General features: G+C 43.7%; 3 protein-coding genes and 2 long non-coding RNA genes across 8 annotated transcripts; 4 read left to right on the plus strand and 1 right to left on the minus strand.

Moving 5' to 3' along the window:
* Positions 1–52,491: 52,491 nt before the first annotated feature.
* alas1 (aminolevulinate, delta-, synthase 1) lies at positions 52,492–66,531 on the minus strand. Of its 3 annotated transcripts, XM_069939880.1 has the most exons (12): positions 66,340–66,531; positions 63,032–63,147; positions 60,991–61,211; positions 60,079–60,279; positions 58,968–59,114; positions 58,638–58,860; positions 57,698–57,882; positions 56,861–57,040; positions 56,219–56,383; positions 54,705–54,973; positions 53,403–53,565; positions 52,492–52,795 (listed from the first exon to the last, which is right to left on the minus strand). In XM_069939880.1, exons 3-12 carry the CDS (start codon positions 61,193–61,195, stop codon positions 52,635–52,637), a joined length of 1,899 nt encoding a protein of 632 aa, XP_069795981.1. In that variant the 5' UTR covers positions 61,196–61,211; positions 63,032–63,147; positions 66,340–66,531; the 3' UTR covers positions 52,492–52,634. The 3 variants fall into 3 exon arrangements, with proteins under 3 accessions (XP_069795981.1, XP_069795980.1, XP_069795978.1); XM_069939879.1 differs by lacking the exon at positions 63,032–63,147; XM_069939877.1 differs by lacking the exons at positions 63,032–63,147; positions 66,340–66,531 and having other exon boundaries at positions 58,638–58,857.
* A 104-nt stretch (positions 66,532–66,635) lies between these two features.
* Positions 66,636–107,816, plus strand: LOC138764237 (uncharacterized). The gene is made up of 3 exons (XR_011358083.1): positions 66,636–66,760; positions 68,539–68,732; positions 107,710–107,816. It is a non-coding gene; the product is annotated as an uncharacterized lncRNA (long non-coding RNA).
* A 2,032-nt stretch (positions 107,817–109,848) lies between these two features.
* On the plus strand, positions 109,849–208,281 carry LOC138764236 (protein shisa-5-like). Its single transcript, XM_069939881.1, has 5 exons — positions 109,849–110,115; positions 122,554–122,614; positions 189,604–189,722; positions 202,473–202,691; positions 206,824–208,281. Exons 1-5 carry the CDS (start codon positions 110,052–110,054, stop codon positions 207,018–207,020), a joined length of 660 nt encoding a protein of 219 aa, XP_069795982.1. The 5' UTR covers positions 109,849–110,051; the 3' UTR covers positions 207,021–208,281.
* On the plus strand, positions 128,708–138,255 carry LOC138764238 (uncharacterized). The gene is made up of 2 exons (XR_011358084.1): positions 128,708–128,782; positions 130,647–138,255. It is a non-coding gene; the product is annotated as an uncharacterized lncRNA (long non-coding RNA).
* Positions 208,282–246,173: 37,892 nt separating the features above from the next.
* On the plus strand, positions 246,174–265,028 carry LOC138764239 (protein shisa-5-like). Of its 2 annotated transcripts, none has more exons than XM_069939883.1 (5): positions 246,174–246,322; positions 255,027–255,093; positions 255,768–255,883; positions 262,013–262,210; positions 262,992–265,028. In XM_069939883.1, exons 1-5 carry the CDS (start codon positions 246,280–246,282, stop codon positions 263,066–263,068), a joined length of 501 nt encoding a protein of 166 aa, XP_069795984.1. In that variant the 5' UTR covers positions 246,174–246,279; the 3' UTR covers positions 263,069–265,028. The 2 variants fall into 2 exon arrangements, with proteins under 2 accessions (XP_069795984.1, XP_069795983.1); XM_069939882.1 differs by having other exon boundaries at positions 246,175–246,322; positions 262,010–262,210.
* Positions 265,029–288,358: the final 23,330 nt, after the last annotated feature.

Consider the following 288,358-nt stretch of genomic DNA (forward strand, 5'->3'; position numbering starts at 1 on the left):
CATGCAGATGACAGTAAATACAGAACTTGCCGAGAAGTATTTAGTTCTTAAAAGCAGCCACTTTTATGTTCAAGAAACCACAGGGAAACACTTCTTGTGAAACCCAACATGGGCATTCTGAGAGGTTTTTATTTACTTTGATAAAGGATTAGAGCATAATCTTTATTTTTTGGTGGAAGCAACTGCTGGTTGAAGGAAATGTGACTCCTTCAAAATTGGGATTGAAATACTATCTGTCACATGCTAAACAGAGTAGGAATAGCAGAATAGTCTAGGTAGAAATGTGCCTTAAGCGGTGGAGCAGCAGTGGGGAGGTATCGGAACCGGTTCTGTGGCAGGTGTGACCACTGTAAACCTGGGCAGCACCAGGTCAATGCCTGAAGGGAATTATTTACTAGTGCTGTTGGAGAGGGTTTAGACTAATATAGCAGGGGGAGGTAACACACAGGATCGTGTAGACACTCTGGTAAGTGAAAAAACAAACAAATGCTGGAGAAACTCAATAGGTCAAACAGTGCCTTTATACAGCAAAGGTGAAGATACATCACCAATGTTTCAGGCTTGAGCCCTTCGTCAAGATGTCCGAACAAAAGGGGGAAGGCGGAGGGGGTTGGTGAGGGTGGGAGATGATAGGTGGGGAGGGGAAGCACTGCAGGGGAGGGGGGAGGGTAGGCTAGATGGAGAGAGAAAGGAAGAAGGAACTGGAATAACTAGTTAAATGTGGGGAGGGGGGGGGGGGGAGGCAAGCTGATTAGTGGAATGCAGTGAACTCAGTGTTCACGCCTTGGGGTTGGAAGGTGCCCAGATGAAAAATTAGCTGTTGTTCCACCAGTCTGCGGGTGGTCAGGGTAGGGTAGTGTGAAAGGCCATGGACAGACATGTGAGCTTTAAAGTGGGACTCAGAATTGAAATGGTTGACTACGGGGAGGTCGTTTTTGTTGTGGACGGAGAGGAGGTGCTGGCCGAAGCGATCTCTTAATTTCTGACCAGTCTCTCCAAGGCCACAGAGGATGCAGTAAACGAGTTCTTTGGAGGTACAGGTGAAGTGTTGCTTCACCTAAAAGGTCTGTTTGGGACCTCAGTCCGTGGTGAGGGTGGAGGTATGGGTGCAGGTATTACACCTCCTACGACCACAGTGGATAGGGCCGTTGGGGGGGGAGTGATGGGTGGGGAGGGAAGAGTGCACAAGGGAGAGCAGCCTTGGCTACCCACGTAAGTCCCAGCTATACCTGCCTGTTTGTGGGTTTTATGGAGCAAAACATGCTCCAAGCCTACACAAGCAAGACCCCTCCCCCCCAACTCTTCCTCCAGCACATCGACGACTACATCAAGGCGGCCTCATGAACCCGTGATGAGCTCATCAATTTCATCAATTTAGCAGCCAATTTTCACCTGGACCTCAAACTCACCTGGTCCATCTCCAATGACCCTCTCCTTTTTCTGGATCTTTCTGTCTCCTTCTCAGGAGACAGACTCTCCACTGACATCTATTACAAACCCTCCAACTCCCATAACTACCTGGACTACTCGTCCTCACACCCTGTCCCCTGCAAGGACTCCATCCCCTTCTCTCAATTTCTCTGTCAACTGCCGCATCTGCTCCCAAGATGAGATCTTCCAGTCCAGTGCCTCTAAAATGTCTGCCTTCCACAACGTGGCTTCCCCTCCACCACTATTGACTCGGCCCTCACCCGCATCTCCTCCATTCCCCACTTATCTGCCCTGCCCCAGAAACAATAAACGCAGAATCCCACTCATCCTCTCCTACCACCCCACCAGCCTCCGCATCCAACACGTTATCCACCAAAATTTCTGGCTCTTACTGCAGGACCCCACCACCAGACACATTTTTCCTTCTCCTCCCCTCTCAGTCTTCCGTAGGGACCGCTCCCTCTGTAACTCCCTTGTGCACTCTTCCCTCTCCACCCATCGCCCCTACCCCCCAGCACCTTCCACTATGGTCGTAGGAGGTGTAATACTTGCACCCATATCTCCTACCTCACCATGGTCTGAAGACCCAAACAGACCTTTCAGTTGAAGCATCACTTCACCTGTACCTCCAAATAACTCATTTACTGCATCCAGTGCACCCTCTGTGGCCTTGACCACATCGGAGAGACCAGTCGCAGATTAAGAGATTGCTTCATCCAGCATGCCCTCCCATAGCAAACCATTTCAATTCTGAGTCAAACTCTCAAGCTCCCATGTCTGTCCATGGTCTTTCACACTACCCCACCCTTACCACCCGCAGATTGGAGGAACACCACCTCATTTTTTGTCTGGACACCCTCCAACTCCAGGGCATGAACATTGAGGGCACTGAATTCCATTAATCAGCTTGCCTTTCCCTCCCCCCAACTCACCCCCCCACCCCCACCTTTAACTAGTTATTCCAGTTCCTACTTCTTTTCTCTCTCCATTTAACCTAGACTCCTCTCTTCCATCTCCCCCCCGCCGTCCCCTGCCCCCCCTCTCCACCTATCATCTCCACCCTCACCAATCCCCCCCATTCCCCCTTTTGTTTGGATATCTCTCATGTTCCCCCACACCTTGATGAAGGCCTCAAGCCCGAAACATTGGTGATGTATCTTCACCTTTGCTACATAAAGACACTCTTTGACCTGATGAGATTCTCCAGCAATTGTGTGTGTTGTCAATATAGCAAGAGGATACAATCCAGGCAGGCAGAATGATGAAGCAATCCAGAATCCAAAGCAAAAGTTAAAAAAGAGTAAAGTAACGTGGTGTACAGAAAAGCCAAGTACAAAAGGCTCAAAGATTACTTTCTGAAAGATAAAATTGTGTGTGGGCACTTTATCTGAATGCCTATAGTACTTGAAACAAGGTCAGGCCCCCAAGTCAGTACAAAGTGGTATGATTAGTGGCTATCTCAGAAATGTGGTTGCTGGATGGGTGATGATTGGGAATTAAATATCCAAACAAATAAAGACATGTAAGCAAACCGTGCAATGTAGAGAGGACAAAAAAAAATCAATAAAGTGCAAAAGTAAGAGCCCTTAAATGAGTCTCTGATTAAGTTTGTTGTTGATCATGAGATTAATGTCTCATGAGATAAGCTAATGAGTTGGAAGAGGAGACTGAATTTAGTGTATCTAAGTTTTCTGATGACACTAAATTGAGTGGAGAAACAAATTGTGCAGAGGATGCGGAGAGTCTGCAGAGGTTAAGTGAGTAGCAGACGGAGTACAATGCTGATAAATCAAGTCGTCAATTCAAGTTTATTGTCGTCTGATTGTACCCGACAAAGCAACATTCTCCGATCCTCAGTGTAAAACATGCAGACACACAACCAGACATAACACACATACAGACAAATAATACATATGCAGGACATGTATTTTAGCTATTAAATAAATAAATACATTTTGTTTTATGCATATGAGAGTCTTTGACAGTTATTGTGAGCAGTTCCTTTGGTTGTTCGACATTCTCACTGCCTGTGGGAAGAAGCTGTTTCTTCAGCCTGGTGGTGCTGGCTCTGATTCTCCTGTATCCTGAGATGTTGAGTGTCCACGATCCCACAATAGGTCACTAGTTAAATGTGATATGATACATTTTATTGTCATTATGCTGGACGACCAGCCAATAAAACACGATTAGCATCGACCGGAATATAAAATAGAAAACAATACAATAAACACATACAATAAAACCGCAATATTCTAAAATAAATTGTTTTTAAAAATTTACTGATTCTAAAATATAAGTGCAGCACCCTGCTCAACGATGTGAATTGATATTTGACATTATCACGGCTTCAAGATGAAAGCACTTTTTAAGTCTGGTAGTTCTCAAGCGAAATCTCCTATAGTCTCTGCCCAAGGGTCGGATAGTAAATAGATCATGGATTGGAGCGTGTTGTATCTTTAATGATATTTCTCAGCCTGTCCAATCATTGTCCCCTATAGATAGATTCGATGGGCGGTTTTCACTCCCCGCTGGAATGAATGCAAGGTCATCCACTTTGGAAGAAAATAAGAGGTCAGATTATTATTTAAATGGTGAGAGATTGCAGCTTGTGGTGGTGCAAAGGAATTTAGGACTGTGTGTGCACGAATCAGGAAAGCTCAATTCTCTGGTGCAACAGGAAGGCAAATGGAATGTTGGCCTTCATTGCTGGAGGGACTGAACTTAAGAGCAGAGGGGTTTTACTGCAACTGTGTGCATTTCTCTGGCCTCCTTGTTGAAGAAAAGGCAAACGGGTGCAGAGGAGTTTCACCAGGTTGATTCCAGAGATGAGGGGTTTAGCCTGTGAGAAGAAACTTGGTTGTTTGGGACTGTACTCACTGGAATTCAGAAGAATGAGGAGGAATCTCGTATATAAAAGTATGGAGGGTTAGAAAGTGCGCTTCGGAGGTGCCTCCTGCTCTTGCAGGTGGCTTTCAGGTGGCCTCCCGATGGCCGCATAGACAGAAAACTTGTTTCCACAGGTAGGTGAGGCTAAAACTCGGAGAGACAAAGCCCTCAAGATTTAGGAGAGTAAAACTGAGAGAGATTGAGGAGGAACTGCTTTTCCCAGAGAGTGATTAACCTATGGAATTCTCTGCCCAGGGAACATGTAGCGGCTACCTCATTAAACATAGTTAAGACATCGTTAGATTGATTTTTGCATAATCAGAGAATTGAGGGTGTGGGGGAAAAAGGCAGGTAGGTGAAGTTGAGTCCCCAGCCAGGATAGACTCCTGCTGATGTTCTTCTGTAAATAAGACTGAACATAGAGAAGATATAAGAAGTGGGGAGAGGTGAGGGGAGTACTTAATTCTGGCTTCACAATGGGGTCACATCAGTAACATCTGAATTCAAAACATGCACATCGCACTAGCCATTTTCAGGTGCATTCTCTGTCAAGAATGCGCCTACAGAAGCGGATGCAGACCTTTGGAATGGTCGTTCTGGTGGCAGCCCTGAAAGCAATGCGCTGTCCACCTGAAAAGGACAGCTCCAGGAGAGGCACCTCGGAGCACACTCCGGCTCCTGTCCCTTCGGGACTTCGGGGCAGGGGTGGCTGGCGCGGGACTACAGGGCAGGGCTGCCGGTGCGGGACGTCAACATCCCACACCGGCCACCCCTGCTCTGATGTCCCGCGCCTGCTACCCCTGCCCCGAAGTCCTGCACCTGCCGCCCCTGCCCCGACGTACCGCGCCAGAGGGCAGGAGCAGCGGGGAGTGGGGCTGTCAGGCGCAGGGAGTTGGGTTGCCGGCTGACAGTCCGCCCCTTAGCAGCCGCTTTCAGACGGCTGCATTCAGGTGCCTAGGGGACTTTAGTGCTCCGCCGATTATCCCTCCCGGAGGAGGGTTAGAAAGTGCGCTTCGGAGGTGCTGCAGGTGGCTTTCAGGTGGCCTCCCGATGGCCGCATAGGGGTAGAATATGCATCTTTACTTTGGGATATTCTGGCCATCTGAAAGAACCTACAGATGGAGTGAGAGAAGAAGTGATGGTGGATGTGAAGAATATGGTTCTTCTTGTGGCAGAGTCCAGACAAAGAATCAGGGTTTAAATTTAAGACAAAGGGAAAGCCATTCATCCATTTATATATTTATTTATTTATCTGTCTGTCTGTCTGTCTGTCTGTCTGTCTGTCTGTCTGTCTGTCTGTCTGTCTGTCTGTCTGTCTATTTAGACAGTACAGTAACAGGTCATTTCGGCCCATGACTCCATGCTGCCCAATTTACGCCCAATTAACCTATACCGCCAGTACGTTTTGAATAGTGGGAGGAAACCAGAGCTCCCAGGGAAAATGTAGACAGCACGGGATTTGAACCCAGGTCCCGATCGCTGTCGCTGTAAAGGCGTTGCACTAACTGCTACGTCAACCATACCGCCATAAAAGATGCTTTTTTACTCACGGGTTATAAGCATCTGGAACTCTTGTGCTGAAAGAAAGGATGGTGGAAGCAGAACTTGTGACGTTTTTAAGCAAAGCTAGGGAAATTCTTGCTGAGCACTGGATGGGAGCTTACATTCAGTGCATACATTTGAATGCAAAGTTAAGGTTACAGTCAAATCTACAGAGATTTTATTAAATGGCTGAGCAGATTCAAAGGTTTGAGTTGCCTTTCCTTGCTCCATATTCATTTGTTTGTACTTTGAATAGGGGTGACATGCTCAACAGCTGTAGTTTACTTCATCAATGCCTTCAGGAATCTGCTGATAGGGGCTGCATTGAAATGAAGGGGAGATCCTTTATGTTAGTGACACACAGGACACACAGCTCTTCAGCGCTTGACGTCCTGCTTTGCGGAAACTGCCAAAATGTTTGGCCTGGAAGTCAGCCTGAAGAAAACTGAGGTCCTCCATCAGCCAGCTCCCCACCATGACTACCAGCCCCCCCACATCTCCATCGGGCACACAAAACTCAAAACGGTCAACCAGTTTACCTATCTCGGCTGCACCATTTCATCAGATGCAAGGATCGACAATGAGATAGACAACAGACTCGCCAAGGCAAATAGCGCCTTTGGAAGACTACACAAAAGAGTCTGGAAAAACAACCAACTGAAAAACCTCACAAAGATAAGCGTATACAGAGCCGTTGTCATACCCACACTCCTGTTCGGCTCCGAATCATGGGTCCTCTACCGGCATCACCTACAGCTCCTAGAACGCTTCCACCAGCGTTGTCTCCGCTCCATCCTCAACATCCATTGGAGCGCTTTCATCCCTAACGTCGAAGTACTCGAGATGGCAGAGGTCGACAGCATCGAGTCCACGCTGCTGAAGATCCAGCTGCGCTGGATGGGTCACGTCTCCAGAATGGAGGACCATCGCCTTCCCAAGATCGTGTTATATGGCGAGCTCTCCACTGGCCACCGTGACAGAGGTGCACCAAAGAAAAGGTACAAGGACTGCCTAAAGAAATCTCTTGGTGCCTGCCACATTGACCACCGCCAGTGGGCTGATAACGCCTCAAACCGTGCATCTTGGCGCCTCACAGTTTGGCGGGCAGCAACCTCCTTTGAAGAAGACCGCAGAGCCCACCTCACTGACAAAAGGCAAAGGAGGAAAAACCCAACACCCAACCCCAACCAACCAATTTTCCCCTGCAGCCGCTGCAACCGTGTCTGCCTGTCCCGCATCGGACTTGTCAGCCACAAACGAGCCTGCAGCTGACGTGGACTTTTACCCCCTCCATAAATCTTTGTCCGCGAAGCCAAGCCAAAGAAGAACACAGGAGATTACTGAAAGTTCCACCATGTATTTACCACGTATACCCCCTTTTCGCAGGGTGGCCGAACGGTAATCACGTTGATGGACCTGGAGTCACATACAAGCCCAATGAATAATCAAGGCTATTTTATGAAAATTATCTGCTGGTTTCTTGTTCACCATTGTTCAAGTTAATTTTATACTTTATTAGATGAATTCAACTTCCTCAGTTGCCATGGCAAGTCTCCGGACCAACAGACTTGCCATGGCTTCCACTTAACTTAATCACATTTCCAGTCCTGATCACAGGCAATTCCAATTCCAGAGTGGAAGTCCTGATCTGAATAGCTGCCACTTCAGGATTCTAAGTTCAAATTTATTGTCAAAGGATGTACGTGACATCACATGGAACCCTACGGTTCTTTTTCCAGGCAGAATTTCTACTTTTCAGTAACTGTAAACAGTACTCAGAGAGAAATGTGAACAAAAGAGAGAAACGCCAGCAAACTGACTGCAAATATGGAAAAAGAAATATTCAGTAATAAATAAATGAGCAAAGTAAGAGCCATAAATGAACCTCTGATTGAGTCTGTTGATTTGGAGTCAGATGCTGGAGGAGGAACAGCCGGTCCTGAACCTGGTGGTATGATCCTTGTGGCACCTCTACCTTTTTCCTGATGGCAGAAGCAAGATCAGAGCGTGTCCTTGGTGGAGTGGATCCCTGATGATTGCTGCTGCCCTCCCACGGCAGCGTTCCATGTAGATATTCTTGAGTAAAACATGAAAATCTACAGGCATCGTGGTTGAAGTAAAAACATAATGCTGGAGGAACTCAGCAGGTCAAACAGTATATAGCAAAGGTGAAGATACATCACCAACATTTCAGGCTTGAGCCCTTCATCAAGGTATGTTCTTGAGGGTGGGAAGGGTTTTTCCTGTGATATACTGAGCTGGGTCCACTGCCTTTTACAAAGCTTTCCAATCAGAGGTGTTGGTGCCCTTCTACCAAGCCATGACGTAGCTGGTCAGCACAGTTTCTATCTGCAGAAGTTTCCCAAGGTTTCTGATGACATTCCGAAACTTTGCAAACTCCTGAGGAAGTAGAGAATTGATAGAGTCTTCACTGAATGTGCAAATTCATTTTGTGATAAAGCTGATAATCAATAAAAACATTTGCCACAAATTTGGGTATTAAGATTCCCACACTATCTGTCAATCAGGGCACCTGGTTACTCAAGCATCACTTTACTCTAAATATTAAAACTTCACACATCCATTGTACTCTTATAGTCTTTCATCAAAGTTGAAAATTTTGTGAATATTCCGAAATACAAAGGAAAACTCATCAATCTGATTCTCAGCAATAACCCTCACGCTTGTGGAAATCAAGAGCGGGTTGGCTTGGAGTTGATTGCGCTCTTACCCCACTGCCCCACTACCAATTCTTCAACTTCCCAGCATCATGTCTCCAGCCACACAACCACAAGCCAACTCACAGCTGGAGCCACTCATTACCTATGTAGAAGAGCAGAAGACTGACTCCTGACAATGTTGAAGCTATGAGAGCCAGCCAAGCACTTCAGGCAAAGGGGAGGGATGCCTCAGAGAACCACAGGAATGGAGACAATTACTGAAATAGGGAGAGGCAAGGAATGAAGGAATTTAATAACAAGGACAGGATATTTTTTCAAATTGGAGCTTTGCTGCTCTACTTCAACACATTGGCCTGTGAGTGAGATCTGCTGACTCATTTCCTGCATTTCCAGTTCTCTCTGTTTAAAAGCCATATTTATCAAAGGGTACCTTTCTCCTGAATAAAGGAAGCAACACCATTAATGAAGCCATCCTACACTGTTTAAAGCGTCATCTTTGAAGGGATGTGGTGGCGTTTTGTTTGAATCCTTTGAACTTTGTCTTAGTACAGAGTCCCATTCAAGTTATCGTCCTCTTTGGTCTCTATCCATTGTACCCACCATGCTTTGTTACCATCTCACAACACCTTATCACAAGCCCTCATTGAATTCCTGATTGTGGCTTTGAGTGTTTGGTCTGTGCTATGGTAGCAGGTGCAGCCACTAAAGAACACAAAGAGCCCATTAACAAGGATGAAGGAGGCCCAGAATGTTCACATGAGAGTAGCACGCAGTCAGATCAATGTCACAGAACCAGGAGAGGAGTCACATGATGGAGTAGTGGCTGTTCGGGAAAACCAGCCCTCTCCAGGAAAATAGGAAAAAAGTTAGGAAAGTTAGAGACACAGACACAAAGAAGAGAAGAAGACCAAGATCTTCACACAGAAATAGAAGGTAAAACTGATGGACAAAGAGAAATAGAAGGTAAAACTGATGAACATAATGTAGATAAAGCCTTTTTTGAAGAACAAATGAGATCACTAAATGAATGGTTATCATTAGAGCTTAATGCAATTAAAAGGAAAATGAAAAAAACAGAAAATGCAAAGGTTACAAATTACGTATAATCCAACAGAGATTAATGAAAATTTTAAGGAATTTTATGAACAATTGTATCAAACTGAGAACGAGGGGAATGATGATAAAATAGAGGAATTTTTAGCTAAAATTGAACTGCAAGAAGAGGAACAAAACAAAACAAGCTAATAAAACCATTTGGAATAGAGGAAGTACAGGATATATTAAAAAAAAACTACCAAACAATAAAACACCAGGAGAGGATGGATTTCCAATAGAATTTTATAAAACATTTAAAGAGTTATTAATTTCTCCTCTCCTGGAAGTAATGAACCAGATAGAAGAAACACAAAACTTGCCTGATTCATGTAAGGCAGCAATAATTACAGTAATACCAAAGACGGGGAAGGATCCATTAACACCAGCATCATATAGACCAATATCTCTACTTAACTCAGACTATAAGATAATAGTGAAATTATTAGCAAACAGATTGGCCGATTGTGAACCTAAAATAGTAAAACAAGACCAACTGGATTTATTAAGGAAAGACGAACAGCGGATAATGACTGCAAACTTATTAATCTAATCCACGGAGTTCAAGGAATTAAGAAACCAACAGTGGCTGTTGCTCTAGATGCAGAAAAAGCCTTTGACAGAGTAGAGTGGAATTACTTATTTAAAGTATTACAGAAGTTCAATCAACCAGAAAAATAAATAAATTGGATTAAAGTATTGTATAATGGACCATTGGAGAAAGTAACAGTAAATGGATATGTATCGAGTCACTTTAAATTAAGTAGGTCAACTAGACAGGGATGTCCACTATCCCCCTCATTGTTCGCCTTAGCAATAGAACCTTTGGTAGAACTGATAAGAATAGAAAATAAAATAAAAGGGATAAAAATAAAGGAGAAGGAGTATAAAATCAGCTTATTTGCAGATGACATCATAGTATACCTAACAGAACCAGAGGTATCAGTAAAAGAATTCCATAAGAAATTGAAGGAATATGGAGAAATATCGGGGTACAAGATCAACGCAAATAAAAGTGAAGTGATGCCAATGAGTAACACAGACTATACAGAATTTTAAAAAGAATCACCATTTAAATGGCAAGCACAAGCGATCCGATACCTAGGGATCAGGTTGGATAATAACTTAAGCCACTTGTACAAACTAAATTATCAGCCTCTAATAAAGAAATTGCAGGAAGACTTAGAACATTGGAAATAATTTCCGCTAATGTTGATAGGGAGGGTAAACTGTATTAAAATGAACGTGTTCCCAAGGATACAATACTTATTTCAAACATTATCAATTCCTTTAACAGAAAAATTCTTTAAGGAACTAAAGAGAATAATAAGGAAAATCTTGTGGAAAGTGAGGAATCCAAGGGTAGCGTTAGATAAATTAGCAGAGAGGTATAATTAAGGTGGTTTGCAGTTACCAAATTTTAGAAATTATAATAGAGCTGCACAATTAAGGTATTTTATCAGATTTTTACCAGACTGATCTAAGATAGAACTAGATAAAATAGGGGAAAAGGTACCGGAACATATACTTTATAAGTGGGATGAAAAGCTGGTGCAATATAAAAATTCACCAGTACTGCATCATTTACTTAATACATGGAAGAAGATCCACTTAGAAAGGAAAAAAAGAATTATCAAATACCAAAATTATGATTGACGCAAAATCCGCTAATCCCTTTTTCAATAGACAACCTTTCCTTTAGAGAATGGGAGAGAAAAGGAATCAAAAGAATAGAAAATTGTTTTTTGGGAAATAATTTATTAACATTTGAACAGTTGAAGTACAAATATGGAATAACTCATGGTACAATGTTTGCATATCATCAATTGAAAGCTAATTTAAAGGATAAATTGGGAAACAGACTGAGATTACCAGAAGGAAGCAGCTTTGACTATGTGATTACAGACACAATGATAATTAAAAGATTTATAACTAACATGTACATTAAGCTGCAAGAGAAGGAAAATGAAATAAACTATAAACCTAAGCAGAAGTGGGAAAAGGATCTAAACTCAAAGATAAAAAATGAAGTATGGGAAAAGTTATGTTCTGGAACTATGAAGAATACAATAAACACAAGGTTACGCATGATACAATATAATTGGTTACACAGGGTATATATTACTCCTTAAAAATTAAAAAAATGGGATTCAACATTATCAGATAGATGTTTTTGCTGTAAGAAGGAAATGGGGGGATTCCATCCATACCTGCTGCTTTGCCACTTTTCAGTTGTTCGATTGCCTTATATGTCTCATCCAGGGTGGGAACCTCATCCAGCTCTAGCCTTAGGGGCTGTTGAGGGAGCTGGAGCAGGGCGGAATCTTGGACTGAGCGGTTGGTACTGAAAAGAGATTGGAAGTGTTCTGACCATCGGTTGAGGATGGAGATCTTGTCGCTGAGGAGGACTTTGCCGTCTGAGCTGCGCAGCGGGCTTTGGACTTGGGGTGAGGGGCCGTACACAGCCTTTAGAGCCTCGTAGAAACCCCTGAAGTCGCCAATGTCCGCGCTGAGCTGTGTTCGTTTGGCGAGGCTAGTCCACCACTCATTTTGGATCTCCCGGAGTTTGCGCTGAAGATGGCTGCATGCGCGACGGAAGGCTTGTTTCTTCTCTGGACAGGACGGCTTTGTAAGGTGAGCCTGGTGGGCAGCTCGCTTCTTTGCCAGCAGCTCCTGGATTTCCTGGCTGTTTTCGTCAAACCAGTCCTTGTTTTTCCTGGAGGAGAAGCCCAGTACCTCTTCAGTGGATTGCAGTATGGTAGCCTTCAACTGATCCCAGAGGGTTTCAGGGGACGGGTCCGTGAGGCGGGTTGCAACGTCGAGCTTTGCTTTGAGGTTTGCCTGGAAGTTTTCTCTCGCTTCGTCTGACTGCAGTTTTCCAACATTGAACCTCTTTCTGGGGGCTTTATTGTTCCTGGGCTTTGGCTTGAAGTGAAGGTTGAGCTTGCAGCGAACCAGCCGGTGGTCAGTGTGGCATTCCGCGCTAGGCATGACCCTGGTGTGGAGCACATCTTGTTTGTCACTTTCTCGCACCAGGATGTAGTCCAGGAGGTGCCAGTGTTTGGATCGGGGATGCATCCAGGTGGTCTTAAGGCTGTCCCTCTGCTGAAAAAGGGTGTTTGTAATGACAAGCCGCTGTTCTGCGCAGAGCTCCAACAGGAGGCGCCCATTGTCGTTGCACTTGCCGACGCCATGCTTGCCCAGGATTCCTGGCCAGGTTTCTGAGTCTTTGCCGACACGAGCGTTGAAGTCCTGGAGCGTTGGCCTGGAAGTCAGCCTGAAGAAAACTGAGGTCCTCCATCAGCCAGCTCCCCACCATGACTACCAGCCCCCCCACATCTCCATCGGGCACACAAAACTCAAAACGGTCAACCAGTTTACCTATCTCGGCTGCACCATTTCATCAGATGCAAGGATCGACAATGAGATAGACAACAGACTCGCCAAGGCAAATAGCGCCTTTGGAAGACTACACAAAAGAGTCTGGAAAAACAACCAACTGAAAAACCTCACAAAGATAAGCGTATACAGAGCCGTTGTCATACCCACACTCCTGTTCGACTCCGAATCATGGGTCCTCTACCGGCACCACCTACGGCTCCTAGAACGCTTCCACCAGCGTTGTCTCCGCTCCATCCTCAACATCCATTGGAGCGCTCACACCACTAACGTCGAGGTACTCGAGATGGCAGAGGTCGACAGCATCGAGTCCACGCTGCTGAAGATCCAGCTGCGCTGGATGGGTCACGTCTCCAGAATGGAGGACCATCGCCTTCCCAAGATCGTATTATATGGCGAGCTCTCCACTGGCCACCGTGACAGAGGTGCACCAAAGAAAAGGTACAAGGACTGCCTAAAGAAATCTCTTGGTGCCTGCCACATTGACCACCGCCAGTGGGCTGATAACGCCTCAAACCGTGCATCTTGGCGCCTCACAGTTTGGCAGAAGTCTGGAAGGCTGGCGGCAAAACTCTGCATGCCAAACTGCATGAGTTTTTCAAGCTTTGTTGGGACCAAGGTAAACTGCCTCAGGATCTTCGTGATGCCACCATCATCACCCTGTACAAAAACAAAGGCGAGAAATCAGACTGCTCAAACTACAGGGGAACCACGTTGCTCTCCATTGCAGGCAAAATCTTCGCTAGGATTCTACTAAATAGAATAATACCTAGTGTCGCTGAGAATATTCTCCCAGAATCACAGTGCGGCTTTCGCGCAAACAGAGGAACCACTGACATGGTCTTTGCCCTCAGACAGCTCCAAGAAAAGTGCAGAGAACAAAACAAAGGACTCTACATCACCTTTGTTGACCTCACCAAAGCCTTCGACACCGTGAGCAGGAAAGGGCTTTGGCAAATACTAGAGCGCATCGGATGTCCCCCAAAGTTCCTCAACATGATTATCCAACTGCACGAAAACCAACAAGGTCGGGTCAGATACAGCAATGAGCTCTCTGAACCCTTCTCCATTAACAATGGCGTGAAGCAAGGCTGTGTTCTCGCACCAACCCTCTTTTCAATCTTCTTCAGCATGATGCTGAACCAAGCCATGAAAGACCCCAACAATGAAGACGCTGTTTACATCCGGTAACGCACGGATGGCAGTCTCTTCAATCTGAGGCGCCTGCAAGCTCACACCAAGACACAAGAGAAACTTGTCCGTGAACTACTCTTTGCAGATGATGCCGCTTTAGTTGCCCATTCAGAGCCAGCTCTTCAGCGCTTGACGTCCTGCTTTGCGGAAACTGCCAAAATGTTTGGCCTGGAAGTCAGCCTGAAGAAAACTGAGGTCCTCCATCAGCCAGCTCCCCACCATGACTACCAGCCCCCCCACATCTCCATCGGGCACACAAAACTCAAAACGGTCAACCAGTTTACCTATCTCGGCTGCACCATTTCATCAGATGCAAGGATCGACAATGAGATAGACAACAGACTCGCCAAGGCAAATAGCGCCTTTGGAAGACTACACAAAAGAGTCTGGAAAAACAACCAACTGAAAAACCTCACAAAGATAAGCGTATACAGAGCCGTTGTCATACCCACACTCCTGTTCGGCTCCGAATCATGGGTCCTCTACCGGCACCACCTACGGCTCCTAGAACGCTTCCACCAGCGTTGTCTCCGCTCCATCCTCAACATCCATTGGAGCGCTCACACCCCTAACGTCGAGGTACTCGAGATGGCAGAGGTCGACAGCATCGAGTCCACGCTGCTGAAGATCCAGCTGCGCTGGATGGGTCACGTCTCCAGAATGGAGGACCATCGCCTTCCCAAGATCGTATTATATGGCGAGCTCTCCACTGGCCACCGTGACAGAGGTGCACCAAAGAAAAGGTACAAGGACTGCCTAAAGAAATCTCTTGGTGCCTGCCACATTGACCACCGCCAGTGGGCTGATAACGCCTCAAACCGTGCATCTTGGCGCCTCACAGTTTGGCGGGCAGCAGCCTCCTTTGAAGAAGACCGCAGAGCCCACCTCACTGACAAAAGGCAAAGGAGGAAAAACCCAACACCCAACCCCAACCAACCAATTTTCCCTTGCAACCGCTGCAATCGTATCTGCCTGTCCCGCATCGGACTGGTCAGCCACAAACGAGCCTGCAGCTGACGTGGACTTTTTACCCCCTCCATAAATCTTCGTCCGCGAAGCCAAGCCAAAGAAGAAGAAGGAAATGGGAACAACATTACATGCAACTTGGGCATGTACGAAAGTAAATACGTTTTGGGAAGAATTAAATCGGATACTAAATAAAATTATAAAAAATAACATACGAAAAAAAAAAACAGAGATATTTCTTTTAAGTTACATAAGAAGTAGAGAATTAGGCCTCAAATTGGATAAAGCGTAAAAAAAAATTCATTATGATAGCCTTAGCAATAGCAAAAAAATGTATAATGTCAACTTGGAAAATGGAAGAGAGCCTGAGTATACAGCAATGGTACATGGAAATTAATAAATGTATTCCACTGGAAAAAATAACATATAATTTTAAAAAAAAAATGTTTGAACAAATTTGAGAACCATACATGGAACATATCAGAGAGAGCTTGCCTACGACCTCCATCCCCTAAAATGAAAATGAAAAGAAGACAAAACGACTAGATTCAGTGTGTAATAAATAGATGACGCATTTTTCTTGCTTATTTTCCTTTGTGTGAAGATACTGTTTTATGGTTTTATTGTATTGTATATGTTGAATACCAATAGGTTTTGGGGAGGGTGGGTAGAGGGGAGGGAGGGAAAGGGGAAAAAAGGGAGAAAAGGTCACTGTGTAAATTTAATGAGAAACGTTTGTACATATTTTGGTTGACATGATTGACAGTGTGAATTTTTTTTTAATTTGATAAATGTCACAGGTCCAACAACCCAGTGTGAACCTTGAATTCCCAATTCATGTTTGGAGATTCGCCCCTTGCTGATCCTGCCTCCTCACACATCCCGAGGGCAGGCTGGCCGAATGATTGAAAAATCATAAAGTTAAGTGGATGCAGGAAATCTGAAACCAGCCGGGTTCTGGAAGGGTTTCCAGATCTATGATTCATTGTAAGTTGCCCCTCGTCCAAGTGGTTGAATCTGGGAAGAATTGATGAGAATGTGGAGAGAATGACAATGTAGGATAAGCATTTGGTGATAAGCCAGGACTTGATGGGTCGAAGAGCCTTTTTCCATTCTATCTGATTCTAAGCATCCACCCAGAAAGCAAACACAAACTTAGGACTCTCTGTTTCCTCCTATGTTAACTAGAGGCAGAGGGAAGTTTAGAAGTCAGCCATCTTTATCCCCTGTACATTTGAAACTGAGAGAAGATGCAGTGGAAAGTCATTGGAACCACAGAATGGCAACGTTCCTACAGGATTTTCCTACAAGTTCAGGGAGAGGTTACTTGGCAGCCAAAGGCACATCAGTGGCGATGACTGAGACGAGACTACAAAATGGACAGGAGAGTCCCCATCACCATCCACCCACCCCCCCCAATCACTCGCCTCTTTCTTGCTGCTTCTCATTGTTCCCACTGTGATTTTAAAGAAAAACACCTCCAATCATTGATGTAGATTATTACTCTGGGGTGGAGGGAGGTGTAACAAGGGTGGGAGGTGGGGCACAACAACATACAATGTTCACAGCTTCCAATTGTGCAGCATGTGTACCAGCAGCCTGATTGCCCTGCCCCCTCACTGAGGCTCTATCAAGCGGCATTTGATCCAGCGCACCATGCAAGGAGATGACAGGGTAATCGGGCAAAATGCACAATTTAAGAGATTCTTAAAAGCAGGAAACTTGGTCGAAAAGCCAAGTGGTTGAGGGAGGGTATTCTGGATCTGGCAACTCCTGCCACATTTGCCCTTGATTGAAGGATTCAATTCAATACTAACGGAGCATCCAGTGTCAGAACATTTGGATGCTCTCAGCGGTCCTCAACCTTTTTTTTGCCCGACTTACGTGCCACATTAAGTAATCCTTTACTAACTACTGAGTTGAGAATCACTGCCCTAGTCTCTCACCTCAGGCCCCACCGCCCACCCATTGGCTCTCCCAGCATTTCAAATGTAGGCTCGGCTCCAGCCCATCAGAGTACCCGACACCTCCAACGACGTAGATATTTACCACGACCCCGACCTCCCCCATGACGTCTGCTTCGATGTGCAGACGCGGCATCATTACTTTAATTCTTTGTGTTTTTGCTTGTTATTTTTAGATGAGAGATCATATCGACTTCTGTTATTGATATGGTGTTTCGGATTCTAGTGTGAATTTCAGCCCTTTGAATGTAATAGTCGGCCCCATAAATTTAACATTAAAATCAGTCTAATAAATTCAACTTTTACATGAGTACAAATGGTCATTATATCTGATTCAAACCACCACCTCTAGCAGATATCAACCACAATGGGTTAAGCAAAACCTTCCCCTGGAATCCCCTTTAAAACTCCTTCCTCTTACCTCTAACCTATTAATTGGGATACTCCCACAATTTTTGATTATCTGTTTTGGAGATGCCTCCTATAATCTTAAGTACTCTGCCAGGTCACCTTTCAGCCTCCTTGCTCCAGGGAAAATTAGGCCATCTAAAATTCTCAGTTCCAGGTAACATCCCCTGCAGTCAGTCCAGACCGTGGAGTTGAAAACGAGGGGATCAACATTAAATGTAAGTCCCTGCCTCATTCATACTCCAAGACATAGTGGTCAGCAAATGATTCCAGTCAGAACAGAGGATCCCTCTGCCTCCAGGTTACATTGAGTTTAATTCAGCCTATGGCTTAGAAACAAACTATTCTCTGATAAGCCAACCACTCCCTGCTAGTGATTATGTTCCATTGACATTGTTCATTATGTTCAGTCACTCCATCACAGTACTCCTTCCTCATAGACAACAATTATTAAATACTTATGAAAATAGAAAACCCCAGAGATGCAGAAAACCTGAAACAAAAATAGAAACTACTGGAAACTCTTGGCAGGTCAGGCAGCATCTGTGGAGAGAGAAACAGTTCACGGAGAAGGATATAATGAAGTGTCAGAGGTTCGGGTCTGGAGCTCGGGCTGCTGATGCCTTGGACTGGACTCTGGCGTGATTGCAGGGCTGAGGCAACACTGGAGGTGAATCCACGGACACTCGGTAACTCTGAGAGACTCTCTTTTACTTCTACGTCTCTGACTATAAGATTCACTTCAGACAACTTCTGCTGATGGTGAATCTGTCTGCCGTACAGCAGACTAAAGCAAATTTCGAGTTCTATTATACGATAAAGGAATCACGAAACGTGAAAGGGCCTTCAACCTGAAAAATCAAGTCTGACCTGCAGAGAATTTCCAGCATTTCCTGTTGTTCTTTTTCTTGCTTTTCCTTTTATCTACGCAAGCCACTTATTTTAGTTGGTTGCCTGTGGGGTTCATTTTGTAATCTTGCCCTTGAGGAAAGGCCCAACCTTTCAATCAAGAAGGATTCCATTCTGCAAACCCAAATTCCAAGTGTAGACAGCCACTACCATCAGCTGCTCTGCAATCTACCACCTCCCGCTGCAATCACATTGCAGCCACCGCACTGCGCACGTGTGAGCAATCAAATGAGCTGACAGAAAGAGCAGTGAGAAGTGCTAAGCGACTAATGGAGAGGACCCACAGAGAGAGAACTGACATCTTCCTCAGCCTACTCAACTTAAGAAACGTCCCTCACAACACCACCCTGGGCTCAACAGCACAACAGTTAATGTCGAGGCAGACCAGGACCATCCTACCAGTGCAAGGAGACTTCTGGAGCCCCAACCAAAGGGCTTGCAAAATGGGCAGGCCCAGATGCTAAAACAGAAGGCTGACACAAAAGAAGTGTTCTGATAAAAACCAGCCTGCCGTGCGTGTCGTTAACTAAAGGGCAAGTCGTAAGGATGCAGACTCCACAAGGTTATGACCGCCCGGGCATAGTGGAAATGAGCTGCCAGGAACCCAGGTCGAACCTGGTTCGTTCAAGGGGGGAAATATACAGGAGGAACAAACAGCATATCCGCCCAGTAAGAGGGCCACCCCCATCTCAAACTAACCCAGACAAATCGGCATTTTTGGATTTGGTACGTGAGGCCAGGATCGATGTGAGCCTTCCTAGTAACCACAGGAGAGGCAATGGACAATGCCCCTGAGTCTGTGGACAGTAGAGCCAATCAGGAGCCTCCACATCAGCAGAGGGCTATTACAAAATGCGCATTGGGCGCGTCTGTAGGCCGAACCCAAAATACCAGGACTGAAGTGGGTTGAATGTATATATTTTTGCACTAGTGAAAGTTATATATATTCACAGTATCATGTGGGGGGGGGGGGTGTTGGAATCTAGAGGTTAAAACATTATGAAAGAAATGATTAATTAATAATTTTATATTTACTGCATGGTTCAGGGAAAAAGAGGAATGTGATTAAGTGGCAATCACAGAATGGAGCAAAGTTGGCTGAGCAAAATTGTCTGCTCCCAAATACAGGGAGAGGAAATGCATAAAACAATGTAGGAGGAATGCTCCAACTGAAGGAGGTGGTGAGTAGCACAGTAGACACAGGCCAGATCAGAACAAAGAATGGCCTGCAAGAAACAAAGGGAATGGAAAACCAGTCTAGGAGGAAGATTAAGGCACGAGGAGGTGTTAAAGAGAACAGCAGAAATTGGCCAGACAAGAACAGAATGGTGATTAGAAATATCTGGGGATGAATTAATTTCTGATCAACACAACAGGATAGTCTGGCCTGGAGGATTAAGATGGGAGTGCTACACCCCAGATATCTGCAAAACAGGAGTTGACTTGTGATAACCCTTATGCAAAAAGATCTAGCAAAGGAAGACAACTTTTGTTCTGTATGATAATGAAATCTAGCAAAGGAAGCCAACTTTTGTTCTGTATGATAAGGTTGATCTATATAAACTGAGCCAACTGGATAATAGGGGTCAGTCTTGGGGAATAGCTCACTGTGCAGGTGACCTATGAACTAACGACTGACCCAGAGCTCTGTTAAGTTTTATTCTTGTGCTGTGTAATAAATTGACTGTTGAACCGAATACCTTCTCCTATCACTTCATTTAACGAACACGCTGGACTCAGATGACACATAGACTAAATTAAGAGTAAGGTAAAGCCAGAGTCCGACAGGGGGGGCGGTAGCTCAAGAATGGGGATGTAGACAGCCTCTGCCATCTGCTGCTCTGCACCCGCTGCAATCACATTGCAGCCACGCTACTCGCAACAGCGCACTGCGTATGCACGAGCACTGTGAGGGCACGTTAGTTGAATCGAGAATCAGTAGGGAGCAGACGCCACGCTGTGGGGTCTCTCTCTCTCTCTACCCTGTTTATCATGTTCAGTTGTGTTCAGTTTTATTTGGCTTACCTCGCCCGCTGGCTTGGCTCATTTTTGAGCCCACAATAACGAGCACAGAGTGTCTCCCTGTTGGAGGAATGCACTGAGGTTGCAGGAGTGTTGTTATTGTTATCTCCAGCCCTTGCAAACAGACACTCCAACTTAGTTGCTGAAGTAAAACACAAGAACCATGACTGAAATAAAAACACGGCGCTGGAGGAACTCAGCTGGTCAGACAGTGTCCTTTACATAACAAACATAAAGATACATAACCGACATTTCAAGCCAAAAATGTCCGTTATGTATTTTTATGTCTCTTACTGGAGTTTACATCCCTCCTGATGCCAATTGCAAGCAGGCACTCATTGAGCTGCCTGATGTGGTCATTTACAGGAGTCGCCCCAACCCAATGCACTACAAATCTTAGACGGCGACTTTGTGGAGGACCACGGTCCGGGCATGTCCTCACTGGGCTGGACAGGCTGGCCCATCTTCTTTACCTGTAACCCTTCCCCATAAAATCCCCTAATAAAGGCCGAGAGCCCAAATATCTGCCTTGGCTGTGAGCCAGCAGCATGTAGAGGCATGTCCGGGTCTTCTGATCAGTGAAGCCTCTGACTCTTGCTTCGTGTCTGCTAGTGGTCACTGATCTCTCCACAGTTTATTGATCAGATTTTAAAGTGCCATGGACAAGGCGATCTGACTGGAGAAGCTGGAGATCGATCCAAAGGATTCAGAGGCCTCCGTAAAGTTTGATATGTGGCTACACTGATTGAAGGCCTACCTGAGGTGCCACGAAGTCACAACCGATGATGATCGGTATGACCTGCTCTTCACAGTGGTGGGCCACCAGCGTACAAATTAATTCACGACTGCACTGGATACGAGGAAGTAATGGCCCGACTCCAGTAGCAGTATAGAGCCCCGAGAAACACGATGTAATCGCGCTTCAGGCTTGGCTCCCAACGCCAGGGTCTGGGTGAGATGGTCGACGATTTAGTGAGGGCCATGCAGGAGCTGGGACGAGACTGCAGTGACCTACCAGGAGGAGCTCATCTGCGATGGACTAGTCACTGGTTTCCTCTCCCATCACATAAGGGAATGACTCCTGGAGAAAAGCAATCGGTCCCTACAGGAAGTGGTGCAGATGACCCGAGCCTCTGCTCAAAAGAGGCCTACTGAGCAGGCCATGGGGGGAAGAACAGGCAGCGCCATCTTGGGACTTGGGGCCCCTGACGGCTGCTGCCACTGGCGAGCACATGAGTTTCAACTACTGGGGCCAAAGCAAACACCCGCAAAAGTACTGCCTGGCCCGTAGCCTGACCTGCTCGAACTGCCAGAGGAATGGACACTATATCGTTCTAAGCCCTGCTCTAAGCCTTCTTGGGCCAAACCACTTCTGCCGTCATTTCTGGTTGCTGAGAACCATATCTCCGGGCCAAGGGCATGAGGACACAGAGAGACATCACATCCAGCTTCACTTCCGGACTCCACCTCGTGCAATCCAGGGGGTCAGCCATCTTGCGGCCAGCCAATCCACCGACATAGCAGCAGCGATTCATAGAGCAAATTTAAATTCTTCAGTCACTATCTCGGAGGATTTTTCCTGGACTCAACACACTTATGGCATTGTGAAGAAAACATGTCAGCATCTCAACTTCCTCAGGAGTTTGTGAAGGTTTGGTATGACACCAGAAACCCTGGCAGATTTCTCCAGAGGTATGGTGGAAAGTGTCCTGACCAGCTGCATCATGGTCTGGTGTGGGGACACCAATACCTTGAGCTTAAAGCCCACTAAAGATAGTGGACACAGCCCAGGACATCACATGCAAAACTCTCCCCACTATTGAGTACATCTACAGGGAAGGCTGCCGTCGGAGGGCAGCAGCGATCATCAAAGACCCTCACCACCGATCACATGCTCTGTTCTTCCTGCTGCCACCAGGGAAGAGGTACCGGTGCCACAAGACTCGCACGATTAGGTCCAGGAACAACTGCTACCCTCCGCCATCAGAATCCTCAATGACAAAGTCAATCAATGACTCATTTGAGGGCTTTATTGATTTTCTTTTGTTCTGAAACATTTATATCATGGGAAACTAGGACCACAGGCCACAAGCATAACAGCAAGCTCAGTGAGAAGCAGCAGACCCATTCAAAAAGCAACTGAACAAATCAGTTTGGAGTGAAGGTAATGAATCATCTTTTTTTTCATGGCTCCTTCCTATTGAACAGAAAGTCTTCAGGTGTGGTTTGTGATCAGACTGGTTTGTTCAGTTGTTCAGAGCAGAGACATGTCAGAGAGCAGGGAATGGAATGCGAACAAAGGGTTGCAGCTGGGTGTGAAGGTGTGAACTGTTCTGAAATCCTTCCATGCCATTGTTTTAAATGAGTATTTGTTTAATAGTGAGAAAATCTTTTCTTTTTCAATCTTTATATTGGTTTTTGAAAAAGAAAATATCAAGTTGCATAGATACACATGAAATTGTTCTGGTAAAGATAAAATAGAATCACAGATGATAAGCAACAGTATACATGATACGTATGATCCTTATTACCGATGGGGGTGGGGGGGGAAATGCACCTATTGCTGATCTAATTTCTAACCCCAACCTGAGCAATTGCCGGCAAAGTCAGGCATCAACTTCTATACAACAAGTTCCAAAGAAAGGGAAAGAAAAAAAAAGTAATAAAGACCAAAAAATAATTGATCTATAAATGTTGAAAATAGTTGAATGGCAAAGAGAAGAAAATTTAATACTCGTTGTGGTTGTTGAGCATCGAGAGAGGGAGGACATCAAATCCGATAACCACGTGTGGGAGGGACGACATCTTTCCACCGCAGTAAAATGAGCCTCTAACAATCAGGGAAGCAAAAGCAACGACATGGGATTGAGATGGAGTCAAAATCAAGTCCGTTGGCCCTCGGAGTCAGATTGATATCAAGAATTAAAGATAATGTAGTAAATGCCTCTTTCCAGTAGATACAAGAGGGATGTAACCAAATCATACGACATGAAGTACCTTCCTGAGTTGTACATTTATCACCATTTAGAGAATATATTGAGATAAAATTTAACTAATTGAACTTTGGAGAAGAGGGCCCTGTGGACCTCTTTAAATTGTAATAAGGAATGTCTAGCACAGAGAGAGAGGATGTTTCAAATTAAAGCCTCATGAATCTTTAACAAACAGCAGCTGAAAGTCATGTTCCCAAACTTAAAGTTGGATAAAGAACTATCGCTCAATCTTAAAAGTAGTTCATAAAGGGCTGAAACAGTCCTTTCTGATTCGGTCTAAAATTATATACTTCCCAGATAAAATTATATTCTAAATCTTGGGGAAGCCTTAACATTAATGAATTTAAGGAGCTCCTAATCTGTAAATAGTGAAAAAAAATGATTTGTTAATTTAAATTTGGCAGGTAATTGCTCAGAAGAGGCAAAGTTTTGGTCTATACAGAAGATTGAATACCCAACATGGACCATTAGACCTGAGGTGAGAATATCTAAACCTCACATTGCTGCCTTTAATGTAAACTATGAATGAATTTCTATTTTGTTCTGTGACATGGCTCTTTTTACACTAAAGACCCGCATTATTTCCATATACACCACCCATCTCTGGAAGAACAAAAGTGCTGGGTCAGTGACTCCTATTACACAGCAAGCAAGCTTCCCAAAGCAAAAGAGGCAGGGCATCACATTTCCTTTCCCGTTTGGATCCAGCAATACGACTCAAACTTTTACCATTCCCCCGCTTTGCCTCATACTATCTCACAGCAAATATAAGATGGGTCTAAAATAACCCCCCCCAAATCTGCCTTCGTCGCGATTGTAGAGGTAGGTGAGGCGTATTAAAGTCGGATTATACATGGCTTGAAATATCAGTGTAAAAAGGGTGATTAAACTAATAGATAGTGCACTAATCCCCAAAGAGGAGGAGATGTGGATGCTGTATACTCATCAGGGACATTTTACTGTACCCCACCCACCCCCACCCCCAAATGCAGAAGAGATGGGGTCTGATTTTGTCTTGGCATTGATCAAGCGTGTGGGGGAGATCAAGTAGATCGGATGTTCTAATGAGGGATGGTGACCCAGACAGCTACCCCCTCTGCATGGGGGAAAAGGCAGGAGAAGGTGGGCTTCCTTGGTCTGTGCCATAGATATGGAGGGTCATGAACAAGCTCCCAGTGAAAGCTGGCATCTGGTAGCCTGACCCCTTTGTTGCAGGAATGAGTGGAACATTCAGCCCTACGGTGATTATAACCACAGGCCTGCTAACCCTTGGGTTACTTTAACATTATAGCATTGGTTTCATTCTTTTGAAAATATGACCATTATATTGAAAAGCAAACCACTGCTGGACATTCAAAATAAACACAGGATACATGTGGGTACTTAGTCAGATAGGATCCGTAAAAGAGAAACAGCTCAGGTTGCAGGTCAATGCCCTTCATCTCATGACTGATCATTGTCCTCATGTGGAACATGAGCTCGACTTCTCTCTACACAGTTGCTTCTGACTCGCCCATCAATGTCCCCACCTTTTTGATGGTATTCTCAATTTTCTTCTCAGAACATGTACTTTTACAGACATGTTTCCCCTTGCCTCTAATTGGTCCACGCTTTTCGAGTATTCATTTAATTCTGTAACAATCTTTGAGAAGATGTTCATAGCTTGCTTTAGAAGAACGTTCATAATTACCTGCCCTCAGCCTTCCTCCCCGTTGAATATCATTTGATTTTCAGGTGCCAAACCCTGGCAGAAAGCACACAGCAAGGGACATTGCAGAAATGTCTCTCTGCTACCTCTCAAAATCACCCTCACCCTCAATGAGATAAGGCCTCATTGGCTGGAATCTATGATACCTGCTGATTAAGTAGAATTATCTGTTTTTCTTTCTGCCTTGAAACTATTTTTATACATGGACGTCATTAATTATAAAGTCGTTTCATCGAAGCAGGCATCTGTTGTGTCAGAATTGGGTTTATTGTCACGAACATGTGTCATGAAATTGGCAGTACTGTGCATAACAGGTGCAAAGATACTATAAATTACAATTCCATAAATACAAGATTAAAAATTAGTGCAAAAAAATAGAAAAAGTGAGATAAACTTCAATTACATGATTTTTGGTCTGTGTCTTAATCCAAATAGTTGACTTTCATGTTTATTTTTAGTGACATACAATTTATTGATTTTTAAAAATTATTTGACCTATATTTTTAAATGTGAAATTCAGGTTCAGGAGAAGAGGATTGGAATATATTTGTGTGTGGGGTGTTAGGTTTGGAAGATTGAAAACTGGACAGAACCAATGGAAAACTGTAAAACCCATGGTGCTATATTCTTGAACCTCTGTGGTGTGCTGCAATATGCAGATAATGTTGGCGTTTGACCATGGTCAGAGGGGAAAAAAAGCAAGACATCATCGACTCCTTCACCAAAGCAGCTGAGAGGAAGAGCCTTGCGCTCAACATCCTACAAGACCGAGGTTCTCCATCACAGCTCTGCACTCTGGCTGATTAATGACCAGACCCTAGAAAATGTGGACTAATTCCCATATCCCGGGAGTCCATTTTTACTGAAGGTAGATATCAGTGATCAAACTTCAATGCACCAGCTTATCGTTTTTTTTTTGTCAATCGAGGAAAAGAGATAGGAGCAGAAATAGGCTATTCAGCCCATTGAGTCTGCCCTACCATTTAATCATGAGCTGATCCATTTTCCCACTCAGTCCCACTGCCTGGCCTTCTCCCCATAACCTTCGATGCCCTGGCTATCAATCTCTGCCTTAAATACATCCGGCCTCTACAACTGAATGTGGCAACAAATTCCACAGATTTGCCACCATCTGGCTGAAGCAATTCCTATGCATCTCTGTTCTAAGTGGACGCCCTTCAATCCTGAAGTTGTGCCCTCTTGTCCTAGACTCTCCCACCATGGGAAACAACCTTTCTTCATCTATTCTGTTCATGCCTTTCAACTTTCAAAATATTTCAATGAGATCTCTCCTCATTCTCCAAAATTCCAATGAATACAGGCCAAGAGCTGTCATATGCTCCTCATATGATAACCCTTTTATTCCTGAAATCAACCCAGGGAACATCCTTTGAACCCTCTCCAACATCAGAGCCATTTCTTAAAAGAAGAGCACAAAACTGCTCAATACTCCTGGTGAGGTCTCCCCATTGCCTTATGAAGCCTCAACATCACATTGCTGCTATTCTATTCTATTCATCTTGAAATGAATGCCACCATTGCATTTGCCTTCTTCACCACCGTTTCAACATGCAAGTTTGCCTTCAGTGTATCCTGCATGAGGACTCCCAGGTCCGTTGGTATCTGGGTATTTTCAATTTTCTCCCCATTTAAAAAATTGTCTGTCCATTTATTTTTTTTAATCAAAATGCTTCACTGTACACGTTCAACATTATATTCCATTTTCCTCTTCTCTGCCTTAATCTGTCTCACTCCTTCTGCAGCCTATGTGCTGCCTCTACACTACCTGCTCCTCCACCTACCTTCATATCATCCGCAAACTTGCCCACTCAGCCATTCATTCCATAATCTAAATCATTAATACAAAACGTAAAAAGAAGCACCCCAACACTGACCCCTGTGGAAGACCACTAGCCACTGGCAGCCACTCAGAATATGACCCTTGTATTCCACCTCTTCGCTTCCTGCCAATAAGCCAATGCTTTACCCACACTACTATGCTAATGTGACCTCATCCTTCACAATTGACTCCAACATTTTCCCAACCACTGATGTCAGGCTAACTGGCCTATAATTTCCTTTCTGCTCCCTCACTCCCGTTTAGAAGAGTGGGATGTCATTTTGTGATTTTCCAGTTCTCCAAGACCATCCCAAAATCTATTGATTCCTGAAATATCATGCCTCCACAATCTCTACCATCATCTCTTTCAGGACCCGAGAGTGCACTCTATCTGGTCTGGGACACCATGCAGCTTCCTGAGCAACTTCTCTCTTGAAAGAGTAACTGCCCTCACTTCCCTTCCCTGATACCCTTCGACATCTGGTTCACTGCTAGTGTCTTCCATAATGAAGATGGATGCAACATATTCATTTAGTTCCTCTGTCATCGCCTTGTCTCTCATTATTTATACTGCACCATTTTCGTGAAGTCCTACATCTGCTTTCACCTATATATACGTAAGGAAGCTTTTTGTATCCTCTCTGATATAATTTGCCAGCCTACTTTCGTGCTTCATCTTTTCCCTCCTTATGAGTTTTAGTTACCTTCTGTCATTTTTAAACAACTTTCCAATCGTCTATCTTCCCACTATTTTTTGGCCCTCTCTTTGGCTTTCACGTTGGCTTTGACTTCCCTTGATGGCTGAAGTTGGGACATTTTTCCATACAAATATTTCCTCTTTTTTTGGTCTCCACCGTCCTCATCTCTTGCTGAAACTCCATTCATTGCTGCTCTGCAGTCTTCCCTACTCGTGCCCCCTTCCAATCGACTTTGGCCAGTTCCTCTCTCATGCCACTGTAATTCCCTTTACTCCTCCTTGTTAAATTCAAACTGAACTCAAATATATTGCGATCACTGCTCCTTAATGGTTCCTTTATCCACCCTATCTAATCGCCTCAGATTCATTACACAACACCCAAACCAGTTCTGTACAGCCGATCCCCTCATGGGTTCATCAACAGGTTTAAAAACCCACCTCATAGGCTTTCTACAAAATCTCTCTCTTCTTCCTGGTTTTCCAAATCTGCTTGCATGTTAAAATACCTCATGACGACCATCAACCTGCCACAAATCTAGTTGTGATGTCTCTATTGTGGAATAGTCCGTCTGGGACCAAAACTCACTCAGATAGAGAAGCAAATACAACCAACACCTAGGAACTGTGGATTTCAAGCCCATACCTAATGGTAAAGTGTTTAAAGGCAAAGACAGAATCTTGCACTTTACTCTCTGTGATGTATTTGTTCTTTTTATTTCCTGTTGGTTTCTCTTTTTCATCAGTGCCAACCTACATATTACGTGACCATCAATCTGGGACATGACATTAAATTTTACGCTTAAGCAATCAGCAGTTTATCCTCCTTGCGTCATTCAATACTTCAGCTGATACAATTGTCACGTGTCCTTTTATGTCAGTAATTCAAGCCTGCATCAACCACTCAAAACTTGCATTGTAGTGGCATGGAGTAACATTTTCTGAAGCAAGATTTCCTTCAGTAATACTTCCTGATGGGAAGATGTTCATCTGAAGCACTGCCTGTTGTACGGAACTGGATCTCATGTTATATTAGCCAGTGGTCAGAGCAACAATCTTCTCTCACCAGTGTCAGTGAAAATGCCATCCACCTCAACTTGATGCCCACAAATTGACAAATTGCACTCAATTCATCTAAATAACACCAGTTACCTTTCAAATGTAGTTCATTGGCCCTTGAGCCTCTGAAGGGGTCTGAACATTATGTGATTGGTTGGTTCCAGCAAGCTCCCTTGATGGAATCCATTTAGCTATATGTTTTAGACAGGCCACATGGGGCAAGAAAAATAGAGGGCTATGGGTGTGAGGTTTAGGGTTCCTATAGTGTGGTGATATGTAATTACACCACTAGATCACCAGGGGTCATCCCGGAGATACAGTCTAGTCTTCCAGGTTTGTCTTGCAGAGAGACAAGACCTCTTAGTGTACATATTAGTTTATTAAATTGTACTGACAATAACCACAACAGCAGTGCGAGTATAAGACAGCTTTAATAAACTAATAAGTACACTAAGAGGTCTTGTCTCTCTGCAAGACAAACCTGGAAGGCTAGACTGTAGCTCTGGACTGCTTTATATACAAGGTCACTGGGATGACCCCTGGTAACCTAGTGGTGTAATTATATATCACCACATATAGGTGTATGGTGCGATAATGTTCTTTGTTTTATGTTCATTGCTGTGAAACATGAAAGTTTGCAGACACTATGATTGTAGTAAAAACACAGAAATGCATGAGGAACTCAGCTGGTCTTGCAGTGACATTTCGGGCCTGAGCCCTTCTTTTTATTTATGGTTTTACAGACTTGTATTAGCCAGGCATTGTAAGGGAACAATCCTCCCCTTTTGCAGGTCACTGTTTGCCAAGAGTCCTCTCTTTATCCTTTCTCCATTCCCTCCTTCTCCTCCCTCCCCATCATCTTTCACCCTCCCTCCCACTTCAACCTCAGTAAAGGCATAAAAATCAGTGACTAAGAATAGCAATGGAAAGGAAAAGAAAGGGGAGCTGAAGGGACGTCCGAATTGTCTCCTCATTCTCAATATTTCAAGGCTTGTGTGATCCTGTTATTCACTCTATTCCTATTGAAAACGGCCTTGGGAAGGTTAATTACACCTGTGTTTCGACATGTCGCAAGTATGGCTGCCACACCTCAATGAATGTGTCGTATCTCCCTCTTAAATTATAAGTAATTTTCTCCAGGGCAACAAAGCTCTATGTCTCCATTTTCCATCTTGCTGTGCTTAGCTGAAAGTCAGATTTCCAGGTCAACACCAAGGCAACTTTCACAAATTGAATTTGGTGTTTGGACAATCTCAGACTCACGCCCATAATATCCCCCCAGCAGGAATAACACCCCTGTAATTTTTTTCAAAATGTCCCCTAATTCTATTCAGAAATGGCTCACCTTGGTGAGCATAGCCACGTTGAATCCACAAAATTTCTTGTCACTACACCACATCTAAAACACAATTCAGGGATTTCAGGTTTAACCTTATACAATTTTTGCAGTGTAAGGTATAACTGGTGCAAGAAATTGTATTGACCAGCCTGTGTCTGGCCTTCGTGATGTCCTGACAGAAGTCGGACCAGCATCGCTCAGGAATTGCTGTCCCTAGATCTGACTCCTATCTTTGCCTCGCTTTATGGAGACTGGTTTTGGGCTCTCGCTTTGGAACAGGAGATATGTAGTGAGATTAATTTACCTGTGATCCCCCTCGATGTCACTACACAATGGCAGGGCCATAGACTGACCTAATTTGTCCCTCAAAAAGGATCTTAATTGAAGGTGGGAGAATCAAATTTGTTTTTTAATTGCTCGAACGACACAAGCTGCCCCTTCTCATGACTGTCCTCGATACACCTGATCCCTTTCTGGAACCAGGTGTCCAGAATCTTGTAACCCATAGTCATAGGGATTAATTTGTTCTGGGTTAGGAGACAACCCTACTTTTAACCTATAATCTGCTTTATTTTTTTGCCATGTTTGGATTATATGCTTTAGTATCAGGTTGTCTGTTTTTTTTGCATTATTAATTTAGTATCCCATTTGTAAATACTTTCTCCTGCTATTTCCTGCCCTCCATCCTGTGTGTAGATCAATTTGTGCCCAGGGCCTGAGCCCTTTTTAAGGTATAAACAAAAAACAGGAAAGTATCTGAAGAATAGCAGGGAGATGATAAGAGGAAAGGTGAGAATTGATTTTGGATCTGTGAAAGGAGACAATGAAAAAGAATAAGAGAGAGAGAGGGAGACTGAGCTGGGGGAAAGGTGACAGGGGGAAGAAGATGGCTGAGGGTGGGGATGGGGGTGGGTGGTTTCTAACAGAAATCAGAGGTCACTGTTAATGCCATGCAGTTGGAGGATGCCCAGACGAAAGATGAGCAGTTGTTCCTCCAATTTCCAGATGGTCTCAATGCTAGATTGAGACCAACCGCAAAATGGAAGAGCATTCCTCATCTTCCGTCTGTGTGTGGTGATACACCATTGGCACTGTGTATATGTATGGCTGGCCCACCTTCACTCAGTGACTCCACCCCCCTGGAATCCCCTAATAAAGCCAGTTAAGCCGAGTCCCTCTCTCTCAGTACAAGTCGAGATCGGGACAGAACAGGAGCATAGTCCAGGTCTTATTGTATTAAACTCCAGTTTTCTGGTATTATCGATAGTGTATCACTGGGAATCCTCCAACTGGATGGTTAACATCAACTTCTCCAGTTTCTATTTCCCCCCTCCCCCCTCTTCTTCCCTCATCACCTTTCCCCTTTCTGTCTATCAGACAGAGCCAAAATCAATTCTCACCTTTCCTCTTATCATGTCCAATTAACACATTTTGTTGGTCTGACTCCTCCCCCTACCACTGTTTAGTCTTTATTCAGATGCCTTCCTGTTTTCTGATCATGCCTTGAAAAAGAACTGTCTTGAAACATTGGAAATATATCTTTATCCGGCGTGGATGCTACGAAACCGGCTAAGTTCCTCAGCGTTCCTGTGGGTTTTTATTCTGTTCTGTTGTTTTGTTAGGTCAGAACATCTGACCTGCTAGCTGCTGACTACCTGGGTATAACCTTCTCAGACTTTGTCTCCCTCTCTCTCTCCAGAAAATCCTGCTCTGGTTGGTGGCCAGGAACAGGAGATGACAGGTGGCCCTCAGATTCTCTGTCTATCTGTCAGTCTCTCTCTCTCTCTCTCTCCCTCCTCCACATCCCCCACCACCCACCACATCTCTCACTCTCTACACACACACACACACACACACACACACACACACACACACACACACACACACACACACACACACACACACACACAATTTGACACTTTAAAAATGCAGATAATGCTTGCTGTATTTTATTGATTGGAACATGACTTGCTAGTATTTTGACTTGACAACTACCAGTCAGAATTGATTTCCTCAGGAACGGGAAATTTATCTCAGCTGAATGCAAGAGAAGGGAAATTTTACCATGTAATTTATTAGCCATAGAGCCACGAATCTACAAGGACATTTCAGCGAGCAAAATACAGCCAATGTACAAGTTTGTATCTGCTTCCAGTATTGCCTTGAGGACATTCAATAGTTTTTGTTGATACTGAGCACGAGTCTTTGCTGCCAACACCAAGAAAACCTGAAGCATGCCCTTTTGATTTTTGAGTATTTTAAGTACAGGTATTTCCTTTTTGAGCTGGGATTTTCTACTTCAATCCTCATTCAACAGCCACGAGAAAAATACTTTCTTCTCATTTTCCAGAGATCCTCTGTTGTCATAAAACCGAGATGAAAGCATTTAATTTCATGCAGGAGAGCAACTTATTTGGGAAATACACATTCTCATCCCTACAGCAACTCTCAGGAATGTCGCACTGTAATGCACACATCAAGAATTTCACCACTCAGAGCAATTGTTAGATGCTAGCCATAAAATTCCCATACTCTACTAATAAGTGTACAGTACAGGTCGAGTACCCCTTATCTGAAGTTCCAAAAACCAAAAAGATCCAAAACCAAACTTACTTTTAGTGCTGACAGGTGGAAAATATTCAACCCCTGACTTGCCCACATGGGGCTCTGTTGGCGAGAGAAAAAAAAATGAAACCTTTGTTTCTGTGGGGAAGGTGCCAGATGAAGCTGGGTCCAAGTCTTCCACATCGACTCCAGCCAGAGTTGGTGACAGCGACTCCGTTCTCAACATCGGGTGCAGTGCCGTCCATGTCGAAGAAATCGCCTCAGGCTCCTGGCCATGAGGAGGGACTCAGGCTCCCAGACAGGAGTGGGGGACGTCAGGCAGGAGTGAAGGCGGTAGTCGGGGACCGACAGCAGTGATGGGGAGGTGTCGGGGACTGGCAGCGGCAGCGGTGTGGAGGTGGTCAGGGACTGGCAGTGGAGAGGTGTCGGGACCACCGGTCTCAGAGGGGAGGTGTCAGTGACCAACGGCATCGGAGGTTGGGAGGCGGTCTTTGTAAAGTGTTTTTGGTTAGTGCTGAACATGGAGTCCCCCACACAGCTGGAACTGTTCTGGGAACCACTGAGCGGTTTCAGCTGCGTGAGGGATTATGGTTAGGGAAGACGACATTGCTCTGCTGTATATTGATAACGGGTGGCACTACAGCGCCAGTCGCCCAACCTCCACGGGGTTGCGGGGGCCGCTATGAGGCGTCTCTCCTTTGAAAGGTGTGAGAAGCAGAGGTGCCTTCACAGATTTCACTCGAGACAAAAATTGAGAACAAAGAACATTTATTTTACAACAGTGCAAAGTTGGGTGCTTCCCCTTACCCTGGGAATACACACACATACTGGGGCTCACCCAACTTTTTATACATTCTATTTCAGTACAGAGGTACCTCCCCCCCTTAACATTCTTCTGTCTCCTGGATTGGTTTAGCATTAGGTAATTCTGCCTACGTGCAGTTTATGTGCCTTTCTGTAACTTATTTACCAGGAAGTGTCATGTCTTTGTTCTTATTCATAAATCTCAACCCCCAGGACTTGCTAAATCTATCTACTTGCTATAAGACCCTTATTCTATTATACTTGCTTAACCCTTCCTCACATTCCATTCTTACTCCACCCTTATTCAACCCATCATATTTAACACTTGCTTGACTTCCCATATTCCATTATCCCTCAAAAGAGGGACGCTGGAGCAGCCTTTTTGGCTGCAATGGTAAATTCCAGATTTCGGATCCACCCCTTAGCCAGTCTCCAGGTGGAGGCCTGATCTGAAATGGCCTAGTCTCATGCAGCTTTTCTGTCCTCTTCCCAGTTAATGATCTCGTTCCTAACTGCATAGAATTCTTTAAGCACAGTCTCATCAACGTCGTGTACAATTGCATCATGGCCTCCCTGCTTCTGTACTCAATTCCCTGACCGATGATGGCAAATGTACCTTCTTCACCACCCCAATGCACTGCTTTCACATGTTGCATTGAAGCTTATGGGCATGCACAGTTACAATGAATAGTATTCAATCACCATTTTAGCCTCACTGGTGCCAAATTCATTTTTGTGTGATTACCTTCAATGCAACTTAGAAGAAACCAGTCAGACCAATTTTCCCCACAAGCCATGTCCTTTCAAGTTTTCAGCTACCCTCTTTCTTCCACTAATACCCTTCCCCTACTGCAGGGACCCCAATATGATCATAAAGTACAATTACAGTATCTGCAGATTTTCTTGCTTAATCCCAGAATGATCCTTCTCCTCACTCACCCTGTCCATCTCCCTAGAGCAGTGGTTCTCAACCTTTGCTTCCCACTCGCATACCACCGCAAGTAATCCCTTACGAACCACAGGGTACCTTTGGCATTATCTGTGGTTCGTAAGGGATTATTTAAATTGTACGTGAGTAGAAAAAAAAAGGTTGAGAACCACTGTCCTAGATGATCCTGACCCTCCCCACCCCACTACCTCTTCAGAAGGCTCTGATCCCAATCATTGATGCCCTAATCACTCCTGGATTAAGCTTCCACCTCATCTCTACAAACTCCCCTCTATTCTTCTAGCTCCAATCAATCCTCCTGTGACCAATGACCCAGAACCTATCATTCTGACTCTGCAATGCTAGATCATGCTAATGGAGGAAAGGTCTTCTTGTACCGCAGGAGTAATGCATTGCTTCTATTACACAAGACTCGAGACCTAGAGCACAATAGGAGATTGGACAGCATCCCACATACTGAATACACATTGATGTACTGCAGGTCACCCTGTCAGCTTGACATTTGAGGCACTGACTTGGTTTTCAGGCAAAAAAATCCAAATTAAGTGCACAATATAAAATCAACTAAAAATTTCTTTGAATAAATAATAGCCAGAATTTCACAAGGTGGCATCCTTTCTAGTGTCAGAGGTTTGTGGCTTCAAGCCTCACTTGGAAATAAGATCTAAGATGACTCTTCAGATCAGCTGTCCAACAGAATCTTGATCCATTCATTATCACATTGCTCTTTCTTACCAGATGTCTAACCTTGATTTCAATGCAGGCACTATGGAGATGAAACCAGGTGGTATCTTTCAGCTGGCCCTAGAGATTCAAGCCCACCTTGAGTCCAAGTAGCTGAAGAACCAGGGCAGTGTGGAGCCCAAACATGTATATGCAATGAAGAGTTTTAACTTGAAATTCGTTGCCTGCAAGAATGTGGGAACCAGACTGGTCAGGGAAAATACTTGCAAGTGAACAGTGACAAAGTTTTAGATGAGGAGAGGGATTGAGATAATTAGTTGATGAATCTTAATAAGATGAAGAGCTTATGTGTTAATGCTTTAGTCTTAAGATTCAAATCCTTTAATAGGCTTGTAAGCCCAAAAATGCATGTATTTTATTGGGTGTAGGTTGAACATTCAAAAATAAGTTGAAATTCACCTATTGTAGCAACAGGTCTATGGCAGATACCATCTCACTGGCTCGACACAAAGCTCTGGAACTCCTGGACAGCCAAGATGCATACATCAGGATGTCTTTTTTCGACTACAGTTTGGCACTTAACACCATCATCCCCTCAAAACTGATCAGCATACTCCAAGACCTGGGACTCACTGTGTAATTGCATCCAGGATTTCCTCACCTGAGCCCTTCCCGGAAATGTCAGTGATATATCTTTACCTCCTGTGGACGCTGCAAGATCTCCTGAGTTCCTCTAGCATTTCTGTGTTTTTTGCCACCATCACAGCATCTGCAGACTTCTATTTTTTTTACCCCAACCAACAAAGGCGAGTGTGCTATATGCCTTCTTTACTACCCCATCTCACCTTGTGTTAATATTTTCAGGGAGAAATGGCCTTGAACTCTGTGCCTCCCAGACGTCCCACTGAACTTCCATCTGCCACTTCCCTCCCCATATCTCCAACTGAATTATATCCTGCTCTATCCTCTCACAGCCTTGTTCGCTATCCACAATTTGTGTCATCTGCAACTTACTATAATTTGTATCCAAATTATTTACACATATTCCAAACAACAGAAGCCTTAGCTTTGAAACTTGTGGAAGACCTCTGGCCACAGACCTCCAACCAGAGAAATACCACTCCACCACTACCCTCTGTCTTCTATCGCCAAGCTGTGTTGAATCCAATCTGATAAGTCATTGTGGATCCCATTTCTTTTAATCTTCTGGATCAGTCTGACATGAGGGACCCTGTCAAATACCTTACTAAAGTCCACATAGACAACATTGATTCCTTTGCCTCATCTTTGTCACCTCTTCAATAAGCAAACAAGTCATGTTTTCCAAAATGCTAAATATATTGGAATTTGCATTTCCCCATTTTAGCATTCCTCCCATAACCCACCACCCACTCCCCACCCCCCAAGCCCAAGGTCCAGACTTATCATAACCTCAAGTGTCAAATCGTGCAAGTAGTGGGCTGAGCCTCAGCTGGACTGTACACTATTCTGAGCACAACACATTCGGATAAATATTTAGGTCTTTTCATGGGCCCAGCGGAAGAAAAACCATGTGTTGTGCTCAGCCATTACGTGGCATGATTGAGAAAGCTGGAATTGTTCTCAAAAATTCTGAGGGGTTGAGAATAAAATTCTGAGGGGTTTACTGCAACTGGTTATGGCATGGAAACAATGACAAAAGATTTAAGAATGAAACAATTCTTTTTAAGAGAGTAATATTATATGCCATATATAGAATAGAAAATAATCATCAACTTTAATGTCTTAAAATACAGAATATGAATAATAAGATAATTAATATTATTAATAATAAGAAAGAAAAACTAATTAGAGGAGCTTCTGTTCATATTCTATTATTAGAATATGATTCTGAAGACATCTTATATAAAACAATCTCTTCTATGTATGAAGCAAAAAGAATGAGAAAAATGAAAGAAAAAAGGAAAAAGAACCCCTCCGCACTAATCCTACCCCTCCCACTATTACAAAAAGGAAAAACAAGCCAGGGATCCAGATTTGGCCTCTGTACATTGAGCGAATAGCACCCAGAGCACGCAAACCTATGTAATCAAATTGTGATAGTCATCCATGAATGGGCCCCATAATTTGTCGAATATAATCATAGTTTCTTTAATAGTGCCATATATCCAAACTCAAATAAGACATGATATCTTGTATCCAACGCATGTGTGCCGGTGGTAGACTATCTTTCCATTTAATCAAAATCGCTTGTCTGGCTATCAACAAAGTTAAAGCTACAACTCTTCTTTGAGTTAGGTTCAAGGAAATATTTTGAATGATAACAATTCTACCTCGCTCTATCGGAGACCACACAAGCAATTTAACACAAATCACTGGGGGAGGGGAAGAACAAAGTTGAAAAAAACCAGATTGGCTCAAGGGTATGTTATCTGTTTACTCCATGATCTGACTGCTGTCAGGTTGTCCTTAGAAAAATAACGGCTTCTCCAGCTGCTGATAAGCTCAGAGCTTCTACTCATCATAACTTTTCAAAGTTGATAACACAGGAGTAATTAGGTTAAGGTGCATGATGCAATAAAGAATAAACTGGGATGTAGAAGCGACAAACACCAAGGAGGGGTTTGTATCAATTAATTGCTACGCACACAATTCTTTTGTATTTGAAGGTGTATTTGGGCCACCTGCAAGGAAATAATGGATAGGTCAGATCAAATTTTGTTGATAGCATAACAACTCTATTTGCATCCAGAGATGGGAGTTGTATCTAATTACTTGGAGTCAAAGGTACAATTTGACCAAAGTTGTGCAGTCTTTAGAAAAACAGAGCCATTTTCGTTCAAGGTACCTTGTTATAGTTTGTAGCATTTTCCCATAGAGTCTCTTGCACGATACTATATTTTTATTAATTTTATTAATAACTTTCTATTATTATTATATTATTTTAGTATTAGCATTATATTGTTGAATAAACTTAAATGAGTTCTTCTCTACGTGACTTGGCTGACTTTACTTCACGGGTAGTTTAAGATTGGTCACACAGAACAGGTATCAGGAAGGACAGATAGAGCTCTCATTAATCATAATTTTTTTGGGGGAATATCACATTTTTACATACATTGAAGGGTCAAATTTATAATTGGACCTCTTCATAATCCAAGTACGGTTGTCATATCTTAATGAATGTGTCATATTTATTTTTTAAATTATAAGCCATTTTCTTCATGGGTACACAACTACGTTTCTCCACGGCCTATCGAGCAATAAGTAGGGGAGGGTCAGATTTCCAGGTCATTGCTATACACTTCTTGGCCACAGCCAGGGCTACTTTCACAAAGCAAGTTTTAAATTTAGACTGTTTGTAGGTCACGTCCATAAGGTTTCCCAGAAGGTACAGTTCTGTGAAAATTTTGTCCTATTACTCTTGTTAGTGTTTTAGCGATATCATGTCAAAATGGTCTTACCTTTACACATGACCAGTAGAATGCAAAAAGATTCCAATTTCAACGCCATACCTGAAACACATTTCAGATATTGTTTTGTGTAGTTTTTGCGGTGTGAGATATAATTGACGTAAAAAATTGTATTGAACAAATCCATATCTCGCATTGATTGTTGATATCATACTATCCAAACTCCAAACAGCCCTCTGGTAATACAACACCCAGCCCCAACTCCCACTTCTCTCTCGACCTTTGCAGGCCCAGCTTAGCACTTACGCTTTGGAGGACAAAATGCATCCTGGTTATAAATTTGGGAGTATTTCCCAGCTGAAGAATCCCATCCACTTCATTATTTGAGGGCAGGGCCCCATTTCAGGACTCCATCTTTCCCTCAAGAAGGAGCTTAATTGAAGAAACCAGTGGAAGGTTCCATTCGACAAATCATACCTGTTTTAATTGCTTAAAGGATTTAAGTAGTCCTTCCTCATAGCAATCTTCAATATGCCTAATTCCTTTCTCATAACAAATTTTTACCCAAACTCATGGGCAATAATTCATTCTGGCACAGTGGTGTTTTTGGATGGAGATACTAGGCACTTCATTATTCCAAAGAAATAGTCTTATATGACCACTGAGTAGCTTTAAAAAATTCTGAGGCAAAAGAATAGGGCAACGACTGAAAGAGGTATGGCAGTCTCGGCATCACTTTCATTTTCACACAGTTAACCCTACCGACTAAAGTAAAAGGCAGATTCTTCCATCTTTGTACACCATCTTCTATCTTTCGAAGCATAAGGAGATAATTAAGTCTGTACAAATTTTGTAAGTTATTATCTTTTTTTCTTTGGCTTGGCTTCGCAGACAAAGATTTATGGGGGGGTATGTCCACATCTGCTGCAGGCTCGTTGGTGGCTGACAAGTCCGAGGCGGGACAGGCAGACATGGTTGCAGGGGAAAATTGGTTGGGGTTGGGTTTTTCCTCCTTTGTCTGTTGTCAGTGAGGTGGGCTCCGCGGTCTTCTTCAAAGGAGGTTGCTACCCGCCGAACGGTGGGGCGCCAAGATGCACGGTTTGAGGCGAGATCAGCCCACTGGCGGTGGTCAATGGGGCAGACACCAAGAGATTTCTTTAGGCAGTCCTTGTACCTCTTCTTTGGTGCATGCCATATGGTTATTATCTACCATTATTCCTAAATATTTAATTCCTTTCGATTTCTATTTAAAGTGACTTGACTCCTCTAGTTATTTAACAATATTTATTTGTATGTACTGTATTTGATCATTTGTTTGTATGTGTGTTATGTCTGTACTTATGTTTGCTTGTTTTTTACACTTAGGATGGGGGAAACGCTGTTTCATTGGGTTGCCTTGTGCAATCAGATGGTAATAAACCAACTTAATTATAGGGAATAAGCAACAAAGGTCAATTTTGTGTAACATTACACCTGTTTTATTACATGACAATAAAGGAAGGTACAATTTGAAAGGGAAGAATTTACAATCTATTACAGCTGTAATTATTTCCATTATAAAATGGTGAATTTGGGACAGATTAGGACATGAACTATAGAACATTACAGCACAGGAACAGACCTTTCTAGTCTCTGCCAACCATTACTCTGCCTAATCCAATGGTACTCAACCTTTTTTCCTTCCACTCACATACCACTTTAAGTAATCCCTATGCCATCAGTGCTCTGTGATTAGTAAGGGGTTGCTTGTGGTAGGTGAGTGGGAAGGGAAGGTTGAGACCACTGAAATATTTTGCTTGAGAAAAATTGTCATTGACCCATTTCCTTTGGAGTTATGTAACAGTGCACATAACGAGTCAATGAGGTACGATTGAAACAGTGGTTTTCAAACTTTCCTTCCAACCACATACCACCTTAAGCAAATCCCTAATCACAGAGCACCGATGGCATAGGGAATACTTAAAGTGGGATGTGAGTGGGAAAAAAAAAAGGTTGAGAACCACTGGCCTAGTTCTACTAAGCTGCACCCAGTCCATAGCCCTCCATACCTCTCCCAATCATGTGCCTGTCCAAATTCTTAAATGTTGAGCCCACATTCACCATCTCAGCTGGCAGCTCATTCAACACTCCCACCACGCTATGCGAAGAAGTTCCCCATAATGTTCCCCTTTAACTTCTCCCCTTTCACCCCTAACCCATGTCCTCTGGTTGGTATCTCACCTAACTGCAATGAAAAAACAACTATTTACTCTGTCTATAACCCTCAATTTTTTAATACATCTTCCCTCATTCTTCTACACTCCAGGGAATAAAAGTTGGAACCTGATTAACCTTTCTCTGTCTTTTCCCAAGTCCTGGCAACATCCCATTAAATCTTTGCACTCTTTCAATCTTATTCAAATCTTTCCTATATTTAGGTGACCAAAACTCCACACAATACTCCAAATCTGGCCTCACCAATGTCTAATATAACTTTACCTTAACATCGCAACTCCTGTACTCGATACTTTGATTTATGAAGGTCAATATGCTAAAAGATCTTTGCAACCTTATGTACCTGTGATGCCACTTTCAAGAAATTATGCATCTGTGTTCTCATATTCCCCTGTTCTACTTCTCAGTTCCCTGCCATTTACCATGCATGTCTTATCTTGGCTTGTCCTTCCAAAAGGCAATGCCTCACACTTGTCTGCATTAATTTCCATCTAGTTTTTGTTCCAGCCTTTTTTCCAGCTGGTCCAGATCCCTCTGCAAGCTTTGAAAACTTTCCTCGCTGTCCACTGCACCTCCAATCTTAGTGTCATCTGTAAATTTGTGGGTCTAATTTACCACATCATCCAGATTATTGATATAAATGACATTGTTTGCAAAATAACCAGTTAGGTCAAATAATCTGTAAAAGGCCAGCACTGGGATGCGTTGTGTCCAGAATCAGAAATAGAACTAATCACACACAAGATTAATTTAATGAAAACATTTTTAAAATCTCACAGATGCTGAAAATCTGAAATAAACCCAGAAAATGGAAATGTTCAGCAGCTAAGACAAACCCCATGCAAAATTCAAGTTAATGTTTCATATCAAGAATATTGCAACAGATCTGAATATGTGAAGACACAGGATAATTTCAGTTCCAGAGGGAATGGGGAGGAATGGATCCATCTCTGATAATCAATGATTACTAAGGTTGCTATGATATATAGTTTCTAAAACTGTCCATATCAGTCATTCTCAACCTTTTATTGGCTATGGCCCCCCTTTAAAACTCAAAGTTTATGGGACCCTTCCCTGTGAAGCAAACAAGTTTAGTTGGTTTCTTCAATACTTCTCTCCAACTGTGTAGAGTTTGATGTTCTCCCTCCTCTTCTTCTGAGTCCACTCTAGGATCTGTGTCCTTTACCTCTGTCTCTTCTGGTTTTCTTGTTGGGTTGTTCATTTTATTTTGTTGGGTATTTTTGGTCTTCTTATTTTTATTAAAAGTGTCTTGCTGTTGGTCTTCTTCCTCTGGGTTGGTCATCTGTTGTGTTTTTGATTTCCTATTTTTATTCTCTTCCTTCTTGTTCTCGTTATTTTCTATGTTTTCCTGTTGGGAGTCTTGCTGTCGTGTTATTCTTGTCTGTTTCAGCTGTGGAGATTTACTCCTCAGCTGGTCCCCACTCCTGTCGGTGTTGTTTTTGTCTTGTGCATCGCGCATGCGCGGTTGCGCACTTTGTTTGGCTCCGTGAGCCATTTTTGTAGTCCTGCATTCGGGGTTTCCACTGACCTCAGGGAGCGGGCTTCTCTCTCCACGGCGGGCTTCCTCGTACAGATAAGGCCCTCACCTTTCTCTTCTAACGTCCTTCCTTCTTCTTTTCTTCCCGTTGTTTTTGGTTTTTCTTTCTTTGCTGCCATTTTCTCCACACTTTTATTTTTAATTTGTTATGGTTTCTGTGTTTGTGGCTTTACTTTTTCTTTACTTTTTTAAAAACTTTTCTGGAGAGAAAAGATGAAGGGAAGGGACAGTACATGAATAAAAAAATTTTTAAAGAATATATGGAAACATTAAAAGAATGGCTGACACAAGAATTCAGTGAAATAAAAAGAATAAAAGGCACAGAAGAAAAAGTGAATAAATTAGAGATGATCATGACAGAAATAGGAAAAAGAGTAGACAAGGTGGAAGAATGAGAAACAGCCATAGAAATGGAGGTAGATGACTTAAAAAAGAAATTAGAAGAATCTGATAAAAAAAGTTAAAGAAACACAGGAGCTGTTAGCTCAGAAGATAGATATAATGGAAAACTATAATAGGAGAAACAATATAAAGATAGTGGGCCTTAAGGAAGATGAAGAAGGCAAAAATATGAAAGAATTTATAAAAGAATGGATCCCCAGGGTCCTAGGAAGACCAGAATTACAGGAAGAAATGGAAATAGAAAGGGCACACAGAACATTAGCCCATAAACCACAACCACAACAAAAACCAAGATCCATTCTAGTAAAATTCCTAAGATATACGACAAGAAAAAATATATTGGAGAAAGCAATGAGGAAAATAAGAGAAGACAAAAAACCACTGGAATACAAGGGTCAAAAAATTTTTTTCTACCCAGACATAAGTTTTGAACTCATGAAAAAGAGGAAGGAGTTTAACGCAGCAAAATCGACCCTATGGAAAAAAGGTTATAAATTTATGTTAAAATATCCAGCGGTGCTTAAAATACTTATCCCGGGGCAGCAAAGCAAACTGTTTTCGGATCCGGAAAAAGCACAAAAATTTGCAGAACAACTACAAAACAGACAGAGAGATGAAGAGATGTAACAAGAACAAAAATGACTATATACAAAGAACAAGAATAAAGTATAAGTAAGAACTAAGAAAGGAAAGAAAGGGAAGAAAGGAAGTAAGGAGGGAATTAAGAGGGTGAGCCTTGTTATATGTGAAGATTAAAATCTTTTCTGGGGGGGCTGGGTGGGGAAGAATAACAGTCACTGCGAAATCAGTTGACGCTTGCGAGCGGGTTCGCAATCCAAATGGAGAGGGGAGATGTGGTTGCCCGACAAGGGACAAAGGGCAACTCAGAGAGGGGAGGGACTATTGGGGTCAAAGGAATTTTAAATATGGGAATAGTGGAAATATTTTATGTTTTAGAAATGTTGTCTTATAATGTGTTCAAAAAAAACAGAAATGGATAAGATGGGAAGGTGGTGATGAGGAAACGGAAAGGAAAGATAAACAAAGTATGAAATGGCTATGTTGAACTATATGACCTTAAATATTAACAGAATACATAATCAAATCAAAAGGAAGAAGCTGTTAAATTTACTGAAGAAAGAAAAAATTGATATCGCATTTGTGCAAGAAACACATCTAACTGAAGTGGAACACAAGAAATTAAAGAGAGATTGGATAGGACATGTAACAGCAGCATCATATAATTCAAAATCCAAAGGAGTAGCTATATTAAGCAATAAAAATGTACTAATCAAAATAGAAGAGGAAATAATAGATCCAGCAGGGAGGTATGTAATGATAAAATGTCAGATATATTCAGAATTTTGGAATTTACTCAATGTATACTCACCTAATGAATAAGATCAAAAATTTATGCAAGATATCTTTCTGAAGATCGCAGATACGCAAGGGAATATACTAATAGGAGGGGATTTTAACCTTAATTTGGACTCAAACATGGATAAAACTGGAAAAAAGACTAACAGAAAGAACAAAGTAACTAAATTTATAATTAAATCGATGCAGGAAATGCAACTTTTGGATATATGGAGGAAACAACACCCAAAGGAAAAGGAATATTCATATTATTCGGGTAGACATAAAACATACTCAAGGATAGACCTATTCCTGTTATCAGCCCACATTCAAGGAAGAATTAAGAAAACGGAATATAAAGCTAGATTGTTATCGGATCACTCACCCCCTGTTATTGGCAATAGAGCTAGAGGACATCCCACCAAGAATGTATAGATGGATATTAAACTCCATGCTACTTAAAAGACAGAATTAATTGAGCGACAAATTAAAATGTACTTTGAAATAAATACGGACTCAGTGAAAAATAAATTTATGCTATGGGACGCAATGAAAGCATTCATCAGGGGACAGATAATAAGTTATGTAACTAAGATGAAGAAGGACTACAATCGAGAAATAGAACAGTTGGAAAGGGAAATAACAAATACAGAAAAAGAATTAGCAATAAAGGAAGATACAACTAAAAGAAGAGAATTGACAGACAAGAAAATAAAATATGGAACACTACAAACATATAAGGTGGAGAAGAACATAATGAAGACAAAACAGAAGTATTATGAGCTAGGAGAAAAAACGCACAAAATACTAGCGTGGCAGCTTAAGACAGAACAAACTAAAAGAACAGCATTGGCATCAAGGAAAAAGGACAAACAAATTAAATATAATCCAACAGAGATCAACGAAAACCAGGGAATTCTACGAACAACTATATCAAACTGAAAACGAAGGGAAAGAAGACAAAATAGATGATTTTCTAACTAAAATTGAACTACCGTAATTCTAAACAGAGGAGCAAAATAAATTAATAAAACCATTTGAAATCGAAGAAATACAGGAGATATTAAAAAAATTACCGAACAATAAAACACCAGGAGAGGATGGACTCCCAATAGAATTCTATAAAACATTTAAAGACTTATTAATTCCTCCTCTCCTGGAAGTAATGAGCCAGATTGAAAAAACACAAAACATACCAGATTCATGCAAAACAGTAATAATTACAGTAATACCAAAGACAGGGAAAGATCCACTAACACCAGCATCGCATAGACCAATATCTCTACTTAACACAGATTATAAGATAATAGGTAAACTATTAGCAAACAATTTGGATGGCCGACTGTGTACCAAAAATAGTAAAACTAGATCAAACTGGATTAATTAAAAAAAGACGAACAACGGACAATATCTGTAAATTCATTAACTTAATCCATGCAGTACAAGGAAACAAAACTCCAACAGTGGCGGTTGCTTTAGATGCAGAGAAACCCTTTGACAGAGTAGAATGGAATTATTTATTCAAAGTACTACAAAAATTCAACCTACCAGAGAAATATATTAATTGGATTAAAGCATTATATAAGGGACCATTAGCGAAAGTGACAGTAAATGGATATATAATCAAACCAATTTAAATTAAGCAGATCAACAAGGCAGGGATGTCCACTATCTCCTTCACTGTTCACGTTAGCTATAAAACAACTGGCAGAACTGATAAGAACAGAAAATAAAATAAGAAGGATAAAAATAAAAGAGAAGGAATATAAAATCACTTTATTTGTAGATGACCTTATAATATACTTAACAGAACCAGAAATATCAATTACAGAATTACATAAGAAATTGAAGGAATATGGAGAAGTATCGGGGTACAAGATCAAAGCAAATAAAAGTGAAGCAATGCCAATGAATAATGCGGATTTCACAAAGTTTAAGAAAGAATCACCATTTAGATGGCAAACACAAGCAATTCGATACCTAGGTATACAACTAAATAATAATCTCGGCCATCTATATAAACTAAATTATCAGCCATTAATGAAAAAATTACAAGACGACTTAGAGCACTGAAAAGACTTACCATTAACACTGTTAGGAAGGATAAACTGTATTGAAATGAACATCTTCCCAAGGATACAATCCCTATTTCAATCATTACCAATTCACCTCACAGAGAAATTCTTCAAGGAGCTAAAGAAAATAATAAGCAAATTCTTATGGAAAGGGGGGAAACCGAGGATAGCACTAGATAAATTAACAGAATGGTACAAACAAGGAGGCTTACAACTACCAAACTTTAAGAATGATTATAGAGCTGCACAATTAAGATACCTATCAGATTTTTATCAAACAAGGGAAAAACCAGATTGGACCAGATTAGAACTAGATAAAATAGGGGAGAAGATACCTGAACATATATAAGAGGGATGAAAAATTGGTGCAACATAGGAATTCACCGGTATTGCACCATCTGCTCAACATTTGGAAGAAAATTCACGTAGAAAGGAATAAAATAAATGATCAACTACCAAAATTAATATTGACACAAAATCAACTAATCCCTTTCACAATAGATAACCTTTCCTTCAGAGAATGGGAGAGAAAAGGGATCAAAAGAATAGAAAATTGTTTTTCGGGAAATAAATTATCTTTTGAACAAATGAAGGACAAACATAATATAACTCACGATACAATGTTTGCATACCACCAACTGAAATTTGTCCTACTTGAAGGACAAATTGGGAAACAGTCTGAGGTTACCAGAAGGAAGCAATTTTGAATATGTGATTACAGACACAATGATAATTTAAAAATTTATAGCAAACATGTACATCAAACTGCAAGAGAAAGAGTACAAGGAAACAAACTGTAAACCTAAACAAAAATGGGAACAAGATCTAAACATAAAGATAAAGAATGAAACATGGGAAAAGCTATGCTCCGGAACTATGAGAAATACAATAAACACGAGGTTACGCATGACACAATATAATTGGTTACACAGGCTATACATCACACCCCAAAAGTTAAATAAATGGGACCCAACGGTATCAGACAAATGTTTTCACTGTAAGGAGGAAACGGGAACAACAGTACATGCAATTTGGGCATGTGAGAAAGTGAAAAGATTTTGGGAAGATCTAAACCAGATATTAAATAAAATCACAAAAAGCATTATACCAAAACACCCAGAGATCTTCCTCCTAAGTAATATAAGAAATAAAGAATTTGGACTCAATTTGGATGGAGCACAAAAAAAATTTGTTATGATAGCCCTAGCTGTAGCAAAAAAAGTATTATGTCAACCTGAAAATTAGAAGACAACTTGAGAATACAACAATGGTACATAGAAATAAATAAATGTATTCCATTAGAAAAAATAACATATAATTTAAGAAATAACATCACAATATTTGAAAAAAAATGTGGAACCATACATGAAACACAATAGAGAAATCCTACTGTGGACTTCCACCACCTAAAATGACAGAAGGAGAAGACAACGAAAAGAACTGACTCAGTAAAATTTCTTGTTTATTTTTATTAAGTGACAACATTATTTAATGGGTTTAATGTATCATCATCATCCTGTACAAAAACAAAGGCGAGAAATCAGACTGCTCAAACTACAGGGGAATCACGCTGCTCTCCATTGCAGGCAAAATCTTCGCTAGGATTCTCCTAAATAGAATAATACCTAGCGTCGCCGAAAATGTCCTCCCAGAATCACAGTGTGGCTTTCGCGCAAACAGAGGAACTACTGACATGGTCTTTGCCCTCAGACAGCTCCAAGAAAAGTGCAGAGAACAAAACAAAGGACTCTACATCACTTTTGTTGACCTCACCAAAGCGTTCGACACCGTGAGCAGGAAAGGGCTTTGGCAAATACTAGAGCGCCTTGGATGCCCCCCAAAGTTCCTCACAAGGTCGGGTCAGATACAGCAATGAGCTCTCTGAACCCTTCTCCATTAACAATGGCGTGAAGCAAGGCTGCGTTCTCGCACCAACCCTCTTTTCAATCTTCTTCAGCATGATGCTGAAACAAGCCATGAAAGACCACAACAATGAAGACGCTGTTTACATCCGGTATCGCACGGATGGCAGTCTCTTCAATCTGAGGCGCCTGCAAGCTCACACTAAGACACAAGAGCAACTTGTCCGTGAACTACTCTTTGCAGACGATGCCACTTTAGTTTCCCATTCAGAGACAGCTCTTCAGCGCTTGATGTCCTATTTTGCGGAAACTGCCAAAAGTCAGCCTGAAGAAAACTGAGGTCCTCCAACAGCCAGCTCCCCACCACGACTACCAGCCCCCCCACATTTCCATCGGGCACACAAAACTCAAAACGGACAACTAGTTTACCTATCTCGGCTGCACCATTTCATCGGATGCAAGGATCGACAACGAGATAGACAACAGACTCGTCAAGGCAAATAGTGCCTTTGGAAGACTACACAAAAGAGTCTGGAAAAACAACCAACTGAAAAACCTCACAAAGATTAGCGTATACAGAGCCGTTGTCATACCCACACTCCTGTTCAACTCCGAATCATGGGTCCTCTACCGGCATCACCTATGGCTCCTAGAACGCTTCCACCAGCGTTGTCTACGCTCCATCCTCAACATTCATTGGAGTGACTTCATCTCCAACATCGAAGTACTCGAGATGGCAGAGGCCGACAGCATCGAATCCACGCTGCTGAAGATCCAACTGCGCTGGGTAGGTCACGTCTCCAGAATGGAGGACCTTTGCCTTCCCAAGATCGTGTTATATGGCGAGCTCTCCACTGGCCACCGTGACAGAGGTGCACCAAAGAAGAGGTACAAGGACTGCCTAAAGAAATCTCTTGGTGCCTGCCACATTGACCACCGTCAGTGGGCTGATATCGCCTCAAACCGTGCATCTTGGCGCCTCACAGTTCGGCAGGCAGCAACCTCCTTTGAAGAAGACCTCACTGACAAAAGACAAAGGAGGAAAAACCCAACACCCAACCCACCAATTTTCCCCTGCAGCCGCTGCAACCGTGTCTACCTGTCCCGCATCGGACTTGTCAGCCACAAACGAGCCTGCAGCTGACGTGGACATTTACTCCTCCATAAATCTTCATCCGCGAAGCCAAGCCAAAGAAAAGAAAAAGAGATTGAACTTTGAATAAATGGGAAGTGGGGACAGGGAGAGAAGGGAGGGGATAAAATGACAGTGTATATATTCAAGAGAAAAATGTCTGTATGTACTTTGGTCAATGTGGTTCATAGTGTGAAAAGTAAAAATTAAAAAATACTTCTCTCCAACTGACAAAATTTAAAAAAAAAATTTCAGTCTGTGCCCCCAGGGGAGCCATTTGGCTGGATAGTATTAATGAGATAGAAATATGAAGAGATGGAGTTGCAGTTAATGAAGAGTTAAAAACAGTACAAGGTTGTTAGAGAACAAATATTGCAGCAGTGCCTGGAATTTTATTAGGGCTTGCCCAACATTTATCATACTAACTTTATCATTTTTGAGTTTGTAATATTTATTATTATAATGTAAATACAAAATGATCAACAGCAGTTTTCCTATTTTTCATAAAGATTTAGAGGTACAGGTTCTGTTACTCTCAGAGTCTTAGCCAATTCTACTTTAGTCGAACACAGAATACGGGCATCTTGTGTCACAAGCCTGCTAGAAATTTGAGCTTTTTATGATGAAAACACTAGGCTATTTGGAACTCTGGTGAGCAATGGGTCAAAAGGTATTTCTTATTTTCACCATCCTCACCAGGCTGATTCCAAAGATGAGGGGGTTAACCAGAGGAAAGTCTGGGGCCATACTCATTTGAATTTAGAAGAGAGGCTATCTTAGAGAAATGTATAAAATTATGAGAAAATTATTAGTGAGGCAAGCTCTCCCATTGGGTAGTAGATTCAGGACCGATGAGGAGATACTGCTTTTCCCAGAGGGTGATCAATCTGTGGAATTAACTGCCCATGGAAGCAGTGGAGGCAACCTCAGTAAATATATTTAAGACCAGGTTGGATAGATTTTTTTCTCTACACACATTAGGGGAAAGGGATAAGAGGGGAAACGGCAGGTGGGTGGAGATAGGCCTATCATCACAACCACAATCTCATTGAATGGCTGAACAGGTTCATCGGGCCTAATGGCCGACTCAGATTTCTCACATTCTTATATACCAGATATCGAATCAACTGCTGAAATTTAGTTTGGGAGTGGATTTCACAAACAATTATTATTTTGCATTGAGCTCGAGTTATGTAAATAAATTTTAATGCTGTGGATAAGGAAAAAATTATTAGATCAGGCAGTCAGGAATGATTTATCAACCTTCTAAAATCAGTAGCCGGCAGTAATACCAGCAATTCAAAGAGCCAGCTCATCACCTCCTCCTCAGGAGCACAAATTAGGGCAAAAATGACTTGCTTTCCTGGAATGCCCATTCGGAAAATGATTATAGTGGCTCAGTTAAGATAGAATTGCAATCGTGGAAGCTCTCTCATGGATCAGTTCCAGTCCTTGGCTGATTATATTTTCTTGTCGGGACAGAGGACATCTTTACTTTTTGGAGATGCACAGAAACAAGATGGCTTCCCCCCCGACCCCCAAGACTTGTAGCATGGGTACAGCAAAGATTCTCCTGCTCACAAGTACTGACAATGAGCTTTCTCACTGCTAATAGATTTTTGATCTTGAGACAGTATAAAATGATCCTCACGTGGGGAGGGGGGGGATCAATGGTCAAAAAGGGACTGAAGAATAAATCTATAAAGTTGACATTTAAAAACACACACACAGGTCCTTTATTCATTTAATATTGTGTGAAAATATTTTTTCTTTCAAGTCCCTAGCTCAATCAAGAAATGTTAACACAAACCATCTCATTTTGGGAATGGATTCAGAATACTTGAAACAAAAGCATTTCCTGAAATGCCTCTTGTTAAAGCAATTCATGCTTGGTTAAGTAAACAAATTTGGAAGAGGTCAAAAAACACTCTCTCCTCCTTGTGTGGTTATACTTTGGGGTGGAGAAGAGCAACCTCAATTTCAGTTCCATTTGTTCTGGGAGGTCTTCTTGAGGCAATGTGGGACCTGCAGGTTCCCTTAGGTGCACTGGTTTCCTCCAACACCCCAAACACTAGGTGCATTTTACCAAGAGGTTGTTGTAAATTGTCCCACGTGCAGGTCAATGGTAGAATTAGGGTGGGGGGGGGAAAAGAAGTTGATTGGTATTTGAAGGACACAGCAAGCTGCAGAGATAACATCTGCCAAGAGCTGATGTGGACTCCTTTGGTCATGTGGATTCCATGTTGTAGATATGAGACATGATACAGATGAATGAAATAAAAAGTGGGAAATCTATTTGAAAAGATTCATCATGCACACACATGAACAATAATGTTGAGATTGAAGATTCAAAGATGAGACTTTTCACAAAAGTGAAGGGCCTATGTGGCAACATCACAAGGAGGAAGCAAGGTAGATAAGAAAATTGCAGAGGATGTTGGATGCATGAGTTGGTGTCTGGGAGGCAAAAGGGGAATCCTGTTCTTGCTGCATACAAGCTAAAAGCAGACACCTAACAAACACACTAATTCCATTACCACGACTGCACATCTTCACACAGTTCACTACAAAGATTCTATAACCTTGCACTCTACTCCTCCATCTCACTAGCATCTGCTGCCAGGATGAGGTCTTCCATTCCAGATCATTCTAAAAAAAAAAATGGCTTCCTCTCTACCACGATCAACTCAGCCCTTACCTGCATTTTCTCATTCCCCAAACATTTTGCCTTGGCCCTTTTGCACCTTCATTCCATGTGCTCCCCAATGGCCAAACATTTCTATTCCACATCCCACTACCATGATGACATGTCTATCCATGGAATCATGCCCTTCCACACCAAGACCATATTCTGTCTGGGCACTCAAACTCTGCTTCTGTTAGGGCCCTCCTTCAGCTCCCTCTAAATCTTTTTTCTCCAGTTCCCCAACCCCTCACCTGTCATTTCTCAGCTTTGTATCTTCCCCCCCCCATGGTCTCTTGCCTGTGCTCCTTCCCTTGCATCCACCATTTTATACAGGTATCTACTTGCTTTTTGCTCATACCTTGATAAAAACCCACAGTTATGTATCATTGCCTGTGATGGTGCATGATAGGAGTTTCACCAGCACTTTTGTAATCACCATAATTATTCCGAGTTAGCAAATTCAACATTCTAATGAATCTTTGAGGACCGATTTCTTGGGCTAATACAAGTAATTGATGAAAAATTCCTCCTTAACTAATGACCCAACATTTTGGACCATCCAGAATTCCCTATCTTGACTCATTGCAGTCCACTTTAAGGATCTCCATCAGAGTACTTTTTTTCCATCTTTATTTTCAGGACACTAAATTAGTGTCTAGAAATAAAACCAAAAGACACTAAAGTATTGGTGTTATTGCATTTATTTAGAATTTTGTGTACTACAGAAATAATCTTATTAAATAGGTCATTAGCTTCTATTAAAACAAATATAGGGTTCGACTTTAAATTCTAATACACAGACAGTCCAAAGTGAGACAGATCCAGATATTAAGCATTCACAGATATCAGGCTACTCATTCCATTGAAGTAGGATCTTTCTCTCTCACTCATTATCTCAAAATGTAGAGGTCTTCTGCAGAAGTTGCATTCAGCTGAGGAATGGGACTTTAACTCCAATCCAATATCCTTCCAGGTAATCAACAGTTTTTCTGTTTTAAAAAAAGAACATTCAGAAAGTTGTAATTTGCCACAACTACTTTGAAAAATGACACTTGGCTAATGGGGTTGTATTCAGATTCTAAAGTGACACCCTTCAACTAATTTAAGCAATCTAATAAAAATCCACCTTGAAGTATCCAAAACATCAATGTTTAACTACAAATATCACAGAGCAGCAAAGCAAATCCAGATTTTATATTCAGTTTGTGTTAAAGCTAAGAGAATACAGAGTTCACGGAGAATGAGAATGGAGAGGGTCTAGACAAGGCAAAAGACAGGGAGCTTAACCAATGAAAGCAATAAAGATAAATACCAATTCCAGTAAACCTTACTCTTTTGGCTAAATTATTCCACAGCACCTCCATAACAGTGCAAAATTTCTGTTCCAAATTTTGCTATTCAATGTTTATATTGAACTTTTTAAAGATTTATTTGACATCAAAATAGTAGTGTTCAGGAACTGGCAAAAATATCTAACACTTTAGATGCTTTAAAAAAAAACTAAAGATGTTATTTGCTTTTGACTTTAATTGAACTAGACACCCCATTTTGAAAGAGCGTTCAAAACTGACTAGTACTGAAGCAAAGACAACTTACCCACAAAATAATTCATCATCTGAGGGGTGTGATGAGGGGTTGGGGCAATACGCAAGAGCTCCTCACCACGAGCAACAGTGGGGTAGTTGATAGCTTGGACGTAAATGTTATATTTACTTAACAATTCATCACAGATCTGAGTGTTTTTAGCTGCATCTGCAACCTAAAGGTGAAACACAAAATAATGAGACCTTCAAATCTTCAAGCAAAGACGCAGTAAAAATGTTCAATTCATTCATTGGTTGACAGATGGCTCTCATCTATGCACCTTTAATCTTTCACCAACTCGACTAGCAACTTTTCCCTCAAATAATCTGGACTATATCAAAGCACCTTTAACCTACCCAAGGCAATTTTCATGGGGATGGGGGGGGAGGGGGGGAATAGAATTCCCATATATGGTATTTACACTGCAATGTTGGGAAAATTAACATAATTACTATCCGTGTGGTCATCCACACTGAGCACCTTTTTAGACTGCAAGAACCTGAGTACAACAGTCCCAGTGGTTGGACCTGCAGAAGAGTGGATGACCATCAAGCTTTTCAGAATGATTTACAACTGCAGGCTTCCTCCAAAAGGTTGTAGGGGTCCTGCAGGATAAATCATGGGGCAGGAATGGAAAATTCCTTGATTGGTCAGTTACATGCTTGCAGTCTAAAAACCATAATTGGTATCACAGATCTAATGAACAAAAAAAATTACACAATATCAAATAGAAAGCAATTCAGTAAAATGTAGAAATTTTACATTATTTACTTGAAGAATTGGGGCAAATTCTGGAGGATGTTTTCAACTCACACATTGGTTACTAAAGAATCACACAACTGAATGTGCAGGTCATCCACGACTTGTGACCATAATTGGGACTGAAGGATTGGTTGCAACTTGGGTTGGTCACAAGTCAGGGAACAGGGACTTAAAAAAATTAGGTCATGTGTGGGTGGACACAACTCGTGTAGGTCAGAAGGATTACCTGTACTGCTCTTGGCCCATACATAATGCAACATGATCTTGCCCCATCACTCTTTTGAAGTACATCACTACCCGCTACATGCAAAGTTTCTTCCCAACTCTTCTCCAGAGCTCATGGGATTGCATAATTTAAAATATAATTCTTCATAAATGTAACCCAAGAAAGGTTTATGACCATTCTGGCATGGATGAAGGAGATAACAAGGGAAGGCAGATGTCAGAATTGGAGGAAGTAGTGAAATGAATCAGGGGAATGCAGATACTGGGATCTGATGTGAAACTTCCCATAAATGATCATCAGGTACACAGACATTAATTAATACCTACTCTGATTGGGATGATATGACTGGGACAATGAACCACAGGTAAACCAGCATCCATAAGTAACTGGCGCATGTGCTTTACATTGCGTTGATGCCTGCGACGCAGTGCTCTTCCTTCCTCGCTTTTCAAGATTTGGACAGATTGCAGTGCACCAGAGAGCAGCATCGGTGGAAGTGAGGTAGTGAAAATGAAGCCAGCAGCATATGACCGGACGGTATCTACAAGTGAGGCAGTGCTGGCAATGTAGCCACCAACGCAACCAAATGCTTTTCCTGCAAAAAATATCATTTAGATAATAATGCACTTTGGTACCTGGATAGAGAATGAATCAATCAAAACAGAAGTAATTAGGGTTGGCGCTACTGATCAACTTCTCACCATTCACTTGGACACCCCAAGGGAATGTTACTAAAATCAAGATGGTGCTACCCAATTTCACAAAACTGCACAATTTCCCCAGTTTCAAAATATGTACGGAACATCTCCCCTGCCCCACTAAAAGATTTTCTAACATGCTGCATTTCAAATTTATACTACTTGCTTAATAAAATTGCTCACATTCCATATTTTGATGAAATCGTTAATTTACATGTTCTACCCTGTTGGTTCTATGTCAGTTAAGGTTTTAATGAATGATGCCACAGCTAGATATTGTTAAGTCTCAAGCAAACTTGGCATCAAGGGCTTTGATCAGACTTCTATTTTGAGGTAAATGTATCTGGGTCATTGCCACATTTTATGCAAGTTAACCAGGATAACAGGAGTGGACTTCACGGGCAACCCAGAGTTATTTTTATTAGGAAATTTCACGGAAATAAGCAACGAATTGACCAAATATCAAATCTCATTTAGAACAATGTATAGCAATCACTTGGAAGTCCAACTCCCCTCTACTTCTAGCACAACGGACTGCAGAAACTAATAGCTGCAAGCTCAAGGGGGGAAAATCCACACAACTTAATGAATAAATATGACACTTTTATAAAGGTTTGACAGCCACCCTGGACACACAGGGGCCAAGATACAGTAAAAAGGAACAAAAAGTTTTGTTTTTGTTTGTTGTGTTTGAGAAAGTTTTATTGTGCATTTAAAATGTTACTATGTATAATTTTGGGAAAAAACAAAAACTTTAAATACTGTTCCTTCATGGTCCTCTTATACATTTGCACTAAATTCATTTAAATCTCCATTTATTTTCTTGTATATATTTCTTTAAAACTTAAAATGCTTGGTTTGACTTTTTTCCCCCTTCATTTCATTTATTTAACAAAGTCAACTCCACACAGGTAATCCTTCTGCAACTAAAGGATTTCAAAATTAGTGCCTAATTATGCTTGCAATAAAGAAAAGGAGTAATTAAGATACCAAAGAACTCGGAGTGTGATTATAATTGTCATTCATAGTTTTAATTAATGCACAAATTGCAACTTCCAAATCAGATATTCATTACAGATGGTTAACATGCTCTTACTTGTCTAAAGAACATGCACTAAAATTCCTGCTTGTGGCCAACTTACCCAATGTTCCAGATATTATATCTATTTTATGCATTATTCCATCCCTATCTCCTATTCCTCCACCACAAGAACCATACAGGCCAACAGCATGGACTTCATCAACAAACGTTATTGCACCATATTCATGTGCCATGTCACACATCTCCTCCAAAGGACAGACTGCACCTACAAAAAGAATTTCAACAGTTGAAAAGTTTTACTATTATATATTTTAAATTATGCAATCCCATGAGCTTGTACAAGAAAAATGTAGTATAAAGCTGACAATTTATTAACTGAATTTGGGAATATAAGCAGGAAAACAGGATGCACAAGCTTGATAAATACTGTAGCTAAAAGTAACCTTTAAACTTAAAATATACTTGAATATACATTTTTTGTTTAAAAATTTACAACTTCTGAGTGCCCTTCATGAAAGTAGGCCTCTCTTGGGTACACCAGTTCCCTCGTATCTCACCAAGGCAGGGACAAAGTGCGCGAGACAGGAAAAAAAAAATTGGTGACAGGGAAATCAGCAAAAAAATAGCAGAAAACTGCCCTGGACAGCCAGAATGATCTGCTTGGGTCTCAAAAAGAGTGTGAATAAAAATAATTCCTCATTCTATACAATTACTTTATCTTCAAATTTGAATGCATACATACCATCCATTGAATGGACTGTTTCAAAAGCTACAATCTTTGGAGTGGCTGGGTTTGACTTCTTCAACAGTTCCCGCAAATGGTTCGTGTCATTGTGACGGAATATAAACTTGGAAGCTCTACTGTTCCGAATACCTTGAATCATTGAGGCATGGTTTCCAGCATCGGAGTAGATCTCACATCCTAACCATATTTAAAAGAAAAAGTCCAGAACTGAATTTTAATAGGAAATTAACAATTACTTTGAGATCATTCCTACAATGTGTACCTTGCAAAAGTTGACATATCATTTTTACCAATGGAAATGAAGACTCCTACAAAGCCTTGAAACGCGACATCACTTTCATTCTTTCTTCCCACTGTACAGGAGAATTCTGCTTCTCTGAATAATATGGAATCCTCTTTCATTACTTTCAGAAAGAGACTAGCTCCAACGTAAGTGTATAGACAGCAATCAGGCATGAATAAAAAAGGTATCAAAACAGAAGTGGCCTGCATTCACCACCACGAACACATGCACTCAATTATACTGGATAGCAGATATTTTAGCCTATTATGTCATATCAAACAGAAGCCCAATTGTTGTTGACAATGACTGGTCAAATATCACAGGGATGCGTACAAGATTGGGAGAATGGGAACATATTCATAGCTTTGGGAAGAGCACAGTTCGGGATGAATTAATAGGGGGGCAGGGCATGGAGGGTTCTGGTCTAGGTGCCAGCCATTGGGACTAAGAAGGGTCCGCTTCTGTGCAGTAGTGTTCTATGGAAATTTGACTAAAAATATTGTAGATTGGATAATCTTAGTAACAAATGCCATGATCAAGTCAATTCATACCTGGGAGCATTTTGGCCAATGTAAACAAGGTAGAATCATTTGCTACAAAGCACGATGAAAACAGCAGCGCTGCATCTTTGCCATGGAGATCAGCCAATTCACTTTCCAAATCAACATGATACTTGCTCGTTCCAGAAATGTTTCTGGTTCCACCAGCCCCAGCACCATGGCACCGAAGGGTATCCCTTATGATGAAAATGAGATGGCGAAGGAGAAAGTTTATAAACCAGGAAGAAAAACAATCTTGCACGTCACTGGAACCTCCGATGACTATTTTGAGCATTGACGTCCAACTTTTCTTATTCATTTGCACATTTGAAAATTTACAGACAGCATGGCAAGGATCCATCAGCCATCAAACATTTACCTCCTTCAGATTTACATGTCAGTGCAGATTTAAATTGAAAATCACTGAACTTGTGCTAAATTCCTAATTCTTTAACATTGTAAAATGGGTCATGCAGCAGGCATGAAGTTTTAAAATGAAATTAAGCCAAAAGTGAAAATACACAAAATCTACAAAGACAAAAAGATGCACGTTTCTTCTAATTTTTTTTTTTTTTAATTTAAATTTTTAATTTATATATACACCACAGTAACAGGCTATTTCAGCCCATGCCACCCAACTTACACCCATTAGTCTACACTCCTGGTACGTTTCTAACCATGTGAAGAAACCTGAGCCCCCAGGGAAAACCAGACACATGGAGAAAGTGCAAACTCCTTACAGACAGCACAGGTCCTGATCACTGGCGTTGTAAAGCTGTCATGCTAACCATAAGATCTACTGGGACCAATGCCTGAAGAGGGCGCACAAAATAAGTGAACCGGCACGGACTCGAAAGACCAACATGGCCTGTTTCTGCTCCGTAAATGGTTATATGGCTACGCCAACCAGGCCACCTGAAGTGAAGCGAATATGCAAAGTTTGGAAACTTACATTATAGACCCAACAACTCGTGGATGGCGGCTCATTCCAAGATAGTCGTTGCTGCACCAAACAAAAACCTCTTTCTTGATACTGACAGAATCAGAGTAGTTATCAGCCATGGGAAATACATCAGCACGACGATTCACAGTTTTAAAAACGCGGTAAGTGTGATCAGTTTTCTTTTCTTCAATCTTTCTTTCAAAAAATCCATCATATTTGAAAGCTGAGCCTGCTGCAGAAAAAGAGTTTGTAGAAGTTAGATACAAATCCAACTATGCTTTTTTTAAAAAAAAAGCTGGTGCTCCCCAGAGCCCGTTTCCATCCTGTATTTGCACTCACATTTTGGCATATTGTCCTGAATGAGATGAGAAACTACAGGCTTTGGCTTCACCATTCCAGGTACATTTTTCAACAGGCCATCTTTTTCATGTCCATCTGGCTTTTTCATATTGTCAGCAGTAAGATTAACGGATGTCCCAGATAATTCTGCAGAACAAGGGGCCTCAGTAAAGACATGCTAAATAAAGTGTACAACCAGAAATCAATGGCCAATACCATCACATCAACAAGGAGTGTATATATTCCTGTAAAACAGTCGCATTGTGATTTTCTTTAAAGCAACCCCCCCCTTTTTTTTTCATTGAATTGCACAGTATGAATGGAGATACTGTTTGCTCATATCTTGATGAGAGGCTTAAGCCCAAAATATTGGTGATACAGGTACACAATCACTTATCCAGAACCCTTGGGGGACAGTGTTCCGAATTTCAGAATTTTCCAGATTTCCGAACAGCTGCCCCAGATTTAAGCCCACCAGAATTGTGCTGCCATATCCACCCCACCCCCTTCCAGTCATACTGTGCCCCCCCTCGCCCACCCGAGTTGTGCTGTCGTCTCTCCACCCCCCACCTCGCCCGCCTGAGTCGCGCTTCCTAGAGATGTTACATGACTTGCTGAGTTTCCCTAGCACAAAGTCTACAGACTTCACTGTTTAACTATGTGCATTCCTATGGAATGTTTTTCCACACATTAAGCCATTATATTAGCAATGACAAAGCGACTTACTGCTATTATATAACAGCTAATGCCAAAATTCAGGGCATGGACAAGGCCCACATGAAAGATACAAGGTCAACTTTTATCAGAATTTTATCCATAACGTGAACAGCTGCAAAACTAATTCTGGGAGGATTGAAGGTTGTCTGCAATCATCCTTAGAAGTTACGACAGCAAGCAATTATGCAAGTTAACTTTTGAAGGCTCATTACTACTGATCAAGTAATGAGATGTCGCTCTGCATAAATTGGCTGCCAAATCTAGATTACATTATCCCTTCATTTCTTTCAAGTGCTCATGAAGAACTTTAGAGATTCTTTTAAAGTAGATAGCACCACACTGCTGGCCATTGCAAGCCCTAATGAAAACAGAAAAAGCCCCCAGATTCTTTTACCTTTTCTCATTGTGTGAATCTGCTGCACATCCTCTGAAAGCTCCACGCTGGCTTTGCGAACAACAGAGCTCTTACCATGGCTCATCTCAGCAGCAAGAAATGGACATTTAGAAGCAGCAGCCTGTCCAGCACTGGGGACTGGGTGCCCTGGAGGAAACTGGGATCCTGGGACACTTGGAGCTTGATTCATACCAATGGGTTCTGTAATATTACATTTTGAAATGGAGGTTCAGAATAATCAAAATGTGTTAAACATTTAAAAACTTTGCTTGAAGGCCCAAGAACCTCAATAGTGTTTCTAGCCAAATACTTTATCAAGGTTAAAATATTCCTTCGACATCAATGTCTTAAGTAATTAAGCAAACCAAATAACCCACTTTAAGGATCTGTGCCAAATATAGAATACCAAACGAAACCTCCAAAAACTGCATCATATTGATATTTTTCACGTTTGATGCCCAGAAATATTAATGAGCTGTCTATCAAATCCAAAATTTACACAATTCAAAGATGTATGAAAGGAGATGAATGCAATTATAGGTACAGCTCACAGGAACAATAATTCTGCATAATGGTAATCTGACAATGGAGGGAAGCCCAAGAATGTTATGTTCTAGAATTTGAACTGCAGACAGAGTTTAATGTCAAAAGACTCTACATTGTTTGATTGAAGGGACAAAGCCTTAAAATTTTAATAGAATAATCACTACTCAACAAGTCAGTTTAGCCCATTTTATTCTACTTTGTCCCCACAATTGTCAACTCCCAACAACAAAAAAAATCACTTAAATTTGACATCTTTGGGAGCAATTTGTTCTCTTTTGAAGAAATTCTGCTCTCTTATTAATTTCCCAACTTTCTGTAGTCAGATTATTAAAACTAAGGAACTCCTCCTAAAAGTTATTTACTTACTCTCATTCGCAGGTGTGGTTTCTTTGGTCTGTTGATGGCTGGCCGCAGAGGTTGCTAATGCACGGATGCAGGCAGGCTTGGCACCTGCCCTCCTCATCATAACGGGGCAATGTTGTGCGTAGTCGATCAGTGACTTGCCAGCCTTTTGAAGAAAAGTCTGGGATACGCGCGAAAGGAATGGACAACGACGAACAACAGCCTCCATGGTGGCGATCCGTAACCTATTGGGGAGGAGAACATTTCTTCGACTGAACTCTTACTTTCAAATGGCAATCGACTCGTCATGTGGAGAGGACAACATTTGCCCACACCTTCAGTGACTTGCGTCACAAAACATTTTAAAGTCTAAACATTTTAGATCTGTTTAACACCGTTACATTCACTTTTCTAGCATGTTGCGACCAAATGCAAACCTAGAACTCACAAATCAACTCTAGAAGAGAGAAGCACAATGTTTTATACACAGGCCAAGAAAACAAAAGCACAAAAGATGGTGCTTTTTACACAAATGATAAGAAGGCAGACATTGAACTACAGCAATGGCATCTTTGATGGAACAAAATGCCTTGGAGTTCGATTCAAATCTCTGAAAAGCCAACATGAACAAGGACATCAGTGTGGGTCTAAACATCAGCCTTCATTAAAAAGGTAGTTAAGTGAAATATGCAACAGCTTAAATGCAATTTCAACTACAAGAGAATAAACCAATCTACAAACATTTGAACGACAAATCAGAGATGAACTTCAGCATCCTCAATTAGGTAGAAATTCAGTTTTGCAATATCCTTACTGTTTAAAGAAACCAGAGGCCATTTTGCTCCAACAAATTAGTTCATGCTTCCAGCAAATTACAATGCAAAAAAAAACCCGTAAAATTGAACGACAAAGAGACTCCATACTACTTCATATTTAATCACATGAATTTTTATCCATTAACAATAAACCAGTCCTGCAATATTCTACATTGAAAAATTGCTTTTTATTAAAAATATAGTTTTGAAAGATACTCAATTTTCATTCTCCCCCCCCCCCCATAAAACCAATCTTCTGTACAAAAAGTCACTTCACATGTAGGTGTTATTAGTTTTTAAAAAGTCCCATTGAGATAATGCTTTGCTATCAAAGATTTCTACAGGTTCCCCAAATCATCCATTTAATACACAAGTTTTGAATCAAGCTACAGGCAAATTAAGAATTTTTTTTCTTTTAGCATTTAACAATGCACTTTTCTGCTTTCATCTCCAAGCAGGAAAAATACTCCTGGGAATGTGTTCACAGGAACAAAGATAGCAGAAAATTTGATCTTCAAGCAAAGCAGATTCAATATGTAACAAAATTAGATTATATTACCTAGGTGCTTTACAATATACATGTCTAAACTTACACACAACTCCATAACACTGACAGTTTTGAAAAGCAAACTCACTTGAACAAAGTGCTCCACTGAAATTTCAGATACTGAATAGCAAACCCAGATTTGAAAAAGCTCATGTTTAATTTACTTTAGATGGCCTCACAAAAACAAAACAAAAGCTTAAAGCTCGGGTAAACTTGCATCTGAAATGGCTACAGTCCAGTTTCCAAACAAGGATCTGGAATTAGACAGCTGCCTATGTCACCTCTGTATGAAATGAAGCAATGGTGCACGTAGGTTCGGCCAAGGCTTGTGCAACACAAAGAAAATCTGACTGCCTTAAAAAAAAATGCTTTCTCCATGAACTTGTGGGATAACAAACTAATTTCACAAACTGATTAAAAAAATTATCATTTTGTCCATGTGTTACAGTTAATTTACAACAGGATTTTCTCAGTTTTGTTGCTACAAGAGACAAAACCAAAAAGGGAAACCAATCTCAAGCTCCTTTTGTACCTCTGTCAAGATTCTGTTTTTAACTAGTTGACATGTTCATCAGATAATCCTCTTGCTACATGGCAAAAAGAAAATGTACATTTGGTATAAATGGGAAAGACTATCTCAGAGAAGTTGCTTTACAAAACAAACTATATAACATTACATTTATAAATTCAAAAATGTGAATGCCTTGTCTGTTGTTGTAGGCTCAGTTGCTGAAGTAGTTACCAAAACCTGTTCTACAGCAGCTTTGCCGCTAATCAAATTGCACATCCAAGTGCTGGGAAGAGGGAGTTTTGACAGTGCTATGAGGTCAACAGGAAATAATGAGAATGAGAGCGTTAATAATTGCATTAACCTAACAAAATTATGAATTTAAAAACAATTATAGACGTATAGCAAACAGGTAGCAAGAGGTGGAACTTTAGAACCAGTTAAGATGCACAAGGGTTTGAACACAACACATACTGTTATCAATCTTTACAAAAATAAAGAAAATGCTAGCAAAATGGGAAAGTAGTAAAGATAATAGGAGAGATGGAAAGTGATCAAGAGCTATAACAACAGCTGATAAGTTCAGCTGATCATGATGAGATGCATCCAAAGTTCAAACAGAATTTGAACTGGATATTGGAAATTCCAGAACATCTTGCCATATTCATCTAATCTTGCTTGGAAGCAGAAGATGTACCAGGTACAGTAATACAACCTTTGTTTTATAAAGGATATCCCTATCAATCTTGGTGGTGGAGAAGCTGGTTCACAAAGTTTTGGGCACAAATTGATTCACTACAGGCTGGTCTATTTTAACCTCGGGGGGTGGGGGGGTTTGCTTTTAAAATCAAGGACTCTTGGTCAATTGGGTGGCATGGGCAAAATTTAAACTTAAACTCACCAGGTCAATGAATGACCCGAGGGAACATAAAGACTGGGCTGTGAAATACATGGATCTTGGAATTCACAAATTGAAGCAGAGGACAGCCATCAAGAAGGGAAATGATTTCTAAAACAATCTAGTACCGAATCTAATTCAATTCACCATACTCTGGAAAGGATGTGAAAGTCCTACTTTGTGTAAAAAAAAATTGTAAATGGGTTGAAAGGACAGGGGGGCCTCAATTGCAAGGTAATTAATAAAATATCTGCCAAGGAAGGCACCCCTCGAGAAATGTTCCCAAGAAAAAAGGACACCGATTTAATGTGATGAGCAAAAATACCAGAGACAGGAAGGAGATACAATGGGCAAAAGAATATGCAAGGATATTTAAAATATTTTAATGAAAAGATGCAGAATCAATGTTGAAGAAAATAAATACATCAAGTCCAAAATAAAATTGAGAGATTGAAATAAAAAAGGAAAGCAAATATTCAGCAGAAATAGAATAAAGGGGCTGGGAAAAAAATTACAAGAAATCCCCAATCATTGCTTTATGAACTTTGCATCTACAAGAGTGAGATGTTACTTTGTTCCCTTAGTCTCAGGTGGACTGAAATGTAGAAATCAAATTTAGTTATTAATAGGGGCCTTGCAATTTAAAAGGAACTTTGCGTCTGTAAAAGTTATAACATTTCATGCATCTGAAAACTATCAAAAAGATGTACATGAGGCTTTATACAGGAGCACAATTTTTTTTCAAAACAGTGAGATAAAATGCTTAACAGAAGTTTTATTTTAATTTTCCCACAACTAGTATGTACACAAAACAATATTTCTTGGATTGCCCACGAGTTTATAGCCAAATGAGTTGAATGAGGTAAACAAGATATAGCACACTGATGGGTACCTGAAGGGACTTAAACATGTAGATTGAAACCGGAATGGAACTTTAATAATAAAAACCTAATTATATCAATGTTAGTTTAACCAATACCAGCAAAGGGTATGTTACAATTAAGCATATCACTTCCTACTTAAAATGTAAATTACATAGATCCTATTATAAAATTAGACAATTTCAGCTCCACTGATATATGCAACTTCTAAACTTCAAAAATGTAACAACTTCATCCTCCAGACCAATATCCAAGGTGCACGAGGAGTTTATAAAAAAAAACAAAGCAGTGTTCATCAAAATAGTAAAGCCAACCATTGAAAGGACAATACGATAAGATGCAAGGAGCAGTTTTGTGATGCTTGAACTAAAGGTCCCATTAAAATGGAGAGATTTTTTTGTTGAAAACAACAAATAAGAAAACATACTGTGGATAAATTCACCCACCACTACTAGAGGAAAAGGAATTGTATTCCCCCCCCCCCCCCACACCCAACAGAAAGAAGTTGAAAACTTCTGGTGCAGGTGTTGGCTCACTCTCTGAAGTTTTCCCAGTGTTGCCCAACCCAAATCTTGATTCATCTCAAAGAGAACTTGTGAATGTGGCAACATGCTAAATGCTTGATTCAAATAGCTGTTGGCAAAAAGTCACTCATGAACCCCCCCCTCTCCTCCCCCCCTCCCCTCCCCTCTCCCCCTCCCCTCTCCTCCCCCCCTCCCCTCTCCTCCCCCCCTCCCCTCTCCTCCCCCCCTCCCCTCTCCTCCCCCCCTCCCCTCTCCTCCCCCCCTCCCCTCTCCTCCCCCCCTCCCCTCTCCTCCCCCCCTCCCCTCTCCTCCCCCCCTCCCCTCTCCTCCCCCCCTCCCCTCTCCTCCCCCCCTCCCCTCTCCTCCCCCCCTCCCCTCTCCTCCCCCCCTCCCCTCTCCTCCCCCCCTCCCCTCTCCTCCCCCCCTCCCCTCTCCTCCCCCCCTCCCCTCTCCTCCCCCCCTCCCCTCTCCTCCCCCCCTCCCCCCTCCTCCCCCCCTCCCCCTCCCCTCTCCTCCCCCCCTCCTCCCCCCCTCTCCTCCCCCCCTCCTCCCCCCCTCCCCCCCTCCCCTCTCCTCCCCCCCTCCCCCCCTCCCCTCTCCTCCCCCCCTCCCCTCTCCTCCCCCCCTCCCCTCTCCTCCCCCCCTCCCCTCTCCTCCCCCCCTCCCCTCTCCTCCCCCCCTCCCCTCTCCTCCCCCCCTCCCCTCTCCTCCCCCCTCCCCTCTCCTCCCCCCCTCCCCTCTCCTCCCCCCCTCCCCTCTCCTCCCCCCCTCCCCTCTCCTCCCCCCCTCCCCTCTCCTCCCCCCCTCCCCTCTCCTCCCCCCCCTCCCCTCTCCTCCCCCCCCTCCCCTCTCCTCCCCCCCTCCCCTCTCCTCCCCCCCTCCCCCTCACTCTCCCCTTCCCCCCCCTCCCTTCTCCATCGATAAACTTCTTCAACAAACTGTCACTGCTTTATTTATTGTGGCCAAAAGTAACTTGGTCCCGATAAAGACGTGTCACGTGATCGGACCCCATCCCCCCCAAAAAAACTTCGGAGGGAGGGACAGGAACGACCAGCCAAGCCCTGGCTTAGCCCAGACCGCTCCATCAACCCGAGCCCTCCCGCCTCGGAGCGAGGAGCCCGAGGCCGCTGCGAGGGCGACGGCCCCAGCTCGGATTTAGAATGCCGGCCGCGCCCGCTGCCGGGGGGGGGGGGGTCTTACCCGGTATTACTGCTGGCGGCGGGTGAGCAGGTCACAGGACGCTCTCTCCTCGGCTGTGGAGAAGGTGCGATGGTGAGGTTGTGCTGAAGGCCGCGGACCACAACACACCACCGTTGTCCTGCACTGAGGACGAACAGGTACAGCGGCGGCCCGCCGCGACGGCGCTTATCACCGTACGCCAGCCGCCAATCATCGCGAGGCTGCCAACCGGGTCCCGCCGCCGCTGACGCAAGTCCCGCCCCCTTCCTCGCTTTCGCAACCTTCCCACCCACGGTTGACGTCACGAGGCTCCCGCGTCCGATTGGTGGCGCAGGGTGACCGCTCACCCGCCCTCTATCGAAGGCAATGGGGTCACTGCAGCCACTGGTTGAGCAGAAATTGAGGTTCAAGAATTTAATGTCAAGATGGTCATGGGCACAAGGTGGGCTTTCTTTTGTTCGACCTGCAAGGACACACCAAGAGGAGCCTCCAGTCCAACACCCCATCAAAACAAGAAGGAGAAGCCCAAAGGACTCCCTTCAGAGACATGGAGTGACCGCAGATCCTGCCACCTTCTCCAATGCTGCCACCTCCAGGGATGATGATCACCCAGGTCAATTTCTTTGGCCTCTCTGTCATCAGCACCCTCAGAAATCCCAGTCCCGATGCCAAGTTCCAACAAGACACAGCCTGCTGTGAGACCTTCAGGCAAAGGACCTGCTGTCATGGTCCCTTCGCCTGGAGGATCCTCTCCCAGGTTTCTCCTTCTTCTCCCCTGAGCCAGTTCCCTGCTTCCCTGGAGCCTACAACCTTCAACTTAAGATACAAGATTCAATTTATTGCCCTGTAGTAATAAAGAGTGCAGTATTACATGAAATTTGTTTTCATCTGCCGTGAGGCAGACAGTTTCGCCATCGGCGGAAATTGCGTGAGGCGCCTCTTACAGTCAGACAAAAAGCAGAAGGGAGTCCCCGCAAAGTCATTGTGTGCCCATGGATTCGCCTCCAGCGCTCCCGTCACTCCTGCAGCCACACACCATCGGCAGCCCGAGCTCCAAATCCAAACCTTTGACGCTATCAGGAACCCTTCAGCCGAAATGCTCTCGCATCTGACACCCGGTACCCCTTTGGCCACTCCTGATCCAGCGCCCAGCAATCCACAGCCTGGCGTGAATCCCTCATCTGCGGTCGCCAGCAGCCCACAGCCTGCATGGGTTCCTCACCTCGAGTCACCAACAGCCTCTGAGCCCCTCACTGGTCCGCTGATATGGTCACCATCACATGGCTTGTCTACTCTGCTTCTCCTTCTCAAATGGGGGTTGGTCTCCTCATCCTCTGGTGCCCTGCAGTAGTCCTCTGCTTCCCCAGGGTCTGCAACCCCTCATGGCTGCTGCCGATCATAGCGGCGATACTCTACGCACAGACCACTTGGTTATGTTCTTTTTAAATAAAACTACCGTTGGCTCCATTTACAGATCATTTAAAGCCTGTACAGATTTGATGGCAGTCAGACTGAGCAGCAAAGCTGATGCAACTGGCCACAGGGTTATCAGGCAGGACAATAAGCAGTAGGATCCCATGAAGCAGTACTGAAAGACCCACATCTCTGCTCCCCCCCCAGATTCATGGCAGCGCTGTCATCCAAGTGTCAGCAACAAAATTAGGGATACCACCATTTATTTGAAAGAAAAAGGTGGGTTACACTGCTGCCAAATTGCACTGTCCACTTAAAAGTGACCTGATTGCCCAAGTTGCACATGTGCAGGCTTACAGTGACAGATGTCAGTGTTTGCTACTTGCTGGTCTGACACTGTCGCCACTTCAGAAGACTTGATTGTCCAATCCCAAGCAAGAATGCAGAGGAGCTACTACTCCCTCCCTCACACAATGATAAGGATGGAATTCTAGAAAGATGTTCATGAAATTATCTATCCCTTCCTCAAACTATTTCGACATCTGATTCCAGGAATGATTCATAAGGATATGGGTGTTTTCAACTTTCCAATTCTGTGACTCAATATAGAATTTTATGTCTTTATTTATAATTTTTTTTGGAGGGGTCCTGTGCTATTACAAGAAAGGCCAGCATGAGTCAGTCTTCTGATGAAGAATCTTTGACCTGAAATGTTAAGCTTTCCACAAAATGCTGCCTGGCCTACCAGGAATTTCAGATTTACAGCATCAGTAATTTTTCTGATTTCCCTTTTTTAATCTCCTCTAGGTCATGGTGGTGATCTACCTTGAACTTCAGCAATCCTTCAGATGAAGATACTCCAATAATGGTCCAGGGGAAGTAGTCCAAGAATTTTGACCTACCAGTTTCAGGATACTGGTCAACTTGGAAGGGAACCTGCAAGTGGTGTCTTCAATTTGCCTCAACACTTTGCCTTCCTGCTACTTGAGATAATAGCAGAGGTAAGCAGCCACTTTACATTTTATAGATGGTATACGCTGAAGCAACTGTGGCTTTCATGGAAGGAATTGGTGGATAGGACAAAACTAAGCAGCAGCTTCATCCTGGATCACACTACTTTTCTTTATGTTCTTACTAATCCTCACAGGGTTTCAGGTATCAACAGCAAAAGTAGTTAAGTGACTGATCTAATTAAGTTTCTGGTCAAGATTTCAGGTTTTTTGTCAGAGTACATTCATGACATCACATGCAACCCTGAGATTCCTTTTACTGCAGGCGAGGCAGAATTACCACTTATTGGTAGTGCAAAAAACCGTACACATGGAAGCAAATAAATGTAAACAGACTGAAATACAAAGGAAAAAACAAATCAATAAGTGCAAAAAATAAGTTCTTAAATGAGTCCCTGATTGAGTTTGTTGTTGAGGAGTCTGATGGTGGAGGGGTAGCAGCTGTTCCTGAACATGACCTCTTTCCTAATGGCAGCAGTGAGAACAGAGCGTGTGCTGGGTGGTGTGGATCCTTGATGATTGTTGTTGCTTTCTGACAGCAATGTTCCGTGTAAGCATACTCGATGGCGGTGAGTGCTTTGCCTATGATGTCCTGGGCTGTGTCCACTCCCTTTTGGAGGGCTTTACACTCAGGGATATTGGTGTCCCCATACCAGACCATGATGTAGCCAGTCAGCACACTTTCCACCATAAATCAGTAGAAATTCACCAATGTTTCCAATGTCATACCAAACCTCCGCAAACTCCCGAAGAAGTAAAGACACTGACGTGCTTTCTTCACAATGCCATTAATGTGTTGGGTACAGGCAAGATCCCCTGAGATAGTGACTTCCAAGAACTTAGGTTTGCTCACCCTCTCCACCTCTGATCCCCCAAAAAAACCTCTGGTTTTCCCTTCCTGACATTGGTGATGCACCATTCAGCCAGGTTTTCAATCTCCCTCCTGTATGCTGGCTCATCGCTTTTTTAAAATACAAAACACTATTGTTGCATCATCGGCCAATTTGTAGATGGTGTTATTGTTGTACCGAGCCACACAGTTGTAGTGAGTAGTGCAGGAGGTTAAGAATATGGCCCTGTGATGCTTCGGTACTGATGGAGATTGTGGAGAAGAAAATATTACCAATCTTCACTGATTGTGGCCTGGAGGTGAGGAAATCGATGTTGAGTCCCAGGTCTTGGAGTCTGCTGATCAGTTTTAAGGGGATGATGGTGTTAAATGCCGAACTGTAGTCAATAAAGAGCATCCTGATGAATGCATCATTGCTGTCCAGGATGTTGACGATAGGAATTTGGCAATTTGACCAAGAATACATGGTTAAACTTCCTCTTTTTGGAGATTCCCCAGCATACCTGAGGCACAAATGTTACTAATTTCATCATGCCTGAATGTTGTCTGGGTCAAACCACTTGCAGATGCAGAGGCCCTTCAGCCCACACATCTGCATTGAATAGGATGCCCAAATTACACCAAAAGACTGCTGCTTGAACATAATCCGTATCCCTTCATTTCCTGCATACTCATATCTCCATCAAAACACCTCCTAATGCTACTATTGTATCTGCTTCCACCACTACTCCCACCATCCTGTAAGTAACTTGCCCCATACATTTCCAATTAACTCCCCCTCCACCCCACTCATCTGAAACACACATCTTCTAGCATGTAACAATCCATCCTATCAATGCCTACCATAATTTTATTAATTTCTATTAGGCCTCCAATGCCCCAGATAAATCATTTCAAGTATGTTCAATCTCTCTCATGAGCTCATTCCTTCTAACAGGCAGCATCCTGGAAAGTTTCTTCTGTGCCCTTTCCAAAGCCTTCACATGCATCCTGCAATAGATGACCAGAATGCACAGAGTGCTTCAAGGGCAGTCTAACCAAAGTTTTAACGGGAGCAACATAGAACATTACAGGACAGAAATCAGGTGCTTCGAGTCTGTAGCGAACTATTATTCTGCCTCGTCCCACTGACCTGCACCCAGTCGATAGTCCTCCTTACCCCTCCCATCCATGTACCTGTCCAAAATTTTCTTCAATGTGAACATTGAACCCGCATTCGTTCCACACTCCCACTACTCTAATGCTCCCCCCTAAACGTTCCCTCTTTCACCCTTAACCCATGTCCTCTGGTTTGTATCTCGGTTATTTGATCAAAACTCATAATTTTGTATGCCTCTATTAAATCTACCCTTCTTCTTCTACACTCCAGGGAAAATAGTCTTAATCCGTTTAACCTTTCCCTGTAACTCAGTTCCTGAAGTCCCAGCAACATCCTAGTAAATCTTCACTGCACTCTTTCAATCTTATTGATATCTTTCCTGTAACTCAGTGGCCAAACCTGCACACAATAATCCAAATTTGGCCTCACCAATGTCTTATACAACTTTACCATAACATCCCAACTCCTATACTCTGATTTATGAAGGCCAATTTTCCAAGAGCGCTCTTTACCACCCTATCTTCCTTTGATGCCACTTTCAGGAAATTATGTGTCTGTACTCCCAGATCCCTCTGTTCTACTGCACTCCTCAGTGCCCTACCATTTACCATATATGTCCTTTCTTGGTTTGTCCTTCCAAAATGCGTCACCTCACACTTGTCTGCATTAAATTCCATTAGCCATTTTTCAGTCCTTTCTTCCAACTGGTCCAGATCCATCTTCAAGCTTTGAAAGCCTTCCTCACTGGCCACAAAGACTGCAATCTTTGTGTTATCTGCAAACCTGCTGATCCAATTGACCACATTGTCATCCAGATCATAGATATTGATGAACAGCAACAATGGTCCCAGCACTGATCCCTGAGGCTCACCACTAGTCACAGGGCTCCAAGTCAGAGAAGAAATCATCTACTACCACTCTCTGGCTTCTCCCGTTTAGCCAATGTCGAATCCAGTTTACTACCTCACCATGAATACTGCATGTCTGAGCTTTCCTGACCAACCTTGTCGAAGTCCTTGCTAAAGTCCATGTAGATTGGAATGATAGTGATCATGTTTGAATGTCCACTAGGAAGGACTTGATTATAGTTACTGTTTGATTAGACTGGGGGCTGACAGAAAGCTGGAGACACATTATGCAACTTTAAAGTAAAGAACCTTTTCCGTCATCCATGTGTTGTCTAAGAACTCACACATACAAAATACAAGATGAAACATGGTGTCAGAAGTGAAATGAAAGAAATTAGAAGGAAATACTTTAAAAGGTAAAATCTAAGGTCAGTAACGGATCAGTGAAGAGAAGCTAACTCAGTGAAAAATGGAAGGATTACATCCACCAGCAAAACTTCAGCTGACAGGAAATGTGGCTGAAAATTGGAACTGATTTAAACAGCATTCTGGATTGCATTTAGTGGCAGTTAGAGCTGAATAGAAAAGTGATAAAGTGAAAGCGTCACTTTTCTTACATGTCATGGGTGATGAAGCCCTGGATGTGTATAATAACTTCACATTTGCTGCTGAAGAAGACAAAATAAAACAGGAAAAAAAATAATGGAAGAGTTTGAGGCACACTGCATACCTAAATGTAATGTGACATTTGAGAGGCACAGATTTTTCATATGTATACAGAAAATAGAAGTATTGATCAGTATGTGACTGAATTGAGAAACAGAAGTAAAACATGTGAATTTGCTGGATTGACCGACTCGCTGTGTGTGGTATTCCAGAGAATAGTCTTAGGGAAAGACTGCTAAGATAGCAAAATATAGACCTGGAAAAAGCCATAGCACTCTGTAGGGCTACAGAAACTGTAAAAACACAGGCAAAAGAGCTGTTCAATGAATATAGCTGCAACGTGGATGCAATGAGCAAGAACGGATGTAAACCGTTTAACAAAAAGTACACTAAAGTAGAAAGAGAGACGTGGCCAGTGAACAAAAATGAAAGGGACAATAAAAAGCGGTACACACCACCTACCAAAAAAGTGTCCAGCATATGGTAAAACATGCAATATGTGTAACAAAAGCAACCATTATGCCCATTGCTGTAGGAACCAAGTACAACAAAGCATGGTTCATGCAATAGATGAGAGAGATATAGAGAAATTCTATGTAGTGTTGTTACTGAAAACAAGAAAGAAAACAGAGATTGGATGTTGAGGTTAAAAGTGAATGACATATACATTTCAGTTAAATGGGATACTGGAGCACAAATTAATGTAACATCAGAGACTGATTTTAAGAAGATTAGACCGAGACGAAAGATGTATGGAACAAAAGTGAAGGTGACAGGATATTCAGCTACTGATATACCAGTGCAAGGAGAATGCATTCATCATGGTACCAAAGGATGTACAGGCCATACTACTTTTGACAGCCTGTGAGAAACTGAACCTGGTAAAAAGAATCCTCATTGTGGAAAGTGAAGGAGAGACAGTCAGTAATGAACTTGTGAAAGAGTACAATGGCCTATTTCAGGGTCTAGGTTGCCTTCCAGGAGAACACACGATCAGATTGGATAAACATGTGCCACCGATAATACATCCATGCAGAAAAGTTCCATTCATGCTTCAAAAGCAACTAAAAGCAGAGTTGGACAGGATGGAAAGCCTGAATGTGATTCAGAAGATAGATGAGCCAAAGGCGTGGGTGAGTTCACTTGGCATTGTGGACAAAAAGAATGGAATGGAAAGCTTAGAATTTGCTTGGATCCAAGAGCTCTCAACAGAGCAATAGAGAGAGAACACTTTAAGCTTCCGACATGTGAAGAAATCATGTCACAGTTTACAAATGCAAAGTTTTTCAGCAGGTTCGATGCATTATCAGCATTTTGGCAGTTAAAATTGGATGAAGCAGGTTCAAGACTATGCACATTCAATAGTCCAATTGGCAGATACAGATTCCTAAGGTTACCATTCAGAATTGCCTCAGCTTCTGAAGTGTATCACAAAACTATCCATATGGTCCATGAGCACCTGGATGGAGTTCATACCTCAATGGATAACATCATAGTCTGGGGAACCATGAGAATGGAACATGATGAGAGACTAAGGAAAGTGCTGGAAGCAACAAGGAAACCAAACCTGAAGCTGAATAGAGAGAAATGCCAGCTCGGGGTGACAGAACTAATATTTGTAGGAGATATTATTGGCAGTGAGAGCATCAGACCAGATCCCAGCAAGGTGTCCGCCATTGGGAACACACCAAGGCCACAATGCAAAAAGGACATACAGAGGCTTAATGGAATGGTCAACTATATGGATAAATTCATATCCAGCCTCTCAAAAAAGATGGCTCCATTGAGAAGACGAACAGAAAAGAACATTGAATGGGAGTGGAAACATGAGCATGAAATGTCATGGAGCGAAGTAAAGAAACTGCTCACAGAGGAACCAGTTCTGAGGTTTTATGACCCAGCGAGACCCATCAAGATATCATCAGATGCATCACATAGTGGGCTCGGTACAGTTCTTCTGCAAAAATATGATGACTGGCAACCCATTGCGTATGCATCACGCTCAATGACAGACATGGAGATGCAATATGCTCAAATTGAAATTGAGCTGCTCAGTATCACATGCGCCTGTGAAAGGTTTTGTCAGTTTGTTTCAGGACAAGCAATCAGTGTAGAGTCTGACCATAAGCCCTTGATTGCATTGTTCCAAAAGCCATGAAATGAATGTCCACTGAGAATACAAAGAATGATGATTAGGCTGCAACGCTATACACTGAATGTGGCATACACTCCGGGTAAGCTAACGTACACAGCAGACATGTTGATTAGAGCTGTTGACATGAAAAAGCCTGCAAACACCAAATTGGATGAAGATGTGAATCCCTTCGTGGACATGATGACAAGTGCACTGCCCATATCGGATGCAAAAATTAGCTCATAAAGTCAGAGACAAACAAAGATGAAACACTGAGTCAACTGAGAAAAAACCATCTTGGATGGATGGCCCGACATGAAGCAGGACTGCTCACCTGACATTACAGAGTAGTGGAACTGCAGGGTGGAACTATCAATGGTTGAAGACATCATCTACAAAGGAAATAAAATCCTTATCCCAAAGAGTCTGAGAAAAGAGATGCTAAAGAGGATCCATGGAGGATATCTCGGAATTGAAAAGTGTAAGAAAAGAGCACGAGAGGTGATGTACTGGCCAAGAATCAACAATGATATAACAAGTGAAGTGCCAAACTGTACAATATGCCAGAAATATTATGCAAGCAATTCTGCAGAACCACGAAAGCCACACCCAGCACCACACAGACCTTACCAGAAGGCAGGCACTGACCTATTCAAATGTCAAGGGAAGGACTATCTTGTAGTCACATACTATTACTTCCTGTATCCAGAGGTGTGTAACTGGACACCACCACTGCAGATGCTGTAATAACAGGTATGAAAGCCATATTCTCCAGACATGGCGTGGCAAGTGAGGTCTTCACAGACAATGGACCCCAGTTTTGCAATTTAAAGTTCTGACCGTTTGCCAAAGAGTGGGACTTTGTACACACCACATCAGTCCTCATTTTCCACAGTCCAATGGTCTATTGGAAAAATCAGTACAGACAGTGAAAAGACTGATCAACAAGGCAAAAGACAGTGGAACCGATTTCTACCAGAGCATGCTAGTATATGCACAACACCACTTGAGTGTGGCATGTCACCAGCACAACTCCTTATGGGACATAGGCTAAGGTCAAACCGACCCATTCAGGAGAACTTCCTAAAAACAAGAGGGGAAGAAAGTGAGGAAGTTCAAAGAACAATAGAAAGAAAAGCAAAAGTATTACTTTGACAGAGGAACAAAAATTCTACCAGAACTCCACGCTGGTGACCAAGTAAGGCTAAAAAACAAAACAAACTTATGGGCTCAGAAGAGAACTGTCCTTAGTGAAGCCCAACCAAGATCATACACCATTCAGACAGATGAAGATACTGTTCTGCAAAGAAATTGTCAAGACCTTCAAATGGGACCAGACACAGTAGATGGAAAGACGGATACTGTTGAACAACCTGAAGGCACATTTGAGAAGACATCGTCTGAGGCAACAACTCAGATTCAAGGACAATCAATTAGGAGATCATCAAGCCACATGAATCCTCCCAAGAGACTCATTGAGCAAATTTAAAGACTCCTGTTCTAGAATGAAGTAGTGCTATCTTATTCACTCTTCAAGTTTTAGTGTCTAAATGTGAACACACAAAACAAGTTTAAAAAATGTTAACAATGTTGATAATAATCAAAATATGTTCCTAATGTTAAAGTTAAAATTGCAGTTATACAAAGGAAGCATGTTAGTTAAAAGTAAGCTACTTTTGTTTGAAGAAAGGGAGATGTAATGATAGTGATCATGTTTGCATGGCCACTAGCAAGGCCTTGATTATAGTTCCTGTTTGTTTAGACTTGGCTGCCAGCATGGGGCTAACATAGACCTGGAGACACAGTATGAAAGATCTGTAATGGAGATTTGTAGCCTCATGGCCTGCCTCATGTGCTGTTTACAACAACTTTAAAGTAAAGAACATTTTCCTTCTTCCATGTGTTGTCCAAGAACTCACACAGACGAATACAAGATGAAACATAAATAACATCCACAATCTTTCCTTCATCAACTTTTCTGGTAACTCCTTGAAAAACTCTATAAGATTGGTTATACACAATTTACCAGTCACAAAGCCATGTTGACTATCCCTAATCAGTTTCTGGCTATCCAAATACTTGTTTATCCGATCTCTTAGGTCACCTGCCAATAATTTACCTACTATTGACATCAGGCTCTCCAGTCTATAATTTCTTGATTTATTTTTGGTGCCTTTTTTTTAAACAATTGAACAACACGAGTTCCCTGTAATCCTCCAGCACCTCATCCATGGCTAAGGACTTCTTAAATATTTCTGGCAGGGCCCCTGTAATTTCTACACAAGCCTCAAGGTCTGAGGGAATATCTTGTCAGACCCTTGGGATTTATCCACCCTTATTTGCTTAAAGGCAGCAAGTACTTCCTCCTCTTTAATCTATATCGGTTCCATTACCTCACTGCTTGTCTTCCTTACTTCCCACGACTCTGTTCCCTTTTCCTGAGTTAATACTGATGTAAAAAAACACATTTAAGACCTCCCATTTCTTCTGGCTCCCTACAAAGCCGACCACTTTGATCTTCAAGGGGACCAATTTTGTCCCTTACTATCCTTTTGCTCTTAATATACCTGTAGAAACCTTTAGGATTTTTCTGCACATTTTCTGCCAAAGCATCCTCATGTCTTCTTTTAGCCTTCCTGATTTGTTTCTTAAGTCTTGCATTTTATATACGCATCTAGTTCCTCATTTGCTCCTTGTTGCCTATACGTGCTATTCACCTTTCTCTTCTTCTTAACTATTTCCCCAATATCCCTTGAAAACCAAGTTTCCCTATGCCTGTTAACTTAGACTTTAATCCTGACAAGAACATATAAACTCTACTCTCAAAATGTCACCTTTGAATGCCTTCCATTTACCGAACACATCCTTGGCGGAAAACAACATCCCTATCCACGCTTCTAGATTCTTTCCCATTTCCTCAAATTTGGCCTTGCAGTTTAGAAGACTGTTTAACCAGAAGACCAGACCTATCTTTATCCACAATTAATTTGAAACTAATGACATTATGATCATTGGACCTAAAATGTCCCCCTACAGATTCTTATGTTATCCATCTTATCTCGTTCCCTGATTGGAGATCCAGTATTGCAGTCTCTCTAGTTGGTACCTCTATATATTGATTTTGAAAACTTTCCTGAACACATTTGACAAACTCCAAGCCACCCAGCCCTTTTATAGTATGGGAGTCCTGGTGAATATACAGAAAGTTAAAATCTCCTTCTATCATAAATTTATGTTTCCTTCAACTGTCTGCTAATACCTCCACAGATTTTCTCCTCCAATTCTCACTGACTATTGAGCTGTCCATAATACAACCCCATGAGTGTGGTCATGCCTTTTCCGTTCCTCAGCTCCACCCATATAGCCCCAGTAGATGAGCCTTCTGGCCTATCCTGCCTGTGCACAGCTGTGATAGTTTCCCTGATGAGTAATACCACTCCTCCCCATCTCATCCCTCCTAGTATATTGCATCAGAAGCAACGGAAGCCCGGAATATTGGCCTGCCAACCCTGCAACCAAGTTTCACTAATGGCCACAATGCATAATTCCACATGCCAAACCATGGTCTAAGCTCGTCTGCCTTTCCTACAGTAAACCTTGCATTGAAATAGATGGATTTGAGAACATTTCCCCCGCATACAACCCTTTGATTTCTGACTTTATATGCAGTCTTCACATCATCTTTTCCCTCCTACACTTCACAAACTGCTCTGGCACTCTGGTTCATGCCACCCTAAAAATCTAGTTTTAACACCTCTGAGCAAAACTACTCAACATTCCTGCAAGGATTTTAGTCCCCCTTCTCGCTTAGATGCAAACCATCCTGTTGGAACAGGTGAGAGCCCAATGATTCAGATAGCTGAAGCCTTCCCTCCTAAACCATCTCTTCAGCCACACGTTAAACTGCATTATCCTCCTATTTCCAACCTCACTAGCACGTGGCATGAGGAGCAGTCCTGAGATCATAACCCTGAAGGTCCTGTCCTTCAACTTAACGCCTAACTACATAAACTTGCTTTTCAGGACCTCATCACCCTCCATACCCACGTCACTGGTCCCTACATAGACCACGATATCCAACTCCAGCTCCTTTTCCCTAACCTGGTTTGTAAGGATGGATTTCTCACACATGAAGTCGTCAGGGATACTGCCTACCCAAATTCTGCAAGAAGAGCATATCCCTGCCTGGCAGCCATTCCCACTATCTATGAAATAGAAAAAAAAGTTAGAAAAACCTGCCCTTACCTTGCCTTAACTCCTGCACTTTCTCCTCAGCCTCTGGTTACTAAAAGTTCAAATATCAAGTTGTACAGGGAGCCATTCCCAGAACTGCCCCTCCGCTCTGTTCCTCCTTCACTTTCATTTGCTCTTGATCAGCTTTCTCTCCCTCTGACTTGATTGGCCCATTACTTTTTTATACACAAAGTTTATTTAACAGTATCCACAAGGGCACAACATGTCTAGTGTAGTAGTTTAGCGCAACACTGATACAGTGTCAGGTTCGAATCCGCAGCCATCTGTAAGGGGTTTGTACATTTTCCTCATGGCTGCACGGGTTTCCTCTGGTTGCTCTGGTTTCCTCCCACCCTTCAAAATGTAGCGGGGGGTGGGGGGGGCGGGTGGTAGGTCATTTGAGTGTAATTGAGCGGTATGTGCTCATGGCTGAAAGGGCTTGTTACTGTACTGTATGACAAAATTTAAATTTATATTATCCACATGGTCTCACTCAATAATCTCCTGATACTATCCAAAGTATTAGGAGCCACACTGCACTATCTGCATACAAATCACAAGTCAACCTTGAAAGTGAAGGACAATGACAGCTCCCTTCCAGACAGATTGAACACCTCCCGAGCACAGTTTGTGAAGAACAAGACGACTCCAAAGAAAACTTCATGTCCCCTGTGGCTGAGGTGAGGAGAACTCTGTGGTGATACATCACTAACCTACTGCAGGGGCCAACCTGTGTACCTGCAGAAGAGCACTGGAGGACAAGTCAACACCTGGCAGGCTGTCAATCAGCCGAACTGATTGGACCAAGCCCCACCCGTTCAGCTGCCAATCACCCTCCAGGATATAAGCTAGATCTAGCCCCACAAGGTCAGTCTCAGAGCTAACACAGCCACTCTCACAGCCAGCTCTGTGGAAGTTTATGTAGAATAAAGCCTGTTGAACAGACTTTATGTTTTGTGTCTGCTTTTCTGCTCAATAGCGCATCACAATTTATTCCACATAAAATTTGAACCTGTAATGGAGAAGCTCCTGAGTGCCAGGAGCCTGAAAGTTGACCAACGTCATCCGGAAGCACAGGTACGCTTCAAAATCTGGAAGAACATGGTCGAAGCGATCATCGAGGCACACACTGACGACATCCTCTACTCCAACAGGAAAAGTCTCGTCTTATTCCGTTTGAAGCTGGGTCCCCGAGCTTTCCAGGCCCTCAAAGTCTGTACCAAGTACTCTGAAGCAATTAAAAAACCCAAGACACCATGTACAAACCTTTCACAAACATGGTCTTCGCAAGGTACCTTCTGAGTATTCATGCCCAGCAGCCCGGAGAGATGGCCAAGTCGTACCTGGGAGCCCTACGTGAGTTAGCCCGACTGTGCCTGGCAGAACCCGGGGTGATCAAAAGGGAGGTCGAAAGGTTGATCAGAGATGCCTGCATCCAGGGTCTACACTCGAGAGCCGTCAGGCAAAAGCTGCTGGAGGACAATATCTACTCCCTGGCCAAAACAGTGGAGGTAGTCCAAGCCCTGGAGGCAGCAGTCCTGCACACCAAAGCCTTCGACTCCAGGCTTCCCCAGGTCTCCATGTGGTCAGCACAGACCGCAGCTGTGGCCCAAAACCAGATGGTGGATGAGAACATTGCTGCTGCGGGCCCCCCACGCCCTTGTAAGTACTGTGGGTCCCGGTGTGGGTGAGATTGATGATCGCGCCAAACCTGCCTGGCCAGAAATCAGAACTGCTCAAGATGTGGGAAGAAAGGTCATTTCGCTAAAGTATGCCTTTCAAGCCTGCTGGCAGCTCAGTGGCCCTCTACAACCTGGGTGCCTGGGGTAGGGAAGGCATGGCAGGTTGGCGTGGTCTTGGACCCCTACCCGGTCCCAGCCGTGCAATTGCCAGGTAACACCATTGCCCCCATAGCAATTTCCGGCCTTCCCAACCTCGGCAGCCCTACTTCCGGCCTTGCCGGCAACGATCACCATGAGCACACCATGTGCCCAGACCAGTCCTCAACCATGCCAGCGCTCCCCCGTTAGGATGCCATGTCTGCAGACTACAATGATGTCACTTCCGGTCCACGGAGTGGCGTCACTTTCATCACCCGTGATTATGTCACCAGCACCAACAGCCAACGGCATGGCATCACTTCCCCCAGTGCAGCCAACGCAGCCATGGAGGAATACCAGCCATGCTGTCGCCACACCCCCCCCCCCACGCAGTGCCGCCATCTTGTGCTGCGCAGGCACAGGCGCCACAGCCACCCGGGCACTCACAGGCCTACAACGAGCACAGCACCGACAACGATGACAATGTGGTCAACACGGGCACTGACCAGGCCACCCTACCGATGCACCCCATGCCTCCGGACACCGCCAATCACCACCCCACCGCACTCCATGCCTACAGAGAGCGCCACCAGCCAACACTTACCTCTCATGATGCAGAGGACGCCGCCAGCCAAAACTCGCCTCCACTGTCAGGGAATAATCACTCGGACCCCGAGATGGTCCTAGCAGCCACCGCACTGACCAGAGACATCCTCACATCCTCGGGCGCTCCATGATGGACGTCAAAATCAATGGGCAGGTAACAAAGTGCCTAAGCGACAATGGTAGCACCGAGAGTTTTATTCAACTGAGCATGGCCCACTCACTACAACTCAAAATCCACCCCACTACCTTTTCTATTGCCTTCGCTGCCCAGGACTGAACTATTAATACCCTCGGGTGCTGCTCTGTCGATCTGACTGTCGGGGGGAGACATACACCGGGTTCAGCCTCCTGGTCATGCCCAAACTCTGGGCTTAGACTTCCAATGCCAGAGCGTCACCCTTGTCTTCGGGTGGGTCCCTACCCCCACTTATGCTCCACAGCGCACCGTCCAACCAGCACCGGCCAACCTGCAGCCTCTCCACGCTGCGCATTGCCCCTCCCGCCCTCTTCTCACACCTCATGCCAGACTGCAAGCTGATAGCCGCAAAGCAGACTGAGACTTCATCAGGGCAGAGGTGCGGCGGCTTCTGGCAGAAGAGCCCAGCAACAGCCCATGGAGAGACCAAGTCCTAGTGGTCAAAGGGAAAAGCAAGCCAAGGATGGTCATGGACTACAGCCAGACCATCAACCAGTACACCCAGCTGGACGCCTACCCCCTACCAAGGATAGCCGACATGGTCATTGAGATAGCCCGCTACCGGATCTTCTCCACAATTGACCTGAAGTCGGCCTATCACCAACTCCCCATCCACCCGCGGGACAAGCCTTACACCACCTTCGATGCAGACGGGCATATTTACCAGTTCTGCCGAGTTTCATTTGGGATCACAAATGGGGTCTCCGTTTTCCAGCGGGAGATGGATCACATGGTAGACTGGCACATGTTAAAGGCAATTTTCCCATACCTGGATAATGTCACCATCTGCAGCCACGACCAGCAGGACCACGATGCAAAGCTGGAGAAATTTCTCCGGACGGCTGAGGAGCTGACCTCATTTACAATAAAGAGAAGTGCATGTTCAGCACCACCCGCCTTGCCATCCTGGGGTACATCGTGGCATATGATGTCATCGGCCCAGATCCAGAACAGATGTACCCATTAATGGAGCAAGTCCTTCTGCCACCCAGGCATCACCCGCTTATACCATTTTATCAAGTCCCAGAACTTCCCGTACATTGTCAGGGATGTCAAGACCATGACCAAGGCGTGCCGGATCTACATGGAATGCAAGCCCCACTTCTTCCGCCTGCCCCAGGCTCACATCATAAAGGCCACTCGGCCCTTCAAGCGCCTCAGCATAGACTTCAAGGGCCCCCTGCCTTCCATAAATCGGAATGTCTCGCAGTCATAGACAAGTACTCCTGCTTCTCTTTCTCCATCCCATGCCCAAACACCTCCACGGGCACTGTAATCATGCCACTGACGCAGATCTTCACCATGTTCAGCTACCCCAAATTCATCCACAGAGGTCTAGCTTCATGAGTGAGGAACTGCGCCAGTACCTGACAGTAATGGGCATTGCAACTAGTTGCACGAGGTAATGGGCATGTGGAGCTTGAAAACAGGGTCATCTGGAAGGCAGTCTAAGGGGTGGTCCGTAGAGTACTGGCAGGTCACACTACCCAAGGCACTCCATGCCATCAGGTCAGTCCTGTGCACGGCTACCAACGAGACCTCTCACAACCGGCCGTTTTCGTTCCCCCGGAAATCAGCTACGGGAACATCTGCCCCCAGCATGGATCACGTCCCTGGGACCAGTGCTCCTGCGTAGACACATGCGGGCCCACAAGGTCGACCCCCTGGTCGAGCAGGTGTTCCTCCTACACGCAAACCATAACTACGCCTACATTAGGTTCAGTTGCGGCAGGGAGGACACCATCTCAACCAGGGACCTGGCACCAGCTGGAGCACCAACCACAGCACAACAGCCTCCATCGCCCCAGGACCACGCCGGCCTGATACACTCCCTGGACCCGGACAGCTGTGGGACACCCAAGACCACACCAACCTGCCATGCCTTCCCTACCGCAGGCACCCAGGACTCACTCCAACCTAGGGGGATGAACCCGCCCCCCCCACCCATCCAACGCCTCATACACACCAACTCCGGCCGCCCCGGCCACTCCACCACACTGCACCACACCTGCCGGTCCAGCCCCTGCCCCCCCAACTAGCCCCCGCTTACCCCTCGCTGACCTTTGACAAGGAGCCAACCCTGCAACAGTCTTAGAGACTCTGATGGCTGCTGGACCATCTATTCTTGTAAATAATGTATATATGTTTGGGGCTTTGGTAGAACATGGAATGTAACCTCCTCCCCAGGACAATTTTAAAGATGGGGGTGAATGTGGTGATACACCACTAGCCTACTGCAGGGGGCAACCTGTGTACCTACAGGAAGAGCACTGGAGAACAAGGCAACACCTGGCTGGCTGTCAATCAGCTGACCTGAATGGACCAAACCCCACCCAGTCGGCTACCAATCACCCTCTGGGTTATAAGCTAGATCCAGCCCCTTAAGGTCAGTCTCAGAGCCAGCACAGCCACTCTCACAGCCAGTTCTGTGGAAGTTTATGTAGAATAAAGCCTGTTGAACAAACTTTATGTTTTGTGTCTGCTTTCTGCTCAATAGTGCATCACAAACTCTATCCAGGGTGAACCTACACAAAGTGGCAGGACCAGACAACATTACCTGGTCCACTACTGAAGGACTGCACAGACCAATTGATGGAGGCCTTCATGGACATCTTCAATATCTCACTGCAGCAGTCCATCATTCCCTCAGGGTTCAAGACAGCCACCATCATCCCGGTACCCAAGAGGCTGATAATAACAGGCCTCAATGACTACCGCCCTGTGGCACTGACCTCCACCATTATGAAATGCTTCAAGTGTCTGGTGGTGGAATGCATCAAAGCCCACCTCCCAGAGATGCTGGACCTATTTCAATTCATGTATAAAATAAACTATTCCACAGACGATACTATAGCCTTGTCACTTCACTCCATCCTGACCCACCTGGAGAACAACGCTTCACACACCAGGCTGCTGTTCATTAACTTCAGCTTGGCGTTTAACATAATCATTTACCAGAACCTGTCCTCGCTGGAACTCAACACCCCTCTTTATAACTGGATCTGTGTCTCCCTAATGGAAAGAACACAGTCTGTCTTGGTCAGTAGCAGAATATTGAGCACCGTCATGCCAAGCACAGTTGCACCTCAGGGCTAGGTGCTCAACCTGCTCCTGTTCATGCTACTGACCCATGACTGCATCACTAGATCCAGCTCCACCAGTGTCATCGAGTTTTCAGATGACACAACAGTCGTTGGCCTCATCGGCAACAACGAGGAGTTGCCCTCCAGAGAAGAGGTAGAAAATCTCATGAAATGGTGCAAAAGTAACAACCTGAGTCTCAACATGGATGTCGAAGGAAATGATCATGAAGTAGAGAGAGTAAAGAGTTGAGAGCACCAAATTTATTGGGGTCCATTAACTAGTGACCTACCGTGAACACTCAACATCTCCTCAGGAGATGCATCAGCAACTGTACTTCTTGAGAAGACTGAAGCGGGCAAGGCTACCGGCCACCATTACATCAACCTTTTATAGGTACTCTATTGATTGCGTCCTGGCCAGCTACATCACAGTGTGGTACAGTTGCTGCAGAGAAATGGATTGGAGGTCAATCCACAGGACCATAAGAGTGGCAGAGAGGATCACTGGAGTCTTCCTCCCCCCCATCAATGTGATCTGCCACAGTGGTTTTCAAACTGCCCCCCCCCAAACTCACAATCTCAATGCCATAAGTGCTCTGTAATTAGTAAGGGATTGTTTAAAATGGGATGTGAGTGGGAAGGTAAGGTTGAGAACCACTGCTCTAGACGCAATTGTTACTGAAATATTTTGTTTTGAAAAATTGGCATTGACCCATTTCCTTTGGAGTTATGAAACCGTGCGTATAACGAGTCAATTAGGTACGACTAAAACAGTGGTTTTCAAAGCTCTTTCTTTCCACTTACTAATCACAGAGCACTATGGCATTGGAATTGCTTAAGGGGGAATGTGAGTTTAGGGCAGGGGTGTCAAACTCAAATTCACGGAGGGCCAAAATTAAAAACTTGGACTAAGTCGAGGGCCGAACTAAATATTTATTGAAAATTTTCAACAACATCTGCATGTTTTCTCTTCTTTCAACATATGTAATGTTAAACATTTTCTTATTAAAATAAATGTTTAATAATAGTTTTGGATAAACTCTTTCCAGAAGCTTTAACAAATGAGAAATAAAATATTCAATAAATAATATTTCTCTATAGAGGATTTGTCAAATGTTGCTAGTGTGCTGTCGAATAGTAAAATCTGAGGGCTATTGAGAATGTGGGAGAATAACATGATTCCTGAAACAATCAAATGGGTGACTGATTGTGGGCATGAACTCTAGCAGGGTTATTTGCCATGCCCTTTTTCCATTGGTACAGATATCCTTTGATTTACACACTTTTCAAGTTTTATGCCTAATGAGCTTGTATCCAGGTGCAGGACCATTTTTAACCAGGAATATATTTATCACTGTGACATGAAACTATTGGAAGATCGTTTTATCCTGAGATTAAAGTTCATAATACTTACTCAGGCCTGTGTGCGGGAGGGCGGGGTTTGCGGGCGATCGGGTTGGACAACGACAGTGCGGGGGCATCGGCTCTCGCTGCAGGGCGGCATCTCGGCGGATCAGCGGCCCCATCACCGTGAGTCGCGGGTCGGCCTGCGGCAGGGAGGGGTAGTGGGCAATGGTCCTGGCGAGGTCAGGCCCGAGGCCTCCGGTTCCAGGCGCTGGGAAGCGGCCTTGGCTTCCCCTGCCAGGCCCCAAAACCAGAGTCCACGGTGAGACCCTGCAAAGTAAACAGAGGAGGTGGGGGCGATTAGCGGGCTGACGCCAATGCATTCTGGGATTTATAGTATTAGCTGTGCATGCGCTATACTGGCACGGCGGCCAGCGGGTCACCTCTAATACATTTTTGAAATGATCTTGCGGGCCAAATATAATTATATCGCGGGCCAGGGCCAGAGTTTGACATGTGTGGTTTAGGGGAACAGTTTGAAAACTACTGATCTACCAGGATCATTGTGTGAAGGGGGATACACAATATCATTGAGGACCCCTTCAACACTGCACACAGCATCTTTCAGTTGCTCCCATTGGGGAAAAGATACAGGAGTATCAGATCCAGCCACAGCAGGCTGAAGAACAGCTTCTTCCCACGGGCAATAAGAATGCGGAGCGACCAAAGGAACTACTCACACTAACCATCCGAGATGCTCATATTTCGGGAACAATATTTATTTTACTATTTATTTGTATAGATGAAATACTTGGCCTTGGTATTGTTTGTCTGTATGTATGTGTGTTATGTCTGGTTCAATGTCTGCAAGTTTTGCACCAAGGATCAGAGAATGCTGTTTCATTGGGTTGTACTTGTACAATCAGATGACAATAAATTTGATTTGACGAGCAGAAACCCTTACATAAGGTAATGGGCATAGCCCAGGACATCACAGGCAGAACTTTCCCCACCATCGATAAAATCTACATGGAGCTCTGCCATTGGAGAACACTAGCATTCATCAAGGATCCACACCACCTAGGACATGCTCTGTTCTCGCTGCTGCCATCAGAAAAGAGTATCGGTGCCACAGACTCACACCACCAGGTTCAGGAACAATTCCTATCTCTCTACAATCAGACTCCCAAGCAACATACACAGAGACGCGTTTAAATACTCTTATTTTGGACATTGTTTATTACTGAATTTTTTTCTGTATTTGCATCATTTATTTACATTTCCCCCTTTTGTAAACACATCCTTTTCTTGAGTATAGTTTACACTACCAATAAGTAGAAATTCTTCCTGGCCCACATGAAAAAGAATCAAGATTGTACTTGTCAATGAATCAATGGTCACAACTTCACTTTTTCTCTTTTTTTTGCACTAATTATTTAATTTTTTGAGAGGTCACGTGATGAGAAGCTGGCAGTACGACGTCAACCCCCTGAGCTCCGGGGACAGAGCAGAACAAAAAAATGGTTTAAAGGTCAAATCATTTTTTTTAAAAAACAACAAAAACATTCAAATAAAAGCCCCTACCTTGATGCAATGGGGAAGAAGAGCTTCAATCAAGGAAAGACAGCCAGCAAGGTGGGATGGACAGCCGCCACCCGATCGAGCCCACTTCGTGGAAGCTAAGATGGCATTTCCAGCTCCAACCCGATGCCCAGGAAGCCCCGACGATGGAGGTCCAACCCGCTGAGGATGTGCCAGCAGCAGGCGAGACCGACCCTGGGAAGACCAAAGGTATGGTCCCCAACAAAGCATCGGGAGATGAGAGGCCTGCTGAGGGAGCCGAGCTCTGGAGCGCGGCGCGCGGCGCGTCTCTCCCTCCCGGAGGCATGGACAAAGTGTACCTGGGAGTGCTATACAATAGGCTGCGGGAAAGGCTTACCTGGGGATGCAGGAGGCCTCTGCCCTCCATCAGGAGAATGGTTCCAGTGGCGAGGCCGACAGCGAACAGGAGATAGATGACAAGCCTGGAAGGAGAAACCCACGGAGGACCTAGGACTCACTGCAGCAGCAAGTGGCTATCAACAATAAGGGGAGGGGGCACGGAGTCCTCACTACAAGACATCCTGCAGGCTATGTTGGGAATGGAAAAAAGGCTGGCCAAGGATTTAAAAGAAAAGACTGGAGAACTATACAACAAAATGAATAGATGGGAGAATTCCCTAATTGGATGATCAGGAAGGGTATCTGAACTGAAGAATAGAACTGGCAATGATGACAGAATTAATCAATTAGAGACCGAGTTTGCCACATGGGAAACGGAAAGGGGATGGCTCTGGCAGATGATTAATCCCGAGAAAATTACAGCCAGAGGAATACCATCAAAATTGTGGGACTGTCAGAGGGTCGGGAAGGGAGAGATCCTGTGGCCTTTTTCCAGCATTGGCTCTCAGAGTTCCTGGGAAAGGAACAACTGGGGGACCTGGTAGAGGTAAAGAGAGCCCTTTGGATCCCCTTCCCATGCCTGGGCCCTGGTCAGAGACCACGCTTGTTCCTGGTGAAGCTCCTGTGCCACCAGGATCGTGAAAAGATTTTAAGGGCAGTGGCGGTCAGGGCAAAAGGGAGGGGAGGGGCCAATGGAGCTAGAGGGGAAAAAAATTCTATTCTACTCAGATAGAAGCATGACCCTTCTCAAATAGAGAAAAGAATTTGAACCAATAAAAGGGATGGCTAAACAGAAAGGGCACGAATGTGTCCTCAGGTACCCGGCAACCCTGAAAGTCATAATGTCAGGTGTTGAAAGGAAATTTTTGTCGGAGGCCAAAGAGGCCCAGGAATTTGTGAAGAGGCTGTTGGTCTGTCAGAAATAATATATATGGGGGTAGTGCCAAATGATCAGTGTTAGTATTTTTGTGTTCACAAGAATATATTGTTGAAAATAGCTAGATATTAAGAGAGTAACAGTAGAATTAAGAGTTGTAAATATGCTATGGAAAGAATTTATGAAAAGGAAATTGTCCAGAAGGGATGGGTGGAGAGCAGTGGGAGACAGATTGGTGCAAAACACACAACCTTTAGAAATAAGGGGGATGGTGATGATAAAGTCTTGAGGGTAAAGTCACCAGAGGTTGAGGAGAGGAAGGGTTAGAGAGAATTAGAAGTGAGGAAGGAAAGTATATGGGTAAGGGGTTAAAGTTTAGTGCAGTATTTTAAATTGTTTTCATCTGTTTTTTCTTTTCTTTCCTTTTGTCGAACCTTCCTTTTTTTACTTACCCCTCTGGGGCATATGGCCTTGGTCTCTGTTTTATATTCTCAGGGTTTGTTGTGGGCCCAGCTGGCTGGAGTAAAAAGGTTGGGGAAGACAGACAAGGGGCAGTGGAGACAATGGAGAGAACATGGATCTGAAGGTCACTGGTGCAATGATCAAGAACATAAAATACATTAGTTTTAACATTAATGGCTTGAACAGAGAAGTAAAGAGGAAGAAAGTCTTGGCACACATTTAAAAAAAAGGAGTAGATCTGGCCTTTCTCCAGGAAACAAATTTAATGGAGTGGGAAAACCAAAAGCTAAAAAGGGGTTGGGTGGGTCAGGTAATATCCTCCTCATTCAGTTCACATGCAAGTGGGTAGCAATATTTGATAGGGAAGAGTGTTCTGGTGAGAGTGCGGACAAAATGGGAAGATTCGTAATGGTGCACTGTCAGATATAATCGGAATCCTGGACATTAGCAAATGTATACTCCCCCAACTTTGATGATGATACAGTTCATACAGAGCACTTTCCTAAGATTGGCAGAAAGAAAGGAGAACATCCTGACTGGGGGAGATTTTAATTTTTGTCTGGACACCATCTTAGATAAGTCAACAAAGCAAATAACTAAACCAAAGGTAGTGAGGGCTACCATTGGCTATATGAAGGAGCTGAATTTGACAGACCTGTGGAGATGGAGACATCCGAGGGAGAGGGATTATTCTTTCTACTCAAAACAACATGACTCTTATTCTAGAATTGACTGTTTCCTGGCTTCAGGCCATATAGAGGGTAGGATCATGGAAGCTGAGTACACAGCGAGACTTCTCTCAGATTATTCACCCCTGACACTAACAATAGAAATGCCAGCAGGATACGGCATAAAGATGGTGTCTTAATGGGTTGCTGTTAAAGAAGCCAGAGTTTTGTAGTTTTATAAGAATGCAGATAGATATATTTTGCGAGGCCAACCATACCTCTACTCCAGATAAATTCCTCCTATGAGATACCTTCAAAGCATACTTGAGAGGCCAGATAATTGGATATACCAAGACAGTGAAGAAAGAATATATGAGGGAGGTAGATGAATTGGAGCAAGAAATTACTCACTTAGAAAAAGAGTATCAGAAATTAGGCTCAGAGGACCACTACAGGACTCTAGCAAACAAGAAAATGAAATGAAATATGCTTCAAACCCATAACATGGAAAAGGCCGTAATGAGGTCAAAACAAAAATACTATGAATTGGGAGAGAGAGCCCATAAAATCCTCCCTTGGCAGTTGAGGGCAGAACAAGCCTCAAGGACAATCAATGCAATACAAACTAAGAATGGCAAGATCATGTATAAACCAAAGGAGATTAACGAGATCCAAATTTGGATCCAGAAGAACAGGGTAGCCTAGATCTTCCTTTCATGGAGGAAGAGATAAGAAAAGAATTGAATTCACTGCAGACTAACAAATCTCCAGGGGAGGTTGGGGTTCCACCTGAGTTCTAAAAGGAATTTAACGATTTACTGGAGGTAGTGGACCAGGCAATGGAGACCCATACCCTCCCAAATCTTTTTTGACAGCAATCATTACAACAATCCTTAAAGATCCATTATTGCTGTCCTCCTATAGACCTATTTCACTGTTAAATACAGATTATAAGATACTTGCTAAAGCCCTGGCAAATAGATTGTTGAATTATCTACCAAAACTAATGAACAAAGACCAGGCAGACTTTGTGCAAGAGAGACCAGCAATGGATAATATTGGCAGACTATTGAGTATAATGCATCTGACACAAACCAGGAATGAGAGGGGTCTGGCTGTGGCGCTGGATGCAGAAAAGGCATTTGATAAGCTAAAGTGGGATTTTCAGTTTGGGTTAGGGCCAACTTTTACAAATTGGATAAGGGTGCTGTACCATGCGCCCAAGGCTAAAGTTTTGACCAATGGACAAATCTCTCCAGCATTCCCACTGAGAAGATCAAGTAGACAAGGATGCCCACTGTCTCCAGCCCTGTTCATACTGGCCTTGGAGCCATTAGCCAAAGCCATTAGATGGACACCCAGACATTAAAGGTTTTAGAGCAGGCCAGGAAGAACATAAAATGAACTTATTTGCAGATGATGTACTGATATATCTGACAGACCCAGTAAACTCATTGTCTAGGCTCCACTGTATGCTGGAGGACTATGGGGAAATCTCTGGCTACAAGGTTAATTGGAATAAGAGTGAAATTATGCCATTCAACAAGGGGGACTACAGTCAATGTCAGCAGAACAGTTATGTAAGTGGCCACAAAATGGGATCAAATATTTAGCAGTGAGAATAGATAACAACTTGAATGATTTATACAGGTTGAACTATAGCGCCTTCCTGGAAAAATTGAGAAGGACTTAAATAGGTGGACATCCCTGCCAATAATCTTGCTGGGCAGGGTCAAGTGTATTAAAATGAATGTATTGCCGAGGCTTCAGTGCCTCTTTCAGACACTACCCATGGCATTGCCCCAAGGATTCTTCCAAAATTTACTCTCACAGGTAAGAACGTTCCAGTGGAATGGAAAGGTGGCAAGGGTCTCTATGGACAAAATGACCTGGGATTATAGTCTGGGCATATTACAAATGCCAGACATCAAGAAATATTATTGATACATCGCCTTACTCTTTGAGGGGGAGATGTACCATCCTGGGCACAAATTGGCTTGCACATAGTGGGGAGAAGGTGGCAGAGGACTTTATTTATAAATGGGATGCTGAAATGTTATTTGGAAAAGTAGACAGCTCTGTATTAAAACAGGTCATTGCCATCTGGAATAAAATTAACCAATATTTAGGTATCAATGTAGGGCTATCCCCAAAAACTCCCCTGACTCTGAATAGATTAATAACATTATGGAAGGTAATAAGATCCTGGACACCTGGCGTCAGAACGGCATCAGGTGTATAGACGATTGTTACAAGCAGGGGCAATTTATATAATACAAACAACTCAGACATAAGTATGGTTTATCGAACAAGACGTTCCACTGCTACCTTCAGATAAGATCTTTCTTACAGGACAAATTAGGTCCAACTATGGCCACGCCAAAATGCAGCGATGTAGAGACCATGATTTGAAGGGGGAACACATGGAAGTTCATCTTACTCCAGGCAGAAGGACCCAAGCCAGGCCTTCATAAATCGAGACAGATGCTGGTCCGACCTGTTTTGGGCCAGCATTACTACAACCATCAATGCAAGCTGGTGCAATACAATTTTCTGTCCCTGATGCTGCAAAAATTGAACAGGTCGAAATCAGAATTCTCAGATCAATGTTTTAGATGAGGTGCTGAGACAGGAACCTTTGTGTATGCAAACTGGATATGTACCAAAGTGAGGCTCTTTTGGTGGAGCTAGGTCAAGTCCTAGGGAAAATCATAGGTAAAGAATTTCTGCAGGACCCTGAGTTGTACCTGTTGGGAAGCATAATGGACATAAGACTTACAATGAAGCTGTCCAAATTCCAAATTCAATTTGTGATGATCGCATTGGCAGTGGCCAGGAAGTGCATAGCGGTTACCTGGAAATCCGACTCCTGTCTGAGCATTCCGCACTGGAACACAAATTGTGTTCCCCTGGAGAAAATCACTTACAACTTAAGGAAAAAATATGACACTTTCAAAAAAATTGGGCAACTATATTTAAATTTTATGGGAGCATGACCACATTGTCTTGGCATCCCACCTCACCTGCCCATCCCTTCTCCACTTGGGGGGAGGGTCATGGGGGTCTAACTTGTCCCGACTAGGTAAAGTCAAGAAAATGAAATAGCCTGGGCTCTGATCGCCGTGCCATGATAAACCCACAAAATCTGGACATATGTTCCATCCCTTTGTTATGAACGTCTTTAGTGTCCTGTGTAATTATGGTTACTTAAACATCCAGTGTTGAATATGGGGGTTGAGGAAGAAGGGAGATAAAGAGAACTTGAACCCTATGGAAACTGTAAAATATGGAAAATTGTAATATTGTTGTCAGTGCTGACCCATCTTAACATTGATTGTTGATAACTGCTTGAGTTCAAGGCTGGAAAATCATAAATAAAATATTCAAAAAATTACTTAATTTTAAAAAATCTTGTATTTACATAACTAATTTACAGTAATTTTGCACTTTGTATTGTAAAATACTGCTTTCTTAAAACAATACATTTCATGACACATGTTCTCGATAATAAACCCAATTCAGATTCTGAACTTCAGTTCTCATGGTCATTTATTCTTTGGAACTGCCAGTGACTGGCAGTTGGGAAATTTTGGGGAACTTGTACAGCTGCAATAAAAAATGAACCATTGACCGAAGAAATTACAACAGCAATAACACTTCAAAATTGCATTATTTGCTGTAAAATACTTGGGTCATTCCAAGATTGTGAAAGGCATAATTTGAATAACTTCTCGAGATTAAGTTTTAACTACCTTGCACATATATACAACGGAGAAGGAAGATGCTGGAATCAAGAGCAAAAAAGAACTATTGGAATAATTAAGTGGTTCAAGCACCATCCGAGAAGGAAAATGGGAAGGTTTTCAACCTACAATGACATCTGTCCATTTCTCTTCATGGATATTATCTAGTCTGCCAAGTTCTTTTTGTTTTCAGTAGACAAACAGCAGTTTATTTTCTGATCCCCCACCCCTCATTTTTGACAGCAAGATTTCTGAATGTATTAGCCTCCCACACTCGTGTCAATGGCCCAGCATTTAAGGCTCTCATCTCTAACTCCTCAAGCCTAATGATGTACATTTACTAAATGAAAAACAGTTTAACCTAAATCACCCATAGTACACTTTCTCAACCTCCTCCATCCACATTTCCAGCAAGTGTAAAGAAATCGGATGACTTTCTCATTAGTACCGAGTCCATCCAGTCAGTTGTCTGTCATTTCCTCTCCTTCCTCCAATGAAGATTTCTCCGTGCATTAGCCATTCAATTTTTAGGTAGTTTATTTCCATTCAGTCTTGAATATTAATTTCCACTCGTTCATTCTTGAGAATGAAAATATTATCTTCCTGACTTTGTGACAGAGTATACAGAAATGTTTTTGGGAGATAAATTGGGAAAGGTTTTTTAGAGTAGGTTACATGCAAACACTTTAAAACAGATCTTATTTGAAATACTGGAGACATAGTGGCTTCTTAAACCTGTTTGTAAGAGCTTTGAAGAGTGATCCAGAGACATCACTAATGGATTATTGTTTATCAACGGCAACAGATAAAAGAACAGGTTGGAGCCGCTGCTGTTTGAAAGGAGAACTTGCTGTTGTAAGAGGGTCATGTGGTTCTGCAAGCAGAGAGAGTCAAACAGGCTTTCTGTGTGTGTGTGTGTGTGTGTGTGTGTGTGTGTGTGTGTGTGTGTGCGTGCGTGCGTGTATATGTATGATTGAGAGAGAGAAAAGCAGAAATCATTTGACAGTGTCAGCCAGCAGAAGTTGCTGGGACTGAAACAGGACAAGCTGGCAAGCTTAGAATTAGAAGGGGGTTAAGTTAGGTTAAGTTAAGTTAATAGTGATAAGTTAAAGTTTGATTCTGTTTTCATGTTTAAAGATAATTAAAAACAACTTTTGTTTAAGTGAATTTGTTTTGGTGACTGTCTATTGCTGCTGGGTTTTGGGGTCCTCTGGGCTCATAACAACTTCTTCTCCTAGCCTCCCTATTAGCCAATGTTTAATGTTGCATAACTCACTCATCACTCAAAAGATTTTTATAATGATAGAGTGCTAATGATCCTTCTGAACACTAGAGAGAGTTGAAGACTAGTTATGTGGAAGCTTGTATGTATTCAAGATGGATGCCTCCACACACAGTTTTGTATGTGCTTTAGCTAATAAAGTATCAATGTTTTAAAAGAACCCAGGTTTCTTTATAAATAATAAAAATAAAGATCACATGGTACCAGGTGTGTAAGAAACACAGGAGTGTGTAGAGTTTGTGTCAGTCATTATCAGCAGAAAAATGGAAAGTGTGAAGACTCCTGATGCTGTAAATTGAACTGGAAATGTTGATCGTGAGTGGAGGTTGTTCAAACAATTATTTTTGCGGTACCTGCAACCCATTGCCCTTGATAGCAAACCTGATGCATGGAAGATTGCACTGCTACTTACTGTGGTGGGACCTCAAGCACTAGAGGTTTTCAACACATTTGATTTTTGCAGAGGGAGCTAACCAGGGCAAGTTCAATAAGGTTATCGAGATGTTTGATGAACATTGTTCACCAAAGAAAAATGAAATTTTCGAGAGGCACGTGTTTCACAGTTGCAGCAAGTGAGCTTTAAGATACTTTTTCTTAAATGGACCTGAAATTAAAAGAAAGAACACGCAATTTTGGATTGCTCAAGATTCAGTGATCCATGATCAGATTCTGTTCGGAATTATTGATAAGAAAGTGAGAGAGAGGGATGCTGCAAGTGACAGAGCTTACCTTAGCTGGAGTTGTGTAGATATGTCATGCCAATGAGTTAGCTCTGCAGCACGTGAAAAAGTTTGGTGATAGTGAAAAAGCCAGTGAAAATGAAGGCATAGTAGTAAACACAGTGTCTGTCCTCACACAGACAAAAAAAAAGAGATACAGGATACAACAAAAAGATGGAGAGACATCCAATTGCAAATGATGTGGCACTCACCATGCACCTGCCTATGGAAAAGTCTGTAATAAATGCAAACAGCAGAATCATTATGCAATGATTTTCCAAAGGGAAACAAAACAGAAGTGAAAGTGTGCACCTGTGCGAAGGGAAGGTTGAGAACCATTGCTCTAGGTGCAATTGTTACTGAAATATTTTCCTTGAGAAAAATTGTCATTGGCCCATTTCCTTTGGAGTTATGAAACCATGCACATAACGAGTCAATGAGGTACAATGAAAACGGTGATTTTCAAACTTTTTCTTCCCACCCGCATACACCTTAAGCAATCGCTTACTAATCACAGAGGCCTTATGGCATAGGGAATACTTAAAGTAGTAGGTGAGTGGAAAGAAAAAGGTTGCGAACCACTGGTCTACAGTAATAATGGTCTATGCTACAACTGTAGAGAATTCTGGAACTTTGCAAAAGAGAAGATTTTCAACATATGACTTCAAGTCCTCTGCATCCACAGTTAAACGGTAAAGCAGAGAAAGGAGTTCACATAATTAAACAGTTGCTCAAGAAAGCACAATACAGGACATCATGATAAATACTATTAATGTAAGATATTGACTGGTGCAATATAATTTCTTGCATCAGCTGTACCTCACACCACAAAAGTTGAACAAACTTAAATTGTAAATTTGAGATCAAAACAGTGTTATTACGAATTAGGGGAAAGAGCACATAAAGTATTGGCATGGCAGCTGAAGACTGAACAAGCTTCGAGAATAATTAAAGCAGTACGGGGAAATTCAGGTATTACTTATACACCACAGGAGATTAATGAGGAATTTTGTGCTTTTTATAGGGATTTGTATGCATCTGAAGGGACTGAACAGATATTGAACAGATTGATTTGTTTTTGTCCAAGATGAATTTACCCTTATTGGACGAGAATGACATAAAATTATTAGATGCTCCATTTACTGATTTTGAACTTAAAGTGGCATTGCAATCCATGCCGAGTGGTAAATCACCCGGGGAAGATGGGTTTACGACAGAGTTTTACAAAGAATTTCATGATTTGTTGTTCCCAGTGTGTATGGATATATTAAAACAGGCTACAGATATAAGTTTATTCCCTGAGTCATTGTCAAGAGTATTGATAACAGTTATACCAAAGAAAGACAGAGATCCATTAAAGGTTGCATCATATAGACCTATATCTTTATTGAATGTAGATTATAAAATTGTAGCAAAGGTTTTAGCAAATAAATTGGCTAATTTTTTTACCAAAATTGGTACATATAGACCAGGCAGGATTTATTAAGGATAGATATTCGGCAGATAATATTACTAAATTGCTTACAATAATCAATGCGTCAAGAAAGCAACTCAACCTTCCAATGATACTGGCGCTAGATGCTGAAAAGGCTTTTGACCGTGTTGAGTGGAAATTTTTGTTTAAAATGCTAGAGAGATTTAAATTTGGACCACTCTTTATTGGTTGGGTTAAGGAATTATATACTAATCCTTCTGCACGGGTGATGACGAATGGTCAGGTTTCGCAGCTATTTAGTTTATTTAGATCAACTAGACAGGCCTGCCCATTGTCACCAGCCTTATTTGCATTGGCTATAGAACCCTTAGCTCAGGCAGTTAGACAAAATGTAAATATTAAGAGAATCACAGATGGGCAATGGGAGTATAAAATTAATTTATTTGTGGATGATATTTATCTCAACCTAAGAATTCTTTTGCGCCTTTACAGGATTTATTAAAATGTTATGGATCAATGTCAGGGTATAAGGTGAATTGGGATAAGAGTGAGATATTACCTATATCTAATGAGGATTATTCGGACTGTATGCAAATTACTAAATTTAAATGGTCGGATAGGATTAAGTATTTGGGTATAATTGTGGATAAGGAATATCAAAATTTATATGGTGTAAATTACTTACCATTGTTAAATAAGATTAAGTTGGATTTAAACAAATGGAAAGATTTACCATTAACATTGATTGGTTGGGTAAATTGTATTAAAATGAATATATATCCTCGTATTCAGTATTTGTTTCAATCAATTCCAAGTCCTATACTGGGAAACATTTTTAAGGAATTAAATAAAGTGATATGTTCTTTTTTGTGGAAAGGTAAATTATCTTGAGTATCGATGCAAAAATTGATGTGGACATATGATTTGGGAGGTCTCCAGCTGCCAGATTTTCAAAATTATTACCAAGCAGCACGGTTGAAGTTTATAAATAGATTGTTTGATATTGATCAACCACTGGTGTGGGCGTATGTGAAAATGGATCAGATATGGGAAAGATCAATACATCACTTTATATTTAAATGGAATTTTTTGCTTTTACAAACATATAAATTACCCGATTTGAATCATTTGTTCAAAGTATGGAGTAAGTGGAATCAATCTATAGGTTCGAAGGATGTATGTTTAATTAAAACTGTGTTATATCAGAATCAGTTAATTCATTTCTCTATGCGTAACCCTTATTTGAAGGATTGGGACTCAAAGGGTCTGGTATGAGTTGAAGATTGTTTTGAGGCAGGTTCATTTCTTTCATTTGATAGAGAGAAGTTTGGTATATCACAGAATACGTTGATTGCTTATTATCAAGTATTTTTTAATGAAGTGTTTTGGTCAGGACATAATATTGCCAAGTCAATCAAAGTTTGAGATGTTACATGTGGATAAGGGAAAGAAAAGGTTTGTTTCAGAAATGTATTCATTGCTGCAGGTAAAAATGAAGAAGGAGGGTGTATTGAGAATAAGAGATAAATGAGAACAGGAGTTATCTACTCCTATCTCAGAAGAATGGTCAGATCTGCGTTTGCATAGTGTCACAAAATTAGTTAATGTGCGTTATAGTTTAGTTAACTATAATTTTTTGCACCAGTTATATATTTAACTCCCGAAAAATTAAAGAGATATGGTTTTAGTGATTCTGATATGTGTTTTCGATGTGGAGATCAGATAGGTGCTTTTGTTCATTCAAAGTGGGATTGTGTAAAAGTCAAACATTTTTTGGGAAAAGATTGTAAAATTTTTGCAAGATTTATTCCAAAAAGATTTATAAGGTTATATGAATCCATTAACAACACGTTTGGATAAGCCTCAGATTGCATTTATTCAATTGAGTTTGGCAGTGACTAGGAAATGTATAGCAGTAGCCTGGAAAGATGAAGTGGAGTTAAATATACAAAGGTGACATAATGAAATTCAACCATGTTTATGTTTAGAGAAAATTACTTATAGCTTATGAAATAATTATACTTTTTTGAGAAAATGGACTTTGTATTTGAAACGTATGAATTTAAATGTTAAGTAATCTTTTATTTTTGTTTTGATTGACGGATTGATACATCACAACTCAACCCATTTTGATTTTATATAATTATTTTGTATATGTATGTTAAGATCCAAGGGGGGGGGGTAGTAAGGGGTGGGATAGTGGGGTGGGGGGGGTGGGTATAGGGGTAGGTTTAGTTGTTTTCTTTGTATTTTAATTTGTATATTTTATATTTGTATTTTGCCAAATTTTAAATTAATTTTTCAAAAAAAAAACCTTAAATCGTAAATTTCAGATCAATGTTTTAAATGCAGCAGTGAGGTAGGAACCTTTCTATATGCAACCTGGTCATGTCCCAAAATGAGAACTTTCTGGGTAGATATGGATGATCTTCTAGAACAAATTACTGGGAAATCATTTCCACAGATCCCAAAATTACTCTTGTTAGGAAGTGTTAAAGACATAAGACTTTCAATGAAGCTGTCAAAACATCAATTACAATTTATTAAGATCACATTGACAGTGGCCAGGAAATGTAAAGTGGTTATCTGGAAGTCTGATTCCAATTTAGGACTGGCACGTTGGAAAGCGGAAATGCAAAACTGTGTTCGCCTGGAGAAAATTACATAATCTAAGGAATAAGTATGACGTATTTATGGATATTTGGCAGCCATGTAGGGATTCATCTTTAACTGTTTCCCCCCCTTTGCCCTGTGTATTGGAGGATTTAAACCATGCTTTTTGCTTCAGCTTTAAACCAAGTTTTTTGCTCCTGCAAAGCTGAGAGTCTCAGCAGACATAAGCTAAATTCCACCATGGGGCCCAGAGATGCAGTTATCTGACAAAAAGACATCTGTGTACCAAGAACATTTAATCTTCCTGCTTGTTTTGTTTCAGGCAGAGGCCTAGCCTTGATGCAATGTTTTGGTCACAGACTGTCAGAGGCCTAGCCTTGACACAAAATAAACCATTGTATTCAAAGTGAGAAGCTGAAAATTACATTATTCGATAGAAGCCCAGGCATGCTAGCTTGCTCGCTTATCTTTCTTACTGTGCTGGGAATAGGTGCTTGGGTAAGCAGTTTTTGGGTAATATAAGCCATGGTCCCGCTGCTGAAGTTTGAGACTCTCCGATAGGTGGCAACATCTCTCAGCAAGAAGAAGAACTTCTAGAGTCCAGCCAACATCCCGGTCGGGGGAGGTGGAAAAGCTGCTACCGGCACCCCGACAACCTACTACAAGTGTGCAGTCATTGCCTCGCCTCGGCAGTTGGGACCAGTCCAGGCATTGATAAGTATAACTGGGAAGGGCTTGCATATTGTAGTTTGATATCAGCTTTAGAATTTGTAATAAAGATTTATATAAACTGAAGTGCTCTCGGCGTGTGTTTCTATTTTCTTTCAGTAGCTCAAGCACTGTGACCAATCTAAAATGAACAAAGTGAGAGGTACAAGTTTACCGAGGAAACCCTGCCCCCTACCTTTACCCCTTTACTGGTGATGTTTTCTCTGTTGCTGTGCAGGCTGGATCTTCTGTATTTTTCTGTTCCTACAGTGTTCCTGTTTTCAGCAGGCTCTTTTGATTCCTTCTCGGTATTTGACCATCCTCTGTTCTGACAGTGTAGGATCTTGGATTTACTTCCTTTAGAACAGTAGCCTTTTTGTCCCAAGTGTTGGAATCTTTGAATCTCATTGTGTCATGTTATGCCAATGGCCCTAAGCAATTCCTTTCTAATCACAGAGCACTGATGGCAGAGGGATTACTTAAATTGGTATGTGAGTGGAAAGAAAAAGGTTGAGAACCACTGTTTTTAAAGAACCCAAGTTTCCTTATTACAATAAAAAGAAACATCATAATGATATTTCCTTATCCTTCTCGGAAATCCTCCAAATCATCAGTCAATGTGGAGCTATCCCTTCCTCTCCAAAGTCTTTGTGATAACTAGTGTCTACTCTCAACTTTCCAAACCTCATTTGATTCCTATTTATTCAATGTACCACAGTATCAAAACAACTGCTATCAAAGTGAGTAAGGATGTTCAGTCTTACTAATCCTTCAAATTATTTAGAGCTTTTAATGTAGCTCTAAACCTTCTTCCAAGCCATTCCATTGTCATTCATCTTGGAGGCACTAGTTTAGGCCAATTCCATTAGCCATCTTGTTCACTCCCAGCCCAGTATTTGTCCTCTGATACCCTTTAATGATGTTGTGATGCACTGCAGTGGGAACAAACAAGCTCAACCCACGAAGGTTGTACTACAGTCTTCAATTAGCTTAAAACTTGCACACAAGGTTCAGTATCCCTTCTGGCTCCATGTGCTCTACTGCCAACACAAGGGCCGGCGTGAGCCTTTATATGGAGCCAGTGATTGTTAGGGAGTAGGTGGAGCTAGCCTCCCAGGTTCCCTCCCTGCAGGCACAGTGGGTGGCCCCCTGCAATAGGCAGGTAGGAATGCAGACAGGCACAGGCAGGGTGTATCACCACAGATCTATCCTGGGCCATCAAGAATTTTTCATCGTATGATTCTTCATCTCATCTAATTAGACCTAACTTTACCACTTATTTTTTGCTTCCAAGTTTTCACACTGTCATTAGACATCCAGCAATGTGATATCCATCAGCAACAAAGTGAATTAGACTATCAGCTTGGTGCCATATTTAATCACATATTCACCCAAGTCACTTGTGTCAATCTCTGAAGAATCACCCCTCTGCACCCTGGTCCCATCTGCACATTAAACTCTTCATATTTTTATTACTTCAAGACTCGACTACTCCAATACATTTCTGGCCAACCTCCTTTCTACTAATTTCTATAAATTTGGATGTCCAAAATGATGCTGTGCTTATCCTCATTCACGCCACTTTCTTCACCCGTTGCCCACTTTCCATTCTTGTTCTAAGTTCATGTGTAATTTTAAAAATCCACATCCTGTGGAGATCGTGCCCTCTCCAGTGCAGAGTGTTATTCCTGCATTACCCTAAATGTACCTTCTCACATATGACTGATTTTAAGTCATTCAATCACTGACATCCTGGCTTCTGCTGCCAAAGTTTTAACTTTAAATTCCTACCTTACTCGACATCTCTTTCCTCTCTTACAACATTCCTTAATGTTGACACTTTGAACAAGCTTCCAGTAAGCTTCCCAATGAGCCATGGGTACTAAAAATACCTTTGTTACCATTACAAGGCAACATTTAAATTCAGCATATAGGAAGCAGACATAAGGCCATTTCATGTCAGCCTCCACCTGGAGGACGGCTACAGGAGCGGATAGAAAACTAAGAACTTGCCTTTCAGACAGCAGCAGCGTCCCATTCATATCCAGAGGCGCCTCATGCGCCCTCCGGATCCAACGGAGGCAGGACGACTGGTTCCGTAGCGCCACCTATCATAAAAACACGGCAGAGCAATGGTTGCCTTCTCTACCCATAATCCCCAGGCAGCTGGAATGGCTCGGTGGTTTCCAGAACAGCTCCAGCTGCATGAGGAATTATGGGTAGGGAAGACAGCCATTGGTCTGCCATTTTGAGCAGCAGAGTGGCCCCGAAGGCCGAAGCAGTCCGGTGTGGTTGTCCCAGCCTGCACCGGCCACCCCCGACAGCTCCCGCTGCCCCGAGGGCTCCCACTACCTGATTTGGAGGGAGAGGGATGAGTGGGGAGATGGGTTGTGAGCTGACAGCATCATCATCCCGCTCCTAAACAGCTGCTTAGCGCGGAGATTCATCGCCGGAGGGCTGCGGTGCAGAGATTATCCCTCTCGGAGAGGGGTTGGATTATGCGGCTCAGAGACAGCCTCCGCACATTCAGAGAGGTGCGTGGTTATACGCTTTGGTGGAGTTTCTCCGCCTTTCCATTTGGACTTTTGCCCTATCTGAAAGTGTCTATATCCTTTCACTTGCATTGTTTGGTCAGCACTACTTTTCCATATTGATTACCCAGGATCTGTTTATTCTTGAAGCTACAAACAATTAAACCACTTTCATAGCTGTATAACAGCATTTTAGGCCTAAGGAAAGAGCTTATTAAGATTCACTTCCATTTTAAAATAAACTTAATTTTCAAATCATATGCAAACCCACTTCTTCATTTCAAATTAAGTTGTTCTTAAACTTTCATTCAACTTCCTCATTCTGGCTTCAAGATGCAGTACTGGAGTTACTCACCATCACTTTCCAAGCAATTGAGGAACAATAAATCCCGGCCTTACCAATAATAAATATTTATATAGATAAAAAACAAATTTCCATTAAATATCAATAGATAATACAATCCAGAAAGGCAAATGAAAATAAAACATTTGATCTATTTAGTTAGAAAACAGAAAATTATTTTAAGATAAAAAAATACAGTGATTAAACTTCTTCATTCAAAAATGAGAGTCCACGTAACAGGCAAACTAACATGCCACTCCTAAAAGTTAGGCACATTCCCAAATTAAATTTCATATTTTTTCTATCCAGATTCAGTAATTTTTGTTTTCAGTTGATCTAACATAAGCCCTTTTCCCACTGGCTTCCCAGTTAATTGGCCGTGCAGTGTCCTGGGATAGGAAGCCGTTTGTACTGTTTCCACTGGGCCGGGACGCTGACTGCTTTTCCACTGAACACAACTCATCCCCGGGGATCGGAGAGTCTTCCTTTGAGTGGAATGGAATGGATGTAAGTTGTCCGTCCTTTTACCACTGGTTTAATCAGCACGTCGGCATTAGCTGACTCCGAGGATATGAGTAGGGGTCGAGACCGTCAATCCCCAGTGTGTTGATTGCTTTTCTTTTCCACTGGACCCTTATCTGGTTAATTCCCTGTAAATTCTTGGGACAAGTTCCCCGTGGAAAAAGGGTTACAGTTTCGGGGTTTCAGTTTCTAGAACAATCTAATTGAAAAATGCAAAGGAAATTCTAAATTTATGCTGATTATCATAAATGACTTTCACTGAAACCTACTGAATATATCTGCATTAGGTACAGTGAAGGAGAAATAGAAGCTCTTTTCCAGAATAATTACACCATTCAGGTTAATTGTACCACTTAAAAACTGAGCCAATCTGGTACTCCCAATTTAATATGTAATTACAAATTAAGCCCTTTGTTGAAGCAACAACGTCTGCAATTTAACAATTCAAAGACAGTTCAAAGAAAACAGTATTTTGTTGTTATCAGTGTGTTACTTTTAATATTAAACATAAGGAGACACAATGTCATCAAAGGTTTGAAGGTACTCCCTCTTACTGGGAGAGTTAAAAGATATAAATGTAGTAACCACGTAATGATAGCTTTCAGATTAATTGTACTATCCCATCAGACATTGTACGCCCTCTTCACTGCAATGAAAAGAGGCAAACAAGCAAGCAGCCTGAATGACCACTCCAGGGGTGAAAATTCTACATTCATCCCCCATCATCTGGGAGCTAGACAGAGGATGTGCTGCACTCCTAGAACAGAAACACAAGAGCATGAAAAGTTAGAACATGAGGCACCTCCTGCCAGTCAATATGGTCTCATCGTGACCACATTTCCTTGCTCTCAATTTCCCGGATCTTTCATGAAAATTTGACCATCTTTAAATACCGCAATGATCTCGCCTCCACACCAGAGAACTGCAGAGACGCATCCCTGTGCAAGGAGAAGTTCCTCAGCACCTCAGTTCTCAAAGACTGCCCACTAACCTTGTAATTATGTCCTGTCATTCAAGATTCTCCCACTATGGAAACGTCTTGCTATCCATCTCCCAAAGGCTCTTATTTTTCTATAAAATATACCCATCCATGTCCATTAGCTGTTACTAAAAGTTTGGTAGTTCCATTAATACCTCAAGAAACAATTTAATTTAGCTATTTCATCTTATATGTTCCGTACAATTGAAGTTGACTATCATTGTTAAAAGGCATATTTCCTTGTGTTGTGTCTCGCTATACAAGAACCCAGTGTAAAGCTGCTTTCAGGTGCAATAGCTCCGAGAATGCGCCTGCAGAAGCGGCTGCAGGTGTTTTCGAATGGACATTCAGGTGGCAGCGCTGAAGGCATTGTTCTGGCACCTGAAAGGGCTGGCTGCAGGAGAGGCGTCTCGGAGTGAACACTGGCTCCTGTCGACTGTGGCCGTAGTCCCGCCTGCTGTCAGGTCTGCGGCGGCCAGTGTGGGACTACAGGGCAGGGATAGCCAGCGTGGGACTATGGGGCAGGGATGGCTGGTGCGGGACTACGGGGCAGGGGCAACTGGCACTGGCTGCCCCAGCCCTGATGTCCCACACCGGCTGCCCCTGCCCCGAAGTCCCGCACTGGCCACCCAAGCCCTGACGTCCCGCGCTGGCTGCCCCTGCCCCGACGTCCTGTGCTGGCCACCCCAGCCCCAATGTCCCACACCAGGGGGCAGGGGCAGCGGGGAGGGGGGCTGCCAGGCGCAGGGAGGGGGGCTGTCAAGGTGCGGGGAAGGGGGCTGTCAGGGTGCAGGGAGGGGGACTGTCAGGCTCGGGAAGGGGGGCTGTCAGGCAGTGGGGAGGGGGGCTGTCAGGCAGTGGGGAGTTGGGTCGCCGGCTGATTGTCATCAGCCCGCCCCCTGGCAGCCGCTTTTAGGCTGCTGCTTTCAGGTTGTGGTGCGCTGTCAGTCAGAAGCAAACACACAAAACCAAAAGACTACACAACAGGTTTTATTTAGTGTAAACTTCCACAGAGCCATGTCAGAGAATGTCTTCGAAGGGCTGGCTCAGGCTTATATCCCGGGGGTGGGGAGGGGGGTGTTTGACACCTGACCAGGTGGGGCTTGATCTATTCAGGTCGGCTGATTGACAGCCGGCCAGGTGTTGCCTTGTCCCCATGCTGTTCTGCAGGTACAGAGGTTGCCCCCTGCAGTAGGCCAGTGGTGTACCACCACACAGGTGCCTCGGGGGACTGCTCGAATGTGGAGATTAAACCTCTCCGAGGAGGGTTGGGTGTGTACTCTCAGGGCCAGGTTTTGCGCTTTCAGGTGGCCTCCCGACAGCCACATTCAGGTAGAATATTCGGCTTTACATCGGGGTATTCTGGCCACCTGAAAGCAACTTAAGATTGGCTGTCTAGCTTACTAATTTATCTAGCTTACTTTTTCAAACTGAAGTACAATGTTAACATTGCAAATTCTACCTTAATTACCTGGGAGTGGCAGATGTTGACCTGGGAAAGGCCCAACATTGTGTTACCTCTCCTGCTAATAGAGATGAAAGATTTTGCAGTGATGTCATTGATGCCATTCCTCCAATGAGTTGAGGGTGCCCGCCATATTGTATTCTCCAGCTTTAGGAAGGTCACTCCTTCTTTCTGTCTGTATCAGAATGAGCCATTCCAATCTTTAACATTTTGGTTCAGTTTACTTTTCTATGTGTACATTCTGGCCAACTGGAAATGTACCAAAACAACTCATCAGAATTCAGAGTAGCTGCTTTCAGGTGACCAGAATACCCGACTGTAAAGCTGCCTATTCTACCCCAATGAGGCTGTTGGGTGGTCACCTGAAAGTGGAGAACGATACACTAAAGCCGCTTTCAGGTGGAATTGCCGGGAGAATGCGGCTGCTAGTGTTTGCGAAGGGGTGTTCAGATGGCAGCACTGAAGGACGTGTTCTGCCAAATGAACAGTCTGAAGCAGGGAGAGGGGCCGCAGAGCAAATGCTGGCTCCTGAGTCTGATGACAGTCAGCCGGTGACCCAACTCCCCGCGCCTGATAGCCCCCCTCCCCGCTGCCTGACAGCCCCCCTCCCAGCTGCTGACAGACCCCCTCTCCATGCCTTTTTTTTTTAAACTTTATTTAAGATTTTATAACATGAATAACATATAGGATTAAATTTAAAAAAATTAAGAATAAAATAATAAAATTACAATACAATATCAGTAATCTAAATAAACTATACCCTCCCCAATAATTATTACACATTAATAACCCAACTCAAATTAGTCCAACCTCCCCTTTCCCCCCGAAAATAAAGAGTGAAGAATTAATAAAGTTAATAATATATGTGAGAAAAAAAACACCTACTTACAAAAAAAACAAAAACATAACTGATTAAAATACTAACAAAAAGAAAAGTAATTAATACTAAGATATCAGACTTAAAAAACATATTTAAATCAAACTTAAATGCATATATTTAACAAACGGAGTTAAGATGAAATATATATTTAACTCAAACTTAATATAAAAAATTAGTAAAGTTAGTAACATTATCTATCAAAAATTCTTAAACAATAATCAATTCTTAAAAAAAATTGTAGCATGAAAAAAAGATTAAAAAAAAATTTCTCTATAAAGATAAACCTTCACCAAATATCAACTAACTTCACAGCTATCATCATATTAGTCACATAAACCACCAACTTAAAACAAAATTCAAACCTCATTAAGCATTGTACAATTCAATTTTAGTACTCTTCCACCATTTTTCCCTTTTACTCTTGAATAGTTATCCAATAAAAGCTCCAATATCACATTTAAATATCCCCAATCATTACGTTAAAATTCAGATATCCAAATAATAAAAACACATCTACAACGAAATCTATGGGGGTGGGGGGGGGGGGGGCAAAGGGTTACGGAATTCTTGGAGCATAAACCACAAACAAAATTCAAGCCTCATTAAGAATTGTACAATTCAATTTATAACTTTCACCATTATTCCCTTCGTTCTATAACTAAAATAACAAAATAATATACACCAGAATCCCCTCCCCATGCCTGACTACAGGGACTACAGGGCTGGAGTGGCCGGCGCAGAACTTTGGGGTCTGACGTCCTGTGCCAGCTGCCCCAGCCCTGTAGTCCCACACCGAGGGCTGTCAGCAGCAGGGAGGGGGGCTGTCAGGTGTGGGGAATTGGGTCACCGGCTGACTGTCATCAGCCCACCCCCTGCTAGGCACCTGAAAGCTGATAGCCGCTTTGCTTTGCTGTCCTCCAGGACCCCACCACCCAGGCCATGTCCTCTTCACTCTGCTACTATCAGAGAAAAAGGTACAGAAGCGGCATAAAGACCCTCTGCCATCAGATTCCTGAATGAATAATGAACCACAGGTACTGCCTTACTTTGATTTTTTTCCTTGCACTATTTTTATTTATTTTGTAGGATGGTTTAGATAAATGGTTGGACTGTGATGCTACTGCAAAGCAACAAATTTCATGGCATGTTCATGTCAATAAATTCTGATTTCCTACCATTTGCAGACTCCTTTGGGAACACCCATTTGAAAAATTAATGTTGTTTTTTCTCTTTCTGCATCTCTATACACTGCACCATGCTTTACTTGCCAGGCTCTGCTAACAATCTGGAATACCTGCAAAACTTTCTCATTCCACATCTCGTACAGGTGACAATGAACTTGAACAATTCATTTGGTTTTGCCCTATTAGCGAGCCTTCCTTTTGTTCACCACGTCCTTCCCCCACCCCCCCCCCCCCCCACAGCGGCAGATTAACTATCATCCAGGCCCTAGGCACGGCTTTAGTAAGGCCTTCCCTGACCTTGCTCCCCTGCCCCATGGCCCCCACCCTTCATTGAATAAAGTGAAATTGCACCATTTATTACCCTTTAGGTGTGATGCCCTCACATAATCTAAATTTATCCGCTGGGAATACACCAGTTTGGTGTTCCGAGATGTTCGCCCCAGTCACTTTTCAAAAGTCCAACCGCCCCAGGTTTGGTCACTTGGATTCTGGTTGGGTCTCTTGGAGCCTTGATTGACAGGACTAACCAGAGCCCCTATTGACAAGGGGTTACATTGGTTCACCAGTGGTCCTGCCTCCCCTCCCTTGACCTTCCCCCAGGTTTCTGCCTACTCAGTCTCATGGTTAATCCGCCACGCTGCTGCTCACGATCTCATCTTCTCTCTTCCCCTTAAACTTTTAACTCTTTCTCTTTCCACTGATGTCCTTCTTTGGCTTGGCTTCGCGGACGAAGATTTATGGAGGGGGTAAAAGTCCACGTCAGCTGCAGGCTCGTTTGTGGCTGACAAGTCCGATGCGGGACAGGCAGACACGGTTGCAGCGGCTGCAGGGGAAAAATGGTTGGTTGGGGTTGGGTGTTGGGTTTTTCCTCCTTTGCCTTTTGTCAGTGAGGTGGGCTCTGCGGTCTTCTTCAAAGGAGGTTGCTGCCTGCCGAACTGTGAGGCGCGAAGATGCACGGTTTGAGGCGAGATCAGCCCACTGGCGGTGGTCAATGGGGCAGGCACCAAGAGATTTCTTTAGGCAGTCCTTGTACCTTTTCTTTGGTGCACCTCTGTCACGGTGGCCAGTGGAGAGCTCGCCATCTAACACGATCTTGGGAAGGCGATGGTCCTCCATTCTGGAGACGTGACCCACCCAGCGCAGCTGGATCTTCAGCAGCGTGGACTCGATGCTGTCGACCTCTGCCATCTCGAGTACTTCGACGTTAGGGATGAAAGCGCTCCAATGGATGTTGAGGATGGAGCGGAGACAACGCTGGTGGAAGCGTTCTAGGAGCCATAGGTGATGCCGGTAGAGGACTCATGATTCGGAGCCGAACAGGAGTGTGGGTATGACAACGGCTCTGTATACGCTTATCTTTGTGAGGTTTTTCAGTTGGTTGTTTTTCCAGACTCTTTTGTGTAGTCTTCCAAAGGCGCTATTTGCCTTGGCGAGTCTGTTGTCTATCTCATTGTCGATCCTTGCATCTGATGAAATGGTGCAGCCGAGATAGGTAAACTGGTTGACCGTTTTGAGTTTTGTGTGCCCGATGGAGATGTGGGGGGGCTGGTAATCATGGTGGGGAGCTGGCTGATGGAGGACCTCAGTTTTCTTCAGGCTGACTTCCAGGCCAAACATTTTGGCAGTTTCCGCAAAGCAGGACGTCAAGCGCTGAATGTGGTGCCTTGTTTAATCCAGCATATTGTGTGTTTCTATTTCCCCTTTCCAGCATCTGCAATTTTTTTTAAAAGAACTGCTCATTGAGATACATTTTATCAACATTATCTCTGGCTATAATAGAGTCGAGGTGGGCTTTGATGGAAACTCATTTGTATCTACATGTCCCTGTCGACACTGCCCTTTTGCATCTCTGGGAGGCAGTGTCTGTAATACTGTTACTTTGGGAGCCACCCGGACGACGAGTCACGGCGGCGCTCCTCCCACGCCCGGGGGCAAGTTCGCTTTCGGACGTTTCTGGTGTCTCAAGGTCCTGCGCTGGTGTTCGTGGGGAGCCGGCGTGTCCACCGGGCAGTGACTTGCTGCGTGGGCGCCCCTCCTTCGGGGACTCACCCGGGGACGCTGCCTTGCCGCTGTCACTCCATGGCGCCTGCACCCTTGCCCATTGCCAGCGCCCTGTGGTACTTCACAGTATTCGTGCCACTCGGTGAGTTTCTGTTCATTTCGAACTCGACTCTGCTCCTTTTCCCTTTGATACCCAGTGATGTTATTAACCGCATTATTTCTCATGAGTCCATGGAATCTAAAACTGCATCGGTTCTTCCGCGACTCCTCCCCCCCCAAATTATCTTCCCCCCCAAATTATCTTCCCCCCCCAAATTATCTTCCCCCCCAAATTATCTTCCCCCCCAAATTATCTTCCCCCCCAAATTATCTTCCCCCCCAAATTATCTTCCCCCCCAAATTATCTTCCCCCCCAAATTATCTTCCCCCCCAAATTATCTTCCCCCCCAAATTATCTTCCCCCCCAAATTATCTTCCCCCCCAAATTATCTTCCCCCCCAAATTATCTTCCCCCCCAAATTATCTCCCCCCCCATTCTCCCCCCGCCATTCTCTTCCCCCCTCCACCCCCCCCACCCCCTCCACCCCCCCAATTATGTCCTCCCCCCCCAATTCTTCCCCCCCAATTCTTCCCCCCCCATCCATCCCCCATGTCCTGTAGTTCAAGGATGAGTTGCGTCTAAGGAGATCTTGGAGTTCGTTCTTCAGACACTTATTTGAGATGTGGAAAAGAAATAGGTTCTTTTCTCCATTCGGTTTGGTTGCGCGATAGAGTGGGGGGGGGGGGGGGACAAAGGGTTACGGAATTCTTGGAAGGCTCGTTTAAATTTAAATTGGTTTTCGATCCATCATTGTTTTTAAGGGGATGTTTCAATTAGATACATTTCAGATGGCATTTGTTCATTTAGCTTTGGCTCTTCCTGGGAAAGATGATATTGAGCTGAGTGTCCAGAGGTGACATGCTGAAATGAGAAATGGTGCTCCTTTGTGGGGGGTAGAATAGCTTATAATTTACGTGAGAATTATTCCTTTTTTTTTATTAAGAAGTGGAGTCCATATTTGGAATGTGTGGGACTGGAAATTAAGTGAATTAGTATAGGTGTGGATTGCTATTTGGAAGGTGGCGAATTAAAAATAGACTAAATATTCATTGCTGCTGCTCCTATATTATTATATAAAATATTTTATTCATGTATTGTTGTTTGGGGGGAGGGAAAGGGTGGGGGTTTAAAAAGGGGGGGGAAAATTTGTTATTTTTTTTTCTTCAATGTTTGTATTCCATTTTTTGTGATGAAGTTTTCAGAGTTGCAATGTCCCTGCTCTTTCCCTCTTCAAAGTTTAGCCCCCTTGTCCTGGGATGGGAATGGGAGGGTTGGCCTATCACACTAGACCACTCCTAATTGGGACACTGAACCCATTCGCAAGCCCCTTTCCCACTTGCGTCCCAGTAAATTGGCCGTTCGGTGTCCCGGGATAGGAATATGGGGGGGGGGGGGGGTGGGTGGTTTGGCCTTTCACACTAGACCACTCCTAATCGGGACACTGAACCTATTCGCAAGCCCCTTTCCCACTTGCATCCCAGTAAATTGGCCGTTCGGTGTCCCGGGATAGGAATATGGGGGGGTGGGTGGTTTGGCCTTTCACACTAGACCACTCCTAATCGGGACACTGAACGCATTTGCAAGCCCCTTTCACACTTGCCAGGGATTCCAGGAATCGAATGTCAATAGGCCTTTAAAGTGGCAAGTGTGAAAGCAGATGACATCCTCTCATGCCGGGGATTGCTGGCCTCGACCCCTAATACCCTAATACAATCCCCGGTGTCTGCAGACACTGGTGTTGAGATCGAGCAAGTGTGAAACAGGCAGCAACATTGCAGGCACTTCCTATTAAAGATAGAACAGACCAAACACCGGGGAGAAACCCTTGCAAGTATGAAAGTGTTCGGTTAGGAGTGGTCTAGTGTGAAAGGCCAAACCCCCATTCCTATCCCAGGACACTGAATGGCCAATTTAGTGGGATGCAAGTGTGAAAGGGGCTACACTTGCAAGGGTTTCTCCCCGGCATTTGGTCAGTTCTACCTTTAATTAGAAGTGCCTGCTATGTTGCAGCCCGTTTCACACTTGTCTGATCTCAATGCTGGCATCTCTAGACACCAGGGATTGTACCAAGGGTCAAGGCCAGCAATCCCCTGCAAGAGAGTACGTCATCTGACACCGGCATTGAGCAGATTTTGCTTTCACACTTGCCACTTCAAAGGTTGATTGGCGTTCGATTCCTGGGATCCCTGGCAAGTGTGAAAGGGGCTTCTGATTATTCTCATCCAGGCTGTGGGGGGGGGGGGGGGTTGCTGGGCTAATCTTCAGGAGGGCGAGCACTTGCTTCTGAAGCTTCACTGTGGAATGGCTTTTGATGTTATGGTTTCTGCTTGGGGTAGATAGAGGGGAAATTAACATGTTAAGGAAATTGCAGAAGTTATGATCTTGCGGTCTCGCCAACTTCTCATTATGAAGGGGCTGAGGGAAGGTGTCTTTAGAGTGATCTCTGTGTTTAGCCTTGAAAGGAAGGAAACTTTACTGGAAACATGAAAAATGTGTTGTGTATATTTTCATGGAGCATTAAAATAGGTAAAATTCCCTTGCAATAATTCTATGTAATTAGCTGGCCAGGGTAAATTGCATGGATTGCCTTTTGACTAGAGAACATGTCCATTTCAGCACATATATTTAGAAACATGAACCTCTCTCTCCAAAAAAAGGTGTTATTAGCAATGAAATCTGGATGAATTTTAGACCAGTACCCAGTGTTCTAATGCTTTATACTTAACTCTCTAACCTTCACTTGCAATTCATTAAATGTTTGATTTTTTTTTAAAAAAATTCCTGTTGTAGTGGATGTTCACCCACTAATCTTTGACATTGCATTTTCTATTTGTTAAGCTTTTGACTTGAATATTTATTTTTTTTCTCTCAGTATCATGAAACTAAATGCCATTTCGGAGGCCGGCTACAGGAGCGGATCAAAAACTAAAAACTTACCTTTCACACAGCAGCCTGTAAACCGAGTGTTGCATTCGTATCAAGAGGTGCCTCGTAGTGCCCTCCGGATTCAATGGAGGCGGGGCAACTGGTGCCGTAGCGCCACCGTCATAAATGCGCAGCAGAGCATAATTCCCCACCATAATTCCCCTACGTAACTGGAACTGATCTGGGAAACGAGCGGTTCCAGCTGCATTGGGGATTATGCGTAGGGAAGATGGCCATTGCTCTGCCGCGTGTTGAGCTGTAGAAAGCGGCCCGGTGAGGCTATCACAGCCCGCTCGCCTCTAACCAGCTGCTTACAGCGGCTGTACATTCAGCTCTGGCGGCGGAGCGCAGTACTCTGCCAATTATCCTGCCCCAAGAAGGGTTGGAATCGGTGCCTTGGAACCAGTCACGGAACATTCAGAGGGGTAAGTCTTTGGGCGCAAGGGCGAAGAACCTCTGCTTTTAAAGACGGTGTTTTCCCTACTTGAAAGTGCCTTATGTGTAATGTTTCATTCTGAAGTGAATTTGCATTCATCAGGATGACCAAACAAAAGGATTAGAAATGTATTGTTAACCTTGCAAGATAGGAGGTTTTGCTTCATCTTGATATTGAAGTTGGCATTTTGTATAATTAAGAGGATTCATTTTTGACTCAAGGACCCAAAGTGTGTATTTTTATAATTATATTCTCTGCTGGCTGCAAGATTCCTTATGTAATTAACTTTGTTAGTGGTTTTCTCAGTGAGTATTCCACTAAAGCTAATTAAAATGTGGCATACATGGGATTGCAGTGTGAAAAGTTTTTTTAAAAAGTGTAATATTTTAAAGTTCCTTTCCGTTTTTGTAAACTCAAGAGTTTAGGAGAAGAGATATAATCAACATGTTTCATTGAAGATAATAGCTCATCTAAACATCAGCGTTTCGTGCAACATGATATCATAGACCACATGATAATCAATTCTGAAAAGTTTCTACGCAGTGAGAAAAAGGATTCCAGTATTCAAATATATGGAGTGAAACCTTTACAAGGTCGAGCCTTTTTTTCCAAACTGCTGAAATGTTCAAAGTGTGTGTTTTTTTTAATTGGGCGGGTTGAATCCTGTTAAAAAATCCAGTATTAAGAAATTACAACATTGCAGAACGAGCCCCAACACCTGGCAATCCTAGGATTGATTTTAAAAGCCCAGTTGGAATGATTGTATCTCCTTCCAGAAGCATTGCTGTTTTTGCAGCCATTTTGCTACTTGATGGAAAGCTTTGCTGGCTTTTTGGTAATTTGTTGCCATTTTGCCACAATCTTAGCCTTTCTTCACTGAAGTGCATCACTTTAACATTCCTGTGTTTAGGTTTACAATTTGTTTCCTCGTTCTCCTTTTCTTGCAGTTTGATGAACTTGTTTCTTATAAATCTTTAAATTATCATTGTGTCTGTAATCACATATTCAAAATTGCTTCCTTCTGGTAACCTCAGACTGTTTCCCAATTTGTCCTTCAAGTAGGTTTTCAGTTGGTGGTATGCATTGTATTGTGAGTTATATTATATTTGTCCTTCATTTGTTCAAAAGATAATAATTTATTTCCTGAAAAACAATTTTCTATTCTTTTGATCCCTTTACTCTCCCATTCTCTGAAGGAAAGGTTATTTATTGTGAAAGGGATTAGTTGATTTTGTGACAATATTAATTTTGGTAGTTGATAATTTATTTTATTCCTTTCTACATGAATTTTCTTCCAAATGTTGAGCAGATGGTGCAGTACTGGTGAATTCCTACATTGCACCAATTTTTCATCCCACTTATATAGTATATGTTCAGGTATCTTCTCCCCTATTTTATCTAGTTCTAATCTGGTCCAATCTGGTTTTTCCCTTGTTTGATAAAAATCTGATAGGTATCTTAATTGTGCTGCTCTATAATAATTCTTAAAGTTTGGTAGTTGTAAGTCTTGTTTGTACCATTTGTTAATTTATCTAGCGCTATCCTCAATTTCCCCCCTTTCCATAAGAATTTCCTTATTATTTTCTTTAGCTCCTTGAAGAATTTCTCTGTTAGGTGAATTGGTAATGATTGAAATAGGTATTGTATCCTTGGGAAGATGTTCATTTTAATACAGTTTATCCTTCCTATCAGTGTTAGTGCTAAGACTTTCCAGTGCTCTAAGTCGTCTTGTAATTTTTTCATTAATGGCTGATAATTTAGTTTATATAGATGGCCGAGATTATTATTTAGTTGTATACCTAGATATCGAATTGCTTGTGTTTGCCATCTAAATGGGAACAAGATCTAAACATAAAGATAAAGAATGAAATATGGGAAAAGCTATGCTCCGGAACTATGAGAAATACAATAAACACGAGGTTACGCATGATACAATATAATTGGTTACACAGGCTATACATCACACCCCAAAAGTTAAATAAATGGGACCCAACAGTATCAGACAGATGTTTTCGCTGTAAAAAGGAAACGGGAACAACAATTCATGCAATCTGGACATGTGAGAAAGTGAAAAAATTTTGGGAAGATCTAAACCAGATATTAAATAAAATCACAAAAAGCAATATACCAAAAAAACCCAAAGATCTTCTTTCTAAGTAATATAAGAAATAAAGAATTTGGACTCAATTTGGATGGAGCACAAAAAAGATTTGCTATGATAGCCCTAGCTGTAGCAAAAAAATGTATTATGTCAACCTGGAAATTAGAAGACAACTTGAGAATAGTATAGAAATGAATAAATGTTTTCCATTAGAAAAAATAACATATAATTTAAGAAATAACATCACAATATTCAAACAAATATGGGAGCCATACATGAAATACAATAGAGAAATCCTACCATGGACCTCCACCACCTAAAATGACAGGAGAAGACACCGAAATGAACTGACTCAGTTTATAAAAGTAAAAGATAAAAATTTCTTGTTTATTTTTATTAAGTGACGACATTGTTTAACGGGTTTAATGTATCTTATAGATTGAACTTTAAATAAATGGGAAGGGGGGTGAGGGAGGGAGGGAGGGAGGGGAGGGGGGGGGAAAGGGGAGAAAATGACACTGTATATATTCAAGAGAAAAATGTCTGTATGTATTTTGGTCAGTATGGTTTATAGTGTGAAAAATAAAAAAATTTAAAAAAAACATGCCTGTGTTCAGTCCACATGACTCTTCCCAAAATAGGACGTGGGGCATTTGTTTAAAATCGTAAATACAAGCCATTCCATTTAAATTAGATTGTACTGGCATTTCGTTTTGCAATTTTGACACCGATAGCTTGATGTTCATGGGTTGGGATTAGTTGTGTTGTTTCTTCAAGATTGTAATTTTACAGTAAAGTCATTTTGTGGAATTTGGAGTGGTTAATGTTTCAATGAGTTGAATTAATTCTTAAAGTGACTTAAAAGTGAAGTGAAAGGACTTTACATAGCCACAAATCATGCAGTTGAGAGGAGGCAGAATATGTTGAAATAGGAGGTACTTTTCCCACGTGCTTTTTAATTTGAGGCTTCCTACAAGTATTCAAATGTTTTGAAATTCATTGATTTTTATCACCCATTTTCAAGCTGTTTGCTGTCTGTGAAGGAGTGCATCATTTGAGTTGGGACCCTTCCTTGGCTTTCCTGACTCCTGAAAAGGGTCCCAAGGATATCGCTGGGATTAGTGAGCTTTGATTGTAGGGAGAGATGGGAAAGGAGGCAATGACAACCCCCATCCCAGAATGGAGGAAACGGGGGCTATTGTTGAGGTTTATGAAATCGTGAGGGCATTGATAAGGTAAATAATGGTAGTCTTTTCCCCAAGATAGGGGAGTCTAAAAAGAGGTGTAGATTTATGGTAAGAGGGGAAATATGGAACTGAGGGGCAATGGATATGTGGAGCAAGTTGCCAGAAGCAGGGACAATTGTACATTTAAAAAAAATATTTGGACAGGTAAGTGAGTAGGAAAGGTTTACAGAGTTGTAGGCCGAATGCAGGCAAATGGCACTAACTTGGGCAGACAACTTCGTTGGCATCGACTTTGAGGGCCTGATTCTGTTGTGTTTTACACAGCTGCTGCGTTCCAGAATGCAGTCTGTGTGAAAAAGGTCAGAACGGGGATGAGGAGTCATTCCCATTCCAATATTTTACATCCTCCACCCCTGGTAAATTTCCCAGAACGCCTTACATTCAACAGTCTGGATCAAGGTGATACTACGTGTCCCCACCCCTTAAATGGTACGGACACGTCTCTAGTTACTAGTTACCTAACCTCAGGACTCATCCCAATCCAGTGTGAAAGGTGATACTTAAGTGTCACGAGAGGTCAAAAGGGTCACATGGTCTGCAGCTGGCATGGGGGGGGGGTCCAATCACTTGGGGCAGGCTGGGCCCCATTGGCTGCTGTGCCCAATGGCTTGAAGCCAAGTGCAGGGGCTCAGCAGGGGTCAGCCAAGGTGATTCACCTGGGCCAATTGGGTCAGGGCTGAGTCTGAGCTGCAGCACCTGGTTATTTAGGCAGGCCAATCGCAAGGGTCATCTATTGCTTGGGGTGAGTCTTGACCTTGGCTGACATGCGATGTGACCTCCAAATAGGAGCACGGCGGCACCACCCTGCGGTAGCCGCAGCCTCTCCATTACACCCATGTACGTCAGATATCAAGGTCGCCGTTGCCACAGTGGCGTGGCAAGTTCGCCTCCCTAATTACCGCACTTCTGGTATTGTGTCTAAACATGCGGTGTGGTACAGACATTTGGAGTTTTGGCCGTTCCTGTGTGACAATTGCTGAGGGGAAAAACATCAGTTATAGGTAAAAAACATAATATCACTCTTGAATTTAACCTGAGGAGTGTAATTCCAGAACATTGCCAAACCAGATTTTAACATGCAAGTTGAAGACTAGATGTCTGAGAAAGTGCTTTCAAGTTCTGGAAGAAAGCTTTTCCTGAATTTCTTCCATTTTCTCATTTTAAAATACAGAATGCACAATAATCCAGTCATCTGACCATCAATTGGAGGAAAGGAGGTACTTTTTCCCAATAGGGATCTCGCAAATGTCTGGAGATGTTGAAGTACAACTTGAAAATTCTTGAAACGCTCAGCAGCCCAGGTCGCATCTGTGGACAGAGAAGCTGAGTTAATGCATTAGGTTGTTTCAATTTGATGGTATGTCTTCAATCTGAACTCTAAAGATTCTGCCTGACTTAGCTGAGTGTTGACAATGTTCTGCAAGGATCTTAACCAGGGTTCTTTAGCAGTTCTTGAGGTTTTTTTTTCCCTCCCATTATTGCTTGCCAACTTCTTGGGGAATAGTGTCGAGGCTTTTTATGATCTCCTCTCAGAGTTAGTTACTTGTGAATCGATTGAAGTGCGATGAATTGTCCTGATGGCCTTCTACTCCATTGCTTAACAGGATCTTTCAACATGTAAATCACACTTTGTGATTTTTGTGGTATTGCATTTGCAGCTTAAGATATCTGCTCTCTGCATATTGGGCTGTGGTAAAACTACAGAAACACTGGAGGAACTCAGCGGTCTTGCAGCAGCATGAGACCTGGTGAGTTCCTCCAATGTTTCTGTTCATACCACAATCATGGTATCTTCAAACTTGCGTGTTTCACTGCCAATTGGAATTTCCATATTTTTTTTTAATCCAGACAGAATCCCTCCTCTTTGAGAATTCTGTTGTTTTATTTGGACTATATTCTCCCTATAATTTAAAGATATAAATGCCTCAAAAGCAAAAAAAAAATGCTGATGGTGGAAATTTATAATTGAGAAGAAAACAAAATGTAAGAAATGCTGACCAGGTCAGGCAGCATCTGTGGAGGGGGAACTAGTTAACAATTTGAGTGAATAACTTCCCATAGCACTCAGAAATGTTCAAAATCAAGAATGTTTGAAGTTGCCAAGAAGGTGAAGAAGTGAAAAGAACTGAAATGTTTGTTTCTTGCTCCACAAATGCTTTCTAAGCCGCTGGGCATTTCCACCATATTCTTTTTCTCTTTGGTCGCCCTGCTGAATGTGTTTCTGAAGCAGTGTAGATCAAGAAAATCTTATCATTAAAGTACGGCAGGGCTAATGAGCTGGGCCGGGGGGGGTGGTGTTTGAGCTGTTTTCGTAGATGAGGGGTGTCACCCGACTACTGATGAAGATCCACCAGCCAGGGTTCCATCCATTCGACGCCGATGCAGGCATCTAGATTAGGCATTGATGTGAATGAAGTGGAGTCAGAACCTTCAGATTTCCGGGGAGTCCATAATCACAGAAGACCTTTCTTGGAGCACCTCGAAGCAAACGTGAAGAAGGCACACCAGCACCTCTACTTTCCAAGGAGTCTGAGAATTGGCACGTCGCCAGATATTCGATTAAACTTCGAAAGGCGCACTGAATGGCTGTATCATTGAATTTGGCAATTCAAGTGCCCAGAAACAGAGAAGGCAGCAAATGTATCCATGGTCCATCATGGGCTATATTGCAGACATCTACATGAGGCGCTGCCTTGAGAAGGCATCCAACATCATAAAGGACCCCTCTCGCCCTGGTCACAACCTCTTCTCACTGCTTTCTTTGGGAAGAAAGTAGATGCCTGAAAACTAGCATCTCTAGGGTTAAGAACTATTTCTTTCCAATGGCTATCAGACTTTTGAACTGCCCCTTTGTACACTAATCACAGATTTCCTGAACTTTTTAGCACAAGGATGGCTGTGAATAGTTATTATGTATCAGATGTATTTGTTGTCTCTTCTAATTTAATTAAATTTGTTTACTATTCCAGTTTTTCTTTATAGTACTAGTTCACCTGCAGCAAGAATTCTGGGCATAGGTGCATGGTGCAATGCAAATGACAATAGACTCATTATCAATTGGCATAACTTTTCAGTTTCACTAGCTCTTGTTCTGCAGATACCTGAATTAAAAAAGGATGCAGGCTCATCCCACATTAAAAACCTCTAAGTTTAACTGGGCGGTGAGTTTGTGCAGGGCAAGACACCACAAGCAAAAAGATGATTCAAGCTCCTATTGTTCTCCAGTTCCTTCAGTGTCACAGCCCTCAGGCTGGGAAAGCAAAATGAAAATTAAATGGTTTGGGAGAAAAAATGGCAATTTCTCAAGACCCACAACTCAGGCGAGCAAAGGGCAATTATTCAGGCCAATGGCTAAGTACAAATCAGTCAGCTAAATCATTGCATTTATGAGGGAACTGAGAATACCCAAGATTTTAGATATGGCTATAACTTGTATATAGGTCCTTGGAAATAAATGCAGATCAGATCAGATACTGTTTATTGTCATGTAATAAAACAGAATGGTGATGTTATATTAAATTGCCTTCAATCTGCCATAAAAAACAAAGATTTGCAATTAGCATTGCCTGGTGTCCCTTACAGTCAGGGAGGGAAGCAAAACAGAGTCCCCTAAACCCAGTGAGTGTCCGTGGATTCGCCTCCACCGCATCCACAGCGACTGCCGTTGCACAAACGATCACGAACCCAAGCTGAGATCCAAATCTCCGAACGGTGAGGGAGCAGAGCGATGCAGATCAGCTAAGAGAGTGGGCAGGGGTCTGGCAGATGGAGTACAATGTTGGTAAATCAGAATCAGGATTTATTGTCATGAACAAATCGTGAAATTCGGTGTTTTGCGGCAGCATCATATTATAACCATCTTACGACATTACTATTAAAAAAAAATAATAGTCCACGAAAAGTAAAGCAGTGTCTCCAGTTCACTGATTATTCAAGAATCTGATGGCGACAGGGAAGAAGCTGTCCTTGTGCCGCTGAGTGCTCGTCTTTAGGCTCCTGTATCTTTTCCCCGATTGTAGCAGAGTGAAGAGGGCTTGGCCTGGGTGGTGGGGATCTTTGAGGATCGAGGCTGCTTTTTTAAGACACCACCTCATGTAGATGTCCTCGATGGAGTGAAGTCTGGCGTCTGTGATGTCGCAGGCTGAGTTATTAATTCTCTGGAGTTTATTCTTGACCTGAGAGTTGGGTACCTCCATACCAGGCAGTGATGCAACCAGCCAGAATGCTCTCCACAGTACACTTGTAGAAGTTTACAAGAGTCTTCGGTGACCTACCGAATCTCCTCAGGCACCTCACAAAGTATAGCCGCTGGCGAGCCTTCTTTGTGATTGCATCAACATGGAGGCTCCAGAACAGATCCTTGGGGATGTTGACACACAGGAATATGAAGTTCTTGACCCTCTCCACTATTGAACCCTCTATGAGGACTGGATCATGTTCCCGTGACTCCCTCCTGAAGTCCACAATCATCTCTTTGGTTTTGCTGACATTGAGCACAAGGTTATTGTTACATTATTCAACGAGCTGATCTATCTCCCTCCTGTATGATTCCTCATTGCTTTTTGCGATTCTGCCGACAACTGGGGTGTCATCAGCAAATGTGTAGATGGCATTGGGATTGTGCCTGGCCACACAGTCATGGGTGTATAACGAGTATAGCAGTGGGCTAAGCACGAATCCTTGAGGCGCACTGTGTTGATGATCAGTGAGGAGGAGGAACTGCTTTTCCCAGAGGGTGATGAATCTGTGGAATTCTCAGCCCATTAAAGCAGCAGAGGTGACCTCAGTAAATATATTTAAGACGGTTGGATAGATTTTTACATAGTCGGGGAATTGAGGAATATGGGAAAGGGCAAGTAGATGGAGATGTGCTCATCATCATTATCAACCATGATTTCATTAAATGGTGGAGCAGGCTTGATGGGCTGAATGGCCTACTCTTGCTCCTTTTTCTTATGTTTTTATTGTAAATTTTCAGTGCCCATGGCCATTCTGGAGTCCTCACCCTCAGCATCCTCCCGGATCCAGTATCTGATACCTGGTTCACACGAGCCAGTCTTCAGCGGCCAGCCTTCCTTGCTCACAAGTTGCCACCTGTGTGTGTGTCCTTCACTGGCCCGCCACTCTGGTCACTGACCTTGGGGGTCGTCTCCTCTGCCTCTCCTTCTGAACAGAGGATGTTCTCCCCGTTACTGGTGGCCTGCATCAGTCCACTGCTCCCCCGGAGTCTGGAACTCGTAAGGCCGCTGCTGAACACGGGTGCTGCCATCTTGGGCCCAGACACGGGGAGGTCAAAGGATTTTAAATAAAAGACTGTCAGCTCCTTTAATAAGCTGTTTAAAGCTGGTACGGAGCCGACAGAAGTTGTACTAGGCTGTAGGACCCCACAGGGGAGGACTGTGAGTCCGCTCCCCACTCTCCCTGGTTCCACACCAGCGGCTCTGGCAGCGCCGCCATTATTTTTTGCCCTTGTGCTTGCTGACCAAGAATAGGCAGTTCAGACTGGAGTAAAGCCTACTTAGCATAAGAAATGGTCACAGGTAAAATCAACAAATCTACTGAAAGTTAATGATCTTGTTAATGCCTTAAGTGACTGAGGACTATGATCTAACTTGAAACATCGTCTGTAAACTAATGCATTTGTGCATCAATTGGTCCTTGATTTAATTTGTAGTGTATAATGTTAGATTCTCGTACCTGAGAAATCATGTGATTGCTTCATTTTCAAATCTGGGATTATCTATCCTGACTTGGTATTTTTGCCTTTTCAGTTTACGGCTTTTGTGATGATCCCAGTGATGACGACGGGCCATTTTGTACTCAAAAAAATAAGTAAGTGTTTTAATTTAATTTCACTCATATAAAGAGAGAATTTGAGTCCTTTCTCAGCTAGGTATTTTTCTAGAGTGAACTGTCCTAATTAAGAGTAGCTATTATTTTGAAGTGAGTAACTTCAGGTTTCTCAAAAAAAAATCCAAACTGTTCTCAGCTGTCTCAGAACAAAATTGCTTGAACGTGTCTGGGAATGCAGTTTCATTAATAAATAATTGTACTTGAAGGAGCATTTTATTCCCACAACATTTTCAAAACAAGCTAATAGCAACGAATAACCTTGGAAGCAAGAAGAAATTTAACAAATAGGAGTGGGCCATAGAGACTCTTGAATCTTCTGTGTCGTGAAATAAAATCTTATCCTACCTAGTATTTAATGCAGAGTTGAATTTTGAGTCTGCCTATTTTCAGCTCTATAGCATCTCCTGATGTACAGAGCTGTCTTAGATTTAATCTTAAAATGTAATAAGACCAATCTTCTTCAAAAATATCTTTAAGCACATTCTGCCCCACCTCTAGTTGAAATTCTATACAGAATATTTTAGAGGACCAAGAACCAAATGTCCTCCATAATGTTTGGGACAAACACACTTTTATTTCCCTCCTTTATTTGCTCAAGTTTTAAATTTGTAATCAACAATTTACGTGATTAAAGTGCAGATTCCAGATTTTATTAAATTTAGTTGTTGGCATTTTGGTTCAACCATGTAGAAATTGCAGAACTTTTGTTATACATACTTCCCTCATTTCAGGGCACCATAATGTTGGGGACATTTGGCTTCACGGTGTTTGTGAGTACTCGGGTATGTTTAATTAGTTCTGTGGTGCAGGTATAAGAGAGCTAGGCTTGTTTCTACGCTTTTAATCAGTTTTGGAGTTTGTAGCTGCCATTTTTCGACATGAGGACCAGATTTGTGCCAATGAAAGTCAAAGAAGCCGTTATGAGGCTGAAAAACAAGAATAAAACAGTAAGAAACATTGCCTAAACCTTAGGTTTACCAAAATCAACAGTGTGTAACATCATAGGAAGAAAGGGCGAACTGGTGTGCTCAGTAACCACAAAGAGACTATTATTCCAAGGAAGACCACCACTGCTAATGACAGAAGAATTCTCATCATAATGAAGAAAAATCCCCAAACACCTGTCCGACAGATCAGAATCACTCTTCAGAAAGCGTGTGTGGACGTGTCAATGACAACTTTCTGCAGAAGATTTCATGAACAGAAATACAGTGCAAGATGCAAACCACCAGTTAGCAACAGAAAACAGGATGGCCTGATTACAGTTTGCCAAGAAGTATTTAAAAGAGCCTACAGAGTTCTGGTAAAAGGTCTTGTATCAGAATAATGGCAAGAACAAAGTGTGGAGACATCAGGGAACTGCCAACGATCCAAAACATCTGTGAAACATATTATTTGGGACAATAGCAATGGCATATATATTAAAGTAATCATGCTTAGTATTTTGTTGCATCCCTTGCATGCAACAAACAGCTATGTGTGATGGCCTGGGCATGTCTGGCTGCCACAGGTATTGGATGCACTTATCTTCATTGATGATGTAACTGCTGATGGCAGTAGCAAAATGAATTCTGAGGTGTATAGAAAACATTTTATCTGCTTAAGTTTGAGTAAATGCTTCCAAATTCATTGATGGTGCTTCATCCTACAGCAAGACAATGATCCCAAATACACTGCTAAAGCAACAAAGGAGTTTTTCAAAGCTTAAAAACTGGAAAATTCTTGACTGGCCAAGTCAGTCACCTGATCTAAATCGAATTGAGAATGGCTTCTATATGTCGAAGGGAAAGCTTAAAGGGATAAGTCCCTGAAACAAGCAGGATCTGAAGAGGGCTGCGGAAGGGGTCTGGCAGAGCATCTACTCAGGACCTACCTATGAATCACAAGGCCCTTTCGTTGGAGGCCGGCTATAAGTGCGGAGGGAAAAATATATATGCGTACCTGTCGTGGATCAGCCCTGAAAGGCTGCTCCTGCATCGCATTCATGTCGAGAGGTGCCTCGTAGCGCCCTTTGGAGCGACTGGTGCTGTAGCGCTGCCCGCCAAGTCGGTCATTCTTCCGTACCAATGTGGAAAGAGCCCTATTGTGGATCATGGTAACCCCAGGGCAGGTAAGACAGATGATTGCAATGTTTGCAACCAATGTTAGTACCCAGGCAGAAATCCTGTGCACGATCATTAAAGCCATTGAAATCCCACCCCTGTGTCTCAGGCTGACAACATCACCAGCCCCGCCTCTAGCCAGCTGCTTGCAGCGGTGTTACATTCATGCTTGGCGGCAGAACGCTGCGCTCTGCCGCTGACCCTTCCCCCGGGATTGCAGTCGGTGCCTTGGAGCTGGCCATGCACATTCATGGAGGTAAGTCTTCCAACGTAAGGGCGGAGAATCTCCACCTTTACAATCAGGATTTTTGTCTGCATGAAACGCCTATGGACTGCATGCAAGGGATGCAACAAAATACTAAGCATGACTACTTTAATATACATACCATTGCTTTTGTCCCAAATAATATGGTGCCCTGAAATGAGGAGACGATGTATAATATGTTCTATAATTTATACATGGTCAATCCAAAATGTATACAAATACCCTTTAATAAAATCTGGAATGTACACTTTAATCACGTGAATTGTTTGATTACAAATTTAAAACTCTGGAGTACAGGGTTAAATAAAGAAACAAATGTTTTGTCCCAGACATTATGAAGTGTACCGTAGCTGTTGAAACACTCATAAGACTGTAGTTCCTCTACAACCCTTGAACACGTAACTCTCTGAAAACAAATGGCTACCCATAACTGGATGCTACTTGCATCAAATTATTCACCAAGTCTTAAACTTCTTTCACACTTGCATCCCACTAAATCAACCATTCAGTGTCCTGGGATAGGAATGGCATTTTTGCTGTTCACACTTGACCACTCCTAACTGGGACACCGCACGCTTTCACCCTTGCAAGGAGCCATCCCAGGGTTAGGACTGTTCTACCTTCTACCGGTGACGTCATGATGCATCGAGTGACGGTGGGCCTGCCCTAAATCCTGATCAATGTATTATGATGTTATATTTGAACAAAATCAATCGTGCCTATTTATAATTGAGCTTTATATATAGCCCATATGAGCCCTTCAGCCCCTGTTGTTGTGCCGACCTATATAAACCTTTATAAGGGACTGTGGGAAACTGCCAGCAATAAATAGCAACAGTGGACAATTTTTAAACCAGGTGGAAAAGTTGGTAGAGCTATCGTGTATAATTTATACAGCGTAGGAAAGTCGGTAGCACTATCACATACAATTTATAAATACAGTGGGGGGAAAAAGCGATAGCGGTCCTGCCCTCCCAGAATTCTGAGCATTAGAGAAAGGGCTGTATGTATGGCTGCATGCGCGAAGCACTCATGGAGGGGTTTCTCTGCCATGTGACATTCTGGGAAGCCAGATCCGCCATTGGTTTTCCCCCACAGTCTTTATAAATTGTACGCTATAGCACCTCCAACTTTCCCATGCTGTTTAAAAATTGTCCGCTATTGCTATTTATTTCCTCCATCTCTCTCCCGCTGTGACTTTCCCACAGCAAAATTTATATCTTCTTTTTAATCTTCCTTCACTTTCCTGGGTCATTTCAATCCCAAATTGAAATTGCCCATTCTACACTTGCCTGATTGCAGATGCCGGGGATTGCACGATGGGTCGAGGCTGTCAGTCCCCAGCCATCTCTTGTGATGATGTCATCTCTCGTTGGTGTTGAGATTTTCCTTTCGCACTAGACTCTTTATTGGTCGATTGCCCGTTAATTCCTGAAACCACTTGCAAGTGTGAAAGGGGACTAGTTATCCACCACTTCTGCTGCCTCCCATGTCTGTTTACAAATCCATCCATGGTCTTGTTAGTTCCTATCTTTCTAACGCCTTCCAACATCTTTACAGATATCCTCTCTCCTTCATTCCTAGCCTTTGGAACATCCAGATTTTAATCATTCTTCCACTGTAGAGCTCCACCTTTTTCTTGGTTCAGACCTAGGGAATAAATTCAGACCCAATGTACTTCAAACCAGACATCTTTATTCACAAGCTTGCGTCACTTAGCTGACATACAGTTTTTTAAAATGATCTCGCTTATGAAGCTTGGATATCCATAACCAAGTGAACCCTGAACAAGCTCCAAGGCTTTTATCATCATGCCTGACACCCGTGATTAGGGGTTCACAGCTTCGTCATGCTGCGGGCATTTCCTATATCAGTCCTCAGCACTGATCAGCTCAGCGGGTCATAATCAGCACGGTAGTTCCTCTACAACCCTTGAACACATAACTTACAACCCCCATTATGCACATAATAAAGTTCATTAAGCTGTTAACAGGTAGTTTAGTGCCGTGAATACCTGATAGACATGTACCAATTCTTATAATTTAACACAATTCTTCACTATCGGCTTCTCTTCTTTCAGCTATTGGGGGCTGAATTCACTTCTTACTCAACTTTTAAGATGCTTTTTTTTTTGCCTGTTTTTGGTCAAAAGATTCAGAGTTTTGTTGATCTTGCTTTTGTGGAGCTTGTTGAGATGCATTTCTATGTTGAAAATGCTATTCAAATGCAAGCCATTTGTTACACTCCTGTGAAGTGCCTTGTATTATTTCAGCTGTAAATAAAAATTGTTGAAATTTAATGATGCCTTCGAGGGCTGCACAGTTAGCGTGGTGGTTAGCGCCACGCTGTCACAGCGCCAGTGACTGGGGTTTGAATGCCGCACTGTCTGTAAGGAGTTTGTACATTCTCCCCGTGTCTGTGTGGGTTTCATCTGGTGCTCCGGTTTCCTCCCCCATTCAAAAAAATATACTTGGGCTGGTAGGTTAATTGGGCGGCATGGGCTCCGAGGCCAAAATGGCCTGTTACCGTGCTGTACGTCTAAATAAGAAATAAATTACCAAGGTATCAAAAAAAATTGCTGTCCCTTGCTGCTTTTGTGAATGAAGGTTATGGCTCAGCTCCAGAATAATGGTCACTGGCAGTAACAAATGGCTTCAAGGAAAACCAACACATTTCTTGCATCATACATTTTAACCAGAGACTTGAAACTGATTTTTGGAGAGGTAGATTTCATAAACTTCTTTTTTTTCTGTTTTGACTTGGATTTTAGATAGCTACTTGCTAGAAATATGGGAGTTTGTTTCCTTGTTAAAGAGATGAGAGGGTAAAAGGATACAAGTGGCTAAATAAGAAAAATCTGCAGATGCTGGGATTGGAGTTCACTTGCATCAGGCTATCTTTGGTCACAGGGGATAGCCTTGCTTTCTGATCTCGATGCACTTAACCAGAGATTTCCCAAGGGTGTTCATGTATGAGGAATGCAAATACTTTGAAGAATCCGTTCAACCCCACCATTTTTACTGATGCAGCGTCTCAATCCAAATCCCTTTGCGTCCACGGATGCAGCTTGACTCTTGAGTTCCTCCAGCAGTTTGATTTTTGCACTCTTGTTGTCTACGTTGTTTTGCCATCTGGTCGGAGTCCGTTTTTGCTTTGTGCTGAACATTTGGCTATTCTGGTGGCTAGGAGTTGAGGTGCCTTTTTGTTCTTGTTGCACCATATCGCTGCGAAGTAGGCTTTCACCCTTCCATTCTGACCTGGAATTTAATCAATAGCTCCAAGAGACTGGAAGTTACCAGACGACAGACTTTTGTTCCCCTCAGCCCGGACACGCACTCGTGTTGCTGGCCTGATTGCAGGGTTCGTACTGGAGGAGCCCCCTCTTATTCGGGAATTCCAAGGAGAGGAGTTGCAGGGTTAGTCAGCAGGGAAGGCGGGCCAGCCATACCCACCGAGACAGGCCAAATAGCATTACTGTGGTATTGTGGCCACCACGCTTGGAAGAAACGCGCCGAATCGAGTCAAGTTTCGAAACCACTGACTCAAAATCGCACGCTTTTCGGATCCCTGCGCTCACGCGGAGCGGAAGTGACGTCACCTTCTGGTCCGTCGCTCCCCCCCTCGCGCTGAGAGCTCAGTCTCGACCACGACTGCTGAGCGCAGTCGGAAATGTCGTCACCTTCCAGTCCGTCGCTCCCCCCTCCCCCCACGCCGAGAGCTCAGACTCGACCACGACTGCTGACGCCGGTTCGCCTGCCGTGTGGGGATTACCCACCAGGAGTGAGTGTTCAAATGGCAACGATTACCTTAAGTTGCAGTGTTGTCCATTTAAATTCGGATAAGATTTGCATTTGGGAATCTAACATCTCCAAAATGTTTGATGTTGAGCCAATGGGACAAACTGGCTTAAGACAAAGCAAATACGGTGTCACCTAGGCATTTTTCAAAATCTCTTAGCCCTGGGAAGTTCTTGGCTGTCACTGAAATTTGATATATGTATCGAAGTTCAGCTATCATCTGTCTGCTAGAGTATTAACAACCCACTAATCTTTCAAGCATTCAATAATCACACACACTTTCTCTGGTCATTTTAAGAATGGTGGTCTAAAAGAGGCAGACTTTTTTTGACAAGTCATCTGGGGATGGTTGAGGGGAAGGGAAGGAGAGGTCGAGAAAACAAAACCCAGAGGGTTGTTAACTTGGCCTTGCGACATCACTGGCACCAGTCTTCACTCCCTCAAGGGTATCTGCAAGAGGTGGTATCTTAAGAAAGCACCCGCTATCCTCAAGGACCCCCACCATCCAGGCCATTGGGGGAAAAGTGCAGGAGTCTGAAGACGAGCATTCAGCGTCACAAGGACAGCTTCTTCACCTCTGCCATCAGATTCCTGAATGAACCATGAACCGTACAAACTTCCCTTTTTCTTTTTATTGCACTATTTTTGTTTATTTTATAATGTGGTTTATGTGTTGCCACTGAACAACAAATTTCGTGACATATTCTTGACAATAAATTCTGATTTTTAATACATTGAAACAGTTGGTTGAGCACAAGTGGCCTGGGTTCAATGCATAGGTGCTCCGCATATTAAAGATGTGTGCTAGGAGGCAAATTGCCCACTGAAAATTCTCCCTTGTGTGTAGGTGAGTGGGGTGGTTGAATCTGAGGATGGTTTGATCAGAATTATTGGTAATAAATTGGGGTTGCAGTAACTAAGTGCTTGATGGTTGGCATTGGATCAATGGGCCAAAAGGCCTTGTTCCATGATGTGTGTTTCCTTTCCCTTGTTTTAACTTGCTTTCTGTATCTAGTATGCAAGTTGCTTCATGTCCTTTCTGTTCTTGCAGGGGCAGTTTTTTGATTAGGAAGGTGTTAGAAATTAAAGTACCTTTAAAGAAATTGCTCGAGACAAAAATTGAGAACAAAGAACATTTATTACTACAACAATGCAAAGTTGGGTGCTTCCCCTTACCCTGGGAATACACATACACACTGGGGCTCACCCAACTTTTATACAGTCAATTTCAGTATCAGAGTGCCCTCCCCCCTTACATTCTTCTGCCCCCTGGATGGGTTGGGCATAGGTAATCCTTCCTGCCTACTTGCAGTTTCAGTACACTTGGAGGACCAGGGGGTATCCTGTGGGTATCCCATCATGTCATTGTCCTTATTCACACCTTCCTGATTCTCAGGGCTACAGTCTCTTGATATGCAGAGTTGACTCATTCTATCTAGGGTTGGCTAATTTCATATGTATAAATCTGTGTATGGTTAGCTAATTAGATATGCAGGACTTGGTACTTCTGTCCAGGGCTAGGAGACCCTTATCTGATCCAGACTACCTCAACTTCCTACATTCTATTGTTCCTTACCACTCCTTATCTTAGTCTTATGGTCTTGTCACAAAGACTAGAAGATTCTTATGTTAATCGTGCTGACTCTGCTTTCCTGCATCCTAACCCCCAAGCTTATCCTGTTTGTACTGGTTACAGCCATTTACTGATGAACTTTAGTTTCTTCCATGTTCATAATTTTAGATCAATTTTCCCATCTCTCACAAAGGCATATGGAGGATTCCTTAATTTCTCCATTCCACTGTATGTTGCCTAACTGAATTTGCCTTCCATCACAATCGCTCCACAGCAGATGCAATATCACTGGCTCTCCACTCAGCTCTGGATCATCTCGAAAACAGCAATTCATAAGTACAGCTGCTCTTCCATCAACTACAGCTCAGCCTTCAATACCATTATTCCCTCAGTGCTGGTCGAGAAGCTACAAACTCTAGGCCTCTGTACCCCACTCTGCATCTGGATTCTTGACTTTCTCATCAGAAGACCGCAGTCCGTATGAATTGGAAACAATATCTTCTCCTCACTGATTATCAACACAGATGCACCCCAAGGATGCGTGCTTATCCCACTGCTCTACTCGCTATACACCCATGACTATGTGGCCAGGCACGATCCCAATGCCATCTACAAGTTTGCCAATAATACCACAGTTGTTGGCAGAATCACAACCGGCAATGAGGAAGCGAACAGGAGGGAGATAGATCAGCTCATTGAATGGTGTAACGACAACAACCTTAAGCTCAACGTCATCAAAACCAAGGAGATGATTGTGGACTTCGGAGAAAGTCGGGGGAACACGACCCAGTCCTCATCGAGGGCTCAGTAGTGGAGAGGGTCAAGATCTTCAAATTGCTGGATGTCAACATCTCTGAGGATCTGTCCTGGAGCCTCCACATTGATGCAATCACAAAGAAGACTTACCAGTGGCTATACTTTGAGATGTCTGAGGAGATTCGGTATGTCACCGAAGACTCTTGTAAACTTCTACAGAGGTGCCAACTCTCAGGTCAAGAATAAACTCCAAAGGGTGGTTAACTCAGCCTGCAACATCATAGGCACCGGACTTCACTCCATCGAGGACATCTACATGAGGCGGTGTCTTTAAAAAGCAGCCTCTATCCTCAAAGACCTCCCACTACCCAGGCCCTGCCCTCTTCACTCTGCTACCATCGGTAAAGAGGTACAGGAGTCTAAAGACAAACACTCAGTGGCACAAAGACGGCTTCTTCCCCGCTGCCATCAGATTCCTGAATAATCAGTGAACCAAAGACGCGGCCTCACTTTCATGCACCGTTATTGTTGTTTGTTTATATCATAATGTTGTAAGATGGTTATAATATGAATGTTTGCTCTATGATGCTGCCACAAAACAATGAATTTCATGACTTGTTCGTGACAGTAAGTTCTGATTCCGATGTGTATGGAAATTGTTGTCACCCACTAACATTGAGCACTAATTGATTCACTGTTATTTGCACCTCATAATTTGGGTCATTATCATTTTACTTGTGCCTTTCACTTTTAGAATACAGCAAAATATTGGTCACAGCAGCATCAATTAAAATAAAATTTAATATACTCCTGAAGCTTTAACATGACTTAACTTTTGAAGAGATAATTCTGCGTTGAGTGCAGTGAGATGAGATTATGGTGCTATCGTTTTTAAAAAATATTTTAGATTTTTTTTTCAAAATGTCCATAATAAAATCTTCAATATCACAAAATATTAAACTTTTTTTTACCAACAACAACAAAAACAAAACAATCCCTCCCTCCAACTTTCGATACATCTGCACACCGTCAGAGTTTACAAATCTTTTAAATATATAGAATACAATTTGGGAAATCACTTTAAGGGGTGTGGTTGTGTGTTTCTTGTACTTACAATCTCTGAGCCCCTATGTAGAAACATAGAAATAGGTGTAGGGGTAGGCCATTTGGCCCTTCAAGCCTACACCGCCATTCATTTTGATCATGGGTGATCATCCACTCAGTACCTCGTTCCAGCTCTCTCTCCATACTCCCTGATTCCCCCTAGTCACAGGTACTAAATTTAATTCTCTCTTAAATATAGCTATGGAACTGGCCTCAATCACTTCCTGTGGCAGAGAATTCCATAAATTCACCACCCTCTGAGTGAAAAAATTCTTCCTCATCTCAGTCCTAAAGGACTTCCCCTTTATCCTTAAACTGTGACCCCTGGTTCTGGACTTCCTCAATATTGGGAATAATCTTCCTGCATCTAGCCTGTCAAATCCCTTAAGAATTTTGAACGTTTCTATCAAATCGCCTCTTAATCATCTAAACTTCAGCGAGTACAAGCCCAGTTGTTCTAGCCTTTCTTCATATGCAAGTCCTGCCATCCCTGGCATCAATCTGGTAAACCTTTTCTGCACTCTCTCCATGGCAATGATGTCCTTCCTCAGATAAGGAGACCAAAACTGAACATAATACTCCAGGTGAGATCTCACCAAGGCCCTACACAACTGCATCAATACCTCTCTGCTCCTGTACTCGAATCCTCTTGATATGAACGCCAACATACCATTCGCCTTTTTTACTGCTTGCTGCACCTGCCTGCCCACTTTTAATGACTGATGCACAGCGGCACTCAGGTCTCTTTGCATCTCCCCTTTTCCTAATTGAATACCATTAAGATAGTACTCAGCCCTCCCATTCTTTCCTCCAAAGTGGATAACCACACACTTATCCACATTATATTGCATCTGCCATGCATTTGCCCACTCACCCAACCTGTCCAAGTCACCCTGCACACTCTTAGCAGCCTCTACACAGCTTACAATCCCAGCTTCGTGTCGTCTGCAAACTTGGAAATGCTGTTCTCTATTTCCTCATCTAAATCATTAATATATATCGTAAATAACTGGGATCCCAGCACTGAGCCTTGTGGTACCCCACTAGTAACTGACTGCCATTCCGAAAAGTACCCGTTTATTCCTACTCTTTGCTTCCTATCTGTCAACCAATTCTCTATCCACCTCAATACCATATCCCCTATACCGTGTGCCTTAAGTTTGTATAGTAATCTCCTGTGTGGGACTTTATCAAAAGCCTTCTGAAAATCCAGCTAAACCACATCTCCCCTATCCACTCTACTAGTTACATCCTCAAAAAAGTCAGTAAGATTCGTCAGACACGATTTTCCCTTCATAAAACCATGCTGGTTCTGACCAATGAATTCACCACTTTCCAGATGTGCCGCAATCACATTTTTAATAACTGACTCTAACATTATCCCCATTACCGATGTCAAGCTAACTGGTCTATAATTCCCTGATTTCTCTTTCCCTCCCTTTTTAAAAAGTGGAGTTACATTAGCCACCCTCCAGTCCTCAGGAACTACTCCAGAATCTAAAGAGTTTTGAAAAATTATCAACAATGCATCCACTATTTCATGGGCTACTTCCTTTAGCACTCTGGGATGCAGACCATCTGGCCCTGGGGACTTGTCTGCCTTTAATCCCTTCAATTTATCCAACACAACCTCATAACTTATACTTATTTTCCCCAGTCCTTCTGTCACATTAGGCCCATGGTCCCCTATTATTTCCTGAAGATTATTCATATTTTCCCTAGTGAAGACCGAACTAAAGTAGTTATTTAATTGTTCCTCATGACCAATTCACCTGTTTCTGATTGCAAGGGACCCACATTTGTCTTTACTAGTCTCTTTCTCTTTACATATCTATAAAAACTTTTGCAGTCATTTTTTATGTTCCCTGCCAACTTTCTCTCATAATCTCTTTTGCCTTTCCTGATTAATCCCTTTGTCTTCCTCTGTAGAACTCTGAATTTCTCCCAATCCTCTGGTATTCTGTCTTTCCTGGCTAGTCTATACGCTTCCTCTTTACACTCGATTCTCTCCCTGATTTCCCTTGTTATTCAAGGATGTACTACTCTCCTTGAGTTATTCTTTTTCCAAACCGGGATGAACAAACGCTGTATTTCATCCAGGTGATCCTTAAATGCTTGACATTGCCTTTCTACAGTTAATCCTTTAAGTAACATTTGCCCATCTAACTTTAAAAATTCGCATCTCATACCCTCAAAATCACCCTTCTTTAAGTTCAGAACCTGAGTTACAGAATTAACCCTGTCACTTTCCATCCTAATGCAAAATTCCACGATATTGTGGTCACTCTTGCCCAAAGGGCTTCGCACAACAAGATTATTAACTAACCCTCATTACTCAGAACCCAGTCTAGAATGGCCTGTTCCCTCGTTGGTTCTTCAACATACTGTGTTTGAAAATTATCCCGTATACCTTCTAAGAAATCGTCCTCATCAGTACCCTTACCAATTTGATTAATCCGTTCTATATGGAGATTAAAGTCACCCATTATAACTGCCTTGCCTTTGTTGCACGCATTTCCAATTTCCTGTTTAATGCCATCCCCAACCTCTCTACTACTGTTAGGTGGTCTATATGCAACTCCCACTAACGTCTTCTGCCCCCTTGCATTTTGCAGCTCTACCCACATTGATTCCACATCATTCAAGCTAACATCCTTCCTTTCTATTGCTTTTAACTCCTCTCTAACCAACAATGCTACCCCACCTCCTTTTCCTTTCTGTCTGTCTCTCATGAATATTGAAAATCCATGAATGTTAAGCTCCCAGCTTTGGTCCCCTTGAAGCCATGTCTCTGTGATCCCAACTATATCATAGTCATTTACAGCTATCTGCACATTCAAATCATCCACCTTATTATGAATACTCCTTGCATTAAGACATAAGGCCTTCAAGCTTGTTTTTACCAGAGCCTTAACCCTATCTCCATTATGCTGTAAAGTGGCCCTTTTACATTTTTGCCCTGAGGTTACCTGCCTCCTATCTCCGAATTCTTCCCTCATGCTAAACCCCTTTGTCTCTCTACCCCTGATCCCATTCCCCTGCCACAGTAGTTTAAACCTTCCCCAACAGCACTACCAAACACCCTCCCGAGGTCATTGATCCCGGCCCTGCCCAGATGGAGACCGTCCTGTTTGAACTGATCCCATCTGCCTCAGAACCGATTCCAGTGCCCCAAGAATCTGAACCCTTCCCTTCTACACCACTGTTCAAATCACATATTCATTCTATCTATCCTGCAATTCCTAATCTGACTAGCTCGTGGCACTGGCAATAATCCAGAGATTATTACTCTAGAGGTCCTACTCCTTAACTTCCTTCCAAGCTCCCGGAATTCTGCTTGTAGGACCTCATCCCGCTTTTTTCCTATATCGTTGGTACCAAAATGGACCACGACAGTTGGCTGTTCACCCTCTCCATCCAGAATGCCCTGCAGCTGCTATGTGATATCCCTGACCCTTGCACCCGGGAGGCAACACACCAACCGGGAGTTCCGTTTACGGCCACAAAAGCTCCTGTCTATTCCCCTTACAATTGAATCCCCTATGACTATTTGTCCTACCACTTTTTCCAGCCCTCTTGCACAGCAGAGCCACTCACAGTGCCCTGACCCTGGCTACTGTTGCCTTCTCCTGATGGGCCATCTCCCCTAACAACATCCAAAGCGGAATATCTGTTTTTTAGGGAGATGACCACAGGAGACTCCTGTACTACCTTCCTGTTCTTACTCTTACCTTTGGTCACCCAGTCCCTATCTCCCTCAACTCTATGAAGCTGTGGTGTGACCAACTCGCTAAAGGTGCTATCCACCAAATCCTCAGCATCCCGGATGCTCCAGAGCGAGTCCATGTGCAGCTCCAGTGCTGTCATGCGGTCAGTCAGGAGCTGCAGCTGAACACACTTCCTGCACACGTAGTTCCCAGGGACACTCAGTCACCCTGACTTCCCACATAGCACAAGAGGAGTATGGCACGGGACTGGTCCAGGTGTGGCTGCCAGGCCTTTACAAAAGAGTCATATTTATTCTTTTAGTTATATGATTTTTTTCCATAGGTTTACAGATGTTAATTTCTGCATTCCATCGAACTATATGTACAGGGTAGTCGGATTTCCAAGTGATTGCAATACATTTATTTGCCACTGCCAGTACTATTTTTATAAATGAGATTTGATATTAGCTCAGTTTGTGCTTATTTCCATGAAATGACCTAATTAATATTGCTTGGGGTCACCCATGAACGCCACTCCTGTTATCCTGGTTAATTTCTTTTCAATTTCTTGCCAAAATGGTCTCACCTTCACGCACGACCACTTGGCACGTAAAAAAGTTCCTGTCTCAGTCCCACATCTGAAACACATCTCTAGTATTTCTGCTTTTGATGTGTTTAACTTTTGTGGGGTAAGATATAATTGGTGTAAGAATTATACTGAGCCAGTCCATATCTTGCATTTAGAATTGATGTCACACTGTCCTTGCACCAGTCTGATGGCTTCTTTTTGAAATCACCACACCTCAGTCTGACTTCTCTTGACCTCTAACCCTGGTTTTGCACTTTCACTCTGGGGATCATAGTACATTTTTGTTATAAATTTGGGTGTATTTCCCATCTGTTCCGTTTGCACTAATTTCAGGTGGGGACAACATTGTTCTCCATCTTTCTCTTAAGAATGATCTAAGCTGGAGAAAACTATAGAAGGTCCCAATGGCCACTTCTTATTTGAGTTTTAATTGTTTGAAGGACATAAAAGATACTTCTGTATAGCAGTCTTTAATATATGCCTTTGTCATACCACGAATTTAATATTCTATTGCCCATGTTCATAGGCAATAACACATTTTTATACAATGGTGCTTTTATTGATATCCCTACTTGTTTTCCTATAAATTCATTAATTTCTTGCTGTGTTGTGTTCATGTGTGTATTGGATTATCTGTCTTTTTTCTCGAGATTTGACACTCCATTTATAGATAAAATCCTTTGATTCCCCCTCCTCTATTGAGTACATTCCCACCTGAATCCAAGAGTTGGGGGAGCGGGGTGGGGGTGGCAGGGGTTTTCAATAATGAAGGCTGCGAGAAATCTAGCCTGTGTAGCTAGGTAGTATTTTTTTAAAATCTGGAAGTCAAGGTCCTCTCAGCCCATAGTCCCATGTCAGTTTTTCCAGTCTGATTCTTGGTACTTTATTATTCTATAGGAACTGTCTAATATGATTAATAATTTAAAGAAATTTTGAGGTATTGGAAAAATAAACTGCAGTCTTGGCATTACCTTCATTTTGACAGAATTAACCCTTCTCACTAGAGTAATCGGTAGGTCTCTCCATTTCTGCAGGTCTTCTCTCTTCCTCAAATGAAGAACATAATGTATTCAGATTTTGTAAGTTGTTGTCAGTTGCTATTCCAAGATATTTTATTCCATCCGCCTTCCATTTAAATTTACTTCCTTTTTGGTATCTTTCATATTCAAAATGTGTCAATGACAAAAGTGAGATAATGCTCATATTTATTTTATAACCAGAAAGTGTATTCATCCATATTTTTCTAGTGTTCCTTGTAATTTTTCCAAAGATTTAGCCAGGTCTGATAGGTATAGCAGCACATTATAGGTATATAGACTAATTTTATGTTCTCCTTGTCCAGCTTTGAAGCCCTTTATATTCGGATCCCTCTTATCATCTCCACCAGTGGTTCAGTCACTGAAATAAAAAGCACTCTATTCAATCTACTTAAGGGAAACACCACTGGTTATAATTTTAGCTTGTGGTTTATGATCTAAAGTTTTTATCCAGTTTATAAACGTTCTGCCTATGCCAATTTATTTCAGCATTTTAAATAGAAAGGACCTTTTCAAATGGACAAATGTTTTTTTCTGTGTCCAGGGAGACTGTAATACTTGGATACTGTTCCAATTTTGCCATGTGCATTATATTAAATAATCTTCCTAGACTATTTGGTAACCTTGTACTGCTGTCATAAATCTCGTTGTATAACTTGTACAATGACAATAAAAAGCTATTTGATTTGATTTGATTTTGATTTGAATGTCTTCCTTTAACAAATCCCACCTGTAGCAGTTTTGGTAGATTTTGTTCTAATCTTGTGGTGCTATAATTTACAAAGGGCTAACAGTTCATATCCCCTGTTTCACGTGGAGGTCTGTGCCAAAATGTCAGCAGGAATTGCTTACTGTTTCTTTCTGCATGGTCCCTCCTGGCGAGATTTTGAATGTTCTGTGACACACTTGGATCTGAGTAAGTGTCCAAAGCGAGTGTGTATGTTTTAAGTTGGTAGACATTCCACGATATTCTGGATAACAAATAGATTCCATATTTACAGAGTTCCACAAAACTGTATGTGTATGGAAATTCGTCAATTTGGTCAATTTAGAAACCATATCTACACAGTGCCACATCAAAATACCATTTTGTTCGGCCGTCTGTCCACATTTTGTTCATACTTTAATGCAGGCTCAAGCCCAAAACGTTGATTATGTATCTTTATTTTTGCTACTTAAAGTGTGGAGTTTGACCTGCCGAGTTCTCTTTTGCTTCAACCACGGTGTCAGCAAACTTTGGTGCCTTACGTCAAACAAGGAAGGGCTTCGTTTTCTGCTCAGCGAGAACATCGACACGAGAAATAATCAAAAGTCATTTCATCGCTAATAATGGCTCATCTGAACTTTATCCTTCCCCCCGCTCTTCTCCATCTGGAGGACACACCCAATCCTGCCCTGCTCATTTCAGGTCAATGCTGAAGCCTGGGTCACAGCAGCCCCGTGGGGCTGACTGCCTGTCTGCTGGAGCCCGGGTCACGGCAGCCCTGTGGGACTGCCTGCCTGCTGGAGTCCGGGTCACGGCAGCCCCGTGGAACTGCCTGCTGGAGTCCGAGTCACGGCAGCCCCGTGGGACTACCTGCCTGCCTGCTGGAGTCCGGGTCACGGCAGCCCCGTGGGACTGCCTGCTTGAGCCCGGGTCACGGCAGCCCCGTGGGACTGCCTGCCTGCTGGAGCCCGGGTCACGGCAGCCCCGTGGGACTGCCTGCCTGCTGGAGCCCGGGTCACGGCAGCCCCGTGGGACTGCCTGCCTGCTGGAGTCCGGGTCACGGCAGCCACGTGGGACTGCCTGCTGGAGCCCGAGTCACGGCAGCCCCGTGGGACTCCCTGCCTGCCTGCCTGCCGGAGCCACGGGCTCCCTGCCTGCCTGTCGGTGCCCGTGGGGCTCCCTGCCTGCCTGCCGGAGCCCGTGGGGCTCCCTGCCTGCCTGCCGGAGCCCGTGGGGCTCCCTGCCTGCCTGCCGGAGCCCGTGGGGCTCCCTGCCTGCCTGCCGGAGCCCGTGGGGCTCCCTGCCTGCCTGCCGGAGCCCGTGGGGCTCCCTGCCTGCCTGCCGGAGCCCGTGGGGCTCCCTGCCTGCCTGCCGGAGCCCGTGGGGCTCCCTGCCTGCCTGCCGGAGCCCGTGGGGCTCCCTGCCTGCCTGCCGGAGCCCGTGGGGCTCCCTGCCTGCCTGCCGGAGCCCGTGGGGCTCCCTGCCTGCCTGCCGGAGCCCGTGGGGCTCCCTGCCTGCCTGCCGGAGCCCGTGGGGCTCCCTGCCTGCCTGCCGGAGCCCGTGGGGCTCCCTGCCTGCCTGCCGGAGCCCGTGGGGCTCCCTGCCTGCCTGCCGGAGCCCGTGGGGCTCCCTGCCTGCCTGCCGGAGACCGTGGGACTGCCTGGTCCCTGCTGGAGCCCGGGGCACTGCCTGCTGGTGCCTGTGCAGCCTCGCTCGCCAGTAACACCTCAGCCTCCCTCTGTGGGGGACGCCGCCTGATCGTCATTGCGCCGCCCTCCTCCTCCTCCCCCCCAGTGCATCTTAAACTTATGCCTGTGGTTTCATGGGGGGAGGGATTATTGCAAAGGATTTCCTCGCTTCGTTGATAAAACTTTCTCTGCGTAAGAGATCGGAAGAGTTGCCGAGGAGACGTTCAAGCAATCTTGGGGTGGGTGGGGGGGGGGGAGAAAAAAAAGGGGGGGGGTTCACATTCTTGCTTGTGACTGGGACCGACCGGTGTAAATTAACGGGTGGTTTTCTGAGCCAATTGCAGATGAAGGCAAGGAAAGGCCGTCTTTCTGTCACTGGCTGGTCCCCCTCCCTCCTCCCTCCTCTCTCCCTCCCTCCCTCCTTCCCCAAGTGTGCTGCGCCGGGCGGGGTTCCAGCCCGTCATCCGTGAACTGCCGATCCTTCTGTCTGCACTGCTGCTTCCAGGCTCCTTGTCGCAAGCCGGCTGGATTGTTTTTGTTTCCCGTTAACCCAGAGGAAAGAGCCTTCTTGATCGGAATTACTGATGCTTTCTCATTTTAATGAGCTCTGTGTGACCCTGTCGAGATTCTTCCCCCCCCACCGAGCATCTGCCGTGAACACAAAAGGATTCCAGATCCCTGCGCCCGGTCTCGGTTTTCAACTTGGTTCAAGATGAGCTTCAGGTAAGTTTGAGCTTCTTTTGTGTGGGTGTGTGGGTGGGTGTTTGGCCCCTTGACGACTTGGGTCCGATTTGCGCCCACACAATGAGTGTCCTTTGAAAGTAGCAAAGCAAGAGGCAGCTTGTCTGTGACTTCCTTCCACAGAGGACAACAACACTCTTAATCAGAGAAAACAAACTCTTTCAGTGGGATTTGGGGGGGTGGTGAGATAGATGGCTGGGAATCAGAATATTTCCCCTTTTATTCACCTGACTGTGGTGCAGAATAACACTCTTTAGGGTTTTGGGCATGGGGCTAGAAAGTCACACTTGGAAAGATCAGGATTTCTTAAATGGTTCACATCCTGATTTGCTGTTCCTTTTGTAGCTAACAAAAAAGTGGGTGATTTCACGATGGATTGTGAACAAAGGGAATCATCCCACTGACATGTCGAAACTGAATGATGAGCATACTGAGGTAGTTTCCAAATGCCAGATCTTTAAAGAAAAGTGGACAAGGAATTTAAGTTCAAGTCATTAAATGAACCTGGAATTAAACGGTTTGCGCCAGCAATGGTGACTTTTGGGTGTCTGCAATGTGGCGGTAACGATTTTGTTTGGCAGTGATGGCTTTTTTCCCCAGAGATAGTTTTAGTCAGTTGGGTGAATGTTATTCATCACAATGTGTGTGCTGTTATATAGATAGGCTTGAGTCTCGGCCTGCTCTTTTTGTTAAACTAATTTTTAATGTCACTGACTAGCTCAGAACTTAAGAAATAGGAGCAGAAGTCATCCATCTGATCCATCGAGCCTTATCCACCATTCAAGTGGCTGATCTGGCTGTGAAGTAAGTAACTTCACCTTCCTGCATTTTCCCCATAATCCTCTATGAGGTTGGGCACACCCATTGGCCGACTGTATCTATTGCTGGGCGGCGTTTCCTCGGGTGCTTGACCAGCCCACATAAATAGCACTTCGGATGTTCCTGAAGTACAGCGGTTATGGTTGGGTTGATAACTGCACCTGGGGGTGGTGATCGAAGGCGCTCACGAGGTACTGGTGCAATGGTTAGATGGTTAGTGGGGCAAGGGGATGGCAGCGCGGCCCAAGGTGGCGGCAGCGCGGCCCAAGGTGGCGGCAGCGCGGCCCAAGGTGGCGGCAGCGCGGCCCAAGGTGGCGGCAGCGCGGCCCAAGGTGGCGGCAGCGCGGCCCAAGGTGGCGGCAGCGCGGCCCAAGGTGGCGGCAGCGCGGCCCAAGGTGGCGGCAGCGCGGCCCAAGGTGGCGGCGCGCAGGGAAACCACGAGGTTTCGCATTGTCGGTTGAGTAGGCCTCCATTTCTGGAGGGCCATTTTCAGTGGACCTGACAGCTCAACTGCTCTCCGCAGACTGAACTCCTCTTGCTCCAACAATCTTTGGTGGATGTAGTTCGACCTGATCCCTGCAACGTAGACATCCCTGATCAGGTCCTCCATGTACCCCACAGCTATCATGGCCTGACATTCACAGGCTCGTCTGAGGGTTCTCAAGGCCTGGAGGAACTCAACGTTTGACTCCCTGTGTCGCTGCTTTCGGGTCACTAGGAGATGCCTGGCATGGACTTCGCCAATCTTTCTTAGGTACTGGCCCTTTAGATCGTCCATGGCTTCCTGATATGATGCGGCGTCCTTGATCATCAAGTACAGCCGGGGTACCGACTCACAGGAGAGCAGTACCTGTAATTTGTCGGCCTCTGACCACACAGTGGCTGAAGATGCCTGCAGGAATGCCTCAACGGTGCAGCCAGAGTTCGAAGTTGGTAGATGCCTCAGGTGATTGAGGGTCGATCTCCAGCTTCTCGGGCTTTAGGTTCTGCTCCATTATAAAACTAAACCTCATGAAATTGATGCACCATCAATAACTCCAAAAGACTGAAGTTGAACAAACTAATAGGTTTTTATTAGCTTTGGAACAAAAGCACATCCATGCTGTTCGACTGTCCTGCACTGGGCAGGGGCTGTGGAATATCCTGCAGCCTGTGGGAAGGGCCACAGACACAGTCAGCCAATGGGGAGGCTCAAAAAGACTAACATATGCATTCAGTGGTTCACCACATCCTATTATTGAAAAATCTATTTAACTCTGTCTTAAAAATGCAGCAGCCTCCACTGCTTCCTTGGGAAGAGAATTCTGGAAATTCACTACTCTGGGAAAAGCAGTTCCTCCTCGTCTCTGTCCAAAATCTATTCCTCGAAACAGCCATTTGTTCTAGTCTTCCCTTCTTCTATCTTCCCAATCCCTTTCATAATCTTGTGTTTCTATAAGATCCCCTCTGATTCTTCTCAATTCCAGGTAGAAAAATCTCAGGTGACTTGATCTCTCATCCTCTAACCCCTCATCTTGCGAATCAACTTAGTGAATCTCTGCACCTTTTTATCAAGTAATGACACCAGAACTGTACACAATGCTCCAGGTGGGGCATCACCGGTACCTCGTACAGTTGCAGCAGAACCATCCTGCTCTTCAATTCAATCCCTCCAGCAGTGAAGGCTGACACTTCATTTCCTTTTTCATTACCTGCTACACCTGCAGCCTAATCTTTTGTGATTTATGCATAAGGTCTCCCAATACCTGCTCCAATCTTACACTACTTAAATAATAACTTGATCTTTTTATTTTTCCTTCTAAAGTGGATAATCTCTCATTTGCCCTCTCACTTAACCAATCTACATCTCTTTACAAATCCTTTACACATCCACTGTACCATTTTTTTTCCCCCACTCAATTTAGGGTCATCAGGACATTTCTATATGCTACACTTGGTCCCCTTGTCCAAATTGTTAAATCTTCCAAATTTGAAGTAATTATTTGTGCAGATTCCTGTTTGGTGCATTAGTTCTATTTTTTTTTGGCCGTCAGAAAAATGATTCAAATTTGAGAATTTGTGGCTTCGTCCACCTCTGAGTGGTAGAGTGTAAATTGAGCCAGTTTTACACTGGGGAATCATTAATCCTGTTGAATGCAGATTCATTTTGGATCAATATTCTCAAGGTTCATGAATTTATGAGTGGCACGGTTAGCGTCTCACTTAGTGCGACACCATTACAACGTCAGTGACCAGGGTTTGAATCCAGCACTGTCTAAGTAGTTTGTACATTCTCCCGGTGTCTGTGTGGGTTTCCTCCCAACTTTCAAAAAGTTTGGGATTGTAGATTAATTGATGAACTTGGGCAGCACGGGCTCATAGGATGGAAGAGCCTGTTACTGCGCTGTATCTTAGTCATTTGAAGAAGTTTCTTCTCATTACATGTTGTGAGTTGGTGTTGATTACTAATGCTTCCGGTAGCACTATCACATCCGGGGGCTGGTTGGCAATGATTAACACCCTGATCTGTTGGGAAGAGTCACAGTCTGAGGTTATACCTACAATGAAGCAAGAATGGGAGTGTAAAAAATCTTTAACCTTTTTTATTTTGCATTGCTTTTTACTTGTATTAACCAGAGGAAACTAAATAGAAGTTGGGAATCCAGAGATTCTACTATACCAAAAAGAGGGTGCGAGATGAGCATTTAATCAGGTGACCGATGCCTCTACCCTGTGCTGCTCATGAGTTGGATCTGAAGGATCTGCTTGTTCACAGGCTAGGGGCCTGATCAGGGTGAGGGCGAGATATCAGAGCTTAGGCCTCGGATTGGAATTATGGAGGGGGTGGTGCTAGGTGAATGACCTTAGGCCAAATCAAGATCCACGAGAGGGACCAGGGAAGCAGAAGAAAGAGAAAAAGAGTATTCAGACTGATGTTGGACCAAGTATCTTGGAGGAAGTAAAGTGGGCCCAAGATCATATTTGATTGGATGATAGAGATTGGGGAATGCAAAAAGACTCTGGGCAAGTACAGCATGATGTCGGGCTGGGATAGAACAATTTAAGATTAAAGAACCTGACATCTTGGGATTCCTGTTGCATTTGGGAAGGCCTAGTTGTAACACGGGTACCCAATGATAAATGCTCCCAATTCAATATGACTCGAGCTTACCCACGATGTCGCAAAAGGGGTAATGAGTAAGGATCACTGACTGGAAAATGGTTTCGGAGGCTCAGGGATAATTCGTGCGAGAAGTGCTCAGTCGAATTTCCAGAGCAACCAAGCAAGTGTCCATGATCACATTTCATTCTAGAAGGAGAATTGAATGTTTATTCAGAACAATTGTTTACCATTGTTATATCAATGGAATTTTTAGCCAGGGAATCAGGTCCTCGGCCCTCAGTGCTTGCAATCTTCCACACAGGCAACAAGGGTTCTTTAAAAAGTATCATTTCCATTCTGTTGAGTGATCTAGAGTTTTATGGTTTGTTCTGCAGGAACAGAGATATTTTATCAAACTAAGCTTGACTAATAGTTGTAAAGCAATGGTTCAAGTGAAAATGCATGAAGTGAATTTTAATTGGTTACTTCAGAACATAATGCTTTTTCTGTTTCCTCAGTAATTTAATTGTTTGTCTATTCCATTGCTCCATTAAGTATTGTTGATGCTTTACATTTCGGAATTATTGTCAGAGTACATACTGTACATGACATCACATACACCTCTGAGATTCTTTTTCCTCTGGGCAAGGATGAATTACCATCTATTGGTAGTGCTAGAAAACTATACTTAATGTACACATGTAAACAAATTGCAATACAGAGAGGAAAAAAATCAATAAAGTGCACAAGTCAGAATCTTAAATGAGTCCCTGACTGAGTTTGTTGTTGAGGAGTCTGACGGTGGAGCTGATCCTGGACCTTGTGGTGCGAGTCTTGTGGCACTGACACCTCTTTCCTGATGGTAGCAGCGAGAACAAGGCATGAGCTGGGTAGTATGGATCCTGGATGATTGCTGCGGCTCTCCGACGGCAGCGTTCCCCCTAGATGTTCTCAATGATGGGGAGGGTTTTGCCTGTGATGCCCCGGGCTGAGTCCACTACCTTTTGCAGGGCTTTAGGCTTGGGTGTATTGGTGTCCACATACCAGACCAAGATGCAACCGGTCAGCACACTTTCCACCACAAATCTGTAGAAACTTGCCAGAGTTTTTGATGTCCTTCCATACCTGAGGAAGTAGAGGCACTGACGGGCTTTCTTCATGATGTCTTTTGTGTGTTGGGTCCAGGAAAGATCCTGCAAGATAGTGACTCCCAAGAACTTAAATTTGCTCACTCTCTCCTCCCCAATGATCACTGGATCGAATACCTCTGGTTTTCCCTGCCGGAAGTCAACAATCAACTCCTTGGTTTTGGTGACATTGAGTGAGAGATTGTTGTTGATGCACCATTTGGCCAAATTTTCGATTTCACTCCTTTATGCTGACTGTTTTATACAGCTCTCTACCGTGGTATTGTCAGTAGATTTATAGATGGGTGTGATGTCATACTGAACCACACAGACAAAGGTGGAAAGTGAGTAGAGCAGAGGTTAAGAATGTAGCCTGTGGTGCTTAGGCCTCGGAATGGAGATTGCGGAGGAGATGTTATTACCAATCTTCACTGATTGTGGTCGGTAGTTCAGGGAATCCAGGATCCAATTACACAGTGGGGTGTTGAGTCCCAGGTCTTGAAGTTTGCTGATCAGCTTTGAGGGAATGATGGTGTCAAATTTGGACTCTGTGATGAATCTGGAGCGCAGTTCAGTCGCAATCGCCCAGTGTAGTGGTCAGAATGAGTCCCACCACTCGATGTGAGTTGTGTACAGATTTCAATAGCAAGTTACTTTGGCCAGTGGAAAGTAACCAGAAGGTTAAAGAAAAGTTAGGGGCTTGTCTGACAAAAGTGAATGTGTCTTTCTTGTTGCACACAGTTACTGTTCCATTCTCTTGTAATTATGATAAACAACTATTTGAATACTTTACCTTTGTGCAAAATTTCAAGGGTGTTAACAGAACCTAGCACCGGACTAATCAGATACTATTAGGGACAAATGGCCAAATGCTTGATATTATTGAAGGAACTAATAGAAGCAAAAGGAATATCTGAATTTAGCATCTTGGCAGCTGAAGACACAGACTCCTAAAGTCCTCCATGGAGCAATAAAGTCAAGGAAGGTCAGTAGACCATAACTGGAGCACAGATTTCTTTGAGGGTTATAAAACTGGAAGAGATTACAGAGATGGGAGGTCGGAAATGGGTGGATCAGAAACCATCACTCGCCAACCAGTGTAGGAACTAAACCTAGGTGATGAGCGCACAGGGAGTTTGCACAGAGAGGTGTTGAAAGAAATTTTGGCCTTTACACAAATATAGTCATCGTTGGTTACTACCCATTCCTCAAGACCCCTTAATCTAAGTGTCTCACTAATAGGGGTGGCACGGTTAGCATAGCGGTTAGTGCATCACTGTTACAGTGCACGCAATCGGGACTGGAGTTTGAATCCCGCGCTATCTGTACGGAGTTTGAACATTCTTCTCCCGTCTGCATGGGTTTTCCACGGGGGCTCTGGTTTCCCCCCACCATTCAAAAATGTACTGGGGGTTGAAGGTCATTCGGATCCGAAAGGGCCTGTTACAGTGCCGTATGTCTAAATTTTTAAAAAAATGTATAACGGGGAGGCTTATGAGAAGAATATGGAAGGATCTTAAGAAAGGACTTGGGAGAGTTCGAAGGGGGCCTGAAGGATTAAGGAGAACCCCAAGGATTTCTATGTGTATGTGAAGAACAGGGGGATGATGAGAATGAAGATGGGGCCGCTAAATGAAACAACATGTGCCTGGAGGCGGAGGAGGTTGGGAAGGTCCTAAGTGAATACTTTGCGTCAGTATTCACAAGAGAAAAGGACCTTGATCAGGATGAGGTTGGAATAGAACAGGCCTGTGTGTTGGAGAATATGGAGATTAAGGAAGAAGAAGTGTTGGATCTTCTTAAAAACATCAAGATTGATGTCCCCGGGGCTGGACGCGATATAGCTCAGATTGCTATGGAAGGTGAGAGAAGAGATATCTGGGCAGTTGCCATGACCTTTGAATCCTCTTTGGCCGGAGGATTGGGAAATGGCAAATGTGGTCCCCTTGTTTAATAAAGGTAATAGGGAGAATCCTGGGAATTATAGACCGATGAATCATATGGATTCATTAAGGATAAGATTCTTAAGGATAAGATCTATAAGCATTTGGAGAAGTAGTCTTCTCAAGGATAATCAGCATGGCTTTGTGAAGGGAAGGTTGTGCCTCATGAGCCTAATTGAGTTTTTTGAGGAGGTAACAAAAGAAATTGATGAGGGTCGGGCAGTGGATGTGGTCTGTATGGATTTTAGCAAGGCATTTGACAAAGTCGCTCACAAGAAACTCATCCAGAAAGTCATGAGGCATAGGGTCAGACGAACTTTGGCTGTGTGGATTTAAAAAAATAGGCTTGTAGGAATGTATTACAATCACTTGGAAGTCCGTCTCCCCTCTACTTATAGCACGGTAGACTGTGGAAATGAACAGCTGTAAACCTATGGGGGAAAAAAAAAATCACATACAACTTAGAATAAATACAACACTTTTGTAAAGGTCTGGCAGCCACACCTGGACCACATAGGGGCCCAGATACCATAATAAAAAGGGTATAAAAGTAACTACTATATATACAAAAACATAGTTTCCCAAACTGTATTCTATATACTTAAAATATATGTAAGCTCTGACAGTGAACAGATCTGTATGTATGGAAGGGGAGGGAGGGACTGTTTTTGTTATGTTTGTGAAAAAAAGTTTACTATATTGTATATTTAAAATGTTACTATGTGTAATTTTTTTTAAAATTTAAATAAAAATTGGATTGTAAGGAGAATAGTAGTTGAAGGAAAGTATTCTGCCTGGAGGCCGGTGACCAGTGGAGTGCCGCAGGGATCTGTTCTGGGACCACTGCTCTTTGTGATTTTTATAAGTGACTTGGGTGAAGAGGCAGAAGGATGGGTCAGTAAGTTTGCGGATGATACGAAGGTTGGAGGAATTGTGGATGGAGCTGAAGGTTGTCAAAGGTTACAAAAGGATATAGACAGGATGCAGGTTTGGGCAGAAAATTGGTAGATAGATTTTAATCCGGATAAGTGTGAGGTTGCATTTTGGAAGGACTAAACAGAAGGCTGAATACAGGGTTAATGGTCGGTTACTTAAGAGTGTGGATGAACAGAGGGACCTTGGGATTCGAATCCATACATCCCTCAAGGTCGCCGCACAGGTTGATAGGATAGTCAACCCTATGCTGGGTTTTATTTAATAGGAGGATTGAGTTTAGGAGTAGAGATGTTACAACTCTACAAATCTATGGTAAGACCACGCTTAAGAGTATTGTGTTCAGTTCTGGTCAACTCATTATAGGAAGGATGTGGAAGCTATGGAGGGGGTACAGAGATTTACCAGGATGTTACATGGATTGGAAAACAAATCTTATGAGGCAAGGTTAATGGAGCTGGGATTTTTCTCTTTGGAGTGTAGAAGGATGAGAGGAGACTTGATGGAGGTCTACAAGATTATGAGATGCATAGATAGGGTGGACAGCCAGCACTGTTTCCCAGGGATGGTGGCGGAGGATGAAACATTAGGGGCATTTAAGAGATTCTTAGACAGGCACATGAATGAAATAAAAATGGAGAGTTATGGGGTAAGATGGCTTTTGTATTTTTTTAAAGGAATATATGGATTGGTACCTCATCAAGGGATGAAGAGCCTGTACTGTGTTGTAGTGTTCTATATTCTATTTCAGAGGATAATTAAGAATTGTGGGATTCTGGAGTTTCATTTAAACCAAACCAGGTAAGGATGATGAGCTTCCTTCCTGAAGGACACTGCAGAAACTTGTGTTTCTTTAGTAGTTCTTTGGTAGGTTTGTTGTGTCAGACATTGCTGAATTCTGTTGCCCCTGCCCACCATTACCATCCATGACGGGCCCATAAGTGCGCCCATCTTGTCTAGACCCAGAACACAAATTCCACTGGACAAAAGAAGGGCTTGGAGTATCAAAGCAAAGTGGCCTTTGGTGGTCATTGAGAGCCTGCAGACCTGGGGTGGAACTTTGCTGTGGAACCTTTGATCAATGTTAAGTAGGTTGCTGGGCATTCAGACATTAACAAAGTAATAAAAATATATTATTTAAAAAAAAATCTTCTGACTGAATTATCTCACTTATCTTAAAATAAAGATAATAATGACAGAATTTCTGTATGTTCCAAAGAGGCAGGTAATCTACTTTTGGGCCACAGCATGTATTGCAAGAGAAGAAAAGAGCATAAGAAATAGGAGCAGGAGTCGGCCATTCTTCCCGTCGAGCCTGCTCCACCATTCATTGAGATCATGGCTGATCTGATGATTGGCGCATCCTTACCTTTTCCCCATAATCCCTTAATTCCCTTACTATGTAAAAATTTGTCCAACCCTGTCATAAAACTATTTACTGAGGTGGCTTCCGCTGCTTCTATGGGCAGCGAATTCCACAGATTCACCACCCTCTGGGAAAAGCAGTTCCTCCTCATCTCCGTCCGAAATCTTGAGGCTATGCCCCCTAGTTCTAGTCTCCTCCACCAACGGAAACAGCTTGCGGTATCTACTTTTATCTTATTTACACCTTTCATAATTTTATACCCTTCTAAAAGATTCCCTCTCATTCCAGCGAGTACAGTCCCAGTTAACTTGTATCTGCCCATAAGATAACCCCCTCATGTCTGGAAAGGCTATGATTTGAGGAGAGGGAATTGCCTTGAGAGCTGTCATAGGTTTGAATGGCTTCCTCCTCCATTGTAAAGATTTAAATATTAGTGGAACAAAATGACTTTGCACAGTAACGAACCTGTCTCTTCGATCTTTGTCCCACAAACCCCATTTAAATCGGAATGCCAGTAAATCCGAGCATCCTGTACAAACCATACTTCAGTCTTAAGGGCTAAAAGCCTGGCCCATGCTTACAATTTCTGATGTTAGCTTTCCATTCCAGATTTGGTCGATGATTTGAAATTAATGTTTCACCTTCCATGGTGTGATTTGAACTTGTATTCGAGCTCTTGTTTAGGCCCCTTTATGCTAGTCCAGTAGTTGCTCGGTTGATGTCCCTAAAGCTGCAATACACTTTAAGAAATATCAGTAAAAATATTAATTATATAAAATAGCACAACATTCATGGCTATTTTGCAAGATCTCCGACAACTGTAGTTATTTAGATAAGCTTTTCTTTTTAAAAACAAAATCTGAGGGCTGTGTAGATGTATTTCTGAGTTTATTTGAAGAAGTTGATTGAACTCCCCAAATCAGTGTCTCTGTAATTTTCTTTTTTCGATACTGCAGTACTATTACAAACATAGAACAAACTAAAGGGTCATTTGAAGTCTGATCACTGTTTTGTAGAGTAGGGTTTGACTTCATGATTACGGATCTGAAATATACTGTAAGTTGCTCGTTGATGGAAATTGTTTTTATGATTAAAATGGATACAAGCTTTAACTAGAAGAAGGCATGAACCTCTCCAGATCTCTTTCCTTGACACTATTATCCTCCTGTCCCCGGCACTCTGCTCACTCAGTGGCACTTCTTCCAATCTTGTGTACTGCATTCACAGTTCTCGATCCGATTTCTCTGCTTCAGAGAAACCAGGTGAGCTGGGTGATCGCTTTGTAGAACAGGAGTGGCCCCAGGGCTTCCCATTACCTGCTTCTTCAATTTCCTGTAATGTGAGAGTGAGGCCCAATGCAAGCGTGAGGAACAGCACCTCACTTTCTGGATGCACCCCAGACTCCATATTGAATTCTGCGACTTCCTTTGTCTGCGTCAGTCATCCATTTGTTTTTACCCGTCCCCCCTCCTCCTCTTTGTGTGGAGGAGAGGCTAACCTGTCCCCGCACGCAGTCCCACTTTCTTGTGTCAAGGTTCTTCATCAATGTTTTTCTTTCTTTCTTTGGCTTGGCTTCGCGGATGAAGATTTATGGAGGGGGTAAATGTCCACGTCAGCTGCAGGCTCGTTTGTGGCTGACAAGTCTGATGCGGGACAGGCAGACACGATGCAGCGGTTGCAGGGGAAAATTGGTTGGTTGGGGTTGGGTGTTGGGTTTTTCCTCCTTTGCCTTTTGTCAGTGAGGTGGGCTCTGCGGTCTTCTTCAAAGGAGGTTGCTGCCCGCCAAACTGTGAGGCGCCAAGATGCACGGTTGGAGGCGATATCAGCCCACTGGCGGTGGTCAATGGGGCAGGCACCAAGAGATTTCTTTAGGCAGTCCTTGTACCTTTTCTTTGGTGCACCTCTGTCACGGTGGCCAGTGGAGAGCTCGCCATATAACACGATCTTGGGAAGGCGATGGTCCTCCATTATGGAGACGTGACCCACCCAGCGCAGCTGGATCTTCAGCAGCGTGGACTCGATGCTGTCGACCTCTTCCATCTCGAATACTTCGACGTTAGGGATGAAAGCGCTCCAATGAATGTTGAGGATGGAGCGGAGACAACGCTGGTGGAAGCGTTCTAGGAGCCGTAGGTGATGCCGGTAGAGGACCCATGATTCAGAGCCGAACAGGAGTGTGGGTATGACAACGGCTCTGTATACGCTTATCTTTGTGAGGTTTTTCAGTTGGTTGTTTTTCCAGACTCTTTTGTGTAGTCTTCCAAAGGCGCTATTTGCCTTGGCGAGTCTGTTGTCTATCTCGTTGTCGATCCTTGCATCTGATGAAATGGTGCAGCTGAGATAGGTAAACTGGTTGACCGTTTTGAGTTTTGTGTGCCCGATGGAGATGTGGGGGTGGCTGGTAGTCCTCTAATTGTTCCTGTCCACTCGAAGCAGATAACCTTGTTTACAGCTGCTTTCATACCTTCAGTGATGCCACTTCCCCACCTTCCCTGAAGTTTAAGAAGCTTCCTTTGATTCCTTTGCAGTTCTGATGAAGAATTTACCGCCTGAAACACAGGCTCCATTTCTCTGACCTGCTGAGAATTTCCAGTGCTTTAAATTTCTGGTTTCACTCTCCAACATGTGTTTTTAAAATGATATAGAATTCAATATTTTGAGCTTTTAATCATTAAAATATAGCAAGATAATAATGAAAATATATTATCCAAGGCGGAGTTTATAGGTGAGAACCTCTGCACAAAAGCTGTAAATTATCCATCTGAAAGTCACACATTCAAGCAAAGCTTCAAGCAAACCAAAAACGACTAGTGCATATTTATCAGCTGTTTGGATTCCCTCAACGTGCAGATGGCCCAGTCAATATTTTGGCTGAACCTCATTAGATCGGACAAGCTAGATCAGCAACTCTAATTGGGAGCTAAATTACTAACTGGATGTGGTCTGATCTTCCCTCACCAGTGAGGCACAGGATATAATAAACAAAAGTGAATTAGTTACATTATTGGAATACTGGGCAAGAGATACTGATGGAACCTCGAGAATTGTTCCCTTGTGCTCTTATAATGGAGAGACCTATCTAGTTTATACAATTAAAGAAGCTTTATGCCACAGAAGGGAGCCATTCGGCCCATTTTTCTGGTTGATGAAGAGATACCTAGCATTAGGTACATAGTCCAGGAGGCTGCAGCTCTTTCAATACTTCTTAAATGTGAGAACACGCGAGAGTCTGCAGAGTTTGAATCTGGACCAATACATAATCTGCTGGAGGTGGAGCAGCAGCAGTGGGGGATGAAGAATGGTCAACGGTTCAAGCTCGAACCCTTCATCGAGACTTTGAATGTGGTTAGAGATTAAATCCCAGACTTGATCTCTAAGGAAATTGGTCCTTCCTATTTACCCTCTCTTTGTCCTTTTTTTTCTACCCTTCCATCAAATCTCCCCTCAACTACCTCTTTTCCATATAATTCTGTTTTTGCACAGAGCTATAATTTCCCATTTTTGTAAGTCTCCTCTATGCATCCTCTCCAGTGCCGTAGAGGATTGTAGCATTTAACCTCACCGGCAGAAAACTGTCAGCTGCATTTAAAATGAATTTTCATCTCACCATTAAATTCCCTGCAATATCACACACACAAAGACCAGAAGTACACAGACTAAAGATGCAAGATGTTTGCTTTCAATTAAATTGAAATAAAGCAAGAAAAGTAGTAAACTCAGATATATTTAAGAATATGCATTAATTAAGTGCTCAAATGTACAAATAATAGCATGTGAATTATGTGTTTATAAGGCCCAAGAAGATATGAACCATTTGTACATGACCATCTCTGCAACCTAATTAAACAGTTGTCTTTATTTAAAAGGAAAGTTGTTAGAACCAGGAGTAAAGGACATGTTACATTGCAAAGAGAATTTAAACTTGAAAAACAAAGCAACCATGAAATAATCTTTTCAAATGGATTCATACCTGTTGGCCTTCACTGAACCATCGAGAGTGATGATGTATTTTAATTATAAAATGGGGAACTAAACCATGTTTGTTGGCTCTTGGACTGTACAGAAGATTGAGGAGCAGGGGTGTGTTGCGACTGGAGCTGTTCCGGCACCTCACAGGGCCGCTCCGGGGCCTCGCAGGCCTGCTGCAGCACCTCATTCACTCCAAGCAGGGAGGGCGGCAGCTGCACCTCCGCCCCCCCCACCCCCTGCTGACATGCAAGGTACCTCGCTGTTTCCTCCTCGTTCCTCGTCCGACTGTCGCTCTCAATTATACACCCCTGCTCCTCAATCTTCTGTACAGTCCAAGAGCCAACAAACATGATTTAGTTCCCCATTTTATAATTAAAATACATCATCACTCTGGATGGCAGCCACCAAGGCCAGGTCTTGCGAGACCTCCTTGTCTCCGTTTTTGGTGAGCTCCAGCAGCTAACATATTAGCACTGCACCCCTGATGAGGAGGGTCCTCGTAGGGGCATTTTAAATGCTGAATTGCCTGGACTGAGTGGATGTGGCAAAGATGTTTCCCATGATAGGGAGGCCTAAGGCAAGCGCGCACAACTTCAGGATAAAAAGCTGCAGAGGGATTAGCCTGTCCTCCAAAGCAAAGGAGAAAAATAAGAAGGGGGGGGGAAAGAGTTAAAACAATTAATTTAGTCAGAGGGGCGTGAGTCTGTGGAACTCGTTACCACATGAGGCTGTTGAAGTTAGGTGGTTGTGTGCTGACTCCTTTCCTCTCACTGTCCCTGTAATGATTTCTTCAAATCCTCCTGTAGTTTTTCGTACCACCGCATAGGCAGCTTTCAATCCATTTGTGGGGTGTCTGTAACAACACCCATCTGTAAACAAGGTTTCATCTGGTTCTCTTAAGGGTGTAGCCTGTAAGTCAGGTCTTATTTTAATATCCTTTACTACCCTCTTCTCACAACAGTGTGGTTCCCCCTCTCCCATATTGTCTGCCATGTTAATGCCTTCATGGGTAAACGTAACATTTGGAGCATTCAGGATCTTTTCTAGTCTCGTCTGCCTTAGTGAAGTCATTGTAAATGCTGTCGAGCTCACAAATGCTACAATACTATGTGTTGTTAATACCGTCAGGCCATGTCCCATTACTATGTGTGCCACCTTTTGTAGAATCTTTGCTACTCCCGCTGCATGTCTCGTACATGGTGGGTGTCTGTCTTCCGTCGGGTCTAGTGTGATAATCACATACATGAGCACACATCTTCCACCCCCTTTTTTCTGAAAAAGAACACCATCAATTGTGTGTGCTTTTTCAGAAACATCCAAAAAGAAAGGTAGTATTTGATCAGTCAGGGCATCAAGGGTTGTGGGGAGAAGTATGGGGAGTGGGGCTGAGTGGGTGAATGGCAGCGCAGACTCAGTGAGTCTACTTCTGCTCCTATATCCTGTGGCCTTGTAAACACCACACCAACTTTCAATGAAATTAATAAAGGGGAAAATTAGCCAGCCAGTTTGATGTCATTCCACATCCAATTTTCTATCTTTCATAACAAGTGCCACACCTCATCTGTTCTCAAATCTTCCCCCCATGGTTCATGGTATATTAATCTGTGTAAATGAGTCAATTCATAGGAGAAGTTAGAATCTTGATCATTTTCACTACAAAACCTCTTTGTGCGGCATGGTTAGCAGATCGGTTAGAGCACCGCAATTACAGCGCCAGTGACCCGGTTTGTCTATTGGGAGTTTGTACGTTCTCCCCATGGTTTTCTCCAGGAGCTCCAATTTCCTTCCACCTTCCAAAAACCTGCAGGGTTCGTAGACTTGCATGATGATGCATTTTTAATTTATTTTATTTAGACTTCCAGCACGGTAATAGGCCCTTCTAGCCCTCGAGTCCGCGCCGCCCAAATTACACCCTATGGACCTATAATCCCCGAATGTTTTGAAGGGTGGGGGGGGGGGTAAACCAGAGCACCCGGAGGAAGCCCACACAGACACAGGGAGAATGTTGTTGTAAATTAAAGTATTTGTTTTACAAATGAGTGTGACTAATTTCAAAGTTGATGCTATGTTTGCGTTAATAAGCATTTTCATACTATGGGTTTGGGTTTCTTTGCTACTGAGACCTGAAGTAATGGCAAATCCTTAACTTTGCAGCACCTAGTAAATGAATATTAATTGCAAAGCGAGGGGCAGCAGCAGACCCTGCTCCCCATAAATAGTAATGTCAGTTACCACCATTATTGCTTTGCTTTTCTATTGGGTGCTCAGAGAATGTCCTTTTCTCCAGCATAGACATCAATTTCACAGGTCAGTAATTATCAGGATAATGTTCCTGATCGTTTTGCTTGAAGATTGGAATCATATTAACTGACCTTGGAGGTAATAAGCTTCATAAATTTACCATTGCGTACTTATTTTTTTTCCCTGATTTCTGCCAGTGCTTTAGATCTACTAAAAGGCATGGGGAGAGGATTTGGAGAAGATGACTAATGGAGGTTGAGCAAAGGTTGCAGAAGCTGTAGTCAGAACTTGAGGAATCTAAAACGGTTAAAAAATGTGGAGTGCAGATGTTTTCACAACTTGATAGTGACCTTAAACTGAGGCAAAATATCCTGAAGATTGAGCCAAAATGTATTTGCCTTTTTAGAATCAGGTTTATTGTTGTGGATGTGTGTTGTGAAATTTGTTGTTTTGCAGCAGCGGTTACAGGAACAAAAATTCTACAAATTACATTTCCCTAAATGCACTATTTAAAAATAAATAAAGCAAAGCAAAAAAATGGAAAAAAGTGAGGTAGTATCTATAGTGGGGCAGTTAACCTACGTACGGCCTGCGGGCTGTGTCCGACCCATGATCCAACATTATCTGGCCTGCAATCCAACGCTCAGCAATTAGTTACACGGTTTTTTAAAAAAACCTCGCCAATATTGGCAGCTTACACGAAAGCGGTTGTTTCGGCTGATGTAGTGCAGTGGATTGTGGGACATTGGTAGCTTGCACGAAAGCGGTTGTTTTGGCTGCCGTAGTGCAATGGATTGTGGGACATTGGCAGCTTGCACGAAAGCGGTTGTTTCGGCTGCCATGCTGCAGTGCATTGTGGGACAATTGAGTGCTGCTGGGCCAGGCAGGCAGTGGAATCCGATTTCTAACTGTTGTCAAAAGGTTGAAAACATTTTTATTTTGTTGACACTGCACCCCCAAGCCAAGATAAATTTATTGTGCCAAACAGTGTTTTTCAATTTTGTTTTACAGGGTTGTTTAAAAAAGAATTCAATAGGTAGCTGCAGATATGATATTTTAGTTTTTTTGCTGTTAAGCTCTGACTCTTAAATGTATTCACTAAATAAAGCTTTGTATTTAATCTTAAATTTAGACATGCAGCACAATTTTGGCCCACGAGAATTTTTATTCATTAACTTTATTTATGTCATGAGCTTTTTGTTATACATTTCAATGTTAAAAAGGCATTTTTGGTGCATTTCCAAAATTGCATCATCTTAGTTTTTTGGAAGGAATACGGTTGATCTCATTGCTTGAACTTTTTCTGTGGATTGCTTTTTGATAAATTATCGTCAGTTATGTTCATACATTGTACATTGCATACTTCAAGCAGAGACAAACGGAAACTTAAATCACATGATGTCTGTGTTTCTTATTTATTTCATTTGTGGTAGCATATAGGGTGGCACGATTGGCTTAGCGGTTAGCGCAACACCTTTATAGCGCCAGGGATCAGGACTAGGTCAGAGTTTGAATCCCATGCTGTCAATAAGGAGTTTGTACATTCTCCCTGTTTTCTCCAGGGGCTTCAGCTTCCTCCCACTGTTCACAATGTACTGGGGGTGTAGGTTAATTGGGTGTAAATTGGGCGGCATGGGCCCGTGGGCCAGAATGGCCTGTTAAAGTTATTTTTAAAAATCAATGCGGCCCTCTGGTCAACCACTGATGCACTATTCGGCCCAGGCATGGTTAAAATGTTGTCTGTAGATTCAGAAATCTAATGGTGGAGGGGAAGAAGCTGCTTTTGCCACGTTGGGTGTTTGTCTTCAGGCTCCTGATGGCAGAAGTGAGAAGAGGACGTGGTCTGTTTGGTGAAGGTCCTTTTCTTGAGACACTGCCTCTTATAGATGACCTCAATGGAGTGAAGATTAATGCCCATGATGGCACTGGCCAAGTTCACACTCTTCTGTGGCTTTGCCGCTTTTCTTGCCCTGTGCACTGGCACCTCTAAAACAGTGATGTAACCAGTCAGAATGCTCTCTGTAGAAACTTGCTTGACTCTTTGCTGACAAACAAATCTCCTCAAGCTCTTATCGAAATATAGCAGCTGGTGAACCTTCTTCGTGATTGCATTGACATGATGGCCCTGGGGTAGATCTTCAGAGATATTTTCACTCAGGAATTTGATGTTCTTACCCTCTCCACTACTGGCCCCTCCATGAGGATGGGTTTGTCTTTTCCTGGTATCCACAATCAGTTCCTTAATTTTGCTCAGGTTGTTTGTTTTTTTTTTTGACACCACTCATCGAGCTAATCTCACTCTTATACACTTCCTCATTGCCATCTGTGATTTTGCCGAGGACCATGGTGTCACTGGCAAATGTGTAGATGGCATTTGATTTGTGCCTAACCACACAGTTATGGCTGTAGAGACAATAGAGTAGTGGGCAAAGCCACTGAGGGGCTCCTGTGTTACAAGCCCAGAGGACCCCAAAACCCAGCAGCAATGGATATTCTCCGACAAATGGTTAGTACACAAAAGCTGCTTTTAATTATCTTTAAACATGAAAACAGAATCACACTTTAACTTAACTAACCTAACTTAACTCCTTTCTAATTCTAAACACACATGTATGTAATGTGTGTGTAAGTTCAGAAAAGTTCTTTGATTCACAGTCCAATTTCACTTCTCATTTCTGCAAGTTTGCTGGTTGCAGGCAATTCTTATACTGTGCACAGAATTTAATATTTGTAAAGTTCACCAGGCTTTGGTGCTTGAAAGGTAAATGGTTACCACTCAGGAAGGTTCTTGTTGGTTTTCAGAGAGAGATTTGTTGTTCCAGGACATCCACAACTGATTTACTTCCATCGGCCACTTCAGTGTCTTGCTGACGAAACTTGGCCCTTCAGGGTTCTGCAGATGATGACCTCTTTCTTTCAGGTCACCACAGAGTTCCTTTTTGTTTCCCTTATTCCAAGTGAAACATTAGACAGCTCTCCTCTTGCATGAATCACAAGGGCTTTGACCAAATGGGGCTTTCCACAAGCTTGCCAGCTTGTCCTGTTCCAGTCCCAGCTGCTATTGCTGGCTGTAACACTGTACAAGTGATCTCTTGCTCTCTCTCTCTCTCTGCCTTTTGTAAACAACAAACCATTAGTGAAGTCTCTTGAGCACTCTTCAAAGCTCTTGCAAAAACTGAGGACCCATTATGTCTAGCATGGGTCAGAGCTCCAGTATTTCAAATAAGATCTGTTTTAAAGTGTTTGTATGTGAGAAACATTTCCCAATTCATCTCCCAAAAACAAATCTATAAACTCTGTCACAGGAGACACTGTTACTGATCTGCAGTGACTTTCTGAAGAGGAAGTTGAGGATCTAGTTGCAGAAGGCAATAATTCAGAGGGGGCATTGCTTCTTTGGTTTTTTTTATGGGATGGTTCTTTCCTGAATTCTGTGCCTGCATGTTGCAGTCTGCTGAGATTGGAGGAGAGCACTTGCTCCATCGCTGGTGTTGACAGATCAGTGATACTCGCTGGCCTGATTTTTTTTGTTCTTGTTTTGAAGCAAGGCTAATTTGAATGCCATTGTGAACCTGAATGAAAAAGGTAAATGTTTTATTTTCCTTCCTGTAGAGGGATAGAAACAGGCTCTTTGTTCCACTGAGACCACACTGTCTAACAGCCACTCAGTTGTATTACACTCTATGTGATCAGTAATGCTCTCACCCATTCTGATATTCGAGTTTCTGTGACAGTGTCCAATTAACCTGCTAATCCGCACGTCTTTGGGATGTGGAGGAAACCAGAGCACTCGTATGGTCATAGGGAGAATGTGCAAACTCCACACAGAGAGCGCCTGAAATTGAACCTGTATCCCGACACTGAAGCAGTGGCTCCATCAATTAATTAATGTTATTTTTCTTCATTTTTTTTACATTAAATTAATTTTCAAATATAATTTTTAAACTTTTTTTTGTTTTGTAATTAAATTGATTTGAGTTTTAATACCTCTGATCAGAATGGTCTAGAGATTCTTGTAAAGGGCTATTCACAAGAGTGAGTTTTTCAAGGACCACTAGGTTGATGTATAGAAGCACCCTCTCCAGTTCCGCCCCATCAAAGACATCTCGGTTTTAAATGTTTTAGTCGAGTTCCTTCTCGCTCTTCTAAACTCCAGCAAATGCACGTCCAGTCTGCCCATTCCAGGAATCTGGTGAATAATAATTACCAGTTGATATTAATAGAAGGCTGTTTGCCGAAATGACATTTGTGTCCCCAGTGCAATGAGCTTAAAATTCCAAACGAAGGGAAAAAATACTTGGTAAGACTGTCTGTGTTTGCAGCCTAGCCAGGTTGTTACTGGGTAACTTCTGCTGATGAGATTAGTTTTAGTTTGCTGGTTGATGGTGAGGAAATGTGTAAAAGAACAAGAATTGGGACATGTCCAAACGTATTCATAGCATTGAATTACCTGTTAACAGCTTAATGAACCTTACTGGGTGTACAATGGTTGCAGAGGAACTGACACCGCTGTGCTGATCACTAAGCGCTAAAGTAACACGAAAATCTACAGACACCGTGTCAAAGTAAAAACTCACAAAGCTGGTGAAACTTGGCAAGTCGAGCAGTGACCTTTATATAACCAAGGTAAAAATACATCACCGACATTTCTGGCTCATCAATGCTGAGGTGCTCAACATGATATAGGGAATGCCTGCAGCATGAGGTAGCTGTGAGCCCCTAATGAAGTGTCTGGCAGAGATGTGCAGGTGTGGACGATAACAGACGTAGAGTACAAGGAGCAGCCTTGGACCTTACTCAGAGCTCGCTGAGTTATGGATATCTAAGCTTTGTGAGCGAGACTCTGTATATCAACTGAGTGACTCAAGCTTGTGAATAAAGGGGGTATGGTTTGATGTAGATTGGGGCTGAATCAAAGAAAGGACAGAGCTCCACAATGGGATGCTGGTTGAGTAGTTTGTGAAGTCGAGTGCCCCTTCTGTTGCTTGCACTGAACTGCTGTGTGTTCTCAGTGCATGCTTTCTCCCTTTTCCAGTTATTTTGAAGAGTCATGCAGCATGGAAGCAGACCATTCAGCCCAACTCATCCATACTAACCTTGGTTAATCTCTCGCCAGCCCTGAGAGCATAGTCCTTTATGTCTTACCTGTTAAAGTGGTTGTTCACACACTTCTTGCATCCTGTCGGTGACCCAGCTTCAGCCCCGCTCTAGGTTCCTTAACCTGAGAAGTTGACTTGGAATTGATGCAGCCTGACCTATTAAAAACTCTGTATTTGTCATCAGATTTATTTGCCAATCAAAATGCAATGCACAGGGATTTTTAACTTTGGAAATCTTGGTTTGCAACATGCAGCAGGGGCAGGATTTCAGAGACCAAGCCAAGATTGATAAATCCAATGTTTGGTGAGCTGCAAGGCTTACACCCCAGTTCTGTTTCAGTGTCTGTTCCCTCCCATCATTTTGTGGCCTTGGGACTCATTCCGCATCCTCCAGCCGGTCACACTGGCAACCCACTAAACGACCCGTGTTGCAGTACCAGGTGCGTCGTTCACACTGGACCATGAATTCCCTGGTTCAGGTGGATATCCTGGAACTAAGTGGGGGGGGGGGGGGGGGAAATCCCATGTGATGTATTATGTACTCACAGGGCAGTAAAATCATAGCGGGAATAAAGCACAACGCGCACAATGTATAGAAGATCATGGTTTAAAAAAAATGTGCACAATGCTGTTGGGGCATGAGGTAGCTGTGAGCCCCTAATGAAATGTCTGACAGAGATGTGCAGGTGTGGACCGGCACACTCAATGTACAAAAGACTGGGGAAAATTTACTGAAGTGGGCTTCATAACTGTACAAACTTAGGATAAACCCACAGTCCAGCTTGTCATTATTCCTAAACAATAGTGTATAACAACTATTTGCATTTTATTAGGTGTTATAAGTAATCGTGAGATGATTTAAAGCAGGTATGTGTTGACAGCCCCCCGTGACAGTTCCACTGGCTGCCCTGTGAAATATAACCGCACTGCCTGTCCCGCATCGGACTTGTCAGGCACAAACGAGCCTGCAGCTGACGTGGACTTTTTACCCCCTCCATAAATCTTCGTCCGCGAAGCCAAGCCAAAGAAAAGAAGATGTTAAAACAACCAAACTGATGCATGCACGCAGGCACTAACGTCACTTGTGATATCCGGTTGAGAGAGTTGGTTGTTCACACTGCAGCTGAGTCAACTTGGCTGGGCTCTGATACAACCCTCTATTAAGTTGATTTTTACACCCTCCCCTCTCAATCCCGGCCCAGTTGGGAGTATTCACACTGCCAGGTGACCTGGTAAATACCCACAAAATTGCCTGGTCAACCCATGTTATTTGGCAGTGTGAAAAGGGCTACTGAGAGACCAGCTATGACACTGGTTCACTTCTGCAACTTAATTAACGCTGTTGAGTCAAGCTCAAGAAAAGGTCCAAGCGATCGGGATGTCGTAACTTCCAACTTCATTCATCTACTCTGTCTCAGCCACAGCCACAGTCCCATCAGTTTCCTTTCCACTTCCATGTTTAACAAAAATGTATTCATCACCAGCCCCTCATCTCCACTTTACGACTGCAACTGGTCTCTGCAAAACAATTACTGGAATAGAAGGGCTGTGGCACATGAGTCACTTTCCCCGTCATATTTCAGCTGGTTCCTGAAATCTGGGACATTGTTCTGTTTCTCTAAAAGCAGCTTTTTTTTTTAAAGGAAGAAAGGTTTACAATAAAAGCAAGTTGTTTTATTTTTGCAGAAGAAGGAAAATGCTATAGTTAGAATTGGCTCCCTTCAAAGGCTTGAGATTTCCTAAAAGGTCAAGGATAAAATATTTAGTTAAATTTATATGGCCAAGTAACCTACTTTTTTTAATCCAAGTTTTAAAGCATTCATTTAGGTTGCGTTTTTTAAAAAAAAGCATGTCGAAAAGCACAGTACAAAGAAACCTCATAAATTCATGGAGCTTCCTGGATGTGATGTGCATAACTTTTCTACGATTATTTAGTGCCCAGTGATTGCACATGTTGTAAAGTGCTCTATATTGATGTTGCCTAAGATATAGTAACTTCACTCTACTTACTGTAAACATCTTAAACATCAGGGGAGCCATGAGCCTTTTGGCTTATACCTGCTTTGACGTGGCTACTGAGTTTTTTAATTTCTCGAAGTGTATCAAACTTGGCAGTGGAACCTCTATAGTACCCCAAGGTAATTTTGTAATTTTAAACATTTTTTTTTATTATCCCAGGTTTGTACAGCACAGAAAGCGGCCCTAACCTAGGAAAAAATGGACTCTCATGTTTTTCTAAACCCCCCCCCCCATTCCCATGCTCCAGGGAGAAAGGTCCCAGCTTGTTCCACCTCAATGTGGGGTGCAAGGATTTGCCACCCTCTGAATGAAGAAGTTGCTTCTCATCGAAGCCCTTGTTGGAGCAAAATGTCCTCCGACTCAACGGTGACCAATTTTTTTTCTCTCACTGATGTTGTTCGACCCACTGAGTTCCTCCAGCTTATTGTGTTTAGCTTCAGTTTCCAGTGTCATCCTATGTGGCTCCAGAACTCTTGTGTTCAAATCCTTTTGAATTTAAGGCCACTGCCCTCCTGGTTGCTTGCTGTATCTACATGCAACTTTCAGTGATCCATGTAGAAAGCTCAACCAAGTCCCTCTGAACCCCGATATCTTTTCTACTTGTGTTTTTTTTTAATGCAGTTTTTTTTCCTCATGTTTTTCCACATTATATTCAATCTGCTACGCCCTTGCCATTTCCTTCCCCTTCCCTCAAAGTGTCCATGCTGTTTGTACCGTCAGCCATTGGATATCACCCAACTCATTACAGTTTCTCAACCTGAAAATGAACCTTTTGTTTTACTCCACCTACCAATCATCAATACATACAATGTCCACCCTTATTTTTCAGATACTTGTTAAACAACGTAGAGCTTTCTTGAAAAAGGAACAGGAAGGTAAATTAATCTCCCGTCTAACATTGTTTCTTAACCAAGTGATTGAAAGAATAGAACCTGTCAATGAACGCATTTGCACAGTCCTCAAACAATCTGCTTCTTGCCTATGGAACACATGTTTTCTGTACTTCAGTGTTGGTTGACTGTTATGTATTGTGGGCTGACCAAAAGCCTTGCCAAGATGACCTGGAGGATGATGGTGATGCATTGTGGGGTGACCAAAAGCCTTGCCAAGATGATCTGGAGGTTGACGGTGATGCATTGTGGGGTGACCAAAAGCCTTGCCAAGATGACCTGGAGGATGACAGTAATGCATTGTGGGGTGACCAAAAGCCTTGCCAAGATGATCTGGAGGTTGACAGTGATGCATTGTGGGGTGACCAAAAGCCTTGCCAAGATGATCTGGAGGATGACGGTGATGCATTGTGGGGTGACCAAAAGCCTTGCCAAGATGATCTGGATGTTGACGGTGATGCATTGTGGGGTGACCAAAAGCCTTGCCAAGATGATCTGGAGGTTGACGGTGATGCATTGTGGGGTGACCAAAAGCCTTGCCAAGATGACCTGGAGGATGACAGTGATGCATTGTGGGGTGACCAAAAGCCTTGCCAAGATGATCTGGAGGTTGATGGTGATGCATTGTGGGGTGACCAAAAGCCTTGCCAAGATGACCTGGAGGATGACGGTGATGCATTGTGGGGTGACCAAAAGCCTTGCCAAGATGATCTGGAGGTTGACGGTGATGCATTGTGGGGTGACCAAAAGCCTTGCCAAGATGACCTGGAGGTTGACAGTGATGCATTGTGGGGTGACCAAAAGCCTTGCCAAGATGACCTGGAGGATGACGGTGATGCATTGTGGGGTGACCAAAAGCCTTGCCAAGATGATCTGGAGGTTGACGGTGATGCATTGTGGGGTGACCAAAAGCCTTGCCAAGATGATCTGGAGGTTGACGGTGATGCATTGTGGGGTGACAAAAAGCCTTGCCAAGATGACCTGGAGGTTGACAGTGATGCATTGTGGGGTGACCAAAAGCCTTGCCAAGATGACCTGGAGGTTGACAGTGATGCATTGTGGGGTGACCAAAAGCCTTGCCAAGATGACCTGGAGGATGACAGTGATGCATTGTGGGGTGACCAAAAGCCTTGCCAAGATGATCTGGAGGTTGACGGTGATGCATTGTGGGGTGACCAAAAGCCTTGCCAAGATGACCTGGAGGATGACGGTGATGCATTGTGGGGTGACCAAAAGCCATGCCAAGATGATCTGGAGGTTGACGGTGATGCATTGTGGGGTGACCAAAAGCCTTGCCAAGATGACCTGGAGGTTGACAGTGATGCATTGTGGGGTGACCAAAAGCCTTGCCAAGATGACCTGGAGGATGACGGTGATGCATTGTGGGGTGACCAAAAGCCTTGCCAAGATGATCTGGAGGTTGACGGTGATGCATTGTGGGGTGACCAAAAGCCTTGCCAAGATGACCTGGAGGATGATGGTGATGCATTGTGGGGTGACCAAAAGCCTTGCCAAGATGATCTGGAGGTTGACGGTGATGCATTTTGGGGTGACCAAAAGCCTTGCCAAGATGACCTGGAGGATGACAGTGATGCATTGTGGGGTGACCAAAAGCCTTGCCAAGATGATCTGGAGGTTGACAGTGATGCATTGTGGGGTGACCAAAAGCCTTGCCAAGATGACCTGGAGGATGACGGTGATGCATTGTGGGGTGACCAAAAGCCTTGCCAAGATGATCTGGATGTTGACGGTGATGCATTGTGGGGTGACCAAAAGCCTTGCCAAGATGATCTGGAGGTTGACGGTGATGCATTGTGGGGTGACCAAAAGCCTTGCCAAGATGACCTGGAGGATGACAGTGATGCATTGTGGGGTGACCAAAAGCCTTGCCAAGATGATCTGGAGGTTGATGGTGATGCATTGTGGAGTGACCAAAAGCCTTGCCAAGATGACCTGGAGGATGACGGTGATGCATTGTGGGGTGACCAAAAGCCTTGCCAAGATGATCTGGAGGTTGACGGTGATGCATTGTGGGGTGACCAAAAGCCTTGCCAAGATGACCTGGAGGTTGACAGTGATGCATTGTGGCGTGACCAAAAGCCTTGCCAAGATGACCTGGAGGTTGACAGTGATGCATTGTGGGGTGACCAAAAGCCTTGCCAAGATGACCTGGAGGATGACGGTGATGCATTGTGGGGTGACCAAAAGCCTTGCCAAGATGATCTGGAGGTTGACGGTGATGCATTGTGGGGTGACCAAAAGCCAGCCAAGATGATCTGGAGGTTGACGGTGATGCATTGTGGGGTGACAAAAAGCCTTGCCAAGATGACCTGGAGGTTGACAGTGATGCATTGTGGGGTGACCAAAAGCCTTGCCAAGATGACCTGGAGGTTGACAGTGATGCATTGTGGGGTGACCAAAAGCCTTGCCAAGATGATCTGGAGGTTGACGGTGATGCATTGTGGGGTGACCAAAAGCCTTGCCAAGATGACCTGGAGGATGACGGTGATGCATTGTGGGGTGACAAAAAGCCTTGCCAAGATGACCTGGAGGATGACGGTGATGCATTGTGGGGTGACCAAAAGCCTTGCCAAGATGATCTGGAGGTTGACGGTGATGCATTGTGGGGTGACCAAAAGTCTTGCCAAGATGATCTGGAGGTTGACGGTGATGCATTGTGGGGTGACAAAAAGCCTTGCCAAGATGACCTGGAGGTTGACAGTGATGCATTGTGGGGTGACCAAAAGCCTTGCCAAGATGACCTGGAGGTTGACAGTGATGCATTGTGGGGTGACCAAAAGCCTTGCCAAGATGATCTGGAGGTTGACGGTGATGCATTGTGGGGTGACCAAAAGCCTTGCCAAGATGATCTGGAGGTTGACGGTGATGCATTGTGGGGTGACCAAAAGCCTTGCCAAGATGACCTGGAGGTTGACAGTGATGCATTGTGGGGTGACCAAAAGCCTTGCCAAGATGACCTGGAGGATGACAGTGATGCATTGTGGGGTGACCAAAAGCCTTGCCAAGATGATCTGGAGGTTGACGGTGATGCATTGTGGGGTGACCAAAAGCCTTGCCAAGATGATCTGGAGGTTGACGGTGATGCATTGTGGGGTGACAAAAAGCCTTGCCAAGATGACCTGGAGGTTGACAGTGATGCATTGTGGGGTGACCAAAAGCCTTGCCAAGATGATCTGGAGGTTGACGGTGATGCATTGTGGGGTGACCAAAAGCCTTGCCAAGATGACCTGGAGGATGACGGTGATGCATTGTGGGGTGACCAAAAGCCTTGCCAAGATGATCTGGAGGTTGACGGTGATGCATTGTGGAGTGACAAAAAGCCTTGCCAAGATGATCTGGAGGTTGACGGTGATGCATTGTGGGGTGACAAAAAGCCTTGCCAAGATGATCTGGAGGTTGACGGTGATGCATTGTGGGGTGACAAAAAGCCTTGCCAAGATGATCTGGAGGTTGACGGTGATGCATTGTGGGGTGACCAAAAGCCTTGCCAAGATGATATGGAGGTTGATGGTGATGCATTGTGGGGTGACCAAAAGCCTTGCCAAGATGATCTGGAGGTTGACGGTGATGCATTGTGGGGTGACCAAAAGCCTTGCCAAGATGACCTGGAGGATGACGGTGATGCATTGTGGGGTGACCAAAAGCCTTGCCAAGATGATCTGGAGGTTGACGGTGATGCATTGTGGGGTGACCAAAAGCCTTGCCAAGATGATCTGGAGGTTGACGGTGATGCATTGTGGGGTGACCAAAAGCCTTGCCAAGATGACCTGGAGGATGACGGTGATGCATTGTGGGGTGACCAAAAGCCTTGCCAAGATGATCTGGAGGTTGACGGTGATGCATTGTGGGGTGACCAAAAGCCTTGCCAAGATGATCTGGAGGTTGACGGTGATGCATTGTGGGGTGACCAAAAGCCTTGTCAAGATGATCTGGAGGTTGACGGTGATGCATTGTGGGGTGACCAAAAGCCTTGCCAAGATGACCTGGAGGATGACGGTGATGCATTGTGGGGTGACCAAAAGCCTTGCCAAGATGATCTGGAGGTTGACGGTGATGCATTGTGGGGTGACCAAAAGCCTTGCCAAGATGACCTGGTGGTTGACAGTGATGCATTGTGGGGTGACCAAAAGCCTTGCCAAGATGATCTGGAGGTTGACGGTGATGCATTGTGGGGTGACAAAAAGCCTTGCCAAGATGATCTGGAGGTTGACGGTGATGCATTGTGGGGTGACCAAAAGCCTTGCCAAGATGATCTGGAGGTTGATGGTGATGCATTGTGGGGTGACCAAAAGCCTTGCCAAGATGATCTGGAGGTTGACGGTGATGCATTGTGGGGTGACCAAAAGCCTTGCCAAGATGACCTGGAGGATGACGGTGATGCATTGTGGGGTGACCAAAAGCCTTGCCAAGATGATCTGGAGGTTGACGGTGATGCATTGTGGGGTGACCAAAAGCCTTGCCAAGATGATCTGGAGGTTGACGGTGATGCATTGTGGGGTGACCAAAAGCCTTGCCAAGATGACCTGGAGGATGACGGTGATGCATTGTGGGGTGACCAAAAGCCTTGCCAAGATGATCTGGAGGTTGACGGTGATGCATTGTGGGGTGACCAAAAGCCTTGCCAAGATGATCTGGAGGTTGACGGTGATGCATTGTGGGGTGACCAAAAGCCTTGCCAAGATGATCTGGAGGTTGACGGTGATGCATTGTGGGGTGACCAAAAGCCTTGCCAAGATGACCTGGAGGATGACGGTGATGCATTGTGGGGTGACCAAAAGCCTTGCCAAGATGATCTGGAGGTTGACGGTGATGCATTGTGGGGTGACCAAAAGCCTTGCCAAGATGACCTGGAGGTTGACAGTGATGCATTGTGGGGTGACCAAAAGCCTTGCCAAGATGATCTGGAGGTTGACAGTGATGCATTGTGGGGTGACCAAAAGCCTTGCCAAGATGACCTGGAGGATGACGGTGATGCATTGTGGGGTGACCAAAAGCCTTGCCAAGATGATCTGGAGTTGCACATTTGGTTTTTAGCTTTTACTTTTTGCTGCTGCTTTAAATCCATGCATCTCAAGTTAATTGTCATCTGATTGCACAACAATTCAACAAAACAGCTTTCTCTGGTCCTCAGTGCAAAAACATACAACCAGATATAACACACATACAGACAAATGAAAGGGCAGAACAAGAATGATGTCTATAAAAATAAGGTTTGTTTTTAGAAATGAGAATCTTGGATGGTTAGTGTAGGCAGTTCCTTTGGTCGTTCAGCGTTCTCACTGCCCATGGGAATCTGATACTGGGAAAAGCTCCAAGCCACTCTATAGGAAATGTATCTTCAGCTCAATACCATAAAATGTTTGAAGTGGATAGTAGGTCAGGCAGCCCCTGAGAAGAGAGAAACGTAGATTTAGTATTTCTTCAGTTTTGGTGCAGCATCACGGACTTGAAACATTAGCCTTTTTCAGGTGGCCAGAATACCCTGATGTAAAGCCGTATATCCTACCCAAATGCAGCTGTCGGGAGGCCACCTGAAAGAGCCTATTAATTCTGTTGCTTTCTGCAGATGTTGTCTTGTCATTAAGAGTTTGGTTTTGTTAAATTTCTGATTTTAGTTTTTTGTCCCATAGTATTCTCCTCATTAAAAAGACATTCTTGGTGTCTATGGATATCTAATGTGGATAAAATTGGGTAGAAGGATACCCTGAGATGATCTCCACCAAGGATATTTTTCTACCCAATATGAGGTGCTATTTTACCTTCACTAATTAAGTTTTAAGCATAATTTCTCACTTTGCAATCGAGAAAGAGTTTATACACAGCAACAGCTTTGCTGTAAAAATGTCTCAGTGATCTAGCTGGTTTACTTAATTTCTATTAAATTTATTCAGTAGCAAAGTGAACATGAAGATTATTTATAGAAAAAAAATGCAGTTTTCCACTTTGGAGCATGTGAAGTATGTTTCATTTGGAGAACGTAGTCTTCTATATTTAAGACCAAAAAAAAAATGCCTCTTTTATTGCGCATTGAAAAATGTGGAACCCTCCTACAGTTTATCAGAAAGTTGTGAAAGAGTGGAAGTCCGCAGCATATAATTGCTTCAGGCTCCATAAACTGGTCATCCTTCTTTAACGAGAAAGGTAAAGATTAATAAAGATTAATTGCTGTGAGAGAAGGAGGAGAAGAACATCTTGGCAGAGAATAGAAGTTGCAGCATTGTAACTTGAACTCGATTCCTTCCGATAAAAGATTTGATTTTGTGTGACATCTGTTTCCTTATTGTTAACCTCCCTTAGCTTGGTGAACACAGAAATCCTCTAAAATATTAGAGTGGGGGAAACAAATTCCAAGAGAGTTTAAGAATAAAGAATTTTGTAGTTATTATTGATTTAAATCTCACCCCCCCCCCCATAGTATTCAGGATTTTGTAATTTTAAACATTTTTTTTATTATCCCAGGTTTGTACAGCACAGAAACAGGCCCTAACCTAGGAAAAAATGGACTCCCCCCATTCCTGTGCTCCAGGGGGAATTACACACCTCAATGTGTAATTGAAGTCTTGGTAACAATCTTGTGAATCTTTTCTGAACCCTATCCCTGACCAGAACTGTACATACTGCACATGTGGTCTCACCAACATGCTGTACGATACTCCTGTCCCAATGAGGGCAAGTGTGCCAAACGGCGCCTTCACTGCCCTGACTACCAGTGTCGCCACTAGGAATTATGTCCCTGTATGCCCAGATCTCTTCTACAACACACCTCCCCTCCATTCTACCATTATCGGTTCTGATTCGTGGCATGTTTGCTCATGAGTGGAACTTGCCCAAATGTCTATTTTTGATGTCCAAGGCTACACACACGGTGGGGTCGGTTTCTCAGTGGAGGGGATATCACAACCAGTTCTAATGTTTATTTAAATGGTTGTCTATACCAGTGGCGACACTAGGGTTGATGTCATCTAGTGCGGTAACTTGTGGTGTCACTCCCTTCACCCCCCCCCCCCCCCAACCCCATGGATATCCTCCTGTATCAGACCATGCAGAATTCTTAGTAATGTTTTTTGTATCGTAATTCTCGTCTATCATTGAATGTAATGGCAAACATTGAGATAAACAACTAGCAAAATTAAATATTAAATTTAGATATTAGATATCATCCACAGAGCCTAAATGTATTTACATTTACATAGTTTCATGTGGTTAAAGAGAAAATTTGGTAAGAAAACAATAGGATTTGAAATAATTTTGGAAAGGCAAATCTAAATAGGTCATATACATTGAATGGTAGACAATTGAGGAGTGCAGAGCATCAAAGGGATTTAGGAGTTATGGTAAATAGTACCCTCAAAGTTGATACTCAGGTAGATAGAGTGGTGAAAAAGGCATTTGGAATGTTGGCCTTCATAAATCGGAGTATTGAATCAAGAGTTGGGATGTTATGATGAAATTGTACAAAGCATTGGTGAGGCCAAATTTGGAATACTGTGTGCAGTTTTGGTCACCAAATTATGGGAAGGATATAAACAAAATAGAGAGAGTGCAGAGAAGGTTCACGAGAATGTTGACAGGATGTCAGGGTTTGAGTTACAGAGAAAGGTTGAGCAGCCTGGGGCTTTTTTCTCTGGAGCGTAGAAGATTGAGGGGGGATTTGATGGAGGTGTTCAAGATTTTAAAAGGGACAGAGAGAGTCAACGTGGATAGGCTTTTTCAATTAAGAGTGGGGGATATTCAAACCAGAGGCCATGGTTTGAGATTGCAGGGGGAAAATTATGAGGGGAAATTTCTTCAGGCAAAGGTTGGGATGTGGAATAAGCTTCCGGCAGAGGTGGTTGAAGCAAGGACGTTATTTACATTTAAGGAAAGACTGGATAATTACATGGAGGGGAGCGGATTGGAAGGGTATGGACCAGGTGCTGGTCAGTGGGACTAGGAGGATGGGGATTTGTTCCGTCATGGACTAGTAGGGCCGAACTGGCCTGTTCTGTGCTGTAAGTGGTTATATAGTTATAAATATTAATTACCACAATATTGTAGCTAAAACACCAGAAAATTTGACAAAAGCAGTGACTATAAAAACACCAGCAGCAATGAAAACAACAGCGCGTGCTTGTGACGCGGGCAGACGAAACCACATGATTCGAAGCGTCACTGTCATTGGGTAATAATGGCAATTGACTGCGGCACATGAGAAGGTTCAAAATTAGCATCGAGTTTTAGCCTTGTAGATATAGTGATAAATGTAAGCTGGGCTTACAAAAAATGTTTTTGTTGTTATAACTAACTACAGGGATATTTTTATAAAAAATAGTACATTATAGCTAGCTGCTACCAGCTATTGCTCTGCAGAGGTTAGGTCAGAGAGAACACGCTGTTCCCAGAAAGAGCGACACGAATCCCAGTTGAGTGGAGTTAATGCTGAGCTTTATTGGGCTCACAGCCCTGCTTTTATTCTCAAACTGAGACGTGTGATCAAAACCCTCTCAGCGCTGATTGGTGTGGTTTGCGATCCACTTTCCATTTAGGCTCCTTTAGTTGTGGCCAATTGGAGGGCAGCGATGGGGGCCTCGTGCAGCCTGCTGGATCGTCACGTTCGCCCTTCATTTTGTGAGGCCCCGTGGGGGAGCTGCGAAGGGCCACCACAATATTTCTGCTGAAACACTGCACTAACATTTTATAGGCAATCACCTTGGTGTCACCCCCTCTGATGGTGTCACTTGGTATAGTCCATTCCCCCCCCACCCCCATCCCCAATGATGCCAGTGGCTTATTTATATTTCTCAGGTGCTGTGGGAGATCTAGGTTAAGCTGGATAAAGTGTGCAAACTGTAAATGGAACTGTCTTGTGTTAGTAGAGTGTCACAAGCTTCGCTTAGAGACTTGATCGATTCAGCAGTATTTCTAAGTTTCTTCTTTCTTTCTTCTTTTTCTTTGGCTTGGCTTCGCGGACGAAGATTTATGGAGGGTATGTCCACGTCTGCTGCAGGCTCGTTGGTGACTGACAAGTCTGATGCGGGACAGGCAGGCATGGTTGCAGCGGTTGCAAGGGAAAATTGGTGGGTTGGGGTTTGGTGTTGGGTTTTTCCTCCTTTGTCTTTTGTCAGTGAGGTGGGCTCTGCGGTCTTCTTCAAAGGAGGTTGCTGCCCGCCGAACTGTGAGGCGCCAAGATGCACGGTTGGAGGCGAGATCAGCCCACTGGCGGTGGTCAATGGGGCTGGCACCAAGAGATTTCTTTAAGCAGTCCTTGTACCTCTTCTTTGGTGCACCTCTGTCTCGGTGGCCAATGGAGAGCTCGCCATATAACACGATCTTGGGAAGGCGATGGTCCTCCATTCTGGAGACATGACCCACCCAGCGCAGTTGGGTCTTCAGCAGCGTGGATTCGATGCTTGCGGATTCTGCCATCTCGAGTACTTCGATGTTGGTGATGAAGTAATTCCAATGAATGTTGAGGATGAAGTGGAGACGGCGCTGATGGAAGCGTTCTAGGACCCGTAGGTGATGCCGGTAGAGGACACATGATTCGGAGCCGAACAGGAGTGTGGGTATGACAACGGCTCTGTACATGCTGATCTTTGTGAGTTTCTTCAGGAGATTGTTTTTCCAGACTCTTTTGTGTAGTCTTCCAAAGGCACTATTTGCCTTAGCGAGTCTGTTGTCTATCTCTTTGTCGATCCTTGCATCAGATGAAATGGTGCAGCCGAGGTAGGTAAACTGGTTGAGCGTTTTGAGTTCTGTGGGCCCGATGGAGATGTGGCTGATGGAGGACCTCAGTTTTCTTCAGGCTGACTTCCAGGCTAAACATTTTGGCAGTTTCCGCAAAACAGGACATCATGCGCTGGAGAGCTGGCTCTGAATGGGCAACTAAAGCGGCATCGTCTGCAAAGAGTAGTTCACGGACAAGTTGCTCTTGTGTCTTGGTGTGAGCTTGCAGGTGCCTCAGATTGAAGAGACTTAAGATTTAGATTGAAATATACAGCACGGTTACAGGTCATTTCAGCCCATTCTGCTCAATTACATCCAATTGACCTATTCCCCCCCCCCCCCCAGTACGTTTTGAACGATGGGAGGATCCAGATCCCCTAGGGAAAAGCCACGCAGACATGGGGATAAAATACAAACTCCTTGCAGACAGCATGGGATTCGAGCCCCAGTCCCAATCGCTTGTGCTGTATCAGAATGGTGCTAACTCAGATTAAGATTTCTTATCAGAGTACCTACCTGACATCACATACAACCCTGAAATTCCTTTCTCTGCTGTGTTAACCATGCCACCCCAAAAAGTTATAACATTTTTTGTGTGTCTTTTCAAATAAACACTACAAATGTCAAACTTCTGCTTAACCAGTTGGTAAAGCACAGATGAGTTATACTGTTGTGGCAAACTCTTCTCCACAGTGCCGAGGATGTAGTGCACTTCCCAAGGTACCATTGTTTGGATGATCCTTTGAACTGGAGTTTCGTTGGCTCTGGGAGAGATCAAACAGGTCTAACTGTCCGGTGTCACATTACTACTTGGCTTGCTGTAATGGAAATTGGCTGTGAAAACTCTTGGTTATGGGGGACACCACAGAAAGTCGTCCTGTGCCCTTTCTTTGCACCCAGCTCAGCAAAAAGAAGGAAAAATGGAGTGTTATTGGTCAGGTGCTTCAGTGACTGGGAAAACCCAGCAGCTGCTGGGTTGCAGAGCGCCAACAAGCTTGGTGCCAGTAAACAACAGACAGAGAGGCAATGTTTGCCTCATTCCATTAGGCACAAAGTAGTACTCTACGCACAGCTTCTTTCTTCCTGTTTACTCACAAGGAGAGTGAATTATTCAAAACTGATTTAGACCAGTTTGGTTCTTCCCCAGTTGCAGGAATCTTTTATGAGCCGTCTTGATTTCAGATTATGGAAACCATCTTTCCTTTTGACATTCTATTCGTAATCTATTTTGTCTACATTGGTGTGATAGAACAGATCTATCACCAATGTACATAGTGTATATAGTTACTGTATCTAGACTGTGCTTACAGCGATTGGCTGAGAGCTAAGCCACGCCTATTGTCTGGGCCTTAAAGGATTGTGTCACTAGCCAGGTCGGATCATTCCGGACTGGTCGGCCACCTGTGAAGAGCTCCTGTCTTTTGCTAATAAAAGTCTTTGATTCTTTCGACGAGCTCTACAATTGGTACATTTTGGAAAGCACAAACCCCCTCAACCAGATGGGGAGCACCAGGAAGTTTTGATATCAGTTAGAGGTAAATCTAGTTTGAGATTACGATGCAAGTCATAAATTTGCATACCTCAGTGCAAATGACTGAACATTTTCATGCATTTTTAACTTGCGACCTCCGGTACTTTCATTTTTAGCATACCATTAAAGACATTAAAAATGTTTTGAGCACTTTCCTCATACACGTTCAAATAAATCATCGACATGGAACCACAAGTGAGATTTTTGGTGGCAGAATACAAAAGCTGAGTCAAAGAGAGCGATTTTGATGAGCACCTTTAAAAGAATGGCAGATAGGCAGGGAGCCTTGGCCAGTGGAGAGGGAGGTGCCGATGAATGAGCAGTTGTCTTCTGGAATGGGCTGGAGGGCAGAACTAGAGCAGCAATGATGTTATAAAAGGTGGTAGAAATGGCGCACTGTGGAAGAGTGAGACCAGGAAGGGATTTGTATCTACAAATGAACATTTTAAAACCTGCTGTTTGCTTAAAATCCTGATCAGTCTCAAATGTGGAGGGAATGCTTAATCTTATTGGAAAACCAGGATCTGAGGTGGGTGGGGTTGCGATCAGTGATTAAAAATAATGGGTTGCTCATTTAATGCAGACGTGAGATTTTATTTATTCCTTCCTCTGAGGGTTGAGAGTCTTTGGAATTCTTTTCCTTAAAGGACAGTAGAAGTTGAATCTTTGAATATTCTTGAGGTAGATTAGCAAGTAGGGTGGGCAGGGATGCGAGTTGGTGTTGAATTAGATCAGCTATGATCTTGTAATAGCACAGCAGGTCTGAGGGACCTCCTCCTGGGCATGTACGTTAACTGGGGTTAGCATAGGTCAGTCAGCAGAACAGACTTGGTTGAAAATGGGAAAGGAGCAGCACAATTTTCAGTGACATAAAATTACAGTGATTATAATGAAAGGTGTGTGAAGCCCATTCATGAAGTTTGGATGGTTGTGTGTTTGCATTTGCTGGTAGATTTTTAAAATTTAGTTTATGGGATGTTTGCTGTAATCCTTGCCTGATGCTTTAAAATATTGACACTGGTTGCTTGGGATATAAAATAACTTTCCCAAATTAGAACTTGCACGTCACAAATGTTGGTGTAAGCGAAAACAATCTTGGTTCCAAATATGAAATTGTTTAAGTCAGTGGTTCTCAACCTTTTTCTTTCCACTCACATCCCACTTTAAGCAATCCCCATGCTATCAGTGCCCTGTGATTGGTAAGGGATTGCTTAAGGTGGGATGTGAGTGGGAAGGTTAGGTTGAGAATCACTACTTTAGACTCAATTGTTACTGAAATATTTTGCTTGAGAAAAATTGTCATTGGCCCATTTCCATTGGAGTTATGAAACCGTGCACATAACGAGTCAATGAGGTACGATTTAAACAGTGGTCTTCAACCATTTTCTTTCCACCCACAGACCACCTTAAGCAAATCCCTTACTAATCACAGAGCACCGATGGCATAGGGATTACTTACAGTGGTATGTGAGTGGAAAGAAAAAGGTTGAGAACTACTGAAAATATAATTGATGAACCTCCTTATCAAGACAAATATTGTAATTTTACAGGATTTTCTCTCTCCTGGGTTACTTTACAGTCATAGCTCAACAATCTAGTGCTCTTTCCTGCATTTTCTCTAGACGTGTGATGTTTTCAGTATGAGGAGGTCTTTAGCCATGTCCTGTTTCATCTGTTTGATGCAATGTCAAGAATGTTTGAATGCAGTCTTGCTCTGATCCCAATGTAGGTTTTGTAATACATTTCAGTATTGAAGTTCAGATGTATTGTCAGAATGCATGTATGATGGCCCATACAAACCTGAGATTCTTTTTTCTGCAGGCCAGGCAGAATTTCTACTTATCGATAACTGTACACAGTACTCAAGAAAAAAGAGAGGAATTGAAACAAAAAGAAACGTAAACAAACTGAAATACAGAAAAAAAATTCATTAATGAATAATGTCCTTAAATGAGTCTCAGAGTTTGTTGTTGAGAGGTCTGATGTGAAGGTATAGCAGCTGCTCTTAAACCTGGTGTTATGAGCCTTGTGGCAACTATACCCTTTTCCTGATCAGAGTGTGTGCTGGGTGGTGTGGATCCTTGATGATTCCTGCTGATCTCTTATTGAAACGTTCCATGTAGATTTTATCGATGGTGGGGAGAGTTTTGCTTGTTATATACTGAACTGTATCCACTATCTTTGCAGGGCTTTCTGCTCACAAGTATTGGTGCCCCCATACCAGTTCCTAGCCCCTTTCACACTTGCATCCTAGTAAATCAGCCGTTCAGTGTCCCGGAATAGGAATGGGGGTTTGGCCTTTCACACTAGTCCACTCCTAACCAGGACACTGAACACTTTCATACTCACAAAGGTTTATCCCCGGCGTTTGGTCTGTTCTACCTTTAATCAGAAGTGCCTGCAAAGTTGCAACCCATTTCACACTTGCCTGATCTCAACGCCAGTCTCTCTAGACGCCGGGGATTGCACTAGGGGTCAAGACGGGCAATCCCCAGTCTGAGATGACATCATCTGACGCCGACGTTGAGCAGATTTTGCTTTCACACTTGCCATTTTAAAGGCCGATTGGCGTTCGGTTCCTGGGATCCCTGGCAAGTGTGAAAGGGACTTCTGATGCAGCCAGTCAGCACACTTTCTACTACACGTCTGTAGTAATTTGCCAGTGTTTCCGATATCATACCAAACCTGCACAAACTCCTGAAGAAATAAAGGTGCTGACATGCTTTCTTCACAATGCCATTTAGTGTGTTGGGTACAGGGAGGTCCTCTGTGATGGTAACTTTCAAGAACTTAAATAATCAAAAGATTTTATTCAAAGGTTCTTCATAAGTTCTATCAGAGTAAAGGTGCCGTTAATACAAAACTGGAAGATTAAAATTGAAACATTTACTGTTTGTATATTTTTTTTAAAGTGATGCTGGCTGGACTGGTAGCTGTTGCCCAATACTAATTGGCCTCTAATATTAATGAGCTTATTATCAGGCACATAAATGCAATATCATTAGGAAACTTATCTAGCCACAAGCATCCTGTCCAAAACATTTATGGGCTCCCAGTACTGAATCCTGAGGATTCCACTGGTCACAGCCCTCCAGTCTGAAATACTGCCCTCCTATTCCCATATTCTCTAATCTTCCATACCAACCTACTACCATGTGGGATCTTATCAAATGCAGCACTAAAATCCATATAACTGTCTGGCCATTGTCTACTCTTTTTGTCACCTCTTTGAAGTTCATGAGACTATTTCCCATGCACAAATCCATGCTGGCCCTCCAAATGCTGATAGATTCTATCTCTCCAGTAGTTTCACCACCATTTACATCAAACTGACAGGCCTGTAGTTACCCAAGTTACCCTTGCAGCCCTTTTTAAAGACAGACTCCAGATTTGTCATCCTGCAGTCTTCCAGAACTTCTGATCTCAACCATCGTTAAAAATGTCCGTCAAGTCCACAACAATTTCCTTTCTGCCTTCCCACGTGGTTTGGACCCAGAGCTTTATCCACCCTGATGTAAGACTGCTAACACTTCACTACGAATGCAGACAGTCCTTAGGTTATGACAGTCCCTCGTCTCCCACTCCTAATGATCCTGGTCCTCACTAAACACATTCACAAAATATTGATCTAGAATCTTCCCCAATCTCCATAGGCTCGACGCATTAACATCAGGAAGGAAGGAAGGAATTGTGTCACTGTTCTTACAATGCATCAAATCTTTTTGGATTCATGCTTCCACTGTCTATTAAAGTATCTCAAATCCTCTTTTATCCTTCCTTGTTTTCCTCTTCCCTATGCTCTTGCATTCCTTGTACTCTAAGGAATTCCATCAAACTGCCTGCCTTTGTCTGAAATAGATATCATTTTTCCCTCTGATCTGTGCCTCCATATTACTTGTTGGCCAAAGTTACTTTACCTTGCTACTCCTGCCCTTAACCTTTCTAGGAACTTGAACCTTCCTTATCACACTCTTAAACTCCTCCCATCTAGCATTCATACTTTTACCCATTAACATTTGTGTCCAGTCAGCTGTGGCCTAACTTGACAAAATTGGCTTTTTCCCCCCAATTTCAGATTCTAACTTTTGAACCAGTGTTATCACTTTCTATGAGTTAATAGAACTCTGGTCACTGGTCCCAAAGTGCTCCCCTACCGATACCTCCATTATCTGACCAGCTTCATTCCCCAGTACGAGGTCTAATATTGGCCCACCCTATGCTATCTACCTAATGCTGAAGATGGTTATCCTGAATACACCCCACAAAGTTCACCCCTTCCAATCCCCCAACACATTGATATTCGCAGTCAATGTTGGGGAAGTTAAAATCACGTCTAATAGCAGCTTTGCTATTTTTCCAGACATCAGCAATCTCTACATATTTGACCCTATAGCCACCAGTGACTGTGTGCTGTAGTGAACACTCATCCAGTGACTGTGTGCTGTAGTGTACACTCATCCAGTGACTGTGTGCTGTAGTGAACACTCATCCAGTGACTGTGTGCTGTAGTGAACACTCATCCAGTGACTGTGTGCTGTAGTGAACACTCATCCAGTGACTGTGTGCTGTAGTGAACACTCATCCAGTGACTGTGTGCTGTAGTGTACACTCATCCAGTGACTGTGTGCTGTAGTGTACACTCATCCAGTGTCTGTGTGCTGAAGGGTACATTCATCCAGTGACTGTGATGTAGGGTACACTCATCCAGTGACTGTGTGCTGTAGGGTACACTCATCCAGTGACTGTATGCTGTAGTGTACACTCATCCAGTGACTGTGTGCTGAAGGGTACATTCATTCAGTGACTGTGTGATGCAGGGTACACTCATCCAGTGACTGTGTGCTGTAGTGAACACTCATCCAGTGACTGTGTGCTGTAGTGTACACTCATCCAGTGACTGTGTGCTGAAGGGTACATTCATTCAGTGACTGTGTGATGCAGGGTACACTCATCCAGTGACTGTATGCTGTAGTGTACACTCATCCAGTGACTGTGTGCTGAAGGGTACATTCATTCAGTGACTGTGTGATGCAGGGTACATTCATCCAGTGACTGTGTGATGCAGGGTACACTCATCCAGTGACTGTGTGCTGTAGGGTACACTCATCTAGGTGATTACTCCTTTTTGGTACTTGGTTTCCAGCTACACTGCCTCACGTGATGGTTCTCTTGTAAACTATCTCTAAAGAATCCTGTGAATTCTCTGACTAATACACTGAAACCTCGTTAGAGCGCGATTCATTAATCCATGGAATCGCTTATTAGCATGGGTGTCTGTGGACCCCAAACTGCTAAGGGGCGGGCTGATGACAATCAGCCAGCGACCCAAATCCCCGCTGCCTGGCAGCCCCCCTCCCCGCTGCCTCTGCTCCCCGGCGCGGAACGTCGAGGCAGGGGTGGCCGGCGCGGAGCACTCTGACATATATGCATCTGCTCCGTGACTTGGCTGTAACACGGTATGGAATCTTGGACCCCAGCTACTGCGTTCTAATGAGGTTTTACTGTATTTCCACTGTCTCACCTTGCTTTGCACTGTTCGTATTACAACTGCAACTACAATACGCAGCAAAATTGAGTTGCCCCTCTTTCAACCGCATCTCCATTATGGCAATAATATCTACGTATGAGGTCCTCCATCAGCCAGCTCCCCACCATGACTACCAGCCCCCCCACATCTCCATCGGGCACACAAAACTCAAAACGGTCAACCAGTTTACCTATCTCGGCTGCACCATTTCATCAGATGCAAGGATCGACAATGAGATAGACAACAGACTCGCCAAGGCAAATAGCGCCTTTGGAAGACTACACAAAAGAGTCTGGAAAAACAACCAACTGAAAAACCTCACAAAGATAAGCGTATACAGAGCCGTTGTCATACCCACACTCCTGTTCGGCTCCGAATCATGGGTCCTCTACCGGCACCACCTACGGCTCCTAGAACGCTTCCACCAGCGTTGTCTCCGCTCCATCCTCAACATCCATTGGAGCGCTTACATCCCTAACGTCGAAGTACTCGAGATGGCAGAGGTCGACAGCATCGAGTCCACGCTGCTGAAGATCCAGCTGCGCTGGGTGGGTCACGTCTCCAGAATGGAGGACCATCGCCTTCCCAAGATCGTGTTATATGGCAAGCTCTCCACTGGCCACCGTGACAGAGGTGAACCAAAGAAAAGGTACAAGGACTGCCTAAAGAAATCTCTTGGTGCCTGCCACATTGACCACCGCCAGTGGGCTGATATCGTCTCAAACCGTGCATCTTGGCGCCTCACAGTTTAGCGGGCAGCAACCTCCTTTGAAGAAGACCGCAGAGCCCACCTCACTGACAAAAGGCAAAGGAGGAAAAACCCAACACCCAACCCCAACCAACCAATTTTTCCCTGCAGCCGCTGCAACCGTGTCTGCCTGTCCCACATCGGACTTGTCAGTCACCAACGAGCCTGCAGGTGACGTGGACGTACCACCCCCGCCATAAATCTTCGTCCGCGAAGCCAAGCCAAAGAAGAAGAAAGATTATAAGCTAGTACCCATCCACACCCTACGTTTTTCCCCATCAGGTTTCTCGTGTTAAAATAAACCAGCAAAGTTTTACTGGTTAAACAGTAAAGTCTGCAGACTCTGTGTTCTAGTGCAAAACACCTCTCTCTTCGCGATGCTTATCCTCCAACATCTTATTCAGCTGCAATGCACTTCCTTTGCTGTCCTTAATATTTTCAGTCCCCCACTCTCCGGATCTCAAACTCCTGCTGGATTACTTTAAAAGCCGCCTGAGCGAATCTCGCATATCCAGTTGCCTCTTTGTGCTGGCTCCAGGAGAGATCCTCCGATGTATGGATTCCCAGGAATTTGAAGGCACTAACTTTCTCTACTGCCATCTTGTCAATGTGACAGGTGTGGTCCCTTGGCCTCCCCTTTCTAAAACCCACAATAAGCTCCTTGATCCTGTTTATGTTGAAAGCAAGATCGTTGGTCTGGACAGCACCCAACCTCATTCTGGATCTCCATCCTGAATTCTAACACCATTTCTTGTTTACTCAGCCAACAATGGTGATGTTGGCAAATTTATAGATTGTGTTGGAGCCATACTTGGCTACTTAATCCTGACTGTACAGGGAATGGAGCAGGGGACTATGCGTGCAGTCTTGAAGTGTGCCTGTGTTGATGGACAGTGAGGAGGAGGTGACGTTGCCAATTTGCACTTGACTAGGTGTCTTGAACAGCTGCAGTTATTGTAGTGGAGAAGCTCCCATAGTGATGATGGGTAGGACTTGGATCCATTGTTGAAGGAATGCCAATTATATCTCCATGTTGGAATGGTGTGTGTGACTTTAGGAGATTTCAGATGTTGGAATCAGCTGTGGTAATAAAAGTCTCAATGATGTCCCAGGCAAATAAGTGTTGCAATGGCTTGCCTGCACATTTTAGTTCTATTTGGATTTGATCGGGATTTTGATTTTATAATCCTGTTTCTTCCTGTTCTCAATCATTTTGTGTCTCCATTTTTGTTGAGGAAGAAGAATCATTGAATAGGAGCTTCTCAACATTTTAATGATGAAGTAGATGAGGAATCCTCCTCTCCCTCCACTATCTACCAAACGTTCTGGTGTAATTGCCAAGAAGTTGGATGCGTTTTGAGTTTGATATTCTGCATTGGTAATGGTCCTACATTCTAAACTCTAATAATGTACCAGCTCTGCTATTTCATCATGAATTCTGTGATTGGTTCCATGTGTAAAGGGGATTATATAAGATTGTCTCAGGATCCACGTTTCTAAAGATGACCTCATCTGTACTTGCAGCTATTGTACCATACAGACCAATGGTTGGAGCAACGCTGTAGTGTGACCGAGTATATAGAGGTGTTTGGGAGATAAATTGGGAAAGGTTTGTTGGAGTAGGTCACAGACAAACACTTTAAACACAGTATTTCTGCAGGAGCTTTTGCAAGATGCTCAGACTCCTGATGGACTGTTGTTTGCAAAAGAGCAACAAATGTAACAACAGTAGCAGCTTTGCCTGGAAACAGACTTTGGTGACTGAAATGTCAGGTGATCTTTGCAGGCAGAGAGCAGAGAAAACAAAGCAGGCTTTGCTCTTAGAGAGGAGGGAGGGAGGGGGGGGGGGGGGGGCACTGACATTGGTTCCAGAGGGATAAGCTGGCAAGCTTTGGGAGACGACCTGGTCAAAGGAGAAGACTTGCTGTCCGGTGTTTCCCTTGGAATAGGAGAAACAGAAAGGAACTCCGTGGTGACCTGAAACAAAAAAAACTCTCTGAGAACCAACAAGAACACTCTGAGTGGTAACCATCTACCTGTTTGTTGGGTGCTATCTGTAGCCCCAATAATGAGGGGAACAATAGGCTTTATTGTACTAGAGACTACTGGCCCAGGTCCAGGCTAGGAATATGAGTGGGAAGGAGAAGGGACTCGACCTTTATGGACTGGGGTCAAATGGCCAGGACCAGGGAGGAGTCAAGGGCAGGAAGACAACCAGAGCGTGGGCCAGCCAGTGCACATAATCATATCGCCACATTCACCCCCTCTTTAAAAAAAAATGGAACCCACAGGGAAAACCAGGGGTAATAACAGTAACAATATCGATGATTATCGCAAAGAGAGGCGGAAAGAGTGGATGCCCTCCCACTGGCTAGAGGTTTAGCCGCACAGGTGACATCCTCTTTCTGCCAGACCGCCGGGGAACCGGCGTATCCTTGTGGTGCTCCTCTGGAGAGGGGGCCAACGGGGAAGAGTCCGCTGCAGGGACCATCAGGGTTGGGGGATTCCTGGGGTGATGGGGGGTCCTCAGCTGCTTCACGGTGGGTAGAAGCCTGGACGTCCTGTGGCAAGGCAGGCAGCTCGATGTCCAGGGTCGTGCTCTGGTGCAGCACAATCGGGCCAGCGGCTGGCAAGGGATTCTCAGGGTCTCCTGCCCTTGCCAGGTCTCATATTGGCACAGTCAACTTGCCCATGAGGCGTTCCATCAACATGCAATAATGACTGGATAATCTCCTTTGGATTGAAAGTTAGGCAAGATACCTTGGATACTTCTGCAGCATCTTACCTTTGAAATAGTGCCCTGCATTATTTGCATCCGCCTGAGAGAGCAGACGAGGCCCTGATTTAACAGTGTCTCCTTTGATAACTGAACAATGAAGATTTTGCTTCCTGAACACTTTTAGATGCATTTTGTGAATTTTGGCCGTAAGTTGGACTCCCCTTACCGCACATGTCTTAACGCCGTTTTGAAGCAATTTTTCAAACATCATTTTCAACAAATGAACCTTTAATGAAGAATCTCAATATGCACTGTACAGTATCTTTAATAAAGATACGCAACATATAAACTTTAGGTAAATAAAGAATCTCAACATATATGCAGCACTTTAAATACAAAATATGTACCTGTACATTAGTTTTAATAAAGATTGTCAACATTTGAACTTTAATGGGAAGTCTCTTCATCTGAACTTGAATCCATCGCTGTATTGGTACTTGTTCTATGGATCCTCACAATCTTCTTCATCTTCGTCACAGCAACAGGGTAATATGGGCAGGGGGAATGATGAAGGACATTTAAAGAACATGCCTGAATTTGTTTGCAGCGTTTGTTTCTTTTTTTTTCATTGTAAATTTGATGATAATAATTTAAAGCATCCTGAATTTGGCAATCAATCTTGGAAAATCTTTCAATGTTCTGGTTGATGCTTTCAAACTCAGCAAGAGGGTTATTCATTTGTGAAAACGCACTGGACAACTCCTTCACGGTGAACTTCTTCTATGGTTCCTCATCCTCTTTCTCCTCCTCTTTCCTCTGTTCCTCCTCCGCAATGCGTTATTCTTCTAATTTGAATTAAGTCCTATTTAGTCAATTCCTTTGATTCAAGATCTAATAACTCTTCCACATCTTCAGCGTTGACTACCCATTCACGATCCCTTGCGAGCATCACAGTGTTCTCTCTAATCTCGTCAAACACATCCTCTTCATTCAAGCTTGTGTGAGTGTAGTGCTTGAGACATTTTTTCCCAACTTGCTGCTATGGCCTGCACAAATGTTGAGTGAAGGTAATGAGCTTTAAAAGTCACAATTGCCCCTTGGTCCACAGGCTAAATGATAGAAGTTGTGTTTGGAGGCAGAAATCTCATGCTGATGTCAGGATGATGGTCCTACAAATGAAGGCGATGTCCAGGCGCATTGTCTAAGATTAATAGAATCTAAGTAAAACTATTTTCCAAACAATATTGCCGAACATTTGGAATGAAACTGGTTAAATCTGTCGTGGACAGGTAGGGTGTGCTTGTTATTGCTTTTAAATGCATGTGGGTTCTCGGAGCGGTAAATCAGGAAAGTCTTCAGCTTAAAACCAGCAACATTATCTCCCAGTAACAAGCTCACTCGATCCTTAAATGCTTTAATTCCTGGCATCATGCAAGCTTCTCTATGGATGCAAGTTCGTTCCAGCATCCTCTTCCAAAAAAAGTCCTATTTCATCCACATTGAAAACGTACTCAGGTTGATATCCTCATGTCACATATTAACTCATCCAGACTTCAAATGAACTATTTTTTGGCTCCTTCATCGGCACCTGTTGTTTCACCTGAGACTCGTACGTTGTGCAAGCTATACCTTTAAATCGACTAAACTAGCCATTAATTGCGGTGAAACTCCCAATGTCCTCCTCTCCTGTTTGCTCCTTCAATGCCTCAAAAATACTTCTAACCTTCATCTGAATCGTCCTTAAATTCAGTGGCATTCATTTCTGAATCAGGTCCTCCAACCACACCATTAATAACTTCTCCATCTCATGGACGGGCCCTCGCCGTTGCTTAGTTAAAATTGTGCTCTTCAAACTTGCAGATCTTCTTACGGCCTCGCATATTCTCTCTGCATCAACCCGGTGGCATGCGACAACGGTAGACTGCGTGAAATATCATTGACCTTTCTACCTTGGTCATGTTGATTAATGGCTTTCATTTTTACCTCCAAGGTTATGGTTTTCCTTGGTCTCTTAGCAGATCTGTCAGCAAGGGAGATGTTCCTAGCAGAATGGCGACAGCGCACCCGGCCCTCTATTGTGCTACGTTGCGCATGCGCAGACGCTATTTTCTTTAAAAATCTTGGCCATATGTGCGGGTGGGCTTAACTCGCGTGGGTCGGAAGTCAAGGACTACCTGTACAGCAGAAGTGTCTCGTCAATGTCACAACAGTTGCAATACATTCTTTTGTATTTGTGGCGCTGTGATAGTACAGACCTATCACCAATGTATATAGTTACAGTATCTAGACTGTGCTTACAGCGATTGGCTGAGAGCTTAGCCACGCCTACCGTCTGGGCCTTAAAGGGTTGTGTCCCTAGCCAGGTCGGATCATTCCGGACTGGTCGGCCACCTGTGAAGAGCTCCTGTCTTTTGCTAATAAAAACCTTGGTTTGGATCAACAAGTCTTTGGTTCTTTCGACGAGCTCTACAGGCGCGTATACGCTTAATACAAAATTCAATAAAAAGTTAATTTAATGTTTCTCCAACTTCTTGCATGATACCATAAATCTGAAATTATTTCTGTGTTTCGCTTGGCGTTGTCTCTCACAATCCTCAAATTTGTTTCAGGAAGCAAATCTTTGGAAAAACAATTGTCCAATGTAACCTAGCACTGGAGTGGCAGCTGACAATCCGTTTCTTAAGAGGGATTCAATCCCTGCTTTTTGACATAGAGGCAAGAGGGCTACCAACTGAGCCACATTAACTGGTGGCTGAATTACACACCAATGATTAGTTTGCACCCTGGTACTAATATTTGGATAGCCAAAGTCGACACAATATTTCAGCTCTTTAAAATTCTGGTTGGGCCACACTTACAGAATTGTGTTCAGTTCTGGTCACATCCTATGCAGGAAAGATATAGAAGCTTCTATGAGGATACAGAGAAGATTTTACCTGTCTGGATGAGAGGACATGTGTGGAAATGTCAGAGGTCAGTTTTTTTTACACAGAGAGTTGGTGCCTGGAATGCATTGGGAATAGTGGTAGTGAATGGTACAATAAGGACACTTCTGCCTGTCCCGCATCGGACTTGTCAGCCACAAACGAGCCTGCAGCTGACGTGGACATTTACCCCCTCCATAAATCTTCGTCCGCGAAGCCAAGCCAAAGAAAAAGAAGATGGGTTTATGGATGTAAAAGAAAAACAAGCGTTCTGGGCTGTAAAATTGGGAAGTGTTAGATTCATTGTGGAGTGGGTTTATGTTGGTCAAGGGCTGAAGGAACTGTAGTTTCCCGTTTAATGTTCCAAAGCAAGAATCGTGCAGATATTCAGTGTGGTTCGGTTTAATTTGCGCACACAAGTGTGCTAAGAGATGGTGCCAATAGATTTGGAGTCAGCACTGGATTGTGTTGTGCCTGAGCCTTGGAGCTCTCTATGTTGGAAGTTCTCTTCCAAGTTCAAGTTTTTTGTCACCTGATTGTACATTTTCATTTATAATCCAACAAAACAGTGCATCTCAGGACCATAGTGCCCAGTTACACCCTACATACAAATGACACATACAGGTATACACACCAATCCAAAAAAAAAATATATATAATATAATTTGCGGGTTTCTAGGATTGTTCATGAGTCTCGCTGCCTGAAGAAAGAAGCTGTTTCCCAGCCTGGCTTCTGACCCTCTTCCTTTAAAGTAGTGTCTCAAAGATACTGCTGACACTGCAAGGAAGCGGGAAAACTTACCGGGCATGCTGCACTTGGGAGCTTTTCCCACTGCACCGCGATTTACCTGGCTATTCAGACACCCGGCTTTTTAAGGGAAGGGGTCCCGCCTCCAGCAGTGATCTTGCGGGAGCAGGTTATGCTTTCACACTGCCAGAAAGCGATTAGTGAAGTTAACTCGGCTGGGCTCTGACACTTGCCCTCCCCCACCCCCCCCCCCCCCCCCCCAAAGTGTCAGAGCCTGGTTGAATTTAACTTGCCCTGCCAGGTTGGGACATTTCACAATTACTGGCAACGGACCTGCTAAATTAGCTTGTTAACCCACGTGGAATTGGCGGTGTGAAAAGGGAATTATCCTCTGAGTCCTCTTTAAGATCCATGCCCTGTAGATATTGTTGATAGAGGAAAGGGAGACTCCGGTGATGTTTTTTTTCCCCAGCAGTTTTAATCACCCTCTGTACTGTCTTGATCTGATGCTTTGCAGCTACCATTCCACCCCATGATGTAGCCAGCCATGGCACTCTCTATTGTGCGCCTATAGGATTGTGGCTGATAGCTTTGCCCTCCTCAACCTCCTTAGGAAGTCTAGGTACTGCTGGCCTTCCTGATTAATAAGGAAGTGTTGTGGGCCCAGGATAAATCATCCACACAATGGATGCCAAGTAATTTTGTGCTCCCCACTCTCTTATACATAGCCATTGATATGTTGTGGGGAGTGGTCTTCATCCTCCAAAAATCCACCATCATCTCCTTTGCCTCTTGGTTCCACAGTTGTAACAGATCTTGCCTGCCGTGGCACCACATCAGCAATGTCCACATGTTTGAGAAGTTCAGGACGTGACTTGAGAACGTGTGTGGGTACAAGTAGATGTGCACAATTTTGCTCTATTTACAGACCAGTCATGGAAAATGTGAATTTGACTCTTAATGGTATAATTATGTAGCGTGCACTTGTAGTTGTTAGTAATGGTTGATGACCACAGTCTGCAAAGAGCTTTTTCAAGACATGGGTAATGCACTATTCTAAATGTTTTATGTTTCCCATATCAATTAGTGGCACCCAATTGTGTTGCCCCAATGGATTATACCGCACATTAAAGATCATTCTTCATGTGTGCATTATGCCAGCACTAAAAACTGAAATTTTTAATGAGAAATGTGTAAAGCCAGTTAAACCTTGTTTACAATCAAAGAAATTGTTCTTTGAACTGTTTTCAAGTATAGCTAAGACACTAGCTGTAGATGAGAGCCCTAACCAGCAAGTTTGCTCATCAAGGTCTGTCTGTAACACATTTATCTACGTCAAAGATCAGATATTGCAGGAGATTCTCCAATTCATTCATCCTATGTACCAGCTTAGAATAAAAATGGATGTGAAGAAATTTTTTTTTAAATTTGTGGACGGTATCAATTTACAATTTTTTTTTGTTAACTTGTGTTGGTTTTGCTTTTATTTCAGTTTTAGTTCGTTTGTCGCAATCGGAGTGAGCTTTTTCGGGATATTCCTTTTCTCACTTGTGCTCTGCTTGTGCTGCCCTTGTTGTCTTCTCTACAAACTAGCCCGAAGAGGACGTCAACGTAAGTAGCCCTGATTTATGATTAAAGGAACTTCTTACTCGTTTCTACTGGCCTTGGCTGCTTGGATAGATGTGAACATTTGTAGTTGCATACATCTCATTTGGTAAAAGGGAGTAATGAGTGCTTGCAATCAAGAGCTTTGAGGTCCTGAACTTGTGGTGGTCCATGGAACAGCATATTTCTGTTTGGAATGATGTTCAATATAACATAATAATTGCTTTGGAATATTATTCATTAATGGGATGTTATCTACTTCCAGTGGTAGTTGGAGAATGCTTTGGCTCAGTGTACTGAGAAGCTCTTACAAGTTGTTTGGGAAGAATTTCCTAATGCCTATCCCTTTGGACCTTTTAGTTAAACTGTGTCTCCTAATTTTTCCCACGTAGGCAAATTTAAGGGGAAAAAAATTCCATTATTGTCACATAATACGACATTTAGAGTGTAATGTGCATGAAATTCTTTAACTTTGTCGACCGTAAGGAAGACAGAGAGTTGCTACTTTGTCACAGAAATGAGGCCCCAGCGAGGGACAAACTCACGACTCCTGGTTTACAAGACCAGCGCTCTAATCACTGAGCTATCGGAGCCTCTAATTTAAAAATGGTATTCCAGTTTATTTTTTTGAACCTAAATCACTCAGATGCTTCTTTTCTGAGTTCCCCAAAGAAAATGTTTCTGCGCTCAAAGCTCTGATTTCTGCCACTGCAGTTTACATCTGTTTCCTGGACTTGAATCATTTGGCTGCTAGTACTGGCCATGGGTTCACAGTACAGGTTTGACTGGTATGTGGTAAAAAATTGATCATGGCCTCATCTGGAATGTTGATTGTCCTGAGAGATAACCTTTTGATGGACCTTCTGCTCTCCTTTAATCAATTTTTTTTTGGCACAAAATGGTATTGTATTCCTGGGCATCGGTCATTTTCATAATCGGTCATACCATATCAGATTTCTTCCTTGCTCTTGCATCAGTTGTTGGCCTTCCTACATCCACAGATTGTCCATTTCTCATTCCACTGGTTTGCAACCTCCACTTATGACCACTCTGATACATCTGCTTTTATCTCTTACTGAGCAGCATTGATTTTTTTTTTCTTTAAACTGGGAGCATGAATAATCTCAGTTGTGTTTACAGTTCATGCATGTACTTTTTTCCCAGTTAAACATTAGTGTTTATCAAGATTCAGCCTTTTGGAAGGTCAGCTGTCATCTGCCACATGTTGACTTGGATGACTAAATCTGGTAAATCTCTTTCCTGACATTATTTGAAATATACAAGATCCTACTTTCTGTGGACTTCTCAGAATTTCCTCTTTGCTGTCATGGACACCCTTATCAGAAACCAGGTGAATCGAAGTAAGAAAATCAAAGATAAACTGTGAGAGAACTGAACCCAACTGTTCCTGAAATGTAAAAACGCATGTTTTTTTTGGACTGTTCTTTGGCTCATAGCTGCACAGTTCATTCAATCTTGGCAATATTTCCTGGCAGGCTGTAGTTCAATGTTTGGAGCAGCAGAGAATCAACTCTTGAAGTTTCACATCTGGGTGAAATGTCCTGCTCACTCGTTTGCCAGTCCTCCTCTCCTCCATGTTTTTTCCTTATTCTATCCTGTTCTCTTTCTCCTCTTCCTTCTTTCCTCCTCCTCTATTTCATTATTTGTTTATCAGCAAAGTATTTGGGGATGGTTGAGAATTTAGGCCGGGACTGCTGGCATGCTTGCATTGCGAAAGGCAGTAGGAACTTCAGAATGAGGGTGTGTACTTTATTACAGTTGATTGAATCTGTGTGCTAGTGTATTTACGTATGATGACATCACTTCTCTTGGGCTGTAGCCCATAAAAGGCGAGTGATGTGGACATAAACAAGAATTTAGCCTGTCAGTGATTCATTGTCAGGTGAGAGGAACCTTGATACTCTTCCTTCAATTAATGTACAACTCCCTCTGCTGCAGGATAACGAAACTGAACCAGTCACTGTTTGGTAGCATAAAACTTTCAAAGAGATACAAAATGGGTTTGGGATACAAAATATTACTCACCTCATAAAGATCCACATGTCTGCAATAGCCACGCTGAGCTCCCACTCAAATTCCATTTCACCCCCACCTGTTCCCTCACCACCCCGTCCATCTTTGGCCTCTCCTCTGCTAGAGTGATATATATATATATTAAAAAAAACCAAAAAACTTGTATGGCAGGGTATGGCCAAATGGTATGAATTTTCCAATTTCAGGTAACGATTCCACACTCTCTTCGAGGCTACTTCTATTCCCCACCCCACCCATTCTCATCCTTCTTCCCCCTTCTCTTCCATCCTCTTCAACCTACTTTTCACATATAGTTTTCCATCCCCTCAGCCCCCCTGCTGTTCGATTAATAGTTTTCCATCCCCTCAGCCCCTCTGCTGTTTGATTAGAGTCCAATTTGTCTGTTCCCCCTCCCCTGTTCACAGGTCCCCTACTGGCCCCTGTCCAACCCTTCCACTCTGTCGTTGACATAATGCTAACCAGCTCCTCTTGTCGGCCTTGGTCTGACCGGAAACATCATTTTTCCTTCCACGAATGCCGCTCCATCTGCTGAGTTTCTCCAAAAGATTTGTTCTCTGCTTCAGGTCCCAACATCTGTTGTCTCCAATATATTTTGCGGAGTTGCCAGAGTTCTCTCCATGGCCGTGATTGGAATGTTCTTTCCTATGAATGGCAAAGTGGAAATTGTGCTTTCATGTTTTATATCTCAGACTTCCTGAGACAACTTGATTCATCAGCAAAGGATTTTGTACTTTGAGGCATGATCAATGCCTTGCAAGATTCTGAAAGGTCTTTGGTCAAGATTTGGCTTGTGCAATAATTTAGTACATAAATTTAAACCCTATAATTATCAAGCACTTTTGAATTTCCCTATGGATATCTAAGTGGATTAATGTGCAGGACAAATGCAGCGAATAACTTCAGTTCATCCAAGTTGGCATACAGCTCTTGAGATATTGGCCGATGATGTGATGAGTAAACTGCCTGATTCTGGAGCGAAAAACCGTCTGCTGGAGGAACTCAGCGGTGTGAGTAGCGTCAGTGAGAGAAAAAGAATGGTCGGAGCCCCTCGTCATTTTGCTTCAGATTCCAACATCTGCAGTCTCTTTTATCTCCCGCCTGATTCCAAATTAGTGAACTGCACAGCCTGACCATCCTGTTTCTCTGAGATACAATCAATGTTGCCCACTGGCCTTGAACAAAACTATGGTGATCTCTTCTTCTACATGGTTGTCCAAAGAATAAAGCACAGACTATGATTTTTCCTGCTGATCCTTTATCACCAGATTTGATGAGTATTGCCTCATTCATTTGCAAAATCTTTGAAGGTGTCCTTGTACTTCCAAAACAACATCTCCAGGCATTACTGTATTTTTATGCATATAACACATGCATATATTTTTTAAACCAGGTACCCCCCCCCCCCCCCACCCCAGCGTGTTATATGCATGTGCACACTTTACGAGAATATTTTTACATGTTGAAAGAATGCGCACAATTAATAACGGCCATGGGAAAGACTCGATTTATAGTGAGCGTGGGAATATAATAGCAGCAATGAAAGAATGGGCACAATTTATAGCAGGGGTCGGAAATTTTGAACTTGGGAATGTCTTGTACTGAATGCCTTGGTATTCCTATAAACAGGACCTTCTGGCTAGGGCACTGCGTCTTATCAATAGGTGATTTCATGCCAGGCCTCCACCTAGAGACGGGCTATAAGCATGGAGGGAAAACATAAAACGTACCTTTCACATAGCAGCCCTAAAAGGCTGCTCCGTCATCGTATATTCATGTCGAGGGCCACCTTGTAACACCCGATGGAGGCAGGGCGACTGGTGCTGTAGCGCCATCTGTCATAAATGAGTGGCTGAGCAAAGGCCGTCTTCCCTACTCGTAATCCCCCATGCACTGGAACTGCTCTGTGTTTCCCAGAACAGTTACAGCTGTGTGGGAGGGGAGATTATCGGTAGGTTTTTAAGCCGCTGAGAGCAGCCCCAAAGGCCAAAGTGGCCCGAGAGGCTGTCGCAGTCCATACCGGCCACCCCCTGACAGCTCCCACCAGCCGGTCCCCGCTGCCCTGATGGCTCCCACCCGCCACCCCTGCCTTGAGGGGGTCATGGAGGGAGAGGGGTGAATGAGGAGCTAGGTCGCGGGCTGGTGCCATCATCAGCCCATCCCTAATCACTCGCTCCACCGATTATCCTTCCCTGAGAAGAGTTGCATTGGACGCTTCGGAGCACATTCAGAAAGGTAAGTCTCTAGGCATAAGGGGGTGGAGAACCTCCACCTTTACAGTCAGGCATTTTCCATGCTTGAAAGGGCCTAATGTTAATTGCCAAGACTCCTCCCTGAGGGAGGAGATTAACATATCAAGTGCCTCTGATTTGAATTAAGATCCTGCTCAACTCTGAAGCCTTGTCTTCGATCTATTTAATTGATTCCTCTCCAAAGCTCGTTAATGTGTAGCAGCAGGATATTCTCTATAGGCACTTTCAGGTGGCCAAATTGCCCCGCTTGTAAAGCCGCATATTTTGTCAAAATGTGGCTGTGGGAAGGCCACGTGAATGTGCAGGAGGCGCCTGCAAGGCGAGCTTGGTAACCCTCCTCTGAGAGAGATAATTCCTGCAGCACAGTGGCCTCCCCAGCCATCTGAATGCAGCCGCTTTTTGGATGACAGTCAGCTGGCCAGTGCCCGACAGCTCCTCTCCCAGTCCCCACACTGTCGGGCAGCCAGCTCGGACTGTCCCCACACTGTCGTGACTAATTTCGGGAGTGGGGAGAAGGGGGCTGGAGTGGCCGGCGGGGGAGAAGGGGGCTGGCCGAAACATTTCCGGCACCCGACTCGAGTGCCTCCTTCTCCCCCACTGGCCGCTCCAGCCCCCCGCCACTCCAGACTCCTCCCCCCCTGGCCGCTCCAGCCCCCGTACTCACCCGCTGGTGCTCCAGCCTCCTACCCCACCGGCCGCTCCAGCCCCTGTACTCACCTGCTGGTCTTTCCATCCCCCGTACTCACCCACCGGTGCTCCAGCCTCCTCCCCCGCTGGCTGCTCCAGCCCCATGAATGGGGAGAGAGAGGGGCAGTGGGATCAGTGTGGCGATGTCCCGTGCAGGATGACCCTGCCCTGATAGCCCGCGCTGGCTGTCCCAGTTGACAACCAGCCATCCTGAATTGACAGCCCAAGGGACAGGAGCCGGAATGCACTCAGATGCACATCCAGGCGCAGCTGTCCTTTCAGGTGGCCAGCGCTGCGCTTTCAACGCTGCCACCTGAACGGCAATTTAAAGGGACATTTCTGCTTCTTCAGGCGCTTTCTTAGCGAGAATGCACCTGAAAAGGCCTTATATAATGGGTGATGTACACCTCTGGGAGAAGTTGATTAGGTGTTAATTGCAGATTAACTGTGGCGCTTTGTCTCATGATCCATTTAAATGCAAATTAATTTTGCCAGTTGGAATTTAGAATACGACAGCAGTGTGGAATATTACACAATTTATGATTTTCTGCTCATTATATGCCACGTGCATGTTATATGGGTAAAAATACAGTACTTGAGACGCAGTTTGTTGTAATTGTCCATGTGTTATATTTGTTCCAGAACTTTGTCAACTACACTCCTTCCTAAAGATAGGTGATTAGACCTTTTCGTGATTAGTCGCTTTTCTTTCTTTTTTGCTGCAGTTTCATGTTACTCTTGACTGGCCATCAGTGCTATGATTTTAAAGTCTTGTTTCTCCACACCGTGGTCACCTGCAGTGTCGATTAAAGTGTGTCTCATCGCCGTCAGTTCTGAATTTACACTCGTTTCCCTCTGGATTCTTACTGAAGAATTTCCCTCCCTGAATTGTGGAGGGCAATACTTTGCTTTAACGTCTCGTACTCAGATTTGCATGCTGCTGTTGTGTGGCCTTTCTTTGTACTTACTGATGGGCATGAGACTCAATCTGTCTTTCGCACCCCTTCACTCTCTTGCCCACTCACTCTTGCCTGCCTCTCTCTCACACCCTGCCACACTTTCCCTGTCACTTTCCCTCATTCTTGCCCACTCTCTGTCTCTCACTCTCACTCTCTTGCTTCCCCTCACATTACCTGTCTCTCCACCCCCTCGTTCTTGTCCTGTCTCTCTCGTACCCTCCCATTCTCGCCCGATCTCTCTCACTCCCCCTCTCTCTTTTTATGCCCCCCCCAACTCTTCCTCTCTCTCTTGTCCTGTCTTTCTCACCTCCCTACACACCCACCCTAGCCTACCAGTACGCTCCAAATCTCGTGCGTCACCTGCAGCCTTAATTTAAAGTGGGCCTGGTTCCACTCTCATCCCAATTTGTTTCAGGGTCCTGTCATGAGATGCCCCAGAGTTGTTGTGAAAATCGTTTATTAAGGAAGGCCACACAATGCTTCCAATCTGAGAATATCTGTGTCATCAGTGTTCTGCTATTTGGCTGTGTGCTTGTGTGATTCCAGTGGCAGGTTTTCTTGGCAATGATCAGCAATCCAATTCCAAAGCCTCTGACAGGGTGGCACAGTTGGCGTAGCAGTTAGCGCACGCCTTTTCAGCGCCAGCAATAGGGGCCGGAGTTCAAATCCCGTGCTGTCTGTAAGGAGTTTGTACGTCATCTGCAAGGGTTTTCCCCAGGGGATCCCGATTGAAACATACTGGGGGTGCAGGTTAATTGGGTGTAAATTGGGCAGCACGGACTTGTGGGCTGAAATGGCCTGGTACTGTGCTGTGTGTCTTAGATTTTTTAAAAATAAATGAAAATGAGTCATCCTGCTGTGACTACTACTTTGCCTCTCTTGTTAGCGAAGCCCCTGGAAATCCAGGAATCACATTTCAGTTTGTGAAGTTTGCTGCCACTTCACTGGAGGCTTGTGTGATGCACAATGTGAAAACGACTCAATGCGTCATTGAAGACTGCGGGTGCTTGGATCTTTATTCTCCATTTTTTTTCCCTCACCTCCCACATCCCCACTGGATTCTTCTGCTCTTTCCCTTCAATCCCTCCCCCTCCCCTCCCACCTCTCACACACACACTCATCTTGGTTCCAACTGGTCTTTCTTTATGCCTCCATTCTCTCTCTCTCTCTCTCTCTCTCTCTCCCATCAGATTCCTGCACTGAAGCCACTCCACCCTGTGTAACTCCTCTTCCTCCACTTCACCCATTTGCTTTTCTGGGCTTTATATCTCTCTTTGTCTGGCATCTGCCAATCTTTTTCCTCTGTCTTTCATGCTCCACCACCCCCTTGTCCACCACTCCTGCACGGGCCCTTGTCCTGCTCCTCGCACCCGCACGGGCCCTTGTCCTGCTCCTCGCACCCGCACGGGCCCTTGTCCTGCTCCTCGCACCCGCACGGGCCCTTGTCCTGCTCCTCGCACCCGCACGGGCCCTTGTCCTGCTCCTCGCACCCGCACGGGCCCTTGTCCTGCTCCTCGCACCCGCACGGGCCCTTGTCCTGCTCCTCGCACCCGCACGGGCCCTTGTCCTGCTCCTCGCACCCGCACGGGCCCTTGTCCTGCTCCTCGCACCCGCACGGGCCCTTGTCCTGCTCCTCGCACCCGCACGGGCCCTTGTCCTGCTCCTCGCACCCGCACGGGCCCTTGTCCTGCTCCTCGCACCCGCACGGGCCCTTGTCCTGCTCCTCGCACCCGCACGGGCCCTTGTCCTGCTCCTCCCACCTGTCCTCTTCGCCCAATCTTCTCTACATTCTCAGTACTGGCCTTTCTTTTTCTCCCACTGAATCCGCTCGACCTGTTGAGTCACTCCAGCAGGGTGTATTTAGCTTCAGAGCCCCAGCTGCTGCTGCCTTCATGACGTGACTTTCTTAATCCAGCTGCATGTTCTAACCTAATCAAGCAGCCTCGAGTTGAATGTTCAGTAATATTGCTTATTCTGGGTAGCTTGCAGTGTTCTGTGGAAGGATGACGAGGGACTCGTGACTCCTTCCTCACAACACGTGCAATATGATTGCGTGCTAATAGATTTTTAAAAATCTTTTATCTTTTTTAATTAAGCTAGATCCCATGACACCATCTGACATCAAACCTGGGATAATTACAGTTCTTGAGATTGATTTATTTTTGTGGATCACTAGCTACTGGAACTGCCATTCATTTGGGATACCGAAGCCAAGAAACTTTATCAAAGTTGTGTGTCTGAATAGCAGGCTCGCTCACCCAGGCCTGTTCCCCACTGCTCATCATCAGGTTGAGTAAGTGTGCAGAGCACGTGGTTACACAAGAATCAAAGGGCAAGTCCATACCTTCACTGGGTGGAGCTATTAAAATTATGTGGACGTGCTAGATGGCAAACGTTCAACTTAAATAAATACGATCGCAAGGAATATTGTAGGTAGTGTCTGCATTAAAGTGATGGGGTCGTCATTTTTCTGCACCGCCATAAGGTCCCCTTTTTAAGCAACTGAACTGTACTTTTTCTTCGCTCGTCTTCCGTATTTGTAACTGATCTGGGCAGTGCTTGTGGGAACCTGTTTATTTTCTCAACTCTGGGTACAGTGAGCCCAAAGCTAGAAGCTGCCTTCGCCTCTGTTTGCATTCATCATGAATGACTCAGGCAGCTGAATGCACTTAATTGGCATCAGGTGAGATAAGTAGAAACCTGGGTCACTTTGTTACCACTGAAAGCCACGGCCTGTGAAATGGTCTCCGTTGGCTCCTGTCTGTGGGAATAAAATTGCAGCCCAGTGACGCATGTTCATTGCAACGACAACTTCCCTTTTAATAATATTTTAGACGTAGTAACATCTTCATGACAAAGTGCTCATTAAATTGAAGAAATAGATTGTGTAGGTCCTAAAAAGCTCATGTTTGACAGAGATAGGTTGAAGGAAGGGGAAAGAGAGGAGATTTGAAGGTCGAACTGGTTTAGAAATGGACCAGGAACCAGAGTTGAAGTAATGCTGGATATCTTAATTGTACAGGAGGAGATTCCAGAGATAGGGAAGGGCAAAGCAATGGAAGAATTTAAAAATCAAAGTGTTCATTCACTGGGATCCAATATAGGTCAGCATGTTGGAAGTGGGAAGGGCACAGACCTTTTGAATAGTGCAGAGTGAGAAATAATTTAATTCAATGGGAAATAGTTTATCAAGGTAATTATATCTTTAATTAAAGAGTGATGTATAATTATTCAGAGCATGATAAATTTTTACACCTGTCCTTTAGATAATAATGTTTAAAATTTGAGGCCCGTGTTCTAAGACAAATTGTTTGCCAGCATAATTTTTTAGGAGTTATGTTGGCAATCCCATTGCCCCATTTATTTCTCTGTAACCTTTCTCAAATGAGCTACCAGGGGTAATTTACAATAATCAGCACGTCTTTGGAAATGGGAAAACTCTGTGTAAACTCATGAGGTCATAGGGAGAATATGTAAAGACACAAAAGTACCAGGGGAAATTAGAGTATGAAACAGCTGCAAGTTCATTATACAGCCTCTTCTTGGAACATGGATCAGCTTTCTTAAAATTTGTGCTTTAGGACTGGGAAAGAAGTGAAATTAAAGAAACAACTTCATGATGGATCAACGAACTTCACAGCAGTACATTTGAAAAGTCGGCGCGGTTTCAATCCGAGCCAATTTGAATGCAACAAACTCCCACAGGTAGCAAATGGATGAGTAGGTTGGACAAAGTGAGTGGATAGGCAGTTATTTATGAAACTCTCTCATATACCTTGATCACTTATAGATTATTGTGAAACTTGCCCATCTTTAAATGTCCAATCTACCTCCAATTCCAACTCCAGATCTCCCATGGCTATTTCTGCTTTGCACCAAATCCCACCCAGGCATCAGTTCTCTACTCTACTGAAATCCATTTACTTCTGGTCTAACGATGACAGGTTCAAAATCTTTGTCTTCACTTTTGTAACTGTGTGCATTATACCTCCCCAACCCTGCAACCTCTAGTATTACCTTAAATATTCCTTCGCTAACCATGGATCAGCTGCAACAAACCCACTGACCCCAGTAGTCCAAAGGACTGCCAAAAGAAATCTCTTGGTGCCTGCCACATTGACCACCGCCAGTGGGCTGATATCACCTCAAACCGTGCATCTTGGCGCCTCACAGTTCGGCGGGCAGCAACCTCCTTTGAAGAAGACCGCAGAGCCCATCTCACTGACAAAAGACAAAGGAGGAAAAACCCAACACCCAACCCCAACCCACCAATTTTCCCTTGCAACCGCTGCAACTGTGTCTGCCTGTCCCGCATCAGACTTGTCAGCCACAAATGAGCCTGCAGCTGACATGGACATTTACCCCTCCATAAATCTTCGTCCGCGAAGCCAAGCCAAAGAAAAGAAAGACAAGCTTTCACGGTTCTGAATAGCATGGGTTTTGATACAACTCAGTCAATCCTGAGCGGTCAGTCCCTGACCTAGGTGGGCAGTCACCGTCCCGAGCCGAAGTTAGGCATGTGACAATCACCTGGCTCTGCGTCTCCGCAGCCCAGAGACTCCCTTCACCCCCACCCCCTCCTCACCTGACGGATCGTGTGTAATGATTTTGCCAGAGACAGGCAGGGGAGCTGGAACTAAAGTCCAAACTATTGTACATTAGACAAATATTTTCTTAAATAAATAATGTTAACTTATTGCCAATAAGAATCTTTGTCATTTTTCAGATCCCTTTTAAATAGTTTATCCATATTTTGGCATAAGAGTTCAAGGTAAAACAATAAATAATTATAGGATTGGAACGTGTTACATTAAAATATGTTGTAATGAAGCTTTGAACAGTGTATTTTTCCATAACACTGAACTCGTTTGGAACTTACTATCTGTGTTATACAAGGTATGCCTGTATTTGTTAATTAACCAAAATTCTCCTCCTGCAACAGTTTGGGCATCCCAAGAATCAACCCCACGTTGCACTCTATCCATGATAAGTGCAATAAAATCCCTGGCATCTGGCACCTACTGGATGTGCAAATTTTCTGATTGCCTGAAACACACTTCTACAATACTTAACTAATACACCTGCATTAAGAATAAACAGTTTAAAAGACTGTGCAAAATGTAACATAATTTGATAAAAAATCAGTCTTCTAGGTGTTTATTTAAATTTGACCCCTGGTCGCTGTCACTATAACAGAGTCGTGTTAACCACTGCACTAACCCTGCCACCGTCATAATTAACCCCACCCCCCCCCCCCCCCCCAAAAGTTTACAGAAAATGTCTTACTAATATACTTAATGCTAATAAAAATAAAGACTCTTACGAGGCAGGGATAGGAAGACATTTTGGGGGAGTTGTCCCAACGGCGAGGCTCTTCGTCCTGGGTGCCACCACGTTATTCAAACGGTCGCTGTGGGCGGGACACAACCGGGAGGCTCCGCTGGCTGAACGTTTGCTCCCATCTTCACCAGGGGGCTGTATGCTGCTTTGGAGAATATTTACTTGGACAATTTACATATATTAATTTTTTTTTATTTATTGTTATTTGTTCTGTTTATTTCCCTTTTTTGCTAGTTGGTTGGGTTGCCGGTTGCTTGAATTTAGGATACCGGGGATTTTACTTTACATTCTCTCAGAGATGAGTGTACTCAATACAGGCTAAGATGTCTAAATGCAGGCTGTCTATTTGCAGCAATCAGGGGAGGGAGTATGTAGTTTATTTTGAATGCATATTATTATGTAACCAAATAAGCTAACTGATTATCCAGGTCTATACAGTTGGTAAAGCCAAGATTTTACTGCTATATCACTCCGCTGTACTTTTAAAAAAAACCTGATATCCCAGTGTAGATGGCATCCGCAAATTAACAGAATTCCTTTAGACCGAACGGTGCACTTGATCTAATGTACAGCACTCTAATACCCGAACTGACTTTTATCCCAAAATGGGACATTCAATGTTGAACTTAATTTCTATTCACTTTGATCTACAAAATGTATCACTTTGCCATAAATTGATGAGTGTTACAAGTTGGGTTAAAAGGTCTATTCTATGCTCTGTGACTTGTATGCAATAGATCAATTCATGCCTGGATTTTGTATGGACAAAGGTAAAGGAAATCAAGAGGTTTGTATGGCTACAGTATTGCAGAAATAGAACAGAGGTAAAAGATCTTATTGGATAGCACTGCATGCCAGGGACTAAATGACCTCGGCTTGCCTTTAGTTATCTTCAACATTTATTAGTTTTCCTCTCATTAATTCTTCGGATCTCTGACCAGACTGAGGAAGGAGGTTGTTGCTGCAGTAGCTGCATGGGCCAAGCATTCTACTTTCTCTCACGATTTTATGACTGTTCCTGGTGTCACTTCAGTAGGACCACCTGGTTCTTGCTGCTTATGGATACAGATCCCAGTGCTTGGTTTTATGGGAGCTGATGCTTGAATGCATTTGTTGCCAAGCATGGGCCCCAAGTGAGGGTTAACAATCAGACTTGGGAAAAGGCCACTGGCCATTTTAACCAATGACAGCTGGCAAGAGGGACATCAAGTGGGTAAGACAAATAAGCAAGTTTCTTTCAATTCAGAACACTTAACATTGCTTCACCATCCACAATTGTGCACCTTTTACAGGTTTAAAATAAGATATTGTAACATAAGTTGGTTTAACCAACCTTGACCCTTCTTCATGATGTCTGAAAAGAAATTCTTGCACTCAGATTAGTTTTATTCACCATGATAGATATTTATTTTCTAGCAAATATGAATAAAAATCTGTTATCATTTGTGATCTAACTTTCTTTTTAGCTGTTGTTACAAGTTCGACGACCACAGTAGTCCAGTCCTCGTATCCACAGCACCAACAAGTACCGGCTCAAGGATTTGTTCCATATCAAGGATACACCCCCATGCCAGTGCCCTCAGGACCTGCTGCAAATATGCCCTATCCTTCAAGCGGTCCATATCCCCCACCATATCCAACTCCATATGCCGGACAACCTCCTTCATATCAAGATACTGTGGCAAGTAAGTAAACATGATGTAGTGTGCACAACACAGTGAAACCTGCTCATTAAAGATCAATATAGATCAGCATCAGGCTAATACAATAGAAAATGCTCCTTGTGCATTGGATTAGAACTCTATTGCATTTTCAAAGAAAATTTTGTATCACTTGGTCAATTCTGCAGGGAGCCAGAGAAGATGTGATGGAACAGTAATATCATCCAGCTGTGTCTTTGGGGAGGAGTTTTGTTTTATGGGCGAACATATTTAGGCTGCAACACACTCACCAAACGGCCTTCCCATTGTCCTCATAATGTGGCCCTGTGTAGATGCACGCTGCTGATCATCCATACTCTTGGCAGGCAGTGAAAAAACTACACGTATGGCCTGTAGTGCACGTTGGAAGAATCAAAGGCTTGTCGATCCAAACCAAGACTTTTATTAACCAAAAGCCTGGAGCATATCACATGTAGGTCGACCAGTCCAGAATGATCTGGGTCTGGCTAGAAGCAACCCTTTAAGACCTGCCAGAAGGCGTGGCTACCCTCTCAGCCAATCATACCCATCCTATACTACAATATACATTGGTGATAGAATCCGTACTATCACATGGCCAAAAAAAGAGCAAGAAATGGATACAAAATGTAGGAGAAGCGGATAGTTGATGAGTGTCCTTCTAGTATCTTGAGTTTCACTGATCTCACAATCAGGCTGGGAGGAGAAAGGTAAGCGGGGAGTTCCAACTGAGGCTCGCCGGCAGGAAAGGGATGCTATCAGCCCGAGGACTGTCATCTCCTTGGTCTCTGCCCCCCTTCTCCCTGGCTGTTGCCGTCCCACTCGCTGGACTAGGAAGTCCAGCCGGATGCTGCCACTGGAACCCTGGAAGCTGAGCACTTCCACTGTGCTGGCTGCATGTTCCACCCCTGGCACATGGGTTCAGGTTACTATCTGATACTGTGGAATAATTCGAAAATGTATCTCTTGGGATATCCTGTAAATTGAAATGCAACTTCCGAGAGGCGCATATGTAAGTAGTTGTGCTACTATAAGAGGTGTTCTGAGACAACATTTTGAAGCTTCTCTGGATCCATCGCTTGAAATTCCTTTGTCCGTTACATTGGCATCAACTTTATCATTGAATCAGAAATTATCTTCCTTACTAAAATCATGAATATTTCCTGCAGTGTGTTAAGATATTATTTACCGATATAATGTCAAAGGCTTTCTTTTCATTGCGAACCTCTCACATTTCCAGATTATCAGTTAAAATCTCGCGAATATCCATCACCTGGTTTCAGAGTGGCTATAAACATTAATACCTCAATTGGCCAAAATATATTTGGCCAAAGTGTGGCTCTTTGCAGGATACATGTGCATACTGATTCATTTTGGGATATTTGCCACTTCTAATCTTAAAATTTATTAAATTTTACTTTGCACCGTTGTTTTACAAAGCACAGCTCCAGGTAAAGATCAACAATCAGCTCTTTTCCAGAATTATTAAAAAAAAAATACTGACCAGTTTCTGTATTTGTATCATTAAACTGCTGCAAGAACAGGAAGATGGTGGCTGTCAGTAGCAACTTTCCACACCCCTAGATGGCCTGAGATTCCCAACAAGAAACTTGAAGCTGCGTTCTTGTGCTGTTGGACCGGGCCTCTGATGCCAAGCCTGCCTCCTAATCAGTCTGCCCACAAATATTTGGTGCCTCTTTCCCCAGGAGCTGCAATTGGGGCCAAATAGTTGAAGGCGGCTGAAAAACAAATTGTTATTTGTACAAAAATGTCAATGATATTTAGTGTGGAACTTCTAGTGAATCCTGGAAGGAATCGGCATGTCGACAATCTTGAATATTTAGTGAAAGACAATGAGAGTGAGGAAGATGATGTACCAGAATGAGAAGGTGGGGAGGATAATGAAAGTTGTGACAGAGTATATAGATATGTTTTTGGGAGATAAATTGGGAAAGGTTTGTGAGAGTAGGTCACATACAGACACTTTAAAACAGATCTTATTTGAAATACTGGAGCTCTGCCCCATGGTAGATGCATCGGCTCCAGAGCTTTTGCAAGAGCTTTTGAAGAGTGCTCAAGAGACTTCACTAATGGATTGTTGTTTACAAGAGGCAACAGATGAAAGAGCATGTCAAAGCTGCTATGTCTGGAGGAGAACATGCAGTTCTGAGAGGATCATGTGGTTTTGCAAGCAGAGAGAGTCAAACAGGCTTGCTATCAGAGAGTCAGAGGGAGAGAGAGAGACACACACACAGAGATTACAGCCAGTAGACAGCAGCTGGGACTGGAACAGGACAAGCTGGCAATCTTATGGAAAGCTCCCTATTTTGGAAGACAGCCTGGTCAAAGCCCTTGTGGTTCATGCAAGAGGAGAGGTTGTCTAATGTTTCACTTGGAATAAGAGAAACAAAAAGGAACTCCGTAGTGACCTAAAAGAAAGAGGTTATCATCTGGAGAACCCTGAAGGAGCAAGTTTTGTCAGCAATACACTGAAGTGGCTGATTAAAAAGGAGCAACACATCTCTCTCTGAAAACCAAGAAGAATCTTCCTGAGCAGTAACCATTTACCTTTCAAGCCCCAAAGCCTGGTGAACTTTATACATGTTCAATTCTGTGCACAATATAAAAATTGCCTGCAACCAGTGAACTTGGAGGAATGAAAAGTGAAGTTGGACTGTGAACCAAAGAACCTTTCTGAACTTACACACACGCGTGCGCTTAGAATTAGACGGGAGGTTAAGTGAGTCAATAGAGATAAGTTAAAGTTTGATTCTATTTTCATGTTTAAAGATAACTAAAAGCAACTTTTGTTTAAGTAACCATTTGTCGTGGTGAATATCTACTGCTGCTGGGTTTTGGGGTCCTCTGGGCTCATAACAAAGTAAATAACCAATCAACTTTATATATTGATGCTGCCTTCAAAAGAAGAGAATTATTCACTTGGGGGATCAGGGGAATCCATCTCATGCTGCCGTGTGTTGAGGCTAGGGAGGCAGGAATATGACTAGGAATGTTTTAGAGGGATGATGGCTAGTTGCATGGAATTGGGAGACAACTTGATCAACATGGAGCAGTAGTGCTGAAGGCCCTCTTTCCATGCCTCCCTGAGTGCACTACTGGCACGTGTGATTCAAGCAGTGGCTACATGGAACTTGAGACTAAGCTGGATGGATGGAAGAGAGACCAAAAGACTACACTGGACAATAATTTTTTTCCGCCAAAAGGTTTGCTTCATGAAAAAAAAAGTGGTGATTATGTTAACTTTGAGCTGAACACAAAGATAATTTCAGATTTTCTGTATCACGTAGGAGGTTGGAGAAATGTTACTGAATTCAGCATGTTTAATTGCATAATGATGCTTCCAGGTTGACTGCACATGTTGCACCACAAATGTGAGGAGCCCAGGGTTTGTCTTGGTCACCAGTTTTACAACCGAAGTAGAGCTCATAGGCTTTCTTAATAAGTGCAGTCACGCTGCGTCTTTGAGCCTTAAATGTATACTCGCCACAAATGTAACGGAATGTATCGCAGCTGTTGCGACATTGATGAGACATTTCTGCTGTATTGAATTTTCCAGAAGCCAATAAATGCTATTGTTAAGTACACTTATTCTGCTACTGCCTGAAGAACATGTGCATCAATATATTTCAATCTAATGCACAGTATCTGTATACTTGAGCTGCTTTTAAAGCCTGTCTGCCTCCATCCTGACTGAGCATGCCCAGGCCTGACAACATTTGCATAGCATCTGCGCTGAGTGAATGCCCAGGCATGCTTGGACTGACCAAAACGGCTTGCTCTGTGCGCCGTATACTAGTAGACTTAAAAAAAATAACATGATATCACAAAAAAAATGTTATTTCAAAAAAAGGTATGTGATAAGAAAATTCTAAGGCTATTTTTATGATCAGCAATCCAAAATCCATAAAATACACCCAAAAGTGTTCAGGAAGCAAAATCTTTATTGTCCAGGGTTATGGGGACAAGTTGGGTCAAGGGATTGGGCAAAGTTTAACACCAATACAGTTGAGTGTGGCTGAATGGCCACATTTTAAAGACAGCCTTGTTAATATTTTGCCAGATAAATTGTGAAGCTAATTGGATTGTTCTCTAATGTTTATTTCTGCTTTCGTTTCAGCTGGTGCAGGTGCCCCTTATCCCATCGCGCAGCCACCGTACAATCCGGCCGCACAGCCACCGTACAATCCGGCCGCACAGTCACCGTACAATCCGGTCGCACAGCCACCGTACAATCCGGCCGCACAGCCACCGTACAATCCGGCCGCACAGCCACCGTACAATCCGGCCTATGGACCTCCAGAGAAGCCACTTTAATAAATACACGGCCAATTCAATTATCAAGTGCATTTACTGATTTATTTTAGTCTGTTACTATTTTGTATAAGTTTGATGCTGGAAATGAGTTGCCTTGAAAACACTTCAAAAATGTTCAGCAGTTACCTGAGGTTACTTAAATTTAAAAGAGTTCCTTCCTCACAAATGACATTGCCACTCCCTTGTTTTTAAGCAGAAATCTTACCTTTCTTTGTTCATCTTGTATTTCCAAAAGTTTTGGTCAATCTGAAAAGAGCATTGCTTTGTATTATATTTAAAAAAATAAATGTTTCTTTATTTTCTCTTGCATTGACAAAGTAGGTCTTTTGGTATCAACCCAAGTTCCCCTTCTGTGAAGGCTAGGTGTCACCACTTTCCATTAACAAAAAAGGTGTGCAGTCTTTGTGAACCATTTTTCCCCCAAAACATCAACATTATTTGGGGAATTCTGTTTTGAGACAAAAACTAAATGAAAGAGAAGCTGAGTCCATGTGGATTTCTGCTATTTAATTTCTGAATTTACCCCTGCCCTCCCCAATGGTCGTATTTACCCCTGCCCTCCCCAATGGTCAAATTTACCCCTGCCCTCCCCAATGGTCAAATTTACCCCTGCTCTCCCCAATGGTCGAATTTACCCCTGCCCTCCCCAATGGTTGAATTTTACCCCCGCCCTCCCCAATGGTCGAATTTACCCCCGCCCTCCCCAATGGCCGATTTTACCCCCGGCTTCCCCAATGGTCAGGCTAACAGCTAATTTTTAGATAGTGACTGCATTTGTCTGCGGGGGAAAAGGTCTCAACCTTTCCCATCTTTGGTTCTTGCACAGCAGGAGCTGATTTCTCACACGGGTAAAAAGATTCCAGACGTCAGTAACACAATGTTGTGAGGTGGCCCAGCCAGATAAGCAACACCTGACATCCATGTTCCCTCCTGACCTTGTCCTCGTGTTCTCCCTGTAAACATGTGGATTTCTTCTGGGTTCTCAGCTTTCCTTCCGCATCCAGAACTTGGGTTAATTGGCCACTGTAAATTATGCCTAGAGTATGGGTAAGTCCCAGAATTCGGGGGGGGGGGGGGGGATTGATTGAATGTGGGCGACTAAAATTTTAATTAATGTAAGATTGTAAAATTAATGGTATGTAAATGGGTGTTGAAGGTTGACACGGATTTGAAGGTGCAATTAGTATGTTTTATCTTTCTACGACTCTGTGAAGACATACATATGCAGTCCCACTAAATGAATAAATCTTGCCAAAGTACAGATCTGTCGTATCATTCAGCCAAATATATCCAAAGTGCCAAGTCTCTCTGGCCTAGTTGCTTCCACCCACAAAGTGGGGTGATATTAAAAGCCAGCCACAGCTGGTATGGTATGGCTGCAAAGACTCACTAGATTGGTTCAAGGGATGTTGTGTTCTGGTAATGAGGGTAGATTAAATAGATTGGGATGCTATTCTCTTGAATTTAGAAGAAGGGGAGGATATCTTGTTAAAACGTAAAATTCTTTACAGGCCGCATCTCTCAAAGACTCAGCCGTAGCTGCACCATTTCAGAATAAGATCCAGGCTGTTGACAATTAAGATGAAGAGGACTTTCTTCTTTCAGTGGAACTCCCAATCAATGTCGAATCTTTCATCTAAAATGTAGTCATCCATTTATGCTAATTAAGGAAATTGAGGGAGATGGGGGATTGTTTTTGAAAATGGCACTAAGGTAGATAATCAGGCTCTGATTTTATTGTATTGTGGAGCAACCTCAAAGCCCAGTATGAAAATTGGTTTATTCTCAAAAATGATCCCTTGTCAACTTTTCTTCCAGACTTTAACCAGCACAATGAAATTGAGGAAAAGGCAGTGGTAAACTTCACACAAGGAATGTAAGCAGTGCTATTCTCCAAGAGTCTGCACTGGGACTACTGATTTTTTTCATCATATGCCAATCATGTACCCATAGGTGGCAATTGTTGAGATGCACTGGGACCCTGCTTCTGGTAGGGTCACCCATGGCGGTGAGGTCCCTGACAAAGAACAATTTTATACTAAATTGTATATGTCTCAATCAAAAAATAATTAAGGGAAAATTAATGAATTTTTACATAAACTTCAACTTCCATCTTTAAATTGTCATGCTCGTAAAGATTTAGATTCTCCCTTTATGTTGAAAGAAGTTATCAAGGCTTTAAACACTATACAAAATGGTAAATCTCCAGGGGAAGATGGACTTACTTGTGAATTTTATAAAAACTTTAAAGATTTGTGAATGCCTTTATTAATGGAAGTATTAAAACAAGCAACCCAAACACATTCATTACCGGAATCTCTTTGAAATGCTACTATAACAGTAATACCCAAGAAGGACTGAGATTTATTAAAATCTGAGTCATATAGATGTATATCTTTATTAAATGTGGATTATAAGGTTGTTGCTAAAGTTTTAGTGAATAGATTTAATTAGTATTTTCCAGAGTTGGTTCATTTAGATCAATCTGGATTTGTTAAAAAGAGATGTTCTGCTGACAATATTGCTAAATTAATTAGTTTAATTCACGCATCTCAGAAGAGGTAACTTTACCTTTAATTTGATCATTAAATGCTGAAAAGGCTTTTGATAGATTAGAATGGGATTTTTAATTTAAAGTTAGAAAATTTTCAGTTTGGACCAACATTTATTAATTGGATTAAAACTTTATATAAAAATCCTTTGGCAAGAGTAGTTACTAATGGACAATTTTTTTCTTCTTATTTTTCATTAACTAGATCTGCTGGACAATGCTGTACTTTGTCTCCAGCATTATTTGTTTTGGCAATTGAACCATTGGCACAATCAATAAGACAAGATGTTAGTATTAGAGGAACTAAAGTTAAGAAGGAGGAGATTAGTAGTTTTGCTGATGATGTTTCAATTTATATAAACAGATCCTGAAAATTCATTGTGCTCATTATATAAGAAATTACAAGATTATGGAGAAATATCTGGTTATAAAATTAATTGGGATAAAAGTGAAGTTATGCCGTTAATTGAGGTGGATTATGATTAATGTAAGAAAATTGCTTGATTTAAATGGACACAAAATCCAATTAAGTATTTAGATACAGGTACACAATCCTTTCTCCGGAACCCTTTGGGGACAGTGTGTTCTGAATTTTGGATTTTTCCGGATTTTGGAAAGCCAGATTTAAGCCCACCCAAGTTGGGCTGCTGCACCACCACCCCCTTCCAATCATGCTGCATGTCTCCACCCTCACCTGCCCAACTCACGTTGCCGGTCTCTCCCCTCGCCCGCCTGACTCACGCTGCCGTCTCTCGTTCCCCACTTGTCAGTTTTTGGAACTTTCCAGATGTTAGGTGTCTGGATAAAGGATTGTGTACCTGTATTAAAATTGATAAAAATTAAGATAGTTTATATAAGTTTAATTATTTACTATTATTTAGTAAAATTAAGAAAGATTTAAATAGGTGGAGTGATTTATCTATAACTTTAATAGGTAGAGTGAATTGTACTAAGTTGAATATTTTTCCAAGGCTAGGAACATAGGAAGTAGGAACAGGAGTAGGCCAAAAATGGCCCATCGAGCCTGCTCCGCCATTCAATACGATCATGGCTGATCAAATTTATGACCTAACTCCACCTACCTGCCTTCTCCCCATATCCCCTATTCCCTCTATCATGTAAAAATTTATCTAACCGAATTTTAAATATGTTTAATGAGGCAGCCTCAACCACTTCCCTGGTTAGAGAATTCCAAACATTCACTACTCTCTGGGAAAAACTATTTTTTCCTCATCTCTGTCCTAAATCTACTCCCCCGAATCTTGAGACTGTGTCCTCTCGTTTTAGTTTCTCTGGTCAGCTCAAAAAACCTTCCTACATCTATCCTATCCATACCTTTCATAATCCTATATGTTTCTATAAGATCTCCTCTCATTCTGAACTCGAGCGAATATAATCCTAGATGATTTAATCTTTCATCATAAGTCAACCCCTTCATCCCAGGGATCAACCTAGTAAACCTCCTCTGGACCGTCTCCAAAGCCAGTATATCCTTCCTCAAATATGGAGACCAGAACTGGACACAGTACTCCAGGTGTGGTCTCACCAGTACCTTATACAGTTGCAACATTACCTCCCTACTCCTGAATTCAATTCCTCTAGCGATGAAGGCCAACATTCCATTTGCCACCTTAATAACCTGATGCACCTACAACCTAACTTTTTGCGATTCATGCACAAGCACTCCCAAGTCCCTCTGCACAACAGCATGCTGTAGTTTTTCACCCTTTAAATAATATTCAGCTCTTATTTTTCTTGCCAAAGTGGATAACCTCACACTTACTAACATTGTACTCCATCTGCCAGACCTTTGCCCACTCATCCAGCTGAACTATATCCCTCTGCAGATTCTCCACATCCTCATTATAGTTTGCTCTTCCACTCAATTTGGTGTCATCCACAAACTTGGCTACACCACATTTTGTCCCCTCCTCCAAGTCATCAATGTAAATGATGAACAGTTGTAGGCCTAACACTGACCCCTGTGGCACCCCACTTACCACTCTCTGCCAACCTGAAAAACTCCCATTTATCCTGATTCTCTGCCTCCTGTCAGACAACCAGTTTTCAATCCAGGCCAATATACTTTCCCGGACTCCACTTTCCTGTAACTTACTGATAAGTCTCTTGTACTTACTGATAAGTCTCTTATCAAACGCTTTCTGGAAATCCAAATATACAACATCAACCTGTTCCCCTCTATCCACCGCACCCATTATATCCTCAAAGAATCCTAACAAGTTTGTCAAACAAGATCTTCCCTTTCTAAAACCATGCTGCGTCTGCCTGATTGAACCCTTTCGTTCCAAAAGTTTCACTATTTCATCTTTAATGACGGCTTCAAGCGTTTTTCCAACTACAGACGTCAAGCTAATTAGCCGATAATTTCCAGTCTTCTGCCTACATCCCTTCTTAAAAAGTGGCGTGACATTTGCTGTCTTCCAGTCTGCCGGGACCTGCCCAGAATCCAAGGAATTTTGGTATATGACCACCAATGCATCAACTATAACTTCTGCCATTTCCTTCAGAACCCTTGGATGCATATCATCAGGACCAGGTGATTTGTCTGGCTTTAGTCCCATTAGTTTCTCTATCACTACTTCCTTTGTAACAACTATTTTATCAAGGCCCTCCCCAACATTCGCATCCTTAACTCCGCACTTGGGCATGCTGGATGTGTCTTCCACCATGAAGACTGACTCAAAATATTTGTTTAATGCCTCGCCATTTCCTCATTTTTTGCTACCAGTTTTCCTTTCTCATCCTCCAAGTGTCCTATGTTAACTCTGGCCACCCTCTTCAGTTTTATATATTTATAAAAAATTTTGCTTTCTCTTTTTATATTTTGTGCCAATTTACTTTCATAATCCTTTTTTCCCATTTCTTATTACCCGCTTTGTAACCCCTTGTTGTCTTTTAAAGTTATCCCAATCTTACAGTTTCCCACTGCTCTTTGCAGCTTTGTACACCTGCGCCTTCAATTTTATACTCTCCTTTATTTCCTTTGTTAACCACGGTTGATTTTTCCCTCCCTTGCTGCCCTTTTTCCTGACCGGAATATATTTTTGTTGAGCATTACAAAATATTTCTTTGAAAATCTTCCACTGTTCCTCAACTGTTTCATCAATTAGCCTGTGCTCCTAGTCCACTCTGCCCAATTCCTCCCTCATCCTATGGTAGTCACCCCTGTTTAAGCATAATTTATTAGTTTCAGATCTAACTCTTTACCCTTCCATCTGAATGAGAAATTCAATCATACTCTGATCGTTATTTCCCAGATGGTCTCTGACTCTTTGGCTTGGCTTCGCGGACGAAGATTTATGGAGGGGGGTAAATGTCCACGTCAGCTGCAGGCTCGTTTGTGGCTGACAAGTCCGATGCAGGACAGGCATACACGGTTGCAGCGGTTGCAGGGGAAAATTGGTTGGTTGGGGTTGGGTGTTGGGTTTTTCCTCCTTTGCCTTTTGTCAGTGAGGTGGGCTCTGCGGTCTTCTTCAAAGGAGGTTTCTGCCCGCCGAACTGTGAGGCGCCAAGATGCACGGTTGGAGGCGATATCAGCCCACTGGCGGTGGTCAATGGGGCAGGCACCAAGAGATTTCTTTAGGCAGTCCTTGTACCTTTTCTTTGGTGCACCTCTGTCACGATGGCCAGTGGAGAGCTCACCATATAACACAATCTTGGGAAGGCGATGGTCCTCCATTCTGGAGACGTGACCCACCCAGCGCAGCTGGATCTTCAGCAGCGTGGACTCTATGCTGTTGACCTTTGCCATCTCGAGTACTTCTATTACATTCTATTACATCATTTACTCTACCTATCTCATTGCGCAACACTAGATCCAGGAGAGCATTTTCTCTTGTTGGCTCCTTAACATGCTGCTCAAGAAAGCTATCGCAGATGCATTCTATGAAGTCCTCTTCCAGACTCCCACGACCAACTTGATTTTCCCAATCTATGTGGAAGTTAAAGTCCCCCATGACTACTGCTGTATCATTATTACATGCCTCACTTATCTCTCTATTTATTTCCTGTGCCACTAAACTATTGTTATTTGGTGGCCGATAGATAACACCCACTAATAATTTTTTCCCTTTGTTATTCTTTATCTCTACCCAAATGGACTCAACATTATGCTCTTTAGATCTTATATCATTCCTCACTACTGCCTGGAGCTCATCTTTGATTAAGAGTGCAACTCCAGCTCCCTTACCATCCTGTCTATCTCTTTGCACCACCTGATACCCTTGAAAGTTTGATTCCCATTTTGGGTCACCTTGTAGCCATGTTTCCGTGATGGCGACCAAATCATAGGCATGGGTACCGATTTGCGCCTCAAGTTCACTAACCTTATTTCTAATACTGCGGGCATTCAGATGAAGTGCCCTTATGCTCTTTGTCCTTTTAATATCTAGTGACTTCTGTAACCTTTTCTTTTGATTTTTCTGCCCACTATTTTTCTTTGTAATTTTCTTAACACTATCATTGACCCGAAAACTCACTGCACCATCTGATTTTTTACTTTCTCCTCCCAACATTACTTTTCCTATTTTACTTTTCCTGGCCATTACTTTATCTTCCCTACCCTTTTCCCAATCACTCTGGTTCCCATACCCCTGCCAAATTAGTTTAAACCTTGCCCCACTGCTGTACCAAACATACTTGCCAAAATGTTGACACCTTTTGGATTTAGGTGCAACGCGTCCTTCTTGTAAAGATCATGCCTTCCCCAAAAGAGATTCCAATCATCCAAGAAACCAAATCCTTGCCATGTACACCAGCACCTCAGCCACACGTTCATTTTCCTTATCCTTACATTCTTTTTATCACTTGGATTTGGAACAGGTAGTAATCCCGAGATCACCATCCTAGCGTTCCTGTCTTTCAGCTTTCATCCCAGCTCACTGTAATCCCTTTTCATTACCTCCTCCCTTTTCTTGTCAATGTCGTTTGTACCCACATGTACCAAGACATCAGGCTGCTCTCCCTCTCCTCTCAGAATATTTTGGACCCAATTTGTGATATCTCGTACCCTTACACCACGGAGGCAGCACACCATGCGGGTATACTTATCTGGCTCACAGAACCTCCTGTCTGTACCCCTAACAATGGAGTCCCCAATAACTACTGCATTTCTCCTTTTCCTTTTCTTTTGCACCACTCTGCCAGGCTCATTGCCATTGACCTGGTGCCCGTGGCCATCTTCTGTCCGGTCATCTCCCTCAACAGAATCCAACACAACATAACTGTTGCTGAGTGGGATAGTCACTGGTGTGCTCTCCGTTTTTCTCGCTTTTTTCTTCCCCCCCTGACGGTTTCCCACTTACCTGACACGGGTTCTGGAGTATTTATCGCTCTGAAAGTTGAGTCGATTAACTCCTCACTCTCCCTTACAAGCCGCAGGTCATCAATCTGGAACTCCATATCCCTAATTCGCACCCTTAGTAACTGCATCTCGGTACACCTGGCGCAGATGTGGCCATTTGGGAGGGTGGAGGTCACCCATTGTTCCCACATCTGACACCCAGTACAGAGCACTAACCTTATTGGCATGACTCTGAATACGAAGGCAAATAACTCAGCTTACCTTTTCTCTTTGCTTGCTTTCGCCGAAGCCTGATAAGCCAAAGCCAGGAAGTCTCACTCCTTCACTGCTCTACTCACTCACTGAGCCACTCCTCGCTGGCCACTCCCTCCCCTTTCACTCCTTTTATTGGCCCCTTGACCAATTAACCCTGTCACTTTCAGCAAGCTCCTCCTCCTCTGATTCACAGCCCGACCCTCTCCGAGCTCCTCCTCCGACTCCCAGCCGAACCAAGTAGGCCCAAGCCCTGGTAAGCCCCCGACTTATTAGCTTACCTTCTCCTTACTTTCAGCTCCTCCTCTGATTCACAGCCCGACTCTCTCCAAGCTCCTCCTCCAACTCCCAGCCAAACCAAGTAGGCCCAAGCCCCGCTAAGCCCCCGACTTTAATAGCTTACCTTCTCCTTACTTTCACCAAGCTCCTCCTCCTCTGACTCACAGCCCGACTCTCTCCAAGCTCCTCCACCAACTCCCAGCCGAACCAAGTAGGTCCAAGCCCCGCTAAGCCCCCGACTTTAATAGCTTACCTTCTCACTTTCAGCAAGCTCCTCCTCCTCTGACTCACAGCCCGACTCTCTCCAAGCTCCTCCTCCGACTCCCAGCCGAACCAATATCCAATCGACACCGTGAGCAGGAAAGGGCTTTGGCAAATACTAGAGCGCATCGGATGTCCCCCAAAGTTCCTCATCATGATTATCCAACTGCACGAAAACCAACAAGGTCGGGTCAGATACAGCAATGAGCTCTCTGAACCCTTCTCCATTAACAATGGCGTGAAGCAAGGCTGTGTTCTGGCACCAACCCCTCTTTTTCAGTCTATTCCTTGCCAAATATCTCAAAATTAAAAAAAAAAGACCTTAATTTAATTGTTAGGAAATTTTTATGGAAAGGGAAAATGGCTAGAGTACCCTTGGAAAAATTAACTTGGAAATTTGAATTAGATGGTTTACAACTTTCACATTTTCAGAATTATAAAGCTGCGTAATTTAAATTTATTAGTGGAATGTTTGATTTAAATAAATCTTCAGTATGGGCAGATAAGGAGTTAGAACAAGAATTTATGTATAAATGGAATTCAAAATTGTTAGTTGGTAAAGACCCACCGATAGTGAAACTTTTAATTGAATTATGGAATAAAATTGATCATGAGATACGTGGAAAAGGCAAGATTTCATCTTAAATGCCTTTATATCAAAATAAACTATTTTCCTTTCACTGTTAATAATCAAATTTTGAAGTTATGGAATGATTTGGGGATTAAAAAGGTGGGCGATTGTTTTGAAGCAGGGAAATTTGTATCCTTTAATCGAATGAAGAAAAACTATGAGATTCCTAATAATACTTTTTTTGTTATTACCAAGTAAAAGCTTTTTTAACTGAAAAGTTAGGTTATAATTTAAAACTACCCAAACAATATGCTTTAGAGTTAATACTTACTAAAGGAGATATAAATGAATTTATTTCTGAGATGTATAGATTATTACAAAGTAAAATGCCTAAAGACTGAAATGGGAATCTGATTTGGATAGAAAGATAGATGAAAATGATTGGAGGAACGTGTAAAGATAGCATGACTAAGATTATAAATGTAAAGTATAGATTAGAACAGTTTAATATTTTTGCATCAATTATATCTAACCCTTCAAAAATTAAAGAGATTTAATTTAATGTCTTCAGACTTATGTTTTAGGTGTGGTGAAGAGATAGGTACTTTTCTTTATTTGACCTGGATTTGTCCTAAAGTCAAGACTTTTTGGATAGAAGTTCAATTATTTTTGGAAAAAGTATTAAAAGTTAAACTTCCGTTTGACCCAATGTTGTTTTTATTCGGGGATAATAAAGTGATCGGTTTAAAACTAAGATTGACTATAAATCAAATTGAATGTTTACGTTTAACTTTAGCTGTACCTAAGAAATGTTTAGCTATTACATGGAAATCTGATTTGGTTTTGGGAATGCAAGGATGGCACACTGAAATGAAATCTTGTATCTCTGTTGAAAAGATAACATATAATTTACGAGACAAATATTTTTTTTAATGAAAGGATGGCACCCATATTTGAAAATTATTGGTTTGAAGATATGAGCTCTCAATCCATTCCAGCGATGATTCTTGGTTCCATGGCCAAGACATTGTATTGTGTATATAATTAATGATCTCCTTTTACTTTCTTTCTTGGAGTAGTTTAGGGGAAGGAGGGTGGGGAATTAGAGGGAAGGGGGGGGGTTTGTTACATTATCCACATATATATGTATAAACTTTATCACACTTAATGAAATTGTGGTTTAAAAAATTTAAAATAAAGTATTAAAAAAAAACAATCCAACCAAGTCCTCAATAGTGGAACAAGCGAACAAAGTTACTCTGAATTCGATGGCTGTGAAGATTGACGAAGGCTGCCACAAATCCATCAGCTCCAATCATCGTGGTTTCCAGGCTATTGGAACTAGTTGGTTGATTTGTGGTGTATTGTGTGCTTCTTGGAGTGCAACGTCAAGTACACGTTAAATACACGCACAGGCATCTTCGGTCAGTAGATCAACGGAACGAAGGCCATCATCCTCGATCTGGAGGGGTAGCCACGACTAGGAGAATAATATTGTGCAAAAGTACCTATTTTCATTCGTCAGTGACTTTGAACAAATTAGCGAGTGCTCCATCTGGTGGACCAGCTAAGATAAAATGATTTTGGTCCAAAAATTGTTGATTAAGTTATTTACATTCTATTTGTAAAGCAGAATTAAGGAATTGTTGCTTCTTGCACATATTAGGTTGGCAGTAATGCAGTTTTAAAATAAGAAGAGTGCAGAAATCTAATTTACTCATTTCTGCTTGGGTAAATACCTTATCCGATGAAATGGTGCAGCCGAGATAGACAACAAGATAGACAACAGACTCGTCAAGGCAAATAGCGCCTTTGGAAGACTACACAAAAGAGTCTGGAAAAACAACCAACTGAAAAACCTCACAAAGATTAGCGTATACAGAGCCGTTGTCATACCTGTTCGGCTCCAAATCATGGGTCCTCTACCGGCATCACCTACAGCTCCTAGAACGCTTCCACCAGCGTTGTCTCCGCTCCATCCTCAACATTCATTGGAGCGACTTCATCTCCAACATCGAAGTACTCGAGATGGCAGAGGCCGACAGCATCGAATCCACGCTGCTGAAGATCCAACTGCGCTGGGTAGGTCACGACTCCAGAATGGAGGACCATCGCCTTCCCAAGATCGTGTTAGATGGCGAGCTCTCCACTGGCCACCGTGACAGAGGTGCACCAAAGAAGAGGTACAAGGACTGCCTAAAGAAATCTCTTGGTGCCTGGCACATTGACCACCGCCAGTGGGCTGATCTCGCCTCCAACCGTGCATCTTGGCGCCTCACAGTTCGACGGGCAGCAACCTCCTTTGAAGAAGACCGCAGAGCCCACCTCACTGACAAAAGACAAAGGAGGAAAAACCCAACACCCAACCCCAACCCACCAATTTTCCCCTGCAACCGCTGCAACCGTGTCTGCCTGTCCCGCATCGGACTTGTCAGCCACAAACGAGCCTGCAGCCGACGTGGACATTTACCCCCTCCATAAATCTTCGTCCGCGAAGCCAAGCCAAAGAAATACCTTATTTAATTTCCTATACTGGATAGTTTCAGCCTTATAACTTGTAAAATAGAAAAATGAAATACAGATGTTGAAAATGTAGAACACTTTGATTTCACAGCACTTGCAGTTAACATTTAGGCAGAGTTTTCAGTGACAAACTGTCCAGCATTTTCAATTATCAACATTAGGGGTATTACTACCAAGCCAAGCACTTAATGCATGGCCCTAACAAATATGAAGATTGTGCCAAGGAGGCTGCAGTACCTTCAGTGAACGTGTTCATATGTCCCATTCTGATGATGGCTCCAATGAGGTGCTTCTGACCCTCAGATCTCTAACTGTTCGCAAAACAAACCATCTCACTGCATCTTGGTAACAATGTGACAATAAACTTGACCTCACAAGCATTCAATTTCTCCTCTTAATGATACAGCTCCTGACCATCTAGTGACATTGGTCTCAGCAGAACGTACAAATGTGAAGTGGAAGGAAGTCATCCTCAACCCTAAGGAACTGCCAAGAAGAATCAATCATGGAGATGGGCACCGAGGAGCTGATGAGTATGCTTTTACTTTCACAGAAGCATGCAGAGGAGTATTCATTGTCTTTTGACCATGCCAGCTTGTCTGAAGAGTGTTCCTATTTGTCCCACACTCTTGCGGATCCCTCCTGGAACTCTCTGCTCTTTTCAGCTTCATTTATTACTGAACCTATTTTCACCACCTACACAAGTTTGCACGTCATAACAGATCATTGTGTAAACAAAACCTGCTAATTTTCCCCTGAGGTTTTTAGTTAATTATCTCAAAGATGTCTCTTCTACCCAGCAACCATCTTGTGACGAAGAGACAATTCTCCCTTTATTCTCCATCAATTTTGAAGAGGCCCAGATAAACACCTTCTGAACATGATGTGAAAACTACATTGTGGTGTCCAGATTATCATCTTGCTTCCACAATGGGCCACATTGTGCAAATTACTCCTTCTTTCAAGATCCACGCCTTCAATTTTAGCTGCTTCTGGGGTCTCTGATTTCCACTGAGTCACTCCTGAAGATTACTGCCTGCCTACCAAATCCTTGACCACCGACTCACCAGGATCTGCACTGGAGCCCACAAGCCAAAGCTCCTATTCCTTGGATTGGAGCAGTAAACTGCAGTGCTACAGGGGATATGCCTGCAAATAAGAATCATTCATTGCTCAAGTAAAACAACCCATCGGTATAATTTAATGACACCATGAAATGTTTTAAAATGTTCATACCTTTTCAGCCATTTTCCCTCCAGGAACCTACAGTATGCCCACTGTCTTTTGGAAATCACAGCAATTAATAAATATAATTACAATTTTGTTGGTCTTGTCCGCAACTCAGCCACAATCTTTTTGAGTTGATTCCACAATTTAGATTGGGCCTTATTTTAAAAAAAACTTTAATTTGGAGAGATCTTCAGGCTTAAGGGTAATTGAACATTGAAGGTTTGAAGTATTTCTGATGGCCGAATAGGGAGTCTCATTACAGTAGTAAGTAAATTGATGTACAGTATATTCCTTCTTTAATCATTACCAGTTTTGTTTCTCTTCTCTAAAGCATATGAGTGTAACAGAAATTTTCCTCTTTAAATATGTACATTATGATTTATTACATCTGCTGCTATGGCATATACGGTATACGGGAAATATATTATTCATGCTAGTTCTGTTCATAAAAAAAAGCAATAGAGAGAGAGAGAGAGCAAATCCAGCTTCTCTGAGCTCCACGTTATCAGATCACGTACACGATAAATTGTTTTATTTGTTGCTGCAGTACCAAAAGGCAGCCAACCCAAAAGTTTCCATGAATTCATCACTCACAACCTATTCAGTTGAAACCAGAATGCTGAAGTTTCTTTGAAAACAGTTCATGATAGAAAACAAGCGGGAAGCAGGGGAAAAAAATACATCATTTTGAAACTAAAGGCAAAATTAAAGGAGTTTTAACTTGGAGTTCTCTTTTAATTCGAATTATTCAGAATGGAACAGGCCCTTTGAGCCAACTTGACCATGCCAACCAAGTTAGTATTCTGGGCATCCCATTGACCTACATTCAATCCCTATCCATCTAACCCTTCCTATCCACACATCAGTTCAAATGTCTTGAACATTGAAATTCTATCACCTTCTATACTTTCCTCAAGCAGCTTGCTCCAGATAAGTACCACCCTCTGTGTGAAAAGTTGGCCCCCAGATCCCTCTCAACTATTTCCCCTCTCACTGTAAACCAATGTCCTTTAGATCTAGAATTGTCAACCATGGGGGGGGGGGTAAAACTGTGAGCATTCGCTTTCTCCGTGCCCCTCATAATCTTTAGACCTCTATAAGATCACCCCTTTTCCCCCTACACTCTAGGAAACAAAAATCAAGCCTTACAGCCTCTCCCTATAACTTAACCCCTTTAGTCCTGACAAAGTCCTGGCAAATCAGCTCTGCACCCCTTCCAATTTATTGATATCCTTCCTATAGATGGTCAAACAGAACTACATACAGTAATCTTGCACAGCTGAATCATGAGATCTCAACTTTTATCCTCAATACCCTGCCCAATGAAGGCAGACCTACCAAATGCCTTCATCACCACCTGGTCAGCCTGAGTAGCTACTTTCAGGGAACTGTGCTCTTGTATCCCTAGGTCTCACTGTTCTACAATATCCTCCAGACCCCTGCCATTTACTATCTACGTCACATTATCCTCCTCAGTTTCTGTCACCTAGAACATGATCCCATCACCCGATATGTTCCCCTCTCTGTCTTCCATGGGGTCCATGTGACTCCCTCGTCCACTCATCTCTTCACCAATTTCCACCTTGGCACCTTTCCCTGTGCCCACAGGAGGTGCTACACTTGCGCCCTAAGTGAAGCAACATGTCACTTGTGGATCCGCGGGAGTGATGTACATCATCCAGTGCTCCCGTTGTGACCTCTACATCAGAGAGACTGGACCCAGACTGGGAGATCGGTTCACTGAGCACCTTCATGTCGATGACAAGGATCTCCCAGTGGCCAACCATTTTACTTCTGCACCCCACTCCTGCACTGACTTGTCTGTCCATGTCCTCGTACTGTCCCACCAAGCCCACCTGTAACTAGGAGGAGCAACACCTCATATTTCATCTGGGCTCTCCAACTCGACAGTGTTAATAGCAACTTCAATTTCTGCTAGCCCATCCTATAGAACCATGGAACCCTACAGCACAGAAAACAGGCTATTTGGCCCTTCTGGTCTGTGCCAAAACATTATTCCACTAGTCACATTGACTTTCATCCATTCCATAACCCTCCAGACCTCTCCCACCCATATATTTATTCTTAAAATTTAAGTGAACATGCATTTACCTCATCAGAAGGCAGCTCATTCCACACTCCTACCCCTCACTGAATGAAGAAGTTCCCCCTAAACCTTTCATCTTAAAGCCATGTCCTCTCATATTTACCTCTCCCAATCTAAGTGGAAAGAGCCTACTCACATCCACTCTATACCCCTCATAATTTTGTAAACCTCTATCAAATCTCCTTTCATTCTTCTACGCTCTAAGGAATAAAGTCCCAACCTGTTTAATCTTTCCCTGTAACTCAACTCCTGAAGACCCAGCAACATCCTAGTAAAGCTTCTCTTCACTCTTTCGATCTTAGTGATATCCTTCCTGTAGTTAGGTGACTAGAACTGTACACAATAATCCAAATTTGGCATTACCAATGTCTTATACAACCTCACCATAACATCCCAATTCCTGAACTCAATACTTTGATTTATGAAGGCCAACGTGCCAAAAGCTTTCTTTACAACTCCGTCCATCTATGATACCACTTTCAGGGAATTAGGTATCTGTATTCCCAGATCGCTTTGTTCCTCAGTGACCTACCATTTACGGTGTATATCCTACCTTGGTTTTTCCTTCCAAAATGCAACACTTCACATATGTCTGCATTAAACTCTATCTGCCATTTTCTGGCCCATTTTTCCATTTGGTGCAGATCCCTCTCCAAGCTTTGAAAGCCTTCCTCGCTGTCCACGACGCCTCCAACCTTAGTGTCATGAGCAAACTTGCTGATCCAATTTCCCACATTATCATCCAGATCATTGATATAGACAACAAACAACAATGGTCCCTGCACTGATCCATGAGGCACACCACTAGTCACAGGCCTCCAGTTTGAAAAAGCAATCATCCACTACCACTATCTGTCTTCTCCCATTCAGCCAATTTCAAATCCAGTTTGCCACTTCTCCATGGATACTTAGTGTCTGAACCTTCTGAACTAACCTCCCATGTGGGACCTTGTCAAAGACCTTGCTAAGGTCCACAGCCTTTTCCTCATCTACATTCTTGGTAACCTCCTTGAAAAACTCTACAAGATTTGTTAAACACGACCTACCATGCACAAAGCCATAATTAATCCTTAATCAATCCTTGGCTGTCCAAATACTTGTAAATCTGATCTCTCAGATAATTTACCTACTATTGACATCAAACTCACTGGCTTGTAATTTCCTGGTTTATTTTTGGAGCCTTTTTTAAACAACAGAACAACATGAGGTACCATCCAATCCTCTGACACCTCACCCATAGCTAAGGACATTTTAAATATTTCTTCCAGGGCCCCTGCAATTTCTACACTAGTCTCCCTCAAGATCGAGGGAATATCATGTCAAACCTGGGGGGATTTATCTTCCTTTATTTGCTATAAGGCAGCAAGCTACAGCACATTTTAATCTCTTTAATCTCTATATGTTCGATGACATTACTGCTTGTTCTCCTTCCTTGTACACTCTGCCAGTTTCCTAAGTACTGATGCAAAAAATCTGTTTAAGATCTCCCCCACCTCGGTAGGCTCCACAAATAGACGACAACTCTGATCTTCTAGGGGACCAATTTTGTCCCTTACTATCCTTTTACTCTTAACATACTTGTGGAAATCCTTCAGGTTTACCTTCACATTATCTGCCAAAGCAACCTCGTGTCTTCTTTTTCCCTTTCGGATTTCCTTCTTAAGTATTTTCTTACATTTTCCGTACTCTTCTAGTACCTCATTTGCTCCTTGTTGCCTATACCTGCTATACACCTCTCTCTTCTTAACTAGATCACCTTTAATCCTAACATGAACATACAGACTCACAAAATTTCACCTTTGAAGACCTTCCACTTACTGAACACATCCTTGCTAGAAAACAACTTACCCCAATCCACTCTTCTCAGATCCCTTCTCGTTTCCACAAAATTCTTCAATTTACAATCTCAACTCGAGGACCAGACCTATCCTTATCCATAATTAACTTGAAACTAATGACCTTATGGTCACTGGACTCAAAATGTTCCCCTACACATACTTCTGTCACCTGATCTGTCTGGTTCCCTTACAGAAGATGCAGTATTGCATCCTCTCTCTCATTGGTACCTCGATATATTGATTTAGAAAACTTTCCTGAACGCATTTGACAAACTACAAGCCATCCAGTCCTTTTACAGTATGGAGTCTCAGTCAATATGTGGAAAGTTAAACTCTACTTCTATCACAACCTTATATTTCTTACACCGATCTGCTATCTCTCTACAGATTTCCTCATCCAATTCTCTCTGACTATTGGACAGGGTATAATACAACCCTTTCAGTCTAGTTACCCCTTTCCTGTTCCTCAGCTCCATTCATATGGCCTCTGTAGATGAGCCTTCTGGCTGTCCTGTTTAAGAATAGCTGTGATATTTTCCCTGACGAGCAATGCCACTCCTCACCCTTTCATCTCTATCACATCTAAACAGCGGGACCCCAGAACATTGTGCTTCCAGTCCTGCCCCTCCTGCAAGTCTAATAGCAATAATGTCTTAAATCCATGTGCCAATCCATGCCCTAAACTTGTCTGCCTTTCCGACAATACTCCTTGCATTGAAATAAATACCCCTGAGAACATTTCTATCATGTACATGTGTGCATTTATACACACAGTTCTCACATGACCTTTATCCCCCTCTACCTCACTACCTGCACTATCTGGCTCTGCCTCCCATCCCACCCCCCTGTAGTGTCAGCAAACCTACCTTGGATGTTAGACCCCCTCCAGTTCAGGTGCAAACTCTCCCTTCGGAACATGTTCTACCTTCTCTGAACAGAGCCTAATGGTCCAGAAACCTAAGCCCCCCCTCCTACATCATCTCATCAGCCACATATTCAGCTGCATTAACTTCCTATTTCCAGCCTCATGAGTATGTGGCATGGGTAGCACTCCTGAGATCGCAACCCTGAAGGTTCTGTCCTTCAACTTTGCACCTAACTCTTTAAACTCTCTTTGTAGCAACTCCTCATCTTTCCTACCCTCGTCATTGGTCCCTACAAGGATTGAGAACTTGATCCGAGACATTGCGCACCAGGGTAGCAACAGAGCATCCGGGATTCTCAATCTCTCCCACAAAACTTCTAATCAGTCCCCCTAACTATGGAATCCCCTATCACTACTACTCTCCACTTTTCCCTCTTTCCTTTCTGAGCTGAGGGTCTTGTCTTGTGGCCAGAGACCTGACCACTATAGCATGTCCATGGTAAGTCATGTCCACCAATAGTATCCAAAATGGTAGACTTATTGTTGATGGTAATGGCCACAGGGGTGCTCGTCTCTCCCTGTCTATTCCCTTTCCCTCTCCTGACAGCTTCCTGACTCCTGACATCTGGGGTTGACTGTCTCCCTGAAGCTCCTCTCTATCACCCCCACAGCCTCTCAAGTAATCCTGAGTTCATCCAGTTCTAGCTTGAGTTCTCTAACTCGGGTTGTCAGGAGCTGCAGCTGGATGCACCTTTTGCAGGTGTAGTCATCAGGGACAAATATGCTGCCCCAGATTTCCCACATCCCTTAATCGGAGAAATCCACTGCCCCAGATGACTCCATTATCTACTCCTAATTTAATTAGAGGATTGCATTGAAATTACCTCACCTGGCCTTACATCGGTGGAAGCAAGCTTGTCCTTGCCCTCTGTCTTCATTCCTCCAGCTCCCCACCCCTCCCCTCTCCATTCAGAGCTTTCCCACCCTGCCCTTGTTTGCTGGTGTGGCCTCCTTCCTTAATCCACCTCTTACCTTCGGCCTGTGGGACTGTGCCCCTTTCCCCTTTCTACCTCCTCCCCCACCATTTTGTTGATAATTGCCTACATTTTGCTAACACCTTGATGAAGGGCTCAAGCCCAAAATGTTGGTGATGTATCTTTACCTTTGTGACATAAAGTGCACTGTTTGACCTGCTAAATTTCTCCACCATTGTGTTCATATTTCAATCACAGCGTCAGCAGACTTTGCGTTTTACTCTTGTGTACGTCCAGTTCTAGTTTGTAAACAAAATTACATATTCTGAAAACCGTGAAAGTGCACAAAGTCTAAAATAAAATTAAAGCCAGACAGAAACGTGTTCTCCCACTGAACAAAAGATGGAAATGAAGTTAAAACTGCATTGTTTTGATTTCTTTCTTTGTAAATCTAACCAGAGCATTGATCCGAAAATAGTTGACAGCTCAAGTAGGTTTTTCGTTTGCCTGTAAACACAGACCTGCTTGGCATGGGTTACATCTGACCTTGAGTGAACCATAAAGGAACTAAAAGTTCACGTATAGCGGTAATCAGATTATTGCTCCCTCTGCTGGCCTGTTCAGAATCAGAATTTATTGTCCATGAACAAGTCCGTGTTTTACAGCAGCGTCATATTATAACTGTCTTGCAATAGTACATTAAAAAAAAATAGTGCACGGAAAGTAAGGCAGTATCTTTGGTTCATTGATTATTCAGGAATCCGACGGCAGTGGGGAAGAAGCTGTCTTTGTGCCGCTGAGTGCTCGTCTTTAGGCTCCTGACCCTTTTCCCCGAAGGTAGCAGAGTGAAGAGGGCCTGGCCTGGATGGTGGGGTCTTTGAGGAGACAAGCTGCTTTTTAAAGACACCGCCTTATGTAGATGTCCTCACTGGAGTGAAGTCTGGTGCCTGTGATGTTGAGGCCGAGTTAACAACCCTCTGGAGTTTATTCTTGTCCTGAGAGTTGGTGCTTTCATACCAGGCAGTGATGCAACCAAGCCAGAATGCTCTCCATGGTACACCTGTAGACATTTACGAGAGTCTTCAGTGACATACAGAATATCCTCAGGCACCTCACAAAGTGTAGCGGCTGGTGAGCTTTCTTTGTGATTGTATCAACATGCAGATTCCAGGACAGATCCTCAGAGATGCTGCCACCCAGATATTTGAAGTTCTTGCCCCCCTCCACTACTGAGCCCTCGATGAGGATGGGGTCCATTTCCTCTGATTTCCTCCTGAAGTCAGCAATCATCTTGGTTTTGCTGACATTGAGCTTAGGATTGTTGTCTTTACACTATTCAACAAGCTGATCTATCTCCCTCCTGTATGCTTCGTCATTGTCGTTTGTGATTCTGCCAACAACTGTGGTGTCATCGGCGGACCAGTAATTGGGATTGTGCCTGGCCATACAGTCATGGGTGTATAACGAGTAGAGCCTTTGGGTGCACCTGCGGTAATTACATCCTGCATCCTGGTTTTAATATAATAGCATTACCAAACAAATAAATGGATAAATCTGATCTGACCTGCAATAGGAGGGGAAAGATCCAATTGCTGTAGACCATGTGGATACCAATGATGTAGGTCAAACCAGGAAAGAGGTTCTGCTAAGGGAATTTGAGGAGCTAAAGACAAGATTAAAATGCAGAACCAAAAAGTTAGTAATGCATGGATTACTACCTGAGCCATGTGCAAATTAGCACAGGGTCCAGAAGATTCAAGGACTGGTGCGGGAGAAACAGGTTCCAATTCATGGGAAATTGGCACCAGTATTCGGGAAGGAAGGAACTGTTCAAAGGAGACCGGCTCCATGTGAACCATGATGGGACCTGGATCCTGGCGAATTAAATAACTAGGACTGTGGACAGGGCTTTAAACAAAATAGTTGGAGTTGGGGGGGGGAGGGGTGGTGGGGGAAGGAGGTGTGCTCAATAGATTGAAGAGGGATGGATGAAGTAAAAGGAGTCAATGAAAAAGTTAAGAAAGTAAAAATAGGTTAAAAGTCAAGTGCAAAAGAGGCAACGTTTAGCAGATTTTCAAAGGACAATGGGTATCAATGCCCACAGTACTCAAAACAAGGTCAGTGAATTTATTCCACAGATTGTTATAAGGGGTATGATTTAGTGACCATTACAGATACATGGTTGCAGAGTGGAGAGGATTGAGTATTAAATATCCAAAGATATCAGGTATTGTGGAAGGACAGGCAGGAGGTAAGGGAGGTGGGGTAGTGCTCTTAGTTAAGGATGAGATCAGGGCAATAGTGAGAGATGATGTAAGATCTCAGGAGCAAAATATTGAATCTATCTGGGTAGAGATTAGGAACAGTAAAGGGAAATATCAGTGGTGGGAGTTATCCATAGGCCACCCAATTCCAACCGTACAGTGGCATAGGCAACAAACCAAGAAATATCGGAGGTATGTCAGGATGGCGCAGCAGTTATGGTGGGGGACTTTAACATGTATGTAGACTGGGTAAATCAGGTTAGTCCAGGCCACCTTGAGGAGGACTTCATAGAATGCATATGTGATGGCTTTCTTCAACAGCATGTTACTGAACCTACATGGGAACATGCTGTCTTGGATCTGGTCCTGTGCAATGAGACAGGTGAAATTAGTAATCGTGTAGTCAGGGATCCTCTTGGAAAGAGTGATCACAGTATGACTGAATTTATCATACAACTGCAGGGTACAATAGTTTGGTCTAAAACCAGTGTATCATGCCTAAATAAGGGAAACTACAAGGGGATGAGGGAGAAGTTGGCCAGGGTCAAGAGGGAACACAGTCCATATAGAGGATTGGTTGAAGAACAGTGGACATCTTTCAAAGAGATTGTTCATGGTCCTCAAGAAAGGTTTATTCCAGTTAACAATAAGGACAGTAAGGGAGGGGACAGCCAGCCCTGGATAATAAAGGAAATGAAGGAAGGCTCATGTGTACAAAGTCACCAAAAACAATGGGAAACCAGAAGATTGGGAAGTCTTACTCCAAGCAAATTTTTCAAAAGTGGTCTCTTTTCAACATGGCAGCGCCCAAGGCTCTCCAGCACCAGATATTCACTACTTCTGATTTGCGCCCAGCTCCTTCACTCCTCCCTCCCTCCCTCCCTCTGCGGCAACTCGGCCCCATGCCCCGAGCCATGATGGACCACCCCCTCACCGGCGGAACTTTTGAAAACATTTTAAAGAGTAGCCGCAAGGTGAGCAGCGAGTTGGGCACCAGCGCTCAATCGGAGGGTGACCTGTCTTCCTTTGGAATGGTGAGGAATGGTCTATGCGATCCAAATGGGAGATGGAGGTTCCCAGCACCGATGACGATAGTCCTAGCATCCTGAAGAGGAATTTGGAGGTAATCAGGGGGCCGGCATCTGGGACCATCATTATCAAACCCATCAGCTTTCAGGTGTTCTGGTAAAGTGTACTTAGCTCAGAGAAAACATCCCGAGAATAAGGTTTATGCAGTCAAGGCAAGTGCTGCATTTGGTCGTCGACTGAAATATGATAACTGAAAATTTACTGTAATCAAGAGGAAACAAGCCACGTTATGCCTTTTGGTGTTCTGGAGCAGAGAGAAAGATTGTAATGTTCTCGTGACATTTGGGCATGTGTAGGCATGCTTGGTGGTAGTGGGGCAGAACACATTTGTCCACGGCGGGTCTGTGAACCTTGCTATTGTTTCTGCGAAGGGACCATCCCATCCACTCCAATCACCAAGTCTCCCGGCCCAGTCATCCCACCCACTCAGGATGGGTCTGTGTTGGAAGTGAAATCAAGCACAAATTTAGAGTCAACCCAGTTTTATAAAAAATATATGGGCCATGTTTGAAGTGAAATTCAGTACATCAGAGCTGTGGCTGCCAATTTAAGAGTATGGGTTGGGTGTGTCTATGTGTGTGTGTGTGCACCCTGGTTGCAAAATGTGTGTGCGCAAGCACACATGCACAGCTGTGGTCATGGCGCCTTTTCATGTACTCTTATTCCCTCTAACGTTAAAACCTGGCTACGCTCATGATTGTAGCATGCTGACATGCAGAATGACTTGGGAGTGCTTGTGCATGAATCACAAAAGGTTGGTTTGCAGGTGCAGCAGGCCATCAAGAAGGCAAATGGAATGTTGGCCTTCATTGCTAGAGGGATTGGATTTGGAAGCAGGGAGGTTATGCTGCAACTGTACAAGGTACTGGTGAGACCATATTTGAAGTACTGCGTGCAGTTCTGGTCTTGAGGAAGGGTATATTGGCTTTGGAGTCTGTGCAGAGGACATTCACAGGTTGACTCCAGGATGAAAGGATTGGCCTATAAGGAAAGACTGCGTCGCCTTGGGGTGCCTGGAATTTAGAAGAATGAGGGGGGATGTTATAGAAGCATATAAAATTAGGAAAGGTATGGATAAGATTGAGCTAGGTACATTGTTCCCATTGGTGGGGGAGACCAGAATGAGGGGACATATCATCAAGATTCAGGGAAGTAAATTTAAGGTGGAGATGAGAAGGACCTGCTTTTCCAAGAGGGTGGGGAATCTGTGGAATTTGTTGCCCATTGAAGCAGTGGAGGCGACATCAGAAAACATATTTAAGACAAAGTTGGATAGATTTTTACAAAGTAGGGTGTAAAGGTTAAAACCTTGTGTTTTTGAATCTTGTTCATTTTGTGCCTATCTCTTTAAGAGAATTATTGTTTATAGTGTTACCATAGTGACTATGATGTAATATGTCATAATATACACCCAGACTAAGTGCTTGCTCTTTTTTCTATAAGATGTGAAGGAAGCATGAGAATGAGAAAATTTTCTTTGAATTTTTGTATCTCTTAAGTTTTTGTACTTCTGTATATCTTTGTATCTGTATTATGCAGTAAATGCCTTGATGTTCACCATTATGAAAGTCTTGCTACAAAACTATGCAAAATATCTGTTCTATCAACAAATTAAAACTACATAAAGTTGTACTGACAATAACCACAACAGCAGTACGAGTATAGGAGAGCTTTAATAAACTAATGTGTACACTAAGAGGTCTTGTCTCTCTGCAAGACGAACCTGGAAGGATAGATGTAGCTCTGGACTGCTTTATATACAAGGTCACGGGGTGCCCCTGGTGACCTAGTGGTGTAATTACACATTACCACAAAAGTAACGGCCAGAGTTTGATTTATTAGATTAAAGATATCATAGTTCATGCTTTGGAGGATGATACTTTGAAATTAGGATATATTAGAATAAGGAAAGTATCGTGTATATTGGGGAAATGGAGAAAAGGCAGGTAGGTGGAGATGAGCCTATCATCAGATCAGCCATGATCACATTGAATGGTGAAGAAGACTCAACGGGCTGGATGGCCGACTCCTGCTCCTATTTCTTTTGGTCTTATGTTAAGTAGCAGTGCACGTTGATAGGGTGCTCGAAAAGGCATTTGGCACCTGATGAAGGCTCCAGGGGTGAAACATTGGTTCCCCTTTACTTCCTATGGATGCTGTGTGACCTGCTGAGTTTTTCCAGCGTCTTTGTGCGTTGCAGATATTTCAAAGTGGGTTGTTCTTCTGACTGGAATACTGTAACCAACCGTGAACTCCAGGGATCGGTGCTGATGCTGAGATCTTTGTTCTCTCTCTCTCTCTCTCTCTCTCTCTCCCTCTCACACTCACTACATGTTCTCTCAGGAATGCAGGAGGCTGAGAATGACTTTAAATGTAGATAATGAATAGCATGGTGACAAGCCCTTCCGGCCCACGAGCCTGTGCCTCCAAAATACACCAATTAATGTACAAATCCCATCCTTTTTGAGGGGTGGGAGTAAACCTGAGCACCCTAAGGAGATCCACACAGACATGAGGAGAAGGTACAAACTCCTTATAGACAACACCAAATTCGGAACTGGGTCACTGGCACTGAACAGCATTGCATTAGCCACTAACTAACCGTGCCACCCTAATGAGAGAATTTTAATTTTGTGAAGCACAGATAGGATTGATAGCCACACTTCTTCGAAGAGAAGGAGAGTCTGAAGTCAGAAGACAATCAAAGCTAGAGCTGTGATCCAACGCGTGCAGCTGTGTAAGCAGGTGTAGACATACTCTCACATGGAAGATGGTTCCAGATGTGAATGTTCCCCACTCCTTTGGGCAATGTAGAAATAGAATTATTTCCTCGATCCCTGCTCTACTCACTTTACTCCTACAACTGTGTGACTCAGTATGACAATACCACCATAATTGGTTGTACAAAGAAAGACGAACTCAGCAAACAGAAGGGAGATAGAAAACTTGGCTGGACGGTGCACCAACAACTTTGCACTTAATGTCACCAAAACTAAGGAGCTGGTTGTTGACTTCAGGAAAGGAAAGCCAGAGGTGTACAATACAGTGATTATTGGCGGGGGGGGGGTCAGAGGTGGAGAGGGTGAGCAAATTTACATTCTTGGGAGTCACTATCTCAGAGGATCTTTCCTGGACTGAACACATCAATGGCGTTGTGAAGAAAGCACATCAGTGCCTCTACTTCCTCAGGAGTTTGTGGAGGTTTGGTATGACATCAGAAACCCTGGCAAACTTTGACAGATGTATGGTGGAAAGTGTGCTGACCGGCTGCATTACAGTTTAGAATGGGGACACCAATACACCTGAGCCCTGCTAAAGGTAGTGGAAACAGCCCAGGACATCACAAGCAAAAACCTCCTCACTATTTATTTTTATATTTTTGTGGCAGGCCGCACCAAAGGAAAACACAGGCACAATACTGTTTGGGGAAACACAGCTTTATTCCACTCACATAAATATCTAGTTGGTTGCTAGATGTGTTCACAGTGTGATTCCGGGGAGAAAGAGAGAGCACACGGTTGGGACCTTGGCTTTATACCATGGGCCCTCTGGGCCCACCTGGTGGTCAGATGTCACTAGGCTGGGTGCGTGTCTCTAGGCCCTCTGATGGCCGAGTGATGTTCCGCAGCATATCATCATATTCACCCCCTTTAAAGAAGTCCAGGTATTCCTCACGTCCAGGCATCCCATTGGTTTCCGCACCCTCTGGGACCTCCTAAGAAAGGTGCGTGGTTTGGGCTGGGGGGGAGCGGTTGGGTATTGAAGGTATACTGGGTGGGTTGGGGGTTCCCAGGGAGGGTGGCATTCGCCCTCTGCGGTGTGGCTGAGGGGGGTGTGGGTGCTTGGAGGGGTTCTAGTTCTTCCTCTTCTTCTTCAGCTGGCGCCAGGTCGGGGTCGATTTCCTTGTGAAATCAAATGGGGTCATATTCATGGTAGTCCGCATCTCTTGATGGGTAACAAGCCTGGGGGGGTGGGGTTTGGCCTCAGAACCAGTATCTATGGGTCGCATCCAGCTGAGTCGCTGTTGCTGCAGCCGTTGTTGTCTCCACATTATTGGCCCAATCTTGGCAGGGTGTCAGCAAGTCTAGCAGGGTTGGAGTGGGGTGCTTGGTGCTGTGGGTGGGGAGGTATTCCCCAAGATAGTTTCTAGCTGTCTCCATCGCCTCTGCCACCCTCACAGCCTCTTCCAGGGACACCGTGCTTTGTTCTAACAGCCGCTGGTGGATTTTGTTTGACCGGACCCCTCCCACCAGCGTGTCCCTCATCAGGTCCTGTGCTATTTGCTGTGGGGTTCTAGAACAGAAGTTGCATGCCCATGCTAGGACTCATACTGAGTGCATGAAATCCCGGAAGGACTCCCCTTGTTGCTGTCTTCTGGTCAGGAGATGGCGTCTCGTGTGTACTTCGCCTCCCACTTGGAGATAGTGGGACTGGAGCATGTCCATAGCCTCCCTGTATGAGGTGCAGTCCTGGACTTCTGCGTACGGGAGGTCTCCCAGCTGGGCCACCAGCAGCATGAAAAGGTCATCCGGGTGCGCAGTCGGCATCTCACGCGAGCGTAGTTCAGGAAACAATGTCTCCAGCGGCTGAAGTGAGTGTGTGCTGGGGTCCCGGGGGTCTAGTTCCAGGTGTTCTGGCCATAGCATCGTTGAGAGGTGCTGCTGTTGATTCGTTTCTAGGAACCCCGATTGTGCTGGGGACTGTTTCCTCCACTGATGGACGTGGGGCTCCCCGGGGACCGGCGTTACCCAGTAGGCGTCCGCTGAGGGTCTGGCGTCCTCGCTCTCATCCCCGTGTCTGAGCCAGTCTCCACCAGGTTTGGGGGGGCTCGCACACGTCTCAATCATAAAGGATTCGCCCCCCTCCTCAATCTCCTCCTCGTGCTTGGGTGGCATCACTCAGGTCGGGGGCGATCTTTGCCTGCTGGCCTAATTTATGTGAGTGGAATAAATTGTGATGTGCTGCACAAAAGGAAAACACAGGCACAATACTGTTTTGGGGCAACACAGCTTTATTCCACTCACATAAATATCTCGTTGGCTGCTAGCTGTGCTTACAGTGTGATCCCAGGGGGGAGAGAGAGAGAGAGCACATGGTCGGGACCTCGGCTTTATACCATGGGCCCACTGGGCCCACTTGGTAGTCGAATGTCATTAGGCCGGATGCCGTGTCTCTAGGCCCCCTATTGGTCGCGTGATGTACTGCAGTGTATTATCACAATTTTATTTACAATTTAAAATCATATAACATTGATTGTAATATATTAATATAAACATTATATGAATAAATTAAACACCCTCAACCTCCCTCTACCACCCCACTAACACTCTCCCTCCTCCCCTTCCCACCTACAAAGAAAGAAGGAGATCTTCAATAAAAACAACCATAATCAACTTTTGAGCTGTGGAAGCAGAGTCGTCCACTGGAGCGGACCAAGAGATCAAATTTTAACATCAAGAATTTTTAAATATGGGCTCCACTCTTTTAAAAACAAGATATTTATCTCTCAAATTATACGTTATCTTTTCTAAAGGAATACAAGATTTCATTTTAATGTTCCATCTTTGCATTCCTAAAACCAAATCAGATTTCCATGTTACAGGTAAGCATTTTTTAGAAACACCCAAAGCCAAATGTAAAAATTCAATTTGATACATAGTCAATCTCAACCCTAAGGCAATTGACTTAATATCCCCTAATAAAAATAACATTGGATCAAATGGTAAATTTACTTTTAATACCTGCTCTAAAAATTATTTGATTTGTAACCAAAGTTTTAACCTTAAAACAAGTCCAAGTCGAATGAAAAAAAGTACCTATTTCCTGTCCACACCTAAAACACAGATCTGAAGAACTGTTCAATTCTTTTTTTTAATTTCTGAGGAGTTAAATACAATTGATTAAAAAAAATTATATTTGTACCACCCTATATCATACATTTATGATCTTAGTCATACTGTCTTTACACAAATTCCTCCAAACACTTTCGTCTATCTTTCTATTCAAATCATGGAATAAAAGTGATTATCAGATAGGTGGGAAAGGAAAGATTTCAGTGAAAACGCCTTTATATCAAAATAAACTTTTTTCCTTTACTGTCAATAATCAGTTTTTGAAAATATGGAATCAAATGGGGATTTAAAAAGTTGAAGATTGTTTTGAAGCAGGGAGATTTTTATCTTTTAATCGAAGGCAAGAGAAGTTTCAAATTCCTTCGAATCTTTTTTTTTTGTTATTACCAGGTTAAAAACTTTTTGTTGGAGAAATTAGGTTAAAATTGCCTTGGCAATGTGCTTTAGAATTATTAATTACTAAGGAAGATTCAAGTAAATTTATTTCTGTGATGTATAAGTTATTTCAAAATAAAATGCCTAAACTGGATGTTCATAAATAGAGAGTGAAACCTCCCCACCATTGAGAACATCTACAGGGAACACTGCCATCAGAGGGCAGCAGCAATCACCAAGGATCCACACCACCCAGCACATGCTCTGTTCTCGCTGCTGCCATCAGGAAAGAGGTAGAGGTGTCACAAGACTCGCACCACCGGGTTCAGGAACGGCTGTTACCCGTCCCCCATCAGACTCCTCAATGACAAACTCAATCAGGGATTCATTTAAGGACTCTTGTGCAGTTCATTGATTTGATTTTATTCTCTCTGTGGTGTACAGTCAGTTTCATTTTCTGTTTACAGTTCTTTATTTGTTTACATATTCACGTTGTGTACAGTTTATTACAGTACCAATAAGTAGTAATTTGTCAGGTTGGTTTCTGATCTCATGTATGTACTCTGACAATAAATCTGAAATTAGAATCTGAAAATTCACATCCTGAGGTGGTGAACACTGGAAACGGACGCAGTCAACCTTATTGCAAGAGGATCAGGAAAGCAATGCAAGTGTAACAAGACCCGTATCTCCAAAGATGCTCCCCTCAAGTATTTCTTTCTCTTTGGCTTGGCTTCGCAGACGAAGATTTATGGAGGGGGTAAAAAGTCCACGTCGGCTGCAGGCTCGTTTGTGGCTGACAAGTCCGATGCGGGACAGGCAGACACGGTTGCAGCGGTTGCAAGGGAAAATTGGTGGGTTGGGGTTGGGTGTTGGGTTTTTCCTCCTTTGCCTTTTGTCAGTGAGGTGGGCTCTGCGGTCTTCTTCAAAGGAGGTTGCTGCCCGCCAAACTGTGAGGCACCAAGATGCACGGTTTGAGGCGTTATCAGCCCACTGGCGGTGGTCAATGTGGCAGGCACCAAGAGATTTCTTTAGGCAGTCCTTGTACCTTTTCTTTGGTGCACCTCTGTCACGGTGGCCAGTGGAGAGCTCGCCATATAACACGATCTTGGGAAGGCGATGGTCCTCCATTCTGGAGACGTGACCCATCCAGCGCAGCTGGATCTTCAGCAGCGTGGTCTCGATGCTGTCGACCTCTGCCATCTCGAGTACTTCGACGTTAGGGATGAAAGCGCTCCAATGGATGTTGAGGATGGAGCGGAGACAACGCTGGTGGAAGCGTTCTAGGAGCCTCAAGTATTACACCTTGAACAACAGACTCATTTAGAGGCTCATTTAAGGATTCTTGCTTTGCTCATTATTTATTACTGAATGTTTATTTTCTGTATTTGCACAGTCAGTTTGTTTACAATTCTTTCTTTTGTATGTTTTTCTCTCTTCTTGAATATAGTTTACATTTACTGGTAATTAGAAATTCTGCCTGGCCTGCAGGGAAAAGGAATCTCAGGGTTGTGTTATGTCATGCATGTACGCTGACAAGAAATTGCAGCTTTGATCAAAATACTGGAGAGAGGTTTTCCATACTTTATCAACAATTTTCAGTGTAGATTTAACATTGAACCCTTTGCTGGCCCTCTTTGGTACAATGGGATCCTTCTTTGTTCTGGTTCAGAGTCGTGCTATTTCTTTTGGTGAGGATTTTACTTAAATGGAAGGATGCTGCCCCACCTACTCATGATCAGTGGTTGCGTGAGCTCATGCCCTGTTTGAATACGGAAAAGATTCGTTACTCAATTAATAATATTGCAGAAGTTATGGGGGTCATTTATGACTCACTATCTTACCTTATAATTTTACTCCAATGTAATTATATTGTCTGACTCATATCTTTCCCACATTCCTTTTATTAATTTTCTTTTAATACCAATCCATATGTGGCATCTGGCAACATGATTAGATACGGGTTTGAGTTTTTCTCCTTTACTATTTTCTCCTTTGCTCCTTTTTTTGAATTATAAGAGGCTTTTTTAGAATACGAATTATGGATATGATTTACAATTTATGTATGTTAGTTATATACAGAATATCTTAATTAGGTTATGTCTCTGTCTATCATCTTATTGAATTGTACCTTTTTATGTTTGTACAAATTCTTTATTAAAATCAATTTTGATCAGTTGTGTGTTACATTCAGCGTTGCTGCAGGGTGGGATCTGAAGGTTATTATGCTATCATTGGGAAAGTAAGCACTGCAGAGAAAGCCTCACATGGACGGATGGAAACGAGGATCTAACAGGCTCATGATAAAATCTGTCATTCTCTTGGAGAATCACAGGTTTCCTTTGTTTCTTCCTTGGCTTTGGCTGCGAGAGATGGGATTGGCCCATTGCCAATCCCACTCTCTGACCCCCCCCCCCCACCTCACTTTGATGATACTCCTCTTCCCTCCTCCCCCCTCTTGTTCTTCCTGTTGCTGCCTGTGGTTAGCTGGGTTGTTCACTGTAGACCACACAATGACAGTTTTGCTTCCTACTTCCTGCTTCTCTTCTCACCTAGACACGGAATCTCAGTTTGAGAGGAACAATGACCTTTACCAACAAGTTTCTGGTCCTGAATTAGGGACGGTGAATTAGTACTGGGAGCCAAGAGGAAGAGTGTAGTCCATGGACCAGGACCCATCCCTCTGGGCATTGCCCTTTACAGAAAGAAGTGCCTTGGGGCTTGGTCGATCTGAGGTGAAAGGCTTCCCAGAAACACATCAGGAAGATCTTCTGATGATCCCCCACCACCTGAACATTGAGGGATTCAAAGCCTTTCTCATCGTTGAACTGGCCTGTGGTATCAGTGGAAAATCTCATGGACGTAGGACTGCAGTGAATGACTGTGTGGCCTCGCGGGAGTCAGCTGCCACCAGCAAATCCCAGCCCCCAACATTCCACCGGCTCTTCACCAAAGTCAAAGTGGAAGAAGTGGTTTTTTGAGTGAACGCTGACCTCTCTGAGACAGGGGTGAGGAGCAGATTGGGAAACATGTCAGCGGTTTGTTCTGGCTGCTTGGCAAGTTTGTGTGGTGAGGAAATGGAGAGGTGAGGCGATCTTGATCTCCACAGAGAGGAGAGTGTAACCTCGAGACCCTTAGTGCAGAAGGTCACCTCTGTCTGTGCTGACAGGTGTTGAATACCTGAGCCTGCAACTACATTGTGGATGGAGAAGTCCAGACAGGACTCTCATGGGTGCAGGATCTACACAACAAATTTCTCCAATAGGAATTGCCAATGGAATCACCAGTGAGTCACCCTCAGCAGAAGTAACTAAGCAGCTATGAGAGCATTCCCTTTTAGTTTGAATGCACATCTTGTAAGCTGTTTAAGCAAATCTGGATCCAATCAATTCAGTCCCCCACAGTCGGGAATCTACATCACTCAAGTAGCATGATGTGCTGCTGGTTGCTTGACGAGGGCCAAAGATTGCACCCAAAAGTTCCATTCAGGAAAGTGGGGGGGTGGGGGGGGGGGGAGATGATGATGTCAACAGGCACCTGTGCTGAGAAGAAAATCAATTGTTGTTACGGCTACCAAAAGCCAGTTGTAACTAAAGGGTTAAAAGAAGCCGCCTTCTCTGTTAGGACTATTTGTTTGTCCCAGGAGTTACTGAAACCATGTGAAACATCAAGATATCAACGTAGAATGTTGCCCCAAGTATTAATCGGGTTCAGTTAAATCGGCAGCTGTGCAAAACAGCCAGGGTACTCTTCAGCCAAGTGAGGCAACATAGAGTGTTAACTCGCCCCATCTAGTGTAGCAGTTGGTGCCATGGTATTTCAGGCACCAGTGACCCAGGCTTGAATCAGGCACTATCTGTAAAGAGTTTGCATATTGTCCCCATGACCTGCGCAGCTTTCTGAGGTGCTCTGGTTTCCTCCCACCCTCCAAAATGTACAGCATTGGTTAGGCCTCATGGGCCAGATGGACCTTCTACTTGCTGTGTCATTAAAAGTAAATTAAATTTGTCTTAAACCTTTCTTGGCCATACACTCATGAACCCACGCACCCTCTCAAAGAGTGAAGATTTTATATGCTCATTAACAGAGAATTTTTTTTTCCGCACTAAAGGCTGATGAGACTCTCGAGAACAGCGGGAAGGTTAAGCAAAGGTGTGGAATCCTTTATTGGGACCAAGCAGGGCAACAAGCACTCCTTGGCCATCAATATGTGCCCTGCAAGAGAGTCCTTCAGGGCTCCTCCACGGTTGGCTTGTGGCCAATGGCTGGTGACTATCAAGCCCTTAACGTCTTGCTGATATAACCCCCGAGTTCCCCTCTGGCAATAGTCTGAATGGCGGAGAAGGCCACGCTGGCAAGTACTGGATGTTCAGTTTTGTCAGGGAAGTGTTAAATGAGCAAGTTTGGGTTTTTGGTTTTGTGATGGTGGGAACAAGTTCGGAGGGGTTCAAGAAGTAACAAGTCCTGGACATGGTTTATTAACAAACAGTGGTCTTTATTTACACACGGGGGAATTCGCAACAGGAAACATGTTCACTCATACAGACAAAGCAACTGTACACAAATACTCGCTACTCTACTAATTGTAGTTCTTATGGCTAAACGCAAGGATGAAACAAACAGTACAGGCCACCCCTCACTAACTAGCAGGAACATTATCCCGATCCTGATAACAACAATTAAGGCACAATCGTCCGTTCTAGGTATGCACCACAATAGCCCCCGACCCTGTACCATTACGGCTAATTCTCCAGCGTCGCCCATGACCCGCAACCTGGAGCAGAGCTAGGGTTCATTCCCAGGGGAAAGGAGAGAGCTGATACTGCAGCCAGCTGGAGAGGCCAGCTCAGGTATGCCCAAAATAGGCAAGGTAATTAAGAAAGATATGCCCTCACCTGTGGGTGAGCTAACCTTGACTGACGTGGGGAAATGACTTTCGACCTGCCTGGTCAGACGACCCTCCAGGAGCAGGGAATATCCTTTGGTCGAAGCAGTTTCCTGTCCAACCTGTTGTATAATCCTCCTGATAGGGTCTTGTTTCTTTTAATTAGATTAGAGCTGCCATTTCCTTTGTGTATAGTTATGTTTGTGGTAATATGTAAAAAGCTCCTAGAACGCTTCCACCAGCGTTGTCTCCGCTCCATCCTCAACATCCATTGGAGCGCTCACACCCCTAACGTCGAGGTACTCGAGATGGCAGAGGTCGACAGCATCGAGTCCACGCTGATGAAGATCCAGCTGCGCTGGATGGGTCACGTCTCCAGAATGGAGGACCATCGCCTTCCCAAGATCGTATTATATGGCGAGCTCTCCACTGGCCACCGTGACAGAGGTGCACCAAAGAAAAGGTACAAGGACTGCCTAAAGAAATCTCTTGGTGCCTGCCACATTGACCACCGCCAGTGGGCTGATAACGCCTCAAACCGTGCATCTTGGCGCCTCACAGTTTGGCGGGCAGCAGCCTCCTTTGAAGAAGACTGCAGAGCCCACCTCACTGACAAAAGGCAAAGGAGGAAAAACCCAACACCCAACCCCAACCAACCAATTTTCCCTTGCAACCGCTGCAATCGTGTCTGCCTGTCCCGCATCGGACTGGTCAGCCACAAACGAGCCTGCAGCTGACGTGGACTTTTTACCCCCTCCATAAATCTTCGTCCGCGAAGCCAAGCCAAAGAAGAGTTATGTTTGTGGTAATATGTAATTACACCACTAGGTCACCAGGGGTCGTCCCGGTGACCTTGTATATAAAGCAGTCCAGAACTACAGTCCCGCCTTCCAGGTTCGTCTTGCAGAGAGACAAGACCTCTTAGTGTCCATATTAGTTTCTTAAAGCTCTCCTATACTCGCACTGCTGGTGTGGTTATTGTCAGTACAGTGTTAAATAAAGCTACTCAAATATTTTGTGAAATTGTTGGGTCTTTCATTTCCAAAACCCCAAAAACCCTGAGTTCTGCATCCTGGTGAACCGTCAAGTGAATCATAGGGAATAATAACCAAAGTGACCAGGCAGGTTCATTTTAAATTATCACCCATCTGCGGTAAAACTATCCTTATTTGCATCTTTCGGACAGAAAGCAGAGTACTGGATATAATTTCTAGGCTGCCATAAGCAGTGTCTTCCTGCAGTTGTGGACAGAGAGGGAATTTAAGGTGGTTGGATGTAGAGGAGTGATTGGTGCAACCAGATCTCGTGATGGTTGGCTAAGTTAGTTGTGCTGGAGTTGTATATCTCCACTCCAGGGATAAGAGAGAAAAAAGCTGGATCCTCCTCTCTAGGATCCTCTCCCAGGCTTCTCCTTCTTGGGGGGGGGGGGGGGGGGGGGGTAGGGTGATCCCATAGAACCCGCAACCCTTGCGATTTGGGCTGTCAGGAGTGGGCACTGCTGCCCAAGGTGTGGATCGCTGTGGGTTCTCCGACGTGAAGAAATCAGCACAGCTGGCCCCAACCTACAGGCGGTTTAAAGCTGCAGCATTACACCCAGGTGGTAGGACTCCACAGAGGTATGCTGGAAGACCAGCCTCTGCTCCCCATTCTGGGTCAGTTCAGCGGAACCACTGCTGCTGTCACAGCTGTGGCGGTGGGGTTCTATTTCTTATTAAAATGCTCTCACATGTGAAAGTGAGAGAGCAGAAAAAAGAAATATACATCACACCCTAGGGTGAAAGATTCTGGACCTACGCAGTAAAACTGTTCTTGACAGTAAATGTGTTACATTGGAGAATGGACATGGGAGGCGTTTTCTATTTTGCAAGTAGGTTTCTCACTGTTGGTGGTGTTACTTATTTAAGAAAGGTTAAATCCAAGAGAGGAAGCGAAAGAAAGAGAAGATGCAAATGAAACCTTCAGGTCCAACCATGCATAACCACACAGAACTGTAAACTTACCCTGAGGGTTGCAAAATACCATTATCTTTCATCGTGCCAAATTATATACAGATCAGCATCTGTTGTGAACTCATTAGAATGACACAGGTAACACCATCAGATCTTCAGAATTAGGAGCCATTAGGTAAGCTCAGCCATTCAAATCGCAGCTGACACAATTTTCCTCTCAACCCATTTTCTCCTCCCTTTTCCCCTTGTCCCTTGGAGTCAAACAGGAACGCCTGCTGACTCTGTGAATGACGTGCCCGAACACAAAGATGCTGAAGACACAGAGTAGGGCAAGCAACATCTATAGGAAGCGCAGGATAACCAATGTTTCAGCATGAGCCCTTCATAAAGGAATGGCAGATAGGCACTTCAATGAAAATGTGGGGTGGGGGGGAAGGAAGAGAAGACGAGGGAGGAAAGGCCAGGGGAATGAGCATAGGCAAGAGGTCAGAGGTGAATATGGGAGGGAGGGCAGAAGAGAAAAATGCCAAGAGGTGATAGGAAGAGGAGGAGGGAGTCGCTCTCTGAATGGAGAGGGGTGGAAAGCTGGAGGAAAGGAGACAGTGGAATAGAGAGCAAGGTGGGGGGGGGGGGGGGGGGGGAGCACAGTTGGGACCTAACAGAAACCAGAGAAGTCGATGTGTTACGAGCCCAGAGGACCCTAAAACCCAGCAGCAATAGATATTCACCAAGACAAATGGGGACGTAAACAAAAGTTGTTTTTAATTATCTTTAAACATGAATAGAATCACACTTAAACTTATCATTAACTTAATTAACTTAATTTAACCCCCTTCTAATTCTAAGTCTATGTGTATGTAATGTGTGTGTAAGTTCAGATAAGTTCTTTGGTTCACAGTCCAATCTCACTTCCTTGAAGTTCACTGGTTCCAGGCAATTCTTACACTGTGCACAGAATTTAACATGTATGAAGTTCACCAGGCTTTGGTGCTTGAAAGGTTAATGGTTACCGCTCAGCAAGGATCTTGTTGGTTTTCAGAGAGAGATGTATTGTTCCAGGACATCCACAACTGATGTACTTCCATCAGCCATTCAATGTCTTGCTGACAAAACTTGCCCCTTCAGGGTTCTCCAGATGATAGCCTCTTTCTTTCAGGTAACCACAGAGTTCCTTTTAGTTTCCCTTATTCCAAGTGAAACATTAAACAGCCAGTCCTCTCCTCTTGCATGAACCACAAGGGCTTTGACCAGGGCTTGCCAGCTTGTCTTGTTCCAGTCCTAGCTACTTCTGCTTGCTGTAACACTGTCAAGTGATTGCTGTCTCTCTCTCTTCTCTCTCTCTCTCTCTCTCTCTCTCTCTGTGCTTGCAAAACCACATGACCCTCTTACAACAGCAAGCTCTCCTCCAGACAATATGCAGCTCAAACAAGCTCTTTCATCTGTTGCCTTTTGTAAACAGCAATCCACTAGTGAAGTCTCTTGAGCACTCTTCAAAGCTCTTGCAAAACCTGTGAGGTCCCGATACATCGAGCATGGGGCAGAGCTCCAGTATTTTAAATAAGATCTGTTTTAAAGTGTTTGTATGTGACCTACTCTAACAAACCTTTCCCAATTTATCTCCCAAAAACATATCTACATACTCTGTCACAGGTGTAAATGCCATCTGAATATGAGGTGATATCCCTCCTCTTTGTGGGAAGTCTCTGATTGGCAGTACATGAGATAGACTGCTCTGGGAATGATGTGGAATTAAAATGTTTGGCCACTGGGATGTCCCCATTGTTGCAGAGGACAGAGTGAGGGTGCTGAACGAAATGATCTCCCAGCCTGCATCCAGTCTCTCGAGAGTAGAGGCGGCTACCATGGGAGCACCAGATGCAGTAGATGACCCCTGCAAATTCACAAGTGTCGCTTCACTTAGAAAGGCTGTTTGGAGCCCCAAATGGTAGTGAGGGAGCAGGTGTGGGTGCAAGTGTGGCACTTCCTGCAATCACAGGTGCAGGTACTAGGGGTAAGGAACAATCAGTGGGAAGGGTGGACAAGGGAGCAGACTCTGCAGAAGGCGGAAAGGGGAAGATGTGTCTGCAAGTGGAATAATTTTGGAGGAAAATTCTGGAGGATAATGTTGAATGTGGAGACTGGTGGGGTGATAGATGAGGACAAGGGGAATCCTGCCTTGTTGCATATGGGGGTGGAGAGGGCCAGGGAACTAGAGGAGTTATGGGTAGAACTGAGTTCTGCCACCCTCGCTAATCAACAACCTCTGCTTTAAATCTAACTAACCAATTGGCCTCCACAACTGCCCTGGCAATGAATTTCCCACATTCACCTCCCTCTGGCTGAAGAAATTCCTCCTCATCTCTGTTCTAGAGGGTCGTCTTTTCATTCTGATACTGTGAGCTAGGCCTCGAGATCTAGGCCCTCCCACTACGTATTTACTCTGTGAAACACATTGCAATCAGAAGGTGAGTCGTGATGGATACACTGATGAAACCTCCGTACAAAGACAGCGGGTTACCTCGGAAGTGCTCACTGTGGATGTGAAACTGCAGTCGACACCATGGATTTGACACCAGTCTTCCTTTACTGTGCTTTGGCAGCAATATACACGATGGCCTCCAGCTGGACATGGGGGCAAAAAGAATGTCTTTACTTGTATTAATTTTTTCATGCTAATTTTTAAAAACTGTGGTATATATTTTGTGGAGCATCATGCAATACCTCAGTCAGAGCCACCAAATGTATGACAGACAACAAGCTCCAGTTTTCCACTGTTTGCTTGAAATCTATGGTGAAAAAAGGTGGAGAGGAACAATGATCTGATTAGTGTAGAGGCCAGGGCTCCTCTGACAATCCCTCCAAAGGCAATGGAGCAGATGGCTGTAGCCCTGCCTTCAGCAGTTCTGGACGATGCACAGAGATGTCGCTCTGTGTAAAAGTAGCACTGGTGCAGCCTTTTAGGGCTGCTTCATGAACAGGTAAGTTTAAAATGTTTATCTGCCTCGGCAGCCGGCTTTGAAGTGGAGGACCAGCATGAAAACCCCTCTGTTGCCTTTACCCCAGCACTGCTTTCCAGAGCCAAAAAAAACCCTTCTGCTATGAATTCTCTCCTTTCCTTTCTCCTGACCTCTTCTCCATATCCAATTATATAACCTTTTGTCCCTTGGTCTTTACTGCTCCCTCTACCATTTATTTTATTCAGGGCTACCTGCCTTTTCTCATACCTTGAAGAAGGCCTCAGATCGGAAACATTTTTTTTTTACACAGCCGCTGCATTCTGGGAAATTATTTCCAAATTCCCGGAACGCAGTCTATGTAAAAAGATTGGAACAGAAATGAGCGACTCATTCCCGTTCTGAAAACGTACAAATTAGAGATTTTTTCGGGCTGCCGGCCGTCTCAACCGAATTGCAGGCAGTCCGCAACAATGGGCTAATGAATACGACGTAACTGGTGACGCCAACCCATGTCCAGCCTACCACACGTAAGGTACTTAGTCTAAACACGTGTCGATTATCTGTACACAGGTCGTTTCTTGTGAACGGCCACTCTGGAAGGTAAGTGTGAAAACTGAAAAATAACATTATTTATATGTAAAAAACTTAAATAGTAACATATCTTCATTTCCTGGTACAGACTGAAACCCTCCTGAGTTCCTCCAGCATTTCTGTGTTTTTACTACAATCACGGTGTCAGCAGACTTTTGTGTTTCACAGCTGTATGTGATGCTGGAGATAACTTGCTCACAAAAGAACCCTTCTCATTGTACTAGGTATTTTGCGACATAAAACCTTAAGTTAAACAAATACATTCTCAAGCTGAACAACCTGGAGCAGAGAGAACAAAAGCTGTGTTATGAATGTAATTTTCATCACTAAACATTGGAGGGCACTACAGGACCTTTTGATCAGGATTCTTTCAAAAACATTTCCTTTACCAAATTGTAACTCTTAGCAGAGAACACCAATTAGAGTGTCTTCCTCATTCTGCTCTCCCGAGTACAGTGGGAGAACACGTTTTCATTAAGATCTAAAGTTCAAGGCATAAACTTGAAAGAAACAGCCTTGAAGGATGAACTGTTTGTTACTGGTCTGTATGGCAATTTCATCTTGCGGTAAGTTTGGTAAAAATTTGATTTATTTTATTATAAATGGAAGAAATATGTTGTCACTTTTCTGGGCAACTGTTTCAAAATTATGACATTTTATTCTTGCAGAAATTGTACAGACGAGATGTTAAGAATTAATTAGCAGAAGTTCTGGATTAAGTTCAATATCATCTTCTCAAGAATCATGCAACTTTCTCCTGTGGTTCTCTGAGAGAAACATTGAATTGTGCTGGGGTTGTGCTCAGTATTAGATGAGTTAATACATTTGATTGTCAATTCTGTGTTGACAAAAGTCTTACAAAACAAAATTGTTTTAAACTCTCTGAGGTGTGGAGCGCTGTTAGACAGAATCAGACCAGGCACCTAATACTTAGAATCACTTAGTTTGTGAACATGTGTCTATTTCAACGTGTCTATTGCTTTCCAGTAAGTACGGAAATCTGTCAGCTGCAACTGGCAACTTCTGCCCTGAGGAGGTCAGAGCTTGGATAACCTTTCACACAAAAGACTTTTCCAAGTTACAAATTGATTTGCATTTTTCATCCTCATTTGATACTGAAATTTCAGACGTTACCGCCTGTCCAAACCGCATATGTCAAAAAATTAGTGTCTGTTAGAAATAATAATCTTATTTCAAATTTATTGCTAAAATATTAAATTCACTCAAACTTTTAGAACATGGGCTTAATGAGAAATCAAACAGGGCAAATTGTTCCATTCCGACAAAAGCCAGGATTCAGCTTATTACACCAAATTGTATTCCCAAGGAAGTGATTGGGATCTGTTAAAGAGCATTTTCCAGGCCTTTTGAGATCCTAAGCTAGCAGAAAGGAAGCTCAGGTGAACTTCTGGGATAAAAGGTGCATCCCGCCACCCTGCAGGGGAACATACAGGGTATGACATTTCTCTGTGGCTGAAGTTCTTTTGTTACGAGTTATTTTGCTTAATGCAAAACACAGGGAATTTATGGGGCAGAGGTCTATTCTGGAGACACAGAGAATGTAGATGCTGGAATCTGGAGCAGTCTGTAATACACATCCCAGTCAAAAATAGGTATGTAGCCTCAATGCCCCTTTCTGGTGGTGGAGGTCACAACTTTTCAACCCACGAGTTTTTAAAATATGTTGAAGTCTCTGTATCTGTGACTCCTTTCAGATTTCCATACATTCTGTAAGAAAACATTCTCCTTATCTCTTCTTCTTTCAATTATTTTCATTTTATCCCACCTTACTTTCATTTATGTGCAAAGAAAAATCCATCCTTATAGACTTGATGTAGACACTCATCAATTTTTTTCTCCTCTATTATATCAGTATCAGCCTTCCTTGGCCTAAACCTTTCCCGCTTTCCACTTACCCACTCAATAAAATTTTTCTTCACAGCCAAAAACAAAATTACCCAGTGCTTGTAATGTTTCTTTATGGAGAAAGAAATTGCTCCTGGGTCTTGAAATAGTTTCATTTTCAATTCCCAGCAGTGGAAGAACAGGTGCAGACTTGTCCACCGTTTTTCACACTGGCCTGAGAAGCACTTCCATTCACTGACAACATCAATGTTTGGAAGCTTGCCATAGATTCAGACCCCGTCCCGGCAGCGGGAGTCAGGCGGGCGAGGGTGGGTGGGGGGGGGGGGGAGACTGGCAGCAGCAGTGGGAGTCGGACAGGCGAGGAGGTGGGGGGGAGACCGGAAGCCTGAACTGTTTGTCAGGCATGCCTTGACACGCTGCTATGACGTGATGTCAGTGTGGGGGGGAGTAGGCATCTGTCCAGATTAGCCGGCTTTCGCTGCTAAATGGCTAGCAGTCAGCTGGCCCGTTTAGATGCCAGAAAGCCGTCCATTCTGTGGCCACCTAAACGTGCTAGCTGAATTCCTCTAGCCACGCCTGCAGGTGCCTAATCTTCTATCAGAACACCTGAAAGTGGCTAATGTGTCTCATTGAGCATGCTCACCACTCAAGTGTGATGCAACTCTGGCAGTCTTGCAGTGCTCCTGCTCTAGCATAAAATAGTCCCAAGTTTCCACTGTATATAACATCCCCCTTTCTTAAAAAAAGTCTAAAAATTAAAAGATTTATTAAGATTTAAATTTCTCAAAAATAAATTGTTATTGCTTCTTTACCTGCACTTGCCATTAAGAATTAAATACAGGTACACTATCCTTTATCTGGACATCTAAAATACGGAAAGCTCCAAAATCTGGCAAGTGGGGAGAGAGACGGCAGCGCGAGTCGGTGAGGGGGGGGGGTGAGGGGGAGAGACGACAGCGCGAGTTGGGGGGATGAGGGGGAGAGACTGGCGGGGGTGGGTGGGGGGGAGAGACCGACAACGCAAATCGGGCGGGCTGGTGTGAAGCCGACAGCGTGACTCAGGCGGGCGGAGGGGAGACACCGGCAGCACGAGTTGGGCAGGCGGGGAAAGACGGTAGCGTGAATGGAAAAGGGTGGGGGTGGATATGGCAGCACAATTTGGGTGGGTTTAAATCTAGCTTTCCGAAATCCGGAAAAATCCGAAATTCAGAACGCACTGTCCCCCAAGGTTTCCAGATAAAGGATCGTGTACCTGTATTCTAATTATACAATTGCAGTTCTATATTCTTCTCAGTGGTATTGCACTGGTGGTAGGATGTTGCTTCTCCAACTCATAGACCTTGTTGTGTCTGTTTGCTTCGGTGGTGTTGGTACGGTTGTGGATGGTGGTGTTGTTTGCCTCGGTTCTTCTGTTGCCTGCTGTTCGGTTGTTACGGTGTTGTTGGTTGGGGTTTCTACTTGCATTCCTTCACAAGTTTCTGGATTGTTAGAAATTGCTGGTGCTTCTGGTGCTTTCTGTGTCAGATCTGGGGTTGGGCGAATGTGGATCCTGTTTCGTCTCTGCTGCCTGCCAGATTCTGTCTCGATGATGTATGACCTTGGCGTCTCAGCTTCTCTAACAATCTTTGCTGGATTCCAGGTTTTTATCAACATGCACATGCTGCCCTCGGAAGAGTTCTGGTCATGTTTGTGCATGTTTATTATAATGTTGACAACTTTCCTCTTGTATGTTAGTCAGCTTTCTTCTTGTTTCCTCTTGGTCACCTGGTGGATGGATTTTGCTTGGCAGGGTTGTCTTGTACTTTCTGCCACTCAGAATCTCTGCTGGGGATTTCATGTCGGCCCTCAAAGGCATGGCTCACAGTGACAGAAGGGTGAGATAGGGATCTTCCTTTGTCTCTCAACACTTTGTGAGAGTGTGCTTGATTGTACATGCCTCTCACTGAATCCATGCCCTTTGGGGTAATGTGGTGATGAAGTGGTGATGGTGAACCCATATTCTGCAGCCTTTTCTCTGAATTCATGCGATGTGAATTGGGTCCCATTGTCACATCTCACTTGTTCAGGTATCCCCTGTTCTGTGAAGAGCGCACGTGCTGCAGCAGTGAGGGTCGATGCTTTCAGGTCCTTCACTTTCCTGATGAAGGGGAATTTGGAGTAGTAGCAGGACTCAATCCGATACCATTCTTGGTTTTCTGTGAAAAGGTCGGCTCCCACTGTGTGCCATGGCCTGGCAGGTATTTCCACGGTATCATCTCTTCTTTTTGTTGTGTACTTCTGTATTTCTGGCATGCCGGATGTAGCCACCATGTTTTCGATGCCCTTGTATATGCCTATCCAGTAAACTGCTGAGTTTGCTCTGCTTGCATTTCTCCATTCCCATGTGGCCTTGGTGTTTTTTTGGAGAATTTCTTTTTTCATTGTCTCTGGTATTATCAGCCAAGACCCTGCCAGCAGTACACCATTCTCCAGGGATATGTCGTCCCTGACAGACAATACTGATGTATTGTAGTCTGTACCTGTTTTATCCTTTCTAGCCATCCCTGTATCACCTGTTGGGAGAGCAACTGTAGCTCTTCATCCTTTGTGGTTTCTTCTTTAATCAGGTTTAGTTTGTTATTAGTTACCCTGACAAGGTGATGTACCTTGATCTCCATGTCTTTCATTTTGTATTTTTCATTTGGGGAAAGACGTGACAAAGCATCAGCGAGCACCATTTCCTTCCCTGGCCTATACTTCAAGGTGAAGTCGTGACATTGGAGCCGGAGGAGTAGCCTCTGGTGCCTTGCTTAGGTTCTTTTTCTGGATGCGTTCCAGCGGGCGATGATCACTCTCTACCACAAACTATCTCCCATAGAGGAATTTGAGGAACTTTTCGCATCCATATACGACTGCCAACAGCTCCCTTTTAATATTGGCATAGTGGGTCTCTGCTGTTGTCAGGGCCTATGAAGCAAAGGCTATCGGTTTTCCTTCCTGCACCAATCCTGCCCCGAGGCCTCTGATGGAAGCATCTACTTGTAATGTGAGTTTTTTTTTCTGTCATAGTAACTCAGATCTTTGGCTTGGCCTCATGTAGGTGGAGATCGTGGGTTTTTCCATCTCTGCCAAAAATCTGGATGTCATCTGCGATGCCGACAATGCCCCTGCATCACCTGTAGGTCTCATCGATCTTTTGCTGGAAGACTTCTTGGCTCACCTTTAGGCCAAAAGGTGGGCACAGGAACTTGTACCGGCCAATTGGAGTGTTGAATGTTGTTGGCAGTGTCGATTCTTCATCCAGCTTCACATTCCAATACCCATTCTTGGCATCTAGCTTACTGAAGATTTTGGATCCCGCTAGTTCAGAAGTGATGTCCTCCAGCATTAGTTTTGGATAGTGCCCTCTTTTGTTTGCTTGGTTTAGGTCTTTGGGGTCCAGACATATTCTTAGGCGGCCATTCGGTTTCTCTTTTACTACTTTAGAATTTACCCAGTCAATTGGCTCAACTACTTTTGCTATTCTTCGTTTTTCTTCCATTTCTTCCAGCTCCTGCTTTAGCTTTAGTTTCAGCTCTATTGGCACCTTCTGTGGAGCATGGATTATTGTAGTTTGGGTCTATAGTAATGTGGTATTCAAAGTTCCCAAAGCACCCGACTGTGTCATCAAACCATTCAAGGTACATGTCCATGAGCTCGGTCTTATTTGTGATCGGAGGGCGTTGATCAAGTGGGGTGTCGCTATTGATCCTCTTGGACATTTTCTTCTCCCTGATCTCATTGTTTACAGAGATTAGCTGCAATTTTTGACAACTATTCAGGCCTAGGATTGCTGGTCTGTCGGCGTCAACCACAAAGAATGTGCATATGATGCTCTTTCCTTTATGTTTGCTTTTTATTTGGACTTTTCCTAGTTTTTTAATCACGGGGCCACCGTAGGCTGTGAGCGTGACATTTGCAGCTTCTAGTGCATCTTCCTCCGGGTACCCATCCTTTATGTATTCGGGGTACATTTGGCGGTACAGTCTAAGCGGGAGAATGTTGCTTTTTGATCTAGTATCCAACTTTATTTTCAAGTTGAATGTTGTTGGTTTGCTTTTGATCTTTCTTTTAACTTGGATTGTGGTGTTCAATTCATCTTGTTCTCCCTTCCCTTTCTTGAACATCTCATGATGGAGTATTGTTTCGATGCCAAGCATCAGTGAGTCGGAGTCACTGCTCTCACTTCCCTTAACGTGGTGTACTTTCCTTCTGTATTCTTCGTTTCCTTCTATTTTCATGTCAGACTTACACATCTCTTCCCAATGATTGACCTTCCCACAGCTCCTCCACTTCGAACCATACGCGGGGAATTTCTTGCGGTCATTGAAGGGGTGTATTCTACCACACTTCCTGCAGTTCTTGGACGTCTATGACTTTCTCTGCGTGCGCTTTACGGCATCGACCCTTCTATCTCTGTGCTGCGTGTTGGCCTGCACAGAGAGGGATTGCATTTGCCTCCAAGTAGCCTTGAAGGCCCTAACTGCATCTACGGCATCTGCTAGTTTCAAGCTATCTTTTCCTGTGAGAGCTTTCTGCCCTTCAGGACGAGCGTTTCCCAAGATTAGTTGGTCGACTAGTCTCTCCTCGATTTCCTTGAACTTGCATTTTGCTGCAATGTCTTTAGCCTTGTGAGGAAATTATCTACTGACTCATCAGGCTCTTGTTTTAATTCCTGGAACTCATATTGCTTTATTCTATGGCTGGATTTCGGTTCCAGAGGAGAGGAAATTTTTTTCAAATATCCTTTCTGAGTTATTTTCTTCCCTTTTAGCCAGCTCCCAGCTATTAAACGGGTCTAGTCCTCGTTCCCCCGTCCAAAGAAGGATGTAACTAACCTTTTCCTCTGGTGTGATTCCCTTGAGGAGACTTTTGAATGCCAGGTTGCACTTCTGCTTGAACTTTTTAAAATTATAAAGCCTCTATGATGGCTTCTCAGTCCATGAGTGGGTGCAACGCTGCTGCTGCTGTGACCATCTTCTTCTCCAGCTCTGGTAGTCAGGTAATGCTGCTTTTTTTCCTTTCTTCCTTCTCTTTGTGTTTATTTTGGTTTATAGGGATTTTTTTTTCCTTATCTGATGTGGGTTTCTGTCAATCCCACCGCTGCCACCATGTTTTGTCCTCGGCTGTATCATCGGAGGTTTTAATAAACACTCAGAGAAGCTTGTAAGTTTACAGCACAAATTTTACTCACATCTCAGGCTGCTGGTCATGTCTGAATATACTATTGCACTGAGCATGCTCACCACTCCGTGTGATGTGGCTCTTACAAGGATATTGAGTGTGAGGTTGTTGTTGGTGCACCATTCAGCCAAATTTTCAATCTCCCTCCTGAATGCTGATTTATTGACTTCTTTTATAAAACCCACTCTCGTGGTATCATCGGCAAATTTGTAGACAGTGTTATTGTCATACTGAGCCACACAGTCGTAGATGTGAAGGGAGTAGAGCCGGGGGATAAGCCCTGTGCTGCTCTGGTACTGATGGAGATGGTGGAGATGTTCTTACCAATCTTCACTGATTGTGCTCTGGAGGTGAGGAAATCCAGGATCCAATTACCCAGTAGGGTGTTAACTCCCAGGTCTTGGAGTTTGCTGATAGGTTTTGAGGGGATGAAGGTGTTAAATGCCAAACTGTAGTCGATAAAGAGCACCTGATGTATGCACCTTCATTGTCCAGGTGTTCTAGGGCTTTGTGTAGAGCTAGTGAGATGGCATCCGCCGTAGACCTGTTGCCGTGATGGGTGAACTGGAACGGATCCATGTCACCATTCAGACAGGAGCTGATCTGCTTCAACACCCGCCTTTCAAAACACTTCATCACTGTTGATGTAAGTGCCGCTGGTCAATAGTCATTCAGGCAGGTTACTACTACAAATTGTTGATGTGTAGTGGAGAGTGGTCATTCCTGGACCTGCTGAAGTCCACGATCATCTCCTTCATCTTGTCCATGTTGAGACTCAGGTTGTTATTCTCGCCCCATATCATAACATTCTCCACCTCCTCTCTGCAGTGCAACTCCTCGTTGTTGCCAATGAGGCCGACGACTATTATGTCACCTGCAAACTTGATGACACTGTTGGAGCTGGATATGGCGATGCAGTCATGGGTCAGTAGTGTGAACAGGAGCAGAGTGAGCTGAGCGCACAGCCCTGAGGTGCGGCAGAGCTCAGTGTGACGGTGCGGTCATTGAAGGGGTGTATTCTGCCACACTTCCTGCAGTTCTCAGGAGACTTCACTAATGGATTGTTATTTACAAAAGGCAACAGATGAAAGAGCATGTCAGAGCCGCTGCTGTCTGGAAGAGAACTTGGTGTTCTGAGAGGGTCATGTGGTTTTGCAAGCAGAGAGAGACAAATAGGCTTTCTCTCAGAGAGAGAGAGACAGAGATCATTTGTACAATGTTACAGCCAGCAGACAGCAGCTGGGACTGGAACAGGATGAGCTGGCAAACGTATGGAAAGCCCATTTGTAAGACGGCCTGGTCAAAGCCCTTGTGGTTCATGCAAGAGTAGAGGACTGGCGGTCCAATGCTTCACTTGGAATAAGTGAAAAAAAAAGGAACTCTGTGATGACCTGAAAGAAAGAGGTTATCATCTGGAGAGCCCTGAAGGGGCAAGTTTCCTCAGCAAGACACTGGAGTGGCTGATGGAAGTACATCAGTTGTGGATGTCCTAGAATAACAAATCTTTCTCTAAAAACCAACGAACCTTCCTGAGTGGTAACCATTTACCTTTCAAGCACCAAAGCCCGGTGAATTTTATAAATGTAAAATTCTGTGCACAGAATAGGAATTGCCTGCAACCAGTGAACTTGGAGGAATGAGAAGTGAGATTGGACTGTGAACCAAAGAACTTTTCTGAACTTGCACACACATGACCTACACGTGCATTTAGAATTAGAAGGGGGTTGTTAGGTTAAGTAAGTCAATAGAGATAAGTTAAAGTGTGATTCTGTTTTCATGTTTAAAGATAACTAAAAGCAACTTTTGTTTAAGTATTCATCTGTCTTGGTGAATATCTTCTGCTGCTGGGTTTTAGGGTCCTCTGGGCTTGTAACAATATCCATAAAACAGCAAATCTGGGAGTGTACCACTTTCCTCACACTGGCACCAGCCCCTCAGGATTGATTTCAATAACCAGAATAGATCTTAAGCCCAGACCCACCTAGCTCAAGAGATATGGCGGAAAGTTGCTTATTTTAAGATCTTCTTTGGCTTGGCTTCACGGACGAAGATTTATGGAGGGATAAATGTTCACGTCAGCTGCAGTCTCATTTGTGGCTGACAAGTCCGATGCGGGACAGGCAGACACGGTTGCAAGGGAAAATTGGTTGGTTGGGGTTGGATGTTGGGTTTTTCACTGTCATTTCCACATTACTTTGTTAGATGCAATTTCCAGTGTAGAATGCAGCTTCAGTTTCAGTGGAGTGAACTGCAGAGAAAACAACACCACGTAAGTAGCCAACAATATCAGAAAGTTTGAATTCCCTTCTTTTCTCGTGTATGATGAGTTAAAATTGTTGTGGTGGAGAATTGGATGAAATGCAAACAAAACAGGATTCCAAATGCATTGTGTCGGAGACTAGATTCAAAATACATTATGTCCAGCTAGACTCTCCTTCTGACTTAGTCTGAATCTGTCCGGGAGAGGAAAATCAGACAAAGTTCATGCAGCCGTGCAACTCAGAACTCTTCTGAATAATTTAATTACGTTCCGCCGAACACCACGAATAAAAGAATACAAATAAAAGCACAGCGAATTATGCTACAGTATGACTCCGATTCTCCCAAATGGTCGGGACCGGGCCTATCTTTTCAGAGAGCAGGTCATTTTTTTTTTAAAATAGCCCAGTAGCAATAGCAAATCACCTGTAACAGAGATTAAAATATAACACACGTCAAGAGAAGGCTTTTTGAGCATTAAAAGAATGGTTAATTCTCACCCCCCCAAAAAAATTGCTGGCCCCCACCAATCACCGACGCGTCTCCACTGGGAGCCTGAGGATCCCGCTCCTGCCCGGGAGCTTGAGGTCCCTGTGGCTGTTCATGTGCAGCATTCAAACATTCCACTTCTCTTTACAGTATTTCCTCACATTTTAATAAATCTTTCCTTCTGTTTCTCATCAGTAAAAACATTTTAATTGGAGTTGCAGTGGTCGGTTCAATCATTGTGATTGGTGGAATTCTGTCCTGCTGTTGCTGTGGTTGTTGTGCCTGTTGCAGATCTGAACCACGTCATTCCAGTAAGTAACTGTGTAAAGGAACACGTCCGTGAGCAAAGTCACTCAATATCAAAACACCCAGCACCCACTAGGCCATTTCATGTCAGGCCTCCGCCTTGAGGCTGGCTACAAGAGCGGATCAAAAACTAAAAACTTATTGTTCTGACAGCATCTCATATTGAGCGGTGCCTCATAGCGCCCTCCAGAACTGACAGAGGCAGGGGCGACTGGTGCCATAGAGCCACCCATCATAAATACTCAGCAGAGCAATGGCCGTCTTCCCTTCCCATAATCCCCCACGCAGCTGGGTCTGCTCTGTGTTTCCCAGAACAGTTCCAACTGTGTGGGGGATTATAGGTAGGGAAGACGGCCATTGTTCTGCCACGTTTTGAGCTGCAGAGAGCAGCCCCGATGGCCAAAGCGGCCGGCGTGGATGTCGCTGGAGTGGGTGTCACAGCCTGCACTGGCCGTCCTCCGATGGCTCCCACCGGCTCCAACAGCCCCCGCTGCCCCACTGGCCCCCACTGACAGCTCCTGCTGCCCCGACGGCCCCCACCCGCCACCCCTGTCTTGAGGGGGTCATGGAGGGAGAGGGGTGATTGGGGAGATGGGTCGCGGACTGACAGCATCATCAGCCCACCCCTAACCAGCCACTTGTAGCATCTGTACATTCAGGTCAGGCAGCGCAGCGCTCCGCCGATTATCCTTCCCCAAGAAGGGTTTGAATTGTCACCTCGGAACCGGCCGCGATGCATTCAGAGAGGTACGTCTTTGGGCGTAAGGGCGAAGGACCTCCGCCTTTACAGACGGGTGTTTTCCCTGCTTGAAAGTGCCTACTGATAACACTGGACAATGAATTTTTTTTCAAAAGATTTGCTTCCAGAAAAAAAATTGGGCATTATGATAGACAACTTCAAGCTGAACACAAAGATGATTTCAGGTTTGCAGTGTCACGTAGGAAATTGGAGAAATATTAAATTAACTTTTATTGAGTTCATCATGTTTTAATTGCAAATGATACTGACACATGGTGTTAGTTCAACTGACCTAAATGTGCTTTGCCACTGATTTTCGCATGCTCAGCATCTGATGCTTCTCGTGTAGGTGTCCAACAATAGTTAGCCCTGAAACCGCAATGTCTGGTGAAACCTTTCAGCGTGTTCGTCACTGACTCCACCAAGATCAGCAGGGAAGACGTCCCAGTGCGAATGCAGAAATAGACAAAATCTGAGAGGAAATCACAAGAATAGGTCATATCTAAAAAACGGTATGTGATAGGAAAATTTTAAGGTGAGTTTTGTGATCAGCACCCAAAATCAGTAAGATACACCCAAAAGTGTTCAGGAAGCAAAATCTTCATTGTCCAGTGTTATTAAGATTGCTGGCAGGAGAGAATATAAGGACAAAATCTTGACTTGAGCCAGCAGTAGGTGTCTTCTTACATGTCTTAAGCTTGGCTATATTAACACTGTAGGACACAATAGGCATTTTTAAACTGCCCTATAAAATGGGGTTAACCGGGCAATTTGCCCAGTTAGTGCCCCATTCAGCAGGCAGTTTGAAAGGGTCTGACACAGTTAGGCACGTCAGAAATCATCTGGGTCCCTGCCCTACCTCAGAGGTAGTCAGGGAACCCATTAAAACTTACCTAGTTGGTGTCACAGGGAATCCCTGGTAGAAGGGAAGAGAGGGGTCGCCGGCGAGGCAGAGGGGTCCCCGTGATCGGCAGGGCTGGGGGGCAGAGGGGTCGGCTGCCGCAGGGGTAGAGGGGTTGGCTGCCACAGGGGCAGAGTGGTCGGCTGCTGCGGGGTGGGGAGGGGACTGAGAGCTGATGGGGGGATGGGAGAGACTAGTTTGTGTGACGCGTCACTTACTGTGTCATCGCGGAGGCAGGATACCCCTTAAATCTCTGGGTTGGTGATTTACTGGGGCTACCCCCCCTCCCCCTCAGTTTAAGAGGTGCTGGAGGCACCTTGGCCCCACTAATCGCACCTGGGTCCCAGGAGGGCTACCCGGGAGGTGGGGTGGGGGGGGGGGGGGGGGAGTGGCTGCAGTTTAAAAGCACCTATTGTTTTCTACATCCTGATCTCAAGTGGTTGACTCTGAATCTCACAATGAAAGAAAAGAGGCTTTTGTTTCTAAGCTAAACACAGCACTTTACAGCTCGTTAAGTATTTTGGAATTTGTAGAGAGCAGCCAATTTGCACACTGCAATGCTCCAAAAACAGTATTTTTAATCATGGCTTACACAAACATGTTGGAGAAACTCAGCAAATCGTGCAGCATTCTTTATGTATCAAAAGATACATAACCAATGCTTTGGGCCTGACCACTTGGTGAAGATATGAGCAAAGAACAGGAGAGAGGAGGGTCAGGAGCACAGGCCAACAGGCAAGAGGTGAATGACAAGTATAAGTGTCTAAGGCTCTTTCAGGTGGCCAGAAGACCCCGATGTAAAGGTGATGGGGGAGAGGACAGCTCTCTGATGAATGGAGAGGGAAGGGGCTGGAGAACTGGAGGAAAGGAGATAAAAGCCACTTTCAGGTGCATTCTCTGCCAAGAAGGTGCCTGCAGAAATGGATTCAGACCTGTGGAATTATCGTTCAGGTGGCAGCCCTGTATGCGCTGCGCTGTCCACCTGAAAGGGACAGCTGCAGGAGAAGCGTTTCGGAGAGCACTCCGGCTCCTGTCCCTTTGGGACGTTGGGGCAGGGGCAGCCAGTGTGGGACGTCCTGAAGTCCCACGCCTGCCACCCCAGCCCTGACATCCCGCGCTGGCATCCCCTGTCCCGAAGTCCTGTGTCTTCCTCCCCAGCCCTGATGTCCTGCACTGACAGCCCCAGCCCTGTAGCCCCGCATCGGCTGCCCCAGCCCTGACGTCCCGCGCTGGCAGCCCCTGCCCTGTAGTCCCGCGCTAGCCACCCCTTCCCCGTAGTCCCGCGCCAGGGGGCAGGGGCAGTGGGGAGTGGGGCTGTCAGGCAATGGGGAGGGGGGCTGTCAGGTGCGGGGTGTTGGGTACCGGCTGATTGTCATCAATCCACCCCTTAGCAGCAGCTTTCAGGCGGCTGTATTCAGGTGCCATGGGGGACTTCAGTAGGTACATTCAGGTGGCCAATTGCCCCGCTTGTAAAGCCGCATATTTTGGCAATATGCGGCTGTTGGCAGGCCATGTGAATGTGTAGGAGGCGGTTACAATGCGAACTTTGTAACTTTGTAATCGCCGGAGCACAGTGGCTCCCCCCAGCCATCTGAATCCAGCCGCCTAAAAGCGGCTGCATTCGGATGACAGTCAGCTGGCGAGCACCTGACAACGCTTCTCCCAGCTGCCCTTTCCCCCGGCGCAGGACATCGGGCAGGGTCAGCTGGCTGGGATGTCAGTGCGGGAACTGCGGGGCTAGAGCGGCCAGTGGGGGAGAAGGGGGCAAGCCGAAACAATGCCAGTACCCGACGCGAGCACCGTACTCACCCACCAGCTACTCCAGCCTCCTTCTCCCCCACCAACAGCCCCAGCCCCCCTCTCCCCCGCCAGCTGCCACAGCCCCCCTCTCCCCAGCCAGCTGCTCCAGCCCCCTTCTCCCCGCCAGGGGGTAGAACGATCAGTGTGGGGACATTCCACGGGGGATGTCCCCGCACTGACAGCCAGCCATCCTAACTTGACAGTTCAAGGGACAGGAGCCGGAGTGCGCTCAGATGCGCAGCCCAGTGCAGCTGTCCCTTCAGGTGGCCAGTGCTGCGGGGGGGGGAGTGGTTTAGCAGAAACCAGAGAAATCGATATTAATGCCACCTGGTTGGAGAGGGCCCAGACAGAATAGATGCTGTTCATTCAGTTTATGGGTGGCCTTAGTTTGGCAGCGCATGAGGCCATGGACAGACAGGTCAGCGAGGGAGTGGGGCACGGAATTAAAATGGGTGGCCACTGGGAGATCGCCACTCTTGCAGTGGACAGAGAGAATCTCGCAGACAGCATCCAGGCTCTCCGAGATGGAGAAGGCCACACTGGGAGAAATGAATGTGGGAGATGACCCCACAGACTCACAAGTGAAGTGTTGCTTCACTTGGAAGGACCGTTTTGGACCCTAAATGGTGGTGAGGGAGGAGGTGTGGGCACAAATGTGGTGCTTCCTGCCGTCATAGGTGGAAGGGGAAGGGATGAATGGAGGTGGGAGTGACAGAAGGAGTGGTCCCTACAGAAGGCAGAGAGTGGAGGAGAAGGGAAGATGAGTGTGGTGGTGAGTTCACAAGATGTAATCATGGCTTTGCATTTGCAATCGGAGCTGACATACAAATAAAGACATCACATTTGTCTCAATGACACCACTGCTGGGCAGTTTCTTGAGAGGAGTCAGCTCCATTAATTGTTGCCAGATACCTCATGCTAACAAAGCGTTCCACACTACTTTGTGTTAGTGATGTCCACAAAACAGCTGAAGAAACATTGATAGCTATTCCATTTGTTCAAATCATTCAGAAGAGGCTGTTCCTGGGAACACACACACAGAGTCAGACATCCAGGACTGCTGGAAGATCATCAACTCAGTGAAAGGCACACTTTGGTCTGCCCGAAACCTGATGGTCTTTCAGAAACTGGTGATGTTGGTGAGAGAGTACCAGACTGCAGAATACACAACGCAAGGGCACTGTGGGGAAGGACCACAGTCTAGAGTCCTTCCATTACCAGGCTGAAACCAAGGGGAAGTCCCTCAAACCACAGGGGGGGGGGGGAAGGGGGGGGATAAATGAAAAGGTGCCACAGTGCTGGTAATGGTGTATGTAAAGAACAAATGTAACAATGTACATTGGTAAGGATGTACATTATGGGTGTGAAGAGACTGTATGGTTTTCTTTTTTTTGTGAATATTGTAAATAAAGTCTATTTTAAAAAAGGAAGAAAAACATTGAACAAATATCAGCATTGATCCAAACTAATAATAAAGACTTTAAAATTAATTATTGCAATTTTAATGCATTTCCGAAGTAAAACCAAATGCTGGAAATGCTGGGGAGGTCAGATGACGAAACAGCTAACACTTCAGTGATGACCTTACATTGCAAAATCTATTCGCTCTCTTTCCCTTCCACCTCTCGCATTTCCCAGGAATTTCCTCTCTTATTTTAAGATCTCACTGTCTATGATTTTTGTAGTCTGAAGCGGACGGTCTTCATTTCCTGTTTGTGACACTGCCCTCCCAAAAGTCTCCAGCCTTGAAACTGGTGACCCTTGCTGGTCACATGACCTACAGGGAGACAATCATACTGCACCTTCGATTACTTCCAGAATTGAGTCACTGTGTGGGGGATCAGCCATGAATGAACATTCAAAACTTCAGGTGTACGGTCAGAAGCTGAGTTGAGGGGGGCAATAACCCAAGGAACATTGACGAAGCTAATTAAATCCAATGCCTGTTGTTGGAATACATCAGAAGGAATAATCCAAATTGCACCAGCCTATTATAAAACATAGTTTTCCAAGATGCTCTCCAACTGATTCAGGTGAGCTTAGTGCAGAAGGTAGACTAATCAACAGGAGAGAAGCATGCCTATTATTTATGATTGAATGTCACGTCATCTTAAATCTCATCTCACAGTAGCTGGAGGATTGGTCCAGATGAATGTTCAGTTGTATCACCACCATGTACATTGATGCGTAAACATCCTAGCATCTGCTAGTTCTTTGATGTCAGCAAAGCAGAGTGGAAGATTCTGATTGCATTTGGGAGAAAAAAAACCAAGGTACCACAAGAAAATTACGCGAAGAGTTTCATCTTCACACTTTTGCACAAATATTGGCCCTTGAACATGTAGGTCATGTGACCAGCAAGGACCACCAGTTTCAAGGCTGGAGACTTTTGGGAGGGCAGTGTCACAAACAGGAAATGAAGACTGTCTGCTTCAGACTACAAAAATCATAGACAGTGAGATCTTGAAATAAGAGAGGAAATTCCTGGGAAATGCGAGAGGTGGAAGGGAAAGAGAGCGAATAGACTTTGCAATGTAAGGTCATCACTCTGAAATGTTAGCTGTTTCCTCATGCAGGTCAATTTCCCACAGCACGTCCACCATTTTGGGAGCCCATTTGCATGCTGGGAAGTGGGTCACCACAGAAAGTTAATTTTTGTTAATGTTGCTCTCCCCTTGTATTTTTTTCCAGCAGTTGTAACCACAGCTGCCACCACAGTGATGCCATTGAACTGCTCACAACCTATGCAGACATATCCACAGTGCCATGGGTATCAACCACTTCCTGTTCAACCATTTCCTGCACAGAAGGCTATGACTGCAGCTCCTTCCCCTTATGTAATAGCAGATCAAAATCAAGGACTGCCACCTTCATACCAAGAGGCTGTACCTGGTAAATCAACTTTGCATAACTCGGTCTACGCTGATGGCTTTTGAATCTACCCATAAAGCAAAAGAACTCTGACATAAAAGGATGTCCTTTTATCTTAAAACCACCTAACTGTTAGTCTACAGAGAATTTATACCCTTATTAGTTACAAGCCACATTTCTTAATATCCTGAATCTTCCGTGACCTTCCTTTCCCCTCTATGAGAAATTATTAGCAAAGTAGCCTACTTCACAAAGTTGATTAAAAGACGAGGGATTTATGGAGCCTGGTGCTACCCGATCCAGTACACAATGAAGAACTCTCAAGATCCAGTCAAGGCTGGGATCTTCTGGCATTTCTCCCAATATATGAACGCTCAACTAGGAAACTCAAAAAATAATGGGTGCAGATTGAGTTTACAGCTATCTTCTCAAGTGTTTAAACAATGTTTAAAATACACTTTGGCTCCATAGGCTAGGAAGAATTTGGAAAAATTCAAATCTTTTACTTAAAAACTTAACTAAATAACCTCGCCGCAACCTCCCCCCCCCCCCCCCCCCCGTCTCCCCTACCCTTCTCCCACCTTTTAATTCAGGTGCCTGCCTATTTTTTGGTCCTACCTCAATGAAGGGCTCAAATTCGAAACGTGGCTACCATCAGATGCTGCATGGTCTGATGAATTTCTCTAGCACTTTTGGGTATTACACCGACAAAGTTACAGTTGATTTTGACCATTATTCATTGCTTACAGTCATTTACTTTCTTTTATTGTTATAAATCAACACCCTTTATGTCATCCTGCAGGATATCCTTCATACATTCCTACCAAAAACCTGAATGATAGATCGGCCTTCATCGATGTGCCAGAACCAGGAATGTGAAAATATCACTTGTGGTAGTGCCTGGTTCATTTTTTCCAATATTTTTCGAACAAGTGGCCAAGGATTAGTGCAGTGGGAAGTTTTGGACAAAGTCAAAGCTCATGAACGAGCCAGAAGTAGGTTGGGAAGAGTATAGTCAGACAATAATCTTCAAATGTTTCTGTCTCTGTCATGTAATTCCAATATCAAGGACTAGTAATCCAAAATTTCTTTCCTACTAGCTCAATGGTTCTCAACTTTTTTCTTTCCACTCAAGTATTCCCTATGCTATAGGTGCTCTGTGATTAGTAAGGAATTGCTTAAGGTGGTATGTGGGTAAAAAGAAAAAGTTTTAAAACCATTGTTTTATTTGTACCTCATTGACTTGTTATGTGCACGGTTTCATAACTCCAAAGGAAATGGGGCAATGACAATTTTTCTCAAGCAAAATATTTCAGTAACAATTTGGTCTAGAGCAGTGATTCTCAACCTTCCCTTCCCATTCACATCCCACTTTAAGCAATCTTTTCTGCAGGGGACAACCTCTGTACCTGTAGGAGTGTAAGGGAACAGGACAACATCTGGACAGCTGCCAATCAACCCCCACCCGGTCGGGTGTCAATCACCCTCCGGATATAAGCCTGTGCTGGCCTCACACTGAGTTGCTGCAGCCATAGGCAGCCTGTCTCTGTGGAGGTTTTTGTGGATTAAAGCCTGTTGTTCAGTCTTTACCTTGTGTGTCTCTGATTCTGTCTAACAGCACACCACACCTTACTAATCACAGAGCATCGATGGCATAGGGATTACCTAAAGTGGTATGTGAATGGAAAGAAAATGGTTGAGAACCACTGAACTAGATACTGTTCAGACACAAGTTAAGTCCTTGGCACAAACTGTGTTCCTCTGGGATTTTCATTCCTTTCTTTGTTGCCCTCAGCTATCCCAAAGCATGCAACATGCAAATGTGGTAGAAAAGCTCAGCAGGTTATTCAGCATCCATAGGAAGCAACATGTTGTCCGAGGAAGGGCTCAGGCCCAAAAACGTCGGTTACCTGTTACTTCCTATGGATGCTGTGTGACCTGCTGTGTTTCTCCAGCACATTTTTGTATGGGCACTACTGTTTTTCCAGCTCAACTCTGCTTTGAAGGATTCCCAGCATCTGCAGATTTTTCTGTTACAAAGCATTCCTGGCTGGCCGCCCACCACACAACCTCTACGGAACTGTTGCCTTAAACTTAAACTTCTCACCCTCTGTTTCAAATCCCCAGGGCTCTTCTCCTTTCACGATCCATGGTTTTCTCCAGTCTTTCTTTGGCATCTCCATTTCCCTTCATTTTCAGCCTCTGGAATTGATTCACTTAAGCGTGTCTTCAGATCCCTGAGCCAAACCATCTTCTTCTTTCCCCTGCTTTTAAGATGCTCCTTTAGATTCCAGCACAAGCCAACGAACATGTACAATCCTTGGCAATTGGGCCGGGTAATTTAATTAACCAAAGACTTCAAGGCACAAAGGAACTCAGCCAAAAGTGTTTTAATGGCATAAATGAACTGTAAAAAAAATCCAACTGTTTCCCTGTTGTCATATTAAAAATTGCAAAAACAATTTCCTCTGTCTAAGATCATGATAGCTAAAGCTCTTTATTTCAACATGTTTCATATATCGTTTGTCATGTTCTAGTGCCAGAAGTGAAGGTTACATGTGGAAAAAGATGGCGGGTTTAGGAAAAAGTAAGCAAGTAATCTGGATTAGATCTGTGACCATGGATTTTGTGTTTTGCTTTGATTTTATTTTTGTTCTTGCAAATTTAAAGTCTGTTTTGAAAATAACAATGAGCGTTTTAGATTTATGCTTCTTTCAGCAAACTTATTTCTATTTGGATCTTTTAATGTATTTGGGGTTGGTAATGTTTTCTAAAGTTTATGTGCTTGTGAATATGGAAATGCATAACTTTCTGTGACAATAAAAACTCTTAAGAAAGATTTGTAAGTTCGTCATTTACATTAATGATTTGGATGATGGAGTGGTAAATTGGGTTAGCAAATATGCAGACGATACAAAAATAAGGGGGAATTGTGGATAGTGAGGAGGGTTTTCGGGGACTGCAGAAGGATTTGGACTGCTTAGAAGAGTGGGCTGAAAGGTGGCAGATGGAGTTTAATGTAGATAAGTGTGAAGTGCTTAATTTTGGGAAGAATAATCAAAATGGAACATAGGCAGTGAAGGGGAGGGCGTTGAGGAATGCAGAGGAACAGAGAGATCTTGGAATAATGGTTCATCGTTCTTTGCAAGTGGATTCTCATGTAGATAGGGTGGTGAGGAAGGCTTTCGGTATGCTGGCCTTTATAAATCAAAGCATAGAATATAGGAGCTGGGAGGCGATGTTGAGAGTTTTCAAGGTATGGGTGAGGGCAAGTTTGGAATATTGTGTGCAGTTCTCGTCCCCAAATTATAGGAAGGATATCAATAAGGTAGAGAGGGTGCAGAGAAGATTTACTAAAATGTTGCCTGGATTGAAGTATCTAGAATACAAAGAAAGACTGAGTAGGCTGGGTATTTATTCATTAAGAGCATAGAAGGTTGAGGGGGGATTTGATAGAGGTATATAAAATTGGATGAGTACATGGACGTGAGAAGGTTGGAGGGTTATGGGCAGGGAGCAGGCAAGTGGGACTAGTGGAGTTCACTTAAATCGGTGCAGACTAGAAGGGCCGATATGGCCTGTTTCCGTACGGTAATTGTTATATGGTTATAAGTATCTCTGTGACTAGAGCAGGTGTTCTCAACAAAACAGATTTGAAAAAAAAAACAGCTGTCCAAGATAAAAGGAGGAACAACAATTCCCTGACTCTGTGATATTCATACCCACAGAATGTTGCAAGGACTTATTGGTCAATAAAATGTTGCATACTTTTTCTGCAGTAATAATCTTTTATAACCTGCAACACAAAACAAGATGATACCAAAAAATTATGAGATATGTCGCTAGATAATGTTCTTTCCACGATGTTGGTCAGTGGATTACCAATCACCAGGACACTAGGAAACCTCTGATTCTCTTTGAAATTATGTCACTGAAGCTTATAGAATTTCATTTTGATGGTTCATCCAGAGAACAGGGCTTCACACACACGATTTGACCTGCAGCTTGAAAGCACTAACTTCTGACGCTACTGGTAGGCTCCTGGGAAATTATTGTGACCACATAAACAGCAAAGGACATTAGTGGCTTTTCAAATTTAAGTTTATCATCATCTGATTGTACATATACAACCTGATGAAACAACATTTCTTCAGACCTCAGTGCACACACCTACACGTGCAATACACAGTACCTAATAATTACATACATACATAAATTAATTTTAAAAAATTTAGACATGGTAACAGGCTCTTTCGGCCCATGAGCCCCATATGTCCGCCAAATTTCACCCAATTGACCTACAACCCTGTACATTTTGGAGGGTCTGAGAAAACCAGAGCTCCCAGAGCAGGGGTGTCAAACTCAAATTCACCGAGGGCCAAAATTAAAAACTTGGACTAAGTCGTGGGTTGAACTAAATATTTATTGAAAATTTTCAACAACGTCTGCATGTTTTCTCTTCTTTCAACATATGTAATGTTAAACTTTTTCTTATTAAAATGAATGTTTAATAATAGTTTTGGTTAAACTCTTTCCAGAAGAAGCATTAACAAATGAGAAATAAAATATTCAATAAATAATATTTCTCTATAGCCTTTAAGCTCCTTTTAAATGTATTTTTTTTCACAAGCCAACAAGTCAAAAAAATAACAACTTGCTTCAATCTTTCAACTATGAACAGTCCAAAGTTAACCAAAGAAAATATGAATCCAAGCTTAGCTTGCTACACTGTGATTTACTCTGATGCACCTGGGTCTAAACCAGGTACTTGGCATCTCTTCTTAGATGCAAGTTCATCAAACTCTGGGGTCAGAGTTTGCCTCCCACCTGTGTTGAAAGGTCCTGTTTTCTGTCTTTCGTTTGGCCATTTTTCGTAAGGGGTTTATTACATGTGAGTTAGGCGACAGGTCGCAGATGCTAATAAAAGTAAAGAGAAGAGGTGGGGGCGATTAGCGGGCTGACCGGCCGGCGCCAATGCGTTTGCAAAGGATTCTGGGATTTGTAGTATTAGCTGTGCATGCGCTATACTGGCGCGGCGGCCAGCAGGCCAGCTCTAATACATATTTGATATGATCTTGCAGGCCAAATATAATTATATCACGGGCCAAATTTGGCCCGCGGGCCTGAGTTTGACATGTGTGTCCTAGAGGAACCCCACGCAGACACGGGGAAAACGTACAAACTCCTTGCAGACCGTAGTTGCTGACACTGTAGCAGCGTTGTGCTTATTGTTTAAATTAAATGTCTGCTTTGGGATGATTACTCCATTAGACGATACGGTTCATTAATCTCAGGGCTTGTGGGAAGAAGCTGTTCCCCAGCCTGCAGACCTGATTTCGCTGCTCCTGTCCCTCCATCCTGATGGTAGTGGGCCAAAGACACTGTGCGCTGGATGGAAAGGGCCCTTGATAATACTTTGAGCCCTATTCCAACAACGCTCCTTGTAAATGTCACCAATAGAGGAAAGGTGACCCCAGTGAGCTCTGTGAGTTTTCAGACAGGGAATCATCACAGGGTTTCATAAGTTACTTCTTGTAGCGGCGGCTACACTGCTAACTGAAGGATCGCACAACCAGATGGGTTGAGCTCAGTGAGCAAAAACTGATTTATTGCAGGCTGCCTGGCTGGTCTTATACGGCCAGCCTGGACCTGGCTGAGAACCGCGCTGGGGGTCCCCAAGCTTCTGAGCCCAGTGCCGAGGTCGGGAGGAAACCCCCAATGGCGCCATTTTGGCCAGCTGCCCCGCCGCGTAAGTGATAAGCGGGTCCGGTTCGCCTGCCTAATGGCGTACCACCTCAGAGCCCCCCACCCCCAGAACTGGTGCCAATGTCCTTTTTTTCCGGGCGGCCTCGCTTCTTGGGTTGGGCCACAACTACTGGTTCAGAGGAGTTGAGGTGGGCTGGCTTTAACCTGTCCACCGTAACAGTTCCCTCTTACCACCGATGTCCAGTGTGAAAATGGATCCTGAAAGCTGGATGACTTTGTACGACCCTTCGTGTGGTCTTTGTAGAGGTGCTGTGGACAGGCCCCACCTGATAAAAACGTGCTCTGCGGAGTACAGCTCGCTGGGGACGTAAGAGGCCTGTGTGTCGTGTCTGGGCAGCGGTGGGGGTGTGAAGGAGTCCAACTGGGCCCGGAGGCGGGGAAGTAGACCGTGTGGTGACTGCTGGTGTTTGTGAGATGCGTTGACGAACTCACTGGGTAGGGCTAGCGGTGCACCGTAGACCAGCTCAGCTGATGACGCCTGTAGGTGTTCTTTGGGTGTCGAACGGATGCCCAGGAGCACCCAAGGCAGCTCATCCACCCAGTTGGGGCCGGTGAGTTGGGCCATAAGTGCCAACTTAAGGTGACGGTGCAATAGCTCGACTAGCCCATTGTGGGTGATAGGCCATGGTGTGATGTAGCTCGATCCCCAACCTGTTGGCGAGCTGTGCCCAGAGTGCCGAGGTGAACTGGGCTCCACAATCACTGGTGAGGTGGTTCGGGATGCCGAACCGAGCAACCCAACCAGTTAAAAGTGCGCAGGAGCAGGAGTCCATGGAGGCATCTGGCATTGGGATTGCCCTGGGCCAACGAGTGGTGCGGTCTACCACCATGAAAAGGTAATGGTTACCTCGGGAAATGGGTAAGGGACCGACAATGTCCACATGTATGTGGCTGAAGCGTTTCTGGACGTGTTCTAAATCTTGTACGGGCGCTCTGGTGTGCTGGAAATGGGTGCAGGTTCTGGCCCAGTCCGCAAACTGCTTCCGAAGCCTGTGCCAGGTGAAACATTCTGCCACCATACGTTCTGTGGCATGTTGGTAGGGTGGGAAAGGTCATGGATATGGTGGAAGACTTGCCTGAGCCACTGCTGGGGAACCACTGGTTGCTGGATGCCCATGGAGACATCGCACAGGACAGTGCCCTCACCACTAGGAGCCAGGAGGTCCTGGAACCTCAGGCCTATGATGGCAGTCCTGAAGGCCCGCGTCTCCTCGTCAGATTTCTGGTCCCGGGCGAGCTGGTCGAAGTCGAGGCCGGGTGTCAGCGGGCAAATGGCCAGTCGTGAGAGTGCACTGGCGACCAAGTTGTCTTTTCCCGCCTTGTGCCGAATGTCGGTGGTGAACTCTGACACAAGGGAGAGGTGACACTGTTGGCGGGCTGACCAGGGATCTCTTGCCATAGCGAGCGCCTGAGTAAGGGATTTGTGGTTGGTAAAAATGGTGAAAGGCCCTGCCTCCAAGAAATAGTGGAAATGACGCACTGCCAGGTACATGCCCAGCAACTCATGATCAAAAGCGCTATACTTGCGTTCTGGCGGGCGAAGAAGTCGGCTAAAGAATGGCAGTGGTTTCCACTGTCCATTCCCCTGCTTCTCCAGGATGGCGCCGACGGCTGTGGCAGAGGCATCGACGGAGAGCGCCATATGCAGGTCGTTGCGTGGGTGGACGAGGAGGGTACCCTTCGCGAGGGCATCTTTCATGGCTTAGAATGCCCTGCTGGCCTCTGGAGTCCAGGCGAGTGTCTTCTCTTTGGCCGCGATGAAGGCGAAGAGCAGCTGCATGATGTGCGCAGCACCTGGAATGAGGCGGTTATAGAAATTGACCATACCCAAACACCTGTAGCCCCATGATGTTGTCCGGGCGTGGGAACTCCCTGATTGCAGTGTCCTTTGTAGTGGTAGGTGTGGCTCCTTCGGCCGTGATGGTATGGCCCAGGAACTGCATGGACTCTTTCCCGAACTGGCTCTTGGCTGGATTGATCATTAGCCTGAAGTCAGCCAGTTGGGAGAAGAGAGTGCGCAGGTGAGACTTGTGTTGTGCCCGATCTCTGCTGGCGACAAGGATGTCGTCCAGGTAAATGAATACAAAATTCAAATCCCTGCCCACTGTGTCCATAAGGCGCTGGAAGGTTTGGGCGGCGTTCTTGAGCCCGAACGGCATGCGCAGGAACTCGAAAATGCTGAAGGGGATAATGATGGCCGTTTTGGGTATGTCCTCGGGGTGCACAGGGATTTGGTGATACCCGTACACCAGGTCGACCTTGGAGAATACCCTCGTGCCATGTAGGTTGGCCGTAAAGTCCTATATGTGAGGGATCAGGTAACGGTCAGGTACTGTTGTGTTGTTAAGTCATCGATAATCTCTGCAAGGGACTAGGTGGAGTAGTGAGGCCCAAGGACTGTCAAATGATCCCCAGCTCCTGCAGATGTAAGAACTCTTCCTTCGCTATCTGGAGCTGATCCGGCAGGAGCCGGCGTGCCTTGGCATGGACCGGTGGGCCTTGGGTGGGGATGTAATGAAACACCCCATGGTGTGGTGAGGCGGCAGAGAACTGCAGCTTGAGGAGGGATGGGAACTCATCCAGGATACGCCAAAACTCATCCTTGGGCATGCTGACCGTGGCCATCTGCGGCTGCTCTGTGCAGGAGGTGTTGAGGTGAACGGATTTGAAGGTAAGGACATCTACCAGTCGCCTATCTCGAATGTCGACCAGGAGTCCGTGGGTGAGGAGGAAGTCGACACCCAGGATGGCAGTTGGAAGAGACGAAACAGTGAACCTCCATTAGAACTTCCGCTGGCTGATCTGGAAGTGGACGGTCTTTTCTCCATATGTTCAGATCTCTTGTCGAATTGGCTGCACGGAGGGGAGGTCCTTGAGGCTGATTCCGGGACTCGATGGCTATGGCCGGGATGACGCTGATCTGGGCCCCGGTGTCGACAAGGAAGCGCTAGCCACTGACTGAATCCCACAGGTAGAGAAGGCTATGTTCTTGGCCAGCCGCTGCAGCCATTAACAGCGGCCGGCCTGCTCGTTTCCCTGGAACGAGCAGGGCTGACAACACTTCTAAGCCTTGGCTGCCCAGTGCTGGTGGAAGAAGCAGAGGCCTGAAATGGATAACTTGCTTCTGGCTATGCTCTTTGAGGCCCCTGCAGGGGCCGGGTGTTCCATCGCTGCACCAGAGGAAGGTTTGGCGTGGTCATGCCATGACTTGTAACGGGCTGGACTGCTGAGCCCTCCAGGAATCATTCGACCCATAGCTCCTGAGCCTTTTGAGCGACCTTCCTAGGGTCGGGGAAGTAATAATGGCCGGATGTCTTCAGGTAGATGGTCGAGGAAGATGCGCTCGAAGAGTGGGCAGTTGGAGTGATCGCCCATGAGCGCGAGCATCTCGTCCATCAACTCAATTGGAGTTCTGTCCCCCAAGGTGTCGAGGCGCAGCATCCGAGTGGCACGCTGGTGCCTGGAGAGGCCGAGGGAGCCAGTGAGCACCCGCTTGATTGTTCCGTACTTATCTTCCACGAGTGGGTGCTGAACGAGGTGCAGCACTCGTTTGGCGATGGCCTGGTCCAGGGCGGCGACCATATGGTAAACTTGGTCGAATCCAATGAAGACTGGCGGAGGTGAAGCTGAGCTTCTGCGTGGCTGAACCAGGTCTCCAGCTCCTGAACCCAGAAATCAGGGAGCTTGATGGCTATAGCATTGATCGAAGGGTTGTTCATGTTGAGTTCAAAGACATTTGAATCTGTCAGGGTCACCAAATGTAGCGGTGGCTACACTGCTAACTGAAGGATCGCACAACCACACGGGTTGGGTTCAGTGTGCAAAACTGATTTATTGCAGGTTGCCTGGCTGGTCTTATAATCCCAGCTTGGACCTGGCTGAGAACCGGGCTGGGGGGCACCGACGTCATTGGGGCGTCACGTGGGTTCAAGCTCGGGCTTCTGAGCCCGGTGCCGAGGTCGGGAGGAAGCCCTGGACAGCGCCATTTTGGCCGGCTGCCCCACGCGTGCGTGACAAGCAGGGCCAGTTTGCCTGCCTAATGTGACTATTCAAGGTTCAATTAATTGTCATTTATAAAAAGAATGTCACGTTGCACAAAACTGACTTTTGTCTGCTGTAAGGCAGACAGATTCGCCAACGGCAGAAATTGCCTGAAGCACCTCTTACAGTCGGAGTAAAATAGAGACACTTCAGTTCTCATAATCAACAGCACCTCTAAACCTGATACTTTTTCACTCCCACTCATAGCAATGTTCTGACTCAGCTTCCAGAGGGAAGTGGAGCATAATCTCCAGAATGAACATGTTGGACCTGTGTACATGAACCTCTCTGACAAGTGTTGGGCAGAGCCTCACCCCCCCACCTCGGATACTCAGACCACATCTCTGTAATGCTAATCCCAGCATACAGACCACTCGCTAGATGCTTCAGACCAGTCCTGAAGCAGGTTAAAACCTGACCAGCGGGGGCCATTCATGCACTCCAAGACTGCTTTGAGCTCACTGACTGGCACACGTTCAATCAATCTGGATGAGTATACAGCATCAGTCACCAGTTACATTAGTAGGTGTACTGACGACATCATTGTGGCCAAGTCCATCACTACCTGCTCTAATAAGAAGCCATGGACGACTGCAGGGGTGCGTGTGGTGCTCAGGAACCGAGATATGGCCTGCAGAGCAGGCGACAAGGCAGCCCTAGTGACGGCAAGATCCAAGCTGTCTAAGGCCATCAGGGAGGCTCAGCGCATTCACAGTCACTTCCTGGACAGCAAGGACACATGTGGAAAGGGATCCAAAGTATTTCTAACCACAAGGCTACACCATCAGCCCGTGTTAATGGTGCCTCCCTCCTAGATGAACTGAGCAACATCCATGCACAATTTGAGGCAAAAAAAGATGTGGCAGCAGAGAAGACCACCCCTTCTCCAAACAATCAGTTGCTGTGTCTTACAGTGGCTGATGTTAAGAGAAAACTAGGAAAGGTCAACGTGTGGAAAGCTGCTGGACTGGATAACATTCCCAACAGAGTGCTCAGGGGATGTGTGGCACAGCTAGCAGATGCTCTCACCGACATCTTTAACATCTCCCGGAGAAGCGCCGTGGTCCCAACGTGCTACAAAGCCGCCACCATTGTGTCATCTGTGTCCTGCCTCAATGACTACTGCCCTGTCACACTCACGTCCAAGAAGCGCTACGAGAGGCTCGTCATGGGACCCATCAGGCATCTGCCAGCCCCCTCTCACTGGACCCCCTGCAGTTCGCATACAGATCCATCCACTCCGCGGACGATGCTATCGCCACTGCCCTCACCCACCTGGAAAATAAAGACGTGTGTTTGAATGCTGTTTATTGACTTCAGTTCGATATTCAACAAATGATACCTCAGTACCTGATAAGGAGGTTGAGCCTATTGGGTCTAAACATCTCCCTCTGCAATTGGATTCTCGACTTCCTGACGGAGAGACCCAAGCAATCTAGATCAGTTACAGGATCGCCAAGGCCATCATACTGAGCAGGCCCAACCCCCCCCCCCCCCAACCCCCACCCCCATCAGGGCTGTTTACTCGGCTGACCCATGATTGTGCAGCCAAACCCATATCAAGTTCGCTGACGACATGACATTATTAGTAATGAGGAGAGAGCATAGAGAAACAAAATGCAGACTCTAATGAACTGGTGCAGAGCAAACAACATTAAAAAAACCCAAAAGAGATGGCTGTTGAATTTAGGAGGGCCCGAGGAGATCACGGTCCCTTGACCATTGATAGCTAGACCGCTGAGGTCATCAAGAGTTCCTTGGAGTGCAGCTGGGGGTGAACCTCACCTGGTCCTTTAACACCAGTACCATAGCCGAGAAAGCCCAGCAGTGCCTCTACTTCCAGTGGAAGCTGAGGAAAGTCCATCTCCACCCTCCATCCTCACTACATTCTACAAAGGATGTATTAAGAGAATCCTGTGCAACTGCATCACCACCTAGTTTGGAAGCTGTACTTCCTCAGACTTGCAAGGCCTGCAGAGGATAATGAAGTCAGTGGGAAAGACCATTGGGGTACCTCTTCCTAGCATGGAGGACATCTACTACATTCGATGCAGGTGGAAAGGCAATAAACTCCACACATCCTGCTTGCAAACTGTTCTCCCTTCTGCCATCTGGCAGGAGGTACTGAAGCACCAAGGCCCCTTACCTCCAGAGTGGGAAACAGCTAAACTCCCATACAGGTGTGCATAGTACTCTGTGAACTTTCAATGTGTACATATTAATACCTCAATATATTTAATGTGTTAACTATTTTCCTAACTTATATCTATGTAAATATGCTCCATGGACCTGGAGAAATGCTCTCTCATCCTACTATGCGAGCATGGTATGAATGATAAATAAAGGTGACTTGATTAATGGGAAACTATTCACCCATTTACACTTCAGACCAAGGTCACCTGAGCTTCAGGAACGAAAAGCTGCCATATACTGATGAAAATCAAAAATTAACTTGAGAAACCTTAAAGTGGGTCCATTGTTGGGTTTATTAATGATGATGGAGAAAAAAAACACGTAAAAATAAAGCTAATATTTAAAATAAAGCATTGGTTCAGCCTCAGTTTGAGGGCAACATCCAATTCTAAGCTCCACACCTTCAGGAAGCCTTTACACGGGAACTAGAATCACATGACTGAACTGGGAGAAGCCAAGACTTTTTCCTGATACAGAGAGGAGCTTTGACGAAAGTGTTCAAAATTATGAATAATCCCCACAGAGGAATATCTCTTTGGTGACAGAAGAAATGTTGTAAGATGAGATTTGCTTTTTTTGTTGATATACAAGTCTCAAAAATAGGATTCTCATCTGAAACATTGACTATCCGTTCCTGCAAATGTTGTCTGACACACCGAGTCCCTTCTGCCTCTCGTTCTACTTGTTCTGATCTGGGATGGGATATCTGAAAGGGTGGCTCGGTGGTACAGTGATAAATGCCGATATCACACAGCTCCAGGAACTCCAGTTCAACTCTGGTCCACTGGAAACTGCCCCGCAGTGCAGGTGAACAGCAGAAGACTTAATAAACACCAGAAATAATATGTTAAGGCATGAACACATCTTTGAGTTTTCTGATCTATCACCAGTTGCTTCATTGCATAGAATTGCAAGATTTCAGCACAAAGCAAGAACAAATTGGACCAGACACGAAGCTGGACAAACTGCGGCTGTTCCCCTCAACAAGTTTTAGATACTGTCTAAGGGGTAGGGGAACGATCTGTTAGGGACCAGTCGAGGTGGTTCCAACTCCGGCACAGACGTTGGCCCCCCCAGCTCAAAAGGGAAGGGGGAGAGAAGAGGAGAGTTATGGTAATTGGGGACTCACTGGTTAGGAGAGCAGATAGGAGGTTCAGTGAACAAAATCGGGGCTCCCGGATAGTAAATTGCCTCCCAGGTACCAGGGTCAGGAACGTCTCTGATTGAGTACACAGCATTCTGGAGGGGGAGCAGCCATTTGTCATGGTCCACATGGGGACCAATGACGTAGGGATGAGGTCTTGAAGAGGGAATATAGGAAGTCAGGAAAGTTAACAGCAGGACCTCAGGATTCGTAATCTCAGGATTGCAGCCTGTGCCACGCACCAGAGAGGGTAGGAATAGGAGGTTGTGGCAAGGCTGAAGAGTTGGTGCAGGGGGCAGGGGATCTGATTTCTGGATCATTGGGATCTCTTTTGGTGAAGATCTGACCTGTACAAAAAGGACGGGCTGCACCAGAACTGGAAGGGGACCAAACTCCTGGAGGGCGGGTTTGCTATTGCTGTTGGGGAGGGTTTAAACTAGTCTGGCAGAGAGGTGGGAACCAAAATGTGAAGGCAGAGAAGGACAAAAACACAATACTCTGTGCTCTGAGTTGGTGAGGAAGGGCGGGCAGGGACAAAACATAAAGGCAGCCAATTAGAGGGTTTGAAATGTGTCTATTTGAATACTAGGACTATTAGAAATAAAGGGGATGAACTTAGAGCATCGATCAGTACGTGGTACCACGATGTTGTGGGCATTACAGAGACTTGGCTGGAAGAAGGGCAGGGTTGACTGATGCAGGTACCTGGGTTTAAGTGTTTTAAAAGGAATAGGATGGAAGGTAGAAAAGGGAGGGGGAGGGAGTAGCATTACTGGTCAGGGATAGTATCACGGCTATAGAAATGGAGGACACTGCAGAGGGAGTGTCCACTGAGTCAATGTGGTGTGGAAGCCAGAAACAGGAAAAGAGTTATCACTGTGCTGGAAGTAGTTCTCGGGACACTGAGGAGCAGAGAAGCAGGCAGATTTTGGAATGGTGCGGGAAATACAGGGCTGTAGTTATGGGTGATTTCAACTTGCCTAATATTAACTGACACCTACTGACTCCAAGAGGGATAGATGGGGCTGAGTTTGTCAGGTGTGTTCAAAATGGATTCCTGACACAATATGTGGACCAGTCGACGAGAGGAGGGGCCACATGGGATCTGGTTCTGTGGAATGAACCTTGTCAGGTGACGGACCTCTCGGTGGGAGAGTATTTTGGTGAGAGTGACCACAACTTCTTTAGCTTTAACATAGCAATGTAAAGGGATATAAACAGTCAAGTGCTTAAATTGGGGAAGGGCTCATTATGAAGGGATGAGGCAGGAACTAATGAGAATTTATTGGAAACAGATGTTGAAGGGTGAAAGCACAGAACTAATGTGGAGGAAGTTTAGGGGACACTTGTCCAGGGTTCAAGATAGGTTTGTCCCACTGGGACAAGGAAAAGATAGTTGGAAAAGGAAACCAAGGCTGATGAAACAGGTCAAACAACAAGTCAAGAGGAAAAAGGAAGCGGGAGGAGTCACGTGATGGAGTAGTGGCCAGTTGGGTTGAACCAGCCCTCTCCAGAAAAAAAGGTGTGGAAAAGACAGAGTTCAACGAATACAAAACTCAAGAATAGAAGATAAAGTTACAGAGAAGAACAACAAGATGGCACCCAAGAAAGAGAAAGTAAGAACAACGGGAAAAAAAGAAGAAAAATCACCGGAGAAGAAAGAAGAAGGCCTTACCTGTATGAAGGAGCAGGGAGCTGCAGTGGTGAAGAGCACCCAGTCTCTGAGGTTGGTGAGTGCCCTGTGAAGTCGCGACCTCCCGACCGGTGGACTCCAAAAATGGGTCTTGGAGCTAAACAAAAGTGCTCAACTGCGCATGCGCGAGGAGTCACACATGAGCAGTGCGCAATCAAAGGAAAAGGTGAACACTGGTGGGAGGGGGGGCTCAGCCGAGGAGCGGGCAGTTACAACACGACCAGCTGAGGGACGCCCGGCATCAGGGCGCCCAGCTGGAGGAAAAAAATGGTGAGGAAAGGATCGAGGAGCCAGATAAGGGAGAATGACAGCAGGGTGACCGACACCAAGAGGATCGACAGCAGGAGGCCCGACAGATAGACAGCCCGCGAAAGGAAGACCAACAGCAAGAGGCCCAGCAAGAGGAGGCCCAACAAAGACATCGAAGTAATTCATCAGAAAAAGCAGAAGAGATACAGATACAAAGAAGAGAAGAAGACACAAACACAGGTACAGACACAGAAGACCAAGATCTTCACAGGGAAATAGAAAGTAAAACTGATGGACAGAATATAGATAAAAGTCTTTTTTGAAGAACAAATGAGATCACTAAAAGAATGGTTGTCGTTAGAATTTAATGCAATTAAAAGAAAAATGAAAAGAGCAGAAGATAAAATGCAAAGTTAAGAACTGGTCGTGACAGAAATAGGGAAAAGAGTAGAGAATGTGGAAGAGCAGGAAACGGCTGTAGAAATGGAAGTAAATGATTTAAGAGAAAAATTGGAAGAAAGTGACAAAAAAAATTAAAGAGACACAAGAGTTGTTATCTCAGAAAATTGATATGTTGGAAAATTATAGTAGGCGAAACAACATCAAAATAGTGGGCCTGAAGAAAGGTGAAGAAGGCACAGACATGAAGGAATTTATAAAAGGATGAATCCCGAAGGTCCTGGGAACGACAGAAATGCAGGAAGAAATGGAAATAGAAAGTGCACACAGAGCATTAGCTCTGAAACCACAGGCACATCAAAAACCAAGATCCATCTTAGTAAAATTTTTAAGTTATACGACAAGAGAAATATGCTGGAACGGGCAAGGAACAAAGTTAGAGAAGATAATAAAATATTTTTTTGACCCGGACATAAGTTTTGAACTCTTAAAGAAGAGAAAGGAATTTAATACAGCAAAAACAGGTTTATGGAAAAAAGGTTATAAATTCATGTTAAGACATCTAGCTGTACTTAAAATATTGATACCTGGGGAGCAAAACAGACTGTTCTCGGATCCGGAGGACACACAAAAATTTGCAGAATGTTTGCAGGACAGAAGAAGAGATGAAGAGATGTAACAAGAAAGAAGACCGGCGATATATAAAGATGTAAAAATAATGTATATGTAAAGAGCTAAAGATGGAAAAGAGAAGGGAAGGAAGGAAGAAGGGGGAAAAAAAGAGAGAGAGCTTTGTTATATGTATTAAAAAAAAGTGTTTTCTGGGGGGCTGGGGAGGGAGAGAATAACCGTCACTGTGAAATCAGTTGACGCTTGCGAGCAAGATCGCAAACCAAATGGAAAGGGGAGTTGTGGTTGCCCGGCAAGGGATAAGGGGCAACTCAGAGAGGGGGGTGTATTTGGGGTTAAGGTGTAATTGGATGTGGGGATTGTTGAGGTATTTTATGTTTTAAATATGTTGTCATACATTGAGTTTAAAAAGGGAAAACTAAAAGGTAAAAATGTGAAAAAGGGAGATGGAGGTGGCGAGAAGGTAGAAAAGAGGTGTAAACAAGATATAAGATGGCCACATTAACATTAATGGAATACATAACCAAATTAAAGGAGACTACTAAATTTACTGAAAAAAAGAAAAAATATATATAGCATTTGTGCAGGAAACACATCTAACTGAAGACCTATGAGAAGTTAGACCCATCAAGTGCACCTCTGGGAGAGCGGGTTGCCACTCTCCTTCGAGAATGTAAATTTCCTGGTAAAAAGGGGACGCTGACAGACGGTTTTTGGCTGCTAGCCACAACCTTACGCCACTCCATTCAGCGTGAAGCAGAATTAGTTCAAAGAGAAGTAGAATCTCAGCACAAGGGAGAGCAATTAGAGGAGGAGCCAGAAACCATGCGCCAACACTGTTCCATGAAGAGCGAGATTGTTCGCACCAGTCAGGACCGAGCCAAAGAATGGGAGGATAAGCATGTCCAAATGATCTGCCATAATATTAAACTCCGGCAGCAGCTCTGTGCAGATAAAGAAAGGCATGGAGTAGAACCCGATCCACATCGTATTCGTGCCATGATAAGGAATGGGGACCATCCTGATGTAATTGATGAATGGGACGGGAATATCTGGAATGATGACCATGATAATAATGCAGATACTCCTCAGCATGTGCCTAACATACTACCCTCTCCACCTGCTGTACACGCCCGCCCCATAAGGCAGCAGACTTCCCAAACAGACGGAAGGGGGGATGATGTAAGGGTAGAGATTGAAGGGATAGATACCCCGATCTCCCAAGCAGACCCCGGGGAAAATACCCGAACCCCTGCTTATGCTCTATGGCCTACCCCCCTACGGGATGGCCTAGGCCTCGTCCCGTCCACTGGGCAAAGGACCCTGTGAGCCAAAGTGGGAGCAGAGGTCAAGAGCAATCAATGATACGTAACTTCTCTATAAAAGAGCTGGCTGCCATTGGAGATCGATATAGTGACTGCACACTGTGGTAGGTTGTCGGGGCGCCGGTACCAGCTTCTCCACCTCCCTCAACCGGGACGTTAGCTGGACTCTTGAAGTTCTTCTTCTTGCTGAGAGATGTTGCCACCTCTTAGAGAGTCTCAAACTTCAGCAGTGGGACCATGGGTTATATTACCCAAAAGTTGTTTTCTTCAGATCTTATCTCTTTGAACAAATGATTTAATTATCTTCAAGGTCTCCTGACAGTCTGCGACCAACAAAAGACAACTGCATCTCTGGGCCTCATGGTGGAAGTTGGATAATGTCTTCTGATTCAACTGCATCCTGGGCCCCATGGTGGAATTTAGGTGTGTCTACTAATTCATATGCAACAAGTAGGTTCTCAGCCTTGCAAAAGCAAAGACTTCAAAAGTAAGAAACACGGTTCAAATCTTCCATCACAGTGCTGGAAACACATCTAACTGAAGAGACTGGGTAGGACACATAGCGGCAGCATCCTATAATTCAAAAGCTAGAGATGTAGCCATATTAGTTAACAAAAATGTACCATTCAAGATAGAGGAGGAAATAACAGATCCAGCAGGGAGGTATGCAATGATAAAGTGTCAAATATACTCAAAATTTTAGAATTTGCTCAATATATATGTTCCTAATGAAGAGGATCAAAAGTTTATGCAGGATATTTTTTTGAAGATTGCAGACGCACAAGGAAATATGTTGATAGGAGGGGATTTTAACCTTAATTTGGATCCATTGTTGGATAAAACTGGACAAAAGACAAACAAAAAGAATAAAGTAGCCAAATTTATGGTTAAATCAATGCAGGAAATGAAACTTATGGATATATGGAGGAGGCAGCACCCAAGAGAGAAGGAATATTCATATTATTCAAGTAGGTACAAAACATACTCAAGGATTGATATGTTTTTGTTGTCGACCCTTATTCAAGGGAGAGTTAGAAAAACTGGATATAAAGCTAGATTAATATCTGATCATTCACCCCTGTTATTAGCAATAGAATGGGAGGACATCTCACCAAGAGCATATAGATGGATGTTATGCTCCATGCTACTTAAAAGAAAGGAATTTAGTGAGTTTATTGAACGCCAAATTAAAACATATTTTGAAATAAACACAGAATCGGTGAAAGATAAATTTATACTATGGGACGCAATGAAAGCCTTCATTAGAGGACAGAAATAAATTATGTAACTGAGATGAAAAAGGAGATAGCGTGGAAAGAAAAAGAACTAGTGAAAAGGGACAATATAAAGAAAATGAGAGAATTGATGGACAAAAAAATAAAATACTAAAAAATTACAAACGTACAAGGTGAAGAAGAACATAATGAAAATAAAGCAAAAGTATTACGAACTGGGAGAAAAAACACATAAAATATTGACCTGGCAACTTAAAATAGAACAAGCTAAAAGAACTGTATTGGCATCAAGGAAAAAGGACAAACAAATTACATCTAACCCAACAGAGATTAATGAGAACTTTAAGGAATTTTATGAACAATTCTACCAAACTGAGAACGAGGGGAAAGATGATAAAGTAGAAGAGTTTTTAGCTAAAATTGAACTGCCGAAATTGCAAGAAGAGGAACAAAACAAACTGATAAAACCATTTGAAATAGAGGAAGTACAGGATATATTAAAAAAGCTGCCAAACAATAAAACACCAGGGGAGAATGGATTCCCAATAGAATTTTATAAAACATTTAAAGAGTTATTAATTCCTCCTCTCCTGGAAGTAATGAATCAGATAGAAGAAACACAAAACTTGCCAGATTCATGTAAGACAGCAATAATTACAGTAATACCAAAGACGGGGAAGGATCCATTAACATCAGCATCATATAGATCAATATCTCTACTTAACTCAGGTTATATAATAGTGAAATTATTAGCAAACTGATTGGCCAACTGTGTACCAAAAGTAATAAAACAAGATCAAACTGGATTTATTAAAAAAAGACGAAGAGCGGATAATGTCTGTAAACTTATTAATCTAATTCATGCAGCTCAAGGAAATAAGAAACCAATGGTGGCTGTTGCCTTAGACACAGAAAAAGCCTTTGACAGGGTAGAGTGGAACTATTTATTTAAAGTATTACAGAAGTTCAATCTGCCAGAAAAATATATTAATTGGATTAAAGCATTGTATAATGGACCGTTGCCAAAGGTAGTAGTAAATGGATATGTATCGAACCAATTCAAATTAAGTAGATTAACTAGGTAGGGGTGTCCATTATCCCCCTCATTGTTCGCCTTAGCAATAGAATCACTGGCTGAGCTGATAAGAATAGAAAACAAAATAAAAGGGATAAAAATAAAGGAGTATAAAATCAGTTTTATAAAATCGATAAAAGAATTACATAAGAAATTGAAGGAATAAGGAGAAATATCGGGGTACAAGGTCAATGCAAATAAAAGTGAAGTGATGCCAATGAGTAACACAGATTATACAGAACTTAAAAAAGAATCACCATTTAAATGGCAAACACAAGCAATCCGATACCTAGGTATCAGGTTAGATAATAACTTAAGCCACCTGTACAAACTAAATTATCAGCCACTAATAAAGAAATTCCAGGAAGACTTAGAACATTGGAAAGAATTACCACTAATGTTAATAGGGAGGGTGAACTGTATTAAAATGAATGTGTTCCCAAGGATACAATACTTATTTCAAACGTTACCAATTCCCTCAACAGAGAAATTCTTAGATGAACTAAAGAGAATAATAAGGAAATTCTTGTGAAAAGGGGGGAAAACCAAGGGTGGCATTAGATAAATTAACAGGGAGGTATAACCAAGGTGGTTTGCAGTTGCCAAACTTCAGAAATTATTATAGAGCAGCACAATTAAGGTATTTATCAGATTTTTACCAGACGAGAGAAAAACCAGACTCGACTAACATAGAACTAGATAAAATAGGGGAGAAGGTACTGGAATATATACTTTATAAGTGGGATGAAAAGCTGGTGCAATATAAAAGCTCACCAGTATTGCATCATTTACTTAATATATGGAAGAAGATCCACTTAGAAAGGAAAAAAAACAAATTACCAAATACCAAAATTGTTATTGATGCAAAATCCACTAATCCCTTTTACAATAGATAACCTTTCCTTTAGAGAATGGGAGAGAAAAGGAATCAAAAGAATAGAAAACTGTTTTTTGGGAAATAATTTATTAACATTTGAACAAATGAAGTACAAATATGGAATAACTCATGGTACAATGTTTGCATATCATCAACTGAAAACCTACTTAAAGGATAAATTGGGAAACAGATTGAGATTACCTGAAGGAAGCAGCTTTGAATACGTGATTACAGACACAATGATAATTAAAAGATTTATAACAAATATGTACATCAAGACAAGGAAAATGAAATAAACTATAAACTTAAACAAAAGTGGGAAAAGGATTTAAACATAACGATAAAAAATGAAACATGGGAAAAGTTATGTTCTGGAACTATGAGAAATACAATAAACACAAGGTTACGCATGATACAATATAATTGGTTACACAGGTTATACATCACGCCTCAAAATTTAAAAGAATGGGATCCAACATTATCAGATAGATGTTTTCGCTGTAAGAAGGAAATGGGATCAACAGTACATGCAATTTGGGCATGTGAGAAAGTGAAAAAGTTTTGGGAAGATCTAAATCAGGTATTAAATAAAATCACAAAAAGCAACATACCAAAAAATCCAGAGATCTTTCTTCTAAGTAATATAAGAAGTAAAGAATTAGGCCTCAAATTGGATAAAGCGCAAAAAAGATTCGTTATGATAGCCTTAGCAGTAGCAAAAAAATGTATAATCTCAACTTGGAAATCAGAAGAGATGATTTGATTCAGTGTGTAAAAGTAGATGACACATTTTTCTTGTTTGTTTTTCCCTTTGTGTGAAGACATTGTTTTATGGTTTTATTGTATTGTATATGTTGAATATTTATTGGTTTTTGGAGGGGAGTGGGAAGGGGGGAGGGAGGGAAGGGGGGAAAAGTGTATTTAATGAGAAACATTTGTACATATTTTGGTTGATATGGTTCACAGTGTGAAAAATTTTTAAAAAATCATTAAAAAAAGAGATAATGAAGTAAAGACCACATCAAACCTAGTCAGACAGGGCAGCAGGCAGTGCCTGACACAAGATCTCAAAACAATGACAAAGAAGAACATCCTAAATCAAAGGAACAGGACAGGATCTGGAACGTCAGCACCTAAATCCAAGCACCTTCAGAACCTTGGAAAGCAGAGAAACTGGGCAGTCATTTTGGATGCTTTATTTTACATTTTATGTATTATTATTCAGGGGAGCAGTGACATCTGTAATTTGAGCTCCTTTTAAATGTAGTATGTAGCTAAATACTCTCTGCTTATTGCTGAAATTGTTTGATTACAAAACAGAGCAGAAGTGTTTTTGCCAGTGTGTGAGTGAGCATGCCAGTTCTTTTGTCAAATAAAGTACCTGGTTAAGTTAAAAAAAAAGAGGAAGAAGGAAGCATACATTAGATATAGGAAGGAGGAAACAAGAAGGGCTCATGAGAAGTATATAGTAGCCGGGAAGGAGCTTAAGAAATGGACTTAGCTCAAAAGGGCTATGAGAAGCCCTTGGCCTGTAGGATTAAAGAGAGCCTCAAGGCGTTCTGTGCAAATGTGAAGAACAGAAGGATGATAAGAATGAAGCTGGGGCCACTAAAGGAGAAGATAGGCCACATGTGCCTGGAGGCAGAGGAGGTTGGGGAGGTCGTAAATGAATACTTTGCTTAAGTATTCACAGTATTGACTTTGATCAGGATGAGATCAGAATAGAACAGGCTTGTGTACTGGACAATGTGGAAATTAGGGAAGTGGAAGTGTTGGCTCTTCCCTAAAAATATCAAGATTGATGTCCCCAGGGCCAGATGCAACATACCCCAAGTTGCTGTGGGAAATAAGGGAAAAGATAGCTGGGGCAGTAGCTATGACCTTTGAATCCTCTTTGGCTGCAAAGGGAGTTGTTGAAGGATAGGAGAATGGAAAATGTAGTCCCCTTGTTTAAAAAAGGTAATAGGGAGAATCCTGGGAATTATAGACTGATGAGTCTTGCGTCAGTTGTATGCAAATTAATGGAGAGGATTGTTAAGGACAGGATCTATGAGCATTTGGAAAAGTAGTCTACTCAAGGATAGTCAGCCTGGCTTTGTAAAGAGAAGGTCGTGTCTCACGAGCCTAATTGAGTTTTTTGAGGAGGTAATTAATTAGGGTAGGGTGGTAGATGTGGTCTTCATGGATTTTAGTAAGGCATTTGACAAGGTCCCCCATGAAAAAGTCAAGAGGCATGGGATCAATGGTACCTTGGCTGTGCGGATAAAAAAAATTGGCTTGCAAGAAGAAAGCAGGGATTAGTAGTGAAGGAAAGTATTCTGTCTGGAGGTCAGTGCCTAGTGGAGTTCCACAGGGATCTGTTCAGGGACCCCTGAAATGACCTGGATGAAGAGGTGGAAGGATGGGTCAGTAAGTTTGTGGATGACACCAAGGTTGGAGGAGTTGTGAATGGAGCTGAAGGTGGTCGCAGGTTACAAGAGGATACAGACAGGATGCAGAACTAGGCAGAGAAGAAGCAGATGAATTTTAATCTGGATAAGTGAGAGGTGATACGTTTTGGAATGACAACCCAAAAGGCTGAGTACAGTGTTATTGGTCAGTTACTTAAGAGTGTGGATGAACAGAGGGACTTGGGGTTCAAATCCATACATCCCTCAAGGTTGCCACACAGATTGAGAAGTTAAGAAGGGCTGTGGGATGCTGGGCTTCATTAATATGGGGATTGAGTTCAGGAGTAGAGAGGTCATGTTGCAACTCTACAAATCTCTTGGTGTGACCAGAGTATTGAGTTCAGTTCTGGTCATCTCATTATAGGAAGGATGTGGAAGCTATGGAGGAGGTGATGAGGAGATTTACCAGGATGTTGCCTGGATTGGAAAACGAGTCTTATGAGGCAAGTTTAGCAGAGATGGGACTTTTCTCTTTGGAGTGAAAAAGGATGAAAGGAGACAGGATTATGAGAGGCATAGATAGACTGTTTCTTAGGGGAGGATCAGCAAACACCTGAGGACATATGTACAAAGTTGAGGGAGGGAAGTTTAGGGGAGACATCAGGGGTAAGTATTTTTACACAGAGAGTAGTGGGAGCCTGGATGGTGGTGGAGGCTGAAACATTGGGGGCATTATCTGTGGAATTCATTGCCACAGAGGGCAGTAGAGGCAGGTTCATTAAATATATTTAAGAGGGAATTAGATCTATTTCTTCAGTATAAGGGTATTAAAGGTTACGGAGAGAAGGCAGGGACGGGGTACTGAACTTTAAGATCAGCCAGATCTCGTTGAATGGCGGAGCAGGCTCGAAGGGTCGAATGACCTACTCCTGCTCCTATCTTCTATGTTTCTAAAAGTAGAGGGTTTTGGGTTAGGGAGGATTTAGTGCTTTTTTTAGGAAGGAATATATGGGTTGGCACAAGATCGAGGGCTGAAGGGCCTGTACTGGGCTGTAGTGTTCTATGTTTCCATGTTGTCATCTAAATGATGCAGTACTGGAATAAAGTTGTGGTCACCAATTCTTTTGTAATACTGTACAGACACCTTGTCAATTTCCTGCTGTGTGCTCATTCTAACGGTTTCTATGCAAAAGTTGGGGGAAGGGATCTATATAAAGGAGAACAGCAAAGAGAAGGCCTTGTAGACAAAGTTTGGGGGAGGAAAGGCAGATGATCAAGGAGGAAAGTGATCAGTGCCATGATGGAGGGGGGATGATGGTGATAATTAATAGAGTTGTCGGTAAAGATGGGGACAAGCAGAAGGAAAGATGTGGGAAATCTCTGAAATGCATTTACTTTAATGCTAGGAGTATTGTAAGGAAGATGGACGAGCTTGTGAGAGATAATGAAATATGGGAAGTTAAGCAATTGTTAAATAGGAATGAATTAGGATGGGGTGAAGGGATCATGGAAAAAGGGAAGTCAAGCAAGTGCTAAATAGGAATGAATTATGATGGGTTGAATAAGGGTGGAGTAAGAATGGAGTGTGAGGAAGGGTTAAGCAAGTATAATAGAATAAGGGTCTTATAGCAAGTAGATAGATTTAGCAAGTCCTAGGGGTTGAGATTTATGAAGAAGAACAAAGACATGACACTTCCTGGTCAACAAGTATATACACAGAAAGGCACACAAACTGCACGTAGGCAGAATTACCTAATGCCAAACCAATCCAGAAGGCAGAAAAATGTTAAGGGAGGAGGTACCTCTGCATTGAAATAGAAGGTATAAAAAGTTGGGTAAGCCCCAGTATGTGTGTGTATTTCCAGGGTAAGGGGAAGCACCCAACTTTGCACTGTTGTAAAATAAATGTTCTTTGTTCTCAATTTTTGTCTCGAGTGAAATCACAACTCGTCCGGGATCGCATTCCCTCCACTGACAGAGCGCCTGACGACGGGGGTAGGTGCACCCCGGCTGATTCAGCTGGACTCCCAGACGATAGGTAGCTGGTCAGCGGACAAAGCGAGTGATATCCGAGAAGAGGCATTGAGAACAAACGACGGGAGGATGTTAAGGAAGCGTGCTAGGAATAGCTACTGGATTCCGGTAAGAGGAATTTCATTTTCCTGCCAATATGGGAGGAGGAAGTAGCAAGGGAAAAAGTCCTTAAGAAGGACGGGAGGATAAAATACCGAAACATAGTCCGTAAGGACTAATGTTATCCAATTGGAATGCGGGGAAAACCCATGGGAAGGATAAGCAGACCATGGTCAGGTATTGTCAATAAAAGGGAGTTCAGTATATTGGCCAAAGTTCAGATCCGACGAGGACTTGATGTGTCAGGCATTGAACATCTGGCTCTACCAAAATCAAGGAGACAATACCGGGAGTAGGGAATATGCAGCCTGTTGGCTTAGTGAATCGTTTAATCAGATGATATTGGACGAGAAGAAAGATACAAATAAGAAGGATGAGGAACCTTCTGCCCCCAAAATAAAGGGATGGGATGTGTTACATTCCCTTCCTCCACCTTATGTTTCCCCTGTATCGGCTCCCATCCCCTCCCTCTCCCCTACGCTTTACCCTTCTTCACCTTCCCCTCCTCTCCCACAGTTAAAGAAAGAAGGAGAAAGTAGGAGTGGTATGATGACTCGCTCACAGAGTGCAAGATTACCGCCTCAATTGACATGAGAGGGAGGAGACTTTGATTGCAAGGGTCATTCAGAAGAACAGTATGAGGCCCTTCATGAGGAAAGGGCAGGACTCTTTGATTTGTCTCCCAGAGGGCAGGAACTTAACCATCATAGAGGAGGAGATAAGCCAGAAACTAACTGGATGAGACCTTTATGAGAGGTTCCCTTGGGAGGGGATTCAGGGGGTCTCAGATTTGTGAATGTGCCTTTGACTAGTACTGAGGTGCGCAATTTTAAGAAGGAAATGACCTCTCTGATAGAAGACCCTCAGGAATGTGCAGAACAATTAGATCAATTTTTGGGACCTAATATATATATACCTGGGATGAATTAATGTCTATCTTTAAGACTCTATTTACTTTGGATGAGCGTGGAATGATCCGCCAGGCAGGGATCAGAGTCTGGGATAGGGAACACCAGGGG

This window comes from Narcine bancroftii, chromosome 5, assembly GCF_036971445.1.
Source record: "Narcine bancroftii isolate sNarBan1 chromosome 5, sNarBan1.hap1, whole genome shotgun sequence".
NCBI classification, from domain to species: Eukaryota; Metazoa; Chordata; class Chondrichthyes; order Torpediniformes; family Narcinidae; genus Narcine; species Narcine bancroftii.

Bases quoted from the DNA above. Each gene is read 5' to 3' on its own strand.
- alas1 (XM_069939879.1), bottom strand. From the start codon at position 61,195: ATGGAGGCTGTTGTTCGTCGTTGTCCATTCCTTTCGCGCGTATCCCAG. The intron at 58,861-58,967 runs GTGAGTGCAAAT...CTTTTTCTGCAG, and splicing joins TCAGGACAATATGCCAAAAT to CAGGCTCAGCTTTCAAATAT. The intron at 52,796-53,402 runs GTAAGTTGTCTT...TTTTTAAAACAG, and splicing joins GATGATGAATTATTTTGTGG to AAAAACTGTTGATTACCTGG.
- LOC138764239 (XM_069939882.1), top strand. From the start codon at position 246,280: ATGAACTGTTTGTTACTGGTCTGTATGGCAATTTCATCTTGCG. The intron at 255,094-255,767 runs GTAAGTAGCCAA...GTTTCTCATCAG, and splicing joins TGCAGAGAAAACAACACCAC to TAAAAACATTTTAATTGGAG. The intron at 255,884-262,009 runs GTAAGTAACTGT...ATTTTTTTCCAG, and splicing joins ATCTGAACCACGTCATTCCA to CAGTTGTAACCACAGCTGCC.
- LOC138764236 (XM_069939881.1), top strand. From the start codon at position 110,052: ATGGCGCCTGCACCCTTGCCCATTGCCAGCGCCCTGTGGTACTTCACA. The intron at 110,116-122,553 runs GTGAGTTTCTGT...TTGCCTTTTCAG, and splicing joins CACAGTATTCGTGCCACTCG to TTTACGGCTTTTGTGATGAT. The intron at 202,692-206,823 runs GTAAGTAAACAT...CTTTCGTTTCAG, and splicing joins ATATCAAGATACTGTGGCAA to CTGGTGCAGGTGCCCCTTAT.